Here is a 266,782-nt window from a genome sequence, read left to right as displayed (position 1 = left end):
CAGCAAAGGCTCTGGGACCCGACAACATCCCCGATACAGAGCTGAAGACCTCTGCTCCAGAAATAGCTGCACCTCTAGCCCAGCTGTTCCAGTACTGGCTTCTACCCGACAAAGTGGTAAATTGCCCAGGTATGTCCAGTCCACATAAAGCTGGACTAATCCAACAGCCAGTTACCACCCCATTAAGCACCTCTCCATCATCAGCAAAGTGATGGAAGCTGTCATCGACAATGCTATCAAGCGGCACTAACTCACAAATAACCTCCTCACCGATGCCCAGTTTGGTTTCCGCCAGGACCTCTTGGCTCCTGACCTCATTACAACCTTGGTCCAAACATGGACAAAAGAGCTGAATTCCAGAGGTGAGGTGAGAGTGACTGTCCTCGACATCAAGGCAGCATTTGTCCGAGTGTGGCGCCAAGGAGCCCTAATAAAACTGAAATCAATGGGGATCAGGGGAAAACTCTCCACTGGATGGTGTCATATCTAGCACAAAGGAAGATGGTTGTGGTTATTGGAGGCCAATCATCTCAGATCCAGGTCATCGCTGCAGCAGTTACTCAGGACAGTGTCCTAGGCCCAACATCTTAGCTGCTTTGTTAATGACCTTCAGAAGTGGGGATGTTCGCTACTGATTGCACAGTGTCAAGTTACATTCGCAATTCATCAGATAATGAGGCAGTCTGTGTCCAGCACGACCTGGACAACATTCAGGTTGGGGATGATAAGTGGCAAGTAACATTTGTGCCACACAAGTGCCAGACAATGACCATCTCCAACAAGAGAGAGTCTAACCACCACCCCATGACAATCAATGGCATTACCATTGTTGAATTCCCCACCATCAACAACCTGGGGGTCACCATTGACCAGGAACTTAACTAGATCAGCCAAATAAATATTGTGGCTACAAGAGCTAGTCAGACATTGGGTAGTCTGCGTAAGTGACTCACCACCTCCTGACTCCCCAAAGCCTTTTCACTCCCTACAAGGCACCAGTCAGGAGTGCGATGGAATATTCTCCACTTGCCTGGACAGTTGCAGCTCCATCAATACTCACGAAGCTCGACAGAATCCAGGGGAAAGCAGGCCGCTTGCTCAGCCACCCATCCACCATCTTAAACATTTACTCCCTCCTCATCCATAGGAACTTAGAAGATAGCAGCAGGAGTAAGCCATTCGGCCACTCGAGTCTGCTCCGCCATTTAATGAGATCATGGCTGATCATCCAAATTCAGTACCCTGGCCCTGCTTTCTCCCCATATCCCTTGATCCCTTTAGCCTTAAGAAATATATCTAACTCCTTCTTGAATATATTTAATGAATTGGCCTCAACTGCCTTCTGTGGTAGAGAATTCCACAGGTCCACCACTCTCTGGGTGAAGAAATTCCTCCTCATCTCAGTCCTAAATGGCTTACCCCTTATCTTTAGACTGTAACCCCTGGTTCTGAAATCCCCCGCCATCGGGAACATCCTTCCTGCATCTACTCTGTCTATCCCTGTTAGAATTTTATAAGTTTCAATGAGATCCCCTCTCATTCTTCTAAACTCCAGCCCAATCGACATCATTCCTGCCATCCCAGGTATCAATCTGGTGAATCTTCGCTGCACTCCCTCCATGGCAAGAACATCCTTCCTCAGATAATGCGACCAAAATTGCACACAATACTCAAGGTGTGGTCTCACCAAGGCCCTGTACAACTGCAGCAAGATATCCTTGCTCCTGTACTCAAATCCTTTTGCTATGAAGGACAACGTAGCATTTGCCTTCTTAAGTGCCTGCTGCACCTGAATTCTTACCTTTAGCAACTGGTGCACAAGGACACCCAGGTCTCGTTGCACTTCCCCTTCTCCCAATCTATTGCTGTTCAGATAATAATCTGCCTTCCTGTTTTTGCCACCAAAGTGGACAGCCTCGCATTTATCCACATTATATTGCATATGCCATGCATCTGCCCAATCAGCCAACCTGTCAAATCATACTGGAGTTTCTCGGCATCCTCCTCACAGCACACACGCCCACCCAGCTTTGTGTCATCTGCAAACTTGGAGATATTACATCTAGATCCCTCGTCTAGATCATTAATATATATTGTGAATAGCTGGGGTCCTAGCACCGATCCCTGCGGTACCCCACTTAGTCACAGCCTGCCACTCGGAAAAAGAGCCGTTTATTCCAACTCTTTGCTTCCTGTCTGCCAACCAGTTCTCTATCCAAGTCAGTACCGTACCCCCAATCCCATGTGTTTTGACTTTACACGCTAATCTCTTATCCAGCGCACTGTGGCGTCATGGCACAGAATGTCCTCTGGGCGGGGGACTTCAATGTCCATCACCAAGTGTGGCTCGGTAGCGGCTCGTGTTTATTCTCTCACTGCCGTGAGCCAGTCTGGCTGCTATGTCCTTCAGGACTCAGGCAGCTCGGTCAATCATGGTACTATTGAGTCACTGAGGACACCCCTTCATCGTGTCCTGTGCCCCTACCACCGTGCTAAATGGGATAGATTAAGAACACATCTAGCAGCTCAAAACTGGGCATCCATGAGGCGCTGGGCCCATCAGCAGCAACAGAATTTTATTCCACCATAATCTGTAACCTCATGGCCCGACATATCCCTCATTCTACCATGACCATCAAACCAGCCCTGGTTCAATAAGGAGTGTTGAAGAGCATGCCAGGAGCTGCACTAAGTGTATCTGAAAACACAGGACTATATGCATGCTAAATAGCGAAAGCAGCATTTTATAGACAGAGCTAAGCGATCCGCACCCAATGGATCAGATCAAAGCTCTGCAGTCCTGCCACATCCAGTCGTGAATGGTGATGGACAATTAACAACTAACGGGAGGAGGTGGCTCCTTGAACATCCCCATCCTCAACGATGGCAGAGCACAGTACGTGAGTGCAAAAGACAAGGCTGAAGCCTTCGCAACCATCTTTAGCCACGAGTGCCAAGTGGATGATGCATTACAGCTCCTGAGGTCCCACCATCACAGAAGCCAGTCTTCAACCAATTCGCTTCACTGACATGATATCAAGAACGGTAGAGCGCACTGGATACAGCAAAGGCTCTGGGACCCGACAACATCCCCGATACAGAGCTGAAGACCTCTGCTCCAGAAATAGCTGCACCTCTAGCCCAGCTGTTCCAGTACTGGCTTCTACCCGACAAAGTGGTAAATTGCCCAGGTATGTCCAGTCCACATAAAGCTGGACTAATCCAACAGCCAGTTACCACCCCATTAAGCACCTCTCCATCATCAGCAAAGTGATGGAAGCTGTCATCGACAATGCTATCAAGCGGCACTAACTCACAAATAACCTCCTCACCGATGCCCAGTTTGGTTTCCGCCAGGACCTCTTGGCTCCTGACCTCATTACAACCTTGGTCCAAAATTGGACAAAAGAGCTGAATTCCAGAGGTGAGGTGAGAGTGACTGTCCTCGACATCAAGGCAGCATTTGTCCGAGTGTGGCACCAAGGAGCCCTAATAAAACTGATATCAATGGGGATCAGGGGAAAACTCTCCACTGGATGGTGTCATATCTAGCACAAAGGAAGATGGTTGTGGTTATTGGAGGCCAATCATCTTAGACCCAGGTCATCGCTGCAGCAGTTACTCAGGACAGTGTCCTAGGCCCAACATCTTAGCTGCTTTGTTAATGACCTTCAGAAGTGGGGATGTTCGCTACTGATTGCACAGTGTCAAGTTACATTCGCAATTCATCAGATAATGAGGCAGTCTGTGTCCAGCACGATCTGGACAACATTCAGGTTGGGGATGATAAGTGGCAAGTAACATTTGTGCCACACAAGTGCCAGACAATGACCATCTCCAACAAGAGAGAGTCTAACCACCACCCCATGACAATCAATGGCATTACCATTGTTGAATTCCCCACCATCAACAACCTGGGGGTCACCATTGAACAGGAACTTAACTAGATCAGCCAAATAAATATTGTGGCTACAAGAGCTAGTCAGACACTGGGTAGTCTGCGTAAGTGACTCACCACCTCCTGACTCCCCAAAGCCTTTTCGCTCCCTACAAGGCACAAGTCAGGAGTGCGATGGAATATTCTCCACTTGCCTGGACAGTTGCAGCTCCATCAATACTCATGAAGCTCGACAGAATCCAGGGGAAAGCAGGCCGCTTAATCAGCCACCCATCCACCATCTTAAAAATTTACTCCCTCCTCATCCATAGAAATATAAAAGATAGCAGCAGGAGTAGGCCATTCGGCCCCTCGAGTCTGCTCCGCCATTTAATGAGATCATGGCTGATCAGCCAAATTCAGTACCCTGGCCCTGCTTTCTCCCCATATCCCTTGATCCCTTTAGCCGTAAGAAATATATCTAACTCCTTCTTGAATATATTTAATGAATTGGCCTCTACTGCCTTCTGTGGTAGTGAATTCCAGAGGTCCACCAGTCTCTGGGTGAAGAAATTCCTCCTCATCTCAGTCCTAATTGGCTTACCCCTTATCTTTAGACTGTAACCCCTGGTTCTGGACTCCCCCGCCATCGGGAACATCCTTCCTGCATCTAGTCTGTCTATCCCTGTTAGAATTTTAGAAGTTTCAATGAGATCCCCTCTCATTCTTCTAAACTCCAGCCCAATCGACATCATTCCGGCCATCCCAGGTATCAATCTGGTGAATCTTCGCTGCACTCCCTCCATGGCAAGAACATCCTTCCTCAGATAAGGCGACCAAAATTGCACACAATACTCAAGGTGTGGTCTCACCAAGGCCCTGTACAACTGCAGCAAGATATCCTTGCTCCTGTACTCAAATCCTTTTGCTATGAAGGACAACGTAGCATTTGGCTTCTTAAGTGTCTGCTGCACCTGCATGCTTACCTTTAGCAACTGGTGCACAAGGACACCCAGGTCTCGTTGCACTTCCCCTTCTCCCAATCTATTGCTGTTCAGATAATAATCTGCCTTCCTGTTTTTGCCACCAAAGTGGATAGCCTCGCATTTATGCACAATATATTGCATCTGCCATGCATCTGCCCAATCAGCCAACCTGTCAAATCATACTGGAGTTTCTCGGCATCCTCCTCACAGCACACACGCCCACCCAGCTTTGTGTCGTCTGCAAACTTGGAGATATTACATCTAGTTCCCTCGTCTAGATCATTAATATATATTGTGAATAGCTGGGGTCCTAGCACCGATCCCTGCGGTACCCCACTAGTCACTGCGTGCCACTCGGAAAAAGAGCCGTTTATTCCAACTCTTTTCTTCCTGTCTGCCAACCAGCTCTCTATCCAAGTCAGTACCGTACCCCCAATCCCATGTGTTTTAACTTTACACGCTAATCTCTTATCCAGCGCACTGTGGCGTCATGGCACAGAATGTCCTCTGGGCGGGGGACTTCAATGTCCATCACCAAGTGTGGCTCGGTAGTGGCTCGTGTTTATTCTCTCACTGCCGTGAGCCAGTCTGGCTGCTATGTCCTTCAGGACTCAGGCAGCTCGGTCAATCATGGTACTATTGAGTCACTGAGGACACCCCTTCATCGTGTCCTGTGCCCCTACCACCGTGCTAAATGGGATAGATTAAGAACACATCTAGCAGCTCAAAACTGGGCATCCATGAGGCGCTGGGCCCATCAGCAGCAACAGAATTTTATTCCACCATAATCTGTAACCTCATGGCCCGGCATATCCCTCATTCTACCATTACCATCAAACCAGCCCTGGTTCAATAAGGAGTGTTGAAGAGCATGCCAGGAGCTGCACCAAGTGTATCTGAAAACACAGGACTATATGCATGCTAAATAGCGAAAGCAGCATTTTATAGACAGAGCTAAGCGATCCGCACCCAATGGATCAGATCAAAGCTCTGCAGTCCTGCCACATCCAGTCGTGAATGGTGATGGACAATTAACAACTAACGGGAGGAGGAGGCTCCTTGAACATCCCCATCCTCAACGATGGCAGAGCACAGTACGTGAGTGCAAAAGACAAGGCTGAAGCCTTCGCAACCATCTTTAGCCACGAGTGCCAAGTGGATGATGCATTACAGCTCCTGAGGTCCCACCATCACAGAAGCCAGTCTTCAACCAATTCGCTTCACTGACATGATATCAAGAGCGGTAGAGCGCACTGGATACAGCAAAGGCTCTGGGACCCGACAACATCCCGGATACAGAGCTGAAGACCTCTGCTCCAGAAATAGCTGCACCTCTAGCCCAGCTGTTCCAGTACTGGCTTCTACCCGACAAAGTGGTAAATTGCCCAGGTATGTCCAGTCCACATAAAGCTGGACTAATCCAACAGCCAGTTACCACCCCATTAAGCACCTCTCCATCATCAGCAAAGTGATGGAAGCTGTCATCGACAATGCTATCAAGCGGCACTAACTCACAAATAACCTCCTCACCGATGCCCAGTTTGGTTTCCGCCAGGACCTCTTGGCTCCTGACCTCATTACAACCTTGGTCCAAACATGGACAAAAGAGCTGAATTCCAGAGGTGAGGTGAGAGTGACTGTCCTCGACATCAAGGCAGCATTTGTCCGAGTGTGGCACCAAGGAGCCCTAATAAAACTGAAATCAATGTGGATCAGGGGAAAACTCTCCACTGGATGGTGTCATATCTAGCACAAAGGAAGATGGTTGTGGTTATTGGAGGCCAATCATCTCAGACCCAGGTCATCGCTGCAGCAGTTACTCAGGACAGTGTCCTAGGCCCAACATCTTAGCTGCTTTGTTAATGACCTTCAGAAGTGGGGATGTTCGCTACTGATTGCACAGTGTCAAGTTACATTCGCAATTCATCAGATAATGAGGCAGTCTGTGTCCAGCACGACCTGGACAACATTCAGGTTGGGGATGATATGTGGCAAGTAACATTTGTGCCACACAAGTGCCAGACAATGACCATCTCCAACAAGAGAGAGTCTAACCACCACCCCATGACAATCAATGGCTTTACCATTGTTGAATTCCCCACCATCAACAACCTGGGGGTCACCATTGACCAGGAACTTAACTAGATCAGCCAAATAAATATTGTGGCTACAAGAGCTAGTCAGACACTGGGTAGTCTGCGTAAGTGACTCACCACCTCCTGACTCCCCAAAGCCTTTTCACTCCCTACAAGGCACAAGTCAGGAGTGCGATGGAATATTCTCCACTTGCCTGGACAGTTTCAGCTCCATCAATACTCACGAAGCTCGACAGAATCCAGGGGAAAGCAGGCCGCTTAATCAGCCACCCATCCAACATCTTAAACATTTACTCCCTCCTCATCCATAGAAACATAGAAGATAGCAGCAGGAGTAGGCCATTCGGCCCCTCGAGTCTGCTCCGCCATTTAATGAGATCATGGCTGATCATCCAAATTCAGTACTCTGGCCCTGCTTTCTCCCCATATCCCTTGATCCCTTTAGCCTTAAGAAATATATCTAACTCCTTCTTGAATATATTTAATGAATTGGCCTCAACTGCCTTCTGTGGTAGAGAATTCCACAGGTCCACCACTCTCTGGGTGAAGCAATTCCTCCTCATCTCAGTCCTAAATGGCTTACCCCTGGTTCTGGACTCCCCCGCCATCGGGAACATCCTTCCTGCATCTAGTCTGTCTAGCCCTGTTAGAATTTTATAAATTTCAATGAGATCCCCTCTCATTCTTCTAAACTCCAGCCCAATCAACATCATTCCTGCCATCCCAGGTATCAATCTGGTGAATCTTCGCTGCACTCCCTCCATGGCAAGAACATCCTTCCTCAGATAAGGCGACCAAAATTGCACACAATACTCAAGGTGTGGTCTCACCAAGGCCCTGTACAACTGCAGCAAGATATCCTTGCTCCTGTACTCAAATCCTTTTGCTATGAAGGACAACGTAGCATTTGCCTTCTTAAGTGCCTGCTGCACCTGCATGCTTACTTTTAGCAACTGGTGCACAAGGACACCCAGGTCTCGTTGCACTTCCCCTTCTCCCAATGTATTGCTGTTCAGATAATAATCTGCCTTCCTGTTTTTGCCACCAAAGTGGATAGCCTCGCATTTATCCACATTATATTGCATCTGCCATGCATCTGCCCAATCAGCCAACCTGTCAAATCATACTGGAGTTTCTCGGCATCCTCCTCACAGCACACACGCCCACCCAGCTTTGTGTCGTCTGCAAACTTGGAGATATTACATCTAGTTCTCTCGTCTAGATCATTAATATATATTGTGAATAGCTGGGGTCCTAGCACCGATCCCTGCGGTACCCCACTAGTCACAATTCACAATTCAAATCGCTTTATTGGCATGATAAGTTACATCTTATGTTGCCAAAGCATCAAAATACATTTATGGTTGAGCACATAAACGCAGTTCTATTCATACATTGTATAAACAGGTATATCCCTGAGTGTATAAATATACATTCGCATTGTTTATATATATTCATTTCTTAGTTTACTGGTTGTCCCTCTGTTCATGGCAAGCTGTAACATAGTGTGCCGCCAGTGTTACACAGTCACTGCCTGCCACTCGGAAAAAGAGCCGTTTATTCCAACTCTTTGCTTCCTGTCTGCCAACCAGTTCACTATCCAAGTCAGTACCGTACCCCCAATCCCTTGTGTTTTGACTTTACACGCTAATCTCTTATCCAGCGCACTGTGGCGTCATGGCACAGAATGTCCTCTGGGCGGGGGACTTCAATGTCCATCACCAAGTGTGGCTCGGTAGTGGCTCGTGTTTATTCTCTCACTGCCGTGAGCCAGTCTGGCTGCTATGTCCTTCAGGACTCAGGCAGCTCGGTCAATCATGGTACTATTGAGTCACTGAGGACACCCCTTCATCGTGTCCTGTGCCCCTACCACCGTGCTAAATGGGATAGATTAAGAACACATCTAGCAGCTCAAAACTGGGCATCCATGAGGCGCTGGGCCCATCAGCAGCAACAGAATTTTATTCCACCATAATCTGTAACCTCATGGCCCGGCATATCCCTCATTCTACCATTACCATCAAACCAGCCCTGGTTCAATAAGGAGTCATAGAGTCACAGAGTAATACAGCACGGATAGAGGCCCTTCGGCCCATCGTGTCCGCGCCGGCCATCAAGCCCTGTCTAATCTAATCCCATATTCCAGCATTTGGCCCGTAGCCTTGTATGCTATGGCATTTCAAGTGCACATCCAAATGCTTCTTAAATGTTGTGAGGGTTTCTGCCTCCACAACCCTTTCAGGCAGTGAGTTCCAGACTCCAACCACCCTCTGGGTGAAAAAGTTCTTTCTCAAATCCCCTCTAAACCTCCCGCCCTTTACCTTGAATCTATGCCCCCTAGTTATCGACCCCTCTACGAAGGGAAAAAGCTCCTCAGCATCCATCCTATCTATGCCCCTCATAATTTTGTACACCTCAATCATGTCCCCCCTCAGCCTCCTCAGCTCCAAGGAAAACAAACCCAACCTGCCCAGTCTCTCTTCATAGCTGAAGCGCTCCAGCCCTGGTAACATCCTGGTGAACCTCCTCTGCACCCTCTCTAACGCGATCACATCCTTCCTGTAGTGTGGCGACCAGAACTGCACACAATATTCCAGCTGTGGCCTAACCAGTGTTTTATACAGCTCCATCATAACCTCCTTGCTCTTATATTCAATGCCTCGGCTAATGAAGGCAAGTATCCCATATGCCTTTTTTACCACCTTATCCACCTGTTCCGCCGCCTTCAGGGATCTGTGTACTTGCACACCCAGATCCCTCTGACCCTCCGTCTTGCCTAGGGTCTTTCCATTCATTGTGTATTCCTTTGCCTTGTTAGTCCCCCCAAAGTGCATCACCTCGCACTTTTCCGGGTTAAATTCCATTTGCCACTGTTCCGCCCATCTGACCAACCCATCTATATCGTCCTGCAGACTGAGGCTACCCTCCTCGCTATTTACCACCCTACCAATTTTTGTATCATCCGCGAACTTACTGATCATACCCTTTACATTCATATCCAAGTCATTAATGTAGACCACAAACAGCAAGGGACCCAGCACCGATCCCTGTGGTACCCCACTGGCCACAGGCTTCCAGTCACAAAAACAACCTTCGACCATCACCCTCTGCCTTCTGCCACTAAGCCAGTTTTGTATCCAATGTGCCAAGGCACCCTGGATTCCATGGGCTCTTACCTTCTTGACCAGTCTCCTGTGCGGGACTTTATCGAAGGCCTTACTGAAATCCATGTATACCACATCCACTGCGTTACCCTCATCCACACACCTAGTCACCCCCTCAAAAAATTCAATCAAATTAGTCAGACATGATCTTCCCTTGACAAAGCCATGTTGACTATCCCTGATTAATCCTTGCCTCTCCAAGTGGAGACAAATTTTGTCCCTCAAGATTTTTTCCAATAATTTTCCTACCACTGATGTTAGGCTCACTGGCCTGTAGTTCCCCGGTTTTTCCCTACTACCCTTCTTGAATAATGGTACTACATTAGCGGTTCTCCAGTCCTCTGGCACATCCCCTGTGGCCAGAGAGGTCCTGAATATATGTGTTAGAGCCCCCGCAATCTCCTCCTTTGCCTCACACAGCAGCCTGGGATACATTTCATCCGGGCCTGGGGATTTATCCATTTTTAGGCCAGCTAAAACCGCCAATACCTCCCCCCGCTCGATGTTAATATGTTCGAGCATATCACAGTCCCCCCGCCCTATTTCTATGTCTACATCGTCCTTCTCCATAGTGAAAACAGACGCAAAAAATTCATTCAGAACCCCTCCTACATCTTCCGGCTCCACACACAGATTGCCACTTTTGTCCCTAATGGGCCCTCTTTTTTCCCTAGTTATCCTCTTACCCTTAATATACTTATAAAACATCTTCGGATTTTCCTTTATTTTGCTTGCCAGTGTTATTTCATGGCCCCTCCTTGATCTCCTAATTTCTTTTTTAAGTATCCCCCTGCACTTTTTGTACTCCTCTAGGGCTTCCTCCGTCTTTAGCCTTTTGTATCTACCAAAAGCCCTCCTTTTTTTCCTAATCCATTCCCGTATATCCCCTGACATCCAAGGTTCCCTGTGGTTTTTGGAACCACCCTTGACCTTTACGGGAACATGTTGCCATTGTATGATCTCAATCTCCCTTCTGAAAGCCTCCCATTGCTCCGATGCGGATTTTCCTACAAGTAGCTGATCCCAGTCCATTTTGGCCAGATCCTGCCTTATCCTATTAAAATCGGCCTTCCCCCAATTTAGAACCTTTATTTCCGGCCCATCCCTGTCCTTTTCCATGGCCACCTTAAATCTTACCATATTATGGTCACTGTCACCAAAGTGCTCACCTACTAGCACTTTTTCCACTTGGCCGGCCACATTCCCTAGAATTAGGTCCAGTACCGCCCCCTCTCTTGTAGGACTTTCTACATGCTGGCTCAAAAAGCTCTCCTGGATGCACTTTAAGAATTCTACACCCTCTGAGCCTTTCACACTCTGACTATCCCAGTTAATATTGGGGAAGTTGAAATCCCCCATTATTATTACCCTATTATTTGCACATTTCTCTGAGATTTGCCTACATATCTGTTCCTCTATCTCCCCCTGACTGTTTGGAGGCCTATAGTACACTCCCAGCAAAGTGCTTGCCCCCTTTTTGTTTTTAAGCTCCACCCATATGGCCTCATTGGAGGACCCTGCTAATATATCATCCCTCCTTACTGCAGTAATTGACTCCTTAATTAATATTGCGACACCCCCTCCTCTTATACCTCCCCCTCTGTCTCGCCTGAAGATTCTGTACCCCGGAATATTGAGCTGCCAGTCTTGCCCTTCCCTCAACCATGTCTCCGTGATAGCAACAATATCATACTCCCATGTGTTTATCAACACCTTCAGTTCATCCACCTTATTCGCAAGACTCCTTGCATTAAAATAGATGCCATCCAGCCTTGCCCTTATATATTTGCCCTGTCTACCAAGCTGACTTGTTTTTTTCTCTATAATTGGCAGCACATCCCCCCCTATTTCAGCTCCCCTCTGTATCCCATCCCCCTGCCAAGTTAGTTTAAACCCCCCCCAACAGTGCTAGCAAACCTCCCCGCAAGGATATTTGTCCCGCTCTGGTTCAGGTGCAACCCGTCCGACTTGTACAAGTCCCACCTTTCCCAGAAGCAGGCCCAGTGATCCAGGAAAGTAAAACCCTCCCCCCTACACCAACTCTTTAGCCACGCATTCATCTGCTCTATCCTCCCATTCCTATACTTACTAGCACGTGGCACTGGGAGTAATCCAGAGATTACAACCTTTGAGGTCCTGCTCTTTAATCTGTTACCTAGCTCCCTAAATTCTTGATGCAGGACCTCATCCCTCTTTTTACCTATGTCGTTGGTACCAATGTGGACCACGACCATTGCCTGTTCACCCTCCCCCTCCAGAATGCCCTGCAGCCGCTCAGTGACATCCTTGACCCTGGCACCAGGGAGGCAACAAACCATCCTGGATTCACGTCTACGGCCACAGAAACGCCTATCTGTTCCCCTTACTATAGAATCCCCTACCACTATTGCTCTCCCACTCTTTTTCCCCCCTTCCTGGGCAGCAGGAGCACCCCCAGTGCCAGGAAGTTGGCTGCTGCTGCCTTCCCCTGGTGAGTCATCCCCCTCAACAGTATCCAAAGCGGTATACTTGTTTGAAAGGGGGATGCCCGCAGGGGTTCCCTGCACTACCTGCCTGCCTTTGTTGCTCCGCCTGATGGTCACCCCCTGTGCCGCCCTGCCCTGAGGCGTGAACAACTCGCTAAACGTGCTATCCACGAGCCTCTCAGCATCGCGCATGCTCCAAAATTCATCCACCTGCAGCTCGAGCGCCGCAATGCGGTCTGCAAGTAGCTGCAGCTGGATGCATTTCCCGCACACATGGTCGTCAGGGACACTGGCAGCTTCCCTGATTTCCCACATGGAGCAAGAGGAGCAGAACACGGGTCTGAGCTCTCCTCCCATGACTTACTCCTTTAATTAATTAAAAATTTTATTCAATACCCCAGTTACAGGTATACTCTAGGGCGCTTTATTTACCAACTGTCCCCACTACACCACAGAAATGTAACACCACAGAATTCAAGCTTGTATTGAAAAGAGAGAAATACTCACCAACCAATCACTTACCTGCTCCCTGGTGACGTCACACTTGGATTACTTTTTACCTCTCTCCTCTGCTGTTGATTTGGTCGGTGCCTCTGACTGCTCCCTTTTATACCGGGCTCACCTCCGCTGCTGCTGCTCTCCCCCGAACTGGTCGGGCCTCTGCCTTGGCGCCGGTTTTTATACCGGGCTCACCTCCGCTGCTGCTGCTCTCCCCCGAACTGGTCGGGCCTCTGCCTTGGCGCCGGTTTTTATACCGGGCTCACCTCCGCTGCTGCTGCTCTCCCCCGAACTGGTCGGGCCTCTGCCTTGGCGCCGGTTTTTATACCGGGCTCACCTCCGCTGCTGCTGCTCTCCCCCGAACTGGTCGGGCCTCTGCCTTGGCGCCGGTTTTTATACCGGGCTCACCTCCGCTGCTGCTGCTCTCCCCCGAACTGGTCGGGCCTCTGCCTTGGCGCCGGTTTTTATACCGGGCTCACCTCCGCTGCTGCTGCTCTCCCCCGAACTGGTCGGGCCTCTGCCTTGGCGCCGGTTTTTATACCGGGCTCACCTCCGCTGCTGCTGCTCTCCCCCGAACTGGTCGGGCCTCTGCCTTCGCGCCGGTTTTTATACCGGGCTCACCTCCGCTGCTGCTGCTCTCCCCCGAACTGGTCGGGCCTCTGCCTTGGCGCCGGTTTTTATACCGGGCTCACCTCCGCTGCTGCTGCTCTCCCCCGAACTGGTCGGGCCTCTGCCTTGGCGCCGGTTTTTATACCGGGCTCACCTCCGCTGCTGCTGCTGCTCTCCCCCGAGTGTTGAAGAGCATGCCAGGAGCTGCACCAAGTGTATCTGAAAACACAGGACTATATGCATGCTAAATAGCGAAAGCAGCATTTTATAGACAGAGCTAAGCGATCCGCACCCAATGGATCAGATCAAAGCTCTGCAGTCCTGCCACATCCAGTCGTGAATGGTGATGGACAATTAACAACTAACGGGAGGAGGAGGCTCCTTGAACATCCCCATCCTCAACGATGGCAGAGCACAGTACGTGAGTGCAAAATACAAGGCTGAAGCCTTCGCAACCATCTTTAGTCACGAGTGCCAAATGGATGATGCATTACAGCTCCTGAGGTCCCACCATCAGAGAAGCCAGTCTTCAACCAATTCGCTTCACTGACATGATATCAAGAACGGTAGAGCGCACTGGATACAGCAAAGGCTCTGGGACCCGACAACATCCCGGATACAGAGCTGAAGACCTCTGCTCCAGAAATAGCTGCACCTCTAGCCCAGCTGTTCCAGTACTGGCTTCTACCCGACAAAGTGGTAAATTGCCCAGGTATGTCCAGTCCACATAAAGCTGGACTAATCCAACAGCCAGTTACCACCCCATTAAGCACCTCTCCATCATCAGCAAAGTGATGGAAGCTGTCATCGACAATGCTATCAAGCAGCACTAACTCACAAATAACCTCCTCACCGATGCCCAGTTTGGTTTCCGCCAGGACCTCTTGGCTCCTGACCTCATTACAACCTTGGTCCAAACATGGACAAAAGAGCTGAATTCCAGAGGTGAGGTGAGAGTGACTGTCCTCGACATCAAGGCAGCATTTGTCCGAGTGTGGCACCAAGGAGCCCTAATAAAAGTGATATCAATGGGGATCAGGGGAAAACTCTCCACTGGATGGTGCCATATCTAGCACAAAGGAAGATGGTTGTGGTTATTGGAGGCCAATCATCTCAGACCCAGGTCATCGCTGCAGCAGTTACTCAGGACAGTGTCCTAGGCACAACATCTTAGCTGCTTTGTTAATAACCTTCAGAAGTGGGGATGTTCGCTACTGATTGCACTGTGTCAAGTTACATTCGCAATTCATCAGATAATGAGGCAGTCTGTGTCCAGCACGACCTGGACAACATTCAGGTTGGGGATGATAAGTGGCAAGTGACATTTGTGCCACACAAGTGCCAGACAATGACCATCTCCAACAAGAGAGAGTCTAACCACCACCCCATGACAATCAATGGCATTACCATTGTTGAATTCCCCACCATCAACAACCTGGGGGTCACCATTGACCAGGAACTTAACTAGATCAGCCAAATAAATATTGTGGCGACAAGAGCTTGTCAGACATTGGGTAGTCTGCGTAAGTGACTCACCAGCTCCTGACTCCCCAAAGCCTTTTCACTCCCTACAAGGCACAAGTCAGGAGTGCGATGGAATATTCTCCACTTGCCTGGACAGTTGCAGCTCCATCAATACTCCCGAAGCTCGACAGAATCCAGGGGAAAGCAGGCCACTTAATCAGCCACCCATCCACCATCTTAAACATTTGCTCCCTCCTCATCCATAGAAACATAGAAGATAGCAGCAGGAGTAGGCCATTCGGCCCCTCGAGTCTGCTCCGCCATTTAATGAGATCATGGCTGATCATCCAAATTCAGTACCCTGGCCCTGCTTTCTCCCCATATCCCTTGATCCCTTTAGCCTTAAGAAATATATCTAACTCCTTCTTGAATATATTTAATGAATTGGCCTCAACTGCCTTCTGTGGTAGAGAATTCCACAGGTCCACCACTCTCTGGGTGAAGAAATTCCTCCTCATCTCAGTCCTAAATGGCTTACCCCTTATCTTTAGACTGTAACCCCTGGTTCTGGACTCCCCCGCCATCGGGAACATCCTTCCTGCATCTAGTCTGTCTATCCCTGTTAGAATTTTATAAGTTTCAATGAGATCCCCTCTCATTCTTCTAAACTCCAGCCCAATCGACATCATTCCTGCCATCCCAGGTATCAATCTGGTGAATCTTCGCTGCACTCCCTCCATGGCAAGAACATCCTTCCTCAGATAAGGCGACCAAAATTGCACACAATACTCAAGGTGTGGTCTCACCAAGGCCCTGTACAACTGCAGCAAGATATCCTTGCTCCTGTACTCAAATCCTTTTGCTATGAAGGACAACGTAGCATTTGCCTTCTTAAGTGCCTGCTGCACCTGCATGCTTACCTTTAGCAACTGGTGCACAAGGACACCCAGGTCTCGTTGCACTTCCCCTTCTCCCAATCTATTGCTGTTCAGATAATAATCTGCCTTCCTGTTTTTGCCACCAAAGTGGATAGCCTCGCATTTATCCACATTATATTGCATCTGCCATGCATCTGCCCAATCAGCCAACCTGTCAAATCATACTGGAGTTTCTTGGCATCCTCCTCACAGCACACATGCCCACCCAGCTTTGTGTCGTCTGCAAACTTGGAGATATTACATCTAGTTCCCTCGTCTAGATCATTAATATATATTGTGAATAGCTGGGGTCCTAGCACCGATCCCTGCGGTACCCCACTAGTCACTGCCTGCCACTCGGAAAAAGAGCCGTTTATTCCAACTCTTTGCTTCCTGTCAGCCAACCAGTTCTCTATCCAAGTCAGTACCTTACCCCCAATCCCATGTGCTTTAACTTTACACGCTAATCTCTTATCCAGCGCACTGTTGCGTCATGGCACAGAATGTCCTCTGGGTGGGGGACTTCAATGTCCATCACCAAGTGTGGCTCGGTCGTGGCTCGTGTTTATTCTCTTACTGCCGTGAGCCAGTCTGGCTGCTATGTCCTTCAGGACTCAGGCAGCTCGGTCAATCATGGTACTATTGAGTCACTGAGGACACCCCTTCATCGTGTCCTGTGCCCCTACCACCGTGCTAAATTGGATAGATTAAGAACACATCTAGCAGCTCAAAACTGGGCATCCATGAGGCGCTGGGCCCATCAGCAGCAACAGAATTTTATTCCACCATAATCTGTAACCTCATGGCCCGGCATATCCCTCATTCTACCATTACCATCAAACCAGCCCTGGTTCAATAATTAGTGTTGAAGAGAATGCCAGGAGCTGCACCAGGTGTACCTGAAATTCAGAAACCAACTTGGTGAAGTTACAACACAGGACTATATGTATGCTAAACAGCAGAAGCAGCATGCTATAGACAGAGCTAAGCCATCCCACACCCAATCGATCAGATCAAAGCTCTGCAGTCCTGCCACATCCAGTCTTGAATGGTGATGGACAATTAACAATTCACGGGAGGAGGAGGCTCCTTGAACATCCCCATCCTCAACGATGGCGGAGCACAGCACGTGAGTGCAAAAGACAAGGCTGAAGCCTTCGCAACCATCTTCAGTCACAACTGCCAAGTGGATGATGCATCTCGGCCTGCTCCTGAGGTCCCCACCTTCACTGAAGCCAGTCTTCAGCCAATTCACTTCACTCCACATGATATCAAGAACAGTAGAGCGCACTGGATACAGCAAAGACTGTGGGCCCTGGCAACATCCCAGCTGCAGAGCTGAAGACCTGTGCTCCAGAACTAGCTGCACCTCTAGCCAAGCTGATCCAGTACTGGCATCTACCCGACAACATTACAATTCATCAGAAAATAAGGCAGTCATGCAGCAAGACCTGGGCAATGTTCAGGTCGGGGATGATATGTGGCAAGTAACATTTGTACCACACAAGCACCAGACAATGATCATCGCCAACAAGAGAGAGTCTAACCAGCTCCCCGTGACGTTCAATGGCATTACCATCGTTGAATCCCCCACCATCAAATCCTGGGGTTCACCATTTACCAGACACTTAACTAGACCAGCCACTTAAATACTGTGGCTGCAGGAACTAGGCAGAAGCTGGGTATTTAGCGGCGAGTGTCTCACCTCCTGACTTCCCAAACCTTTCCACCACCTACAAAGCACAAGTCAGGAGTGTGATGGAATACTCTCCATGTCCTTGGATGAGTGCAGCTCCAACAACACTCAAAAACCTCAACACCATCCAGGACAAAGCAACCTGCTTGATTGGCATCCCATCCACCACCTTAAGCATTTACTGCCTCCTCCACCAGCACACTGTGGCTGCAGTGTGTTCAATCTACAAGATGTACTGCAGCAACTCAGCAAGGCTTCCACGACAGCACCTCCCAAACCTGCGGCCTCTATCACCTCAAAGAACAAGGGCAGCAAGGCTTCCACCACCACCTCCAAGTTCCCCTCCAAGTCTCACAGAATTCTGGAACTCCCTACCTAACAGCACTATGGGAGAACCTTCATAACACGGATTGCAGCGGTTCAAGAAGGCTGCTCACCACAACCTTCTCAAGGGTAACTAGGGATGGGCAATAAATGCTGGCCTTGCGAGTGATGCCCACATCCCGAAAATGAATAAATTAGAATTAAAAACGTGTTTTTTATATATTGTGTTTCTTGTTTTTCTTAATTGTAACTTAATTTTGCTTTAACCTTTTCCCGTTCTCGTGTCCTCTTTTTCTATTTACTTTTTTAGCCTCCACAGTCATTCTATTCCTAAGTCCCAGAGATTTGTTCCAACAAATTTGCCTTCGGCCTCAATCACGCTCTGCTTCTACTGGGTCTGGGCCCTCCACCTGGGTTCACAATTACAAAAAATAAACGGCAGAAAAGTCTATAAACTAAGGGAAGGAATCAAAGGAAGACCAGTCAGGTCAACCCGAGTTTTTGATACAGGAGATGGTAAAGGGATGTTCTGCTGCTGATGGGAGAAAAAGACCCAAGGGCAGTGCTGGTGACATTAGAGCAGATCCTCCTCCCACTCATGAAGTGCCAAAGACTGGATTCTACATCAGTCGCATGAAGCTTTCCATGGCTATGGAAATGTCATCTAAGTACTTCAGAGGGACAGGGCCTTGTGTCCCCAATCTGGCCCAGCATTAACAGGAATGGTGACTAACAGAGCCAGAAGTTACCACTTGTGTCTCCAAAGAGTTATGGGTGAGGTAAAAGAGGAGAAAATGTTCTCTATAAATTTCCCCACTGATTCAGCGTTGGCCAGTGTCTGTACATTGGTCAGCTCTGTACCATCAGCCTCTGGAGAGGAAACATAACAATAAACTGAATTTAAACAAATTGGATGTTAGAAACAAATGGCGCGATTCACTGTAAGTCCAGCTAATGGGGCCAACCCACTCCATAATCAGCAGTGGGAAAGTGAAAGTGGGAAATGTTGATACTCCTATTCAGTCCATGGCACAGCACATTCGTGCTTGTGTCCCGGTTATTATAGATTAGTATCTTCCTTCCTTCATTTTTTCCTTCCTTCCTGCAGGATCAAATTTAATCTGTCTATAATTCAGATCTTCCCATTAATCAATAGTTCAGTGCTATTTGTCTTTGTCCTGTTTGGTTTCCAATACCTTTGTAACAGGCCTCAATATGTGTTCATCTGGAATTGACTGTTACTCCTCTGGAGCTGGAGGCACTCAGGATTAATTGTGGACACAAACATTTCTGACACATGTATCTGGTATGAATACACCATGATCTGAGGAACCTCATTTTGTTCAGAATCCAGCTCCTCAAAGCTTTACATTTTCTGATTCTTTGCTTCACCATCTCTTGTGTCGAGTGACTGACTGTCTTTTGCAGCAGAGCTGCCGTTGCCTCCCTCCACAGGGGAACTCCAGCATTTCTCGATCTTTCACAGCACAGCAACAGGTGTGGGCAAGATGGATGTTGATGAGTGTGGCTGCACATGTCCTACCTCTTTGGTGTCACTCTCTTGTCACATGTCTAGTGCTGGAAATGCGCTGTCAGGAAATGCGTGACATCTGAAGGACAGCCCTGGTTTTCAAAGCTGAGCTGAAATAAAAAAATTGAAGAGGTCAAAGGTGGGAAATTCCTTAGGCTTGCCGTCACACACCCGCAATATTCCAACTGCAACCACAAGAAAATGATAAAGTAGGATGGGTGCGGACAGGGGTTCATCTCTAGAGGTTGTTAATGTACCTGCAGAGTTAGTGTCGCACCATCCCAGGGTCAGCTCCTGTGTTTGGGATGTTTTGTGCTCTCGTGCTGATCTCTGTGAGTACGCAGAAAGTATCTGAGTTCAGGCCAGTGCTGGGTATATGAAAGAAATAGTCAATGAAAGTATCAGTCAATCTCAGTTAATGCAGAGTAAAGCTCCCTCTACACTGTCTCATCAAACACTCACAGGGAAGGTACAGCACGGGTTAGATACAGAGTAAAGTTCCTTCTACAGTGTCCCATCAAACACTCCCAGGCCTGGTATAGCACTGGTTAGATACAGAGTAAAGCCTCCCACTTTACATTACCATCTAACACTCCCAGGCCAGGTACAGTACAACTTAGATGAAGTGTAAAGCTCTCTCTAAATTGGTTGATCACACACAGCCAACTCAGATCCAGCATGTTTTAAATTCAGCGTACAGCTCCTCTGACACTACCCAATGAAGCACACCAGCTCAGGTACAGCATGGGATGAACTTAGAATAAAAATCCCTCTACATGTAAGTGTCAGGCAGTCCCAGGTATGATTAGGCACTTTACAGCCTTCCGTACTCAATATCGAGTTCAACAATTTCAGATCATAACCTCGGCCCCCATTGCATTTTTACTTATATTTTTTATCCACACCTTTGTTTTGGCCCCCCCCTTTTTTTTCTCTCCCACATGGCAGCTGTCTCCCATTCTGCCAGCGCATTTCACACCTAATCTAGAGCCGTCTTTTGTCTCCACTAGTCCTATCACCACCTCGTCTCGTTTTGAATACCTCTTTGGGTTAAGGCGCCAAACTGGCGCCAAGTTCGCATGGGCGCTGGTTTTGGCGCAGCGTTCGAAGCTGTAGCGATCGTCAGAAATTCAGTTGAAGTGCCCCTAGAGGGAGACGGGGCGAGGCTCGAGGCGCTCCGCGTCCCTCTTAGGGCGCTGAAACTGAATATCGCAGCGCAACGTGCCGCAGCGCCATACGCTGCGACACGGCATGCTGTGGTACTGCAGGCCTTCCTCCCACTGTTAAGGGGGAGGGGCCTGCAACAGCGCAAACCCCGATCGCGAGGTCCGGCAAAAGAGCCCGGCACCAAGGAGAAGTGCCGGGCTCTCGGGAAACAGCCGGCAATGCCGCGGGGGGGGGGGACCAGGAGGCCGGGGACGGAGGTGCTGGCAGGCAGCCGCCGAAAAAGCGGCCGCCCTGCACCTCCACCTTAACTTGCGCCTCTGCCGGCGCAAGAAGGCCCTGTGAACCGGGCGCGGGTAGCGAACAGCGCTACAGCGGCGTTCGCTACCAAATATCGCGTTCGGGGCGCGAATGGGGCGCTGCGCACACCGATGACGTCATCGGTGGTGGCGCAGCACAAATGGCTAACGCCACCATTAGCGCCCCTGCTGAATATCGCGGGAGGCGCAGCCAGTGGCGCTACAGCCACTGACTGCCTCTTTAAGCGCTAACAGGTGGTGCTACTCACCCAATTTTTCCCCCAATGTCTCTTCACTTCTCTTTTGTTCTCTCTCAGCTCCCAAACTGGCCTTTTAATTTGTTTCATTTCCTGTGCTTTTTCAGTCTTGACAAAGGGTTTCGACCTGAAACGTTGACTCTATTTCTCTCTCCACGGATGTTGCCTGGCCTGCTGAGTTTTTCCAGCATTTTCTGTTGTTGTTCCAGGTATGGGCTAGCTTTACATACAAGTTGAGCTCAATTGTACTTGTCGCATCAAAGGCAGTCCCTTATGGCATTTATCGAAGAAGCACCCAGTAGATGGTTAGACTCTCACCGTGGCAAAATCCTGGACTGATGGGATCCTCAGTAAAGTTCCTCACCTTTACAATCATTGTTGGGGCTTCTTGTTTCATCCCGTCTTTGACATTGAGGGTCTTGGTCCCACCAGATCTGCTCTGTGAATCCAGCGACATTTCTCCAGTCCCAGTTAGTGTGATGATGATTTGGCTCCACTCTCTCCACCCTCCTGAGATACTCTTCACTACATGAAACATTTAATATAAAAATTAATATTAATTCTAGAATCTGTAATTGGAATACATTCGGTCTATTTTTGTTGCTATGATTATATTTAATTTGAATGTATTTGTAATGAATGACATTTGGTTGAATTACTTACCTTAATATTAAATTGTTCTTTCCTTTCCCCTATTTATAAGGACTAAACTCACTGGCAGTGTCAGCTGCCAAGTCCAGCTCATCCCACAGTGACCCACTGATGCTGTGTAACCAGGGGTGTAAACCTGTCTCCAGGTGACATCACAAAGGAGCCAGGAAACATGTCACAAAGCAGCCCAAGCCCCTCCCACTCAAGGTATTACAGGGTCACATGACCAGTCTCTGCTCCTGGTGTGCAGTCTCACTGGGCATAAAAGCAGGTTGTACAATCAGTCCCTTCTCCAACCCTGGATATTACAGCCTCCTTTGTGCCTTGAAACAAGCCTATTCCCTGTAACAGGAAGGGTGCCACAGGCAATAAGTGGAGGGATCTTCATGGGTATCAAGTGGTGGGATCATCGGAGCACTGGTGTGCAGTCTCACTGGGCATGAACGCAGGTTATACAATCAATCCCGTCTCCAACCCTGCTCCCATGTACTGAGACTCCAGTCAGGGAGCACAGACTCCCAAAATTACCACTGATAAATTATCCCTCCCATCTTCCAAATGTGAGGTCCCACTATTCAAAGACCCCCATGTCTACCTCTTGCTTTATACACCAGAAAGTCTCCCCTCTCTTTATATCAGCCAATGTGTCTCCCTCCTGCTTTGGCAGAGTGAGGCAGTTTGTGGGAATGGTGTTTGGGATGAGGCAACGATATTACATCCTCCTTTGTGCTCTGAAACAAGTCTATTCCCTGTAACAGGAAGGGCATCATAGGCAATAAGTGGTGGGATCTTCAGGGTATCAAGTGGTGGGATCATCAAAGGATTAATTTGAGGGTGCATCATGGACAATAATGGGGTAAAGCTCCCTCTGTACTATCCCATAAGACACTCCCAGGCCAGGTACAGCACAGTTTAGGTACAGACTATAGCTCCCTCTACACTGTCCCATTAAACACTCCCTGGGCAGGCAGAGCACGGGATAGGTACAGAGTAAAGCTTGATCTACACGATCCCATCAAACACTCCCAGAGGCAGGTGCAGCATGGGTTAGATACAGAAGAAAGCTCCATCTACAATAGCCCATCAAACATGGCCAGGCTGTGCTCCTGGTGTGCCGTCTCACTGGGCATGAACGCAGGTTGTATATTCAGCTCCGTCTCCAACCCTGCTCCCATGTACTGAGACTCCAGTCAGGGAGCACAGACTCCCAAAATTACCACTGATAAATTATCCCTCTAATCCACGAAATGTGAGGTTCCACTATTCAATGGCCCCCATGTCTACCTCTTGCTTTATACACCAGAAAGTCTCCCCTCTCTTTATATCAGCCAGTGTGTCTCCCTTCTGCTTTGGCAGAGAGAGGCAGTTTGTGGGAATGGTGTTTGGGATGAGGCAACGATATTACATCCTCCTTTGTGCTCTGAAATAAGTCCATTCCCCGTAACAAGAAGGGTGTCATAGGCAATAAGTGGAGGGATCTTCAGGGGTATCAAGTGGTGGGATCATCGGAGCATTAATTGGAGGGTGCATCATGGACAATAATGGGGTAAAGCTCCCTCTATACTATCCCATAACACACTCCCAGGCCAGGTACAGCACAGCTTAGGTACAGAGTATAGCTCCCTCTACACTGTCCCATCAAACACTCCCTGGGCAGGCAGAGCACAGGTTAGATACAGAGTAAAGCTTGATCTACACTATCCCATCAAACACTCCCAGGGCAGGTACAGTATGGGGTTAGATAGTGAGTAATGCTCCATCTACACTTTCCCATGAAACACTCCCAGCCAGGGCAGGCCGAGCACGGGTTAGATACAGAGTGAAGCTCTCTCTAAATTGGTTGACCAAGCACAGCCAACTCAGATCCAGCATGTGTTAAATGCAGCGTGCAGCTCCTCTGAAACTATCCAATGAAGCACACCAGCTCAGGTACTGCATTGTAAGAACACAGAATAAAACTTCATCTACATGTAAGTGTCAAGCACTCCCAGCTGAGGTATTGGCGAGCTTCACACACGGGTTAAGCTCAGGTCAACTTGTCACAGCAAAGGTTGAGCCTTATGGCAACTGTCAGACAGCTCCCAGTAGTAGCTGGTTAGACTCTCACCTCTGGAGTTCTTGTTCCCACCAGGTCTGCTCTGTGAATCCAGCGACCATTTCCAGTCCCAGTTAGTGTGATGATGATTCGACTTCTCTCTCTCCACCTTCCAGAGATTCACTTCACTCCAAGAATCTTTTAAAATATAAGTGATAAATATTTATTCTAGAATCTGTATTTGGAATACAGTGCGACTATTTTTGTGACTATGATTATATTTAATGTGAATATAATTGCAATTGATGACATTTGGTTGAATTACTTACTTTCATATTACATTGTACTTTCCCTTCCCCCTATTTATATGGACTAAACTCACTCACAGTGTCAGCTGCCAAGTTCAGCTCCTCCAACAGTGACTCCCACTGATCCTGTGTAATCAGGGGCGTAAACCTGTCTCCAGGTGACATCACAAAGGAGCCAGGAACTGTTGTATCCGTGTGTTAATGGAGACACGGAATGCAGGAGTTGGTTTCACAGGTGTTTACTGAACAAAGTCTGGAGGTGAACTAACAGATACAAGACACTATACAGGCTTATATAGCCCGAGTGGCCATTACCGGCATTACAGTACACAGGGGGCTCTTAAAGGCACATACACCACAATTCCTCCCCTTTTAGACAACCAGTACAGAACAATTTAAGTAATCATTAATTAACATGTTACAAGAACAACAATCTACACATTTGCTGCAGTTAATCAATTATAAGTCAGTCTCTCTGGAGGCTTCCTGACTCGGTCCGGATAACGCCTTGGTGGTGTAGTAGTTTCTGGTGGTGTAGTAGGTTCTTTTGGCAAGATCGATTCGGCTTGAATGCCAGTGTCGGGTTCATCTGGTTCCAGTATCACCGGATCGGAGGTAGATACTATGGGTATCTCTGCTTCATCATTAGATGTATAGAGTTGTGGTGTAGGTTGTCCCTTTTCGGATGACTCTATGATCTGGTCAGCATGGCGCCTTATTATGCTTTCTCCAATGTCCACGGTATACATCAGCGGTCCTAGTCGTGTGCAAATAGTTCCAGGCTGCCATTTCTCGGTACGGTAGTCCCGGGCCAAAACTTGTTGACCTATCTGGAAGGTTCTAGTTGGCCTTTCATTCATGCCTTGAAATTGCCGGTTCTCCACATCCCTTCTGATGTTTGGCTTGATCAAATCCAGCCGGCATCTTAGGCTTCTATTGAAGAACATCATGGCGGGAGTTTGGTTTGTAACCACATGTGTTGCATTCCTGTATGCAAACAAGAAGTTATCTACCTTATGCTGTAGATTTATGTCTTCATTACCCATGGCCTTTATGGCCTTCTTGAAGGTCTGGACAAACCTTTCAGCCAATCCATTGGTGGCGGGATGGTATGGGGCGGACGTGTAGTGCTTAACCCCATTGTTTTTTAAGAACTTCCTGAATTCTTCGGACACAAATTGCGGTCCATTATCAGAACAGATCTGTTCCGGCAGCCCATTCCTGGCAAATATGGTCCTTAATACTGTGATGGTTTTTTCCGTGGTGGTGGAGGACATCTTTATTACCTCCGGCCACTTGGAGTGTGCATCAACCGCGATTAAGAACATTGAGTCCATAAATGGACCAGCAAAGTCGATGTGTACCCTTTGCCATGGAGATGAGGGCCACTCCCATTGATGTAGAGGGGCTTGTGGTGGGGCGTTTTGGACCTTCTGGCATCCTAGGCAGCTCTTGGTCATTTCTTCGATGTCTCCATCGATACCTGGCCACCACACAAACGCTCTGGCTAGGCTCTTCATTTTCACTCCACCCAGATGCCCCTCGTGAAGCTCTTTTAGCACTTTATCCTGGAGTTTGGGTGGAATCACCACTCTGGATCCACACATCAAGGTTCCTCGGCACACTGACAGCTGTTCTCTTCTTTGCGAGAATGCTGGCAACAGTGGATCGCCATGTGCTGGCCATCCCTTCACCGTTAAATCGTAGACTCGTGAGAGAGTCGGGTCATTTCTCGTTTCCTTTTCAATGGCAGAATTTGTTACTGGTAGACATTCCACTATGGTTGAGTGGAACATCTCCACTGGGTCCACTGTAGGTGCCTCTTCTACCGTTGGCAACGGTAGGCGCGATAAACCATCAGCATTCCCATGCTGTTTTCATCCTTTGTATTCTATGTCATATTGGTGTGCCCCTAGGAAAAGGGACCACCTCTGTAGCCTTTGCGCTGTCATAATGGGAACACCCTTTCTAGGGTTAAATATGGAGACGAGGGGTTGATGGTCAGTCAACAAGGTAAATTTTTGCCCGTGTAGGTAATGGTTGAATTTCTTAACTCCCCATACCAGGCTGAGTGCTTCCCTGTCGATCTGGGCATAGTTATGCTCAGCTGAGTTCAATGAGCGTGACGCAAAAGCTATCGGCCGCTCCGAGCCATCAGGGAATCTATGCAATAATACCGCTCCTACGCCGTAAGGGGATGCATCGCACGCCAGTCTGATTGGCAGTGATGGGTTGTAATGAGCCAAAACTTCCTTGGACGTGATCAAGCCTTTGCATTTATGGAAAGCACGTTTACAGTCTTCGCTCCATTTCCAAATTACTCCCGTTTGTAGCAGTTCGTTAAGAGGGTGCAGAACAGTTGACAAGTTCAGTAAAAATTTATGATAGTAATTTATCAACCCCAAGAACGACCTTAATTGTGAGACATTTTCAGGTGCTGGGGCTTTTATGATCGCTTCAATTTTTTCAGGTGACTTATGCAACCCTTCCTCGTTAATTATGTGGCCACAATATGATATTTGTTTCTGGAAAAATTTGCACTTGGAGCGATTTGCTCATAGGCCCCGTTCTCTCAGCCTAGTGAGCACCTGCTCCAAATTGGCAAGGTGCTCATTGTCGTTTTCTCCTGTTATAAGGATGTCGTCTAGGTAGCATTGAGTCCCCGGAATCCCTTGGAGGACTTGCTCCATAGCTCTTTGCCAGATAGCTGGAGCTGATGCTACTCCGAAAACCAGTCGATTGTACTGGTACAGACCTTTGTGTGTATTTATCGTGAGATATTTTTTAGAGGCCTCTTCAACCTCCATCTGTAGATATGCCTGTGCCAAGTCAATTTTGGTGAAACGTTTCCCTCCGGATAGTGAGGCGAAAATATCTTCTATCCTCGGAAGAGGATACTGTACCGTGCGAAGGACCAGGTTTACCGTCACCTTGAAGTCTCCACAGATGCGAATTTTTCTCTGTTCTTCAGATTTATTATTATTCAATGCTTTCTTCATGACTGGAACGATGGGTGTTGCCCACTCGCTCTAATCTATTTTGGATAATACGCCTGCATTTTCCAAATTCTCCAGCTCTGCCTCGACTGCTGGACGAATTGCGTATGGCACTGGTCTTGCTTTAAAAAACTTGGGAATTGCTGCATCTTCCACTTTTATTGAGGCGGTGATGCCTTTCAAGGTTCCTAGTTTCTCTTGAAACACTTCTTTGGCGTTGGCCAAGATGTCTTTTAATCGTTCAGGTATGACGTCATCATCGGTTTTTTTCTTACTGGTCACCGTCAGTGCCTGAATGGAGTGCCAGTCAAAACGTATTTTCCTGATCCATTCACGTCCTAACAGCGGTGGGCCACCATCTTGTTGAATGTATAAATACAACTTTTGTATTTCCTTGCCGTTGTATACAACAGGCACCCTTATTTTTCCTTTGGGGTATACTTTCTGCCCCGTATATGTTTTTAAGATAATGGATGTGTCTTTTAAAGGGATATGCGGAAATAGCCTCTCGTAATCCCGTCGATTTATTACGGTCAGAGCTGATCCTGTATCTAGCTCCATTTTAACTGGGGACCCTGCTATCGTGAGGGTAACCCAAATGGTCTGGTAATCATCTTTGGCAAGTACATTATGTAATTTGAGACAGCGTAGTCTCTTGTTTTCGGAGTCGCTATCGGTCTTCTGGTCTTTGGAGCTACTGTCCGTCATCATTTGTACCTTTCTGTACTTTTCTTTATTGATTTTTTTTTTCCTGTCTGTGGATTTATTTTGTCCAGATCGGCATACCCGTGCAATGTGTCCAATCTTTCCGCATTGCCTGCATGCTTTGTCCTTGAACCAGCAGTCCCTCTGGTCATGGGTGGATCTGCCGCAGCAATAACATCTCTCAAAACCCTGTGTCATTTCATGGGTGCCGAAGTCCTGTGTTTTTTGTTGTATTTCTGCAGCTCCTCTTGCGGCTGCTTCGTATGATACAGCCATACTGAAAGCCTTGTCCAGTGTTAAATCTTTTTCAGAAAGCAGCCTTTTCTGTGTTCCTTCACTTAAGAGACCGCAGACGAATTTGTCTCGAAGATAATCTGCTAGTCCTGCCCCGAATTGGCAGTGTTTTGATAGCTTTTTTAATTCGGTGAGGTAATCAGCGTTACTTTCATTCTTGTGTTGATTTCTCTTGAAGAATTTGAATCGTTCCGCTATCAGCAGCGGTGTTGGGTTTAAGTGCTCCTGTAGGGTATCAACAATTTCTTTAAAATCCTTGTCCTTTGGTTTGGCTGGAGTGATTACATTTCGTAACAGCCCGTATGTCTTTGCGCCCATTAGATTCAGCAGTACTGAAGCTTTTTTTTCATCTTCTATTCCATTTGCAGTGCAATATACCTCCACTCTTTCCACATATGTGGTCCAATCCTCTATCTCACTATCAAAAGCATCAATATTGCCAGATTTAGGCATTTTAGAAAAGATATGGCACTTCCCGCGCTTTTCTTTCTTTTCTGCAGAAAAGATAAGGCGCTTCCCGCGCTTTCCCGCCGCTGCTGCCGATGACAACGCTGTTTCCCGCGGTTTCCGTTCTTTTTTTATTTATTTATTTACAGTTGGAGACTCGTTCCCGCCGGACTTTCTCTGTAGGTCTGAACGCCGACCTTTTTGCAGCGCCGGCCGTCTCCCGAGTGCTCCCTCCCCGTCTGTTACTGCTTGCCTCCGCTTTTGCTGTTTGGCCCAGCTGTAAAACCAGCCGCTGGAGCCCCAGCCTGATGCCCAGGAAGGATTAGCGCAGTACCTGCCACCAGCTTGGCCAGCTGGTGAAACCAAAGCTTTTTTTCACTTTCTTGATTCTTCTGGACGCCAGAGGAATCAATGTCCTTGAGGTGCTGCCGAATTGCAGGTAAGTCTGTTTCCACTTCATCGCCACTGTTGTGTCTGTGTGTTGATAGAGACACTGAAGACAGGAGTTGGTTCATAGGTGTTTACTAAGCAAAGTCTGGAGGGGTACTAACGGATATAACACAATATACAGGCTTATATAGCCCGAGTGGCCATTACCGGCATTACAGCACACATGGGGCTCTTAAAGGCACATACACTACACCACCCATCTACCTCTGCTGGTTCTACATCTCAATATCCACCTCCTCTTTGAAACCAACATACTCATTTAGTATCACTCTATTCCCTGACTCTCAAATACAAGTTTGCTTCCTTGTCTCTTGGTGGTTCTGCATCTACCTGGCTTTTCCTATTAAGAATAATATACCTATACAAAGATGGCTAGTTGTTGCCTCTTTTGTTCTTTTTGCTCATTTTCGTACATACATCCTCCTAGCTTTTCTAGTCTTCCTTGTTGTAGTTTTCCTATCTATGCTCTATATTTGTCCTGGCTTTCATTTTTATTATCTGCGTCGGTTCTTTTTTCAGTTTCAAATTTGATCTACTTCCCCTTATTCATCTTTAGGACCCCAACCTTCGGTGCCCTGCCTTTGTCCTTACTGGAATGTGCCTGATTTGCACCTTTCCCATTACTGATCTGAGATTCTATTTGCCAGCTTTTCCTTCCATTTTGTTTGGGCAATGTCTCTTATTAACTCGTTACAATTTGCTTTTTCCAGTCAAGTACCCCTGGCCCTCAGCTTTTCATTTTCCTTTTCCAACTCTTACACTGAACCTAATTATATTGTGATCATTGCCCTACTTCTGGGTTGTCTACTCGCTCTGCTTAATTATACAGAACCAGGGTCAAGCAATGCTGCCTTCCTTGTTGGAATAGCAATATACCGACTGAGAAAACAATCCTGAACACACTGCAAAAAAACTCAATTTCCTTTCCACAAACATTTCTCCTATCCCAGCCTAACTTTTGATAGTTAAAATCTCCTAAAATTATAACTCTTATCATAACACATGCCCCTCTGCAAATTTCACCTAAAATTTCCTTTCCTTTGTCTGGCAGTCTATCATATATCCTCATTAATGTGACTTTCCTGCTCCTTCTGGCCCCACAGAAATCTCTTCAAAAACTTGTACTTAATTTTTTCTGAGCAGTATGCAGCAGTTCCTTTAAGGACCACTGGTGAGGCTGCTGTATGCCTGGTTCCAATGGGTGTAGTGTGCATGGTCCCATTTCCGCCCAATGGTACCTCAAAATCACATTGGGATCCTATGTACGTCACAGGACCCTGATTAGTATACACTCCCTATCACTTAAATGCACAGGGGCATAGATTCAAGGTAAGGGGCAGGAGGTTTAGAGGGGATTTGAGGAGGAACTTTTTCACCCAGAGGGTGGTTGGAGTCTGGAACTCACTGCCTGAAAGGGTGGTAGAGGCAGGAACCCTCACAACATCCAAGAAGCATTTGGATGAGCACTTGAAATGCCATTGCATACAAGGCTATGGACCAAATGCTGGAAAATGGGATTAGATTGGACAGGGCTTGATGGACGGCGCAGACACGATGGGCCGAAGGGCCTCTTTCTGTGCTGTATAACTCTATGACTCTATGACATGTTTAAATTGGGTAAATAACACTAGCCAATTTGTCATTACCATTATTGTAAATGACAAAGTTGGCGCTAACAGCGTCGGTTATTTCGGGCAGAAACAGGTGTTCAGTGAGTAGTTTGCACCTTGTTAAGGTGCAATTACCTGTTATGCTTCTCTGTGTGGAGCCAGACGAGGAATTCAGGTGAAGAGAAGCTGGGCGAAGTTGACTGATCTCTGCGGACAGCATCAGTCTGGAAGCGCCAGTGAGGAGTTCGTGGTTCTTTGCCATGTCCCATCAGTGTGAGAATCATGCAAAAATTTTACAGAATGATTAGTGTGCCTGGCACCAGAGAATAGCGTGAGTGGGTTGGAATTTTTGCGCGCTGGGCTCCAGCAGTGCCTCCCGTGTTCCTGATTAATACAGGAGAGTTAATCAGCGATGGGGGAGATTAACGGGCTTTTAATGGAACCATTAAACATCCACCGTGTATAGAGGGGAAATCGCGTTAACACTGACGCGCCCACTGTAAGCAGCGGGGACTGTACTAAAAGTAGGTTCCCGCCTGAAACAGGTGAAAGGCCCTGGCGAGAACAGCAGTGGCCAGACTGGGACTGGGAAGAGGGCAGAAGGTGGTACACTGCCATTATCATCCTGTTCCTGCTGGGCAGGAGGCCGTGAAAATCAACTCCATATACAAGAAGTCAATTTCCTCTGAGCACACATTCCTTTACAAAATTTTCAAGGTTTTGCTCGAAATAGCAATTTCAGGAAATCTTCCCACTATGTTTGTGTAATGTATATACCTTTAAGGGTGGAACTATGTTTTACAGCTCATGTATACTGCAGTACCGGCAGTGACCACACCTGTCTATAGCACTGAGTAGTAATCTGTACAGATCAGTTGCAGTGTGAGCCACGTTGAGTAAACACCTGTTGTACCGTTCTCCGCAGTCTGTGTCTTATTATACATGGATGCAACATTGGCGACGAGGCAGGTTCGAACCTACCTGCAACTCTGCATCACCTCCCGGGGATTCGTTCCTGGAGATCAGTGGATTGGAGGTCAAGGCCAGAGACTTGGGCGTCGACCACGGGCAACCGCCCAGTCATCCAGCAGAGACTCGAGAATTGCAGGGGAGGCTGTCGAGAGCCAGGCTTGGCTTTCCAGTCGAGGTGGTCCAGCGAAACGGGCTGGCAACAGGTAGTGCGCAGACCCTTCCCGGACAGCGGCGGGCTAGAGCCCGACCGAGCGGCACAGCAAGGGTCCGAGCAGCGTCGAAGAGAGGGAGAGAGAGACGCGCAGAAACCCGCGAGGCACCGCAATTGCCACGAGGACCGCCGAGAGCGGCGTTGGCAACAACGCAGGAGAAGCGCGCGAAACCTACAGGGCGCCACCATTGCCACGAGAACCGCCGGGAGCGGCATTGGCAGCAGCGGGGGAGGAAGGAAAGCGCGGGAGATGCTATTTTAAGCCATTGGGAGACGCCATTTTAAACCACACCCAAAATGCCGAAGAGCGGCAGTATCACCGCATTTGACAATGAAGTCGAAGATTGGACTACATATGTCGAACGAATAGAGGTGTACTGCAAGGCAAATGAGGTGTCAGATGACAAGAAAGCGTCGGTATTGTTAAATTTAATGGGTGCAAAGATGTATGGTTTATTACGAAATCTAGTAACCCCAACGAAGCCAATGGAAAAGAGTTTTGAAGACATAGTAACGATACTAAAGGAACATTTAAACCCCACACCGCTGCTGATAGCAGAAAGATTCAAGTTTCACAAACGGAACCAGCATAAGGATGAAAGCAATGCTGATTATTTAACGGAACTGCGCAAACTATCGAAACACTGCCAGTTTGGAGCGGGACTGGCAGATACCTTAAGGGACAAGTTTGTGTGTGGGCTTCAAAGTGAAGGAACCCTGAAACGGCTTTTATCTGAAAAGGACCTTACGCTGGAAAAGGTTTTCAGCATTGCGGTATCATATGAAGCAGCAGCACGGGGCGCTGCAGAGATACAACAGAGACCGCAAGAATATGGCACAAACAAAATGTCATATGGAACAGAGAATTGCTATCGCTGCGGCAGAACAACACACGACCAGAATGATTGCTGGTTCAAAGACAAAGTGTGCAGACAGTGTGGAAAAGTAGGACATATAGCACGAGTCTGCAGGTCGGGAAAGAAAACCAGCGATAAGAAACCTACCAAAGGAAAGTACAAGAAGGTGCATAAGATGACGGAGAATAGTTCAGATGAACAAAAGAGTGATAACGACTCCGAATGCAGGGAACTGAATTGTCTGAAACTACATAATGTGATCACAATGGAGGATCACCGAACCATTTGGGTCACTCTCAAGTTAGCAGGAGTCCAGGTAAAGATGGAATTGGACACAGGATCAGCCCTAACAGTCATAAACCGACGGGACTATGAGCGGCTATTCTCACACATACGCTTGAGAGACACAAAAATTATTTTGAAGACGTACACGGGGCAAAAAGTCTACCCCAAAGGAAAAATAAGGGTGACCGTTATATATAACGGTAAGGAAACACCAAAACTAGACCTGTATGTATTGCAAGATGGAGGACCACCATTACTGGGATGTGAATGGGTCTGGAAAATACAAATGGATTGGCATTCCATACAGGCACTGACTGTGGCTGACAAAAAGGATGACGACGTCACACCTGGGCGACTGTCAAAGATCCTAACTGACGCGAAAGAAGTGTTCCAGCAAGGACTCGGAACACTAAAAGACATGACAGCGACGATTAAAATTGAAGAAAACGCAAGCCCAACATTTTTTAAGGCCAGACCGGTACCTTATGCATTCCGCCCAGCCGTCGAAGCAGAGCTGGAGAGTCTGGAACATTCAGGTGTACTGTCCAAGGTAGACTGGAGCGAGTGGGCTACACCCATCGTCCCTGTGATGAAAAAGTCGTTGAGCAGCACGCCTGGGGAACCAAGGAAGGTTCGCATCTGTGGGGACTTTAAGGTAACAGTCCTTCACACTGTACAATATCCACTTCTGCGGATTGAAGATATTTTCGCCTCGCTATCTGGAGGGAAACGCTTCACTAAGATTGATCTGGCCCAGGCGTATCTGCAAATGGAGGTAGAAGAAGCATCAAAAAAATACCTCACAATCAACACCCATAAAGGTCTCTACCAATACAACCGGCTGGTATTCGGGGTAGCATCAGCTCCGGCTATTTGGCAGAGGGCAATGGAACAAGTCCTGCAAGGGATCCCAGGGACCCAGTGTTATTTGGATGACATCCTGGTCACGGGCGAAAATGACAGTGATCACCTTGCCAACCTGGAGCAGGTGCTCACTAGATTGCAGGAATATGGGCTCCGAGCTAACCGCCCCAAATGCAAGTTTTTTAGAAAACAGATCTCGTATTGTGGCCACGTTATCGATAAAGAGGGGTTACATAAGTCCCCAGAGAAGATTGAGGCAGTAGTCAAGGCTCCAGCACCGGAAAATGTGTCACAACTGAGGTCGTTCCTCGGGCTGGTAAACTACTACCATAAGTTCTTGCCAAATTTGTCTACAATACTACACCCACTGAACACCCTACTGCAAACTGGGGTGCCATGGAAGTGGAGTGACGAATGTAGACGAGCTTTCCAGAAGAGCAAAACACTAATCACATCGAAAGAGGTATTGGCCCATTACAACCCGGCATTACCAATTCGGTTGGCATGTGATGCATCACCCTACGGCATTGGAGCGGTGCTGTCGCACAAATTCTTGGACGGCTCAGAGAGGCCAATAGCCTTTGCGTCATGATCACTAACCTCAGCTGAGCGTAACTACGCCCAGATTGACAGGGAGGCCCTCAGCCTAGTGTGGGGAGTGAAAAAGTTCAATCACTATCTGCACGGGCAGAAATTCACCTTGCTGACTGATCACCAGCCTCTTGTCTCCATTTTTAATCCGAAGAAGGGCGTTCCGGTGATGACTGCGCAATGACTACAAAGATGGTCACTTTTTCTAGGGGCGCACTACTATGAGATTGAATATAAGGGCACGAAACAGCATGGAAATGCTGATGGGCTATCACGCCTGCCACTGCCTACTGCGGAGGAAGCACCAGCAGTGGATCCTGTCGAAATATTCCATTTGACTATAGTTGAATACCTACCGGTAACTAACGCTTGTATCGAAAAGGAAACCCGAAATGACCCGACACTGTCTCGGGTATATGATTTGACGGTGAAGGGATGGCCAGCACATGGTGACTCACTGTTGCCAGCATTCTCGACAAGGAGAGAACAGCTGTCAGTGTGCCGGGGGACCTTGATGCGTGGATCCCGAGTGGTAATTCCACCCAAGTTAAGGGATAGAGTGCTCAATGAGCTTCCTGAGGGTCATCTGGGAGGGGTAAAAATGAAAAGCCTAGCCAGGGCTTATGTGTGGTGGCTGGGAATCGATAAAATAATCGAGGACCTGACCAAGAGCTGCTCAGGATGCCAGAAAGTCCAAAATGCACCACCACAGGCCCCTCTACACCCATGGGAGTGGCCCTCATCTCCATGGCAACAGGTGCATATTGATTTTGCTGGTCCATTCATGGACTCAATGTTTTTAATAGCCGTGGATGCGCACTCGAAATGGCCTGAGGTCATCAAAATGTCCTCCACCACCACGGAGAAAACTATTGCAGTCCTACGGACCATTTTTGCCAGGAATGGCTTGCCAGAACAGATTTGCTCCGACAACGGACCACAGTTTGTGTCCGAAGAGTTCCGGAGGTTCTTGAAAAAGAATGGGGTAAGGCATTACACATCTGCCCCGTATCATCCAGCCACAAATGGATTGGCTGAGAGGTTCGTACAAACCTTTAAGAAGGCAATAAAGGCTATGTACAATGACAACATTCCGCTGCAGCACAAGGTGGACAATTTCCTGTTCGCCTACCGGAATGTGACACATGCAGTCACCAACCAGGCCCCAGCCATGATGTTCTTTAACCGAAGGTTGAGATCTCGCCTGGATTTGCTCAGACCAAACGTACGAAGATATGTTGAGAGTAAGCAATTCCAGCACATCCATGAGAAGCCAACAAGGAGCTTCAATGTAGGGCAACCAGTCTTGGCCCACGATTACCGAACAGAAAAATGGCAGCCAGGAACGATATACACACGGCAGGGCCCACTAATGTACACAGTGGATGTTGGGGAGAGCATCGTGAGATGCCATGCTGACCAGATTCTAGAGTCACAGGAACAAGTCAACCCCATGCCTCGCCCATACGTACCTGGTGATGAACCCGATGTACAGGTCGCATCTACCCCAGAAACAATAGCATCGGAAGCTGATGAACCAACCGACGACAGGGGGCCAGAATCGCCTCCGCACCAAGAGCAAGACACTCGGGAAAGGCGCTATCCAGAAAGGATCAGGAAGCCTCCCCAAAGACTGAATATATAAATAGACTATTTTCAGCTAATGTTGCATGTTAACAGTGTTAATTGTAATTAGTTTGATATTTAATTGTTAAATGAGTGTTATGGTACTGTTAATCTAAAAGGGGAGGAATTGTAATGTATATACCTTTAAGAGGGGAACTATGTTTTACAGTTCATGTATACTGCAGTACCGGCAGTGACCACACCTGTATAAAGCACTGAGTAGTAATCTGTACAGATCAGTTACAATGTGAGCCACGTTGAGTAAACACCTGTTGTACCGTTCTCCGCAGTCTGTGTCTTATTATACACGGACGCAACAGTTTGCAACGTCACTAATGTGACCAGATTGGTTATCTCTATTACTACGGTGGGGTTATTGTAAACAACAACAACTTGTATTTATATAGCACCTTTAACATAGTAAAACATCCCAAGGCACTTCACAGGAGTATTAAAAGACAAAGAAATTTGACACCGAGCCACATAAGGAGAAATTAGTGCATGTGACCAAAAGCTTGGTCAAAGAGATGGATTTTAAGGAGCGACTAAAAGGAGGAAAGAGAGGTAGCGAGACGGAAAGGTTTAGGGAGGGAATTCCAGAGCTTAGGGCCTAGACAACAGAAGTGTCTCTGCTTCCACCACTTCTGTCGGCAGCGAGTTCCAGGTCCTCACCACTCGCTGTGTAAAAATGTTTTTCCTCATGTCCCCCCTATATCTCTTGCCCAAAACCTTAAATCTGTGTCCCCTAGTCCTTGTACCATCAATTAGTGGGAACAGCCTTTCCCCGTCTAGCCTATCCAAACCCGTCATAATCTTGTACATCTCTATCAAATCACCCCTCAACCTGCTTTGCTCTAATGAACACAAATCCAGCTTCTCCAACCTGTCCTTGTAGCTAAGATCCCCCAATCCCCGGAGCCCTTCTGGTAAATCTCCTCTGCACCCTCTCAAGGGCCTTCACATCCTTCCTAAAGTGTGGTGACCAGAACTGAATGCAATACTCCAGTTGTGGCCTAACCAGCATTTTATAAAGGTTCAGCATAACTTCTCTACTTTTGTACTCAATACCTCTATTTATGAAACCCAAGATCCAGGAAAGTGCGAAAATAATAGGGTAATAATAGTGGGGGATTTCAACTTCCCCAATATTAATTGGGGTAGTCAGAGTGTGAAAGGTTTAGAGGGTGCAGAATTCTTAAAGTGCATCCAGGAGAGCTTTTTGAGCCAACATGTAGAAAGTCCTACAAGAGAGGGGGCGATACTGGACCTAATTCTGGGGAATGTAGCCGGGCAAGTGGTGGAAGTGTCAGTAGGAGAGCATTTTAGCGACAGTGACCATAATTCGCTGAGATTTAAGGTGGTCGTGGAAAAAGACAAAGTCGGCCCGGAAATAAGGGTTCTAAATTGGGGGAAGGCCGATTTTAATATGATAAGGCAGGATCTGGCCAAAGTGGACTGGGAGCAGCTACTTATAGGAAAATCCACATCAAGACAGTGGGAGACTTTCAGAAGGGAAATAGAGAGAGTACAACGCCAACATGTTCCTGTAAAGGTCAAGGGTGAGACCAACAAGCAAAGGGAACCTTGGATGACAAGGGATATACAAAAATGCATTAGAAATAAAAGGGGGGCTTTTGGCAGTTACAAAAGACTAAAGACGGAAGAAGCCCTAGAGGAGTATAAAAAGTGCAGGGGCATACTTAAAAAAGAAATTAGGAGGGCGAGGGGGGGCCATGAAATAACACTGGCGAGCAAAATAAAGGAAAATCCTAAGATGTTTTATAAGTATATTAAGGGCAAGAGGATAACCAGGGAAAGGGTAGGGCCCATTAGGGACCAAAGTGGCAATCTGTGTGTAGAGCCAGATGATGTAGGCGGGGTTTTAAATGAATTTTTTGCATCTGTGTTCACTATGGAGAGAGACGATGCAGACATAGAAATCGGACAAGGGGACTGTGACATACTTGAACATATTAGCATCGAGAGGGAGGAGGTGCTAGCGGTTTTAGCAGGCCAAAAAGTGGATAAATCCCCAGGCCCGGACGAGATGTATCCCAGGCTGCTGTGGGAGGCAAAGGAGGAGATTGCAGGGGCTCTGACACAAATTTTCAGAACCTCTCTGGCCACAGGGGATGTACCAGAGGACTGGAGAACAGCTAATGTAGTACCATTATACAAGAAGGGTAGCAGGGATAAACCAGGGAATTACAGGCCAGTGAGCCTAACATCTGTGGTAGGGAAATTATTGGAAAAAATTCTGAGGGACAAAATTAGTCTCCACTTGGAGAGGCAAGGATTAATCGGGGATAGTCAGCATGGCTTTGTCAAGGGTAAATCATGTCTGACAAATCTGATTGAATTTTTTGAGGGGGTGACTAGGGGGGTGGATGAGGGAAATGCTGTGGATGTGGTTTACATGGACTTCAGTAAAGCTTTTGACAAAGTCCCGCATAGGAGACTGGTCAAGAAGGTAAGAGCCCATGGGATCCATGGTGCCTTGGCGCGTTGGATCCTAAACTGGCTGAGTGGCAGGAGGCAGAGGGTGATGATCGAAGGATGCTTTTGTGACTGGAAGCCTGTGTCCAGTGGGGTACCTCAGGGATCGGTGCTGGGACCCTTGTTGTTTGTGATCTACATAAATGATTTGGATGAGAATGTAAAAGGTATGATCAGTAAGTTCGCAGATGACACGAAAATTGGTGGGGTGGTAAATTGCGAGGAGGAAAGCCTCAGGCTACAGGACGATATAAACGGGTTGGTCAGATGGGCGGAAAAGTGGCAAATGGAATTTAACCCTGAAAAGTGCGAGGTGATGCATTTTGGACGGACAAATAAGGCAAGGGAATACACAATGAATGGTAAGACCCTAGGAAGTACAGAGGGTCAGAGGGACCTTGGTGTACATGTACATAGATCTCTGAAGGCAGCGGAACAGGTAGATAAGGTGGTTAAAAAGGCATATGGGATACTTGCCTTCATTAGCCGAGGCATAGAACATAAGAGCAGGGAGGTTATGATGGAGCTGTACAAAACGCTGGTGAGGCCACAGCTGGAGTATTGTGTGCAGTTCTGGTCGCCTCACTATAGGAAGGATGTGATTGCTTTGGAGAGGGTGCAGAGAAGATTCACCAGGATGTTAACTGGGATGGAGCGCCTCAGCTATGAAGAAAGACTAAACAGGCTGGGGTTGTTTTCCTTGGAGCAAAGAAGGCTGAGGGGGGACCTGATTGAGGTGTACAAAATGATGAGGGGCATAGATAGGGCAGATAAAGAAGAACTTTTCCCCTTAGTAGGGGGGTCAATAACAAGGGGGCATAGAGTCAGGGTAAGGGGCAGGAGATTTAGAGGGGATCTGAGGAGGAACTTTTTCACCCAGAGGGTGGTTGGAATCTGGAACTCACTGCCTGAAAGGGTGGTAGAGGCAGGAACCCTCACAACATTCAAGAAGCATTTGGATGAGCACTTGAAATGCCATTGCATACAAGGCTATGGACCAAATGCTGGAAAATGGGATTAGACTGGACAGGGATGGATGGGCAGCGCAGACACGATGGGCCGAAGGGCCTCTTTCTGTGCTGTAAAACTCTATGGCCTAGAAATTCGGTAGGCTTAGCACCGCATTTGAGGCGCTAGAGGGCCTAGCGCCGGAGTTATGGCCAGTTGAGAAATTCCCTGGGGCCCTAAATCGGCGTTGCACCGGTAGCGCTGCGCCGGCACCGATGACGTCATCGGTGTGCACAGCGTCCCGGTTGCCGTGGTAACCCGGCCCCAAGCCGAAATTCAGTTGCGCCCGCCTCGCCCGTGGCAGGCGCAACTAAGACTCTGGCAACAGAGTCTTCCCCCAGTGTGCGCCGGCGCATAAAGGTGGAGCGGCGGCCGGCCGCGTTCCCGGCGGCCGCCTGCCCGCACCTCCCTTCCCGGACTCCTGCATTCCCCCCCCGCGGCCCTGATCAGTGTCTCATGCGAGCCCGGCACTTCCCCGAGGTGCCGGGCTCAGATGTCGCGTCAATCCGCCGGACAGTTGTTGGCCATAGAGTTTAGAGTCATAGGCCTAGAAATTGGGTTCTGGTCTTGCCAGAGCTGTAGCGCCAGCAAGTTTGCGCCAGCGGTAATGCGGCAGCGCGCGACGAAAATTCAGGTGCGCCGGGCCCAGACGGCGGCGGGCGCTAAAACCCTCCTTTAGCGCCTCAAAACGGGCGTGAACTTGGGTTTCCCGGCGCTAATCCCCCGCTGCGGCACCCGATGCGGTGCGGCAGGCGGGGGAACTGCAGGCCTCCTCCTCCTGTTAAGGAGGAGCTGCCTGCAGCCGACAACTGTCCGGCGGATTGACCCGACATCTGAGCCCGGCACCTCAGGGAAGTGCCGGGCTCGCATGAGACACTGATCAGGGCCGCGGGGGGGGAATGCAGGAGTCCGGGAAGGGCGGTGCGGGCAGGCGGCCGCCGGGAACGCGGCCGGCCGCCGCTCCACCTTTATGCGCCGGCGCACACTGGGGGAAGACTCTGTTGCCAGAGTCTTAGTTGCGCCTGCCACGGGCGAGGCGGGCGCAACTGAATTTCGGCTTGGGGCCGGGTTACCACGGCAACCGGGACGCTGCGCACACCGATGACGTCATCGGTGCCGGCGCAGCGCTACCGGTGCAACGCCGATTTAGGGCCCCAGGGAATTTCTCAACTGGCCATAACTCCGGCGCTAGGCCCTCTAGCGCCTCAAATGCGGCGCTAAGCCTACCGAATTTCTAGGCCTATGACTCTATGACTAAGATCCCATATGCTTTGCTAACCACTCTCTCAATATGTCCTGCCACCTTCAGGGACCTATGCACATTAACTCCCAGGTCCCTTTGTCCCTGCACACTCTTTAAAACTGTGCCATTAAGTGTATATTGCCTCTCCCTGTTCCTTCTGCCAAAATGCATCACCTCACACTTCTCTGTATTAAATTCCATCTGCCACTTTCCTGAAAGGAACCAGGCGAGTGCAGTCCCACCCAGCTGGATGACGGTGGAGAGGCGTTGGAGAAGGATGGAGTGGTCAACCATGTCAAAGACTGCAGACAGGACAAGAAGGACGAGGAGGAATAGTTTACACCTTTGTCACAGTCACAAAGAATGTCATTTGTGACTTTGATGAGAGCCGTTTTGGTACTGTGGCAAGGGCAGAAACCTGATTGGAGGGATTCAAACATGGAGTTGCGGGAAAGATGGGCATGGAATTGCGAGGCGACAACATGTTGCAGGATTTCGGAGAGGAAAGGGAGGTTGAAGATGGGGCGGTAGTTTACAAGGACGGAGGGATCAAGGGTTGTTTTTTTGAGAGGGGTGATGACGGCAGATTTGAGGGAGAGGGGGACAATACCAGTTTCATCCACACAAGACCGTGTGAAGAATTAAGAATAAATCCAGGACACCATCAATTTATTAAAAAAAGGTAAAGATTTCATTAAATCAAAACTGCTAAATAGTAGACAATTTGTTTCTTAAAGATATAAGTTGCATTAGCCGGGTGGAACCGTCAGTCCTCTGGTGCATTCATTTTTACTGGATAAAAATGAGAACAATTTTTTTTTCTTCCCACTCCTCTTAAAAGGCATTGGCTTTAGTTCTTTGAATGCTGGTCCCTCCCTGGTACCTTACCCATTAATCATGTGTGAGCTTTGACAGTTAGTGTTGGTAGGTTATTTGACCACAAGGGGCATCAGCCAATCATCTGCTTTCATAACATCTACACAGATCCGCTTCCAGCACAGTTTGCCGGATAGCAATCAGCAGTGGGGAACCCTGGTTGATTTCCCATTTCTGATCCCAGAGGTACTGTAGCCCTGTTACCGCTGTCCAGTTGGACGCCAGCTAACTCTGCACAGTCGGAGATCAGGCCTGGGCCTGTCCCAGTCGGCATAGCCTCACTGGGCCATTGGGGATGTGGAACCAATTTTACTTGGTTCTGATCAAGGATCTTGCATATAAATTGTCAGGTGTTGGTAGTCTATTAGCTGTGTATTTCCGTGCTACATCAAGTAAGCAAGTGAGTCAAAAGCCAAATACTGCGGATGCTGGAAATCAGAAATGAAAACAGAAAATGCTGGAAACACTCAGCAGGTCAGGCAGCATCTTTGGAGGTAATTCTAACCCCGCAAAACGGGTGGGTTTCGGGTGGGATGTGAAAATTTAAAAATTGTCAAACCCGCCTCGGGCCAGCCCACTTCCAGTGTTAACGGTGATGGGATGGGGGACAGGCAACCAACCCGCTCCCAGGATGCAGGTTGCTGATTTAAATATTTGAATGAGGATGTGTGCCTCAGATTTTATCTCTTGTCCAGCTTTAACGCTGGCTGGCCGGGTTTCCCCGGGTGCTAAAGGGAGGACTGGTGCATGGAACAGGAACAGGCTGGAAGTGCCTTTCCAGCTTGTGGGCCAGGAGCAGCAAGTGTGCTTCCCCCCGGCCCCCAAGCTAACCTGCTTCATTCTCCGGGATCGGAGTCCCCATGCAATCAGACCCCCCCACAATCAGATCCCCCCATGATCGGACCTCCCCCCGCCCCCCCGCACCACGATCACTGATCCCCCGGTGATCACCGACCTCCCCGATGCCCTCATCTCTGCCCCAATCTCTCGCCAACACCCCGACCCTCGAAGCCACACTGTATCCCCCTCCCCCCACCCTTGCGATCTCTATCCCTGTTCCTGGGCTGTGGCCTTTTCAGCAGCCTCCCCCCCACCCCCACTGTCAATCAGGCTGGCTTCCGGGTGGAGTTGATGTTGAAAAAACCCACTCCCGACCAGAAATCCTCTCTCCTGCTTTGAAATCTCACCCCAGTAAAGATCGGGGGCCAATGTTTCAGGTTGATGAGCAACTGAGCTCTCGATCTCTGCAATCCTGATTCCAGCACTAACCTTTTCTTCAGTTCCTCCATTCTCTCTCCATTCTTCTGTGTATCATCCATTAGGCCGTCCATTTCTAGGGCTGGAGAAACCTCCAACCTGAAGAATTTCAGTTCGACAAACACATCAGTACAATCTGGAGCTACAATCACTGGGGAACCAATCGACCCTCTCTCTAAACACCTCTGTTGATTTTTGAAATATGTTGCTGATTCCCATTAGCTTGGCTGTTCACAAAAGAAACAGTGTAGGATCTCACCACAGAACAGTTTTGAATCTGTCATAGAAACATAGACATAGAAGATAGGAGCAGGAGTAGGCCATTCGGCCCCTCGAGCCTGCTCCACCATTCAATGAGATCATGGCTGATCATCCAAATTCAGTACCCTGTCCCTGCCTTCTCCTCATATCCCTTGATCCCGTTAGCCTTAAGAAATATATCCAGCTCCTTCTTGAATATATTTAATGAATTGGCCTCCACTGCCTTCTGTGGCAGAGAATTCCACAGGTTCACCACTCTCTGGGTGAAGAAATTCCTCCTCATCTCAGTCCTAAATGGCTTACCCCTTATCCTTAGACTGTGACCCCTGGTTCTGGACTCCCCGACCATCGGGAACATCCTTCCTGCATCTAGTCTGTCCAGGCCTGACAGAATTTTATAGGTTTCGATGAGATCCCCTCTCAATCTTCTAAACTCCAGTGAGTACAAGCCCAATCGACCCAATCTCTTCTCGTACGTCATTCCTGCCATCCCAGGTATCAGCCTGGTGAATCTTTGCTGCACTCCATCCATGGCAAGAACATCCTTCCTCAGATAAGGCGACCAAAACTGCACACAATACTCAAGGTGCGGTCTCACCAAGGCCCTGTACAACTGCAGCAAGACATCCTTGTTCCTGTGCTCAAACCCTCTTGCTACGAAGGCCAACATACCATTTGCCTTCTTAACCACCTGCTGCACCGGCATGCTTACCTTCAGCGACTGGTGCACAAGAACACCCAGGTCTCTTTGCACTTCCCCTTCTCTCAATCTATTGCCATTCAAATAATAATTTGCCTTCCTGTTTTTGCCACCAAAGTGGATAACGTCACATTTATCCACATTATAGTGCATTTGCCATGTTTCTGCCCAATCACCCAACCTGTCCAAATCGTACTGGAGTTTCACGACATCCTCCTCACAGCATACCCTCCCACCCAGCTTTGTGTCGTCTGCAAATTTGGAGATACTACATCCAATTCCCTCGTCCAGGTCATTAATATATATTGTGAACAGCTGGGGTCCTAGGACCCATCCTTGCGGTACCCCACTAGTCACTGCCTGCCACTCGGAAAATGACCCGTTTATTCCAACTCTTTGCTTTCTATCTGCCAACCAGTTGTCTATCCAAGTCAATACCTTGCCCCCAATTCCATGTGCCTTAATTTTACATGCTAATCTCTTATGTGGGACCTTATCGAAAGCCTTCTGAAAGTCCAAATACACCACATCCACTGGTTCTCCCTTATCTATTTTACCAGTTACATCCTCAAAAAATTCCAGCAGATTAGTCAAGCACGATTTACCTTTTGTAAATCCATGTTGACTTTGTCCGATCCTGTCACTGCTTTCCAAGTGCTCTGCTATTACATCTTTTATAATGGACTCTAGCATTTTCCCCACTACCGATGTCAGGCTTCTGTACATGCCTGCCCCTTTAAGCCAGAACCTTGTCGCCACTTCTTCCTCTTGTCCGGCAGAGGACGCTCACCAGCTGTGTTTCTGAAGTCGATTATTCATTGTGGAGTCCTTCCAGATAACAACCAGCGGAGGGCACTGCTAGCTATCACATTTGGCTTGTCTGCAACCCAGCCTTCAAACTAACCCTCCCCTTTGTGTCCAATTAGCCCTGGATCACCCACCTTCTCTCAGTGTCTGGACAGTCACACCATCCACTGGGACTCACGATGAGCCATTAATGGGTAGCCTAACTTCTATCAATCTGGACCTTAGCTGGATCCTGCTTTATGTGGACAATGAGGTAGCCCCACCACCATCGTCTCAATCCACATACGTACAGCACTAGGGTAATCAGTTTTACAAAGCATTTTAGGGGTACCTTTTAGCAAAAAAAAGATTGTGGGGCTGGATTTCCTCCATCCAGCTTCGCCACTGTTATGAATGGTGATCCACTCCTGAAGTGATCTCCCTGCCCTCCGGATAGGCATTAAAAGAGATGTCCATCCTGCCTTTTGCATGAATGTTAAAAGCTCCCGTATTGTAAGAGAAGAAGGGAGCTATTCCAGTGACCTGGCCAGTATTCCTCCCTCAACCAACACCGCCACAACCTGATTAACTCGTCATTCATCTCACTGTTGTTTTTGGGATCTTCCTGCCAAAGTAATCCACTGTTTGTGAAGTGTTGAGGTATTTCTGAGAGGCGTGATAAGGTGCGATATAAATGGAGGATATGAAAAAACCCTTGGCATTTTTTCAGCTATTATGCTAGTCGACCACCGGTGGCATTGCACATGGGGAGTCAAGATTAAGCGTAGTCTTCAAGTGAAGTGAGGTTAGAGAGCAGGTGATAACTGGACCACAGTGTGCAGACATCATCCTCGTTTTAAAGTCACACATTCTGTTCTTAATTGTATCTAATATTTTGATTTTTAAACAGCAAAAGCAGTGGTAGTTTGGGAAGGAGTGAAGTACAGTTGCCTGGGACATAGGAGTTTGGCTGAGGAGCAGGGAGCTGGAAAATTGAGACTCTACAGCACCACCATTGTCAGGAGGATGTCATTACAGTGTGACATGTTTACATAGGCAAATGTGGGCATCGTAATTATAATGGGGACAAGTTGACATAAAATATGACAAAAATGTCACAATAGGAAGTAAGGTTTTACGAACAGAAATCACATATAAATGTATGCTTTTTAATATCTTCTTCTTCTTAGGCAGTCCCTCGGAACCGAGGGTGATTTGCTTCCACATTAAAAATGAGTTCTCAGGTGACTGATGAGTCCAATGCGGGACCTACAGTCTGTCACAGGTGGGGCAGACGGTGGTTGAAACGTCTGAGCTCCTGGGCAACGATAGCAGTACGGTGTTCCGGTCTGTCACTTTTGGGGTTGTCCATGACGTTCCAGGTCTCGAACTTCATTTTAAAGGGTGGAAGATGCCTGTGCGTGAATACTTTTAACATGGGGTGGCCGATGCACACCAGCTACCACACGGGCTTGACAGAGCAAGGTCTTGGTCCAATGGCAAGGGGATCCAAGACGATTGGAGACCAGGCTCTGCTACAATGGCCTAGCACACACAAACATACTCCTACTGTCCTCCTCCCTCCTTCCCGCAGGTCCTCTCTGCCTGGGTTTCGTAGGATGCATTGTGGTCCTCCCGACCTTGCCTTTGGCCCATGCTGCACCTTCCCTGGGCCCCGACCCCCGACCCCGCTGCTGGTCAACGCTGCGCCACGCCTGGGCCTTGACCTCGCTGCTGGGCTCGTCCTCGCTCCTGGGTCCCGGCCTCGAACATATAACCACACCTCGCACCGTAACAGTAATATACCCCACACCCCTCACTATAACAGTGATATACCCCACACTCCTCATTGTAACTCCGATATATCCCATACGCTGCACAGTAACAGGGATATACCCCACAGCCCTCACTGTAAGTGATATAACCCACACCCCACACCGTAACAGTGATATAACCCACAGCCCTCACTGTAACAGTGATATAACCCACACCCCACACTGCAACTCCGATATACACCACACCCCTCACTGTAACAGTGATACACCCCACACCCCTCACTGTAACAGTGATATAACCCACACCCCTCACTGTAACTCCGATATACACCACACCCCTCACTGTAACAGTGATATACCCCACACCCCTCACTGTAACAGTGATATACCCCACAGCCCTCACTGTAACAGTGATATAACCCACACCCCGCACCGTAACAGTGATATAACCCACAGCCCTCACTGTAACAGTGATATAACCCACACCCCGCACTGCAACTCTGATACACCCCACACCCCTCACTGTAACAGTGATATACCCCACACCCCTCACTGTAACAGTGATATAACCCACACCCCTCACTGTAACAGTGATATACACCACACCCCTCACTGTAACAGTGATATACCCCACACCCCTCACTGTAACAGTGATATACCCCACACCCCTCACTGTAACAGTGATATAACCCACACCCCTCACTGTAACTCCGATATACACCACACCCCTCACTGTAACAGTGATATACCTCACACCCCTCACTGTAACAGTGGTATAACCCACACCCCTCACTGTAACTCCGATATACACCACACCCCTCACTGTAACAATGATATACCCCACAGCCCTCACTGCAACAGTGATATACCCCACACCCCTCACTGTAACAGTGATATATCATAGATGGGTGTCAATTCAAGTGTGCATTCCTGGAAAATGAAAATATCACCTGTATTGTATTAATTAAAGCAGTGATATTAGATTACTGCCTATCAGCTTTCTATTGTGAGTATCTGCTCTCTCTATATCCAGCCCTTTCTGGGCTGTTAAACTAACAGCAGCCGCATTCCTCTCCTTCTGATGAATTCGTTTCATATCAAACAGCCCAGAAAGGTTTTTTCTTTGCTGGATATAGAGAGCAGATACTCACAGTAGAAAGCTGATAGACGAAACCACCCGCCCAGCACCCCACCCATCCCCTAATCCTTACTTGAAAAGAGCCGGGAATTCTCCCACTGTCCTAACCTTTTCCCCTCGACCAAAGACACCAAAAGCAGCTTACAGGTTCATTTCATCTCATTTGATGTGTGTGAAACTGCACTTGAAAAGTGTTGCATTGGTCGTCAAACGCTTTGCATGTGATATATTTTGCTACATCATTTTATTATTTATTATAAGTGCATAGTAATTGGAATTTAAAAGCCAAGTAGGGAAATGATGCCATTTGAAAGGATTCACATCAAAATATTTTTCTAATCCCTGTTGACGCTAAAAAGATACCTTATCACTGACCATTTTGATAGTGTTTTAAAAGCACGAATGCAGTTGATGTAAACTTTTATTGTTAACATTCTCAGTCTGTGGGGCTCAATTTTGAAATCTGAAAGCAACATAAATCGTTCGATGTATAAATCCACAGTGTACTTAGAACCCTTACAATATTCTGTTTTCACATTTACATGTATGTGTGCGCATATAAACCAATTGTAAATCAGTCCTTATTTGACAACATACTTATTATGTTGTTGTTATGATGTAGCCCTTGTCACTAACGTGTATCATCAAGGAAGGTAATTGTTTAAAGCGCGATTTGCTACCTTAAGATAATAATAGCTGCAAAGTTGAAGCAATTTTTTTTGTCTCAATTCCACCAGCCCTCCAGCTCCTTAAAGGGGCGGGACAATATCATTCTGACAGGAACCTGAGACCAAAGCAATCCTTCACCCTGAGCATACAGTCCAGTGGAGATCAACTCCCGTCCCGCAGCAAGGGAACAAACCTGAGTATGTGAATTCAGTCGAGTCTGGAAAAGAAGCTCCCTTGAAAGACTTTGCTGAACTCCCACTTGTCGTCATCCTGTCCAGGGAGTGAAACCGACTGACTCCACAATGAGCCCAATGTGAACGCACCTGCCAGCGAAAACTAGGAGTTTTCCCGGTGTAGGGGGGAGAAAAAACCCACACACGTGCAGATCTTGAAGGCATTCCCTAAGAGTAAAGGAGCAGAGGCGATATGGTTCCTGGGATTCAGTACAGCCTTTTTCTGTACCTGGTACTCTCCTGCCTTTACCCGTCACAGGCTTCGCAGGCAAGTAGCAACCTCTGTTTTTACTGCTGTGCTGCAGATTGCTGTGAGAGAAAAGGAAAAATAGTTTATCGGTAAGAAACGTGAGTAAATTGTAGAATCAATAATCTGCAGGGGGACAGGGATGGAGGGGCTCCCAGGTCTCTGATGTCGCTGAAAGTTGTTCTCCGAGAAAATCTCATTGATGTGATGTATGCGCTAAAGTGCGTTTGAACAAATCTAAAAAGTACAACATTTCATGCAGAATGCACTGCAGACATTAAAATCTGTTCGTTTAATGACTTTGAAGGACATGCGGTGTTTCTTCCAGCTGTTACTGTATAATGGCCAATATAGAGCGGTTCAAAGGCCTCGGATATAAACACTGCTGGTCCTGTTAGCTCTGCAATAATCCGATTTATAGAAATGCTTGTGAGCTTCAGGGAAGAGCTGGCTGTTGCAACTAAACCTCAAATGCTGAAGATGCCAATGTGAGTTAGTTTTTAATGTGTGTGTGTGTATATATAGTACACAGCTACAATAGGGGTACGGTAGCATAGCGGTTATCTGGTCATTCTCACACTGCTGTTTGTGGGAGCTTGCTGTGCGCAATTGGCTGCCACGTTTCCCACATTGGCTGTAAAGCACTTTGGGACATCCTGGGGTCGTGAAAGGCGCTATAGAAATGCAAGTCTTTCGTTTTTATGTTGCTGGACTAGTAATCCCGAGGCCTGGACTAATGATCCGGAGACGTGAGTTCAAATCCCACCCCGGCAACTGGGGAATTTAAATTCAGTTAGTTCAATAAATCTGGAATAAAAAGCTCGTGTCAGTAATGGTGGCCATGAAACTACCGGATTGTCATAAAAACCCATCTGGTTCACTAATGCCCTTTAGGGAAGGAAATCTGCTGTCCTTACCTGGTCTGGCCTATAAGTGACTCCAGACCCAGAGCAATGTGGTTGTCTCTTAATTGCCCTCTGACATGACCTAGCAAGCCATTCAGTTACACCAAACCCCGACAAAGAAGTATATTAATAATAAAACCGGACGGACCACCCGGCATCGACCTAGGCACCGGACACGACAAAGGCGCACCCAGCCTAGTCGACTCGGCAAAGTCCTCCTCACTAACATCTGGGGACTTGTGTCAAAATTGGGAGAGCTGTCCCACAGACTAGTCAAGAAACAGCCTGACATAGTCATACTCACAGAATCATACCTTCCAGACTCTTCCATCTCCATCCCTGGGTATGTCCTGTCCCACCAGTAGGACAGACTCAATAGAGGTGCTGACACAGTGGGGAGTGGCCCTGGGAGTTCTCAACATTGACTCCGGACCCCATGAAGTCTCATGGCATGAGGTCAAACATGGACAAGGAAACCTCCTGCTGATTACCACCTACCGCCCTCCCTCAGCTGATGAATCAGTACTCTTCCATGTTGAACACCACTTGGAAGAAGCACTGAGGGTAGGAAGGGCACAGAATGTACTCTGGGTGGAGGACTTCAATGTCCATCACCAAGAGTGGCTCGGTAACACCACTACTGACCGAGTTGGCCGATTCCTGAAGGACATAGCTGCCAGGCTGGGCCTGCGCCAGGTGGTGAGAGAACCAACATGAGGGAAAAACCTACTTGACTAATCCTCAGCAGTCTACCTGTCGCAGATGTATCTGTCCATGGAGTGACCACTGCACAGTCCTTGTGGAGACGAAGTCCCGTCTTCACACTGAGGACACCCTCCATCGTGTTGTGTGGCACAACCACCGTGCTAAATGGGATAGACTCAGAACAGATCTAGCTGCTCAAACTGAGCATCCATGAAGGTGCTGTGGGCCATCAGCAGCAGCAGAATTGTATTCCACCACAATCTGTGACCTCATGCCCTGGCATATCCCTCACCCTACCATTACCATCAAGCCAGGGGACCAACCCTGGTTCAATGAGGAATGTAGAAGAGCATGCCAGGAGCAGCACCAGGTGTACCTAAAAATGAGGTGCCAACCTGGTGAAGCTGCAACACAGGATTCATGCATGCTAAAAAGTAGAAGCAGCATACTATAGACAGGGCTAAGTGATCCCACAACCAATGGATCAGATCAAAGCTCTGCAGTCCTACCACATCCAGTCATGAATGGTGGTGGACCATTAAACAACTAACGGGAGGAGGAGGCTCCATGAACATCTCCATCCTCAATGATGGTGGAGCCCAGCATGTGAGTTCAAAAGACAAGGCAGAAGCATTTGCAACCATCTTCAGCCAGAAGTGCCGAGTGGATGATCCATATCAGCCTCCCCCTGAAGTCCCCACCATCACAGAAGCCAGTCTTCAGCCAACTCAATTCACTCCATGTGATATCAAGAAACTGCTGAGCAAATTAGATACAACAAATGCTATGGGCCCCAACAACATCCCAGCTGTCATGCTGAAGACTTGTGCTCCAGAACAAACCATGCCTCTAGCCAAGCTGTTCCAGTACAGCTACAGCACTGGCATCTATTCAACAAAGTGGAAAATTGCCCAGGTATGTCCTGTCCACAAAATGCAGGACAAATCCAATCCGGCCAATTACTGCACCATCAGTCTACGCTCAATCATCAGCAAAGTGATAGAAGGTGTCATCGACAGTGCTATCAAATGGCACTTACTCACCAATAACTGCTCACCGATGCTTAGTTTGTGTTCTGCCAGGACCACTCGGCTTCAGACCTCATTACAGCCTTGGTCCAAACATGGACAAAAGAGCTGAATTCCAGAAGTGAGTTGACTGCCCTTGACATCAAGGCAGCATTTGTCTGAGTGTGGCATCAAGAAGCCCGAGTAAAATTGAAGTCAATGGGAACTGGGGGGGGCGGTGGTGGGTTGGGGGGGGAAGTCTCCACTGGCTGGAGTCGTACCTAGCACAAAGGAAGATGGCTGTGGTTGTTGGAGGCCAATCATCTCAGCCCCAGGACATCACTGCAGGTGTTCCTCAGAGCAGTGTCCTAAGCCCAAACATCTTCAGTTACTTCATCAATGACCTTCCCTCCATCATAAGGTCAGAAGTGGGGATGTTCGCTGATGATTGCACAGTGTTCAGCTCCAACTACTCAGATACTGAAACAGTCTGTGCCCGCATGCAGCAAGACCTGGACAACATTCAGGCTTGGGCTGATAAGTGGCAAGTAATATTCGCGCCACACAAGTGCCAGGCAATGACTGTCTCCAATAAGCGAGAGTCTAACCACCGCCCCTTGACTTTCAACAGCTTTACCATCATCGAATCCCCCACCATCAGCATCCTGGGGGTCACCATTGACCAGAAATTTAACTGGACCAGACACATAAATACTGTGGCTACAAGAGCAGGTCAGAGGCTGGATATTCTGCGGCGAGTGACTCACCACCTGTCTCCCCAAAACCTTTCCACCATCTACAAGGCACAAATCAGGAGTGTGATGGAATACTCTCCACTTACCTGGATGAGTGCAGCTCCAACAACACTCAAGAAGCTCGACACTATTGAGGACAAAGCAGCCCGCTTGATTGGCACCTCATCCACCACCTTAAACATTCACTCCTTCCACTAATGGCGTACCATGGTTGCAGTGTGTACCATCTACAGGATGCACTACAGCAACTCGCCAAGGCTTCTTCGACAGCACCTCCCAAACACACGACCTCTACCAGCTAGAAGGACAAGGGCAGCAGGCGCATGGGAACACCAACACCTTCAAGTTCCCTTCCAAGTCACACACCATCCTGACTTGGACATATGTCATTGTTCCTTCATCATTACTCGGTCAAATTCCTGGAATTCTCTACCTAACAGCACTGTGGGAGAACTTTCACCACACGGACGGCAACGGTTCAAGAAGAAGGCTCACCACCACCCTTTCAAAGGCATCTAGGAATGGGCAATAAATACCGGTCTTTCCTGGAGGTGGTGGTGTTCCCATGCGCCTGCTGCCCATGTCCATCTAGGTGGTGGAGGTCGCAGGTTTGGGAGGTGCTGTCGAAGAAGCCTTGCGACTTTCTGCAGTGCATCCTGTAGATGGTTGCACACTGCAGCCACAGTGTGCTGGAGGTAGAGGGAGTGGATGTTTAAGACAGTGGCTGAGGACACCTCAGTTTGCACTTTTGCTGGAAATATTCTTTCCTCATCTTCCACAGGCCGGCTGTAATTCTTTTTTTTCTGTTCCTTTGACAGGTTCTTCCTGACTCAGATCGCCTGACCACTTTTCTATCAGCAGGTTTCTTCCTGTTCTCTCTTTCTCTTCTAGGAACATAGGAACAGGAGTAGGCCATTCAGCCCCTCGAACCTGTTCCTCCATTCAATGAGATCATGGCTAATCTGTGACCTAGCTCTTCATACCTGCCTTTGCCCCATATCCCTTAATACCCTGGTTATCAGAAATCTATCAATCTCAGATTTTAAATTAATAATTGACCCAGCATCAACTGTCATTTGTGGAGGAGAGTTCCAAACTGCTACCATTCTTTGTGTGTAGAAGTGTTTCCTAACTTCACTCCTGAAAGATCTTGTTCTAATTTTTAGGCTCTATCCCCTAGTCCTAGATTCCCCAACCAGTGGAAATAGTTCATCTCTATCTACCCTATCAGTTCCTCTTAATATCTTGAAAACTATGATCAAATTGTTGTTTAATCTTCTAATTTCTAGGAAATACAACCCTAGTTTGTGTAATCTCTCCTCGTAACATAAGCCCTTGGAGTCCAGGTATCATTCTGGTAAATCTACACTGCACTCCCTCCAAGGCCAATATATCCTTCCTAAAGTGTGGTACCCAGAACTGAACATAGTGCTCCAGGGCTTTGTATAGCTGTGGCATGACTTCTAACCCCTTGTTTTCCAGCCCTCTAGATATAAAAACCAGCATTCCATTAGCCTTTTTGATTATTTTTTGTACCTGTCCATGACCTGTTGATGATCTACATACATGGACCCCCAGGTCTCTTTAACCGCCACTGCTTCTAGCCTTTCACCATTTAGAAAGTACTCTAATCTATACTTTTTAGGTCCAAAGGACCTTACACTTGCCTATATTGAAATCCATTTACCACAGTTTTGCCCATTCACTTAATCGGTTAATATCGCTTTGTAATTTTATGCTTCTTTTTACTTTTCTTCTCTCTGCTTTCCATATTCCACCCCCAATTTCTCCCCTCCTCTACTGAAGATGTTAGCTCATGAGGGAATACCTTATCGACTATTGTCCTTTAAGTCGCCCGAGTACAAGCCTGGGCAGTATGTAGCATCAGGCTATTTTACTGTGCGGGACAACACACGCAAGCTCGATCCCGTCTTCGAGCAACATACACACATGCGCACTTCCTAGCCGGGACAAGTGGAAAGCATTGAAGTGGGGGAAACCTGGCTGTATTCCCTCTCCTCAGTCTGGTGGTACTGAGACCAACCTGGCTGAAATCCGTTAACTCAGCACAGACCAGGTTCTGAACCTGGGTGCTTCCTAGTCCATATGACTGAAGACCATATGCGTTGAGGACACCCATTTTTCCACCTTCTGACCAGTCTCAGAATGTCCACCCCTTGTGTGGTAACCTTTCTGTTCTCTTTTGTCCCCTTCTCCTGCTCCCTCTGTTGCTCCTCATGTTCCCCATTCCTCAAGGTCCCACCGTTTCCACCTGCTGGTCGCACGCAATCATTTTGTATTTTTGTATCATTCCATTACTGTCCATTCTTATAGGGATGCTGTTTTGTCGCCTGTCTCCTTTCAAATGCACCTGATCAACCCCTGACCTTACACCCCTATCAGCGAGCTCTCAACATCATCACTTCAGCTGACGTCAAACTAAAGGAACCCAATTAATCACTGCTTCACTGTTCCTGAATGTAAACATTAACAATTTGCTTAATTTCTTATTTTCAATTGCCAATTTTTCATTTGCAAGTCCTCCACCATATTCCTTCACCACTTAAAAGGAACCGTATAGGGAGTGCGTTAGATCAGAATGGATTTCAATCCAGTCCAGGCAAACGGGTCAAAACTCTTCTCTCTAATAGCTGCCAGGTGTCTTATAAAATGAGTTTCAGAGCGTTTCAACCTATCAGCCCACAGCACTGACTTGTCAGCAAATCTGCTTGGCGCAGACTCGATGGGCCGAATGGCCTCCTTCTGTGCTGTACTATTCTATGATTCTATGAATTGACATTAATTCAGGAATCCTGAAAGCTAAAAAGACCATAAAGATAAACAATCTGGGAAACTCTGGTGCTTTAGTCAGATGTTGTTTTATAACGCTTCTGTGAAGCACCTTGGGATGTTTTACTACTTTAAAGGCGCTATATAAATACAAGTTGTTGTTGTAGTGGCTACGGTACTGAGACTGGAGTTTAACTGTATTCTCAGAGCAATTTACAGTATGTTAATAATGGTAACTGGAGTTGAGTCCGTCTTACTGAAATCTACCCTGGGTTTACCAGTATAAATTGCCTGAATTACATATTCTAAGTTGGCACTAATCAGCGCCAGCCTCTAGTCCCATAGCAGCCATGTGCCAGTGTAAACTGCTGGCAAACTTGCTGCTGGATTTTGTCAGCATCTGATGCCACATCCTGCCCTGTACAGACAACCCACTGTCCTGTCAACCACATCCTTCCTGCCATCTATTCTTGCTGTTGATATGGAATGGCATTAAAAACAGCCTGTGCAAATACATATGAGACAGAGGCAATGGTAATTTTTTTCCCCCCTTTGGTGGTTTTCTTTCTGCCCCACAGAAAGACTCCCAGAAAACACAGAGGCTGCTGTGTTAATCAGTCCTCCAAAAAAGAATTGGAAAAACGTCTGGTGATGAACTGAGATGAGCAAATTCTCCATGAGATACGTGTAGATCTTCTGCTGTTGGAGCTGGGGTTGGGGAACCGGGGAGTATTGTTGATTGAGAAGGCAGCAGGTCAGGATTGAGGAGTTGATATTTGAGGATAGATAAACATTCTGGAGTTTCACCTGATCATTTTTATGAATCTGGGAGTAATTGTGCCGAATTAATTCCGCAGAAGGTTAACCTGCTGTGGTGCAGTCCATGATTGGGCAGATTGTAAGTGGGCTGTGGAAGGAATGGGCGCGATGGGTCAAATGGCCTTTCTACGTTTCAGCAGAAATTTCTCTCACTTTTATTATACGCCTGGAGACCTCAGGTTGAAGATCGCTCCTTGTTAGGCTGGGTGGTAACCTCACTGACAAAGAAAACCCTGGGGGAAGAGATGCAACGTTAAACCAGCCTGAGAGCTGCCCACTGCCATATGGGCCTGGTACAGTTTATAGATGCATCTTTGGGATCTGGCGGCTCCCAAGTTAGTCTGAAGTTGTGGCTTCTGATGTTTCCTACAGAGGAGCACAGGATACTCCCCGTCAATGGCAGCTCTGCCAGGGAAGGATCTTTTCATGAGGATAATAAAATAAGTATCTTTACCAAAACAACAGGCAAAATTCTGGTGACTATTTTATTTTTTTCGATGAAATTGTTAAATTAAATAGTACTCTTCTTAATGTGTGTGCTTGCATTTACATAGTGCTTTTAATGTAGATAAACATCCCAAGGTGCTGCACAAAGGTCTAATCAGAAAAAAATGGGTCCCGCCAGAGAAAGAGATATTAGGATGGGGGGGTGACCAAAAGCTTGGTCAAAGAGGTGGGTTTTCAGCGCATGGAGCCCAGGCAGGTAAAGGCATAGCTTCCAATGGTGGGGCAAAGAGGAAGGGGATGAATAAAATGCCAGAATCAGAGTAACGGAGAGTTCGGGTAGGGAAGAGGCTGTAGGGCTGGAGGAGGATACATAGAGAGGGAGAAGAAAGTCATAAATGGATTTAAACACAAGGATGTGTAGGATTCGCAAAAATCCATGAAATACAGTATATGGGTAGGGCCCCTGAAGTGGCCACATTGTGAGAACACAGAATGGAGTTGGCAGTTCTCATGGCCCAGTTCAAAAGGACACACACACAGTACCTTAAAGCAGTCTGAGTCATCATCGATTAGAAGAATCCAGAACCTTACTGTTTTTGATATTGTAATGTGGTTACAGCAGTAAACAAAACTATTAGCACCTGGAGGTGCGCTAATCGCTGGCAGAGCGGTAACCGATCTCAGAAACCGCTGAGCACACACAAACGGAGGGACACTAAACGGATTCCCATTATGGCAAAGCGGTAACCGATCTCAGAAACTGCTGAGCACACACAAGCGAAGGGACACTAATCGGATTCCCATTAGTTCGATTTGCGAGCAGTTAAAATTAATGTGCTTGCTTTTGTTAAAGCAACCTTAACAAAGGAAAACGGTTGATTTGGCGCCAAGATTAGGGCCAGAAAAGAGTATAACCGTTCAGGTAAATCGTCAGCAAGCCAGTCTAAGATTCGACCAGAGTAAGGAAGACTCCTCCGGAGACGGTTCGCACCGTGAAGTCCAAGTCCAGTTACCATCAGGGGTTCGAGGACCGTGCAGAACAGAAAACGGCTCGAGGATTTCGGAGGACTTCCAAAGTTTGTACAGGAGAGTGAGTCCAGGAGCCGGTCCCATAAGGAAGGTCGGAGGTCCCGGACGACATCAAGTAACAGGGTCCAGGAGCCGGTCCCATAAGGAAGATCGGAAATTCCAGACGTAACAAGAATTACCAAGGTCCAGAAGGGTTTTGAAATTCTGGTGAGCATAAAGGCCCAACTCTACCTAACTGACATAATTGAGGTATATTCAGTAACAGGAGGGTTTGTAACGTTAAGGGTATTTGTAAGTCAGGAGTGTGATTTATCCCTCGATGTGTTCGTGCGCTTCCCTCACCCCCGCTTTTAGCTTATCGCTATTTTAGAACTGTTTATATGCTTTAAAGTTATTTTTCTCAGTGTATAATTTAGTCCTCTGTGAGAAACGTTATTTTTCGTCTGCATTTATTCTTGCCATTTTCTCTGTGTACATTCTCTTTCAAAAATAAAGATCGTTTTGATTTAAAACTCAATCTGTCTCATCTGACCATTTGTCTTCCGAGTCACGAGTTGGGCCAACACACAAAGGTTGTCTGGCAATAAGCCCAGTGTCTAGAACCGTGAGGGGGGAGCGCTTCGAAACTGCTCACGAGTAGTGCGAAAATCAAAACCGATTTAGCACACCATAAGCTCGTTAAAACGACCCCTTACAGATGAGAATATTAAATTGGAGGTAAAAACAGAAAAGGCTGGAACAAAATTTGCAGATGCAGGTCAGGCAGTTCTGACGAAGGGTCATCGACCTGAAACGTTAACTCGGTTTCTCTCTCCACAGATGCTGCCTGACTTGCTAAGTGTCTCCAGCATCTTCTGTTTTTATTTCAGATTTCCCGCATATTTTGCTTTTAAATCGGAGGACTGGGAGCCAATGTAGGTAGACAAGGACAAGAGTGATGGCTGAGCGGGACTTGATACAGGATAGGACATGGGCAGCTGAAGTTTACAAAGAGTGGAGGATTTGAGGGAGGCCGGCCAGCAGTGTATTGGAGCAATTAAGGCTGGAGGTGGCAAAGATATGGAATAGGGTTTCAGTGACAGGTGGGCTGAGTTAGGGCAGGAGGCAGGTATATGATGGAGGTGGAGATGGAGGTCAGCGGCGGTCTTTGCAATGGAAAGGATATGGGGTCAGAAGCTGAGCTCGGGAATCTGATGTTGCGAATAGTCCAGTTCAACCTGAGTCAGTGGCCTGGGAGGGGGTTGGAATTTGTGACAAGGGTACAGAAGTTCTGGTTGGGGGCCTAAGATGATGGCTTTGTTCCCAATGTTTAACTGGAGGAAATTAAGGCTTATCTAAGACTGGGTATTGGACAAGCAGTCTGACAACAGAGAGGCAGTGGAGGGGTCAAGAGCAATGTTCCCGTTAAACTGCACGGCCCTGCAATGCTCTGGAGCTCCCGCGCAGCCGGCTCACCGGCTTTTAAATGGGTAAAACCACGCATGTGTGGTATTATGAATGGGCTGCGCAGCCCCTTAAAGGGCCCGCGCACCCCCAAAAAATTAAAGGGAACATTAGTCATGTAAGAGCCATGAAAGCTTAAGAAAATACTTTAAAATAGTGGTTAAGTGGCATAATACAGTTAATTTACCTGACCGACTTATTGTATTAAGAAACCCCCTATTTTCTTGCTCCAGTAGTATAGTCCGAGCCACCCCCTTCATTCTTGCCACAATGGTACAGTCCCTAAGCCACACATGGTGTGCAGCCATTTTACAGTTTAAACTGCACGTGGCTGAAGGAGGCAGAAGTTGTGAGGTTTGGAGCAATACAGTTTTTGACCGTGTTCGTTTATACGTGTTTGCTTTGTAATTCCGTTTGTTAAGTGTTATAGTAAACAGTTTAAAAGACAAAGCTACGTCTGGGAACGTTTTATTTCGACACGCGTCTACTCGTTGTTAAAGGCCCCACAGCTCAGTGGCTGCCTGTTTGGAAACTAAGAAGCGCCACTACATTAGTCAAAAACTTGCTCCCTAAGAAGGAAAGGACGGAATCGTCGGCGAACGTATACATGAATGGTCACGGAGCCAGACGACAATATAAGAAAGCGAAGGTACAGTGACTGTTACTTGCTTTGTTCATTCTATTGAGAAGCTAAATAAGAGCTGCGGGTAAAATGGCCGAGGCCTTACGGAGCCAGGAGCTTCCATCAGCCAGAAGGATTGCTGGCCAAAAGAGGGAAATAAAGCTCACCCCAAAGGCAATGGAAGAGAAGTTACATAGAAGCATAGGTGCAAGGAAGGCTAAATTAGCTCAGATAACTGGAAAAATGAAGATAACTGATCGTCTCATGGAAGATAATGCTAATATTAAGAAAGCTGAAGACATAATGTATTACGATTTCTCCAAGCTGCATGAAGAATTTAATGTACTCAATGAAGATGTATTAGCACTTCTGTCTGAAGAAGAGGGAAACGCTGATCAGCACAACTGGTTTGATCTTAAATCAACCAGCATTAAGGACTATATCAAGGTCACAGAACAGTGGATGTTAAAGATTCGTCAAGATGCTGATGCAGCAGAGAAAGATAAAGTTGCCGATGAAGTCGGACCAGACGATAGCATTTCAGAGACTTCCGCCAGACCGAGCAAAAATCGAAAAGAAGGTAGCTCTGTTTCTGGACGCAGGTCAGTCGCTTCTACCACAAGCTCGTCGCGACGCATGAGAGCGGAGGTTGAACGGGCGGCGTTGATGGCGCGCGCAGCATCTTTAGCGGAGAAGCAAGCCCTTGAACGGGAAGAGGCCCAACTGCAGGTCCAAGAGGCCCAACTGCAGGCCCAACAGGCCCAACTGCAGGCCCAAGTGCAGGCCCAACAGGCCCAGGTGCAGGCAAAGAAAGAACAGCTGGAGATAAAAACAGCTATAGCGGTCTCAGACGCCAGGTTGAGTGCGTACAAAGATTATGAAGGCTCACGGGATGGCGGGAGCGAATACTGCCAGTCAATGTTGTCACATAGAGTTGGATCCAGGGCACCTTCAAGGGTTACAAGAGAGCCCGAAGGCAATCCCCTGGCATTACAGCGTGGAAAAGTGGCCTCTCCACTAACAGGAGCACGTGATGCTACCCCAGACGTCAGACGGTCTAGACTAGACCCTGCTGATGACCACCAGAGGCCTGAAGACACAGGGAGAAGCCTATACCGAGTGATGCAACGTCAGAACGAAATTACAGAGATGCTTGTAAAACAACAGAATCTGTTTCGACTCCCTCAAAGAGACATACCAGTGTTCCAAGGCGACCCACTCAAGTATAAGCCCTTCATCAGATCCTTTGAACAAGCCATTGACTCCAAAACAGAGAGCAGCAGTGATAAGTTGTACTACCTGGGACAGTACACCAGTGGTAAACCACAAGACCTGGTCAGAAGCTGTGAACACATGAGACCGGACCGGGGATACATAGAAGCCAGGAAGTTGCTGCAGGAGCACTATGGTAACGAGCTGAAGATAGCCACTGCATATATTGAAAAGGCTACCAAGTGGCCACAGATCAGATCGGAGGACGGAGAGGCATTGAACGCATATGTTCTTTTCCTCATAGGATGTCGCAACACCATGGAGGATGTTGAATTCATGGAAGAGATGGACAATCCTACGACTATGAGAATCATCATCTCTAAGCTTCCTTACAGGATGAGAGAACAATGGAGAAGAACAGCCTTTGAGATAATGGAGAGACGGAAAAGTAGAGCCAGGTTTGCAGACTTAGTGAATTTCATAGACAAACAGGCTAAAATTGCTAGGGACCCATTGTTTGGAAACATCCAGGATGTCAGCCCGACCACCGATGGAAGAGTGAAAGCCAAGCCTGTTGAATCAAAGACTCTCAGGAAAGGTGGTTCCAGGGGAAGCAGCTTTGCAACTATCGTCACCCAGGCCGAGGAAAAAAGGCCCCAGAACTCATCTCCCAAAAAGAGCAGCACAGTGACGTCTGCTAATGCCTTTCAGAAGCCATGCTTATTCTGCCAGAAGAATCATACATTGGATTTCTGCAGCGACATCAAAGCACAGCCACATAAGGACAGAATCGAATTCCTGAAGTACAACGGCCTATGTTTTGGATGTCTCTCTCAGGGGCACCTGAGTAAAAACTGTAAGCAAAGAACAACATGCAGAGAGTGCACTCGGAAACATCCCAGTCTGCTGCATATCCATAAAGAAGAACAAGTCTCTAAGAAGAGTGAAGAAAACAATACCGACGAGAAGGTTGTTTCAAGTGCTCTGGTGTCGCTAGAACCAGAGACTTGTGGACTCACTGGGGCCGGTGACAGTGACTGTATTCTTGCCATCCTACCAGTAAAGATCAAGTCTAAGAGGAGCGAGAAGCTTGTGGAGACTTACGCCTTCATGGATCCAGGTAGCTCAGCAACGTTCTGCACAGAATCACTCATGCGACAGCTGAACGTTAGAGGCAGAAGAACAGAAATCCTATTACGCACCATGGGTCATGAGAAGTCAATGCAAAGTTATATCCTGTCAGACTTAGAAGTGTGTGGACTTGAAGAGAAGGACTTCATAGACCTGCCTAATGTTTTCACACAGAGGGAGATTCCTGTTAGAATAGGGAACTTAGCCCTGCAGAAGGATGTGGATAGATGGCCTTACCTAGAAAAGGTGCGTCTCCCATACATTGAAGCAGAAATTGGCCTATTAATTGGAACCAATGCCTACAAAACTATGGAGCCATGGCAGGTGATAAACAGCAAGGATGACGGACCCTACGCCGTCAGGACAGCCCTTGGATGGGTAGTCAATGGACCGGTAAGGAGAGATGATGGCAACAAGTCGAACAAGGAGGAACGACAAAACGTCACAGTTAATCGCATCTCTATCGCAAGCATTGAAGAGCTGTTGATACAGCAGTTCAACGCAGACTTCTCAGAACGCAGCTGTGAGGAAAGGACAGAGATGTCACAAGAAGACCATCAGTTCATGGATTTGATGACAAGGTCTACACAGTTCATTGATGGCCACTATCACATTGGTTTGCCACTGAGAAGACAGACCGCGAAGATGCCGAACAATCACTGCATAGCAGAACAACGCGCCATCAGTCTAAAGAGAAAGCTGAACAAGAACCCCGACTTTCACGAAGACTACAAAGGCTTCATGAGAAACATCATAGCGAAAGGCTATGCTGTAAAAGTGCCCGAGGAACAGTTGAACAGAGACGATGGAAGGGTCTGGTACATTCCTCATCACGGTGTGTATCACCCAAAGAAGAAAAAGATCCGGGTAGTGTTTGACTGCGCCGCCTCATTCAGAGGAACTTCACTGAATGACCAGCTGCTTCAAGGTCCTGATCTTACTAATACCCTCATTGGCGTCTTGACTAGGTTTAGACAAGAGCTCGTTGCCATGATGGCAGACATAGAATCAATGTTCTACCAAGTCAGAATCCCTGATGAAGATGCTGATCTTCTGCGTTTCCTTTGGTGGCCAGATGGCGACGTTAGTCAAGCGATGGTGGAATGTAGAATGGCCGTACACTTGTTCGGAGCCACATCATCTCCCAGCTGTGCAAGCTACGCTCTCAGAAAAACTGCAGAAGATGGCAAAGGCAAAGCACCATCAGAGGCTGTGGAGACAATCTTCAGAAACTTTTATGTCGATGACTGTCTGAAGTCCGTGTCAACAGAAGACGATGCCATCGCACTGTCAAGAGACCTTAGAACTCTGTGTTCGAATGGAGGATTCCATCTGACTAAGTGGATAAGCAACAGCAGAGCAGTTCCAGCTTCTTTTTTTTTTTACAGAATCACAGAAACCCCACAGTGCAGATAGAGGCCATTTCGGCCCATCGAGCCTGCACCGACACATATCCCACCCAATCCCCGTAACCCCTTCTATCCCAGAAAAGGAAAGAGCCACTGAAGTCAAAGATCTGGACCTGAGCCACGATGTCCTTCCTATCGAGAGAGCTCTTGGTGTACAATGGTGCATTGAGTCAGACACGTTCAACTTCAGGATAATGGTGAACGAAAGGCCATCCACAAGATGAGGGATTCTCTCCGTGGTCAGTTCCATCTACGACCCTCTCGGATTCGTGGCACCACTCATTCTGCCGGTGAAGCTGATGCTACGAGAGCTGTGTAGAGACAAGAGAGGATGGGATGAAGATATCCCAGAGGGTCAAGCTCAGAGATGGCACAGATGGTTGACAGATTCGCAACAACTTTCTAGCTTCAACGTCAGTAGATGCATCAAGCCCGCGAGTTTTGGAGTTACAAAGGCGGCTCAACTACATCATTTCTCGGACGCCAGTGAGGACGGCTATGGCACGGCTATGGCACGAAGCTTTACAGCGAAATACTCCAATCAAGAAAGGTAGTCATATCTACAAGCTGGACCCTACACTGCAAGATGGAGTACTGAGGGTGGGAGGGAGACTAAACAAATCTGCTATGCCAGAGGAGGCCAAGCATCCTGCTATCCTTTCTAAGGACCTCCGGGTTGCTACTCTCATTCTTCAGCATATACACCAGAGTATTGGACACAGTGGGAGGAATCACGTGCTTGCGAAGCTAAGACAAAGATACTGGATTCCAGGAGCTAATTCCGTAATAAGAAAAATACTCTCTGAATGCATTGTTTGCAGACGGTTACACGCTAGAGCTGGGGAGCAGAAAATGGCAGACCTGCCTGAAGACCGTTTGTTACCAGACAAGCCCCCATTTACAAACGTAGGGGTGGACTATTTCGGGCCTTTCGAGGTAAAGCGAGGACGGAGCCTTGTCAAGAGATATGGTGTGCTTTTCACTTGTTTGACCATCAGAGCAGTTCATATTGAGGTGGCACACACGCTTGACACTGATTCCTGTATTAACGCCTTGCGGCGCTTTGTCTGTAGAAGAGGACAGGTGTCCATTATGCGTTCTGATAATGGCACTAATTTCGTCGGAGCGGAGAGAGGACTACGGGAAGCTATTGAAGGTTGGAATCAGCTTAAAATACAGGAAGCCATGATGCAAACAGGAATTAAGTGGATCTTCAATCCTCCGGCTGCATCCCACCACGGAGGTGTCTGGGAAAGACAGATATGCACCGTATGAAAACTACTCAGTTCTGTACTGAAGCAGCAAGCGCTTGACGACGAGGGACTCCAAACCGTTCTGTGCGAGGTCGAAGCCATCATTAATGACCGACCGATAACTAAGACATCAGATGATCCCAATGACCTCGAAGCCCTGACTCCGAACCACCTGTTGTTGTTGAAAACACAGCCAGCCATGCCCCCGGGAGTCTTCAAAAAGGAAGATCTGTATGCCCGTCGGAAGTGGAGGCAAGTTCAGTATATGTCAGACCTTTTCTGGACCAGATGGACAAGAGAATACTTACCTCTGCTACAGGAGCGTCAAAAATGGTCCAAAATAAAGAGGAACTTCATTGTCGGAGACATTGTCTTAATCGTGGACGATTCAGCCCCTAGAAATTCTTGGTTGATGGGAAAAATAATTAAGACCATGCCAGACTCCAGAGGCGTCGTTCGTCGCGTTCGTTTGCAAACCAAGACCAGTACCCTGGAAAGGCCGATCACAAAGCTCTGCCTGCTACAAGAAGCAGCGTGAAAGGTTCCTGAACGAAAAAAGTGGACACTTATATTGTAAATATGTTGAACTCATTAGTTTATGGCTCTTAATGTTTGAGTAATTGATATGCTTCATGTGCCTAGTCAATTAGGGGCCGGAATGTAAGAGCCATGAAAGCTTAAGAAAATACTTTAAAATAGTGGTTAAATGGCATAATACAGTTAATTTACCTGACCGACTTATTGTATTAAGAAACCCCCTATTTTCTTGCTCCAGTAGTATAGTCCGAGACACCCCCTTCATTCTTGCCACAATGGTACAGTCCCTAAGCCACACATGGTGTGCAGCCATTTTACAGTTTAAACTGCACGTGGCTGAAGGAGGCAGAAGTTGTGAGGTTTGGAGCAATACAGTTTTTGACCGTGTTCGTTTATACGCGTTTGCTTTGTAATTCCGTTTGTTAAGTGTTATAGTAAACAGTTTAAAAGACAAAGCTATGTTTGGGAACGTTTTATTTCGACACGCGTCTACTCGTTGTTAAAGGCCCCACAGCTCAGTGGCTGCCTGTTTGGAAACTAAGAAGCGCCACTACAAGTCAAGAGAGGTGGTGGAGAAGAAGAATTGGGTGTCATCAGCTTACATGTGGAAGTTGATCCTATGGGGGTGATTTTCATTCAGAAGTCGAGAAGGAGGCGGGACTACAACTTTCGGGGTTGTAGTCATGCCTCCATCGAGATGCGGCCAATCGACGCGATTTTAACTTGATTGACCTTGTTGAGCCCGCCCAGCGGGCTCAGCGGGCCAATTAAGGGCCACCCGGCAACAGGTGGCATCACAGACTGAAATTTCATCTGTCAAGAGCTTTTGACAGATGAAATATCAGCGTTTCACAGCTGTTTGAAGCTGTCAAACACTGACAGTTTTACTTCTAACCTGAGTCCTTCTACACAGACTCAGTTAGAAATCTCACCAGCACAGAAAGCTGCAGGCTGTCACTTTTGACAGATCGCAGCCATTCTTCTTTCTGTGCCGGTTAGATGATGGACTCCCGAAACCTAGAGGAAGGAAGGCTGTAAAGGTAAGTACAGGTAATTTAAACTTCTTTACACACTTTAGACACACCAAACACACTTACCTTTGCACTCATGCACCCATCACTCACCTGAACACCGACATCTAGGACCCCAGCTGTTCACAATACAGGTAGACTATCCTTTATCCGAAAACCTCGGGACCAGCCGTGTTTCGGTTTTCGGAAAATTTCGGATTTCGGAAGGTGGGTCGGCGGGGGTCCGCGGGGGGGTCGGCGGGGGTCCGCGGGGGGGTCGACGGGGGTCGGGGTCGGCGGGGGTCCGCGGGGGGGTCGGCGGGGGTCCGCGGGGAGGTCGGCGGGGGTCGGGGTCGGCGGGGGTCCGCGGGGGGGTCAGCGTCGGCGGGGGTCCGCGGGGGGGCGTCCACAGTCATGGCTTGTCCGTCGTTGCTAGCCTGGAATGCAATGAAGTTCCGCATTTCCACCAACAGGTCGTCGTGCTGGGTCGGAACAGGGGCCGGCACCGCCGCAGGCTCAGAGCTCTCGTTGCTTTCGAGCCTTTGGAAGAGAGTCAGGTGGTTCCGCGGGGGGGTCGGCGGGGGGTCGTGCGCACGACTTACGCTGACCCTCTGCTCAGCGTAAGTCGGTGGGGGTCGGGGTCGGGGGGGGTCCGCGGGGGGGTCGGCGGGGGTCGGGGTCGGCGGGGGGGTCGGCGGGGGTCCGCGGGGGGTCGTGCGCCACTCTGGTCATGTCGTGCGCAGGACTTACGCTGACCGAAAAAACCTTCGGTTTTTAGAGGGTTTCGGTTTTCGGAAGTTCAGATAAAGGGTAGTCTACCTGTATATATTAATGATCTGGACGAGGGAATTGGATGTCGTATCTCCAAATTTGCAGACGACACAAAGCTGGGTGGGAAGGTATGCTGTGAGGAGGATGTCGTGAAACTCCAGTACGATTTGGACAGGTTGGGTGATTGGGCAGAAACATGGCAAATGCACTATAATGTAGATAAATGTGAGGTAATCCACTTTGGTGGCAAAAACAGGAAGGCAGATTATTATTTGAATGGCAATAGATTGGGAGAAGGGGAAGTGCAAAGAGACCTGGGTGTTCTTGTGCACCAGTCGCTGTAGGTAAGCATGCAGGTGCAGCAGGCGGTTAAGAAGGCAAATGGTATGTTGGCCTTCGTAGCAAGAGGGTTCGAGTACAGGAACAAGGATGCCTTGCTGCAGTTGTACAGGGCCTTGGTGAGACCGCACCTTGAGTATTATGTGCAGTTTTGGTCGCCTTATCTGAGGAAGGATGTTCTTGCCATGGAAAGAGTGCAGCGAAGATTCACCAGGCTGATACCTGGGATGGCAGGAATGACGTATGAGGAGAGATTGTGTCGATTGGGCTTATACTCACTGGAGTTTAGAAGATTGAGAGGGGATCTCATCGAAACCTATAAAATTCTGTCAGGCCTGGACAGACTAGATGCAGGAAGGATGTTCCCGATGGCCGGGGAGTCCAGAACCAGGGGTCATAGTCTGAGGATAAGGGGGAAGCCATTTAGGACTGAGATGAGGAGGAATTTCTTCACCCAGAGAGTGGTAAACCTGTGGAATTCACTGCCACAGAGGGCGGTGGAGGCCAGTTCATTAAATATATTCAAGAAGGAGTTGGATATATTTCTTAAGGCTAACGGGATCAAGGGATATGGGCAGAAGGCAGGGACAGGGTACTGAATTTGGATGATCAGCCATGATCTCATTGAATGGCGGAGCAGGCTCGAGGGGCCGAATGGCCTACTCCTGCTCCTATCTTCTATGTTTCTATGTTTCTATCTCGACCCCTCCAAGTCCTTCAACCCGACGGCCCGACTCCTCTAATTGGCGTGGTTTGGAGCCATCGGGAATCCCACAGTTCAAGCTTTAAAATAGGGATTAGGCTAAAAACTGCCTGTTAACAGGCAGTTAATTGGCACTAATCCCTTCCCGCCTCGGGTAGGCGGGTCCCAGTGCGGGGCGGGTATCCGCCTCCTTTGAAACTTAATTGGAGGCGGGTTGGGGGCGGGGTGGTGTCGGGACCCCCGAATTCGGGACTTTAACCCCCCGCACGCCTCCAATCCTGACTCCACGGGTCAATGAAAATCGACCCCTATGTCTTTGACTGATGTCACCTGGGCCACCATATACGTGAGGAAGAGGAGGGGGCTAAGGATAGATCCTTGGAGGACTCTAGAGGTAATATTTTAGGGAAGGGAAGAGAAGCTATTTCTGGAGATGCTCTGGCTACGATTCGATAGGTAACAGTGGAAACAAGGAGGAAAGACATTGGAGGAGGGTGATGTGGTCAACAGTGTCAAAGGCCGCAGAGAAATCGGTTAATGTCAGAACTAACCTCCAATTCACTCCTATTTTCATTGTGTAGGGTTGCCTGAACAGACAGAAGGTCCTAACTGCCATCCGACAAATGCAACAATTCCTAAAAGGACAGGAAAACCGTTTTACTGATGGGATCCGCAACATGAAAGCCAAGCTCTCTGCCTTGCAGGTCTCTGTGACCAAACTGACTGCAGACCAGCCCTCAGGTACGTTACCATCAGACTCGTGTCAACAGAGACCCGTTCCTCCAAACACTTGACTAGAAAGTTGTACTGTCCCACCTACCCACCGATAAGGTTAATTTATGAATGGACCCCTTGTGCAAATCTGGGCAGACATCCTTGTAAGCTGCCCAAAGGGGAGAAGTGCAAAAACAAATCCCACAAAAGTTGAATAATGTGACTTTCAAGAAATCCAGAGCAAAGGGCTCCACCATAAAGTAAAGGTATTGGGAGCTGCCCCATTTAATTCTGTGGGACCCTTGAATCGATGGTTTCAAACATCCAGGCAGCCTGATCGAGTGGTATTGCAAAAGGGCAGACTCACTCTTTACCACCTCTTGAATGGCACAATTGGACTCCAACTCCCAATTACCTTCCAAAGTTGTGGTTGACTCCAGGGGTTTCTGCCTCTGGCCGGACGGACAGAGCCCTGGCAGAGCATGAGTGTGCTAGTTGTAAGGTTAAGCATAAAGAAACTTATAGATTCAAGCCACTGTATCCACTGCTACCCTGGAGGACATGCTGACCTGTCTCTCTTGACTTGACTGGATGTGAAATGACTTGAGCCCTAACATCCTTGAGAAGTCGAAGGGAAAGGACAAAGGGCTTTGCCGTGGAGCGGCGACAGCAAGACAAAGATGTGCTACTCCCTCCAACACCGCTGGTGTCACCCTTCATTAGGCAGGCTTGTGTGTGTCAGATTCTGGGCTCTCGGAGAGAGGCGCTCCCAAGCAAACAGTCAAGGTCCCTAAAATTCTGCATCAGCTCAAGGCCCCTTTTTGCACTAAAAACGGACCAAATTCTGTGGCATGAGGATGTTGTTCCTGCAGCAAACCCGCTCAGGATTTGGAAACATCCCAATCTCAGTGCAATAAATATATTTTTAAAAAGATACTGTATAAAAACATCAGTTAACTGGCAGCTGTTTAGAAAAAAAAAAGGTTAAAAGCAATTTGCTGTGTTTCGCCTCTATGCCAAATGTACTGCTCAGGCGCTTGCAGTAATAGTTGTGGCTTAACACGTGGCTGTCTCACCGAGCAAAGTGAGATAGTTCGGTGACACGTGGCAACTAGATCTTCAATAGTAGTAACCAATACCCGATGTACCAAAGCCAGTCCTGCCAAGAGAACGGTAGCGCAGTGGTTATGTTACTGGACTAGTAATCCAGAGGCCTGGTTTAATAATCCAGTGAAAGTGAGTTAAAATCCCACAGTGGCAGTTCGAGAATTTGAATTCAATTTAAAAAAATCTGGCAATGAAAAGCTGGTATCAGTAAAAGTGACCATGAAGCTGTTGGATTGTTTCAGAAACCCCAAAACCAGTCAATGGTGTTCTGCATCTGAATGTGACACTAATCTTCACTGATTTATAGCTCAGTAATCCTCATGCATTTTACACCTTGCTTATTAACCTACCAAATTGCAAAAAACAGTTGGTTAAGGAGCTGCCAATCGTGGTGTTAGAGTCCCTGTGCATTTCATGTTTCAACACTATTCAGTGCACAATATGCACATAATGGGGATTAGAGGCTTGAGATTGGGGTTTCCTCTGCTTTCTCCTCCCTAATGGGCCAGGATAGCAGCAGAAAAGGGGCAACATTGGTGGTAAAGCCTTTTGCTGCGCTCCCGCTCCGACCCCTTGCTTCCGCCAGGACCCTCACTGGATGCTCTTCTCCCACCAGCTGCATGTAAATGAGAGCCAGGTCCTGGGCCTCGAGTTCCCAGTGGATTTTCCTGCGACCATCCCTGTTACTGCCGCTCCCCGGGACTGCATGGTGAAAGGTGTTAGTAGGCTCGGGGTAGCTGTGAAAAAGGTCCCGATTTCTCTAAATGGAGGGAGGGGGGCCTAGGAGAGGCCTCCTCTACTTCCTGTTCAGCCCCAGCACTTACCCTTGTAGGCCTCAATCTGCTGAGGCCTACAAGATGGGTAGGTTTCTTCACCTTTGGTTCTCCTGTCTCTTCAGGTCCCTTGGCACATCTTCTGGTGCTGCAGCACTACTGCATCTTCAGGTTGCTGATGATTTGTAGGTTTTCTCGTGGTGGTGATCCCTCCCTGGAGAATGCCTTGCAAAAAAATGGGTCGGGGATTCAGTGGTCTCAGGGTACAGGGTCCCTCCACGGCCCATCTCACCGTCATACTCCAGTGAAGAGGAGAATCCTATCCTTGGTATCCTGACACTATTTGGATTCAGATCAGATAATGGGATTGGTACATCAAGCACTGGCTCCAAACTAATTACAGCAGGAAAAACTATTTGAGGAAGTATAACAAGGGGTGGGGAGAATGACAGTAGAAATTCTGGTATGGGTGTGAAATTCTGCATTGATTAGTCTGTCTGTGGAAGGAGCCTTGGCTACACTGCACTGACAGAGTCAAAACTTCCGAGACAGGTCTGGACCTCAACAAGGTCAGCAATGGAGGCGTAAGCAAAGCCAACAAAGAGTCACCGTCACCCATCCAAGCACTTTAAAGAGTGGCCACTGTCTCTGCTACAGAGCGAAAGAACTTGCATTTTTCTTCGGCAGCACCTCCCAAATCCGCGACCTCTATCACCTAGAAGGACAAAGGCAGCAGGCGCATGGGAACACTACCACCTCCAAGTTCCCCTCCAAGTCACACACCATCCTGACTTGAAAGTTTATCGCCGTTCCTTCATCACTGCTGGGTCAAAATCCTGGAACTCCCTCCCTAACAGCACTGTGGGAGTACCTTCACCACACGGACTGCAGCGGTTCAAGAAGGCGGCTCACCACCACCTTCTCGAGTGCAATTAGGGATGGGCAATAAATGCTGGTCTTGCCAGCGACACCCACATCCCATAAATGAATAAATAAAACAAAAATTGATATAGTGCCTTTCATGTCCTGAGACTGTCCCAAAGCAAAAGAATTAATTTTGAAGTGTTGTCACTTTACGCACAGCAAGGTCCGACAAACAACAAGATTAATTAACCAGTTAATCAGTTTTCGGTGGTGTTGGTTGAAGGGTGAATGTTGGCCATTACACCGGTAGAAATCCCTTGCTCTTCTTCGAATAATTTCATGGGATTTCATTTTACAAACAAATGGGGGCCTTGGTTTAATGACTTCTCCAACATACAAAATCTCCGTCAATGCAAACTCGCTCAGTACTGCACTGAAGTGTCAGCTTGGATTATGGGGTAGAGTTTCGCCCCAGATCGGCCAAACCAGCGCAAAAGATCGAGGAATTTCAAGCACAAGTTACGTGCCGTTTCCGCGATCTTTTGCGCTGGTTTAAGAAACATCGCGTTAGAAGCTGGCCCCGCCCACAAAACTGGCCACGCCCTCAGATCGAATGAGTCAGTAAGGCGAGTTTCCGCTAATTGTGCCTGTTTGTGGCCCTTCGAAGAGGCTCTTAAAATTAAGCCTTTTTTTAAGCACGAGGACACTAATAGACATCTTTCAATTCTTTTAAATATTAAAAAAATGTCATTTACTAAGAAACTGACTACTGTACACCAATGAAACTATAGTTCTGTATGGTTCTGTATAGTTTTTAAAGTCATTTTCAGTTATTTAAAATCAGGTAACTCACAGGTGGTGGACTGATTAAAAGTGCTTATTTTTTGTGATTAACCCATTGTCAGCTGTATTAATCAAACTGCACCAGGTTACCGCTCTTAAATATATCAAGGAATATTTTTAAACATTATGCTCCAAAACACTGCCCGATTGAGCTGGTTCATGGAAGATTTTACGTTTGTGATTATGTAAATAGGTTTGAGCGGAAGCTTGAACAATAACCTAACTTTGGGAAACTTGCGCGATTTTCAGCGCAATTCGCGCCCGGAAACTCTACCCTGATGTGCTGGAGTGGAACTCGAACCCACAATCTATGGAGTCAGTCAAGAAGCAGTTGGATGCAATGGTGGAGGACTATTGTAGGTTTCTCTGGAAGGATGAGTTAGATGGACCAAAAGGCCTCCCTCCTTTTCTTATATATTTGTTCTTGGGAATACGTGTAGTGCTCGTGAGGCCCTGAAAAGGTGGTCATTGGCCTGCTTCTTGAACTGCTGCAGTCTTTATGGCAGTACTGCTCCCACAGTGATGTTTTTTTAAATTCGTTTATGGATCTGGGCGTCGCTGGTAAGGCCAGCATTTATTGCCCATCCCTAATTGCCCTCGAGAAGGTGGTGGTGAGCTGCCTTCTTGAACCGCTGCAGTCCGTGTGGTGAAGGTACTCCCATACTGCTGTTAGGGAGGGAGTTCCTGGATTTTGACCCAGCGACGATGAAGGAATGGCGATATATTTCCAAGTCAGGATGGTGTGTGACTTGGAGGTGGTGGTGTTCCCATGCGCCTGCTGCCCTTGTCCTTCTAGGTGGAAGAGGTCGCGGGTTTGGGAGGTGCTGCCGAAGAAGCCTTGGCGAGTTGCTGCAGTGTTCGGTGGGGAATCAGCGAATCCCGGGATTTTGACCCAGTGGCGATGAAGTGGTGATCTGTGTCTTAGTCAGGTTAGCCTGTGACTTGGAAAGGAACTTGGAGATGATGGTGTTCCCTGACATCTGTACTTATCTTTGTGAATTTAAGACAGTGTTTAAATCCACCAGTAGTTATTTGATGACTTAACATAGCTTAGCTATTTAAAATAATTTATACCTTCTGAAACTGACGTAAAAACACTGGAAAAAAATTCTGCAAACTGCAGTATGCTAACCAGGTTTTGCTCATTTCAGTTTAAAAGTACAACTTTCATGTACTCACACATCAAAATAAACGCAGCCACATGTGTTTAACTGGGTCTACAATCAGTCTCGCCATTTTAGATCATAAATCTTACTCCAAATGGTTCCTGATTTTGACAACAACTCTAAAGCTAGCTTTTAATATGATGTGAGAATGGAGGGTGGTGGAGGGTGAAGGAGGGGTGGAAGGTTGGAGGAGGGTGGAAGAGGGGTGGTGGAGGAGGGTGAAGGAGGGGTAGTGGAGGGGGAGGAGGGTGGAGGAGGGGTTATGGAGGAGGGTGGAGGAGGGGTGGTGGAGGGGGGAGGAGGGGGGAGGGGGGTGGAGGAGGGTGGAGGAGGGGTGGAGGAGGGGGGAGGAGGATGAAGGAGGGTGGAGGAGGGGTGGTGGAGTGGTGAGGAGGATGAAGGAGGGTGGAGGAGGGGTGGAGGAGGGGGAAGGAGTGTGGAGGAGTGTGGAGTATTATGTCCGTGTATAATTGAGACACGGACTGCAGGAGTTGATTATAACAAGTCTTTACTGAATGGAGATAACCTGGAAACTGAAACTACAGAAGCCTGCTAGGGCCTTTTATACAGGGGTGGTCACTGCCGGTACTGCAGTCTGAGACCAGTTATTTCCTTAAAGGTACATACACAACAATTCCTCCCCTTTTAGATAAACAGTACATGACATTCATTTAACAACTAAATAATAACTAATTACAATTACAATTACGGTTGCTAGATACATTGGTTGAAGTTAAGCAATTATAAGTTCAGTCTTTGAGGAGGCTTCCTGATTCTGTCTGGATAACGCCTCTTTGGGATATCAGGTTCTTCTGGCAAGGTTGAGTTGGGATCAATGTCGTTGTTTGGTTCGTCTGCTTCCAATATCACCGATTCTGCGGTAGATGCAATTGGTACTTCGGTTTCATCGCCAGGTGTATCAGATCGTGGTGTGGAGTTGACGTTTTCCAGTGACTCTAGAATCTGGTCAGAATGGCATCTTACAATGCTCTCTCCAACGTCCACGGTATACATTAGAGGTCCTTGCCGTGTACAGATCGTTCCTGGCTGCCATTTCTCTGTGCGGTAGTCCCGGGCCAAAACTGGTTGACCTATCTTAAAACTCCTGGTTGGCCTTTCATTCATATTCTGAAACTGCCTGTTCTCCACATCTCCTCTGACGTTTGGCTTAACCAAATCCAAGCGGCATCGTAGTCTTCGATTGAAGAACATCATGGCTGGAGCTTGGTTGGTAACCGCATGTGTCGCATTCCGGTAGGCGAACAAGAAGTTATCCACCTTGTGTTGTAGGGGTATATCTTCATTACACATTGCCTTGATAGCCTTCTTGAATGTTTGAACAAACCTCTCGGCCAATCCATTAGTGGCTGGATGATATGGGGCGGATGTGTAATGCTTAACACCATTGTTCTTTAAGAACCTCCGGAACTCTTCAGACACAAACTGTGGTCCATTGTCAGAGCAAATCTGTTCAGGCAGCCCATTCCTGGCGAATATGGTTCGTAAGACTGTGATAGTTTTTTCTGTGGTGGTTGAGGACATTTTAATTACCGCTGGCCACTTTGAATGTGCATCCACCGCAATTAAAAACATCGAGTCCAAAAAGGGACCAGCAAAATCAATGTGCACCCTTTGCCATGGAGATGAGGGCCACTCCCATGGATGTCGAGGGGCTTGTGGTGGGGCGTTTTGGACCTTCTGGCATCCTGTACAGCTCTTGGTCATCTCTTCGATTTCTCTATCGATTCCCGGCCACCACACAAACGCTCTGGCTAAGTTCTTCATTTTTACCCCTCCCAGATGACCCTCATGAAGCTCATTGAGCACTCTATCCTTCAATTTGGGTGGAATTACTACTCTGGATCCACACATCAAGGTTCCTCTGCACACTGACAGCTGTTCTCTTCTTGGCGAGAATGCTGGCAGCAGTGGTTCGCCATGTGCTGGCCATCCTTTCACCGTTAAATCATAGACCCAGGAGAGTGTCGGGTCATTTCGTGTTTCCTTTTCTATGTTTCCATTCGTCACAGGGAGACATTCGACTATAGTCGAGTGGAATAACTCCACTGGATCCACTGCCAGTTCTTCTTCCACCGTCGGCAACGGTAGGCGCGACAATCCATCAGCATTCCCATGCTGTTTAGTTCCTTTGTACTCGATGTCATATAGGTGTGCCCCTAGGAAAAGGGACCACCTCTGTAGCCGTTGTGCCGTCATTATCGGTACACCCTTCTGAGGGTTGAAAATGGAGATGAGAGGTTGATGATCAGTTAGTAGAGTAAATTTCTGACCGTGCAGGTAGTGATTGAACTTCTTCACCCCCCACACCAGGCTGAGGGCCTCTCTGTCAATCTGGGCGTAGTTACGCTCAGCTGAAGTTAACGAGCGTGACGCAAAAGCTATCGGCCTCTCTGAACCATCAAGGAATTTATGTGACAGTAACGCCCCAATGCCGTAGGGAGACGCATCACACGCCAGTCTTATCGGTAGTGATGGGTTGTAGTGAGCCAATACTTCTCTTGAAGTGATTAGGTCCTTACTCTTCTGAAAGGCCCGCTTACATTCATCGCTCCATTTCCATGCTACTCCCGTTCGTAGTAAGGCGTTCAGTGGATGCAGAATTGTGGACAAATTCGTCAAAAACTTATGGTAGTAATTCACCAATCCGAGGAATGACCTCAGTTGCGACACATTTTCAGGCACTGGAGCCTTAACTGCCGCTTCAATTTTGTCAGGGGACTTATGCAACCCCTCTTCATCAATCACGTGGCCACAATACGATATCTGTTTCTTAAAAAACTCGCACTTGGGGCGATTGGCTCGTAGCCCATGTTCACGTAGTCTAGTGAGCACCTGCTCTAGGTTGGCAAGGTGTTCACTGTCATCTTCACCTGTCACTAGGATGTCGTCCAAGTAACACTGAGTCCCCGGAATCCCTTGCAGGACTTGTTCCATCGCTCTTTGCCATATCGCCGGAGCTGATGCTACTCCGAATACCAGTCGATTATACTGGTAAAGACCTTTGTGAGTGTTTATCGTGAGATACTTCCTAGAGGATTCTTCAACCTCCATCTACAAATATGCTTGTGCTAGGTCAATTTTTGTAAAACGCTTCCCTCCAGATAGTGAGGCGAAGATATCTTCTATCTTTGGAAGAGGATATTGTACTGTGTGAAGGACTGGGTTCACCGTCACCTTGAAGTCCCCACAGATGCGAACCTTCCTTGGCTCCTCAGACTTATTGTTTAACGTTTTCTTCATGACAGGAACGATGGGTGTCGCCCACTCGCTCCAGTCTACCTTAGATAACACGCCTGCATTCTCCAGATTCTCCAGCTCTGCCTCGACAGCTGGGCGAATTGCATATGATACCGGTCTTGCTTTGAAAAACTTGGGAATTGCATTCTCCTCTATTTTTATCGAGGCGGTTACGCCTTTAAGAGTGCCCAGTTCTTGTTGAAATACCTCTTTGGCGTCAGCTAAGATTGTTGACAATCGTCCAGGAGTGACGTCGTCATCCTTTTTACCAGCCACCGTCAGTGCCTGAATGGAGTGCCAGTCTAAACTTATCTTTCTGATCCATTCACGTCCCAATAACGGTGGTCCACCATCTTGCAGAATGTAGAGATACAATTTCCGTGTTTTCTTGCCGTTGTATTCGACAGGCACCCTTATTTTTCCTCTGGGGTATACTTTTTGCCCTGTATATGTCCTCAAGACAATGGATGTCTCTCTCAAGGATATGTGTGAGAATAGCCGCTCGTAGTCTCGTCGATTCATGACGGTTAGAGCTGATCCTGTATCCAATTCCATTTTGACTTGGGACCCTGCTATCGTGAGGGTGACCCAAATGGTTCGGTGCTCCTCTTTTGCGATTACGTTGTGAAGTTTGAGACAGCTTAGTCTCTTGTTCCCGGATTCACTATCGCTCATATGGTCTTCGGAACTACTGTCCGTCATCTTTTGTACTTTCCTGTACAGTTCCTTAGTAGCCTTTTTGTTGTTGTTGGTCTTCTTCCCAGACCTGCAAACTCATGCAATGTGTCCCATCTTTCCGCATTGCCTGCATATTTTGTCCTTGGACCAGCAGTCCTTCTGGTCATGGTTTGTTCTGCCGCAGCGATAACATTTTGCAAATCCCCGTGTCATTTCGTGGGTGCTGTATTCCTGTGGCTTTTGTTGTATTTCCGCAGCTCCCCTTGCTGCTGCTTCGTACGATACTGCCACGCTGAAAGCCTTATCTAGCGTCAGCTCTTTCTCTGAGAGTAACGTCTTCTGGGTTCCTTCACTCAGGAGTCCACAGACAAATTTGTCCCGTAAGGTATCTGCCAGTCCTGCTCCGAACTGGCAGTGCTTTGATAGCTTGCGTAGTTCCGTAAGGGATTCAGCATTGCTCTCATTTTTATGCTGATTTCTCCTGTGGAATTTAAATCTTTCTGCTATCAGCAGCGGTGTAGGATTTAGGTGTTCCTGTAGGATATCAACAATTTCGTTAAAACTCTTCGCCTTCGGTTTGGCTGGAGTAATCAGGTCCCGCAATAGGCCGTACGTTGTTGCGCCCATTAAATTTAGCAATACCGATGCCTTTTTCTCATCGGCTATTTCGTTTCCCTCGCAATATACCTCGACTCTTTCCACATACGTGGTCCAGTCTTCTATTGCATTACCGAAGGCAGTGATATCGCCAGTCTTTGGCATCTTGAAAATCTAAGACGGCACCTCCCGCGCTTTGCCTTCATTCCCGACGGATCAAAATGGCGCCTCCCACGCATTTCCTTCTTCCCCGCCGAGTTAAGATGGCGCCTCCCGCGCTTTCCCACCGCTGCCGCTGCTGCCAATGCTGTTGCTGGCGATTATATTTATTTTACTATCCTGTAATGGCGACGCCCTATGGTCTTCGCGCCTCCCCGATCGCTGCTGCCAACGCCGCTCTCTGCGGTATTTTTATTTTTCTATCGCGCTTCAATATTTGCTCCGTTAATTGAAGAACCGTTCCCGTCATGGAGCGGACCCTCTGGGACACTTCCCTCCCTCTTCTTAGGTCTGAACGCTGCCCGGCTTCGAAGCACCGGCCGCGCCCTGTGTGCTCCACCCTCTCTCTCTCTCTTTGCTTCCCGACTCGCTGCCCAGCCCCGTTGCAGAGCCACCCGATCGAGCTCTAGCCCGCCGCAGCCCAGGAAGGATCAGTGCACTACCTACCACCAGCCCGATTAGCTGGGAAACCACAGACTGGAGAACCAAGCCAGGCTCTCGACAGTATCTCCTGCAACTTTTCAATTCGATGATTTGGAGGGCAGTTGCCCACGGTCGACGCCCGTTTCTCGAGTTTTTTTGGATTTTTTTTTTTTTCTTTCTTCTGGCTTCGACCTTCAATAACGTCCTCTGAGGTACTGCCGAGTTGCAGGTAAGTTCGTTTCTTACTCGTCGCCAGTATTATGTCCATGTATAATTGAGACACGGACTGCAGGAGTTGATTATAACAAGTCTTTACTGAATGGAGACAACCTGGAAACTGAAACTACAGAAGCCTGCTAGGGCCTTTTATACAGGGGTGGTCACTGCCGGTATTGCAGTCTGAGACCAGTTATTCCCTTAAAGGTACATACACAACAATGATCACATTTGATTTTGTGTCTCAAGAAAACATTTGAGTCGTGTTTTATCAATGAGGAAAAATTCTTCCACGTTAAGAAATTTTATTCAAATTTAACTCCAGTTCCCAATTCGATCTTTAATCTTATCGATAAATATCCTGCTCCTATTTCTTATGTTCTTATGTTCTTATGTTCGTAGCGAGAGGGTTTGAGTACAGGAACAAGGATGTCTTGCTGCAGTTGCACAGGGCCTTGGTGAGACCACACCTTGAGTATTGTGTGCAGTTTTGGTCGCCTTATCTGAGGAAGGATGTTCTTGCCATGGAGGGAGTGCAGTGAAGATTCACCAGGCTGATACCTGGGATGGCAGGAATGACGTATGAGGAGAGATTGGTTCGATTGGGTCGCTGGAGTTTAGAAGAATGAGAGGGGATCTCATTGAAACTTATAAAATTCTAACAGCACTAGACAGACTAGATGCAGGAAGGATGTTCCCGATGGTCGGGGAGTCCAGAACCAGGGGTCACAGGTCTAAGGATAAGGGGTAAGCCATTTAGGACAGAGATGAGGAGGAATTTCTTCACCCAGAGAGTGGTGAACCTGTGGAATTCTCTACCACAGAAGGCAGTAGAGGCCAATTTATTAAATATATTCAAGAAGGAGTTAGATATATTTCTTAAGGCTAAAGGGATCAAGGGATATGGGGAGAAAGCAGGAACAGGGTACTGAATTTGGATGATCAGCCATGATCTCATTGAATGGCGGAGCAGGCTTGAGGGGCCGAATGGCCTCCTGCTCCTATCTTCTATGTTTCTATGATAGTTTGCGGCCCACTTCACCACTCAGCCCACAACTGAGCTCACTCGTCTCAGGCAGCTCAAACCTCAGTGCTGTTCCTCAGTGGCTGATACCCCAAAACATTGACATTCCTCCATTCAGATAATGCGGTAAAAAAAACTCACAATGAAACACCACACCTGGACACACGGTCATTCGCTCTCATTCAGTGTGGAAGGCTTTTTAATAACATTCTCTATTTTTTTTATAGAGAACTTAAGGTGAAGGACCTACAAAGTTTAAAAATGAAAGAGAAGGCAAGGATAATCAATAAGTGGCGATCCCATCAAAATCTCCTAACTCTCTTTAAAGCTCAGACCATCCAGGCCATGGATACTGCTGCCACACCTGGGCACCGAGGACAGTCCTCTCAACACAGAGGTTTTTCAGTAACTGTACAGTTGTGCCATGTGGTAATATCTTTTCTCTTGTTACCGTCGAATTATGAAGAGATAGGAATCCCAATCCTCCAATATGTTGCAACAAATGTTACTGGAACGGATGTGATGGCTGTAGTAAAGAGCGGCCTGGAAATTTTTTTTAAATATGCAGTTTTTTTTAATGATGCAGGTACATTAGATGCTCCTCCAATGTAACAACACAGAATGTAAAGCAAGCCTTTGCAGCTGGACCTGTTTTATTTGGAAACTCCTGTAGAGATAGACACACTTCCATGTTTGGCAATCCAGGTGGTTGGGCTGGGATTCTGCCCGGTGGAGTCCTCCAACTCTCACCGCTCCTAGAGTTTGGGGGAGGGGATCAATGGGAGGGCTCCTCATTTGCGTGGGACTATTGGGCGGATTGCCCAATTGAGGTGTTTCATTGGTGCCCACCTTTCCTGTGCGACCAGAATCTGTGGCAGTCGCCCCACATGGAGGGGTGGGATGCCAAGCCACTGCCAAGGAGGGCAGGACCCTTTTTTATTATTATTAGTTCTTGGGATGTGGACGACTCTGGCAAGGCTGGTATTTATAGCCCATCCCTAGTTTCCATGAACTGTGTGGCTTTGCTGGGCCATTTTGAAGGGAAGTCAACCACATTGGTGTGGGACTGGACTCACATATAGACCAGATCGGGTACCACCAGCAGACTTGCTTCCCTAAAGGACATGAGTGAACCAGTTGGGGTGTTATGACATTCCAATAGCTTCATGGTCACCGGGAGAAGTGGTACAGACAGAATCCCTTTGCATTGATCTGAGGAAAAGCAAAGGATCGGAGACATGGTTGGGGCACATTACAAACTGGAGTGGAAAGAAAATGGAGGGTGAAATTTGGAGACAAGTTAGAGAGGCGTATATTAACAGTAATGTTAAAGTTGTGGGAAACAGTGATGACTTTGGGTTCAGTGTAAGCATAGAAAAGGGGAATGAAAAGTCAAGAGCAAGGGCACTTTACCGGAAAAGATACGATAACAAGGTAAAAAAGAATCTCACCAGATGAAATAGGAGAAAAGTTGGCAAATAGAACCATGAATTAGCAATGAAACATATTTGAACAGGAGATGGAAGGGTTACAAATCAGGAATATCCCCCAAGTTAGAATAAAAGGTGTATATCAATGACTGGGGCTCCACGGAAGAATAGGGAGATAAAATCAAATTATCAACAAAAGTAGAAGCATTTTGCACATAGGACAGAAAATGACAATGAAAACCAAGACTAATATAAAGAATATATGAAAGGTAAAAAAAAAGATTAGAAAGGTGATGGAAGGTTATGAGAGGAAATTATCAAAAGACATAAAAGGCAATTAAAAGGCTTTTTATCAGCAAATTTGTGGAATCCCTGCCGAGGCACTAAAGCATGGCAGAGAAGCACTACTGGCGTGAATTCATGAACTCATTTCTCTTATGTGGAAGGAGGAGAGCATGCCAGGGGATCTCAGAGATGCCGTAATTGTGACCATCTTCAAGAAAGGTGACAAGTCCAATTGCGGTAATTACAGAGGAGTTTCCCTGCTGTCTGCCACAGGGAAAGTCATTGCAAGAATCCTCCTCAATCGCGTTCTCACAGTGTCTGAAGAGCTCCTCTCAGAGTCGCAATGCGGATTCTGCCCACTAAGGGGCACAATGGACATGATCTTCACCGCACGTCAATTACAAGAGAAATGCAGGGAACAGCACCAACCGCTGTACATGGCCTTCTTTGATCTCACAAAGGCCTTCGACACTGTCAACCGTGAGGGATTATGGAGTGTCCTCCTCAAATTCGGCTGCCCTCAAAAGTTTGTCACCATCCTCCGCCTGCTTCACGATGACATGCAAGCCGTGATCCTGACCAACGGTTCCACCACAGACCCAATTCACATACGAACCGGGGTCAAGCAAGGCTGTGTCATCGCACCAACGCTCTTCTCGATCTTCCTTGCTGCAATGCTCCATCTCCATCTCACCCTCAGTAAGCTCCCCGCTGGAGTGGAGCCAATTCACAGAACAAACGAGAAACTGTTCAACCTCCGTCGCCTCCAGACCAGATCCAAGGTCGTCCCATCCTCTGTTGTCGAATTACAGTATGCAGTCAACACCTTCACTGAAGCATACGAGAGCATGGGCCTTACACTAAACATCCGTAAGACACAGGTCCTCTACCAACCTGCCCCCGCCACACAGTACTGCCCCCTGATTGTCAAAATCCACGACAAGGCCTTGGACAATGTGGACCACTTTCTATAACTCGAGAGCCTACTGTCAACAAGGGCAGACATCGACAACGAAGTCCAACACTGCCTTCAGTGTGCCAGTGCAACCTTCGGTCGCCTGAGGAAGAGAGTGTCTGAAGACCAGGACCTCAAACCCAGCACTAAGCTCATGGTCTACAGAGCAGCAGTGATACCCGCCCTGCTGTATGCCTCAGAGACATTCGGCCCCTCGAGCCTGCTCCGCCATTCAATGAGATCATGGCTGATCATCCAAATTCAGTACCCCGTTCCTGCCTTCTCTCCATATCCCTTGATCCCTTTAGCCTTAAGAAATATATCTAACTCCTTCTTGAATATATTTGGCCTCAACTGCCTTCTGTGGTAGAGAATTCCACAGGTTCACCACTCTCTGGGTGAAGAAATTCCTCCTCATCTCTGTCCTAAATGGCTTACCCCTTATCCTTAGACTATGACCCCTGGTTCTGGACTCCCCGACCATCGGGAACATCCTTCCTGCATCTAGTCTGTCTAGTGCTGTTAGAATTTTATAAGTTTCAATGAGATCCCCTCTCATTCTTCTAAACTCCAGCGAGTGCAAGTCCAATCGACCCAATCTCTCCTCATACGCCATTCCTGCCATCCCAGGTATCAGCCTGGTGAATCTTCGCTGCACTCCCTCCATGGCAAGAACATCCTTCCTCAGAGAAGGCGACCAAAACTGCACACAATACTCAAGATGTGGTCTCACCAAGGCCCTGTATAACTGCAGCAAGACATCCTTGTTCCTGTACTCAAACCCTCTCGCTACGAAGTCCAACATACCATTTGCCTTCTTAACCGCCTGCTGCACCTGCATGCTTACCTTCAGCGACTGGTGCACAAGGACACCCAGGTCTCGTTGCACTTCCCCTTCTCCCAATCTATTGCCATTCAGATAATAATCTGCCTTCCTGTTTTTGCCACCAAAATGGTAACCTCGCATTTATCCATGTTATATTGCATCTGCCATGCTTCTGCCCAATCACCCAACCTGTCCAAATCATACTGGAGTTTCTCGGCATCCTCCTCACAGCACACACGCCCACCCAGCTTTGTGTCATCTGCAAATTTGGAGATATTACATCTAGTTCCCTTGTCTAGATCATTGATATATATTGTGAATAGCTGGGGCCCAAGGACCGATCCCTGCGGTACCCCACTAGTCACTGCCTGCCACTCGGAAAAAGACCTGTTTATTCCAACTCTTTGCTTTCTGTCTGCCAACCAGTTCTCTATCCAAGTCAATACTTTGCCCCCAATCCCATGTGCCTTAACGTTACACGCTAATCTCTTATGCAGGACCTTTTCGAAAGCCTTTTGAAAGTCCCAATACACCACATCCACTGGGTCTCCCTTATCTATTTTACCAGTTACATCCTCAAAAAGTTCCAGTAGATTAGTCAAGCACGATTTACCTTTTGTAAATCCATGTTGACTTTGTCCGATACTGTCACTGTTTTCCAAGTGCTCTGCTATTACATCTTTTATAATGGACTCTAGCATTTACCCCACTACTGATGTCAGGCTTACCAGTCTATAATTCCCCGTTTTCTCTCTACCACCTTTTTTGAATAGTGGGGTAACATTAGTTACCCTCCAATCCATGGGTACTGTTCCAGAGCCTATCGAATGTTGGGAGATGACCAGCAATGCATCTACTATTTCTAGGGCGACTTCCTTAAGTACTCTAGGATGTAGATTATCAGGCCCTGGGGATTTATCGGCCTTCAATCCCGTCAATTTCCCTAACACCATTTCCCTACAAATACTGATTTCTTTCAGTTCCTCCCTTTCATCAGACCCTATGCTCCCCGACATCTCTGGGAGGTTATTTGTGTCCTCCTTTGTGAAGACAGGACCAAAATATGTATTTAGTTGGCCTGCCATTTCTTTGTTCCCCATTATAAATTCCCCTGATTCTGACTGCAAGGGACCTACGCTTGACTTCACCAATCTTTTTCTCTTCACATATCTATAGAAGCTTTTACAGTCAGTTTTTATATTACCTGCAAGCTTACTCTGATACACTATTTTCCCCTTCTTAATTAATCCCTTTGTCCTCCTTTGTTGAATCCTAAACTGCTCCCAATCCTCAGGTTTACTGCTTTATATGGCCAATTTATATGTCCTCTCCTTGGATCTTATGCTATCCCTAATTTTCCTTGTTAGCCACGGTTGAGTCACCTTTTTTGTTTTATTTTTATGCCAAACTGGGATGAACAAATTCTGTAGTTCATCCATGCCGTCTTTGAATGTTTGCCATTGCCTATCCACCGTCAACCCTTTGAGTAACATTCCCCAATCAATCCTACCCAACTCGCGCCTCATACCATCGTAGTTTCCTTTATTTAAATTCAGCACCCTAGTCTCTGAGTCAACTACTTCACTCTCCATCTTAATGAAAAATTCTATCATATTATGATCGCTCTGACCCAAGGGGCCTCGTACAACAAGATTGCTAATTAATCCTTTCTCATTACATAATACCCAGTCTAAGATGGCCTGATCTCTAGTTGGTTCCTCAACACATTGGTCCAGGAAACCATCCCGTATACACTCCAGGAATTCCTCCTCCACAGTATTGTTACTAATTTGGTTAGCCCAATCTATATGTAAATTAAAGTCACCCATGATAACTGCTGTGCCCTTATTGCACGCTTCTCTAATTTCCCTTTTAATGACATCCCCAACCTCCGCATTACTGTTTGGAGGTCTATATACCACTCCCACTAATGTTTTCTGCCCCTTGGTATTTCTCAGTTCTACACATACAGATTCCACATCATCAGCGCTAATATCCTTCCTTACAATTGTGTTAATCCCCTCTTTTACCAGCAATGCTACCCCACCTCCTTTTCCTTTTTGCCTATCTTTCCTGAATATTGAATACCCCTGGATGTTGAGTTCCCAGCCTTGGCCACCCTGGAGCCATGTTTCCGTAATCCCAATCATATCATATTTGTTTACCTCTATTTGCGCAGCTAATTCATCCACCTTATTACGAATGCTCCTCGCATTAAGACACAAAGCCTTCAGGCTTGTTTTTTTAACACACTTAGGCCTTTTAGAATTATTATTTACTGTGGCCATGTTTGATTTAAACCGTTGATTTCTCTGACTGCCACTTTTGTTTTTCTCCTTCCTGTCTTTTGCTTTTATATTTTTTTCCTTTCCTCTGTCTCCCTGCTCAGGTTCCCAACCCTGTGCCATTTTAGTTTAAACCTTCCCCCAGAGCACTAGCAAACACTCCCACTAGGACATCGGTCCTGGCCCTGCCCAGGTGCAAACCATCCCACCTCCCCCAGAACCGGTTCCAATGTCCCAGGAATTTGAATCCCTCCCCCTTGCACCATTCCTCTAGCCACGTATTCATCTGAAATATCCTTCTATTTCTACTCTGACTAGTACGTGGCACTGGTAGCAATCCTGAGATTACTACCTTTGAGGTCCTATTTTTTAATTTACCTCCTAACTCCCTATATTCAGCTTTTAGGATCTCATCCCGTTTTTTACCTATATCGTTGGTACCTATATGCACCACGACAACTGGCTGTTCACCCTCCCCTTCCAAAATGTTCTGCAGCCGCTCTGAGAAATCTTTGACCCTTGCACCAGGGAGGCAACACACCATCCTGGAGTCTCGTTTGCGGCCGCATAAACTGCTATCTATTCCCCTTACAATAGAATCCCCTATTTTTTAAATTTTTTATTCATTGATGGGATGTGGGCATCGCTGGCTGGCTAGGCCTGCATTTAGTGCCCATCCTTAATTGCCCTTGAGAAGATGGTGGTGAGCCGCCTTCTTGAACCGCTGCAGTCCATATGGTGTAGCTACACCCACAATGCTGTTAGGAAGGGAGTTCCAGGATTTTGGCCCAGTGACAGTGAAGGAACGGCGATACAGGTCCAAGTCAGGATGGTGTGTGGCTTGGAGGGGAACTTGTAGGTGGTGATGTTCCCATGTGTCTGCTGCCCTTGTCCTTCTAAGTGGTAGAGGTCGCGGGTTTGGAAGGTGCTGTTCAAGGAGCTTTGGCGCATTGCTGCAGTGCATCTTGTAGATGGTACACACTGCAGCCACAGTGCGCCGGTGGTGGAGGGAGTGAATGTTGAAGGTGGATGGAGTGCCAATTAAGCGGGCTGCTTTATCCTGAATGGTGTCGAGCTTCTTGAGTGTTGTTGGAGCTGCACTCATCCAGGCAAGTGGAGAGTATTCCATCACACTCCTGACTTGTGCCTTGTAGATGGTGGAAAGGCTTTGGGGAGTCAGCAGGTGAGACACTCGCCGCAGAATTCCCAGCCTCTGGCCTGCTCTTGTAGCCACAGTATTTATATGGCTGGTCCAGTTCAGTTTCTGATCAATGGTAACCCCCAGGATGTTGATAGTGGGGGATTCAGCGATGGTAATGCCATTGAATATCAAGGGGAGATGGTTAGAGTCTCGCTTGTTGGAGATGGTCATTGCCTGGCACTTGTGTGGTGCGAATGTTACTTGCCACTTGTCAGCCCAAGTCTGAATGTTGTCCAGGTCTTGCTGCATATGGACACGGACTGCGTCAGTATCTGACGAGCCTCGAATGGTGCTGAACAGTGTGCAATCATCAGCGAACATCCCCACTTCTGACCTTATGATGGAGGGAAGGTCATTGATGAAACAGCTGAAGATGGTTGGGCCTAGGACATTGCCCTGAGGAACTCCTGCAGTGATGTCATGTGATTGAGATGAATGACCTCCAACAACCACAGCCAACTTCCATGGTGCTAGGTATGATTCCAACCAATGGGGAGTTTTCCCCTTGATTCCCATTGACTTCAGTTTTGCTAGGGCTCCTTGATGCCACACTCGATCAAATGCTGCCTTGATGTCAAGGGCAGTCACTCTCACCTCACCTCTTGAGTTCAGCTCTTTTGTCCATGTGACTATAGCTCTACCCCTCTTTTTCCTCCCATCCTGTGCAGCAGAACCACCCCTGGTGCCAGGATTATGGCTGCTGCTGCTTTCCCCTGATAAGCCATCCCCCCAACAGTATCCAAAGTGGTATATCTGTTTGAGAGGGGGATGGTCACAGGGGACTCCTGCACTACCTGCCTGCGCCTACTACTCTGCCTGGTGGTCACCCATTCCCTTTCTGCCTGTGCAACCTTTACCTGCGTTGTGACCAATTGATTAAACATGATATCCACGATGTCCTCAGCATCGCGAATGGTCCAGTATGTAGCCAATCGCAGCCCCAGCGCCGCAATGCGGTCTGCCAGTAGCTGCAGCTGGATACACTTCCTGCACACATGGTCGTCAGGGAGACAGGAAGTGTCCCTGAGTTCCCACATAGCGCAGGAGGAGCATACCACGGGGCCGAGCTCTCCTGCCATGACTTACCCTTTAATTAATTCAAATTAAATTAAATCAAATCAATCCCACCAATTACACTACAGTTAAATGATATACTTAAGGGCCCTGGTTTACAAACAGTCCCCGCTACACCACAGACACCCTCTAAACTATAGACCACAGAGTTTAAGTTTGGAAAAAGAGAGAAATACTCACCAACCAATCACTTACCTGCTTTCTGGTGACGTCAGACTTTGATTACTTTTTACTTCTCTCTCTCCCTCCCTCGGAGATTGGTAAATCTACCTGCTGCCTCTGCCTCTTGTAGTCACTCCAATGCTGCCTCGCTCCACTTAGGTCCGCCGCTGCTGCCGCTGTGAGGCCTACCTGCTGCCGCCGCATCTTGTAGTCGCTCCGCCGCTGCCTCGCTCCACGTAGGTCCGCTGCCGCTGTGAGGCCTACCTGCTGCCGCCACCTCTTGTAGTCGCTCCGGCACTACCTCGCTCCACTGAGGTCCGCCGCCGCTGCCGCAGTGTCAAGAATGGGCAGAAAAGTGGCACATAGAATTTAATACAGAGAAATGTGAGGTGATGCATTTTGTCAGAAGGAACTGGGAGAGGCAATATACACTTAATGGCGCAATTTTAAAGAGTGTGCAGGGATAGAGGGACCTGGGAGTTAATGTGCATAGGTCCCTGAAGGTGGCAGGACAGATTGAGAGAGTGGTTAACAAAGCATATGGGGGAAGAATTCGGTTGCTTAGCGCCTCCCGTTAGTGCCCTAAGAGGGCGCTAATGGGGCGCAAAGCAACTAACGCCTGGGCGCGGCGATGTTTGCACCGCTTGCGAAATTGACCAGACATTTTGCGGTGGCGCTAAACACTACCGCCACGATCTCCTGTGCCCGCAGATCGTGATATCAGTCGATCGTGCAACGCCCCGGACCAGATATTGAGTGGCGCCCCCTGCCTTTCCGCCTGGCGCTAGCAACGACAGGTTGAGGGGAGTGTTTTGTCGTCGGGAAGGGACTGGGGGTGCGCTATTTAAAGGCGGCCGTTTCCAGCCTTTTTTTTTGGCAACATTTTTGCACCACGCATTCTGAGAGAGAGAGAGAGACACTTCTAGAGAGATTCAGCGCTGTGTGAAAGAGTTTTGGGTACTGAGCAGCACTTTGGAGATTCATTTTGATTTGAGCTTCCTTGCATCGATTTAGAAGAGACTAAGGGGGCTGCACTCTGAGCTCTTTTCCTGGGCCTCTCCATTGTTATTTCCAGCAGAATTGATGCACAGGTCTCTCCAGGCGGAGATTCAAGGCTGCAATGACCAGGGTGTGGATGGAGAGCAAGATCGACCCTCCCCTTTAAGAACTGGCTGGCACCAGTGTGTCTGTGTTCCATTGCTGACTGACATCACCTGAGCTTCACCAGCGCTCTGAGCTAATGCCTCGCTCCTCAGCGTTAGTGCCTTAAGAGAGGTGTGTAGCACCTGATTTAGCGCTCCAATCACCTCCAGGGGCGATAGAAGCCAAGTTTGCAGTCGGAGGTGATAATTAGCGCCAGGCGCTAAACTTTGCACCTGGCCGATAATCGCGCCCCAAACGGGGCGATACCGAATTTCTCCCCCAAGGGATCTTGGGCTTCATAAATAGAGGTATTGAGTACAAAAGTAGAGAAGTTATGCTGAACTTTTATAAAGTGCTGGTTAGGCCACAACTGGAATATTGCTTCCAGTTCTGGTCACCACATTTTTGGAAGGGTGTGAAGGCCCTTGAGAGGGTGCAGAGGAAATTTACCAGAATGGTTCCGTGAATGGGGGATCTTAGCTACAAGGACAGGTTGGAGAAGTTGGATTTGTTTTCATTGGAGCAAAGGAGGTTGAGGGATGATTTGATTGAGGTGTACAAGAATATGACGGGTTTGGATAGGCTAGACGGGGAAAGGCTGTTCCCAGTAGCTGATGGTACAAGGACTAGGGGACACAGATTTAAGGTTTTGCGCAAGAGATACAGGGGTGACGTGAAGAAAAACTTTTTTATGCAGCAAGTGGTGATGACCTGGAATTCGCTGCCGAAGGAAGAGGTGGAAGCAGAGACACTCAGGCCTAGAAATTCGGTTGTTTGCGCCAGCGGTTAGCGCCTAAAGAGACTGAGAATTGGGGCGTTACCCAATGTTGGGGCGGGCGCAATGAAGATAGCGACAACTCCCATATTGACTATACATTTAACGCCTGCGCTAAGTGTATGCGCGCGCCCGCGAGCGCAAGCAGATCATGACGTCATTTCAGTGTGCAACGCCTTTTAGGGGCGCCTGAGCGGATATTGGGTGGCGCCCGGAGCCTTTACGCCTAGCGCTATTAATGACAGTTCGAAGGAGCGTTAGCAGGCCCTTCTCGGAGTCGGGGGGTGCTATTTAAAGGGGACAGCTCTAGTATAGAAGCTTCAGCCACTTGGCCTGTTCATTGCGATCGTTGGTGGAGAGAGTTGGCGAGCTACTGTGGAGCAGAGTTTTTGGAATTTAGCATTAGAGTACTTGGGACCTTCAAACCTGTCCGGAGCAGTTGGAGCACTAGACCTAACAGCCTGTTGACCAACTGGCATCGGAATGGGAGATGCTTTGGAGGGCGACCGCCTCATGGCTGAACACTATGAAGGGGCAGAGAGACGGCGGGAGAGAAGGCCGGGATTGGCCAGAAGGAGGAGGGGCAATGGAGGTCGGCCAATCCGAGGGTATGCTGCGAGGGTCTTTAGGCAGCAGGTGTCATACCTTGACATGTCGGAGGAGCAGTGTGTGCGAAGGCTCCGAATCGGGAGGGACGTTGTTACTGAGCTGTGCCACCTGCTTGCTGAGGATCTGCAGCCGCGTCTACGGTGCAGGACCTCTCTGTCGGTGGCCGTTAAACTGACTGTTGCCCTCAATTTTTATGGCAACGGATCCTTTCAGTCAGCCATTGGGGACATTGCGAATATCTCTCAGGTTGCAGTCCACTGTTGCATCCGGCAAGTTACAGCTGCCCTTTATAGGCGAGGGCGTCAATTCATCACCTTCCCTCTGACCCTGGAGAAGCAGACGGAGCGCGCGCAGGGCTTCGCTGCGATTGCGGACTTCCCCATGGTGCAGGGGGCGATTGACTGTACACACGTGGCTTTGAGGGTGCCATTCCAGAATCCTGAGGACTTCCGCAGCCGCAAGGGGTTCCACTCCCTTAACGTGCAGCTGACCTGTGACCACCGCCAAATCATCATGGCAGTCAACGCCCAATTCCCAGGGAGCAGCCATGATGCCTTTATCCTGCGGTAGACCTCAGTTTGTGACCTTTTTGAGGGGCCGGCTCGACCACGAGGCTGGCTTATTGGGGACAAGGGCTATCCTCTCTGCCCATGGCTGATGACACCACTCCATGTGTCCGCCACCCCAGCAGAAGAGCTGTTCAACAGCAGCCATCAGGTGACCAGGAACATTGTAGAGCACACTATTGGTGTGCTCAAAAAGCGTTTCCGATGTCTTGACCATTCAGGGGGAGCCCTGCAGTACTCGCCGGAGCAAGTGGGTTACATCTTCATCGTCTGCTGCATGCTCCACAACTTGGCGATTCGACGCACCCAGCCAATTCCAGTTGTCCCTCAACGACCAGCAGAGCAGGCGGTCGAGGAGGAGGAGGAGGAGGAAGAGCAGGCGGAGGAGGAGGAGGAGGAGGAGCATGCAGATGAGGAGGAGGAGGAGGAGGAGGAGGAAGAGGAGGAGGAAGATGGAAGGGCTCCTGAAAGTGGAAGGGCCATCCGTCAGAGGCTCATGAGGAATCGTTTCGAGGCCCCTCTGGCGGAATGATGAGTGTCTTTACTCCTGCACACTTTGGATGTTTGAAAGCCTCTGAAGGCCAGCATCACTGTAATTAGTCACATGCACCATAGCACATTAAAACTTCTCTTTATTGTCACAAAAGTCTTTCATTACAGCAAAACAACGTCATGTCAACAGAAACCATAACTAACAAAATAACAGTTAACTCTTCGGCAAAGCCGCAAAACTAAACAAACCATTTCCAACAATTACAACAGGTGAGGGTGTCCTTGAATTTGGCCAAGGAAACGTCTCAGCACCTCCCTCTACTGCTGGCCCCTTGATGGAGAACGACTTCTCTTTCGCGGACGGCCCCTTCCCTCCCTGCTGCTCCTACGTAATTGAACCCCAGTGGCGGGGTGAAGGCTGGGGGACGCCTGCTGACTGTGTGGAAGCGCAGAAGCCCCTGAGGGACGGCCTGGCCGACCTCTGGGCTTGGAGGGTGCGGACGCAGGATGCTTGATCTGAGCATGGCTGGAAGCAGTGTGCCCTGCAGGTGGTGGCAGCTGCACTGCAGACGTACCAGCGCTGGCATGTGCAATGGTCACCTGCCGAGAGAGGACACCTGCACCATGGTCGGACGACACACTGGCTCTCTGAGGGGACCGGCTCGGCTCATCCGCCACAATTGCATGCTCCACTGATTCCTGGCCTTGTATGGGACTGGAAGGGCCCGGGGTGATCCTAGCTGATGCAGATAGGGTGGCTGCAGTGAGAGTTCGCGTTGCCTCAATCTGGGTGTGGACAAGGCCAGCAAGTGACTGCGTGGCAGCAGTGAGGACCTGTGAGCCAGGTGCCAGTGCTTCGGAGAAGCCCTGGACAGTTCTTTCCATTGCTTCGGACAAGGCCGGTGCCGACCGCTCCACTGCCTCGGACAAGCCCTGGACAGACCTTTCCAGGGATTGTCCGAGGCCCTGAACAGTCCTTTCCATAGCCTCGAAGCCCTGGACAGTCCTCGCCATTGTTGGCCCGAAGCCCTGGACAGTCCTCTCCATTGTTGCCCCGAAGCCCTCGAGAGTCCTCTCCATTGTTGGCCCGAAGCCCTGGACAGTCCTCTCCATTGTTGCCCCGAAGCCCTCGAGAGTCCTGTCCATTGTTGCCCCGAAGCCCTGCAGAGTCCTGTCCATTGTTGCCCCGAAGCCCTGGAGAGTCCTCTCCATTGTTGCCCCGTGTATCTATTGACTGAGGCATCCTCCCCACTGCAGCCATCAGCTCAGTGTGCCTGAGCCGGGCCTGGGTGCTCATTTCAGCCAGGCGACGCACCTCCTCTGCACTCTGTGCAGCAGTCATCACTACCTGCCTTGCCCTCCGGGGAGACGGTGGCCGAACTTGCCTACCCCCCTTGCGTTGCTGCATGCTGCTTGTTCCGGCAACTGGCTGATCCTCAGAGCCCCCCCGCTCCCCCCCAGGGAACTACTATCCCCCAGTCTGTAGATGTGTATGCTCCCCTGAGATTGGAACGGATGGTCCGGCTTCCTCCTGATCCTCGCCTCCGGAGGCACTGGCACTGGCAGCTTCAGTGCGTTGAGCCCGAGTTGGTGATGCATCATCTGAAAGCAGGGAGGTGGAAGAGTGGCTTTAGCAAAAGGACAGGTTGGCGGAAAGGCATGCCAGATTGCAGCAAGGCTCTGACATGGCTGCACACTGAGGAAGCATGCTGGCGGGGGGACCAAGTGGAAGGAAACAGCTGAAAAAGGAGAGAGCCTTACCCTCGCTGTCGGAAATGGGGTTGGCAGCTGCAGTGGTAACAGGACCAGACAGACGTCCTCCAAGAATCTGGTGCACTCTCTCCTCGAGATCCGTCAGAGTGACGACTTGTGGAGGCCCGCCACCAGTTCGAGTCTGGTCCTTTCGCCTCGCCGCCAGCTTGGACTGCAGGGGAAAGAAGGGGAAGTTCTGTAACATGATGCCTTGAGAGATCATCTCATGCCCCCCATGGTGCAAGAGCCCTTACATGAGGCCTTGAGAGATCATCTCATGCCCCCCATGGTACAAGAGCCCTTACATGAGGCCTTGAGAGATCATTGCATGCCCCCCATGGTGCAAGAGCCCTTACATGAGGCCTTGAGAGATCATCGCATGCCTCCCATGGTGCAAGAGCCCTTACATGAGGCCTTGAGAGATCATCTCATGCCACCCATGGTGCAAGAGCCCTCACATGAGGCCTTGAGAGATCATCGCATGCCCCCCATGGTGCAAGAGCCCTTACATGAGGCCTTGAGAGATCATCGCATGCCCCCCATGGTGCAAGAGCCCTTACATGAGGCCTTGAGAGATCATCTCATGCCCCCCATGGTGCAAGAGCCCTTACATGAGGCCTTGAGAGATCATCTCATGCCCCCCATGGTGCAAGAGCTCTTACATGAGGCCTTGAGAGGTCATCGCATGCCCCCCATGGTGCAAGGGCCCTTACATGTGGCCTTGAGTGAAATGTCCATGTGTGTGCCCAGAAAGGGCCATGGGTGCTTGCTGACAGATGGCCATTGGGGCATCATGGCAACAGGGTGCTCGAAGTCAGGTGCAGATGGAGGGAATCAGAAGTTTGCATAACCAACACTCACCCTAACGACCCGAGTGAGGTCGTTGAATTTCTTCGTGCACTGAACAGGGGTCCTGGTCACCATGGTGCTGGAGTTGACCCTCAGAGAAACCTCTCTCCAAGATCGCCGGTAAGCCTTTTGATTCGGCCTCTTGCCATTGTCAGGATACAGAACATCTCGACGGCGCTCAACTGCAGACACCAACTGGTCCAGAGCCTCAGTGCTGAAGCGTTCTGCTCTCTGTCTCACCTTCTCCATTCTGACCAAGTTTCTTGCACCAGAGAAGGGTGAGCGCCGATTCTGAGGCCTACAGGGCGTTGAGTGTGGCAGCTCAGGCTGACTGACCCACCCCTTTAAGAGTCGGCCGGCGCCTGGAAGTCTCGTGGTTTCCGGTAATTGAGATCACCTGCGCTGCGCCCGTCCGCGCCGATATTGGGTAGCGCCTGAACTTTTGCGCCTTAGGAGCCCCGTGCAACATCTGAGTTCGCGCCTCAATCCCCTTTGGGGGCGATGCAACCCAATATCTCGCCAGGCAGCGATAAGTTTCGTCTGGCTATAAACTTTGCGCAGCACCAGTTCTAACGCCTCAAGCGGGGCTATACCCAATTTCTAGGCAAGGGATTTAAACTTTATGGCTTAGACTTTCCGCCTCCCCAGGTCTGCTGATTTTCTAGTGGACCTGGAGCAGGTGATGGCAGAACCGTTCTCCAGGGGCTGGTTCTGTTGGGGCAGAATACGCCGGCCCATATGTGGGAATGTATATGTTAACTACAAGCAAATGAAGAAAACACGGCCTTTGTCGTGCTTCCTGCTACTGGCACTCTGAACACTGGATGCTGGGGCTACCAGTTGGGCCTTCATACAGAATGTGAAGAGAGGACTGTGCATGTGCTCTTAAAAAATGACTGATATGTCACAGAATCTTGTAAGCTTACATCCTTTCCTGCACCTGACAACTCAAAACACTACTTTCCAATGGTAAAATTATTTTTTGAAGAATGGATAAAGTATGCCTGTAATCTTGCATTTGCTCATTAGTGAAGAAATGCTCATAAATACAGTATACAATAGCACTCATGGGAATGAGTGCAACTCACAGTGGCTTTTTTGAAACAAATGCCATGGTTAGCTCCTTGCTCTTTGTTGACAGCTGCCACTCAGTTTATCCAAAAAGTACTTTTTTGTACACCTATTCTCAGACCTGTTAAGCCACACTTATTCCTAATTGTGGTCACTATCTTTAATACATTAAATTTGTGTCTTCCTGTATTTTGAAGAGGGCAAAAGCTATTAACTTACATATAGAATTACATAGACTTTACAGCAGAGAAATAGGCCATTTGGCCCAACAGGTCCATGCCGGTGTTTATGCTCCACACGAGCCTCCTCCCACCCCCTACTTCATCTAACTCTATCAGCATACCCTTCTATTCCTGTCTCCTTTATGTATTTATCTAGCTTCCCTTAAATGCATCTATGCTATTCTCCTGAACTACTCCATGTGATAGCGAGTTCCACATTCAAACCACTCGCTGGGTAAAGAAGTTTCCCCTGAATTCCTTATTTTTATCCTGAATTTCTTTGCATTTAAAATACCTCATAATTTTACTTAAAATCTGAGTCCACTTGTTGGATCTTGGTAGCACTGGTTGGGGTAGATTTTAACTTTTGGGCAGGCGGAGAACACCAGACTGCCTGCACCGGGAGCAAAGAGGCTGGAACCATTTTGAGGCCAGGGCCTCACTCAAATAGAGCTGGTGAGCTGCGGGCATCAAATGGGCATCCTAATACAGCTCGTCAGAATGGGTATGGCACAATATCAGTGGGCCCAGCTAGCAGCAAGGTAATTCCTTGGGGTGGGAGAGCTTCGCAATCTGAGGAGGCAGCATTCCTGCTCCTTCTGGCCCCACAGAAATCATGTTAAATTCACCTTTTTGGGGCATCCAGTGACTGGTGTCATACCGAGCACAAAGCAAGATGGTTGTGGTGTTTGGAGACCAATCACCTCAGGACATCACTGCAGGAAATCCTCAGGGCAGCATCCTAGGACCAACTATCTTCAGCTGCTTCATCAATGGCCTTCTTCCATCATAAGGTCAGAAGTGGCGATGTTCGCCAATGATTGCGGTCTTCAGCTTCATTTGCAATTCCTCAGATAATGAAGCAGTTCATGCCCGCATGCAGCAAGACCTGGACATCATCCACGCTTGGGCTGATGTGTGGCACGAATGTTACTTGCCACTTAAGTGTCAGGCAATGACCATCTCCAACAAGAGAGTCTAACCACCTCCCCTTGACATTCAATGACATTACCATTGTTGAGTCCCCCACCGTCAACAGCCTGGGGGCCAGCATTGACCAGAAACTGAACTGGGCTGGTCACATGAATGACATGGCTACTAAGCAGCGTGTCTCACCTCCTGACTCCCCAAAGCCTCTGTACCATGTACAAGCCACAAGTCAGGAGTGTGATGGAATACTCTCCACTTGCCTGGATGAGTGCAGCTCCAACAACACTCAAGAAGCTCGACACCATCCAGAACAAAGCAGCCCGCTTGATTGGCACCCCATTCGCAGTGTGGCACGAATGTTACTTGCCACTTATCAGCCCAAGCCTGGATGCTGTCCATTTTGGCTCAAAATATTGACCTATCAATGCAACTCACTCTTAAACACACACCTCTGTACATTTAAATGGCTTGTGGTCAATTATACTCTTTATGATCATATAAATCTGATTCTGGCAGCTACGTTTAATCTGCAATTGTTTGTATAGAGTCCCAGAAGAGGAGCAGCTCAGGTGTTGCTCCCCCTCCCCCCTCCTCATTTCCCTCCACTTAAAACCGGCGCGTGAGACATTCCAAAAACCACCGGTTGCTCCTCGGCACGCGGGAACGCGGCGCGCAAGCGCAGACCGCCCTCCCCCTCACCAATCCCGATTTAACCCTCTGCCTATTGGCTTGCGCGCGGCCAATCGACAGAAGGACTGGACGCCCTCGAAGCGGATTGGTTGGCCTCTGATTCCCTCTCCCAAGCCAGCGCCAATCCGCGGCGAGGGAATGACCGCGAGTGGCACGCGATGGGGCGCGGGCGCGCTGGGTGAGGAGAGCGGGCCGGCGGCGGGCGCGCGGGTTTCGCCGCCCCTCCCCCTCCCGGAGTTTGTCTCCGGCTCTCGCCACCTATGCTGAGGGCGCTGGAGGAGGGAGGTGCTGGTGGTTGTATGTAGTTAATGCGCCCTGCTCGGTGAGTTTACTACCCCCAATACACACACACACCAATCATTGTGGTACAGAAGAACCAAGAGGGAACATTGTGCTTTTATTATATGCGACGGTTCTTTTTATATTTTCTAATGGTCCGTCTTCAAGGGCAAATGGTGGAGAGTTGGGTTGGGGCTTCACATTGGACGAGGCGCCATTTGGTGGCTGTGGCAGAGCTTGGGTGTAAGTTGAGTGGATTGTTTTGTGGGTTTGGGGGGCTTGGTGGTAGAGAAATTACCCGTTCTTACAAAATGGATTTTTTTTCTTTCTTGAAATGTGGAGTGGTTTTTAAATTTGATGGCTGGGTGGGTGAGTTGTAGATAAGTCACTGGGACACTCAGTTTTGCAAAACTGGATGGGGGGTGGGGGGGAACTGTTATATACATGCTATATATCCCTCCTTGTTGAACAGGAGTTAACAAAATATTCACTCCAAGGTTGCTTGCAAGCACCTGGTGTAGTTGAGTGGAGGATGGGTTTTTATTTGAGTGGAGGGGGAGAAACGTTCTCTTATTAGATGAAGACATTTGTTAGAATATTTGTAATATGAGACTGGAGCATCAATGTATGGTGCTGAAGAATTATGGGATGTGGGTTTGATCTCTGTTTTCGGTCCCATCTGGATGGAAAGGAGATAACCAAGCCCTTCTCCACAGATGAGGAAGGAGTCTTGTCCTTGAACACTTAAGCATCATTATTGTGAAATTATTTTGGATTACACATCAGTGCACAAGAGGCAGCATAACTTATTAGAGTACCAAGTGCACTGAAGCCCTGAGATGTGAGACACCCCTCTAGAAGGCTTCCCATATTGGTTGAGCTCCAAAAGTATATAGTATAAATCCAGGCTTTGACTGCTCTCATGCAGGACTGATTAGGATTAACCATACCTTGTGATGCCCTCAAACTACATTTCATTATATCCTGGCGTCATGACCAGTGTTCATTATATCCTGGCGTCATGACCAGTGTATCTTGTTGCTCTCCCAAATTAAATGTGTTACTTTACATTCAGATTTTATACAACCTGTTGTGGGATTTTTTTCCTTTGAAGGAAGGTTTTGATGTTCACAGTTTATTCAGCAAGCGTCGGTCTTCAGAGTTAGAGATCTATAGTCCGAGTCTTTTTTTAAAAAAGCAAAACACACAAAGGAACAGATTAATTTCACAAATTATACTGTATTAGAAAACTGATTTATTTAGGAACAGGAGTAGGCCATTTAGCCCTTTGGGCCTGTTCCGCCATGCTATTAGCTATGCTGATCTGTACCTAAACTACATTTACCTGCCGTTGTTCCATATTCCTTAATACCCTTAATTAACAAAAATCTGTCAATCTCAGTCTTGAAAATTTCAATTGGCCCAGCATCCACAGCCTTTATGGGGACAGAGTTCCACATTTCCACTGCCCTTTGTGTGAAAAGGTGCTTCTTGATTTCAGTCCTAAATGGCCTAGCTCTAGTTTTAGGATTGTACTCCTTTGTTTTGGAGATGGGTTCTGATATAGGCTCTGCATCTGAAGCATGCACTCGTATATCCAGCATTTTTTACCCATCATAACCGGGTTGCAGAGATACAAGCAGCTGCTGATGAAGTTCCATGCATTCAAAACTCACCATGCCACTCATGAAGAATTCCAAGTGCCTGCAGTAGACCTAGCAAGGTCTCACACTCCTGTTTGTCAGTTGTCTAACAGCCATGAGAAGTCACACAACACCAGGTTATAGTCCAACAGCTTTATTTGAAATCACAAGCTTTCGGAGCGCTGCTCCTTCGTCAGGTGAAGTGAGGAGATGCATATAGGCACAGCATATATAGTTAGAGAACACTGCCAGATGATTACAGGTAATCTTTCTAACTGCCCTTTATCACACCTCGGCAGAGAGTGCGATGGCATTGAGTGTAAGCAGAGTTTGGTAAGTAGGAGAGTTCGGGCAAGTGGGAGGTGAGGGGGTGTTTTTGCTCTGTTTTGTTTCCCACTCTCAGGCTAATCCAGCACTGCGGAAGCGGAGCAGCGAGACGAATCAACCTGACAGGCCCCACAGACAGCATTCAAAAGGGAGCTGGGTGATCAGCTGGTTGGTAGGTCCTCTTCCTTCTCTTCTATACCTTTAAGTTGGTAAGTCCTATTAAATAGTGGTGTGATATTATCATCTATATCGGGGCAGAGGGTCTTCATAACTAATAATAAGAAATTTAATTCATTACATAGAAATGGGTGAACAGGTGATGTGTTACTGTTGCGAAATGTGGGAGCCGGTGAACCCCATTGAGGCTCACGGTGATTACTTTTGCGATAAGTGTTTGCTGCTAGAGGAACTCAGGCTCCGTGTTAAAGAGCTTGAGACTGAGCTTCAGACACTGCGACACATCAGGGAGGGGGAGAAGTTCCTGGACTCTATGTTTCAGGAGGTGGTCACACGTATGAAATTAATTAATGCAGATGTAGTCCGTGGTCAGGGACAGGACAGTGTGACTACAAGTGAGGCAGGTACAGGGATCCAGGAGGTAGTGTTGAAGGAGCCACAGTCCTTGCTCTTGTCAAACAGGTTCGAGGTTCTTACTCCCTGTGAGGGCGGGAGCGGGGACTGCAGGGAGGATGAGCAACCTGGCCACAGCACTGTGGAACGGGGCCATTCAAGTGGGGGGAGTAAAAAGAAATGTTGTAGTGGTAGGGGATAGTATCATTAGGGGGATAGATAGGGTTCTCTGCAGTCAAGAGCGGGAGTCCCGAAGGCTGTGTTGCCTGCCCGGTGCCAGGGTTAAGGACATCGCTTCTGGGCTGGAAAGAAACTTGGAGGGGGAGGATCCAGTTGTCGTGGTCCATGTTGGTACAAACGACGTAGGTAGGACAAGGAAGAAGGTTCTGTTAAAGGAGTATGAGCAGCTAGGGGTCAAATTAAAAAACAGAACCTCAAGGGTAATCTCTGGATTATTACCTGAGCCACGAGCGAATTTGGCTAGGATAAATAAAATTAGAGAGTTAAATGCGTGGCTCAAAGACTGGTGTGGGAAAAATAGGTTTTGCTTCTTGGGACACTGGCACCATTACTGGGACAGGAGGGAACTGTTCCGTTGGGACGGACTTCACTTGGCCAGTGCTGGAACTAGAGTCCTGGCGAATCATATAACTAGGGCTGTAGAGAGGGCTTTAAACTAATTAGTGGGGGGGAGGTTTCTAGAGAGCAAATAATAAAAATGACAACGGAGAAGGTCATAGACTTAGGTAGCAGTGGGGGAATTAAAAAACAGAGCGTGTCAGGAAGGGACAGAAGGTATGGAGTAAAAGGTAAAGTAGTAAAGGGGGAAAAAACAGGAACTAAGTGTCACAAAACATATTTGAAAGTTCTTTATCTGAATGCACGTAGCATTCATAACAAAATGGACGAGTTAACGGCACAAATAACTACATATGGGTATGATCTTGTGGCCATTACAGAAACATGGCTGCAGGGTGACCATGACTGGGAATTAAACATACCAGGTTATTTAACAATCAGGAAGGACAGGCAGGCAGGAAGGAAGGGGAGGTGGGGTGGCTATGTTAATAAAGGAAGGAATCACTATAATACAGAGAAATGATATTGGGTCAAAGGAGCAGGATAGTGAAACAGTTTGGGTGGAGATAAGGAATAATAAGGGGAAAAAAACACTAGTGGACGTAGTCTATAGGCCTCTGAACAGTTGCAACTCTGTTGGACGGAGTATTAATCAGGAAATAGTTGAGGCTTGTAATAAGGGAACAGCTATAATTATGGGTGATTTTAACTATCATATTAACTGGACAAATCAAATTGGGCAGGGCAGCCTTGAGGATGAGTTCATTGAGTGTATTAGGGATGGGTTTCTTGAGCAGTATGTAACTGAACCAACCAGGGGGCAAGCAACCTTAGATTTGGTCCTGTGTAATGAGACAGGATTCATTAAAAATGTCCTACTAAAGGATCCCCTTGGAATGAGTGACCATAATAACATGGTTGAATTCCATATTCAATTAGAGGGTGAGAAGATTGGATCTCAAAACAAGCGTGCTGAGCTTGAATAAATGAGACTATGAAGGTATGAGAGCGGACTTGATTAGAGTGGACTGGGAAAATAGATTAAAGGGTAAGACGGTACATGATCAGTGGTGTACATTTAAGGAGTTATTTTACAACTTCCAAAAAATATATATTCCACTGAGGGGAAAAAGGGTGTAAAAGAAAAGATAGCCATCCGTGGCTAAGTAAAGTAATTAAGGATAGTATCCGACTAAAAACAAGGGCATATAAGGTAGCCAAATCTAGTGGGAGGATAGAAGATTGGGAAGTCTTTAAAAGACAGCAAAAAATAACTAAAAGATTGATTAAGAAAGGGAAGATAGATTATGAAAGTAAATTAGCAAAAAATATAAAAACAGATAGCAAAAGTTTCTATAGTTATATAAAAAGAAAAAGGGTGGCTAAAGTAAATGTTGGTCCCTTAGAGGATGAGACTGGGAAATTAATGGTGGGAAACATGGAGATGGCAAAAACGCTGAACAAATATTTTGTGTCAGTCTTTACGGTAGAGGACACTAAGAATATCCCAACACTGGACAAACAGGGGGCTCTAGTGGGGGGGGGGGGGAGCTAAATACGATTAAAATCACTAAGGAAGTGGTACTTGGTAAAATAATGGGACTCAAGGCAGATAAATCCCCTGGACCTGATGGCTTACATCCTAGGGTCTTGAGGGAAGTGGCGGTAGGGATTGTGGATGCATTGGTAATAATTTTCCAAAACTCCCTGGACTCAGCAAAGGTCCCAGCAGATTGGAAAACTGCTAATGTAACACCCTTATTTAAAAAGGGTAGTAGGCAGAAGGCTGGAAACTATAGACCTGTTAGCCTAACATCTGTGGTTGGTAAAATTTTAGAGTCCATTGTTAAGGAGACAGTAATGGGACATTTGGATAAACATAATTTAATAGGACAAACTCAGCATGGTTTTATGAAGGGGAAGTCATGTTTGACAAATTTGCTTGAGCTCTTTGAGGAAGTAACATATAGGGTGGATAAAGGGGAACCAGTGGACGTAGTATATTTGGACTTCCAAAAGGCATTTGACAAGGTGCCACACAAAAGATTATTGCTTAAGATAAAAAAATCACGGGATTGGGGGTAATATTCTGGCGTGGGTGGAGGATTGGCTATCTAACAGAAAGCAAAGAGTTGGGATAAATGGTTCATTCTCAGACTGGCAATCAGTAACTAGTGGTGTTCCGCAGGGGTCAGTGCTGGGTCCCAAACTCTTTACAATCTATATTAACGATTTGGAGGAGGGGACCGAGTGTAACATATCAAAGTTTGCAGATGATACAAAGATGGGAGAGAAAGTAGTGAGTGAGGAGGACATAAAAAACCTGCAAAGGGACATAGACAGGCTAAGTAAGTGGGCAGAGATTTGGCAGATGGAATACAATACTGGAAAGTGTGAGGTTATGCACTTTGGCAGGAAAAGTCATAGAGCAAGTTATTATCTTAATGGCAAGAAACTGGAAAGTACTGTAGTACAAAGGGATCTGGGGGTCCTGGTGCACGAAACTCAAAAAGTTAGTATGCAGGTGCAGCAAGTGATCAAGAAGGCCAATGGAATGTTGGCTTTCATTGCTAGGGGGATAGAATGTAAAAACAGGGAGGTATTGCTGCAGTTGTACAAGGTATTGGTGAGACCACACCTGGAATACTGCATACAGTTTTGGTGTCCATACTTAAGAAAAGACATACTTGCTCTCGAGTCAGTACAAAGAAGGTTCACTCGGTTAATCCTGGGGATGAGGGGGTGGACATATGAGGAGAGGTTGAGTAGATTGGGACTCTACTCATTGGAGTTCAGAAGAATGAGAGGCGATCTTATTGAAACATATAAAATTGTGAAGGGGCTTGATCGGGTGGATGCGGTGAGGATGTTCCCAATGATGGGTGAAACTAGAACTAGGGGGCATAATCTTGGAATATGAGGCTGCTCTTTCAAAACTGAAATGAGGAGAAACTTCTTCACTCAGAGGGTAGTAGGTTTGTGGAATTTGCTGCCACAGAAAGCTGTGGAAGCTACATCATTAAATAAATTTAAAACAGAAATAGATAGTTCCCTAGAAGTAAAGGGAATTAAGGGTTACGGGGAGCGGGCAGGAAATTGGACATGAGTCTAGGTTCGGAATGGTCATGGCCCTGTGGGTAGCGGAGCGGGCCCAGGGGCCGTGTAGCCTGGTTCTGCTCCTACTTCTGGTGTTCTAATTCTGTTAGATTTCAGGAGATGGTTCTATTCCTGTTCCTGTCTGGGGTGGAGATCGCCTTTTACAGAAGGTAAGTACTGTAGAAAATATAGGGGCAGAGTGATCTCCTGGACGAGTTTCGTTGGTTGGAGGTCCTGTGCAGCGAAGAAGTCTTGCTCAAACTTGTGCATGAAGATGTTGGCGTATTGGGGTGCGAATTTGGTCCCCATGGCTGTTTCGTGTGTTTGGGTAAAGAACTGGTTGTCGAAGGTGAAGACGTGGTCAAGGATGAAGCGGATGAGTTGTAGGATGGCGTCTGGAGATTGGCTGTTGGTGTTGAGTACTGAGGCTGTCGCAGCGATGCCGTCATCGTGGGGGATACTGGTGTAGAGTGCCGAGACGTCCATCGTGGCGAGGAGTGTTCCTGGTTCAACTGGTCCGTGGGTGCTGAGTTTCTGTAAGAAGTTCGCTATACACCAGATACATCAACGACATTTTCTTCCTATGGACCAATGGCGAAGAATCACTGAAAAGACTACACGATAACATCAACAAGTTCCATCCCACCATCAAACTCACCATGGACTACTCCTCAGAATCGGTTTCATTCTTGGACACACGAATCTCCATCAAAGACGGACACCTCAGCACTTCACTCTACTGCAAGCCCACGGACAACCTCACGATGCTCCACTTCTCCAGCTTCCACCCTAACCACGTTAAAGAAGCCATCCTCTATGGACAAGCCCTGCGAATACACAGGATCTGCTCAGACGAGGAACGCGATGGACACCTACAGATGCTGATAGATGCCCTCGTAAGAACAGGATATGACGCTCGACTTGTCGATCGACAGTTCCGACGGGCCACAGCGAAAAATCGCATAGACCTCCTCAGAAGGCAAACACGGGACACAACCAACAGAGTACCCTTCGTCGTCCAGTACTTCCCCAGAGCGGAGAAACTACGCCATGTTCTTCGCAGCCTTCAACATGTCATCGATGACGACCCACACCTCGCTAAGGCCTTCCCCACGCCTGCACTACTCACCTTCAAACAACCGCCTAACCTCAAACAGACCATCGTTCGCAGCAAATTACCCAGCTTTCAGGAGAACAGCGACCACGACACCACACAACCCTGCCACGGCAACCTCAGCAAGACATGCCAGATCAACACAGATACCATCATCACACGTGAGGACACCACCCACCAGGTACATGGTACATACTCATGTGACTCGGCCAACGTTGTCTACTTCATACGTTGCAGGAAAGGATGCCCCGGAGCATGGTACATCGGCGAGACCATGCAGACACTGCGACAACGGATGAACGGACACCGCACAACAATCGCCAGGCAGGAGTGTTCCCTCCTAGTCGGGGAACACTTCAGCAGTCAAGGACATTCAGCCTCCGATCTTCGGGTAAGCATTCTCCAAGGCAGCCTTCGAGACACACGACAACGCAAAATCGTCGAGCAGAAACTGATAACCAAGTTCCGCACTCATGAGGATGGCCTCAACCGGGATCTTGGGTTCATGTCACGCTACATGTAACCCCACCTGACGTAGAGTCATCCAGACTCGAGTCGTCGTTGGCTTGTTCTCTCTACACAGATGCGGTGATTTCCAGCAAAAAAAAAAAAATTTTTAATTGTTTTTTGTTTGCTTTTTTTGTTTTTCGCACAGACCCCAGCATCTGCAACATTTGACCCCTTATGACCCCACCTCATTGTTCTTTGATGTAATGTTTTCCTGACTGTCCTGTTTGGACACCATTCACACCTTTGATTGCTGTGATTATCTCTCTGCCGAGGTGTGATAAAGGGCAGTTAGAAAGATTACCTGTAATCATCTGGCAGTGTTCTCTGACTATATATGCTGTGCCTATATGCATCTCTTCACTTCACCTGACGAAGGAGCAGCGCTCCGAAAGCTTGTGATTTCAGATAAATCTGTTGGACTATAACCTGGTGTTGTGTGACTTCTCACATTTGTCCACCCCAGTCCAACACCAGCATCTCCACATCATGTCTAACAACCAGTTAGGGATTATCCTCCTTAGGGATGGGGAGATGTAGGTGAGGCCTCTTTGGGATTGAAGTGGTTGCAAATGGCATGTCTAGTGATGGCATTTCAGAACCAACATTGGAACACAGAAATAAACAGGAGTGGCAAAGACCATTGTGTTCCATCTGGCCAGTCTCAAGCCTCCATGGCTGACTGGGATTCAGGAAGGTCTGCAGCACTCCATGGCACTATTTATGAATTGACCAGTCAGAATGACTCATTAATACAACTTGGAGGGTTGGACTAGTCTGTGGCGGCTGGGATTCTTCTAATTCAGGTTCAGGCCAAAGCCTAATGTATAGAATGGTCCTGTATGCATCAAATCTCCCCTTAAATGCATTAATTATATCGTCTTCAGCTATTCACGTTTCTCATAGAAGAGTTTTGTAAAGAGCGTCAGCCATGAGCCTGACTCTTCCAGGATATTCAGCATCAGCTGGGTGTCGTTTGGAATTCTTACAGGAACCACTCGCTCCACCTCACAGCTTGGTCCTGGATATCACACCGGTGTCAGAGAAAGCCTATCTGTTGCATGCCTAGGAGTTTGAAACTATGAAGGAGAGCTGTTTGAACAAGGCTTTATACTTTTATAAGTTTTATCTACATTGAGATTTTGCTGTCAATGCAGAAAGATCAAAGTACCCTGCCCTTTCTCAGCTTGGTCCTGGAGGACTGTGACCAGACTGAAGTTGGGCAGTATGCCCTGGCGTATCCATGTGCCTGTCCTATTTTTTGTTCATTATATTGATATGGTAGAAACTCCTCAGTCTGCTCTGCTGCAGTATACTTACCAATGGTGTTCTTGGACAGAAAACTCCTCTTCACTATTCACTCCTCTCACTGCTGTGGTGATACAAATTCTTCCTTTTTATTTAACTCAATAACTCCAGGTCTGATCTGAAGTAAAATATTTATTTTTTGATGTGAATCAATACCTGTAGAAAGCTGAATGAGTTCATCGTTAATCACCTTTAACAAGGCCTTTAACAAGTTAAGTTGGCCTTTTTTTCTTGTTTTTTAATAGCCTTTCTTACTTTTTTGGAGAGGTAGGAACTCTCAGAGCAGCACTAAAAAACGAGGTTTCTTAAGGTGGAGATTTGAGCTAGGCAGATCCTGTTTTCATGGCTGTCATCAAGGTACTTAGAACCGTAGACGTTAACAGCATAGAACAAGGCTATTTGGCTCATCGTGCCTCTGCTAGTCCTTTGCTAAGCAGTCCAAAAGTAATCCCACTGTCCTGGTCTCATCCTATAGTGCTGTATCTTCCCCTGCTTCAACTACTTACCCACTTTTCCCTTAAAAGATACAGGCCTCAGTTTTAAGTTGAGCAGGATATGTGTGCGGGTTGCAGGACCTGGGCGAGTGATGCACTTGCATGCTGAGGCCCAGAGAGATTTTAACTCCCGCTCCTCATTTAAATATTCAGGCTTCGACCCCCCACCTAAATACGGTAAGAATTGCTGCCTGGCTGGTGGGTGGACAGGAGTGGCGATTCTAGCGGCAGGAGGCCGCTGCCAGGGACCCGCGGGAATGGTGCCTGGCAGTCAGGTAAGTGGTGAGGGGGCTGGGGTCTAGAGGTGATCGGGAGGTGGGGGAAGCCCGGGTCAGTGGCTGCCCAAGGTTTCCTTGTGGGGCTCGGAGGCGCATTTCTGCTTCTCCTGGCCCACAAGGAAACGTAAAAAAAAACCCCGTAAACTTACCTTACTGAGCCCTTCCTGGCCCGCAATCCAGCTCCCAGCAGGTTTGACTACCACTGCTCCCCTGCTCAAGCCTCAGGTTCAAATTGCATGTCGGCTCCCAATGATGTCAGTGAACCATGATTTGCATTTTGTAACAGGATCCCACTGGCTTGGGGCAGGTGTCCTTCCCAACTGCAATTTAAAATTGCAATCGGTCAGATCGAGGCAGGAAAGGAGTGGATAAGTCCCCCACTCTATTTTAACTGCACCCCCATCTTCCAGCTTGGTTTCTGCTGGAGGGTGGGGGGGGGGGTGGGTAGTTAAAATCGAGGCCACAGTGTCTTTGCCTCAATGATTCCATGTGGTAAAGCATGGTGCAATAATTGCAAAACCAAACAACTTTGTCATGATAAATGTTGCAGCATTTCAGAGTTAATTCTCAGCACGATTTCTTTTGTGCACTTCCATTAAGAGTGATGCCCGCAAGTTGTGTCTTTGCTGGATGATTCCAATGTCCATGGAAATGTAAGATGTTTTGCTTTCAGATGAAGCTGCAGCTCCTATTTCTGTCATGCACTAATAGTTGGTTATTCATGGGATGTGGTGAATCACACTATGCTTTCATCTGTAAGCAACAGAATGTTGGCAGAACGCAGGAATGTACTTTTACTGGGATTTTTGCTAGTAATCGTCTGACTTTGATGTTTGCCCACTCTCTTTACAGGAACTGATAATTATTTCATGGAATTTTTTTTATTCAGGACTTGATTGAGTAGTTCTTCCCCTTGAAGGGGTAGGGATACTAAGACGGTCAGCATCTGAATCCCATCAGCATCCAGGTCAGTATCCAGATCTTGGTTCCTAGTTTGATCTCTGCAAATTTTGCATTTGTCTTTCTTTGGATCTGTAAGAATAACTTGTAGCATTGGTGATCCAAGCAGGTGCCCATCCTTTGTGTAATATCACAAGGTAAAGGGCTTTCCATGGTCACCTGCTTCAGTATCTTGGTATAGTCATCCCCTATGAGGTTGACTGCGCATAAGGTTTTCTGTGGGCAGACGTTGCTGAGGGGTGCTTTTGTAAAATACCTGGATCAAGGAACCTTAACACAAACCTTCACAATAGTACAACAGTAGGTTTGGCCTATACTGATCTTAGGTTATTAAACTTACTGTTTTCTAAAATTTGTTTTTATGGGATGTGGGCGTCGCATTTATTGCCCATCCCTAATTGCCCTTGAGAAGGTGGTGGTGAGCCGCCGCCTTGAACCGCTGCAGTCCGTGTGGTGAAGGTTCTCCCACAGCACTGTTAGGGAGGGAGTTCCAGGATTTTGACCCAGCAACGATGAAGGATCAGCGATATACTTCTAAGTCAGGATGGTGTGTGACCTGGAGGGGAACTTGGAGGTGGTGGTGTTCCCATGCACCTGCTGCCCTTGTCCTTCTAGGTGGAAGTGGTCGCGGGTTTGGGAGGTGCTGCCGAAGAAACCTTGGTGAGTTGCTGCAGTACAGCTTGTAGATGGTACACACTGCAGCCACGGTACGCCGGTGGTGGAGGGAGTGAATGTTTGAGGTGTTGGATGGGGTGCCAATCAACCGGGCTGCTTTGTCCTGGATTGTGTCGAGCTTCTTGAGTGTTGTTGGAACTGCACTCATCCAGGCAAGTGGAGAGTATTCCATCACACTCCTTACTTGTGCTTTGTCGATGGTGGAAAGGCTTTGGGGAGTCAGGAGGTGAGACGCTCACCACAGAATACCAAGCCTCTGACCTGCTCATGTTGCCACAGTACTTATGTGGCTGGTCCAGTTAAGTTTCTGGTCAATGATGACCCCCAGGATGTTGATGGTAGGGGATTTGGCGATGGTAATGACGTTGAATGTCAAGGGGTGGTGGTTAGACTCTCACTTGTTTTACTATTGTGAAGATTCCTTGATGCAGGTATTTTGGAAGGAGCTTCTATTGTTAGTTCTTATCCTACTGGGCTAGCAGTTCTTGGAAATTCTCGATTATATGTTTGGCATGATAATCAGCAGTTGCCTTCTGCTATCACTGTGTCATGGTCTTCTCCCGTGGTGCCATCTCTACATATCCCAGTACAATATCTACAGCTGGTTTCCAGGGATCAAGGTAGACCACCTAAAAGGGTCACTCAGTCCTTCTCCCATTCTATTGAGGTTACTTCAGTACATCTATCATACATCCTGTGTTAAGTCAAACGGAAGCCAAGCGCAAGGAGTGCACGTCAACCCAAGCACCCCACCCACCCACCCCTTCAACCACCGTCTGCCCCACCTGTAACAGAGACTGTAGGTCCCGCATTGGACTCATCAGTCACCTGAGAACTCATTTTTAATGTGGAAGCAAGTTATCCTCGGTCCCGAGGGACTGAAGAAGAAGAAGAAGTAGAAGTTAAGTAACTACTGTACTGGAGTGCCATTTATCTCTGATTACAAGAAGAAAGGTGTAAGATCGAACAGGTCAGTGTGGTAATCTCTAATAGCGCAGACTTCCGTTGGCTAGTTTCATTTCAGATTAGCGTATCACATTTTTGCTATCATTATCCTTGCACATAAACACATTCTAAAGTAGTAATACTTAAATAACTTGCACTTATATAGTGCTTTTAATGTTGTAAAATGTCCCAAGGTACCTCACGGGGTAATGGGATGAGGAGTTAGAGGTGATTGAAGGTGTGATTAAAGAGGTAAGTTTTCAGGAGGCTTCACAAGGTATGGAGAGATGTACCAGAATTCCAGAATGCAGTGTTGTGATAACTGAAGGCTTGGCCACTGATGGTATAGTGGTGGTGGGCCCGGGAGTGGGGCGGGAGTGGGGGGGGTCGGGGAGGTTGGTGGAGTTGGGCGAGGATAAGGGGAGAACTCATAGTAGACCAGAGTTGAAGACTGACTCGTGCAAACTGGGACACAGAGGAATTTGCAAAGATAGGGTGGAGATCACCAGGGAACACTTTGTAAATGAAGGGATCAGAGGATGAGTAGCCATTGGAAGTCAGCAAGGGCGGGTGCTATAGGTGTGAATTTGTGTTGGTTAGGATACAGTTAGCAGAGTTTTGGATGTTAAATTTTGTGTGGGGTGAAGCTTATGAGAATGTTGGGGAGAAGTTGAGCTTGAAGGTGAGATAGAGCTGGAGGCAGATGATATTACGTAGGTGGAACACTTCACTGTAAATGTGTTAGAAATTATGTTGAGTATCAGTACTAACCAACATACTGTAGCTATATAACATTAGCCATCATCTTAAAGAAATCGCAACAAAAATACATTGTATCTGCCAGTGAACACTTACATTTCATGTCCTGGCTCCCCAACATATTCTTACTATTAAACAATTTAAAAACTTATTTTAAATGTAGATAAATGATGGCTACAATTTTGAAAGCAATTGGCTTGTAGCTGGTTTAATGCAGAACTGCAATTGAAGCTGTGCTTCTAGTCATTTACCAGTACCTCCACTACGTTTGCCAACCGTATCCTTTCACTGGCATTAGTTTCCTTGCTCACAGTTTCCATTGCAGAAATAATTACTTAAACATGAGTGAGCTTGATTAGAAATAATTTGAGATGAGTTTTTGCCTCTCTTAATTTGGCCTTTAATAATTAAGCTAGTCAGGTAAGTGAGGAGACAAGGGAGGAGATTTTGACTAGGATATTGCCAGGTGGTGGGGTGGGGGTGTGTGGAGAGGGGTTGTAGATGACAAGGATTTTGAAAGAGAGGGGCGAGGAATGATAGAGGGTGAGATTCTCAAAGGAGAAGATGCCAGAGGAGTAAAGGGAACGTACAAGGTGGGATCTAGCAATGAGAGCCAAACTTATGCTGCAGCGGTTATTCAAAGTATGCAATGGAATACATAGCTGGATGAGGCGGCCTTGGTGAGAGGAAAACAGTCATGTTAAAGCGAGCCAAGTTTTGCTCAGGGCTGGAATGCTGATAAACTCATTCGGTTTGGGGTCATGGATGACAAGCTCCTCATTCGCAATGCAGTGGACATTTTGACGGACGTAGAGTGGATGTGTAGTAGGAGACTCACAGGTGAGGGCAATGTGAAAAGGACAGAGAGGAGGTTGGATGGGTTTGTTCCTAGAGTGGGAGTTGACCAGGATTTGTGATGAGATGAGGTGGTGTGGACTGCTGCTTTGGGAGAGCTGACGATGGGGAATGCAGTGTGTGCAATGGAGAACTGTGGTATAAAAGATGGATACTATTGGCCTGTCAAGGAGGGACTCAATCCTGGCATTCTGGCAAGAAAGGAGGCCAATACAGGAGTAGCAGCAAGTGGGTTAGGGTATGATGTAGTAGAATAAAAAAATGTTGATGATGAGGACGAGAAGAGCAGAAGGAGTAAAGCAGGCCAAGATGGTTAACAGTAAAGGGAAAACTTGGGTCTAGATGGCACCCAAACATGCACACAGTGGACACAGGTAGTTTTGTACTGCATTGTAAACTTTTTCCAATGAGCTGAGTGTTGGAACCAGCTCTGTCTGTGCATCTCACTAAAGATGGTTATTAAAGATCTCTGGTACAGATTGTGCTTCTGTTCTGTTTTTTCGTCCCTCTGTCATTTTATAGGTCCTCGGGATACTTTTTGGCTTGATCCTCAGAGGAAAATCCACACAGATTTCTGGTGGTCCAGCTCATCTTTTATTTATTACGTGAACCTTCTTATAGAAATAACGTTCAGATAACGTTACTCCAATACAATACATTTTTGTAACACCATGTACAAAAAGCCTTGTAAAACCCTGGTGCTGTACCTGTAACTTTTTGTTCTATTACGTCACAGTAGATCCTTGCTATATTTTATTATCACTGCAAGTGTTTCTCAGGAGGTGTCCTCAGCCCAGCCAGCTCCAGCTGCTGCAGTAATGGTGTATTCTCCATCATAAGTTCAGGAACGGGGCTGTTTGCTGACAATTCCACCATTTTCAAATCCATTCACAATTCCTCCGAAAATGAAGCAGCGAACGTCAACTTACAGCAGAACCTGGATAACATTTAGGCTTGGGCTGACAAGTGACAAGTAACATTTGCACCAAGTAAGGGCCAGGCAATGATAATCTCAAACAAGAAAAAGCCCAGCCATCTCCCCCTGGCCTACAACAGCACCACTACTTCCACTGCTTCGTCCCTCACCATCACAATTGATAAGACGTTTAACTGGACTAGCTTTATCAACACAATGGCTACAAGAGCAGGGCAGAGACTGGGTACTCCATGGTGAATGGCTCATCCCCTGACCCCTCAAAGCCTCTCCATCACCTCCAAGGCTTAAATCAGAGTTGTGATGGAATACTCGTCACTTGCCTAGATGGGTACAGCTGCAACAGTACTCAAAGTTTTAAAAACATTTATTTGTTCATGGAATGTGGGCATCGCTGGCAAGGCCAGCATTTATTGCCCATCCCTTATCAAGGGCAGAGCACCTTGCTTGATTGGTGTTCCTGCTACAGGATTCAATATCCTCTGCCTCCATTATTGATGCGCTGTGGTTTCAGTATGTACATTCTACAGGATGTACTGCAGCAATTCATCAAGGTTACTTGAAGCGCACCTCCCTCCCCTGTGACCTCTACCACCGAGAAGAACAAGAGCAACAATGTCGTGGGAACACTATCACCTCCAAGTCATATACTAGCCTGACTTAGACTTGTATTGCCATTCCTTCATTATATCACTGCATCAACACCCTGGAATTCCATACCTAACACCATTTTGGGAGCACCATCAGCCCAAGGTTTGTAGTAGTTCAAGGAGAAGGCCACTCCCACTTTCTCAAGGTAACTATGGATGGACAATAAATGTGGCCTTGGCAGTGTCAACCACATCCCAAGAAAACCAGGCAGAATACAGAGAATGCAGGCGGAAATTGAAAAAGGATATAAGAAGGGCAAAGAGAGAGTATGAGAAAAGATTAACAGGTAACATGAAAGGGAATCCAACATTTTTTTGTAAACATATAAAAAGTAAGGAATGGTGGGGGCTGATTAGGGACAAAAAAAGGAAATCTTCTTGTGGACTCAGAGGGCATTACTGAGATACTGAATGAGTACTTTGCATCAAAAAAGATGAAGTTAATGTTGCAGTAGAGGAGGAGATAGTAGAGGTATTGGATAGGATATAAATAGATAGAAAGGAGGTGCTAAATAGATTGGCATCACTCATAGTTAATAAGGTTGCTGAGGAAAGCTAGGGTGGAGATAGCAGAAGCTCTGACCACAATCTTTCAATCCTCCTTGGATATGGCAGTGGTGGCAGAGGATGGGAAGATTGAAAATGTTACCGTTCAAAAAAGGGGAGAGGGATAAACCTGGTGGCTACAGGCCAGTTAGTCTAACGTCAGTGGTGGGAAAACTATTAGGGACCATTGTCACTTGGGGAGCATAGGTTAATAAGGGACAACCAACACAGATTTGTTAAAGGCAAATTGCGTCTGACTAACCTGATCGAGTTCTTCAATGAAGTAACAGAGAGGGTTGATGAAGGTAGTGCAGTAGATGTATATATGGACTTTCAAAAGGCATTTAATACCACACAACAGACGTATTCAGAAAATAGAAGTACATGGTATTAATGGGACGGTGGTAACTTGGGTACATAATTGGCTAAAGGATAGGAGGCAGAGAGCATTGGTGAACTGATGTTTTTCTGACTGGGGAGAAGTATGCAGTGGGGTCCCCCAGGGGTCAGTATTAGGACCCTTTCTTTTCTTGTTATATATAAATGACCTGGTCTTGGGTATAGGGAGTACAATTTTGAGGTTTGCGGACGATACGAAACTTGGCAACGTAGTAAATAGCGAGCAGGATAGTTGCTGACTTCAGGAAGACATAGACAGACTGGTGAAATGGGCAGATACATGACAGATGCAATTTATTGCAGATAAGTGTGAAGTGATGAACTTTGGAAGGAATAACATGGAGAGGCAGTATAATCTAAATGGTATTATTTTGCGGGGGTGCAAGAGCAGAGGGATCTGGGGGTGCATATTCACAAATCCTTGAAGGTGGCAGGGCAAGTTGATGAGGCAGTTGAGAAATTGTATGGGATACTTGGCTTTGTAAATAAGGGCATCCAATACAAAAACAAGGAAGTCATGCTAAACCTTTACAAATCTCTGGTTAGGCCTCAGCTGGAGTATTGTGTACAATTCTGGGCACCGCACTTTAGGAAGGATGTCAAGGCCTTGGAGAGGTACAGAGGAGGTTTACCAGTGTTGAGGGAGTTCTGATTTGTGGAGAGATTGGAGAAGCTGGGATTGTTCTCCTTAGAGCAGAAAAGTCTAAGACCTATTGATGTGTAAAAAATGATATGGGGTTTTGATAGAGCAAGTAGGGAGAAACTGTTTTCTTTCGCAAGTGGGTCAGTAACCAGAGGTCATAGATTTAAAATAATTGGCAAAAGAACTAGAGGGGAAATAAGAAATTATTTCACTGACAGGGTTATTATGATCTGGATTGCACTGCCTGAAAGGGTGGTGGAATCAGATTCCATGGGAAGGCAGTTGGACATGTATTTGAAGAGGGCTAATTTCCAGGGTTATTGGGGAAAAAGCTGGGGTGTGGGACTAAATTGAACAGCTCTTTCAAAGAGCCAGCACAAGCACAGTGGACTGAATGGCCCCCTTCTGTGCTGTAAGATTCTGTGGCTGGAATTTTCTGGGGGGTCAGCGGGCAGGATCGGTGGCGGGTCAGGTGGAAAAGTGGATTTTTTTGACAGTAGGTTGGTACCCCACTGTCACCCCGCCACCACGCACCTTTCCCAATGTCGGGTCTGTCGGCACTGAGCAGACCTGACAGGCAGCAGTGGGTGGCCCAATTAAACTCATTATAATGTTATTAACAGATCACTAACAGGCTTTTTTAACTTACCTTTTCACTTTAACTTCATGGTCATGGGAACCATGCTGTCAACCTGAGGTGGGAGTTCACTTGCCATTGCTCCAACTGATTACTTGACAACTTCAAATGTACAGTAAAAGCTCCGACCTGACACATTAACATTTGCCTCAGCCACAAGCTGTTTCTCAGTCAATTTCCAGCACAGATTCTGTAGGCTTTCCACTTTCCACTCTCCATCCACTCTTACCTAATTGGAAGAACTCTCTCACCATTGACAGAATGCTCTGTCATCTCTACTTCACCTGCCATCTATTCCATCAACATGGGTGCCCTTTATACTGTCTCACCTTGGTCCTCAGAATCTGACCACGATCTGCCCCAATACCTGCAGCACCAGGCACACCAGCAGCATCAACAACAGCACCAACCTTCTCCACAATCACCTGATGATGCACAGGACAGAGGGCATCAGCACCCGAGAACATTGCTGCCCGGGAGGCCAGGGATGGCCTCACCATGGCCAGGTTCACTTCACTTGACGCTGTACACCCTGGCTGTCACATGATGCGCCAGGTTGGCACCATTCCACACCAACATCATAAAGCATCCCTACAATGTCCAAGCCATTCCTTTCACGCTCACCACCATTGCAGGGGGTACCATTATGTCTCACCATTCACTGCAACTCACTAAGCCACTCCCAAAGGTGCACACAAACCTGTCCAAGAATGCGTATGTGTTGAAAATAAAGTTTCAATGTTTGACAGCACATTAAGAGAAACTTTACATGAAACATAGAAGATAGGAGCAGGAGTAGGTCATTCGGCCCCTTGAGCCTGCTCCGCCATTCAATGCGATCATGGCTGATCATCCAAGTTCAGTACCCGGTCCCTGCTTTCTCCCCATACCCCTTGATCCCTTTAGCCTTAAGAAATATATCCAACTCCTTCTTGAATATATTTAATGAATTGGCCTCTACTGCCTTCTGTGGTAGAGAATTCCACAGGTTCACCACTCTCTGGGTGAAGAAATTCCTCCTCATTTCTGTCCTAAATGGCCTACCCCTTATCCTTAGACTGTGACCCCTGGTTCTGGATTCCCTGACCATCGGGAACATCCTCCCTGCATCTAGTCTGTCCAGTCCTGCCAGAATTTTATAAGTTTCAATGAGATCCCCTCTCATTCTTCTAAACTTCAGCGAGTACAAGCCCAATCGACCCAATCTCTCCTCATACGTCATTCCTACCATTCCAGGTATCAGCCTGGTGAATTTTCACTGAACTCCTTCCATGGCAAGAATATCCTTCCTCAGATAAGGTGACCAAAACTGCACACAATACTCAAGATGTGGTCTCACCAAGGCCCTGTACAACTGCAGCAAGACATCCTTGTTCTTGTACTCAAACCCTCTCGCTATGAAGGCCAGCATACCATTTGCCTTCTTAACCGCCTGCTGCACCTGCATGCTTACCTTCAGCGACTGGTGCACAAGGACACCCAGGGCTCGTTGCACTTCCCCTTCTCCCAACCTATTGCCATTCAGATAATAATCTGCCTTCCTGTTTTTGCCACCAAAGTGGATAACCTCACATTTATCCACGTTATATTGCAGCTGCCATGCTTCTGCCCAATCACCCAACCTGTCCAAATCATACTGGAGTTTCTCGGCATCCTCCTCACAGCACACACACCCACCCAGCTTTGTGTCGTCTGCAAATTTGGAGATATTACATCTAGTTCCCTTGTCTAGATCATTAATATATATTGTGAATAGCTGGGATCCAAGGACCGATCCCTGCGGTACCCCACTAGTCACTGCCTGCCACTCGGAAAAAGACCCGTTTATTCCAACTCTTTGCTTTCTATCTGCCAACCAGTTCTCTATCCAAGTCAATACCTTGCCCCCAATCCCATGTGCCTTAACTTTACACGCTAATCTCTTATGTGGGACCTTATCGAAAGCCTTCTGAAAGTCCAAATATACCACATCCACTGGTTCACCCTTATCTATTATACTAGTTACATCCTCAAAAAATTCCAGTAGATTAGTCGAGCACGATTTACCTTTTGTAGATCCATGTTGACTTTGTCCGATCCTGTCACTGTTTTCCAAGTGCTCTGCTATTACATTTTTTATAATGGACTGTAGCATTTTCCCCACTACCGATGTGAGGCTTCCTGTTTTCTCTCTACCACCTTTTTTGAATAGTGGGGTAACATTAGCTACCCTCCAATCCATGGGTACTGTTCCAGCGTCTATCGAATTTTGGAAGATGACCAGCAATGCATCTACTATTTCTAGGGCCACTAGGATGTAGATTATCAGGCCCTGGGGATTTATCGGCCTTCAATCCCGTCAATTTCTCTGACACCATTTCCCTACAAATACTGATTTCTATCAGTTACTCCCTTTCATTAGACCCTATGTTCCCTGACATCTCTGGGAGGTTATTTGTGTCCTCCTTTGTGAAGACAGAACCAAAGTATGTATTTAATTGGTCTGCCATGTCTTTGTTCCCCATTATAAATTCCCCTGAGCCTGACTGCAAGGGACCTACGCTTGACTTCACCAATCTTTTTCTCTTCACATATCTACAAAAGCTTTTACAGTCAGTTTTTATGTTCCCTGAAAGCTTACTCTCATACTCTATTTTCCCCCTCTTAATTAATCCCTTTGTCCTCTTTTGTTGAATCCTAAACTGCTCCCAATCCTCAGGTTTACTGCTTTTTCTGGCCAATTTATATGTCCTCTCCTTGGATCTTATGCTATTCCTAATTTCCCTTGTTAGCCACGGTTGAGTCACCTTTTTTGTTTTATTTTTATGCCAAACTGGGATGAACAAATTCTGTAGTTCATCCATGCGATCTTTGAATGTTTGCCATTGCCGATCCACCGTCAACCCTTTGAGTGACATTCCCCAATCAATCCTACCCAACTCGCGCCTTATACCATTGTAGATTCCTTTATTTAAATTCAGGACCCTAGTCTCTGAGTCAACTACTTCACTCTCCATCTTAATGAAGAATTCTATCATATTATGATCGCTCCGACGCAAGGGGCCTCGCACTACAAGATTGCTAATTAATCCTTTCTCATTACATAATACCCAGCCTAAGATGGCCTGATCTCTAGTTGGTTCCTTGACATGTTGGTCCAGGAAACCATCCCGAATACACTCCAGGAATTCCTCCTCCACGGTATTGTTACTAATTCAGTTAGCCCAACCTATATGTAGATTAAAGTCACCCATGATAACTGCTGTGCCCGTATTGCACGCTTATCTAATATCCCTTTTAATACCATCCCCGACCTCCGCATTACTGTTTGGAGGTGTATATGCCACTCCCACTAACGTTTTCTGCCCCTTGGTATTTCTCAGTTCTACCCATACAGATTCCACATCATCAGAGCTATTATCCTTCCTTACAATTGTGTTAATCCCCTCTTTAACCAGCAATGCTACCCCACCTCCTTTTCCTTTTTGCCTATCTTTCCTGAATATTGAATACCCCTGGATGTTGAGTTCCCAGCCTTGGCCACCCTGGAGCCATGTTTCCCTAATCCCAATCACATCATATTTGTTCTATCTATTTGCGCAGCTAATTCATCCACCTTATTCCGAATGCTCCTCGCATTAAGACACAAAGCCTTCAGGCTTGTTTTTTCAGATAGCACTAAAACGGCATTGATAGCTGTAACGACAGCTGATGCCTGTTCCAGCGCCGCACGCCATATCGATGTTGCCGGTAGCGCTGCCGGTAAACTCGATCGCCAGGGACGTCACCATCATGGAGATCGCTGGGCGTCTGATCTCCAACATTGGATTTGGCCACTTACCTTAACGGCAGCACAGAACAACAACAGGGAGAGCTGGTATCTACCAGCAGGAAGCAGGCTTCAGCAGCGATATTTAAAGGCACCATCCCCAATCAGCTGTACCTGACAGGGTTTTGCAGTTTCAGTGCCTCTTTGCTACTTTCTGCAACTGAAACAGCTCTCTAGTTATTTCAAGTTTTTTTTGGTGACAGGGAGTGTTGATTCAAGTGCAGAAGTCACTCATTATTTATTAAAGGCTTCTGCTCACACCACTTCCTCACAGTCATGGGGGCTGTGGGATTGCGGGATTACCTCAGGAGGACGACCAGGCAGAGGAGGAGCAGGAATAGGAGGGAGGGCGAAGGCAGCAAGACAATCGGCCTTCTGGACAGGCTGTCCATGACCGGCTCATCAGACTCCGATTCACATGAATGGAACCCCAGATCCCTGTAGCTCAGCACATCCCCATCATACAACACCTGTCTCATGACGTATCACAGCGTCCTCCTGGGCAAAAAGGTGAAATGCGAGAGACCACAAAATATTCCAAATGCACCGAATAAATTTATCTATAAACCTATCACACATATGACATGAATTCTAATAACTAATGACCCCTGTGCCTGGATAGTTGAATAGCTGTAATTGTATGCAAGGTGTGAGATGTGGGTGTGAGTGTTGCTCGATAGAGATTGCTGGTGGGTGAGTGCTGGGGATGTGGTGCATTGAGCAGTGTGTGAAGCTTGTGGTACAGATGGTGGTACGTACCATTTGTTGAAGCCTTCACTCATCCTGACCACTCCTGTGAGGTCGTTAAACTTCTTCCTGCGCTGGGTGTGGGTCCTAGGGACCACAGTGCTGCCCATGATGTAGTGTGCTACCTCCCTCCACATAGTCCAGCAGACTTGTGGCAAGGGCCTCCTGCCAGTTCGCGGGTACAGGACCGCCCACCTTCTCTCCAGCGCTAAAACCAATGCCTCCAAAGCTTCATCAGAAGACCTCTGGGCTCTCTCCCTGGGGTGGCGATCTGTCATCAGGATTTGTAAATAAGTGCTCCTTCTCCTTGCCCTCCTTCTTATGGTTTTTGACTCAGCTGCACACACAACAATCATGAGAATGAGGTGCTGCAGCATCAGTGAACCTCCCCTTTAAGTGGTGAAAAAAGCACTGTAATTGAACAATGGGCTGCCTTTAAAGAGGAGATGGTTCGGGTACAGTCGCGGTACATTCCCAGGAGGGGGAAAGGTAGGGCAACCAAAGCCAGAGCTTGGACGACGAAAGAGATAGAGAGTAAGATAAAGCAAAACAAAGGGGCGTATGACAAATGTCAGGTTGAGAATACAAGTGAGAACCAGGCTGAATACAGGAAGTTCAGAGGGGAATTGAAAAAGGAAATAAGAGGGGCAAAGAGGGAGTATGAGAATAGACTGGCAGCTAACATAAAAAGAAAACCAAAAGTCTTCTATAGGCATATCTATATATATAAAAGGATATGTCTCTCTGTCTGTCTCTCTGTCTGTCTCTCTGTCCGGCTATACAATCAAAAGTTATAGAGCGTACCTACACATATGTTATATCAAAAGAAAGCTCATCATTAGAGGACTCTTGTAGGCGTATTTACTTTTTGCTCGGACAAAAATTGTGCCGACGGTCGGACAAAAATTGTGCCGACGGTATCCAAAAAACGTTCAAAATTTCGCTCATTATCCGCTCATTTGCATCGAGTGGGGGCGGGTTCATTGTGTGTGCGGGCGGGCCATCCTACAGTTGAGTGATGTGATGATTGACCAATCCTACAGTTCAGTGACCTGACGGTTGACCAATCGGTGCGTGTGTGGGCGGGCCTTATCATTCTGAACCGAGGTGAGTGGCCGCCATCTTGATTCCAAACTGTTCATTTCTTTTTCCCACTTTCTGCGTGTTTCTTTTCAAATCTACATTTCCAACAAAAAAAAAGTTGCTTTTAAAACACAAAGGCCTAGAAATTCAGTTTGGGGCGGCCAGCTGGCTAGCGCCCAAAAGTTAGCGCTGGGCGCGGATCCATTTGCGACCGTCAGATATTTGTCTTCTGCGCCCCAATCCGGAACCGGGCGCCATTCCAGGGTGTGCCCGCCTCCGCTTGGGGCGCTGAAAGTGAATTTCAGCGCTCTTGGCGCCGCTGCGCCAGCCGCTGCGGAGCGGCAGGCTGCGGTACTGCAGGCCTCCTCCTTCTCTTAAGGGGGAGCTGCCTGCAACGGGGAGATCGTCGCTGGAGAGTGCCGGCAAATGAGCCCGGCACCTCGGAGAAGTGCCGGGTTCACGGAAAGCAGCCGGCAATGCCGCGGGGGGGGGGGAGGAGGCCGGGGAAGGAGGTGCGGGCAGGCAGCCGCCGAAAAAGCGGCCGGCCGCACCTCCACCTTAAAGCGCCCCACTAAGGCTAGAGTACGGCCCCGATTTCTGGTCGCTGTTTGCGGCCGCTGCGGAAGAGGCGGCCGCAACTAAATATGGGGATCGGGCCGGTTTCGGCGCAGAACCGGGGCACTGCGCACACCGATGACGTCATCGGTGCCGGCGCAGCGCTAACGGCTACCGCCGCCAATACCGCTGCGCTGAATATCAGCGCAAACTCATTTTTGGCGCAGAAGCCCTCTTTAGGCGGTAACTGGCCGCAAAGCTGGCAGTGCCTTAATGAATTTCTAGGCCAAATTGTTTTTTTAAAAAAGTTAATTAATTTGTAAATCTTTTCTCTAACATCTAGAATTTTCCTACCTTTCACCGTTTTTCCAGGCCTGTAAGCCTGGGCCTCTGTTGCCCAGCCACACCCGAGCTAGGCACCTCCCGTCGCGCTCAACAAGCGGCTCGCGATCGCCGCCATCTTTGTGAAGGCTGGAGGGGGCGGGCCTGAGCTGAGCGTCGCCACCGCCGCCATCTTAGTAAAGGCGGGTGGGGCAGGAGTCAGCGCACGCGACTTGAGTCTGGCCGGGCCTCACGCGGTAGGTTGCGCGGCGGCGTCTCTCTCTCTGCTCTTGAAGCCGGCTCGGGCGGAGGGCGGGGCTCGGGAGATCAGGGTTCGGCAGATCGGGGCTCGGGGGGGGCGGGGCTCGGGAGATCAGGCCTCGGGAGATCGGGGGGGCGGGGCTCGGGAGATCGGGGCTCGGGAGGAGATTGGGGCTCGGGAGATCGGGCCTCGGGAGATCGGGCCTCGGGAGGGCGGGGGGTGGGGCTCCGGAGATCGGGGGGCAGGGCTCGGGAGATCGGGGGCGGGGCTCGGGGAGGCGGGGGGGCGGGGCTCGGGGGGGCGGGACTCGGGCTGACGGGGTGCTCCCCTCCCCCCTCTCCCCGCTCCTCCCCCTCCTTCCCCCCTCCCCCTCTCCCTCCCTCTCTCCCCCTCCTTCCCCCTCCCCCTCCTTCCCCCCCCTCCTTCCCCCTCCCCCTCTCCCCCTCCTTCCCCCTCCCCCTCCTTCCCCCTCCCCCTCCTCCCCCTTCTTCCTCCTTCCCCCCTCCCCCCCTCCTCCCCCTTCTTCCCCTTCCCCTTCCCCCGCCTTCTCCCCTCCCCCCCTTCTTCCCCCCTCCTCCTCCCCCCTCCCCACTCCCCCTTCTTACCCCCTCCCCCTTCTTCCCCTTTCCCCCCTCCCCCTTCTTCCTCCTTCCCCCCTCCTCCTCCCCCTTCTTCCCCCCCTCCCCCCTCCTCCCCCTTCTTCCCCTTCCCCTTCCCCCGCCTTCTCCCCTCCCCCCTTCTTCCCCCTCCTCCTCCCCCCTCCCCACTCCCCCTTACCCCCTTCCCCTTTCCCCCCTCCCCCTTCTTCCCCCCTCCCCTTCTTCCCCCCTTCCCCCTTCTCCCCTCCCCCTTCTCCCCTTCTTCCCCCTCTTGCCCCCTCCCCCTTCTTCCCCCCTCCCCCCTTCTTCCCCCCTTCCCCTTCCCCCTCCCCTTCTTCCCCATCCCCCCTTCTTCCCCCCTCCCCCTCTTCCCCCCCCCCTTCTTCCCCCTCCCCCTTCTTCCCCCCTCCCCCTTCTTTCCCCCCTCCCCCTTCTTTCCCCCTCCCCCTTCTTCCCCCTCCCCCTTCTTCCCCCCTCCCCCTTCTTCCCCCCTCCCCCTCCCCTTCTTCCCCCCTCCCCCCTCCCCCTTCTTCCCCCCTCCCCCCTCCCCCTTCTTCCCCCCCTCCCCCCTCCCCCTTCTTCCCCCCCTCACCCTTCTTCCCCCCTCCCCCTTCTTCCCCCATCCCCCTTCTTCCCCCCTGTAGTAACCTGGGAGGTTGTGAGTAACCTGATCTACCAGGTGGTGCTGTGGCAATTGCTCTCCTGAGTTAAGTCTGATCTGTACTGTTGTACTCTTTGTTTTTGCTGCCTCATGGCAGAAGCTTTTATGTGCAAGTGTTGATTAAATCATGTTACGGCGTTAACCTGTGGCAGGAACGGTAGGCTCCGTGGCACATTTTGACAGCAAGTCGCAGTCTTGGGAGGAGTATATTGAAATACTGACCCATTTCTTTATGGCAAACGAGGTGGACAGTGCTGAAAAGAAAAGGGCCATTTTACTGAGTTGTGTGGGAGCGCAAACCTATACACGGATGAGGAATCTGCTGAGCCCGGAGCGGCCAGGAGAAAAATCTTTTGACGAGTTGGTGAGTCTACTAAAGAATCATTTCAATCCGAAACCTAGTGAAATAGTACAGAGATGGAAATTCAATTCGAGGATTAGGAGGCCGGAAGAAAGCGTTACTGAGTATGTGGGGGAGCTTCGGAAGCTCGCACAGGACTGTAATTTTGGAAATGCGCTCACAGTCATGTTAAGGGACAGACTAGTATGCGGAGTTAACGACGACAGTATACAGCAAAGGTTGCTGTCAGAAGAAGGATTAACGTTTGAGACGGCACTTAAAAAAGCACAAGCCATGGAGACGGCTAACAAGGACATTAAGGACTTAAACAGTATGAGCAAGGAGAAATGGAGTAAACCAGTGGGAGGAGCTGTTTTCAAGATGGAAGCTGGCGCGAAAAGTCCACCAGTCGGGGTTGGGGATTACTACCGATGTGGCGGGACGAGCCATTATGCAAAGGACTGCAGGTTTGCAAAGGCAAAGTGCCACAATTGTGGAAAAATAGGGCACTTAAAGAAAGTCTGTAAAAGGGCAGTGAGTGAAAGAAGCAGTGCTAAAGGGGCAAAGCATGCAAAAGGGGGGAGGGAGAAGTACACAAAGCGGGCAAATTACATACAAGAGGAGGAAGAGTCTAGTGAGTCTAGTGAGGAGGTTTTCACTGTATACAGTATAGACACTTCAAGGCCCAACGTACCCCCTCTCACTCAGTATTTGATAGTGAACGGAGGTCAAGTAAAGTTTGAGATTGGCACCGGATGTAGTGTAACCATAATGTCGCAGATTGAGTACGCCAAGCTATGGGGGGAAGCAAAAGTACCAGAGCTAGGTACATGCCCCATTAGTCTCAAAACCTACACAGGACAGAAGGTGGACATTTTGGGGGCGGCCGAAGTACAAGTGGAACACAAAGGAGTCACCAAAGAGCTTACGGTGGTAGTGGTAGCAGGGTCAGGGCCAAACCTGTTAGGGCGAGGGTGGATCAGTGAGTTGAGTGTGTACTGGCAGGCAATGAATAAAATGGAGGACGGTACAGAGGCACTGCAAGAAGTGCTGATGAAGCATGAGTTAGTGTTCAAGGACGAACTGGGCACCTTAAGGGGAGCCACAGCCAAGATTCATGTAGCCAGTGATGCCACGCCTCGTTTCTTTAAACCAAGGTCGGTACCTTTTGCAATGAAAACCAAGGTTGAGGCAGAACTAGATCGCCTGCTAAGGGACAAAGTAATAGAACCAGTGAAATTTTCAGACTGGGCGGCACCAATAGTCCCGGTATTGAAGCCCGACGGTAACGTAAGGGTGTGTGGTGACTATAAGTTAACAGTGAACAGAGTATCATCACTGGAACAGTACCCCATTCCGAGAATGGAGGACATGTTAACATCGCTTGCTGGGGGAGAAAGATTCAGCGAACTGGACATGAGTCATGCGTATCAGCAGATATTGCTAGATGAAGAATCAAAAAAGTTTGTCACGGTGAACACGCACAAGGGGCTGTTCACGTATGCCAGGTTACCATTTGGTGTCAGTTCTAGCCCAGCAATATTCCAACGGACTATGGAGGGCATTCTGCAGGGCATTCCAAAGGTGGCCGCGTACTTAGATGATATTCTGCTAACAGGAAGTGACGATCATGATCACTTAAAAACACTGGACAAAGTGCTACAGCAGCTGGAAGAGGCAGGGCTATGCCTGAAACGGAGTAAGTGTAGTTTCATGGAGAAGGAAGTTACATTCCTGGGACATCGGGTGGATGCCAAAGGCCTCCATCCATTACCAGGGAAAGTGCGGGCAGTGCAGGATGCACCTGCACCCACCTCAGTGACTGAACTGAAAGCCTATCTAGGGCTCCTGAATTATTATAACCAGTTTCTTCCAAACTTATCGATGCTGCTGGCACCCCTGCACAAACTGCTGAGAAAGGAGGAGCCATGGCGTTGGGGGCCAGAGCAAGTGAAAGCGTTTCAGCAGTCAAAGGAGCTACTTCAGTCCAGCAGGGTGTTGGTGCATTACGACGAGAAGAAGGAGCTGATAATGTCCTGCGACGCATCACCCTATGGAGTGGGGGCAGTGTTGGCCCACCGCATGCCAGATGGAGCAGAAAGGCCCATCGGGTTTGTTTCATGCACGCTCACAGCTGCGGAAAAGAACTATTCACAGCTTGATAAAGAGGGGTTGGCCATTATATTTGGAGTAAAGAAATTCCATAAGTACATATATGGGAGGAAGTTTGTAATCAGTACTGACCACAAGCCTCTTATTAACTTACTGAATGAGATGAAAGCGGTGCCTCAAATGGCATCACAGAGAATAATGAGATGGGCAGTAATACTAAGAGCCTATGAATATGTGATCACGGACAGAGCCGGCAAGGAAAACGGGAACGCGGATGCTCTCAGCCGCCTGCCCCTCTCAAAATCTCCTCGCAGTATTTCCCCTGAGGAGCACGTCCTGATGCTGGATCAGGAGATCAGTCCCCTGATGACTTCAGCGCAAATCCAGGGCTGGACAGCCAAGGACCCTGTTCTGTCAAAGGTCCGTGAGTATGTGTTGAAAGGCTGGCCAGATCACCGTGAGGGACCAGAGTTCGCACCGTACAGACAGAGACAGCACGAGCTCAGTGTCCAAGATGGATGTGTGCTATGGGGAGCACGCATCATAGTCCCAGAGCGGGGACGCTCTACTTTGATGGAACAGTTGCATCAATCGCACCCAGGAATGACTAGAATGAAAGGACTGGCTAGGAGCTACCTGTGGTGGCCTAACTTGGATGCTGAAATTGAGTCAAAGGTAAAGTCATGCACTATATGTCAGGAACAGAGGAAAGCACCTGCCGGGGCACCACTCCATCCCTGGGAGTGGCCCAGCAAACCCTGGAGGAGAATTCACATAGACTATGCGGGACCTTTTATGGGCAAAATGTTTTTGGTGCTGGTTGACGCTCACTCAAAGTGGATCGACGTTTATCCAGTGAGCTCTGCAACGACTGATGCCACACTGAATTGTCTCAGGAACAGCTTCAGCATGCATGGTATTCCAGAAATGATTGTATCCGACAATGCACAGTGTTTTGTTAGTGAAGGGAGCAAAGAATTCATGGTAAGGAATGGAATCACACATGTCACCTCGGCTCCATATCACCCAGCCTCAAATGGGTTAGCCGAGCGAGCCGTGCAGACTTTTAAGGAGCTCATGAGAAAGAGCTCAGGTGACACCCTGGAGACCAAGCTCAATAGAGCCTTGTTTAGTTATCGTGTAACACCCCAAGCTACCACGGGGCTTTCTCCGGCTGAGTTGATGATGGGGAGAAAGTTGCGGTGCACGTTAGACCTGATACACCCAGATCTCAAAAGCAAGGTTGAGACAAAACAAACAAACCAAAAAGCGTACCATGACAAACATACTAAAGCTCGCCATTTCGCCATAGGGGACTCTGTGTACACCCGGAACTTCGGTTATGGACCTAAATGGATACCAGGACTAATCCAGGACATTACCGGACCTGTGTCGTACTCCGTGTTACTAGGGGATGGTCGAGGGGTTTGTCGGCATGTGGATCAGCTTTTCAGCCGGCAGCAGGGGGAACTGCCTCAGATGGAACAAAGGGCAGGAGAGGAGGCTGTTCCAGGACCCAGCACGGCTTATAAGGTGCCAGTGGACACTGGCACTGCCAGGCCACAGCGGGACAGAGTAAAACCAACATCAGAGACTACTCCAATATCAAGTGCGAATGAATCTGAGAATCCACCACAAGTGGAATTAAGACGTTCACAAAGGATTCGCAAGCAACCAGAAAGACTTATACAAACCTGTTAAATTAGTCAGGGGTTTAACCATGGTTAGAGCATACTGGTTAATTAAAACATAGTACCTAGTAAGGGTTATTGTTTAAGAATTGCATACGGCAATCTTAAGGGGGGAGGAGTGTAGTAACCTGGGAGGTTATGAGTAACCTGATCCACCAGGTGGTGCTGTGGCAATTGCTCTCCTGAGTTAAGTCTGATCTGTACTGTTGTACTCTTTGTTTTTGCTGCCTCATGGCAGAAGCTTTTATGTGCAAGTGTTGATTAAACCATGTTACGGAGTTAACCTGTGTCTGTCTCCATCTATGGCCAGCTCAAGATACCACAACCCCCCCTCCCCCTTATTCCCCCTCCCCCTCCCCCTTTCCTCCCCCCCTCCCCCTTTCCTCCCCCCTCCCCCTTTCCTCCCCCCTTCCTCTCCCCTGTAGTGTCCGCATATCAATAACACACGGACTGCAGGAGAACGGTAATAACAGGTGTTTGCTGAACAGAGGGTATGCTGGAACTAACTGTACAAATTACTACACGGTGTTATATACAGGTGTGGTCACTACTGGTACTGCAGTATACAGGGGCTGTAAAAGATAGTTCTTCTCTTAAAGGTACATACATTACAATTCCTCCCCTTTTAGATAAACAGTACATAACATTCATTTAACAATTAAATAATAACTAATTACAATTACAATTTTCTTTGTACTATATACATCAGCTGAAAGTAATCATTTATAAATTCAGTCTTTGAGGAGGCTTCCTGATCCTGTCTGGATAACGCCTTTCTCGAGTATCCTGTTCTTGCGGCGGAGTCGATTCTGGCTCATTGTCATTGGTTGGTTCGTCAGCTTCCAATACCACTGATTCTGAGGTAGACGCAATCTGTACTTCGGGTTCATCACCAGGTACTTATGGGCGAGGCATGGGGTTGACTTGTTCCTGTGACTCTAGAATCTGATCAACATGACGTCTCACGATGCTCTCTCCAACGTCCACTGTGTACATTAGTGGTCCTTGCTGTGTGCATATTGTTCCTGGCTGCCATTTTTCTGTTCGGTAGTCACGGGCCAAGACTGGTTGCCCTATCTTGAAGCTCCTGGTTGGCTTCTCATTGATGTGCTGGAATTGCTTATTCTCAACATCTCGTCTTGTGTTTGGTTTGAGCAAATCCAGGCGACATCTTAACCTTCGGTTAAAGAACATCATGGCTGGAGCTTGGTTGGTGACTGCATGTGTCGCATTCCAGTAAGCAAACAAGAAATTATCCACCTTGTGTTGCAGTGGTATGTTGTCGTTATACATCACCTTTATTGCTTTTTTAAAGGTTTGAACAAACCTCTCAGCCAATCCATTTGTGGCTGGATGATATAGGGCGGATGTGTAATGCTTTACCCCATTGTTCCTCAAAAACCTCCGGAAATCCTCGGACACAAACTGTGGTCCATTGTCGGAGCAAATCTGTTCTGGCAAGCCATTCCTGGCGAAGATGGTCCGTAGGACTGCAATAGTTTTCTCCGTGGTGGTGGAGGACATTTTGATGACCTCTGGCCATTTCGAATGTGCATCCACGGTGATTAAAAACATTGGCCTAGAAATTCGGTTTTGGCGCAGCGAGGGCTTTAGCGCCGGAAGTTAGTGCCGGCGCTAAGTCCCCCTGCGCGCGCCAAAAATTCAGTAGCGCCGCGGCCAAACGGCTGCCGGCGCTACTGAGGGGTCTCAGCACCTCAAAACTGGCGCCACGCGCCGCATTGCGGCGCTATTCCGGCGCTGCGGCGCCCGCTGCGGTGCGGCAGGCTCGGGAAGTGCAGGCCTCCTCCTTCCGTTAAGGAGGAGCTGCCTGCACCCGGCCGCGGCCCGCGATAATCTTTTTAAAAATGAGCCCGGCACCTCGGACAAGTGCCGGGCTTGCTTCTGTTCCGGCGGGGGGGGGGGGGAAGTCCGGGGAGGGAGCTGCGGCCAGGCGGCCGGCGGGAAAGCGGCCGGCCGCCGCGGGGCCTTTAATGCGCCGGCGCAAAGTTCTGTAAGGCACCTCTGCCAGAACGTTGCTTGCGGCTGCCACGGGCGAGGCGGTCGCAACTCAATTTCCGAGTTCAGGCGGGTTACCATGGCAACCGGGACGCTGCGCACACCGATGACGTCATCGGTGCCGGCGCAGCGCTACCGGCCTAACGCTGATTTAGGGCCCCTGTCAATTTCTAAACTGGCCATAACTTCGGCGCTAGGCCCTCTAGCGCCTCAAAAGCGGCGCTAAGGCCAGTGAATTTCTAGGCCATTGAGTCCATAAATGGACCAGCAAAATCAATGTGTACCCATTGCCATGGAGATGAGGGCCACTCCCATGGGTGTAGCGGGGCCTGTGGTGGAGCGTTTTGGACTTTCTGGCATCCTGTGCATCTCTTGGTCATTTCCTCGATTTCTTTATCGATTCCCGGCCACCACACAAACGCCCTGGCTAGGCTCTTCATTTTTACCCCTCCCAGATGACCCTCATGAAGCTCATTGAGCACTCTATCTCTCAACTTGGATGGAATTACCACTCGGGATCCACACATCAAGGTCCCCCGGCACACTGACAGCTGTTCTCTCCTTGGCGAGAATGCTGGCAACAGTGAGTCGCCATGTGCTGGCCATCCCTTCACCGTCAAATCATAGACCCGAGAGAGTGTCGGGTCATTTCGGGTTTCTTTCTCTATACTTGAGTTTGTAACAGGTAGACATTCGACTATGGTCGAGTGGAATATCTCAACAGGGTCCACTGCAGGTGCTTCCTCCACCGTAGGCAGCGGCAGGCGCGACAGCCCATCAGCGTTTCCATGCTGTTTCGTGCCCTTATACTCTATGTCGTATTGATGTGCCCCTAGAAAAAGGGACCATCTTTGCAGCCGTTGCGCCGTCATCACCGGAACGCCCTTCTGTGGGTTAAAAATGGAGACAAGAGGCTGGTGATCAGTCAGTAAGGTGAATTTCTGCCCGTGCAGATAGTGATTGAACTTCTTCACCCCCCACACCAGGCTGAGGGCCTCCCTGTCAATCTGGGCGTAGTTACGCTCGGCTGAGGTTAACGAGCGTGACGCAAAGGCTATTGGCATCTCTGAACCGTCAAGGAATTTGTGCGACAGCACCGCTCCAATGCCGTAGGGAGACGCATCACATGCCAACCGAATCGGTAGTGTTGGATTGTAGTGGGCCAATACTTCTTTTGAAGTGATTAGGCATTTACATTTCTGAAAGGCACGCTTACACTCATCACTCCATTTCCATACTACTCCAGTTTGCAGCAGGGCGTTCAGTGGGTGCAGAATTGTAGACAAATTTGGCAAGAACTTATGGTAGTAGTTCACCAACCCGAGGAACGACCTCAGTTGCAACACATTTTCCGGTGCTGGAGCCTTGACTACTGCCTCAATCTTGTCTGGGGACTTATGTAACCCCTCTTCATCAATCACGTGGCCACAATATGAGATTTGTTTCCTGAAAAACTCACATTTGGGGCGGTTGGCTCGTAGCCCATATTCTTGTAATCTAGTGAGCACCTGCTCCAGGTTGGCAAGGTGTTCACTGTCATTTTCGCCCGTAACCAGGATGTCGTCCAAATAACACTGGGTCCCCAGGATCCCTTGCAGGACTTGTTCCATCGCCCTCTGCCAAATAGCCGGAGCTGATGCTACCCCGAATACCAGTCGGTTGTACTGGTAAAGACCTTTGTGAGTGTTTATCGTGAGGTATTTTCTAGATGCTTCTTCTACCTCCATTTGTAGATACGCTTGGGCCAGATCAATCTTCGTAAAGCGTTTCCCTCCAGATAGTGAGGCGAAAATATCTTCTATCCGCGGAAGTGGATATTGTACTGTGTGGAGGACTGGGTTCACAGTTACCTTAAAGTTCCCACAGATGCGAACCTTCTTCGGCTCCCCAGGCGTGCTGCTCAATGATTTCTTCATTACAGGAACGATGGGTGTGGCCCACTCGCTCCAGTCCACCTTGGACAGCAGACCCGAACGCTCCAGACTCTCCAGCTCTGCTTCGACGGCTGGGCGGATCGCATACGGTACCGGTCTGGCCTTAAAAAATGTTGGGTTTGCGTTATCTTCAATTTTTATCGTTGCCGTTACGCCTTTTAGAGTCCCAAGTCCTTGCTGGAACACCTCTTTCGCGTCAGTTGGAATTTTTGACAGTCGTCCAGGTGTGACGTCGTCATCCTTTTTGTCAGCCACAGTTAGCGCCTGAATGGAATGCCAATCCAATTGTATTTTTCGGATCCATTCACGTCCCAATAATGGTGGTCCTCCATCTTGTAGTATATATAGATACAGTTTCTGTGTTTCCTTGCCGTTGTGTTTAACGGGCACCCTTATTTTTCCTCTGGGGTAGACTTTTTGCCCCGTGTATGTCTTCAAGACAATGGACGTGTCCTTCAAGGGTATGTGTGAGAATAGCCGCTCGTAGTCTCGTCGATTCATGACTGTTAGGGCTGATCCTGTGTCCAATTCCATCTTTACTTGGGACCCTGCTATCATGAGGGTGACCCAAATGGTTCGGTGATCCTCCTTTGCGATCACGTTGTGTAACTTTAGACAACTTAGTCTCCTGCTCCCGGAGTCATTATCACTCTTCTGATATTCTGAACTACTGTCCGTCATCTTTTGTAATTTCTTGTACTTTTCCTTAGTAGTTCTTGTAGTGTTGGTTTTCTTTCTCGACCTGCAGACTCGTGCTATGTGTCCCACTTTTCCACATTGCCTGCATACTTTGTCCTTAAACCAGCAATCCTTCTGCCGCAGCGATAGCACTTTTCTGCTCCATATGCCATTTCATTGGTGCTATATTCTTGCGGTTTCTGTTGTATTTCCGCAGCTCCCCGTGCTGCTGCTTCGTAGGACACTGCCACGCTGAAAGCCTGTTCTAGCGTAAGGTCGTTTTCCGAAAGTAGTCGTTTCTGGGTTCCTTCACTCTGGAGCCCGCAGACAAACTTATCCCTTAAGGTATCTGCCAGTCCTGCTCCGAACTGGCAGTGTTTCGATAACTTGTGTAGTTCCGTAAGATAGTCAGCATTACACTCGTCTTTGTGCTGGTTTCTTTTATGGAACTTGAATCTTTCTGCTATCAGCAGCGGTGTAGGGTTTAGATGTTCCTGTAAGATATTGACAATCTCTTCAAAGCTTTTCTCCATTGGTTTAGCTGGGGTAATTAAATTCCGCAATAGGCCGTACGTTCTCGCGCCCATCAAATTCAATAATACCGATGCCTTCTTTTCATCGGCCACCTCATTTGCCTTGCAGTACACTTCAATTCTTTCCACATACGTGGTCCAGTCTTCTATTTCGTTGTCGAAAGCAGTGATGCTGCCACTCTTCAGCATCTTGGGTGGTTTAAAATGGCGCCTCCCGCGCTTTTCCTTCTTCCCCAATGGATTAAAATGGCGCCTCCCGCGCTTTTCCTTCTTCCCCCTGCTGCCAATGCTGCTCCTAGCATTCTAAATAGTAATGGCGGCGCCCCGCGGCTTTCTGCGCGTCTCTCTTTTGTTAATTAATTTTCTTAGTTTTATTCTTCTTCGACGCTGTCCACTGTGCGTCTCTTTTCCTTCTCCCTTTTTTATTTTCTTTAGCGCTGCCCGGCTCTTGAGCATCGGCCGCGCCCTGTGCGCTCCACCCTCTCTCTCTCTTTTCCTTCCCGACGACGCTGCTCGGCCCCCTTGCAGAGCCACTCAATCGAGCTCTAGCCCACCACAGTCCGGGAAGGGTCAGCGCGCTACCTGCTACCAGCCCGATTTGCTGGAACACCTTGACTGGAGAGCCAAGCCCAGCTCTCTACAGCTTCCCCTGCGATTCTCTGAACTCCGATGGATCACTGGGCGGTTGCCCACGGTCGACGCCCGTTGCTCTGGCTTCAACCTCCAAGAAGCTTCTTTTCAGGGATGGATCCCCGTGAGGTGATGCAGTACTGCAGGTGAGTTTGAACCTGCTCGTCGCCACTGTAGTGTCCACGTATCAATAACACACGGACTGCAGGAGAACGGTAATAACAGGTGTTTACTGAACAGAGGGTATGCTGGAACTAACTGTACAAATTACTACACGGTGTTATATACAGGTGTGGTCACTACTGGTACTGCAGTATACAGGGGCTGTAAAAGATAGTTCCTCTCTTAAAGGTACATACATTACACCCCCCTCCCCCTTTCCTCCCCCTCCCCCTTTCCTCCCCCACCCCCTTTCCTCCCCCCGCCCCCTTTCCTCCCCTCCCCTTTCCTCCCCCCTCCCCCTCCCTTTCCTCGCCCCTCCCCCTTTCCTCCCCCTCCCCCTTTCCTCCCCCCTCCTCCTTTCCTCCCCCGCCTCCCCTTCCCCCCAGTCGCTCTCTCTCTCCCCCCAGTCGCTCTCTCTCTTCCCCCCAGTCGCTCTCTCTCTTCCCCCCAGTCGCTCTCTCTCTTCCCCCCAGTCTCTCGCTCTCTCTCTTCCCCCCCAGTCGCTCTCTCTCTCTCTTCTAACAACAACATGCCCTCAAAAGACCCTCGGCACCGCCGGGCACTTCAGCTAGTAAATAATAAACGGGCAGTAAGAGGAGGGGTGGGGCCGATTAGGGACCAAAAAAGTGACATACGCATGGAGGCAGAGGGCATGTCTGAGGTACTAAATGAGTACTTTGTATCTGTCTTTACCAAGGAAGAAGTCATAGTGAAAGAGGAGGTAGTTGAGATATTGGATGGGATAGAGTTATACAGCACAGAAAGAGGCCCTTCGGCCCATCGTGTCTGCGCCGGCCATCAAGCCCTATCCTAATCCCATTTTCCAGCACTTGGTCCATAGCCTTGTATGCTATGGCGCTTCAAGTGCTCATCCAAATGCTTCTTGAATGTTGCGAGGGTTCCTGCCTCTACCATCCTTTCAGGCAGTGAGTTTCAGATTCCAACCACCCCCTGGGTGAAAAAGTTTTTCCTCAAATCCCCTCTAAACCTCCTGCCCCTTACCTTGAAACTATGCCCCCTGGTTGTTGACCCCTCTACTAAGGGGAAAAGTTCCTTTCTATCTACCCTACCTATGCCCCTCATAATTTTGTACACCTCAATCAGGTCCCCCCTCAGCCTTCTCTGCTCTAAGGAAAACAACCCCAGCCTGTCCAGTCTCTCTTCATAGCTGAAGCGCTCCAGCCCAGGTAACATCCTGGTGAATCTCCTCTGCACCCTCTGCAATGCAATCACATCCTTCCTATAGTGTGGCGATCAGAACTGCACACAGTATTCAAGTTGTGGCCTAACTAGCGTTTTGTACAGCTCCATCATAACCTCCCTGCTCTTATATTCTATGCCTCGGCTAATGAAAGCAAGTATCCCATATGCCTTTTCTACCTTATCTACCTGTCCTGCTGCCTTTTAAGGATCTATGTATATGCACACCAAGGTTCCTCTGATCCTCTGTCCTTCCTAGGACCCTACCATTCATTGTGTATTCCCTTGCCTTGTTAGTCCTCCCAAAATGCATCACCTCACACTTTTCAGGGTTAAATTCCATTTGCCACTGTTCTGCCTATCTGACCAACCTGTCTATATCGTCCTCTGTAGCCTGAGGCTTCCCCCCTCACTATTTACCACTCCACCAATTTTCGTGTCATCTGCAAACTTACTGATCATACCTCCTACATTCATATCTAAATCATTAATGTACACTACAAACAGCAAAGGACCCAGCACTGATCCCTGCGGTACACCACTGGATACAGGCTTGCAGTCACAAAAACAACCTTCGACCATCACCCTCTGCCTTCTGCCACTAAGCCAACTTTGGATCCAATGTGCCAAATTGCCCTGGATCCCATGGGCTCTTACCTTCTTGACCAGTCTCCCATGCGGGACTTTGTCAAAAGCCTTACTGAAGTCCATGTAGACTACATCAACTGCACTACCCTCATCCACACACCTAGTCACCCCCTCAAAAAATTCAATCAAATTGGTTAGACATGATCTCCCCCTGACAAAGCCATGCTGACTATCCTTGATTAATCCTTGCCTCTCCAAGTGGAGATTAATTCTGTCCCTCAGAATTTTTTCCAATAATTTCCCTACCACTGATGTTAGGCTCACTGGCCTGTAATTCCCTAGTTTATCCCTACTACCCTTCATGAATAATGGTACTACATTTCCTGTCCTCCAGTCCTCTGGCACCTCACCTGTGGCCAGAGAGGTTCTGAAATTTTGTGTCAGCCCCTGCAATCTCCTCCCTTGCCTCACACAACAGCCTGGGATACATCTCGTCTGGGCCTGGGGATTTATCCACTTTTAAGCCCACTAAAACCGCTAGTACCTCCTCCCTCTCAATACTAATTTGTTCAAGTATATCACAATCCCCCTGCCTGATTTCTATGCCTACATCGTCCTTCTCCATAGTGAACACAGATGCAAAATATTCATTTAAAACCTCACCCACATCTTCCGGCTCTACACATAGATTGCCACTTTGGGCCCTAATGGGCCCTACTCTTTCCCTGGTTATCCTCTTGCCCTTAATATACTTGTAAAACACCTTGGGATTTTCCTTTATTATGCCTGCCAGTGTTTTTTCATGCCCCCTCTTCGCTCTCCTAATTTCTTTTCTAAGTATCCCCCTGCACTTTCTATATTCCTCTAGGGCTTCCATTGTTTTTAGCCCTTTGTATCTGCCAAAAGCCTCCCTTTTTTCCCTAATCCATTCTTGTATATCCCTTGACATCCAGGGTTCCCTGTGCTTGTTGGTCCCACCCTTGACCTTTACGGGAACATGTTGGCGTTGTACTCTCTCTATTTCCTTTCTGAAAGACTCCCACTGCTCTGATGTGTATTTTCCTACAAGTAGCTTATCCCAATCCACTTTGGCCAGATCCTGCCTTATCATATTAAAATCGGCCTTCCCCCAATTTAGAACCTTTATTTCCGGTCCATCATTGTCCTTTTCCATGACTACCTTAAATCTCACCGAATTATGGTCACTGTCACCAAAATGCTCTCCTACTGACACTTCTACCAATTTCCCGGCTACATTCCCTAGAATTAGGTCCAGTACCGCCCCCTCGCTTGTTGGACATTCTACATGCTGGCTCAAAAAGCTCTCCTGGATGCACTTTAAGAATTCCGCACCCTCTAAGCCTTTCACACTCTAACTATCCCAGTTAATATTGGGGAAGTTGAAATCCCCTACTATTATTACCCTATTATTTCTACACTTCTCTGAGATTTGCCTACATGTCTGTTCCTCTATCTCCCCCTGATTGTTTGGGGGCCTATAGTACACTCCCAGCAAAGTGCTTGCCCTCTTTTTGTTTTTAAGTTCTACCCACATGGCCTCATTAGAGGAACCTGCTAAGATATCATCCCTCCTTACAGCAGTAATTGACTCTTTGATTAATATTGTGACACCCCCTCCTCTTTTACACCCCCCTCTGTCTTGCCTGAAGATTCTATACCCCGGAATATTGAGCTGCTAGTCCTGCCCCTCCCTCAACCATGTCTCTGTGATAGCAACAATACCATACTCCCATGTGTTCATCAACACCTTCAATTCATCTGCCTTACTCGCAAGACTCCTTGTATTAAAATAAATGCCATCCAGCCTTGCCATTCTTCCTTGTGCCGTTACATATTTGCTCTGCCTTCCAGGCTGACTTGTTTTTTCCTCTATATTTGGCTGTGCATCACCCCCTACTACAGCTCCACTCTGTATCCCATCCCCCTGCCAAGTTAGTTTAAATGCCCCCCCAACAGTACTAGCAAACCTCCCCACCAGGATGTTGGTCCCATTCCGGTTCAGGTGCAACCCGTCCGACTTGTACAGGTCCCACCTTCTCCAGAAGCAGACCCAGTGATCCAGGAAACTAAAGCCCACCCTCCTGCACCAACTCTTTAGCCACGCATTCATCTGCTCTACCCTCCTATTCCTATACTCACTAGCACGTGGCACCGGGAGTAATCCAGAGATTACAACCTTTGAGGTCCTGCTTTTTAATCTGCTACCTAGCTCCCTAAATTTTTGTTGCAGGACCTCATCCCTCTTTCTACCTATGTCGTTGGTACCAATGTGAACCACGACCTCTGACTGTTCGCCCTCCCCCTTCAGAATGCCCTGCAGCTGTTCAGTGACATGCTTGACCCTGGAACCAGGGAGGCAACATACCATCCTGGAGTCACGTCTGCGGCCACAGAAATGTCTATCTGTTCCCCTTACGATAGAATCCCCTATCACCATTGCTCTCCCACACTTTTTCCTCCCCTCCTGTGCAGCTGAGCCACTCGTAGTGCCATGGACTTGGCTCTTGCTGCATTCCCCTGAGAAACCATCTCTCCCAGCAGTATCCAAAATGGAAAATCTGTTGGAGAGGGAGATGGACCCAGGGGACTCCTGCACTACCTTCCTAGTTCTTTTACCCTGTCTGCCTGTGCACTCTTTACCTGCGGTGTGACCACCTCATTAAACGTGCTATCCATGAAGATCTCAGCTTCGCGGATGCTCCACAGTGACTCCAGCCGCAGCTCCAGCTCTGAAATGCGGATTTCAAGTAGCTGCAGCTGGAGACACTTCCTGCACATGTGTTCGCCCTGGACACTGAAAGTGTCCCAGACTTCCCACATAGCACAGGAGGAGCACTCCATGCTGCCGAGCTGCCCTGCCATGTCCTACCCTTAACTTACTTCCTTTAAATTAAAGAATATTAAATACACTAGGGACCTTACTTCACTTTAAACACTATTTACTCTAAACTAGAGACCTTACTTTTACTTCAGCAACTGGATTGTAGAAATATTCACCAGGTCCTACTTACCAATCAGCTCCTTCCCTGGTTGTGATGTCACTTTAGCGGTTTCACAGTTGTTGTTGTTTCACTGCTCCTGCTCTCGGACTCTTTCCCAACTCGCAGCACTCCGGTGTCGGGCCTCCTCTGCCACACTCCTTTATGGCCGCTCCACCTTCTCTCAGGTCCCGCTGCCGCTCCCACATAGGTCTGCCGCTCCGCCTTCTCTCAGGTCCCGCTGCCGCTCCCTCACAAGTCCGCCTCCTCCGGATAAAAATGAATAAAGAGGAGGTACTAGAAAGGCTGGCTGAACATAAAGTAGATAAGTCACCAGGACTGGATGGGATGCATCCTAGGATGCTGAGGGAAGTAAAGGTGCAGAGGTACTGGCCATAATCTTTCAATCCTCCTTGGATATGGGGGTGGTGCCAGAGGACTGGAGAATTGCAAATGTTACACCTTTGTTCAAAAAAGCGTATAAGGATAAACCCAGCAACTACAGGTCAGTCAGCTTAACCTCGGTGGTGGGGAAGCTTTTAGAAACGATAATCCGGGACAAAATTAACAGTCACTTGGACAAGTGTGGATTAATTAAGGGAAGTCAGCATGGATTTGTTAAAGGCAAATCGTGTTCAACTAACTTGATTGAATTTTTTGATAAGGTAACAGAGAGGGTTGATGAGGGCAATGTGGTTAATGTGGACTTCGAAAAGGCATTTGATAAAGTGCCACATAATAGGCTTGCCAGCAAAGTGGCTGCATGGATATGAAATTGGCTAAGTGACAGGAAACAGTGAGTAGTGGTGAATGGTTGTTTTTCGGACTGGAGGAAGGTACAGAAAACTTTGTGCTATCCGGAGGTTGAATGTCCGGCAACTTCGATCTAACGGCAGAAATCAGCAGCCGTTTTGGTTAGGTTTTTTTTCTTCTCCTAGCATTCTTTTCACAGGCAGGCTCTGGAAAGCGTCTTTGTAGCTTAGCAACAGCTTCAGAGACGCTTCCAAGCTACTGGGCCGAGTGCTGACAAGCTGTTGCTAAGCAACAGTGTTTGTGGTCAGATACGGCAGGCTCTAGAAAGCGTCTCTGTATCTTAGCAACAGCTTCAGAGACGCTTCCAAGCCACGGGCCGAGTGCTGACAAGCTGTTGCTAAGCAACAGTCTTTGTTGTCAGATACGGAGATGAAAAGCTCCTATCTGATAACATTGACGCTGGTCTATCCGGAAGTTTTGAGGCAACGGCAGTAGCTCGGTCCTGTGGGTGCCGGATAGCACAAAGTTTCCTGTATACAGTGGTGTTCCCCAGGGATCAGTACTAGGACCACTGCTTTTCTTGATATGTATTAATGATTTGGACTTAGGTGTACAGGGCACAATTTCAAAATTTTCAGATGGCACAAAACTTGGAAGTATAGTGAACAGTGAGGAGGATAGAGATAGACTGCAAGAGGACATAAACAGGTAGGTGGAATGGGCGGACACGTGGCAAATGAAGTTTAATGCAGAAAAGTGCAGTGATACATTTTGGTAGGAAGAACGAGGAGAGGCAATATAAACTAAAGGGTACAATTCTAAAGGGGGTGCATGAACAGAGAGACCTGGGGGTATATGTGCACAAATCATTGAAGGTGGCAGGGCAGGTTGAGAAAGTGGTTAAAAAAGCATACAGGATCCTGGGCTTTATAAATAGAGGCATAGAGTACAAAAGCAAGGAAATTATGGTGAACCTTTATAAAACAGTAGTTTTGGCCTCAACTGGAGTATTGTGTCCAATTCTGGGCACCGCACTTTAGGAAGGATGTGAAGGCTTTAGAGAGGGTGCAGAAAAGATTTACAAGAATGGTTCCAGGGATGAGGGACTTCAGTTATGTGGATAGATGGAGAAGCTGGGGTTGTTCTCCTTAGAGCAGAGAGGATTGAGAGGAGATTTGATAGAGGTGTTCAAAATCATGTGAGGTCTAGACAGAGTAGATAGAGGGAAACTGTTCCCATTGGCAGAAGGGTGAGAACCAGAGGACACAGATTTAAGGTGATTGGCAAAAGAACCAAAGGCGACATGAGGAAAAACTTATTCACTCAGCGAGTGTTTAGGATCTGGAATGCACTGCCTGAAAGGGCGGTGGAGGCAGATTCAATCATGGCTTTCAAAAGGGAATTGGATAAGTACCTGAAAGAAGAAAAATTGCAGGGCTGCGGAGAAAGGGCGGCAGATTGGGACTAGCTGAAGTGCTCTTGCAGAGAGCCAGCACAGACTCAATGGACCGAATGGCCTACTACTGTGCTGTAACGATTCTATGATTCTGCGATTACTTGAATTTAGACTACACCCGATATTGGTCCATCTTTTCAGTGTAATGGCAATGAGCCTGGGTTTTTAGACGAGAATCATGAATGCAATCATTTTAATGAGGAATGAAGATGAATTTTGCATGCAGCCTAGATGATTTTCAGGTGGCGCTACTTAACCATTTTTAGTCTAAACACTGCCCGTTCCTTGGCTATAATGAATTTCTAGCCCTGTATAGATTTTATAAAATTCTCATCCTTATTTTCAAATCCCTCCATGGCCTCGCCCCTCACTATCTCTGTAACCTCCTCCAGCCCTACCACCTTCCGAGATATCTGCGCTCCTCGAATTCTGGTCTCTTGCGCATCCCCAATTTTAATCACTTCACCATTGGTGGCTGTGCCTTCAGCTGCCGAGGCCCTAAACTCTGGAATTCCTCCTTAAACCTCTCCGCCTCTTTACCTCTCTTTCCTCTTTTAAGATACTCCTTAAAATCTACCTCTTTGACCAAGCTTTTGGCCACCTGTCCTAATATCTCCTTATGTGGCTCGGTGTCAAATTGTGTTTGATAATCGCTCCTGTGAAGTGTCTTGGGACATTTTACTATGTTAAAGGCGCTATATAGGTGCAAGTTGTTGTTGTCAAATTACAAGTTTCCTTCTTGGGACTTTCACTTCTGGGGGTTGCGACTTGGGGCATATTCCCCCGTAGAACATTTACATTATTTTTAACTAGATAGGATATTTGAATAAATGTCTCACCCTTTAAATTTGTATCCCCTTCGTCCACCTCACCCACTGCTGCTAGTGCCCAGAGTAGCCAACTGTAGGGGTGGTAGCGACTGCTGAGGCATGATTTTTCGGCTCTAATTTTGCCCTCTGCTATTGGTAGATGCCACAGCTTCACAGTTCCTCGCTGCTTGCCCTGACTCAGATCAGGAACCAAGCTAAATGGGAGTCAAACTTAGATCCATCCAAATTCTATACACTAAGCAATAGCATACTATCACTCAGAAACTACAAAAATAATTAATTTTAATTTAATTAATTTTTTCAGTCCCTCTGCACCACATGTGCTGCCTGTCCTCTGCTAATGTTGCTATTGACCCAGTCACAAGAACATGCATGACAGCAGGCTGGATTCACATGTCAGATCATTTTCCCTCACTCTGTGACTGTAGTGCTTAGTCTCAACTGATCACTTTCTCCAGTGGTGCAGCTGAGGTCTGGAATTCACCACATGGGGAATTGTAGCACAAACTTATGTGCCAGCACTTTGTGGCACAATGCATTGGAGCATCAACATAGTTGGAGTTGACATGCAGACACTTCCATGACCATTAGTCACACTGCTTCCTGGTTAACCAGCAGACGGTGTAATTCAAATCAATTCAGACCGTGTCATGTGATGCTCCATTTGGCAGCCTGACTGAGAAAGTAGCCTTGGAAGATAAATGCTCAAGCCATCAATTGGGAGTCATACGTACTAGCTAATTGACCCTTAAGAGACTGTAATAGTTCTTAATACTGTATTATCGTCTAGTTTTTAGAAAATTATGAGGAGCAGTCAACTCTGCTGCCAGACTCCACCTTCAATTACTGTCCACATGAAACCTGTAGGATCAAGGTCAAACCAGCAAAGGAAAGGGACAAAGTTGAAGCAACCATGTGTACAGAAAGCTCAGAAAATGCATGGAAAGAATACTAATGTTATTTCAAAGCCCAAACATACTAGAGGACCTTGTCTCATTATTCAGCGCCAAGAAATGGCAGCTTTCTTCAAACTATTCGGTACGTACTGTAGGAAAAGAGGTAATAAATTGTACAAAAAGGAGGAATGTAATAAAAAATATATTTTCGTAAGTAGGCTGGTCGGATAGCATGAAAAGGTGGTGCCCCAAGTGTCACCAAAAGTTAAACACTTCGGGGTAGAATTTCTGCTTTGGGCATCATCGGCAAGCCGGGTGCAAGTTGCGCTCAAAATTGTGCTCGTTGTCTGAATGAATTGTTTGCTCAAGTTTCCGCTCAAACTCATTGGCATATCGCCGAATGGGAAATTGTCCTTGAACCAGCGCAATCGGGCATCGTTTTAAGGTGTAATTTTTTCCCTTGCATTAAAAATTATTCCTTGATATATTTAAGAGTGCGAACCTGGTGCAGATTGATTAATACAGCTGAAAATGGGTTTATCACAAAAAATAAGTATTTTTAATGAGAGTGTCTAGTCCACTACCTGTGAGCAATCCGATTTTAAATAACTGAAAGGGCCTTGGTGAGACCACACCTGGAGTACTGTGTACAGTTTTGGTCTCTTTACCTAAGGAAGGTTATACTTGCCTTAGAGAGGGTGCAAAGAAGGTTCACTAGATTGATTCCTGGGATGAGAGGGCTGTCCTATGAAGAGAGATTGAGTAGAATGGGCCGATATTCTCTGGTGTTTAGATGAATGAGAGGTGATCTCATTGAAACATATAAAATTCTTACAGGGCTTGACAGGGTGGATGTTTCCCCTAGCTGGGGTGTCTAGAACCAGGGATCATAGTCTCAGGATAAGGGGTAGGCCATTTAAGACTGAGATGAGGAGAAATTTCTTCACTCAGAGGGTTGTGAATCTTTGGAATTCTCTACCCCAGAGGGCTGTGGATGCCGAGTTGTTGAGTATAAGACACAGATCAACAGATTCTTGGACACTAAGGGAATCAAGGGATATGGGGATAGCGCAGGAAAGTGGAGTTGAGGTTGAAGATCAGCCATGATCTTATTGAATGGCGGAGTAGGCTTGAGGCCTACTTCTGCTCCTATTTCTTATGTTCTTAAAATGACTTTTTTTAAAAACTATACAGAACCATTTACTAGTTTCATTGGTATACAGTAGTCGGTTTCTTAGTAAATTAAATATTCTTTAATATTTAAAAGCTTTTAAAAGGCCTCCTCGAAATCCCGCAAACAAGTGCAGTTAGCGGAAACTCGCCACGCTGACTCATTCGATCTGGGGCGTGGCCAGTTTTGTAGGCGGGGCTGTCTCCAGCATGATGTTTTTTAAACGCGCAGAAGATCGCTGGGCGTAACTTGTGCTTAAAATGCCTCGATCTTCTGCGCTGGTTTGGCCAATTTTGGGCGAATTATGCTGGAAAAGCCAGCACAACCTAGCAGAAACTCTACCTCTTTGTGTTATGTGCCCTTGCCCTGTTTGAGAAACAGGCACATAACAATTGCCACGTTATGAGAACTGGGGCTCATATCTTTCCTGTGAAGAATGACTCCACAGTTTCAAATAGCTTTAAGGAGTTCATCTAAAAATGAATTGGGATAATTACATCCCCAAAATATTTGTTATTTGTTTGTCATGGAGCTGGTTTAAAGTTTCTACACAGAGTCACAGATAATGTTGTTTGTGACTTTGGTCTGGGCCATCCTGGACTGCAGCGATTCGAATAGATGGTGAATGATTTGGAACCAGTAAGGGCATCAAAGACAGAGGTAGGGGAACCGTTATGCAGGTCCACATCAGCAGACTAAAATTTGTCCAATTAAATTATTTAATTTATTTAACCATTTTATTAAAAGTTAACAATTGAATAAGGCGTATTGCTCCTTCTATTCAGGTAGGGCTAGCATTTGAATGTAGGTGGACTAAGAGATAAAACTGTATATCTGCCCAACAGAATTTTCCAGACAGCAAATGTTACAATGACAGATGTGACAAGTTATGTACCACAACTGTCTCTTAACCTGCCGGGGAGGCAGCTGGAGGGAATCAAGACCAGCTGGTTTGACAAATCGATTCCCTAACCCTTTTAAATATATATGCAACAATTAAAAAAAAGACTTTACTCTTTAATATATTCAGTATATTAAAATTCTATTTACAGCTAAGATTTATTTTTAGCTTTTGGTGCTTCACAGGTGATGACTTAATACAAGACTTTCTGTGGATGGACTGCTGCTGTAAGGTCTCTGACAAGGTATATACTTCACCAAACCTGATCAGTCCTATCTAAAATTTGAAATAAGAATCATAAGGTGCAATTATGCTGCCACTTTTGCATCAATTCAAAGCAGTGAAAGGTAAATTTCGGGCTGATATCAGAAGGCTCTTCACACAAAGAGTAATCAACACGTGCAAAGGTCTTCCAGATAGAATACTAGAGACCCAACCCCCGGAATCATTTAAGAAACAATTACATGCTGAAATGTGTGAATTGTAGGGTTTTTCTAGATTAATGAATTTAGATGGACCAAATGGCCTTCCTCATCTGGAATTATGCTGTGATCTTCTGCATCAATGCAAAAGTTGCAGCATAGCTGGTAATCTGACTCCTGAGTATATCGAAGCTGGGAGACGTGAGACCACCTCTAGGAGGTACTCTCACAGCAGTTTGACTTTGCAACAGGTGGAATTTCACAAAACTTAATTTTCAGTTTTTTTTTAAAGTATGTGAGCTAATGCTAAAGAAATAACCATGCAGGGAGCGGTGCACTACTTGTGTCCATATATTGCTGCATTGTGCACCTTTGTCATTGCAACTAAAGCAAGGTGTCTCTTGTACTATAATTTGGTTCTGTTTCAGTGAGAGTTGACTCTACAGATACCAGAATGTCTATAGTATAACTGCAGCCTTTTATATTTAAATTCTGTTTGATTTTGTGGATAGTAATGCATTTCTTTTAATTTTTTTCAGTATCTTTTAGCCATGACCTTTGTTTATTTCAAGAGAGCTGGTTTTGAAATAAGCGAACAAACTAGAATGAATTTCTTTGTTGCTTTGTAAGTAGAGCTGCTTTAGTTATTTTCTGTATATAATGGCTCTCATTTATTGTGAAAAGTAAAGATAAATGTATTATTGGGATTTAACTTAACATTTGATTATATACCACTGTACCGTGCCTGCGCACCATCCCACAAACAGAAATGAGATGATTGTCCAGTTAATCTGCTTTTGCGTGGTATTGGTAATGTTGGCTGGGTTCTGGGAGAACTCTCATTCATGGACTGCTGCTGTGATATAGTCTATTTCCCCCCACATTTTTTCAAGCCTCATAATATTGTTCTTTTCACTAAATCGATTCCTCTTAGACTACTAACTAGATTATCAGCTATTTCATCTGCTGCATTTGAATGCCCCCAAATAATCTGTAACTTACAGACACAAAATGAGATTTGAAGAAAGTAAAAAAAAAATCGAAGTTATCACAACAGTAGACCATCCTCAAGCAGGAAGTCAGATATTAAGTGGATAATCACATTTGTAATAAAACTGATACTACACAAAACTAGAAACAATAGTCCGGATATTGACAGGAGCGGGTTTTCTGAGCGGGGTGCGGAGTTTCGGTCGGGAAACCTCGAAGTTTAAACAGGATCCCCACCCAGAAAGTCAGCCTGATTGACGGGCTTGGCTTCAAGTCGGGCAGGGAGCAGGCCGCAGGTAAGGATTCTGCAGCTGCTTGTCGGGTGTGGGGGGGGGGGGTTGTTTGATCTCTGACCTGTGGGGGGGTCCGATCCCCAATAGGGGGCTGTTTAGATGGGGGGTTCGATCCCAGGGCGGGATGTAAGCTTGAGGGATGCACTCCTGCTCCTCCTGGACCACAAGGAGTGTTATAAAAGCATTTACCTTTTCCCCAAAGCTGTCCTTGCCTCCCAGGGAAACCCAGCCAGCTAGGGTTAAACCTGTAAAACAGGTTAAATGTGAGGCTTCCAGCTTCATTATAACATTTAAATGGCCAACCCGCCTCCTGGCCAGTTAATCTATATTTCATGGTATTAATGAGGGGGAATGTTGGCCAAGACATTGGCACAGCTCTTTGTTCTTCCTCAAATACTGCCTGCGATCTTTAACATTTAAATATGAGGAATGGACCTGGGTTTAACATCACATTTGATGATCTTACAGAAAAAAAGGCAGCATGTATTTTCCAGTAGTAAGCAATGCCTACGAGTGGATAGTCGGTTGTAACAAAAATTTAGTTTACTTCAGAATTTCTTTGGAAAACCCTGTTGTTGTATTTTCACCACAGGTGTGAGTTACAGGGATGCTAAGGTCATGTGGATGCTGATAAAAGGTTCCAACATTTATATATTGTTTGGTTATCTGCTGTGGAACAACTTATATAAGTTTTTTAATAGAAAAGAAAGCTTTTTGCATAAATGAAAGTTAAATCTGTAGTACATATGGAATAATGATTCGCTGCTGAATATGGATTTTAACACCTTGTGTGGAATAAAAACCATTAAATAAATATTTCTACTTTAATGGTGTTTCATTAGCATAATTTATTCAGCTGTGTAGACTGAGACTAATTTCTTAACCTATTTAGTCCCATAACTGTATATTCTGATGCACTTGCCTCAATGCTACTTCAAATTTCTGTCACTCTTGACTCTTTGGCACTATCGATGTAATTCTAAAATTGGCAGCCTGGGAAGAATCTGAATTGAGGTGGGAGTCCCTATTAGCAGTAAGGCCTCTTTTAAGTACTGATAAAATATATTGATGCTCTTGTAATATTGAGCGTGGCAAGATGTCAAGGAGGCAGAATTCTAAACCGGTTCTGTGACGAATTGTTCAAATAATTGGTTGTTAGGGCTGTACATGATCAGAATTTTTTAATTGTATTCACTGGTAATAGGATTTTCAAGACGGCAGGCAAAATCTTATGGAGAGTGGTGAACTCTGCTTCACATTGGGCAATATTAAAATGCCTTCCAATTTTATAACGGTGCACACTAAATCAAAATGTATACAGCATGATACGTATTAAAATATTTCTCTTTATATTGCGTACAAGTAAAAATAACAAAATCTCTTTTGCATTAACTGTCTGCTGATTACCCATTCTCTCATTTTTTTTATCTCCCTGGCTCTGTCTTTCTGTGTACTGACTCTTATTCTGCTGCAAGAAAGATCAAGGGAGATGCAAAAACTTAAACAATAGAAAACAAGCAGAGAGACAGTTATAGCTTTGTCCATGAGCAACTTCATGGGAAATCAGCTATTTTCTGAAAATGTTTTAGCACTTCTATTCTGTACTGTATAAGTATAAAGAGAATGCTTGAACATAAGACATTGAAAATGGAATTCATGGCACTAGTGAATAGGTCATACAAAACTCACTTAAACCTAACTCACACCAACAACAACTTGCATTTATATAGCGCCTTTAACATAGTAAAATGTCCAAAGGCGCTTCATAGGAGCATTATCAAAAAAATTTGACACCGAGCCACATAAGGAGATATTAAGGCAGATGACCAAAAGCTTGGTCAAAGAGGTAGGTATTAAGGAGCGTCTTAAAGGAGGAAAGAGAGGTAGAGAGGCGGAGAGGTTTAGGGAGGGAATTCCAGAGCTTAGGGCCTCGGCAGCTGAAGGCACTGCCGCCAATAGTGGAGCAATTAAAATTGGGGATGCGCAAGAGGCCAGAATTGGAGCAGCGCAAATACCTCATAGGGTTGTAGTGCTGGAGGAGGTTACAAAGATAGGAAGGGACGAGGCCATGGAGGGATTTGAAAACAAGAATGAGAATTTTAAAACTGAGGCATTGCTTAACCGGGAGCCAGTGTAGGTCAGCGAGCACAGGGGTAATGGGTGAACGGGACTTGGTGCACGTTAGGATATGGGCAGCAGAGTTTTGGATGAGCTTAAGTTTATGGAGGGTGGAAGGTGGTGTAATGATCAGTAACCTGTTATTCTGGAATGGTACACTAGGTGGTGCTGTATGTATATAAGAGTGGGCTACCCATGATGCACTAGACTACCCACAAGGCAGCAGTCAAGATGGAGGCCTCTACAGATACTGTACCTAGTCCACATGTGCTCAATAAAGTGTCTAGCAGAAGCTAGCTGTTATTAATAAAAACGACTAGTTATTAATGAACATAACATGGTACCAGGATTGGTAAGATCTGCTGAATATTGTGCAACACGACATGGAGAATTTGAAGCCACCAGAGCGTTTGAAACTCACAGGAAATGTCGACTACAATTGGCAGACTTTTAAACAACAATTCGAACTCTACATTGCTGCCATCGGGTACGGTACGAAGCCAGACGCAAGGAAAATAGCATTGCTGCTCACGGTTGCAGGCCCACAGGCGATAGAGGTATTTAATACATTTGTATTTAATCCAGAGGAGAACAGAGAAAAATTAGACGATGTGCTAAAGAAGTTTGATACACATTGTTCTCCCAAAAAGAATGAAACCTATGAGAGGTACAGCTTCCGTTCTCGGACACAGCAGCAAAATGAGACTTTTGATAGCTTTTTGACTGATCTGAAACTGAACGCACAGACATGTAATTTCTCTGAGCTGAAAGCATCCATGATTCGTGACCAGATTGTGTTTGGTATTCATGATAAAAAAGTCAGGGAACGTCTGTTGAGAGAAACTGAACTAACATTGGAAATTGCTGTGGAAATATGCCAAGCTAGCGAGCTAGCTCAAAAGCATGACAAGACTTTCAGTGAAATCAATGATGATGCAATTGCAGTGAGTGCTGCTGTCGGTGCTGTGTCCTACAAGGGGAAGAAACATGGGCAGAACAGAAGTGAAAAGCAATCAGAGGAAGGAATTTTTAATTGTAAACGCTGTGGTTACAAACACCAGTTAAAACAATGTCCAGCGTTTGGAAAAATGTGCACAAAATGTCATGGAAAGAATCACTTTGCCAAACAATGCTTTTCAAAAGTAAAAACTAAGAAAGGGCAACGAGTTAATGTAATTGAGGACACTGATTTAAGTGAGACATGTTTTGTAGGAATGATGTCATGTGACAATATCAAAAAGGATACAGAAAATGTGCAGCCCTCAGGAATTAACAATGCTGAACATAAAGTTAATGCAGTAAAAGAGGACAAATGGATGATCCCACTGCAGGTAAATGGAGCATTAGTTACATTGAAACTAGACACTGGGGCAAAAGCAAACTTAATCAGTATGAGTGACATTAACAATATGAAAGAAAAGCCCAAAATACAGAAAAAGTCAGTACTACTGAAGGACTATAATGGACAGAAAATAGATAGCTTAGGTGTATGCAGACTTAACGTGACAGTCAAAGACAAAGTGCATCATCTCATGTTTTCTGTTGTGGCTGAAGGACTTGATTCACTACTGGGTGACAAAGCTTGTGAGGACTTAGAACTGGTCAAGAGAGTCTACCGTATAAACTGTGCCATAAGCAGACCAGATGACTCGGTGGATTCTGTAGTGAATAATTTCCAGGATGTGTTCAAAGGATTTGGAGTTCTACCATTTCACTTACAAGATCCAGCTAAAGGAGGATGCTCAGCCAGTGGTACATGCTCCACGAAGAGTTCCAGCACCCCTGCGTGACCGACTCAAGAATGAACTGGACAGAATGACCACACTAGGAGTCATCAGGAAAGTCGAAGAGCCAACAGACTGGGTTAACTCCATGGTATGTGTAAAGAAAAAGAACTATGATCTAAGAATATGCATGGATCCAAAGGACTTAAATGCAAACATAAAACGTGAACACTACCAGATTCCCAAGCGAGAAGAAATCACCAGTGAAATGTCAGGTGCCAGATACTTTACAAAGCTCGATGCCTCACAAGGATTTTGGCAACTAAAACTGGATGAAGAGAGCACCAAATACTGTACCTTCAACACACCATTTGGCAGGTATTGTTTCCTCAGAATGCCTTTCGGGATAATATCTGCATCTGAAATCTTTCATAGAGCGATGGAACACATAATTGAAGGTCTGGAAGTAGTTCGGGTCTATGTTGATGACATCATCATCTGGGGCTCCACACTGAAAGAACACAATGAGAGACTGACTAAAGTGCTACAGAGCATACGCCGGAATGGACTGAAGCTCAACAAAGCCCAGTGTCAGTTTGGCGTCCAGGAAGTCACTTTCCTAGGAGATAATCTATCTGGTAAAGGAATAGAGCCAAATATGGAAAAAGTAAACGCCATACTCAAAATGCCCCGACCCACTGACAAAAAAGGAGTGCTATGCATCATGGGGATGATAAACTTCATTGGAAAGTTCATTCCTAACTTGTCAGCCAAGACAGCCTGTCTGCGAGACCTGCTACGTAAAACAAATGAGTTCGCATGGACAGAAAGACATGAACAAGAGTGGATAAACCTCAAAACAGTGCTGACAACCACACCTGTACTCACCTTCTTTGACCCAACAAAAAGAATCAAAGTGTCAACGGATGCATCAAAAGATGGCCTAGGTGCGGTCTTGCTACAAGCAGAGGGTGAAGATTGGAAGCCTGTTGCCTATGCCTCCAGGTCTGTGACTGATACTGAGTGTCGATACGCCCAGATTGAAAAGGAATGTCTAGGCTTGGTAGTTGGACTAGAAAAGTTCCATGGCTACATATATGGACTTCCCACCTTCACAGTTGAGACAGACCACAGCCCACTGGTTGCCATCATAAAAAAGAACCTGAATGAGATGTCTCCAAGGATTCAACGACTCATGATGAAGCTGCAAAGATATGACTTTGAACTGATCTACACACCAGGCAAATACATAGTGTTAGCAGATGCACTATCCCGAGCACCCACAATGAGTCATGGGAGCTCTACTGAAGAAGACGTGGATGTTCATGTGAGTATGGTCACTGCTGTGCTGCCCGTGTCAGACACAAAATCAAAGCAAATAGCAGAAGAAACAGTAAAAGATACAGTATTACAAACAGTAATAGAGAACATTCATCATGGTTGGCCAAAAGGTTCCTGTCCAAAATATTTTCACATAAGGTCAGAATTGAGTGTCGCAAGTGGACTATTACTAAAACAAAACAGAATAGTCATTCCACAGGCTCTACGTCAAGACATGCTCAAAAGGATTCATGAGGGACACCTCGGAATTGAAAAATGCAAAAGGAGAGCAAGAGACACTGTTTATTGGCCTGGCATAAATAAGGACATTGAGAACATGATAGGCATGTGTGAAACATGTCAGAAACACCAAAACAAACAAACAAAGGAACCAATGATAGTAGCTGACATACCAACAGCACCATGGCAAAAGGTTGGTATGGACCTCTTTCATTTGAATGGCAAAGAATATCTAATAGTGATTGACTACTACTCTAACTATCCTGAGATGGCGCTGCTCTCAAGCACCACAGCAAGCAGTGTCATAATGCATGTGAAATCCATCTTCGCCAGACATGGAATTCCCAGGATTGCCGTTAGCAACAATGGTCCGTGCTTCAACTGTAAGGAGTGGCAACAGTTTGCAGCACGTTATGACTTTCAACACATCACATCCAGTCCTTTGTATGCTCAGTCGAATGGTAAGGCAGAGAAAGGTGTTCAAGTTCTCAAGCAGCTACTGAAGAAAGCGACAGAAAGCAAGTCTGATCCTTACCTCGCCCGGCTGAGCTACCGAGCCTCACCTTTAGACTCTGGTTCTTCACCTGCTGAACTCCTAATGGGTCGCAAGTTGCGTACCACGCTACCCTGCTGTGCAAAAGAAAAGCAGAGTAAGGAACTGAGACAGAGACTTCAACTGTTAAAGCTGAAACAGAAATCATACTATGACAAGTCATCCAAAACTCTGAAACCATTGACAAGGGATGATGTTGTCAGGATTGAGGATCCAGATGCATGGAACAGGAAAGCTACAGTTCTTGAGGAAGTAGGACCACGGTCATACACTGTTAGAACTGAGGAAGGACAGATTCTCAGGAGGAACCGCCGTTCCCTCCTAAAAACACAAGAGACTATCGAAGAGCAAATCGATGACAATGCTGCAACTGAATCTTGTCACTCACCACCAGAACAATCTAACACAAATACACATACAGGCTCTCATGAAATCACATCAGACTTACCGGTGCTGAGAAGATCCACACGTGAAGTAAAAAAGCCTGATAGACTTAATCTTTGAGTACAAAGAAAACTACATTGAAAATGTATTGACTGTTGAAGATGTTTATGTTGTTATTGATTGATACTGATTTTGTTTAACCTCAAAAAAAGGGGGATGTAATGATCAGTAACCTGTTATTCTGGAATGGTACACTAGGTGGTGCTGTATGTATATAAGAGTGGGCTACCCATGATGCACTAGGCTACCCACAAGGCAGCAGTCAAGATGGAGGCCTCTACAGATACTGTACCTAGTCCACATGTGCTCAATAAAGTGTCTAGCAAAAGCTAGCTGTTATTAATAAAAATGACTAGTTATTAATGAACATAACAGATGGGAGGCTGGCCATGAGTGCATTGGACTAGTCAAGTCTAGAGGTAGCAAAGGCATGGATGAGGGTTTCAGCAGCAGATGAGCTGAGACAGGGCGGAGTCGACGATGTTACAGAGGTGAAAATAGACAGCCTTAGTGATGGCGTGGATATGTGGTCGGAAGCTTACCAAGTCCAGTTCACCCATTATCCCTCTGCTTACTGACCTACATTGGCGCCCATTTCGGTAATGCCTTGATTTTAAAATTCTCATCCTTGTTTTCAAATCCCTCCATGGCCTCGCCCCTCCCTATCTCTGTAACCTCCTCCAGCCATGCAACCCTCCGAGATCTCTGCGCTCCTCCAATTCTGGCCTCTTGCCCAATTTTCATTGCCTTCAGTTGCCTAGGCCCTAAGCTCTGGAATTCCCCTCCAAACCTGTCTAGGTTCTCTACCTATCTCTCCTTTCAAGATGCTCTTGAACACCTACCTCTTTGACATGCCTTGTCCTAATATCTCCTTATGTGGCTCAGTGTCAAATAATTGTTTGATAACATACCTGTGTAGTGCCTTGGAACGTTTTACTATGTTAAAGATGATATATAAATGCATGTTGTCGTTGTTGTAATGTTTTTGAGTTACTGAGCCACATCCTTCATGGGACATTGCACCCTGTTCTACGTAGAATGATTAATGGATGGATATTCTCATTATACAAAATGGCAGTTACAAGGCAGTAATTCAATAGAGTGAGTCTGATGATGTTGCAAATTGCAAGAGTAAACTTTATGGTTTATAAATGTCATCAGAATTCTGTGATTGAATTAACATATTAAGCTCACTGACAGACACTTGGGGCTTGAATTTGTCACTGAGGCGGGCTGGGGTCGTGTCATCCGCTTTTTGTGTTAGCCATCCGATTCCAAATCGATGTGGGAGAATGATGCGATTTTCACCTAATTGAGCAATTGAGTTCCAGCGTGTGGGAACCCATGGCCCAATTAGTTTTTTCAGTCTGAAACTCGCCTCCGATGATGTCATCATTGCTGCTGCATTTAAGGTCTGCAAGAAGCCTTGCTTCTTCTGCAGACTGCCAACCTTTTGGCCTTTGCTGTGAGAGGGACCTGGAGGCAAAATGAGCAGCGGGAGACCTAAGTCTGCTCCCAGATTTGATGTCGTCGCCCTGCAAGCTTTGGTGGAGGGAGCAAGAGTTAATAAGGAGGTGCTCTTCCCTTCTTCAAGGAGGAAGAAGCCTCCCCAGCAGACCAAGACTGTGTGGGTCCAGGTGGCCCAGGAAGTCAACACATTGTCGCTGATCCGCAGAACCTGGATTCAATGCAGGAAGAGGTTTCATGACCTTCTGCGCACTGGAAAAGTGAGTATGACTTTCTCATCACCCTCAATCTGATCCCCATTGCCTCTCCTCACCAGCACTCAGCTTTAGCAACCTCTTCCTCCACATCCCACTTGACACTGACATCCCTGCACCCTTACCCATTCCCTCACTCTGTATGTTCACATTCACCTAACTATTCGACTATGCAGCCCTCACACTCCCTATCACTGTGATGCTGTGAAAACAACTAACAAAATACAGGGAGGGCCCTTGGTCTTGCCACCTCACTCCATCTTTGTCTCCTTCTAAGCATCTATGCTATGGATTCTCTACACTCATTCCTTCATTCTCACTCAAACTCCACTTGTCTCCCTCATTGCAGGAAAAGAGAGCTCACAATGAGGGAAAGAGTGAGGACTCAGTAGCCCACCTCACCCGTTAGGAGGATGCAGTCCTGCAGATCGTGGGAATCGAGGACGATGTGCAAGTGGGGGATGGACAGACGGGTGCATCAGAGCAAGCTGGTGACAGAATAGTTTTTCATCTCTCTCATTGACATTGCATGAGTCGCTGATAATGATTCTGAAGCTCTAACAGATGGACTTATGATCATCTGCAATATGCAATGTGCATGTAACTTTGGCTTCACATCTCTGACTCTTTCCTTTACTCCCCCACAGGACCATCGCAAGCACCCGTCCCCACTATCCAGGAGGAACAGCCTGAGCCTCCAGACTCCTCAGAGGAAGCTGCAACCTCTGAGGGTGCAGCGTCAGCAGAATTCAGCCAACCCAGCACCAGCACAGACACTCACACCTCGGTGGGGCCATCGCGAGATAGAGTAGTGTTGTCACCTGGTGTATCACAGCTCACAAGTGAGCAACAGCAGATTGTGGAGATAGGGACAGCAGTGGAGAGTCCTAGTCGGAGGGTGCAGGACTCTCCCAGCTCGGCTCATCTGCATGTTGACCCTCTGCCTCTGGGTCCATCCAGAAGAACAGTGGTGCTGGAACTCCAGGAACAGGTGCAGGAGTCTCTGGTAGGTTTTGTCTCTAGGGTAGCTGCGAGTGTGGAGCGAATGGAGGAGTCCATAGCGAACATGAGCAGAGCCTTTGTGGAGGCGTTGACGCATGAACGCAGCACTACGGAAAGGATGGCAACCTCCGTGGAACGGATGGCTACAGTAGAGGAGAGGATGGCTACGGCCATGGAGGAGCTAAGTCGCCAGAGTGTAGAAAACATGGTGAGTGCTCAGAATAGACTGACATCTCTGGAGGAGCGATGGTCAGCTATTGAACAGAGAAACCAGACCTTCATGGAAGTCCTTCTGAGTAGGACTGCCAGTGCAGATACGGGTCCCCATGGCCCCCCTGATGTGCAGCAAGGTGCTCTCAAGCCACTTGCAAACGCTGAGGTGGACCTGACCCATGAGAGGGATGTTGGTGGCAGAGAACAAGGAAGTGGGGGCTCCTCTCCAAGCGCTCACACGACCATGCCACTGCCAAGTCCTCGGTCAGAGCCCCACCAGAGTCCCCACCCAACTGAGATCGGCGTCTCAACCCCTGCACAGCCGCAGGAGCAGCAGACTGTTGCCGAGCCCTCAGAGGTTCGCAACCACAGAGGACGCCCGCCAAAGGTGTCGAGACATGAGCAGCAAGAAAGTGAGCAAGGGGCCTCCACATCCGCTGATGCCAAGGGGGAACCACCACGTAGCAGCACGCGTAAGAGAAAGATACTGCACAAATAGTCACAAGGGTAGTCACTTGGGTGAAATGTGATGTTTAATGTTGAAAAGCCATCATTTGGTTATTGTAAATAAAAATTCTGATGGCAACTGTAGCAGTTCTGGCATGTGTCATTTCGCTAATGGGACTTCCACATTGAGGGCTTAGGATTACTTGCAATTGTCAGTATGGTGGTCAGAGTGCTATGAATCCACTGTTTCTTGGTCATTGTTGATGCTCTGGTAAGAAGCTGCGAGGCAAAAGTGCTTGATTGGCTAGGCTAAGCAAATCTGGCCAAGATGAGTCCGTTCCTTGCATCCCGGACAGCAATGTTCTCGCGTACTGCTGCCGCTGGTTGATGGGCCTCTGCAAGATGTTTGTTTTCGCTCTCCTCCTCCTCCTCCTCCTCATCTGAGGAGGATATGTGAGGAGCCACTTGGTCCTCAGGAATCTGCAAGCCACGACGCTGTGCCATGTTGTGAAGTGCACAGCAAACCACGACAATTCTGGAGACCCTGGCTGCTGAGTACTGCAGGGCTCCACCTGATCTATCCAGGCATCTGAAGCGCATTTTCAGCAAGCCAATGGTTTGCTCGATTATGGATCTGGTGGAAATGTGGCTGCAGTTGTAGCTCTCCTCAGCTTCGTTGGATGGGCTCCTCAATGGCGTCATTAGCCACGTCTTCAGGGGATAGCCCTTGTCTCCAAGTAGCCATCCAAAAAGTTGGTCTGGCGGACTGAAGAGCGGAGGCACACTAGACTGGCGCAGTATGAAGGACTCATGGCAACTGCCAGGGTACTTGGCACAAACATGCAAAATTTCCTTCTTGTGGTCATACACCAGCTGCACGTTGAGGGTTGACAAAAATACCTGGATTGCGATGGGGTGCCTTAAGGGCCACATGTGTGCAGTCAACGATGCCCTGCACCCTTGGAAAGCCTGACAGATTAGCAAATCCAACCGCACGCGGCGTGACATTTGCTTGATCCTTGGAGAAATGGATGTGATTGTGCGCGATGGCAAAGAGGGCATCGGTTACCTGCGTGATGCAAGTGTGTGCGGCCGCCTGGGAGACGCCGCTGATGTCTGATGTTGATCCCTGGAATGAGCCTGAGGCAAAAAAGTTGAGTGCGGTGGTGACTTTGACAGCCACTGGTAAGGGTTATCCACCTGCTCCTCTGGGCTCCAGGTCATGCTGCACCATTGCGCAGATGTCACCCACTACCTCTCGCGAAACTCTTTGGCACAGCTGCTCAGTCATGTTGAGGTAGCTGATCCTCTGTCTGTAGACCCTGTTTGGGGGGTATCTCCTGCGCTGACGGGCTTCCATGCGCTGGCGCCCTCTGGCCTGTGCAGCTTCAGGTGGGTGAGCAGCAGCTTGGAGCTGCTGCTGTTGCTCCTGCAGTTGGTGCTGCTGTTGTTCAGGGTTCTGCTGCTGCCACGTCTGGTCTTCGTCCGAATCTGATGTCCAGGAGGAAAGGAAATAAATGGTTCCCATTCTTCTGGTATATGCCTCAGTTGAGGAAGCGCTCAGTCAAGGTAGCGAGAAGGGTTTCCCAGGAGGTCACACTGGAGATGGGTGTCAGGCTCCAAACTTCCACAGCTATGGTTATGCCTGCTAAAAGTTCCCCCAGACCTGAGACAACAAAGTTCTGCCACCTGCAAATGATGACTGATCAAATTTCCTATTTAATGGTGGAGCTGCAGCTGATAGTCAGCAATCCAATTGTGCTACCGCCAGGTTTCACCGTCGTGTTTCAGTGGAGATGTGCATCACATAGGAAAAGTCTTAAAATCAGAAAGGCCTCTCAAAATGGAATTATAGAGGCAATTCAGTGGTTGTTAAGGGCCTTAAGAGCCTATCCCGCCTCTTGGAGGCGGGATGGAGACGGGATCAGAAACCACGGATTTGGGAAAATTGCTTGGAGGCGGGATGGAAGTGGGGTCAGGCCCGCCCGCCATTTTTTGCAATTTTAACACCCCACGTGCCTCCATTCCCGCCTCCTTGGGCCTGGCAAATTCGAGCTCTTGGTCTTTTTTTTCATTACTTTATCTAAAAAATAGTTTTCAATGCACTAGGGTCCTTCCAGCGTCCTCCTTCCATGAGTGCAGCAGACAGGACAGGAACGAGGCCTGGATCCAAATAAGCCAGGTCAAAGCCTTCTCCACCAGTTTCCTCAGGGTCTTGTCTAGGGCAGAATCTCTACCCACCCCAAACAATGTCACCTGTATCAGTGATCCTGTGGTCGGTGGAGGGAACTCCCAGGCTGGGAGTTTCTTTACCCTTGGCCTCATGGAGCATCGGTGGCATGTATTCCCAGTGAAAGGAGGTGTTGTCACTGTTGTTGTTGTCTCCCTGTTCCTCTACTCCTTTTTAAAGTTATGCCACTAAGTGTAAATGTCCTCCCTTTATTCTTCCTCCCAAAATATATCACTTCTCATTTCTGCATGTTCGTTTTCATCTGATATCTGTCTGCCCATTCCACTAACCTATCTGTGCCCTCCTTAAATTGCAGACAGTCCTTTTCACAGTTAACCATGCTCCTTATTTTTGCATAGGTTGCGAATCCTTATATTGTATCCCTATAGCCAAGTCCAAATCCTTAGTATATATGTCGAGGCCAAAAATCCGCAGCCCTTCTGGGGCACTCCTGCTGTAAATCTGAATTGGGTTGGCACCTGGATATGTTGGGTCCTGGCCTTCTGCCAGCTTCTGCTCCAAACAAGGTCACCCACGTCAGAGGGGCACAAACAGGGAGATACCGGCAGCCTGTTATTGTCTATAAAAACCATACCATAGCATAAGTTGCCCCCTTCTGGTGTGGAGGGATAAAGGAGAAAGTTAGATGGAAAGAAATGTTCATCCATTTTTATTTTTTTTATACACCAGGTATACAATAAAGGCACCAAATATAGCTGAAAGGATAAAGGTGGTGATGGAAGAATTGAAAGTATATAGTATCACAAAATTGCTAGCATAAAAAAAATTCTGCGCGATAGTCTTGCTTCTAGCATGCATTTTACCCATTGGCACTTCAAGCATCACATCTGTAAATAATAAAAACTTTCTGGGTCACACTTGTTTCTGATTGGCTTAAATTTCATATTCATACCAGTCACAACTAAACAAATAAGGAATCTATTAATCAAAAACAGATATAATCTTCCAATGAAAAGCTATTTATATATATAAGCACATATATAAGCAGTCAGCAAAAGCTATCAATAAAAAAAGGAAAACCAATCAAATCAATTTTGTTTTAAAACTTTCAGCTGTCATCTTGGTTTGCCCCTACAGTGAGAAATAATACTGAAAATAATGTTTGTAATTTAATTAAGACATAAAAGTTACAACATTTACAAGAAAATTAAGTTTACTTGTACAACAGCATCTTATGCATTTAAACGGTGTCTAACAATGTTTTCTGTCAGAGGCCTGTGCCTCTCTGAGAAGCTTGAAACTTGAGTTCTTGGGGCTTTCCAGAGTTGTTACTGCCAGCTGGAGAGTCTCACCAATGCAGCAGATTACAGCTTCCAGTGTGCGTTTGTGTCCACAACTCTCAGAAATGTTCTGATTGACAGCAAAACTGGGCCTTCACAGAGCAAGCTAGAACTTGCTGTTTGTAAGTCCTGACCCTCCCTCTCCCTATCCAGTAATGGAAAAGTGCTACCAGTACAAAGAGGGAAAGCATTTAGTGCTTTGAAGGTAAATACAAATTTGTTTGATTAAAAACATCAAAACAATGTAAAGCATGACTTTATGGGCAATAATTTTGACAGCATAAATCATTTATATACAAGGGGTTGCTTTCTTATCCAATTTATATTTATTATGATACTCCTCACTCCCCCGCCACATTCCTCATTGACTCTCAGGAATACTATGGGTTGATTTTTACTCCCAATATGCAGACCTGGGTTTAGTTGCCCGGGCCCCCCGGCATGCATTGAATATTTTTTTAAGACACCAACCACTATAGCTCAGCAAGCTGCAGACCCAATATCGTGTACAGTGTAGTGGTAGAACACACGTCTGTGCTCATGTTCTTACATATCCCAAGTTTCCAGAATTCTCAGCCATGCTGCCCATGGAAAGATCCCAAAGTGAAGTGACGCATTGCATACAGAAAGTGAAAAATTAGATCGAGTAATGCCCTAATTATCATCAAAGCACTATTCTCTCCAACGTTGATGAGGAATTAAACATATTGTCACCTTCCCTGTAATGGGGGTTACGTTATGCAAAGGTCATCATAGCATGTGAAACAGCATTAGAAAGACCAAGGGTGAGTTAAATGGCTCCAAAATGAAAAGGAAAGCAGGATGAGTATAGAAGAATTCAGCAGTGAAGTTGGAGAAATGAAAAGCCTCCAACAGTACTTTGTAGATTTCTCCCTGTACCTAGTATAATTGAGCTCAAAGTACAATGAAGGCTACAAAATAAAAACAGTAACATTTTCACTATGAGGTTGAACTTTTTTTTAAAGAAGAGTTTCAAGTAAGTTTTTACTATGTTATGAACATAGAATTTATTACCCAGTGTCTCTGCTGGGAACACTAGTGGATCTTTCTAACCAAAACATAACCTTGATCGAGGAAAATCATCAAGTAAATCTGACAATCGGGATTAGTTCAGTTCTGTTTTATATTATATATGCAACAACACTGCTATTGCATCGTACATTTCTTCATATATTTTTACTAAATAGAGGTGTTAAAATAAGTCTCGGCAGCAATGAGGATCAAGTTATAAAAGAAGGCCCATTGGTGACCATGGTAGCTGTAAAAGGTCTGGAATTACATCAAACGCTGGTGAGATGGAGATCCCAGTCATGTTTGCCTGTCCTCATTTGGGTGACTTGTCCGTTTTCCCAAGGTTCTGAAGGTGGAACCCCATGCTCCAGCAGGGCGCTCCACTTTGAGAGGTGGGGGTGCTGGGGAAGCTGGCAGGACTCACTGAGGTCCATGTATAAACACTCTTCTGTCAGCCATTCATGTCGTGGAATTAATTTTGGCTATGGAGGAGTTTACAGCACTGCCTGTCTCATCCTGCGGTTCCAGAGCTGGAGAAAGGGTGTGATATGAGGCAAACGCTTAACTGAAAGAAGGGGGGAAGAAGCGATGAAATGCGCATGTACTGAAAGTTGAAAATGTTTCTGCCCCTGTTTGTTAGATATTTAGCTAATACCATGGAAGAGGATGAAGAGGAATACAAGTATGAAATCTTTCCATGGGCTCTTGGAAAGAAATGGAAGAAATTATTTCCAAATTTCTTAAAGCAGAGAGATCAGCTTTGGGCAAAAATCAGTTATAGGGCAGCTGTCAGCAAACGCTGTTGTGAGGAGGTAAGAATGATCACATATTAATATAATAGTCTATCGCTTCAGTATAAACATTGGCCTTTTGCATAGACACACATATAATCTGACCTGGGTTAGTATTCTTTCTGCTGTTTGCTTCCCCATGAACTGCCCTATATCTCAGCTGAAAAGGTAAGAACGGGAGTAGGACATTCAGCCTCTCGAGCCTGTTCCGCCATTGCATTAGTGTGGAGATGCCGGTGTTGGACTGGGGTGGACAAATGTAAGAAATCACACACCACCAGGTTATAGTCCAACAGATTTATTTGAAATCACAAGCTTTCGGAGCGCTGCTCCTTCGCCGCTCCGAAAGCTTGTGATTTCAAATAAAGCTGTTGGACTATAACCTGGTGTTGAGCCATTGCATTAGATCATGGCTGATCTGTATCTCAACTCCAATTAACCTCCTTGGGTCCGTATTCCTTAACACCCTTACCTAACAAAAATCTACCAATCTCAGTTTTGAATTTTTCAATTGACCTAGCCTCAACAGCTTTTTGGGGGAGAGTTTTCCAGATTTCTACTAACCTTGGTGTGAAGAAGTGCTTCCTGACATCACCCCTAAACGGCCTAGCTCTAATTTTAAGGTTATGATCCCTTGTTCTGGACTCCCCCACTGAAGGAAATAGTTTCTCTCTATTTACTCTATCAAATCCTTTACTCATCTTAAACACCCCAAATAGATCACCCCTTGAATCTTCTATACTCTAGGGAATGCAAGCCTAGTCTATGCAGCTTGTTCTCATAATTTAACCCTTTTACCCCAGGTATCATTCTGGTGAATCTACGCTGCACACCCTCCAAGGCCAGTATATCCTTCCTGAGGTGCGGTGGCCAGAACTGAACACAGTACTCCAGATGTGGTCTAACTAGAGTTTTACATGGGGTGGTGACCTGCTTGAAGACCTCAAACAGTGCTGGAATTCACTTGGTTGCCAAGAGATGCCTCCCTGTGATAAACCTCTCCTCAGTGCCTCTTACTGTCCCACAAAAGTATGGCTGAGAATAGGAATTTGTTGTCAAGAGCTATGGACGCAAACTTCCTGACACTATGGAGACTTCCTGACACTTCATGGAAAAGCACGTTGAACATCCAACATGCAATGCCATTGCAAAAGCAATTAAAATGAAGAATACCACACAACTTGGTTTAATATAAATGCAAGTTGTTGTTGATACCACACTTAAACCCATTATTTAATTGGAGAAGGGGAAATATTTTGTTGAGCTACCTTTTAAGAAAGAAGAGGTTTGTTTTTCTGTAGCAAAATGAGAAAATCAGGATGTTTTTCTTATGGCAGTTACTGGAGTCAGGTGTCTTAGTTTAAACAGAACATTATGTACACTTGCCTGCGACCCTGGTCGAGGATAGCTTGTGCGTTCAAGTAATGAGAGCCCCACTTCCAATCTTTATATGTTACTTTGATGTTGCTTGTAAGTTCATATTGATGATTTGAAAAGTATAATAGATCACTCAATGTAGGTGTAATCTTACTTAATCTCATTTAGGTAGTATCTCCAAATACAAATAGCATTTCTATACCAGGTCTCTTGCAGATAAACATCTCAATCAGCTTTACCTTAAAGAGAAAAATATACTGGACGGCAGACAAGAGGGAGAAAATGAAAATGGAGAGGGTTAGGGTGTGGTACAGCAAAGGCAGTCAAAGAGATGTGTTTTGAAGAAACTTTTTCTGGCAGGAAGAAAAATAACTTGTATTTATGTACACCTTGTCACACCTCTCTGGACATGCCAATTCATTACTTTTCTGCCTTGGAGTCACTGCTGTTATTTAGTTGAATATGGCAGCCATCCTACACATCAAGATCCCACAAACGGCAATGAGATGAATGACGAGTCAATCTGCCTTTGGTTAAAGGTAGAATATTGGCCAGGATTGGAAGAATTGCCCTTTTATTCTTCAAACAATGTCATGGCATTTTTTAAAAATCCACCTGAACTGTCTCTGTTAAGCTTCTCATCCAAAGTATAGTAACTTATGTATTGCACCGTCCGTGGATTTTGTGCTCAATTACTGGATTGGGCCTTGAATTCACAACCTTTTGGCTCAGAGATGAGGGTGCTACCAATTGAGCTAAGCTGACACTTGAAAGGAAAGGAGAACAAGGTGAAGGAAATTTTACACAAAGCTGCCTCTAAGCTTTTCTCCTATATTTCATGCCAACCTGATGTAGAAGGAATTACTAGGATTTAAAAGTTCACTTTTGGTTGTATTGCGCAAAAAGTGCACTTGTGGGTCTTGTTCCTGCTGTCGCTAGTTGAAGGAACTCGGGATCTACCTAGAATCATAGAATGGTTGCAGCACAGAAGGAGGCCATTCGGCCCGTCGAGCCCGTGCCGGCTCTCTGCAAGAGCTCTTCAGCTAGTTCCACTCCCCCGCCCTTTCCCCGTAGACCTGCAAATTTTTTTCCTTCAGGTACTTCTCCAATTCCCTTTTGAAAGCCATGATTGACTCTGCCTCCACCACCCTCTCAGGCAGTGCATTCCAGATCCTAACAACTCGCTGCGTAAAAAAGTTTTTCCTCATGTCGCCTTTGGTTCTTTTGCCAATCACCTTAAATCTGTGTCCTCTGGTTCTTGACCCTTCCGCCAATGGGAACAGTTTCTCTCTTTCTACTCTGTCCATATCCCTCATGATTTTGAACACCTCTATCAAATCTCCTCTCAACCTTCTCTGCTCTAAGGAGAACAACCCCAGCTTCTCCAGTCTAACCACATAACTGAAGTCCCTCATCCCTGAAATCATTCTCGTAAATCTTTTCTGCACCCTCTCTAAGGCCCCTGACATCTTTCCTAAATTGCGGTGCCCAGAATTGGACACAATACTCCAGCTGAGGCCGAACCAGTGTTTTATAAAGGTTCATCATAACTTCCTTGAATTTGTACTCTGTACGTCTTTTTATGAAGCTCAGTATCCCATATGCTTTTTTAACCGCTTTCTCAACCTGCCCTGCCACCTTCAACGATTTGTGCACATATATCCCCAGGTCTCTCTGTTCATGCACCCCCTTTAGGATTGTACCCTTTGGTTTATATTGCCTGTGCTCATTCTTCCTACCCAAATGTATCACTTCGCACTTTTCTGCGTTAAATTTCATCGTCCACGTGTCCACCCATTTCACCAGCCTGTCTGTCTGTCACTATACCTTCCTCCAGTTCGAAAAATAACCATTCACCACTACTCTCTGTTTCCTGTCGCTTAGCCAATTTCGTATCCATGCTGCCACTATCCTTTTTATTCCATGGGCTTCAACTTTACTGGCAAGCCTATTATGTGGCACTTTATCAAACACCTTTTAGAAATCCATATACACCACGTCAACCGCATTGCCCTCATCAACCCTCTCCGTTACCTCATCAAAAACTCAATCAAGTTAGTTAAACACTATGGCCTAGAAATTCAGTTGTTTGCGCCAGCCGCTAGCGCCTTAGGAGGAGGAGATGTGGGGCGCTAGGCGGCTAGCGGCCGGGCACTGCGCGATCTGCGCCTCTCCCCAACTTCAGTAAAGATTTAGCGGCGGCGCAAAGCCTTTGCGCGCGCTCAGCTGCGCGCGCAGATCCTAACGTCATTTCATCGTGCAACGCCCTTTGTGCGCCCCAAACCGGAAATTCAGTGGCGCCGGCCTATGCGCGCCTGGCGCCCCTAGCGACTGGTAGAGGGGAATGGTTCCCAGTCGCTGCGGGGTGCGGGGGGCGCTAATTAAAGGGCACTCCTCCTGCAGCAGAAATGGCAGCCATTTTGCAACACTCCTTCTTTGTGAGAGACGGATCTTTGCAGAGAGACAAAGGTAGAGAGCTTTCTGGTTTGGCTCAACACTCGCACAGGTACTTGTGGCTTCAGGCCACAGCTTTGCACTTGTCTTTAACTTCAGAGCCATAGCATTGATTGGAAACATATAATGGGGGCTGCAATGGGTGCAAACGTTGGCCTTCTCCATTGCATTCAAAGGGCTCAGAGACGCCGTGAGAGAGTGGCAGTCATGGCCAGAGGGAGAAGGGGCAACAGGCGTCGGCTAAGGAGGCCTTACCCACCCAGGGTATACCGCCAGCAGTTCTCATATCTGAACATGTCTGACGAGCAGTGTGTTCGGAGGCTGCGATTCCAAAGGGCGGTGGTCACTGAGATCTGCCACCTGCTTCGTGGAGATCTGCAGCCACAGCTGAGGAGCAGGACGTCTCTGTCGGTGGCAGTGAAGGTGACGGTGTCTCTCAACTTCTATGCCACCGGCTCCTTCCAATCCGCTGCTGGGGACATTTCCAACATCTCCCAGTTTGCCGTACATTGCTGCATCCGCCAGGTGACCAATGCCCTTTTCAGAAGGAGATGTCAGTTCATCTCCTTCTCCATGGCCCTTGTCAAGCAGCAACAGCATGCAATGGGCTTTGCCACATTAGCGGGCTTCCCCATGGTGCAGGGCGCCATTGACTGCACGCATGTGGCTTTGCAGGCACCTCTAGAGCATGCCGAGGATTACCGCAACCGGAAGGGCTACCATTTGCTCAACGTACAGTTGGTGTGTGACCACAAGCAGATCATCCTAGCTGTCAATGCCCGCTTTCCAGGCAGCAGCCACGATGCCTTCATCCTGCGCCAGACTTCTGTGGCAGACATGTTCCAGGCCCAGCCTCACCCACGAGGATGGCTTCTCGGGGACAAAGGCTATCTTTTGTGCACCTGGCTGATGACCCCGCTCCGTGCGCCCAGCACCCCTGCTGAAGAGGGATACAATGACAGCCATCAAGCAACCAGGAACCTCATTGAGCAAACAATCGGCGTCCTGAGGCAACGGTTCCGCTGCCTGGATCGTTCCAGAGGAGCCCTACAGTACTCGCCTAAGCGAGTCTCCCATTTCATGGTCGTGTGCTGCATGCTGCACAACCTGGCTATCCGCAGGACTCAGCCACTGCCACCAGACATTGGAGGACAACCAGAGGAGGAGGAGGAGGAGGACCAGCACAGGAGGGAGGCAGAAAGTGCAAGGGCCGCCCGTCGGCGGCTTATTGAACGTCGGTTCTAGGTCCCCTCTCAGGGAATGGCTTGTGCCAATGGCACAAGATGAATGTAGCCGCTCCACAAGCCCTCAGCCGAGCAGGGCAACCAGGGCTTCCAAAAGAAAGCATGGACAGTGCGATTTAAGAACATTTATAACTTTGATACCTCTCTGCCCTTCCCACATAACAAACTAATGGAGAGAAGCCCCCCCCAAAAACACAAATCGAGCAGTCTCGGCCTTTCAAAAAACACAAATACACCAGTCTCGGCCTTTCAAAAAAACAAATCCACCCTCCCCCTTTAAGAGCTCACCGGCGCCAGAGTGTCTGCCTTCAATCAGCAACTCGCCGCACCTGCGCTGCGCCCGCCCTCGGGGGTTTCGCCCCGGGCCGCCGGCTTAGCGCCTAATGATAGTCGTGCATCGCCTGTTTTAGCGCAGCAGCAACCTCTTGGGGCGATGCCACTGAATATCAGCGAAGGTGGCGCGAAGTTGCGCCAGGCGCAAACTTTAGCGGCCGCCCGGCTGTAGCGCCCCAAACGTGGCTATACTGAATTTCTAGGCCTATTTGCCTTTAACATATCCGTGCTGACTTTCCTTAATTAATCCACACTTGTCCAAGTGACTGTTAATTTTGTCCCTGATTATTGTTTCTAAAAGCTTCCCCACTACCGAGGTTAAACTGACTGGCCTGTAGTTGCTGGGTTTATCCTTACACCCTTTCTTGAACAAGGGTCTAACATTTGCAATTCTCATGTCCTCTGGCACCACCCACATATCTAAGGAGGATTCGAAAATTATGGCCAGTACCTCCGTGATTTCCTCCTTAACCTCCCTCAGCATTCTAGGATGCATCCTATCCGGTCCTGGTGACTTATCAACTTGTAAGTACAGACAGCCTTTCTAGTACCTCCTCTTTATCAATTTTTATCTCATCCAGTATCTCCACTATCTTCTCTTTCACTATGACTTTGGCAGCATCTTCTTCCTTGGTGAAGACAGATGCAAAGTATTCATTTAGTACCTCAGCCATGCCCTTTGCCTCCATGCGTAGGTCTCCTTTTTGGTCCCTAATTGGCCGCACCCCTCCTCTTAATACCCATTTATTATTTATATGCCTATAGAAGACTTTTGAATTCCCTTTTATGTTAGCTGTCAATCTATTCTCCTATTCTCATACTCTCTCTTTGCCCCTCTTATTTTCTTTTTCACTTCCCCTCTGAACTTTCTATATTCAGCCTGATTCTCACTTGTATTCTCAACGTGTTCTTTTTCTGCTTCCTCTTACTCTGTATCTCTTTCGTCATCCAGATTGCCTGCCAATCTTTGATTCCAATTTACCCAGGCCAGATCCGTTCTCAACCCACTGAAATTTGCCCTCCTCCAATTAATTATTTTTACTCTAGATTGCTCCCAGTCCTTTTCCATAGCTAATCTAAACCTTATGATACTATGATCACTGTTCTCTAAATGTTCTCCTACTGACACTTGTTCCACTTGACCTGCCTCATTCCCCAGAACCAGATCCAGTAATGCCTCCTTCCTCGTTGGGCCGGAAACGTACTGATCAAGAAAGTTCTCCTGAACGCAATTCAGAAATTCTTCCCCCTCTCTACCCTTTACACTATTACTATCCCAGTCTATATTAGGATAATTGAAGACCCCCATTATTACTACTCTATAGTTCTTGCACCTCTCTGTAATTTCCCTGCAAATTTGCTCCATTATATCTTTCCCACTAGTTGGTGGCCTATAGAATACACCTAGTAGTGTAATGGCACCTCTATTATTTCTTAACTCTAACCAAATACATTCTGTCTTTGACCCCTCCAGGACATCTTCTCTCTCCGGCACTGTAACATTCTCCTTAACCAATACTGCCACCCTACCTCCTTTCTTTCCTTCCCTATCTTTCCTGAACACCTTATTTCCAGGAATATTTAAAACCCCATCCTGCCCTTTTTTGAGCCAGGTCTCCGTTATCACCACAACGTCATATTCCCATGTGGCTATTTGAGTCTGCAGCTCACTAACCTTATTTACCACGCTTCATGCATTCACACACATGCACTGTAAACTTGTCTTAGACCTTCTTGTATTGTCTCTTAGTCTGACTCCAGCTAATACCTCACTATTTCTTACTCTAGTGTTATGTGTCTCCCCCCATCCTTTGTGCACTTTGTTTCTCCTTTCTAATGCTACATCCTGGTGCCCATCCCCCTGTCAAATTAGTTTAATCCCTCCCCAACAGCACTAGCAAACTCCCCCGCAAGGACATTGGTCCCGGCTCTGTTGAGGTGCAACCTGTCCGGCCTGTACATGTCCCACCTCCCCCAGAACTGGTCCCAATGTCCCAGGAATCTGAAGCCCTCCCTCCTGCACCATCTCTCCAGCCACGCATTTATCTGCTCTATCCTCCTATTTCTGTACTCACTAGCTCGTGGCACATCCAGAGATTACTACCTTTGAGGTCCTGCTTTTTAATCTCTTTCCTAGCTCCCTAAAATCTGCCTGCAGGACCTCATCCCTTTTTCTACCTATGTCGTTGGTACTGATATGGACCACGACCTCTGTCTGTTCACCCTCCCCCCTCAGAATGTTCTGCAGCCGCTCAGTGACATCCTTAACCCTGGCACCAGGGAGGCAACATACCATCCTGGAATCATGTCTGCGGCCGCTATTGAATCCCCTACCACTATTGCCTTCCCGATCTTCCTCCTCCCCCTCTGTATAGCTGAGCCACCCATGGTGCCATGGACTTGGCTCTGGCTGTACTCCCCAGAGGAACCACTGCCCTCACTAGTACTGGTTGGAGAGCGAGATGCACTCAGGAGACTCCTGCACTACCTGCCCGGTCCTCCTTGTCTGTCTGACAGTCACTCATTCCCTCTCTGCCTGCACACTCTTACGCTGCGGGGTGACCACCTCCTGAAATGTCCTATCCGCGTAGCTCTCAGCCTCACGGATGCACCGCAGTGACGCCAGCTACTGTTCAAGCTCTGAAACCCGGAGTTCGAGCTCCTCCAGCCGATGACACTTCAGCAATAAGGCAATATGTACAGATGAGTAAGAGTGTGTCTCCAGGTGTACAAGAAATTCTTAAAAGGACAGTGTCCCTAGGTGATTTAAGGATTACACTGTTTATATGTAGTGATTTCATCAGGAGAATGGGAAGGTTGCAGTGACAGTGAGTAATCTGCCATTACCAACAGCCTTATTCACTAATACAAAAGCAAAATACTACCAATGCTGGAAATCTGAAGTAAAAACAGAAAATGCTGGAAATACTTAGCAGATCAGGCAGCACCTGTGGGATGAGAGACAGAGGCCGGAATATTCTGGCGTCCATGCGGGCGGGATTGGAGGCGGATTGGGAGTGAAAGTTGAAATAACTTAGAGCAGGTCGGGAACCCGCTGTTATCCTGCCTCCACACGCCTTTCCCTCAGGCGCGTTTGCCAGCGCAGCAGCGATCCAAATGGCAGAGGTGGCTGAGCTAATTAAGATGATTATTAGGTACTTGTCAGACGCTTAAGCGCCTTTTTAACCCTATCTTTCCAATTTCACTGGATGACCACCGGAATCACGCAGCTTGGGAACCATGTCTGTGAACCTGAGGTGGAAGTGCAGTGGCCATTGATCCAGCTCATTAGTGCACTGCATGGAAAGCTCAATCAGTACTCCCACCTGACACCTGATCACTTTCATAAGGCAGATGCTGTTGCTGAGTGTATTGTCAGCACAGATTTAACTTTGCAGAGGTTGCAACTGTTTTCAGCAAAGTCAGGATCCACTGTCACCTCATTGGTAGAACCTATCACACCATTGACAGATTGCTTCTGTCATCTCTACTTGACCTGTCATCTATTACATAAGCATGGGTGCCGTTTATACTGTCTCTCCTTGGTCCTCAGAATCGGACCACGATGAGCCCCAACACCAGCAGCACCAACAACAACACCACCAACCTTCTCCTCAAACACCTGATGCTGCACAGGACAGAGGGCATCAGCGCAGGGCTGCACTGCGCCAGAGACGATAACCCCAACACAGGGTATACAGGCAGAGGATGAGCTTCCTCAGCATGACTGAGCAGCAGTGCCAAAGGAGGCTCAGGCTGTCGTACCAGGTCGCCATAGACATTTACAGATTGCTGGAGCAAGACCTGCAGCCAGATCAAGAGGAGCAGGTGGACACGCCTTGCCAGTGGCTGTCAAAGTCACCAGCACCTTCAACTTCTTCACCTCAGGCTCCTTCCAGGGATCTGCAGCAGACATTTGCGGGATCTCGCAGTCGGCCTCCCACAGATGCATCACACAGGTCACCTATGCCCCTATATCAACTTTGCCACTGATGAAGCCAATGTTACTGAGCAGGCGCTCAGCTTTGCCGCTCTGGCTGGCTTCCCACGGGTGCAGGGCATCATCAACTGCACACATGTGGCCATCAGGGCACCCCATCATCACCCAGGAGTCCTTGTCAACTGCAAGGGCTTCCACTCTCTCAGTGTTCAGCTCATCTGCAACCATAGGAAGATCATTATGCATGTGTGCGCCAAATTCCCTGGCAGCTGCCTTGACTCTTTCGTCCTGTGCCAGTCCACAGTCCCTCAGCTCTTTGCTCCTCCAAATGGACTTTACGGCTGGCTGCTTGGAGACAAGGGCTATCCACTGAAGACGTGGCTCATGACACCCTTGAGGAGGCCAAGTACTGAGGCCGAGGAGATATAATGAAAGCCACATTTCCACTGGATGTGTCTTAGAGCAGACAGTAGGCGTGCTGAACATGCGCTTCAGATGCCTTGACAGATCTGGAGGAGCCCTTCCGTACATACCAGCCAGTGTCTCCAGAATCATCGTGGTCTGCTGTGCCCTGCACAACATAGCACAGCAGTGAGGATTAGCACTGCATGAGGAGCAAGGCTGAGCGCACAGCCTCTTCAGAGGAGGAGCAGCAACTGGAAGACGAGGAGGAGCAGGAGGAACCTGCGGTCCAGATCCCACCAGCACCCGAGCACATTGCTGCCCGGGAGGCCAGGGATGGCCTCATCATAGCCAGATTTACTTAACTTAAGGCATTACACCCATATGGCTGCCATATGCTGCACCCGGCTCCCAACACCCCACATCAACACCATAAAGCATCCCTGCAATGACCAGGCCATTCCTGTCACACTGACGACCATTGCTGGAGGTAACGTTATGTCTCACCATTCACTCCAACTCACTAAGCCACTTCCAAAGTTGCAGACAGAATTGGCCATGACCGGAAAGTGGTGAAAATAATCATTTTTATCTGTGACATCAGATTAACGGAAATTTCACACAAACAGTTATTACAACACCCTTGTCTTTCCTCTTTTACTTACGCGTGCTTCTACGAGGTGCTACCCCTGTGGCTTCAGCAGATGTAGAGGCAGCCTGCTCACTTCCCTGCTGCAACTGCATAGACACTTTTGGTGGACGTCCTCTGGGTCTTGGAGTCTGTGATGACCCCGCCAAAGTCTGCTCCTCCTGCGACTGTGCAGGGGCAGACTTGGCCATCGTGATCCCAGGAGGAATGTGGGGCTGTGACTGAGGGGGAGGCAATGGAGGAGAAGTGTGAGCGCTTTGAAAGGAGCCCCCACTTCCATGTCCCCTCTCACCGTCATCCCTCTCATGGGCCACCTGCACTTCCCTGCTAGCAAGGAGGTGGAGGGCACCTTGCTGCACAGCAGCGGGGCCATGAGGACTGAAGTCTACGTTTACATCCCTCCTAGAGAGGAGGGCTGCGAGCGTCTGCCATCTATTCTCCATAGATAGCCATCTATTCTCCATAGATACCATGTGCTCCTGTGAGTGGCGAATTAGCTGCTCCATGCAGGAGGCCATCTTTTCCATGGAAGAGCATACAGTCGCAATCGCCTGCGACACAATGGTGCTCATGTTGGAGATTGACTCCTCCATTCTCTGCACATTTGCAGGCATCGCGGTTGCAAAACCTGTCAGAGCCCCCCTGCACTTCTTGCTGCACCTCCAGGATCACCCTCTTTCTGGATGGCCCCTGAGGCTCAGCATCTGCATGCAGCTGAGCAGAGCTGGGAGTGACCCTGCACCCTCCGGTGAGGAGTCTCCACTGCTGTCCCTGTCTCCACCATCTCCTCCTCTTGCCCACTTGTGACTTGTGACACACCAGGTGACAACACTACTCTATCTCGCGTGGGACCCACCGAGGTGTATGTATCTGCGCTGGTGCTGGATGTGCTTATGCCTGCTGATGGTGCACCCTCAGAGGCTGGAGGCTCCTCTGAGGATTCATCTTCCTCTTCCTCCTAGACAGTGGGGGGCCTCTTCATGAACCTGTGGAGAGTAAAGAGATGATTTAGAAATGTCATATCAAGAATGGGTAACGATACCATTATGCACATGATGAATATTCACTGGCTGCTGACATCAGTCTCCATATGAGTGACTGCTGTATGCCATGTGGTTGTATGAGATGTAATTCTATTACCATGTTGCTGAGATGTCCCCCTCTCTCTGTCTCCCCCCTCTAGCTGCTCTGCAACTCCTGAGACTTCCAGGGCGACCACCTCTGCTGCAGTTGAGGTGGCCATAGATGGAGGGCCACCTCCGGTTCTCCCTCTTATTGTGGGCTCTCTTCTCCTGCAAGGAGGGATAGAAGAGAAGTTTGAGTGAGAGTGATGGAATGAGTGTAAGGAATGGATGTGTAACATCTTTAGAGGGTGCCTATGATGAAGTGGGGTGCCAATGTCTAATGGCCTCCTTGTGTGTTTTTAGTTGGTATGATTGCATTAGGATGAGGGTGAGTGTGAGGGGTGGTTAGTCAGATGGGAATGTGATAATGTAGATAAAGAGGGATGGGTGGACGTGCAAGGTATGTGGGTGTGAGTAATGATGTGCAGGAGCAGGGTTGGGAAGGCAGAGTGATGGGGATGTGATGAGAGGCACAGCAGGATGAAGTTGAGTGTGGATTTGCACTCACCTTTTCTGATCTAATGAGATAACTGAAGCGTTTCCAGCACTGCACCCTGACAACATTTCTGCTGTTGACCTACTCTGCAATCTCCAACCGGGCTCCTTTGGTCTGCTGGGGAGGTCTCTTCCACCTATCCGAAGGGAATAGGACTTCCTCTCACTCCCTCCGCAAGCATATGGAGGGAGTCATCTGAGAACCTGGGTGCAGCCCTCTGCCTCTGTGCAGTCATGTTTCCAAGTGTTTAGTGCACTCCAATGCTGCAGTACAGAGCCTGCACAATCCTAGATGAACTTTCAAATGCAATGTGGCCATGGCTCCTTTCACTATCCCAGCTGGAAACGTGTCACCGATGACATCATCAGATCCGCACCATTTAATAGGGCTGGGTAACGCGCAGGGCTGCCTTAATAGGCGCCATTAAGGGAAAATCGATCACAGGAGTGGAATGATATGAGGAACGGGTTCACGACCCGCCATGGCGACTGCTCGCACCCGACCCACCCAGGTACAGAAAATTCCAGCCAGAGTTAACGTTTCAGGCGGATAACGAAAGGTCATCAACATGAAACGTAAACTCGGTTTCTCTCCCCATAGATACTGCCTGACCTGCTGAGTATTTCCAACATTTTCTGTTTTTATATGCCTTATTCACTGCTTTACCTCACTAGGTACCACAATCAGGAACAAATCTGTAATATGTGTATTGCACAAGAACACACAGTTGGGGGAGAAATTTTAAATATGGTGCAGCTCACTGATTTCTGGACCACAATCATGTCTGTAAAGCTGTATGTAAAACAATTTTGTTTTGATAGGTTATGGCAATTGCTCCATCTCATTATATCTGGCAAAGAGGAAGGCCACTGCATCACAGCGGTGCCATCAGAAGATATACACGAAATGAAGTCAAAATACCTCGAGGTCCATGTGATACACCAGCTCATTGTTCGCTCTGTGGCCAGAAAGAAGGTTTCCTCAGCATGCATATATCTTCTTCCTCCTCTTGTGAAAGTCTGATAATAACTAAGAAAGACTTGTATCGGGATAATCCTGAGCAGCACTCAGATGACATGGAGCCTAATTCCTGCTATTCCTCAGCTGGTAAGTGCCTCCTCCAACAACAACTTGCATTTATCTAGCACCTTTAATGTAGTAAAAAGTCCCAAAGCACTTTAGAGAAGCGTTATCAAACAAAATTTGACACCGAGCCACAAAAGGAGATATTAGGAGATATTAGCACAGGTGACCTAAAGCTTGATCAAAGAGGCAGGTTTTGAGGAGCATCTTAAAGGAGGAGAGGCAGAGGGGTTTAGGGGGGGAATTTCAGAGCTTAGGGCCTAGTCAGCTGAAGGCACGGCTGCCAATGGTGGAGCAATGAAAATCTGGGATGCGCATGAGGCCAGAATTGGAGGAGCGCAGAGATCTCAGAGGGTTGAAGGGCTGGAGCAGGTTTCAGAGATAGGGAGGGGCGAGGCCATGGAGGGGTTTGAAAGCAAGGATGAGAATTTTAAAATCGAGGCGTTGCCTGACTGAGCCAGCAAGCACTGGGTTGATGGGTGAACGAGGTTTGGTGTGAGTTAGGGTACGGGCAGCAGAGGTTTGGAGGAGCTCAGGTTTACAGAGGGTGCAAGGTGGGAAGCCAGCCAGGAGTGCATTGGAATAGTCGAATCTAGAGGCAGCAAAGGCATGGATGAGGGTTTCAGCCACAGATGGGCTGAGGCAGAGCTGCCTATTCTAATCTTATTTCCCTACTGTATACTTTAATATATTCCCTCCAAGTACTTCTCTAGTTCTCTCTTAAATGCAATGATTGATTCAATTTCGAAAACAGCTTGATGTAATGCACTCCAGTAGTCCTTGGAATGAAAAAACTATTCTACTTTCCCCCATATGCTTCTAGTACTAATCTAAGTCCATGCCTCCTTGTCACCAATTCATTAACTAGTGGAAATAATCTTTTATTATTTACCCTCTCAAACTCTTCTAAAACTTTGAACACTTCTATTAGATCCTCCTTTGACCTTTGCTCTGGTGAATACAGTCCAAAATTTTGGAAGACTCTCACCATAATTATATCCCTGGTAATGTACTAGCAATTCAACAAATAGAGTTTCCCCTGGCTCCAATATCCCAAATCTGCACACAATGCTCCACCTAGACTAACCAATGTCCTGTACAGATTCATCATCACCTCCTTGCTTTTGTATTCAATGCAGCTGTGACGCAAATGGAACATTTCTGTCTATAGTTTACGGATTTCCTCTCTTTGCTGCATATTTAAGTGTAAAAATCGGTACCACCTCAGAAGGGCTTCTTCAACTGAATGCTGGGAGTATGGCTTCTATCCTTTTGGCTCTGCACAAAGTGCATTAGAAAGCCCAAAAGACAATACAGTTGATTATCAACAAATGTATGCATCTGAGTAAACCATCAGCGAGCTCATCAATGTGCTAGAAACAATTATACATGTATCGCCAAGCTATGAAAATGACATTATAATGTAATCAGGGTAGCCCTAATTCAGACAGCACTTGCCAAACACCACAGGTGGCCATCGACATACTTTTATGTATGTGTTATGGAATTTACTGTCTTTTTTCAGCAGATTGACTTCTCTCACGGGAGAGACTGCATTTCAAAAAGGTTACTGAATTCACTACTTTTCACATACTAATACTTACATTTTTGATGTAGGTGCAATGGGCACGGAGGCTACATGCAAATCTGTAGCTAGAACCCATACATACTTGCGAGAAGGACTGTAATCAGTCGGACTGGGCAGCTACTGCCTCTTGAGAAGCATTTGCTCACCTTTTTTAGAAAGATCTGTGAAGAAAGCTAATTGAAGGAACTTAACTGACAAGTTTGTCTCTTTGACCTTTCATGATTTGGTTCATAGCTGCTGTGGTATTTGGATTGACTTCAATACTTGCTGTTACTGCTTACTTTTGTTTGTGATTCTAATTGAATAAACTTCTTTGGTAGTTTAGATTAACAAGTAGAAGCAAACACCAGTATTGAAAATGTCTACAAAAGCTCATAAGGACTGTAGCAAAGAGCTAGAATTACCCTGATTGCCCGAGAAGGAAATGAACATTTATATCAAAGGTGCTGAAACTGGAGGCTGCAGAGAAGCAGCTCAAACACAAGGAGAAAGAAGAAATCTGAAAACACAAGGAGGAAAGAAAAGCATTGGTGCAGGTTCAAGGCTAAAGAAAAAGAGCGTCAGCTACAGGGTGTAATTTGACACCAGTACATTTAGTTTACAGTGGGGGATTCGCTGCATTCATGTTTTTGGGGGACAGTATATCTACCTCTGGCCAGAGTATGGATTGAATATCCTAAGTGCTCAGGCGTAAAAGAAGTCGGAGTTTCTATATCTGTGTCATTGAGAGGTTTTATTAGGGAATGACTTGCACAATGAGGAAGTTGTGGTCAAATTAACTAAAGGAGAAGGAAGCTATGGCTGGAAAAGGGATCCCATCCTGTGCTAAATCAGTGCAGTCAGCCGAATTATTGATACAACTGAGTGGCTTACTCGGCCACTTTAGAGGGCAGTCAAGAGTGAACCACGTTGGGACTGGTGTCACACACAGGCCAGACCAGGTAAGTACAGCAGACTCCTTCCCTAAACGCCATTAGTGAACCAGTTGTTTTTTTTTACGACAATCCAGCGGCTTCATGGCCGTATATTACTGGAAGTAAAAATCTGGTTTTTACTTCCAGATTTTTAACAATGAATTCAAATTCTCAAACTGACATGGTGGGATTTGTACTCATGTTCTCTGGATTATTAGTCCAAGCCTCTAGATTACTAACATAACGACTACGCTAGAGTACAAATATGTTGTTTAAATTTGTGCTATAAAAATTGTGCATGAGTGGACAATAAAGATGGCTGGATGACAAAAGGCATGATCATTTGATGGCATTAATGGTCGTCAATCATGTGTTTCTCACCTGGAGATGGCCTAGTTTTATCAGGTCAATTGCTGGTCTTGCTTAATGATTGGCTAAGTCAATGTTAGGCCCCATCCGCCACGTCATAAAAATTTATATGAACTTGTTTCTGTCCATTATTCTTATCAATAAAGTGAATTCTGTTAGGTAATTATGTGGGTTTCAAACTACCTACCAGCACAGTAAAGGTATATGGGCCAGAAATTCAGTGGGCTTTGCGCCCAGTTACCGCCCAAAGAGGGCTTCTGCGCAAGTGTAAGAGGGTGCGCTGATATTCAGCGCTGCGGTAATGGCGGCGGTAGCCGGTAGCGCTGCGCCGACACCGATGACGTCATCGGTGTACGCAGTGCCCCGGTTCCGCCCCGCTTCCGGCCCAAACCCCGTATTTAGTTGCGGCCGCCTCTTCTGCAGCGGCCGCAAACAGCGATTGAAAAACGGGGCCGTACTGCTGCGCTACTGGGGCGCTTTAAGGTGGAGGTGTGGCCGGCCGCTTTTTCGGTGGCCGCCTGCCCGCACCTCCTTCCCCGGCCTCCTCCAACTGCCCCCCCCCCCGCGGCATTGCCGGCTGCTTTCCGTGAGCCCGGCACTTCTGCTTGGTGCCGGGCTCATTTGCCGGCACAATCCAGCGGCGATCTCGCTGTTGCAGGCACCTCCCCCTTAAGAGAAGGAGGAGGCCTGCAGTACCGCAGCCTGCCGCTCCGCAGCGGGTGGCGCAGCAAGGCCTACAGCGTAGAAATTCAGTTTCAGCGCCCCAAGCGGGGGCGGGCACACCCTGGAATAGCGCCCGGTTCCGACTTGGGGCGCAAAAGCCGAATATCTGACGGGCGCACCTGGCTCCGCGCGCAACGCTAACTTTTGGGCGTTAGCCTGCTGGCGGGCCTTAACTGAATTTCTAGGCCTATATCTTTTACACAATTGTATTGCACAGTACTATTTTGGTGATCATCTCTATTTGTTTCCGAGTCACCTTGCCCATAACAATACCTAAGTTTGTGTGTGAAGTCAGGTTCACACCTCATTCTTTGCTTTTATATGATATTTGACCAGTTACATTTTCAACTTTTTCTCCCTTCTATCATTCTGTTTTCTTTTAGACTATCAAACCGTACAAAACGGGGGAAGAAAATTCAACCTTGCTGTAAAGGACAGATCCATGGACTGGTTTACTGGAAATGAGGAGTGAGGATACCTTGCAAATAACTGGATTCATGCAACCAGAAATGCATGCAAGCAAGAGAGAACAAAATCCTACATTTGGTAAAATAATCAAGTTCCTTCTACTGCAAGTATGGTAGAAATGTAAAACAGAGGATAACGGACACTTCCCTGTTAATTACAAGGCAGCAACTGAGGGATTCAGATGACAATATAAACCATGAAAGTGAAGGTCAGACACTTTATATTTGTTGTCTGAATCCAGTTCGAATTATTGCCTTTAATTCACCAAGCAATGCTATTTAGAACGCACACACATGTTCAAGGTAGTGACTTTAAAAAAAAAATTCTTGGTTGCCATTTCAATGTGCCAGCTGGCGTGGAACTGGAAAACATACTGAATTTATGATTTGTATTACTAGCACATTTTTGACATTAGTTACTAGAAAACTCACTACCTTGTACATGTAATTATATCAGACATATACATATGGTCAGTAATTAACTGAAGACCATTTCTCAATGAGCCTGCAGTGATTTACGCCACTGATATTGATCTTCCAGTGTGAACATTAAGAAAAGTAAAGGTATTAATAAAGTGTTGCTGGTATAAATGAAGACTCAACCCTGGACAGTATCCCTACAGAAAATTAAATAGGTTGTTTAGAGGAGTTTTCATGACTGTACAGTCATTACCACTGTAGATAAGTGGTCAGAATATTCTGGTGGTGCATAGTGACCATTAGATTGAAACATGTAGATTTAGGTCTCATACACTTCTGATCTTGACTAGCATTTTTCTATCTCTGTCTTTTGTTGGATAGTTGCTATTTCAAAGTCCTTCACCACCTGTCTACTGACAAACGTAGTTCTTTATGGACATGAAACTATTTTGCTCGCCTTTTATGTTCAAATGATTCTTTGTATATTGCTTTTGTGTTTGTTATCTTTTATCCTGCCTCACTGTAAATATTTAAAATAAATGTAAAAGTGTAAACGAGAAAATACAAAATATGATTTCATTTTATTTATCATAGAGTGGTTTCGTATACAGAATAGAACTTTACAGTCCATACAACACACTCAATCTTCACAACACAGGTCCTAGCTGTCGGTTTCACGGTTGTGCGTTGTGGAGTATAGAGGGGCAGGTCTAAATTTTCTCAATTTCACAAGGAAAGCTGTTGGTGGGAAAAAGAACACAGAACAATGAGATCGATAAGAACCTCTTGATACAATTAGAACAATTTCTACCTGCGTACTGTTACGAAAATCTTGAACTCGCGTGGGTCATCTAACATAAAAGCACAATATCTGTACTCTGGCCTATCATTCAGGACAGTCCCTTTGTAGCCTTTTGCTGGTGGTCTCCCTTGATGCCGGTGTTCTGATTTTTAAAAGCCTCCCTCACAGCCCCCAGAAATCCAGCAGCAGGGTGCGATTAACCAGACATGGCTAATGAATTGTCCACCATTCGGGTCTCTCCAAAACAACTTCCTATCTTGCACTGTAATCACCAATCCACCACTCAGCAGGGGCTATCTTGGGAAGCTAAAACCCTTTAGGCAAACCTTTAATAAAATCCAAGGTCAGGAATTTCCTCGAGTTTTTCCCCATCCACCGCCGCAATTTTGGCAGAAATCCCATTTACGTGCATAAACAGAGCTACAAAAAGGGAGTATGAAAAGAAACTTGCACTGGATATCAAAATCAACACAAAGAATTTTTACAATTGTATTGGAAAAAGAGGGTAGTCAGGAGCAATGTTGGCCTCTTAAAAACTGAACGCAGATATTGTCAATGATAATAAGGAAATGGAGGACATGTTGAATAATTACTTTGTGTCAGTATTTACAGTAGAGGAAGAGGACAGCATGCCAGAAATCCCAAGGAAACTAATATTGAATCAGGGACAGGGACTCACTAAAATTAACGTAAGTAAAATAACAGTAATGACGAAAATAATGGCACTAAAGAGTGACAAATCCCCAGGACCAGATGGTTTCCATCCCAGGGTTTTAAAGGAAGTAGGTGAGCACATTGGCAGATTATAGTTGAGGCATCTGCAAAGTTCTCTCGATTCAGGAACTGTTCCTTTAGATTGGAAAATTGCACATGTCACTCTGCTATTTAAGAATGGCGAGAGAGGGAAACCCGGGACTTATAGACCAGTTAGCCGAACATCTGTTGTGGGGAAATTGCTAGAGTCTATATTAAGGATAGAGTGACTCAACACCTCGAAAATTTTCAGTTGATCAGAGAGAGCCAACATGGATTTGTGAAAGGTAGGTCATGCTCGACAAACCTGATTGAATTTTTTGAGGAGGTGACTAAAGTAGTGGATAGGGGAATGTTTATGGATGTTATTTATATGGATTTCCAGAAGGCATTTGATAAAGTCCCACATAAGAGACTGAAAACAGTGGAGGTCCAATAGATCATTAAAATGTCTGCCAATGGTGGAGCGATTAAAATTGGGGATGCTCAAGAGGCCACAATTGGCGGAGCGCAGATATCTCGGAGGATTGTAGGGCTGGAGGAGATTACAGAGATAGGGAGGGGCGAAGCCTGCAAGGGTTTGGAAACAAGGATGAGAATTTTAAATTCGAGGCATTGCTTAACCAGGTGCCAAAGTAGGTCAGCGAGCACAGGGGTAATGGGTGAACGGGAATTGGTGCAAGTTAGGACACGGGCAGCAAGCTGACAACTGGGGTATAAATTTATATGGATTCATTTTAAAGAGTACTGTGATATTAATAAAGCTATCCTAAGGCTTTCAGAACTGAGTGTGTAAAATTCGTGTCAAAGGCTTCTGACAAGAGGTATTGCAGTATCTTCCGAGTCTCTAACATCGCAATAAAGAGTGGCTCAGTTATACTCACCTATATCAAACAGGCGGCATCAAGGTGAGAGTTTTTAAGAACAAAAGAAATACAAGTTCAACAAAGAAAAAGAGCTGGACTCACCTGTGTGAGAAACTTGCTCGTGATGAGGTCTGGCAATATAAGGTACTGTGCAAAAAGGTTTGGTATCTTCCTCTTCACCTGCATTTAATGCAAAACATTTTTCAAACATTTAGCAAGGTACGGTTATCTGTTGGCTTCAAAGACTGTTTTTCTGAACTATTAAATGTACAAAAGAACCGTTCCCCTTTTTTAAATGTTTCACTCCATTTTCTTCCCTCCTTCCCTGAAAGTGCAAACTCTTAGAATCATACAGCACATCGTCCCTGTGCCAGGTCTTTGAAAGAGCTATCCAATTAGTCCCACTCCCCTGCTCTTCCCCCACGGCTCTGAATTTTTTTTTCCTTTTCAAGTATATATCCAATTCCCTCTTGCTGGGGTAACATTTCCACAGTCAGTGGCAGCACTCTGGTATTTCACCCAGTAGTCATTCTTCAAGAAATAAAAACAGAAAATGCTGGAAATACTCAGCCAGTCATTCTTCAAGTGTCAGTGTAGATAATGAGTGTGGGGGGCTATTTGTCAGTGGAGGACAACACAATCGAGCCCAATCTTAACCTCATCCGCCACCTACATGCATGCACTTTACAACAGAATTTACACGATAGCAAGTAAGAACACTGACTGATTTTATTTCCTCTCCTTAGGCTGAGGATACTGAGCCCAGTGATAGCGCTCCAACTGTTGCCCCAGCTTAGATCAGCTGACTTAGCATTGACCGGGACTTGAACCCGGGATTTTCTCGTCTGTGTAGCTTTATGTTACATCAGATATTGTCTTCCTGATATTCTTTTCTTTTTAAAAGTGACATTCCAATTGTTCTGAGGGTCGCTTTATACATTAAAATTTACTTCTTATGAATAAAATGGTGCTTGGGCTAGTGCACCAACCAGTCCACCAATAATCTGCTTGTAACTTGTGCACAGTAGTGACCAATGTTCTTGCTAAGGTGCGCACGTGGCTGCGCAGTAATCTGAAAGGTCCCACGCAGGCCACTCACCGGCTTTTACATCGTAAATACCGCGTATGTGCAGAAATTTAACAGGACTACGCATTAAAAGAAACAGGCCGCGCAGTTTTACAGGGGACATTGGTAGTGATGTTACTGAATTCAACACTGTACCCAGCTCAGGGGTGATGAGTGGGGGGGGAGAAGTCTTGTTAATTTTCACGGATTGGGCAGCAACTCAAATCTCCTATTTTAGTGCTTACGGTGAAGAATGAAACAATCAGTTAAGATGTAAATTTTAAAAAGCTTGAAACAGGGTAAATACTCTACCATCATCTTCCTGCTCATCTACAGCTCTTCCTTCCTCGTCCTGAAACTCATCGTTCATGTTCCTTTGCGGTTCCTCTCTGAGCGCCGTGCTGCCGTCCTTCCGTAGAGCTGGTGCAACGACCCAGTTCCTGTGAATGACCTCAAGGATCTTCTCACAAGAGAGGGATAACCGGGAGCTGCGTATCCCTTCCAACAGATCGATGACCTGGGTAATACTACGAGTAACAGATTAGCAGAAGAATCCAGTACTCTGGGATATTATTAAAATTTGTCACACTAATACGACAACAACTTGCATTTATATAGCACCTTTAATGTAGGAAATGTCCAAAGATGTATTGCATGGGTGGCGGGGGTGCGGGTGGTGGAGGAGGTGCGCGGTGGGGGAAGGATTAAGAAAAAGAAATGGATAAAAGGAATAAAGGACAGACACCGAGTCATGATGTGAGAGTTGGGAGGAGTGGCCAAAAGCTCGGTCAAAAAATGGGTTTTGAGAAGGTGAAGGAAGAAGCAAAGAGGTAGAACGGTTTAGGCAGGGAGTTCCAGAGAACAGGTTTTAATGACTTAAAAGTCAATGCTGTCTTTCTTAGCTAATTGCATGACTCTATCCCGCCTATCTGTGTAAATATTATCAGTCAATATATCAGCGTTCCTTATGTTTTGCCTAGGGCTACAATTGCAACAAACATCTTGCTTGAGGGCCACTCCCAGGAACGATGCTGCACGCCTCACCGTGGAGTGACGGGACATGGGTCCGCACCTGCGATTCCCCACACGGCTCCCAATTTCAAAACAGGGACAGCTTCGAAGTGGAAAGCAAAAGTTTCTCCATAGGATGAAAAAAATGGCAGTACTAATGAAATAGTGGTGTTTCAATAGGCCCCTTCCATTGACTCTGCTAGCTGGCTGCTGAGAACATTCACTTGCCTTGTTTTGCTGCAGAGTAAGAAAGGGCAAATCCCAGCGTGGGTCAATATCCCGCAGCCAGGCCTGCCGTGACCGAGCACATGGAGCTTCAGAGGGCCATAGGGAAAGGGCGATGGGATACAAATGGCTGTTGGGGTCATATTATGAGTACCGCACTGCAATAGGTAGATGCTTACAGCCTGCCATTTCACAGAACTGCACTACCAGCAGCCACTTGTTAGAATCTGTGCTTGCTTGAAATCAGTGCTGTAAAAGAGAACAAAGACTTGCATTAATATAGCACCTTTCACAGCTTCAGGACATCCCAAAGCGCTTTACAGCAAATTATGCACTTTTGAAGTGTAGCCACTGTTGTAATGTAGGAAATGTTACCATTACCCGATTCCCAAAAGGGAATGGCACTGGTTCGAGGTCCGTAGAATGTTTAAATTAACATAATTAATGAGGATTTGACTTGTCCTCCACTAACTCCATTCCAATATAGATGTGTTGTTCCATGACTGATGGCAGCAGATTGATTTACCGTGCTCGATAGCTTTAACACAGTGAAATAAGCACCTTTGTTGAAAAAATCAAAAATTGACAAGAACGACTAAAAATGACTTGGGTTCAGGAAAAGATAGTAATCCATGACAGAACACGTTTTAGTGCTGTGAATATTAGCAGAAAGATAATTTAATAGGGATGGTGGAAATGAAATCTAACCCTGTAGTTGTCTTCTACAAAGTAGCTGCAGAGGGCTTTCATGGTCATGGAGCTGTATCCGTCTTTTCCTCAAACCAGCTATGTAGTGATTGCAGCCGTAAAATGTTGAGAACAAATATTTCCAAGATTTCTTGTGCCGCAGTATTAACAGTACATGTGGAAATGTATTAAATGTGTAATCTGGGAACTAGGGAAGTGGTACTTAAAAACGGTATCAGCCGTGGTTCAGTGGTATCAGTCTTGCATCCGAGTCAGAAGGTTATGGGTTTGAGTTCCACCCCAGAGTCTTGAGCACATAATCTAGGCTGACACTCCTGTGCAGTACTGAGGGAGTGCTGCACTGTCGGAGGTGCTGCCTTTCGGATGAAACATTAAAACGAGAGTCATCTGCCCTCTCAGATGGACTTAAAAGATCCCATGGCACTATTTCAAAGAGCAGGGCAGTTCTCCCTGATGTCCTGTCCAATATTTATCACTCAACCAACATTGCTAAAACAGATTATCTGGTCATTATCACATTGCTGTTTGTGGGAACTTGCTGTGCGCAAGCCGGCTGCTGCATTTCCTACATTAGGGCAGCACGGTGGCATAGTGGTTAGCACTGTTGCCTCACAGCGCCAGGGACCCGGGTTCGAATCTGGCCTCGGGCGACTGTCTGTGTGGAGTTTGCACATTCTCCCCGTGTTTGCGTGGGTTTACTCCGGGTGCTCCGGTTTCCTCCCACAGTCCAAAGATGTGCAGGTTAGGTTGATTGGCTATGATAAATTGACCCTTAGTGTTAGGGGGATTAAATACGTGGGGTTACGGGGATAGGGTGGGATATGTGTTGGTGTAGGGGTTACGGGGATCGGGTGGGATATGTGTCGGTGCAGGCTCGATGGGCCGAAATGGCCTCTGTCTGCACTGTGGGGTTTCTGTGATTCTGTGATTACAACGGTGACTACACTTCAAAAGTGCTGCATTGACTGTAAAGCACTTTGGGACATCTTGAGGTTATGAAAGGCGCTATAGAAATGCAAGTTTTTTTTTACCATAAGGATAACTGCAATAATAGATTAAACCTACTTTACACTTACTTTGCTAGATATACCGCACAGACTCGACCTTGCTTGAGGTGTGTGTAGATGACAGGCAAAGCAAGTTGTGGGCTTAGCATATCCAAAGCGATCTACAAAGGATGGAAGAAGATGGGAAAATTAATATTAAATGCATTTCAAATTCAGTTCACCTGAAGATATAGACTGGTTAGTGAAATGGGAAGATTCAATTTAATGTGGACAAGTGTGAAGCTATGTCCCCCATAGCACGGTGGCATAGTGGTTAGCACTATTGCCTCACAGCGCCAGGGACCCGGGTTCGAATCCGGCCTCGGGTGACTGTCTGTGTGGAGTTTGCACATTCTCCCCGTGTTTGCGTGGGTTTCCTCCGGGTGCTCCGGTTTCCTCCCACAGTCCAAAGATGTGCGGGTTAGGGTGATTGGCTATGATAAATTGGCCCTTAGTGTTAGGGGGATTAAATACGTGGGGTTACGGGGATAAGGTGGGATATGTGTTGGTGTAGGGGTTACGGGGATAGGGTGGGATATGTGTCGGTGCAGGCTCGATGGGCCGAAATGGCCTCTATCTGCACTGTAGATTCTGTGATTATAGAGAGGACATTAAAGCCACAGAGCTTGTAGTGTAGATAAGAACATAAGAAATAGGAGCAGGAGTAGGCCATTTGGCCCTTTGAGCCTGCTCCACCATTCAATAAGATCATGGCTGATCTTCTACCTCATCTCCACTTTCCTGCACTATCCCCATATCCCTTGATTCCCTTAATATTCAAAAATCTATCGATCTCTGTCTTGAATATACTCAACGACTGAGCCTCCACAGCCCTCTGGGATAGAGAATTCCAAAGATTCGCCACCCTCAGTGAAGAAATTTCTCCTTATCTCAGTCCTAAATGGCCGACCCCTTATTCTGAGACTGTGACCCCTGGTTCTAGACTCCCCAGCCAGGGGAAACATCTACCCTGTCAAGCCCTGTAAGAATTTTGTATGTTTCAATGAGATCACCTCTCATTCTTCTGAATATAGGCCTAGTCTACTCAATCTGTCCTCATAGGACAATCCTCCCCATCCCAGGGACCAGTCTGGTGAACCTTCGTTGCACTCCCTCTATGGCAAGTACATCCTTCCTTAGGTAAGGAGACAAAAACTGTACACAATACTCCAGGTGTGGTCTCACCAGGGCCCTATATAATTGCAGTAAGATGTCTTTACTCTTATACTCAAATCCTCTTGTAATAAAGGCCAACATACCATTTGCTTTCCTAATTGCTTGTTGTACCTGTATGTTAACTTTCAGTGATTCGTGTACAAGGACACCCAGGTCCCTCTGAACACCAACATTTCCCAATCTCTCACCATTTAAAAAGTACTCTGCTTTTCTATTTTTCCTACCAAAGTGGATAACTTCACATTTCTCCACATTATATTCCATTTGCCATGATATTGCCCACTCACTCAGCCTGTCTATATCCTCTTGATACCTCCTTGCATCCTCTTCACAACTTACATTCCCACCCAGCTTTGTATCATCAGCAAACTTGAATATATTACATTTGGTCCCCTCATCCAAATCATTGATGTAGATTGTGAATAGCTGAGGCCCAAGCACTGATCCTTGCGGTATCCCACTAGTTACAGCCTGCCAACCCGAAAATGACCTGTTTATTCCTACTCTCTGTTTTCTGTCCGTTAACCAATTCTTAATCCATGTTAGTATATTGCCCCCAATCCCATGTCAAATAACCTCTTGTGTGGCACCTTATCGAATAAGAACATAAGACGTTGGAGCAGGAGTAGGTCATTTGGCTCCTCGAGCCTACTCCACCATTCAATAAGATCATGGCTGATCTGATCTTGGCCACTTCCCTGCCCACTCCCCATAACCCTGGACTCCCTTACCGTTCAAAAATCTGTCTATCTCCACCTTAAATATATTCAATGACCCAGCCTCCACAGCTCTCTGGGGAAGAGAATTCCAAAGATTCACGACCCTCTGAGAGAAGAAATTCCTCTTCATTTCCGATTTAAAAGGGTGCTCCCTTATTCTGAAATTATGCCCTCTAGTTCTAGATTCCCCCACGAGGGAAATATCCTCTCTGCATCTACCCTGTCAAGCCCCTTCAGAATCTTACATGTTTCAATAAGATCCCCTCTCATTCTTCTAAACTCCAATGAGTATAGGCCCAACCTGCCCAACCTTTCTTCATAAGACAACTCCTTCATCTCCGGAATCAACCTCGTGAACCTTCTCTGAACTGCCTCCAATGCACGTATATCCTTCCTTAAATAAGGAGACCAAAACCGTACGCAGTACTCCAGGTGTGGTCTCACCAACACCCTGTACAGCTGTAACAGGACTTTCCTGCTTCTTTACTCCATTCCCTTGGCAATAAAGACCAACATTCCATTTGCCTTCCTAATTACTTGCTGTACCTGCATGCTAACTTTTTGCAATTCATGTACAAGGACCCCCAGATTCCTCTGTACCTCAGCATTTTGTAATTTCTCCCCATTTAAATAATAATTTGCTTTTTATTTTTCCTACCAAAGTGGATAACCTCACATTTTCCCATATTAAACTCCATCTGCCAGATTTTTGCCCACTCACTTAGCCTATGTCCCTTTGGAGATTCTTTGCGCCCTCCACACAATTTGCTTTCCCACCTATCTTTGTATCATCAGCAAATTTGGCTACATTACACTCAGAATGCCTTCTGAAAATCCAAATACACCACATCCACTGATTCCCCCTTATCTATTCTGCTAGTTACAACCTCAAAAAACTCGAACAGATTTGTCAAATACGATTTCCCTTTCATAAATCCGTGTTGACTCTGCCCAATCCTGTTATTATTTTCTAAGTGCCCTTAATAATAGATTCTAGCATTTTCCCTACTACTGATGTCAGGCTAACTGGTCTGTAGTTCCCCGTTTTCTCTCTCCCTCCTTTCTTAAATAGTGGGGTTACATTTGCTATCTTCCAATCTGCGGGAACCGTTCTAGAATCTATGGAATTTTGGAAAATTACAACCAATGCATCCACTATCTCTATAGCCAACTCTTTCAAACCCCTAGGATGTAGGCCATCAGGTCCAGGGGATTTATCAGCTTTCAGTCCCATTAATTTCTCCAGTACTACATTTGTACTAATACTAATATCTTTCAGTTCCTCATTCTCGCTAGACCCTTGGTTGTCCACTATTTCCGGGAAGTTTTTTGCGTCTTCTTCCATGACCAGATTAATGCCAGTGGTAGGAAATTATAGTAGTAAAGGAAGACTTGAGATACTAGGACCAGTTGCACTGGATGAGAAAAGGTTGAGGAGATTTAATAGGAGGTTTTAAAAATTATGAAGGATTTTGATAGCATAAATAGGGGAAGACTATTTCCTCTGATTGAGGAGTCAATGACGAGGAGGGTCATAAATTTAAAATTGTCATTAAAGAGTGAGGAGAGATATTAGGAGAAATTCCTGTATGCAGTTCCTTTATGGGTTGTTGGAACATGGCATGTTTTGCCACAGGGAGTGGGTGAGGCAGAGACGATTGCTTCTTTTAAAGGAAAAAATTGGATAAACATTTGAAGCAGAGGAAAATACAAGGCTATGGGGAGAGAATGGGGCAGTGGGATTAGTTTTGAGTTGCTCTTGCAAAGAGCCGGAACAGACCTGATAAGCCGAATGGCTTCCTTCCATGTTGTAAACTTCTTTGGTTTCAAAGGTACTTTAAAGGATTTTGCGGTCAGCGGCGAAGTGATGGCGCTCGCCGCTGCCCTCGAAGAAAGCTGCCCACAAAGATCTAGCAATCTTTGTGGCGTGGATTTCACCTCTCCCGACGTTAATTTGAATCTGATGCCTAGGAGAAGTCATGGGGATCTCCAACGTTCAGCAACAGTCATCAAGCTGGCTAAGAAGCCAATCACATTGAAAAATTCTCACAGATAGCAAACGAGGAAGTAAAATGCACTGATGCTCCTTCATTTGTTAATCATTTTACAGAACGCGAAATAAAGATTGGGACATATGCATGGGAGTAAGGTAAAAGCTGAAATATCATAAATAAACTTTAAAAAAAAAATTATACTAAAAACCATGGAATTTTCTATCATTATTGGAAAATTTGACATTCCACAAATATAAAATTAGTTTTTCAGGGCCAGAACAGTTGTTCAGCAGTAATTATGACTCAGTACGCTGTTAAAAACCCAGTTACACCTAATTCAACTAGTGTGTTTATTTCAGAAGTTTAATACATTTGGATTAAAAAGGCGAAAAAAGATAAGGAATGCACTAAAGTTCCTGAAGTGTAATTTAAAATCCTCACCACTCATTCTAGTATAAACTGCAGAGAGAAATAGTATATGCAATTTAAAAAAAAATCTCCCCTCCAATTCTTCCTCCTCCCCTGACAGCACAGACTCATGCTGGGGTAAAGTTCCATGGGCTTCAGTCATACTCCAGTACCTCACTCAAGTGACCTAAACCATAAATGTCAACAGGCCATTGAGGACACTGTAACCAAGCCTGATGCCGTCCTCACTTGGGGCTAGATTTTCGTGGAGCCGTCAGGTGGGGTTTCAGGCGTGGGGGGGAAATCCCGAATTTGGGGGTCCCGACACCATCCCGCGCAAAACCCCGCCCCACGTAAGTTTCAGGGGCGGCGGGTACCCGCCCCGCACTGGGACCCGCCGAAACCAGGCGGGAAGGGATTAGTGCCAATTAACTGCCAGTTAACAGGCAGTTTTTAGCCTAATCCCTATTTTGAGGGGTTTCGTGTGGGTTTCCCGACGGCTCCAAACCACGCCAGGTAGAGCAGGTGGGCCGTTGGGTTGAAGGAGTTGGAGGGGTCGTGATGTTGGCGCTCAGGTGAGTGATGGGTGTATGAGTGCAAAGGTAAGTGTGTTTGGTGTGTCTAAAGTGTGTAAAGAACTTTTACTTACCTGTACTTACCTTCACAGCCTTTCTTCCAGTAGCCGTCGGGAGCCCATCACTCAGCCGGAACTTAAAGCTGAATGGCTGCGATCTGTGAAAAGTGACAGCCTTCAGCTTTGAGTGCCGGTAAGAGTTCTAACTGAGTCTGTGCAGAATGACTCATGGTAGAACTCAGACTGTCAGTGTTTCACAGCTTCAAACAGCTGTGAAACACTGCTATTTCATCCGTCAAGAACTCTTGACAGATGAAATTTCAGTCTGTGATGTCACCTGTTGCCGGGTGGCCCTTAATTGGCCTGCTGAGCCCGCTGGGCGGGCTCAACAAGGTCAATCAAGGGAAAATCGCGCGGATTGGCCGGACGTCGAAGTAGGCGGGTCAAAAACCCGAAAGGGGAAGTCCCGCCTTCTTCCCGACAGGTTCGGGAAAATCTACCCCTTGATGTCTACACAGGCGCACTTTCCAGTAAGTCACTGGACAGCAATCAGGAGTGGCTGATGTTTTTCTCTTCCCTACCAAGGAAAGTCAATAAGCGTACCCTTACTGCTGCCCCTGCTGAGATCAGTTAACTCAACACAGGCTGTGAATCGAATATTGAACCATACTCGGTAGAGCACTTACCAACTAAGCCATTGGGTGTACCTTAAAATAAGTGTGATCCTTTAAAGTATATAGTCAAGTTTTAATCTTTTTTTAAGATTGCAATATGCTATTTTACTGTTACAGTGGAAATATAGGGCTAGAAATTCAGTTGGTTGCGCCAGCCGTTAGCGCCTTAGGAGGAGTAGATGTCGAGCGCTAGGCGGCTAGCGCCCGGGCGCTGCGTGATCTGCGCCTCGCCCCAACTTCAGTAGAGATTTAGCGCCGGCGCAAAGTCTTTGCGCGCGCAGATCATGACGTCATTTCCTCGTGCAACGCCCTTTGTGCGCCCCAATCCGGAACTTGAGTCGCGCCGCCCCATTGTGCGCCTGGCGCCCCTAGCGACTGTTGAGTGGAACGGTGCTCAGCCGATGCGGGGCGCGGGGGGCGCAAATTAAAGGGCACTCCTTCTGCAGTAGAAACGGCAGCCGTGTTGCAACACTCCTTCTTTGTGGGAGACGGATCCTCTGGTGAGGAGGAGGAGAAGGAGGAGAAGCGGCCTTTCAGAAACACAAATGCACCCTCCCCCTTTAAGAGCTGAGCGGCGGCAGAGTGTCTGCCGTCAATCAGCAGCTCGTCGCACCTGCCCTGCGCCCGACTTCCGGGGTTTCGCCCCGACCCGCCGGCTTAGCGCCTAATGATAGTCGTGCATCGCCTGTTTTAGCGCAGCAGCAACCTCTTAGGGCGATGCGACTGAATATCGGCGAAGGGGGCTCGACTTTGCGCCGGGCGCAAACTTTAGCGGCCGCCCGACTTTACCGCCCCAAAAGTGGCTATACTGAATTTCTAGGCCATGATGTTTTTAAGTATTAAATTGTTTTAAGTAGTATGTTGTTGTTGTATTACCGTTAAAAGGCAGAAATAGAGGTGATCTGTATATGACTTTAGTATTAATAATAGTTAACTCTACTGTTATTGCTTTCAAGTTTATGATGTGATGCGTTAACATGATTGTTGCAGTATAATCAATACTTAGCTATAACACAGAAAACATCGAAACATAGAAAAATAAGAGTAGGCCACTCGGCCCTTCAAGCCTGCTCCGCCATTCAGTACGATCATAGCTGATCCTCTATCTCAATACCATATTCCCGCTCTCTCCCCATACCTTTTGCGTCTAGAAATCTATCTATCTCCTTCTTAAATATATTCAGTGACTTGGCCTCCACAGCCTTCTGTGGTAGAGAATTCCACAGGTTCACCACCATCTGAGTGAAGAAATTTCTCCTTATCTCAGTCCTAAATGTCCTACCCCATATCCTGAGACTGTGAGCCCTCGTTCTAGACTCCCCAGACAGGGGAAACATCCTCCCTGCATCCAGTCTGTCTAGCCCTGTCAGAATTTTATATGTTTCAATGAGATCCCCTCTCATTCTTCGAAACTCTAGTGAATACAGGCCTAGTCGACCCAATCTCTCCTCATACGACAGTCCTGCCATCCCAGGAATCAGTCTGGTGAACCTTCGCTGCACTCCCTCTATGGCAAGTATATCCTTTCTTAGGTAAGGAGACCAAAACTGCACACATCGCCTCTACTTTCACATTGTTAACAATTTTTTTTAGTGGTCATATTTACAGGACTATTAATGTGGAGTCTGCAGCTTTACATAGGATATACGTCACAGAAACAGGCCATTCGGCCCAACCAGTCCATGCCGGCGTTTATGCTCCACTCGAGCTTGTTCATTTTATGCTGAAAACTGAAGCAGTGACTCATGATGCTGCAGGCCAAAAGGTTACCCTAGATAAAGAGCCAGAAGTACCAGTGAAAGTTCTGAGGTTCAGTTCAAATAGTCAGAAGCCAATTTCTAACCTGAACTTTGCATTTTCTCAATTGGTTTAGCTTTTTGAACCCGAGAGGATTAGGAACCTAAAGTTTTCAGATTTGATCATCTAAATTGACCAGGTCCTAAAATCTCATTGTGTATATCGTCCAAAATGAGACAGCACCGAAATCCATTCTGGGCTGCTCTTATGGATTTACTGATGAATGAAGTCAGTTTGACTGGAATTATTTTGCTTGTCGTTATGTTTGCATGTTTGATTCCATTTTAAAATGTTTTCTTCCTCTCTTTTAAATCCGTGACAACATTCCTCAGCACGCTGCTCACAGGCCTCTGCTGATACTGCTCTGTTGTACACTGCTGTGCATCGTAATTCAGCTCATCTGTGGGAGATGCAACATCTTGCATTTATATAGCGCCTTTAACGTAGTAAAACGTCCCAAGGCACTTCACAGGAGCGTTATCAAACCAGATTTGACACCGAACCACATCATGAGATATTAGGACAGGTAACCAAAAATGTGGACAAAGAGGTAGTTTTAAGGAGCGTCTTAAAGGAGAGAGAGGTAGCGAGGCGGAGAGGTTTACGGAGGGAATCCCAGCGCTTAGGGCCGAATAAGCTGAAGGCACGGCTGCCAAAGGTGGAGCGAAGTGTTGAAGCACCAAACAAATGCAACAACTGAGCTAAAGGAGCTAAATACTTGAAGGAGAAAAAATTGCAGGGTTATGGAGAAAGAGCCAGGGGAGTGGGACTAACTGGATTGCTCTTCGAAAGAGCCGGCACAGACCCGATGGGCCTAATGGCCTCCTTCTGTGCTGTACTATTCTGATTCTATAAAGCAATGTGCTGGGAATATTGGAAAACTTAGGTTCTGGACATTTGCAAATCCAAAACATTTGGAATGAAGGCAGGACAAAGGGATGCATTCGGATCCACAACATAATGGGTGGAGTATTGGTAAAAGCAACAGGTTACTTACAGCATCAAACATCTTTCCTTGGATATCGTCAGCGGCAGATACAATATCTTTATTAATGAAGTCAACGTTATTTGGCCACTCTTTTTCACGGGCCATTTCCCAGGCTTTCCGCCAGCGCTGGTAATTTCTTTTAGCATTGTGGTGGTGATCCTCTCTTACCTCAAAACTATACACTTGCCCAGAAGATCCCACTGTGGGGGGAAAGGAAGCAAATTGAATTATATGTGAAAACACACATACACCCACACACACACTCTTAATCACATATTTTTCTTCACAACTATCCGCCTCCCTCCGGTGAAGGTGCTCACACTGGGATGTGGTTTGATGGAGCTTGGCAACCCTCCGGTAGCACCCGATTGGCCATCCTTCACGTGTGAGCCCAAACAGTGTCGGCAGGAGATTTGACCGTAGAGGCCAGTTGATCCCAATCCTGTCCTTAACCATTGTGCAATGTTTTGCAGGGTCACCGGAAGACGGCTAAAAATGGGAACCCTGGCTGATTTTTCCTCCAGTCTCACCTAAGGGTACTGAGGCAAATTGCCTTATCCTACTTGCTGCCCCAGCTAACTCAGCACAGAGATATCTAGACCTGGCTATTAGGTCTCATTGCCACATCAGCTGCAGCATCTTCTCACGAAGCCATCAGGAAACAGTAGCAGAGAGAAAAGTGCAATTTTAAAAGTTCTCTCTTTTCCTGGAATTCTATAAACACAATCAAAAATATTTATTTATTTTCATTTTTTAAATAGATTGGGGTACAAATTCATCTCAGGTGGTGGCGTAAAACGGCAGTGTCAGATCAGCCGCCCGTTAGACACAGCGCCGGATATTCAGTTTCATTGCAGTTCAACGGACTGAATATCAGGCGCTGGGTATAACGGGCAGTCGATCCGATACCGCCCACTTTTGCGCCGCCGCCCAAGATGAATTTCTACCCCATTTTCTTTTGAATTTCTGTGTTTCCCAAAGAACAATAAGCAACGGGGAGCTGTAAAAAATAAAGAACTAATAGCCGAGTTCCTGTAAAAGAAAGTGTTGCATCTCACAGAGAACTGAAAGTGCTTCGACATACAATGAATCAGTTTGATGCACGACGACTGTTGATATGCAGGTAAACAGAAGCTGTCAGTTTGGAGGTAGAAATGTAATTAATTTAAATAATTTTCTGTCGTCATGTTCAGTCGTTGACTTTTTTAAAAATTCTTTTGTGAATTTGAATTATCAACGTTGGAAATGGATCGGAAGTTATTTATCCAGTTTAACACTGGAGTATCTTTATTTTCTGATTATATATTTGTTTAACTTCAAGATGAGGGATGTTTGTGCTTGAGAATGGAAAACTTGTAATTTTGGACACCCAATGTCAGTATCAAATTCGCAGGTCGGGTATAGAACAGACAGAAAAGTTCCCTCTGCTGTGCCTCAGCCCTAATATCAAATGATCATCTCTACTGCATCAGTGTGTCATTTTTCTGTTTCCCATACCAAGCAGAAGGTTACGGGTTTAAGTCCCACTTCAGAGACTTGAATACATGATCTAGGCTGGCACTCCAGTGCAGTACCGACGGTGTGCTGCACTGTCGGAGGAGCCATCTTTCAGATGAGAAGTTAAACTGAGGCACCAACTTCCCTCTTAGGTGCATGTAAAAGATCCCATCGCACTATTTAAAGACCAGGAGAAGTCTCATGGTGCCCTGGCCAATATTTATCTTTCAATCAACATCACTAAAAAATATATATTATCTGCTCATTATCTCATTGTTATTTGTGGGACCTTGCTGTGCGCAAATTGGGTGCTGTGTTTCCTACATTACAACAGTGACTACATTTCAAAAGTACTTCATTGGCTGTAAAGCATTTTAGGACGTCCAAAGGTTGTGAAAGGTGCTATATAAATGCAAGCTCTCTGTTTAAAGCTCTTGCTCCTCAAAGAGTTTTACCATTTAGTGTAAATGTCCTCTCCTTATCCTTCCTTCCAAAATGTATCTCTGCATTAACTTTCTCTGACATCTATCTGACCAATATACTAAACTGTCTTTCAACATAATTAGGAGAGTGGGATTAATTGGATAGCTCTACCAAAGAGCCGGCACATGCATGATGGGTCAAATGGCCTCCTTCTGTGCTGTCTCATTCTGTGATTCTATAAATACTGCAAGTTAATGGAGAAATAGTTTGTAGTGCTTTAATAAAAGTTGTAGCGTTATCATTAAGAATTCTGTGAAGCATTCAATGGGCATGTGAAATTTCATTTTATATCTACTTTTACCCATATAATAGTAGTCAGTGCATTTGCAAAGCAATTCAGTGCGTGAAGTGCTTTGAGACATTTCAATGACATACTAAAGCATTATATAAATGCGAGGATTTCTTCATTTCATTTGAACTGCAGAAGCAGTTAGCTGCACAATTACAAAAGTTATCCTTCCAAACTTAGGTTGCGTCTGAAGGGAGTATTTGAATTACAAATTAAAAAGCATAATCTTGGCTTAAGTGTAATTTTCACTCTATTAATGCACTAAATAAGCCCAGTGCCAACAATGCAATGTATATTTATTTGTACATCCTAATATATAGTTTTTGGCAGCACAGATATGTAAAATGTATTCAAAGTTACTCAGCTTTGATCAGGGACCCTATAACACATTACCTGTTCGGGACAGAAACAGTGTCATTGCTCCAGACCCTGAACCGGACTCTAAAACACAGTCCCCACTACTAACATCCATCATCATCATCAACATGGTGCTAATATCCTGGAAGAAGCAGAAGGGAAAAAAAGATAGAGAATGACTGAGAAATCCTGAAGTTTTCAACCTTTTCTTTAAAATTATGTTAACTAAAAAATTCCGTCTACTTGTTCTCTTCAAATCTCTCTTTTACATTATTCTTTTTCCATGTGGCTTTCTCTATATTTCCTTTATTTTACTGGCATAATGCAATTAATACCTTAAAAATAGATGTGAGCTGGAATTCATGATTCACAACAAAGTTGCTTATTTATTCCTGTAAATATTGTTCTTCGGAACTGCTCACTTGATTTCAGTATTTTTTTCTTGTCTATATGATTTTGTCCTCAAATTTCTTTTTCTTACTTTTCCAGAGCCTGTGATAACAATCTCACGGCTGAGGGTAATTTCTGCCCTTTCTCTGTACCTTGCTGCTCTTTGCTGAGAGAACTGTTACTGATCCACCCATTCATTGAGTTTGTTCTGACTCGTAAACCTGAGTTGCTGCTGGGTTTCTGGCAGATGGGATGCTCCCTTTCTCTGAACGATCAGTTAGGATATAAAGCCCGAGATTCCCTCTCGCCCGACCAGGACAAGCTGTATTCACTAACATCTCTCTCTTGAGGGAGTGCCGCACTGTCGTGTTTCGGATGAGATGTTAAACTGAGGGCCTGTCTGCCCACTCAAGTGGACGTAAAAGATCCCATGGGACTATTTTACAAGAAGAGCAGGGGAGTTCTCCCCTGTCCTGGCCAATAATTATCCCTCAACCAGTATCTTGACCAATAATTATCCTTCAACCTACATCACTAAAAAACAGATTATCTGATCATCACATTGTGGTTTGTGGGACCTTGCTGTGCACAAAACTGGCTGCTGCGTTTTCCTACATTACAATAGTGACTACATTGGCTGTAAAGCACTTATGGATGTCCTGAGGTCATGAAAGGCGCTATATAAATGAAATTATTTCTTTCTTTTAGGTAATACTACTGATCTCAATGCAGTTCCTCATGCTCTGAAGGGCTGGAAGAGAGTGGTGAAGCACGAGATATTACGAGGCCACTGCTAATATATCACAGCTTCGTTTTCTGCCGATGTGTATGCATACTTCACATTGGGCCGCAGGAGGGTTGCGTCAGGAGGTACAGTAAAGGCCAGCTGCAATGCTACCTGCTAGTGGCGAGGTGGTGTATACAGCATCAGGTTTGTTGAGGACAGGGTGCATTGGACATCACGTGGAAAAGGAGAAAATGACTGGAGCAATTAGATGAAAGGATGAGTCACCATTATGGGTGAATTTGCCATTTTTAAAAATTGTGAATTGCTGAATTTCTTTACGTGTTTATTATGTGAGAAATATTATTTTACGGGCAAATAATGGGCTGGGTGGGGAACTGCCATGGTGGTTGTAAGTTGGAGAATTTGTTTTGCTGTAATGTGATTATGGAGAAAATAATTGGCAGGTTAAAGATTTTATGCAATATGATTGGAGAATAACAAAAACAGAAAATAACTAATTAGAAAAGAGAACACAGAGATTAAGCAATAAAAAGAGGAAAACTGATGGACATTCACAACCGACAGTACAAAACGAACTAAATATAAAAACAAAAAACACTGGAAATACACAACAGATCCATTGGCATCTAAAAAGTGAGGTGGCTGGTTAATGTTTTGGATGTAGACCCTTTGAGAGCTCGGAGCTCAGCCAGAATCATTAACCTGTCTTTTCTCTTCACAAACGTTGCTTGACTTGCTGTATATTTCCAGTATTTTCATCAGGCACTGCCTTTCGAAGAGGAGTGGAGATAGACTTCTGGGTTGGGCAGTGGAGAACGAAGCCTTGGAATTATTTAAAAGACACTGTGATGGGGGGAAAGTGCAGATCTTTCTGGATGGGCCATACGGTTCTTCTCATCTGTATTTATCTTTTCAACTTGTGAAATGAAGGAGATTGAAATGGAAAACAAAATCATCACACCAAAGGTTTAAATGAAAAATATTAGTGAAGCTCTGCTGCTGTTTAGGGCATAACCTGAACCCTTCAATTGGCTTATTTAAGAGCTCTTTTACATTAAAAGGACGTTAAGGATAGCAGAGGCTATGTACTATGATAATGGCAGCGCTCTGCAATGTAAAGGACCCAATGTCATGACCCATGTGGAGGGTAAACATGTGGAGAACAGCACAAGGAAGTCATGAGTCTCCATTTTAGCACTGTTTCCCTGGGAACACCCTATGGAAATACAGAAGTGCCTAAAGAGAGAAACCTTGTGGGTCTTTATCTCACATACATATTCTACTAGTCTCTCTCTCACACATATTCTACTGGTGGGTCATGGGCAGAGGTCTGAAAGCAGATCAGATATCCTTCACCGGAAGTATTCCTGACACTTTCTTAGAGAGCAGGAATGTTCATTTTTTGGGGGCTAGCTAGTTCTGTTCGTTATCAAAATTTGAAAAGTTTAAATTGGGGATTTACGTTAAAGTGTCTTTTTTTATCTTTTATAATTAAATCCTTACTGATGAATGACCAAGATTAAAAAAAACACTCCATACTTTTGGATAAGAAATGGCTGGTCCTCGCTTCATCAGCAGCACAAACTCCTCCAAGGACGGTCTCCTTAATACGAACTCAAAGCCAGTGGAAGTCCTGAACACCTGGCCCGGGAGATTCCCCAGGATCTCCTGGTGGGCGACCATCCCCCATTTACTGTGCAATTTCCCACCTGTCACCAAATTGAACATCTTTTGTAATTCCAAGTGGCGTCGCCTGCGAAACTCCACCAGGACCACGTCCCCTGTTTTAAAGGGCACTTCTTTGGCTGTGGAGTTAAGTTGGGAAGCTGTGTCCTCCTCTTCCTCCTCCTCCTGGGGTAGGTGCCAGCCGCCGCCAGGAGTTGCCTGCGATCCTGAGGGTACAGTTGACACTGATGCCGGCTTGTAACTTCTCGGAACATTGTTTCCACCCAGTTCCCGGTTCATCTGCTGCTCCTGCAGGTCCATCACCTCCTGGGACAACATCTCGCCGGGGATCAGGCTGCTAACCCGTTCCAGCGGAGACAGGGAGCGTCTCCTGGGCAGCAGACCGCGCCGCCACGGCCAGGAGGAAGACGGGGACCACCCGGGCCAACTCTGCCCAGCTCCAACCTCCCGTCCCGGTCCCGGTCGCGGATCGGATGCATCTCTTTCGCCGTCGTCTCGATCTTCTGGGCCGGGAGGGGTGGAGCCGACCGACACCAGCCGCTTGCTGAAGGCTTGCACAGCGCCGGGGCATTGAGAGAGGAGCCAAGGCGAGCAGCCTTTGCCCGCTGCCCGGGACCGCAGGTTAAAGCTCTTGGCTGGTTGGCAGATTGCTTGCAGAGGACAAGGGGGGCGCAGGAAAAGAAGCATCTTTTCACCCTCTCCCCCTCCTCCAAAAAAAAACCCCCAGTGATTATCAGCGGTTTCTTCCCGAGTTGAAATCCATTATTAAATTGCACCCGAAAGTCTCTACACTGGCTGCTGACATCCTGAACCCGACCTGTCTTTGCATTGCGCGCTGGTGTCAGCAGGAAACAGCAGCTTCCAAGGCTCCGCCTCGGCACCAGTGCATCATAAACAAGCGACGGTGATCCCTTGTGCAGGGACACACGTGGAAACCCAGGCCGGGCCAGAGATTACATTTCTGCAGTGTAACATGAGCCTCATATTCCGCTCTTAATGTCAGCTTGCCTCTGTCGGTAGTACTCTCACTTCTCACTCAGAAGGTTGAGTGTCCAAGCTCAATTTGAATATATAATTGAAATGGATTTTTTTTTAATGGGGAAAGAGCAGGGGTGTGGGACTAATTGGACAGCTCTTTCAAAGAGCCCACGATGGGTTGAATGGCCTCCTTCTGTGCTGTATGATTCTGTGAACTCCAGGAGGTGAGCACTTAAGCCAAGGACGATACCTAAGTGCAGAATTGTGAGAGTCCTGTAAACATCGAAACATAGAAGATAGGAGCAGGAGTAGGCCATTCGGCCCCTCGAGCCTGCCCCACCATTCAATGAGATCATGGCTGATCATCCAAACTCAGTACCCTGTCCCTGCTTTCTCCCCATACCCCTTGATCCCTTTAGCCTTAAGAAATATATCTAACTCCTTCTTGAATATATTTAATGAATTGGCCTCAACTGCCTTGTGTGGTAGAGAATTCCACAGGTTCACCACTCTCTGGGTGAAGAAATTCCTCATCAGTCCGAAATGGCTTACCCCTTACCCTTAGACTGTGACCCCTGGTTCTGGACTCCCCCGCCATCGGGAACATCCTGCATCTAGCCTGTCTAGTCCTGTTAGAATTTTATGTACTGTACTGCTAGAGGTGCTGTATTTCAGCTGTGATATTAAGCCAGGGCCCTGTCTGCCTGACCAGGTGAATGTAGAAGATCCCATGGCAATTTCGAAGAAGAGTACGGGAGTTCTCCCAGGGTCCTGGCCAACATTCACCCCTCAACCAACACCACCAAAAACAGATTAAGTGGTCAGTTATCTTGCGTGGGCAATTTAACGTTTCAGGTCGATGTACTTTCATCACAGTTCTGGCCTGACCTGCTGAGTATTTCCAGCATTTTCTGTTTATACTTTAAATTAAATCACTGTGAAGCGCTTTGGAACGTTCTGAGGACATAAAAGGTGCCATATAAATGTTTTCTTTCTTGAAAGTTATCCAAGTTCCATATAGTTAAATGCGATTGAAGTCTGTGTCTTTCACATATGCAGCACCTGTAGGATGCACTGCTGCACAAGGTTTCTTCGACAGCACTGTCCTCCCCCACGACCTCCACTACTGTAAAGGACGAGCAGCAATGTCGTGGGAACACCATCCTCTCCATGTTCCCCTCGTTGCTGGAATTCCCTGCCTAACACCATCATGGGAACACCATCACTGCAAGGACAGCAGTGGGTCAAGGAAAAGGCTCATCACCACCTTCTCAGAACAATTAGGGATGGGCAATAAATGCGGCCTTGCCAGTCACCCACGTCCCATGAACAAAATACTACATTTTCTTAGTAGAAGTAATAGGGGTGAAATGGCTTGCCAATCCCTTTTAATTCATGGAACTGTGTTTTTTTAAGAGTGATACTGTATGGGACTACAGCCTATGAGGTGTTTTGCAGGCTGCTCCCTATAGAATTAATTGTAGACTATTATAATAATGTATCACAGTCACGACTCTCTGGGCTGCAGCTGTGAGGGCCTTTACACACTGCTCCTATATAGAGAAATTAATCTTAATATAATATATAATACTAATTCTTTTGTTGCTGTACATGGCAGTAGGCTGTGAGTGACATTGCACTTTTCTCCTCAAGCTATTAACTAATATGATATTAATACTGTATATTATGATTTATTAGCAATACTGATGCTATAAACTAAATGACTTTACACTCTGATTCTAGAATCACAGAAGGAGACCATTCAGTTCATCGTACCTGAGAGATGTATATATGGATTTTAAAAAGGTATTTGATAAGGTGGCACATAGGAAACATGCACATAAATTAAGGTACATGGTATTAAAGAGAATGTAGTGGTATTGATAGAGGGATAGTTTGCTCTTCAAATAGAGCTTTTTACTCTAATCCCATTTCCCTGCCCTTTTATGTTCTTCCTTTTCAAATACCGACTCAGTTCCATTTTAAATGATAAAGAAAGGAAAAGAGAAAGAACTTGCATTTATATAGCGCCTTTCACGACCTTCAGGACATCCCAAAGTGCTTTACAGCCAATTAAATACTTTGAAGCGTAGCAAGTATAATGAAAGATGTTCTCCTCTTCTTAGGCGGTCCCTCGGAACCGAGGATGACTTGCTTGCACACTAAAAATGAGTTCTCAGGTGACTGATGAGTCCAGTGCGGGACCTACAGTCTCTGTCACAGGTGGGGCGGGTTGAAGGGGTGGGTGGGTGGGGTGCTTGGGTTGATGTGCGCTCCTTCCACTGTTTGCGCTTGAGTTCCAATTACTCCCGGCGAAGAGACTCGAGGTGCTCGGTGCCTTCCTGGATGCTTCTCCTCCACTTTGTGCGGTCTTCGTCCAGGGATTCCCAGGTGTCGGTGGGGATGTTGCACTTTTTCAAGGAGGCTTTGAGGGTGTCCTTGAAGCGTTTCCTCTGCCCACCTGGGGCTCTCTTGCCATGTCGGAGCTCCGAGTAGAGCGCTTGTTTTGGGAGTCTCGTATCGGGCATGCGGACAATGTGACCCGTCCATCGGAGCTGATCGAGCACGGTCAGAGCTTCGATGCTGGGGATGTTGGCCTGAGCAAGAACACTGACGTTGGTGCGCATATCCTGCCAATGGATTTGCAGGATCTTGCGGAGGCAACATTTGTGGTACCCCTCCAGTGCTTTGAGGTGCCTGCTGTACATGGTCCATGTCTCTGAAGCATACAGGAGGGTGGGTATCACTACTGCTCTGTAGACCATGAGCTTAGTGCCGGGTTTGAGGTCCTGGTCTTCAAACACTCTCTTCCTCAGGCGTTATAATATCTGCCTCAACCGTCATATGTGATAGAGCAATCACCCTTCTCAAGGGCAATTAGGGATGGGCACTAAATGCAGGCCTAGCCAGCCAGCGACACCCACATCCCATCAATGAATAATAAAAAAAAAATAACCTGCTCTATGAATGTCCCTTCTAACTTCCTCCTTTGTTTGTCCAGTGACAACACTGTGTCTGTGTCCTCTTGTTACCAGTTCACTAACCAATGGAAACAAGCTTTTATAATTTATAATTTTGAAACCCGTTATTAGTTTCCACATTTAACCTTCTTTATTTCAGTGAAAAAAGACCCAAGTTCTTTAGCCTTTATATGTATAATCTCTCATTCCTGGTATCATTCTAGTGAATTTTTGCTGTATCTTTTCCATGGCTCTAAATATCCTTCCTATAATGGGGTGACCAGAACTGCATGCAATATACTAACTGGTCGTAGGAACATAGGAACACGAGTAGGCCATTCAGCCCCTCGAGCCTGTTCCACCATTCAATTAGATCGTGGTTGATCTGCATCTTAACTCCCATCTAAATTTATATTCACTGTTCCTCAGACTTCCATTTGCCATTTTATGGCCTTTTCTGCATACACTGCTACTGATAAAGATTTATGTATCTGCAGTCTCAGCTCTCTCTGTTAATAGGTTTTTTTTACCTACAATGTATTGCACGTTTCTCTGCATTGAACGGCACCTGTCACCTACCCACCTAACCTGTCTATGGCCGGGAAATTCCTTGGAGCTACTTCCGCTCCGCCGCCGCAACTTTGCCAGGAGTGGTGTTGAAACCCCATTTACGTAGGTAAGTGGAGTTTCCGCTGCAATTCTGGCGAAGTTACTGTGATGGAATGGGACAGGCACCAAGGAATTTCCTAGCCTTTGTTTTCTCCTGCATTCTTCTTTGTAGTGTGCTGTGTCGCCTACTTTGGTATCATCAGCAAACATGGAGATCGTTCCTCTTGTGCTTATGTCCAAATCATATAGGGACGTGGAAAACTAAAGAGGACCCAGCAATAGATCCCTGGACACACCTTTATCCACAAATCTCCCTCAAAAAATCTTTACCACTGCTCTTTGCTTTCTGTCCCCTAGCCATCCCTCTATCAATAACGCTGCATTCCCTTTAATACCATAGCCTTATTTTTTGTACAAGTTTCCTAACATGGCACTTTATCAAATTCCTTCTGATAATCCATATATACATCTTTCACTATCCCTTTATCTGTACACTGTGATTTCCTCACAATTTCAGTGAAACAGACACAACCATTTCTTTACAAATCTACACTGACTATTCCTGATTAGCCCCTGTCTAATTTTCATCCTATATTTATTAACTATAATATATGAATTCCATATATTAAAATAGTATACTAGCAGCATTGCTGTGTGCAGCTGCAGCCTGTGTGTGACATTGCACTCTGCTCCTTTGGAAAGAAAGAACTTGCATTTATATAGCACCTTATCACATTCTCAGGACATCCCAAAATACATTACAACCAATGAATTGCTTTTTGAAGTGCAGTCATTGTTGGGCACAGCAAAGCCCTAATAAAAAAACAGACTTGCCTTTATCTAGCGCCTTTCACGACCACAGGACGTCCCGTTCACTAATCACCCCTGGGCTTGCTGACCTACATTGGCTCCCGGTTGAGCAATGCCTCGATTTTGACATTCTCAAATCCCTCCATAGCCTCGCCCCTCGCTATCTCTGTAACCTCCTCCCGCCCTACAACCCTCCGAGATATCTGCACTTCTCCAATTCTGGCCTCTTGTGCATCCCTGATTGTCATCGCTCCACAATTGGTGACCGTGCCTTCAGCCACTAGGCCCTAACCTCCCAAAACTTCTCCACCTCTCTACCTCTCTTTCCTCCTTTAAGACGCTCCTTAAAACCTACCTCTTCAACCAAGCTTTTGGTCACCTGTCCTAATATCTCTTTATGTGGTTCGGTGTCAAATTCTGTTCAATAACTCTCCTGTGAAGTGCCTTGGGACGTTATACTAAGTAAAGGCGCTGTATCAATGCAAGTACTTTTGAAGTGCAGTCACTGTTGTAATGTAGGAAACATGGCATCCAAAATTGTGCACAGCAAGCTCCCACAAACAGCAATGAGATAATGACCAGATCATCTGTTTAGTGATTTTGATTGAGGGATAAATATTGCACAGGACACCAGGGAGAACTCCCCTGCTCTTCTTCAAAATAGTGTCATGGGATCTTTTATGTCCACCTGGGAGGTTTAACGCCTCATCGGGAAGATGGCCCCTCCGACAGTGCAGCACTCGCTCAGTTTTTGTGCTCACGTTTTGTGGAGTGGGACTTGAACCCAGAACCCTCTGACTCAGAGGTGAGGGTGCTACCAACTGAGCCAAACTAACACAAAAGACAGAAGGTCATCAACCTGAAATGTGAACTCTGTTTCTCTCTCCACAGATGCTGCCTGACCTGCTGAGTATTTCCAGCATTTTGTTTTTATTTCAGATTTCCAGCATCCGCAGTATTTTAATTTTGTAACACTATAGATATTAATTGCAATATATGAATTGCAATATACCACACCTGGAGTACTGTGAGCAGTTCTGAGCACCACACCTCAGGAAGGATATATTGGCCTTGGAGGGAGTGCAGCGTAATTTACCAAAATGATACCCGGACTTCCAGGGTTAAGTTACAAGGAAAGATTACACAAACTAGGGTTGTATTCCCTAGAATTTAGAAGGTTAAGGGGTGATCTGATCAATGTTTTCAGGATATTAAGGGAACAGATAGGGTAGATAGAGAGAAACTATTTCCGCTGGTTGGGGAGTCTAGGACTAGGGGGCATAGTCTAAAAATTAGAGCCAGATCTTTCAGGAGTGAAATTAGGAAACACTTCTACACACAAAGGGTGGTAGAAGTTTGGAACTCTCTTCCGCAAATGGCAATTGCTGCTAGATCAATTGTTTATTTTAAATCGGAGAGTGATAGATATCTGTTGACACCGGTAATAAAAGATATGGGGCAAAGGCAAGTATATGGAGTTAGGTCACAGATCAGCCATGATCTCATTGAATGGCGGAACAGGCTCGAGGGGCTGAATGGCCTACTCCTGTTCCTATGTTCCTATACAAACTTACAAAAGTCAATTGGACATGTATTTGAAAGAGAACTAATTCGCAGGGTGATTGGGAAAAAGCTGGGGTTGTGGGACTAAATTGGACAGCTCTTTCAAAGAGGCACGACGGGCCAAATGGCCTCCTTCTGTGTCTGTAAGATGCAATGATTCTATAAACACAAGCTGTTGTTGGTATATATTGTGAGCAGTCACACACCGGCCCAAATGGAAAGAATGAAGACTGTAAGCCAGCATTGCTGCTGCTCTCGCTCTCTGCGGGCCTTGAGTGACAGGCGATGATGGGCGGGCGGGACCCCGCCCCCTCAGGGGCCGTGCGCCTGCGCGGCGGACACCACGTGTCGAGGACAGCATGGCGGCTGGCGGCGGAGCGGAGAGTTGCTGCGCCTTTTCCCCGGGGCCGGCCCAGTGTTTGGCGGCGGCCGCGGCGGACGGGCGGGTTCGGGTGTGGAACTCGCAGGGCGGCGGCGCTAGGCGTGAGTACGTGCCTTCCTCGCACCTCAGCGCCACTTGCAGCTGCTTATCGTGGGCTCCCCCGCGGCGCCTCCGGCAGGTGAGTGGCAGGCTTTCGGCGGGGCCTAGTTAGCAACAGGCGGGCCTGGTTGGGGGGGTAAAGTAGTGATGGGAGGGGGAGCGCCTTCACCCCCGGGGCGGGCCAGAGCGGCAATCCCTTACCAGGAGCCGGGTTGGTGGGTTGGCGTTGGTGAGTGTTGAGCGGCCTCGGTGCTTTCCTGCATGTGGCTCTCGGGCCTGGAGCTTGTTTCCCACATGGGGCCCCCGAGTCTGGGGGAGGCGGCGGGTTCAGTCAGGGGGAGGGGTTTCTCTCTCTCTCTCTGTCTCTCGACTGCTGGAAAATAATTCGATAAAACTTCACTCTGTCTCCTGGTTTTTTAATTTTTCCTCCCCCCCCCCCCCCCCGGACAAAATCCACCCCAAAAACTGGCTGAAGTTTTAAACTCCTGAGTTGAGGGTTATTTAAAATGCCGTCCTTGTAACTCGATTGCAGATCTGACTGCATTGGCCTCCGAGCCGAGTATATATTTTAAATGTCAAATTGGAGGATGATTGGGGGGGGATGCTGGTGTCTACAGTGCAGTGAGTTAATGGGGGGAAAGGACAAAGGTCCGCTTGCCTCTTGTGCTTGAAGTAATCTGGATGTGAACTATCTTTGAGGGTTTCATTCACATGGTCAGTGGAAACGCGCTTCTTGCAGGGTTAAGCCAAGAGCTGCCTGGGACTTGATTTTAAACGAGTAATGCAGTTAATTTGTAGCGGAGCGATCGGCAGGAGAAGTTGACAGCGTGTACGTGTGGGCCGATGTATTAACAAACTGGCTTTAGATTTGAGAGAAAAATGCTTGGTGCAATCGTCAGCATGAGGGAAAGACGGAATGTGTGGGGGGAAATAGCACCACTAAGGCCACAAAACCTTTAATTTTGCATTTTCTTTTTTAAGGACTTTAATGTTGATATTTCCATCTATAGATGTGAATTCCAGGTTAGTACAGGTAATACATTTTCATTCTTCAGGAAAACCTGAACTAGGCTTCATTTCCATGAGCTGTTGAAGTGGTTCAACAGCTTTAAAAATACCAATAAAAGTATAGCTGACCCTGAGCTGAGTTTCCAACCCCATATCCTCCATCACAAAAATCCACTAACTTCCACATTTGGAATAACCCACATCCATGTTGCTACCCTCAGATGCGACTATTCCAGTCTGTTCCTGGCTATCTTCCTACCTCCACAAACTTGGGCCTATCTAAAACTCTGGTACCTGCATCCTAACTTTCACCAATTCCCGTACACCTATTACCCCTGTGCTTGCTGACCAATCTTGTCTCCTGGTCAAACAAAATTCTTAAGTTTAAATCCCTCCATGGCCTTGCCCCCCCCCCCCCCCCCCAAAAAAAAAATCTCGGTAACATCTTCCAGCCCTACAACAGCAACTTGTATTTATATAGCGCCTTTTAATGTAGTAAACAGTCCCAAGGCGCTTCACAAAAGTGCTATCAAACAAAATTTGACACTAAGCCACATAAGGATATTAGGGCAACAGTAGATTTTAAGGAGTATCCTAAAGGATAAAAGGGTGGTAGAGAGGCAGAGAGGTTTAGGGAAGGAATACCAGAGCTTGGGGTCTTTGCAGCTGAAGGCACGGCCGGCAAACAGCAACTTGTATTTATGTAGTGCCTTTTAAGGGAGTAAAACGTCCCAAGTCGCTTCGCAGGAGTATTATGAGGGTGATGGTGGAAGGTTGTTTTTGTGACTGGAAGCCTGTGTCCAGTGGGGTACCGCAGGGATCGATGCTGGGTCCCTTGCTGTTTGTGGTCTACATTAATGATTTGGATGTGAATGTAAAAGGTATGATCAGTAAGTTTGCAGATGACACGAAAATTGGTGGGGTGGTAAATAGCGAGGAGGGAAGCCTCCGGCTACAGGACGATATAGATGAGTTGGTCAGATGGGCGGAACAGTGGCAAATGGAATTTAACCCTGAAAAGTGTGAGGTGATGCATTTTGGACGGACTAACAAGGCAAGGGAATACACAATGAATGGTAAGACCCTAGGAAAGACAGAGGATCAGAGGGACCTTGGTGTGCATGTACATAGATCCCTGAAGGCAGCAGAACAGGTGGATAAGGTGGTTAAAAAGGCATGGGATACTTGCCTTCATTAGCCGAGGCATAGAATATAAGAGCAGGGAGGTTATGATGGAGCTGTACAAAACGCTGGTAAGGCCACAGCTGGAGTACTGTGTGCAGTTCTGGTCGCCACACTATAGGAAGGATGTGATTGCTTTGGAGAGGGTGCAGAGGAGATTTACCAGGATGTTACCTGGGCTGGAGCGCTTCAGCTATGAAGAAAGACTGGACAGGCTAGGGTTGTTTTCCTTGGAGCAGAGAAAGCTGAGGGGGCCCTGATTGAGGTGTACAAAATTATGAGGGGCATAAATAGGGTAGATAGAAAGGAACTTTTCCCCTTAGTAGAGGGGTCAATAACCAAGGGGCATAGTTTCAAGGTAAGGGGCAGGAGGTTTTGAGGAACAACTTTTTCACCCAGAGGGTGGTTGGAATCTGGAACTCCCTGCCTGAAAGGGTGGTACAGGCAGGGACCCTCACAACATTCAAGAAGCATTTGGATGAGCATTGCAATGCCATAGCATACAAGGCTACGGACCAAATGCTGGAAAATGGGATTAGATTAGACAGGGCTTGATGGCCGGTGCGGATGCGATGGGCCGAAGGGCCTCTTTCTGTGCTGTGTAACTCTATGACTCTAATTTGACACCGAGCCACATAAGGAGAAACTAGGGCAGTGCATCAAAAGTTTGATCAAAGAGCTAGGTTTTATGGGGCATCTTAAAAGGAGGAAAGAGAAGGGGAAAGGTTTAGGAAGGAAATTCCAGAGCTATGGGCCTAGGCAACTGAAGGAATGGCCACCAATGGTTGAGTGATGTTCAAGAGGTCAGAATTAGAGGAGCGCAGATATATCGGGGGGGGGGGGGGGGGGGGGGGAGTGGGTGGTTGTGGGGCTGGAGGAGGTTACAGGGATAGGGAGGGGCGAGGCCATGGAGGGATTTGAAAACAAGGATGAAAATTTTAAAATCGAGGCGCTGCTCAACGGGAGCCTATCTATGTAGGTCAGGGATCACAGGGCTGATGGGTGAACCGGACTTCTTGTGAGTTAGGGCATGGGCAGCCGAGTTTTGGATGAGCTCATGTTTACAGGGGGTAGAAAGTGGGAGACCGGTCAGGAGTGCGTTGGAATAGTCAAGACTAGAGCTAACAAAGGCATGGAGCTGAGGCTTACCAGTACAGGAAACTTTTTTTATCGTGGTGCCGGTTGATCAAAAAGTCCGGATTACAGAGAGGTATACTTACCAAGGTACGAGAGCCCCGTGCATGGCCACAGGTCCAGGCGTCCCTGTTGCGCGGCCACAGATCCAGGCGTCCCTGTTGCATGGCCACAGGTGCAGGAACCCCGGTTACACGGCCACAGGTGCAGGAACCCCGGTTACACGGCCACAGGTGCAGGAACCCCGGTTACACGGCCACAGGTGCAGGAGCCCCGGTTACACGGCACTTGTGCAGAACTCCCGGTTACACGGCCACAGATCCAGGCATCCCAGTTGCACGGCCACAGGTGCAGGAACCCTGGTTACACAGCCACAGATCCAGGAACCCTGGTTACGGCCACTAATATATAGTAAAACTTACCTGAACCTACTTCTGAATTTTGCCGGTTGAGAGATTTCCGGATATTTAGGTGCCGGTAAAAAAAAAAAAAAAGTTTCCTGTCTTTAGTTGGAGGAAATTTCTGCTCCTTCAGTACTGGATGTCGGACAAGCAGTCTGACAATTTAGACAGTGGAGGGGTTGAGAGATGTGGTGAGGTAGAGCTGGGTGTCGTCAGCGTACTTGTGGAAACTGATGCTTTGTTTTCGGATGATGTCACTGAGGGGCAGCATGTAGATGAGAAATAGCAGGGGGTCAAAGATAGATACTTGGGGGACACCAGAGGTAATGATGGGGGAGCAGGAAGAGAAGCCGTTGCAGGTGATTCTCTGGCTACGACTGGAAAGGTAAGAATGGAACCAGGCGAGTGCAGTCCCACGCGGCTAGACGACAGTGGAGCGAGGCGTTTGAGGAGGATCAACCATGTCAAAGGCTGCGACTATCCTCAAAGAACTCTGCGTTCCTCCAATTCTGGCTTCTTGTACATCCCTGATTTCCTTCGCCTCACCATTTAGCGGCAGTGACTTTAGCTGTCTAGGCCCTAATCCATGGAATTCCCTACCTAAACCTCTGCATCTCCTCTTCCTTAAAAGCTACCTCTGACTAAGCTGTTGGTCATCTATCCTAATGTCGACTCCTTTGGCTCGGTCTCAACTTTTTTTGGTCTGATCATGAAGCGTCTTGGGATATTTTAGGGATAGGGACGGGCGAAGCCATGGAGAGATTGGAACACGAGGATGAGACTTAAAATCGAGGCATTGGTGGGATGGGAGCTAATATAGGCCAGTAAGCACAGGGGTGATGGGTGAATGGGACTTGGCGTAAGTTAGAATGCCGGCAGCAGAGTGGTTCAGTGTCAATTGTTGTCTGATAACGCTACTGTGTAGTACATTGGGGATATTTTACTACATTAAAGGCTCTATATAAATGCAAGTTGTTTTGGTTAAGCTCAAGTTTATGGAGCGTGGAAAATGGGAGGAGGGCCGTGAGAGCATTGGAATATTCTGGAGGTAATGAGCATGGATGATGGTTTTAGCAGCAGATGAGCTGAGGTGGAGACAGACAATATTACGGAGGTGGGAGTAGACAAGTCTTAGTGACTGAGAGGATATGGGGCCGGGAGCTCAGCTCTGGGTCAAGTAAGACGCCGAGGTTGAGAACAGTCTGGTTCCACGTGAGATGGGGGCCAATGTGCAGGGTGGAACCGGTGGCTAAGGAATGGAGTTTGTGGCGGGGACCAAAGACAGCAGCTTCCCAATGTTTAATTGGTGACAAATGCAGCTCATCCAGGACTGGATGTCAGACAAGCAGTTTGACAAGACCAGGTGGCAGGTTTCAGAGAGGTGGTGGTGAGGTAGAGCTGGGTGACATCAGTGTACATGTACCTGACGTCTTCAGATGATGTCACCGAGGGGAAGCGTATAAATGAGAAATAGGGGCCAAGGATAGATCCCATATGGGGCGTGTGTGTTTTAAAAAAAAAAAAAAACTGAAGTTGGTTTCTTTGGGTGCCGGGGGAAAGGGAATAAAAACAGAAAATGCTGGAAATACTCAGCAGGTCAGGCAACATCTGTGGAGAGAGAAACAGAGTTAACGTTTCAGGTCGATGGCCTTTCGTCAGAACTAGAAAAAGTTAGAGATGTAACATTTTAAGCAGGGGGAGGAAAGAACCAAAAGGAAGAGTCTGTTAGGGTGGAAGACAGGAGTGATTAAATGACACAGGGTATGATTGTACAAAGCAAAAGGAGATGGTAACGGGACAAGTAAAGAAACAAAAGATGAGTCTAGAAGAGGTGTAAATGGGAATGGCAGAACCATCGGCAGCTGCCATGTGAAAAAATAGGGAGAGGGGTTATGGTCTGAAATTGTTGAACTCGATGTTGAGTCCAGAAGCTGTAAAGTGCCGAATCGAAAGATACGGTGGGAAGGGAAGTTGCTGTGGCTGCCTCGAAGGGTTGGCTTTACAGATGTAGGTCTTGGGTAGTTTTTCAAAGACTTGTTTTACAACAGTATTTTGAAGAGAGTGGTTTCAATAAATCCTGAGTTTTTAAAATTAGAATTTTATGGGTAGAATTCTGGCTGAGTGTTCAAATTATTCTGGTGTAAAGACTGGTATTTGATCTGGGAAACAGCTATTAACTAACAGCACTAATGAGATGTTCTCTTGGTTTATTCTCACCCATAACTCGGGCGGGTGGGGGGGACCATCTGGGTTGACTCAGTGCAATTCAAGATTCCAGTGTAGTTGGGCTACAGGAGAAATTTGAAGATTATTGACTTATGTTTATTTTCTGTTTGCCCGATATCCATTCTTTTCCATTTCCTGAGTGGCCTCGGCCGCCTCAGTTTCTTCTTGCCCTCTTGCCTGTGGCTTTCAAACACTTCCGTGGGAGGACTCTGTAAATAGGCACATTTCTAGTGACCCTATCCTAACTTTCAAAAGATAGTGTCACCTATATAAGGGAAAAAGTGCTATTGTGGCAGAAAACCAGTTTTTTATTTATATATAGCAAATTCCCATCTGTTAGCTCTGCAGTGACAATGGGGCAACAGAAATAATGTGCTAAAAGTCAAATGCAGAAAATTAATTATAATACCTTGGGATCCCTTCATGGATGGACACCAGTTTGAAAACCTGTTGAACCAACCTTGTCTCGAGTACAATTACAATGCGATCTTGATGTTGGAGTGGGTGAAGCCATGTGGGTGAAGCCATGTGGCCAAAGCCAGCTGAAGCTGCCCTTTTCTAGTCCAGCACATTGTTCAGTGTCCTAATGAACATTTAAATGATATAAATTGGCACCCCATTCTCAAGTTTTACAGTGAGCTTGTCTCATTGTATCACTTTCAGTCTGAGGACTATCTGCTGTTTTAAAAGCTGAGACTGCTGAGAGCAATGCTTTGAGTCTTGAAACAGTCGCGTGCACCCAGTGGGCCTGAGCATTTAGATTTTGATTGATTTGGCGCTTTCATTGTTGCTGCTTGGTTTTTTGCTTTTTGCATCGTTTATTGGCATTAGTTGTTTCCTGATTACCACAAACTCCTACCAATTACCTTCATTTCACTTGATCATTTTTAAAATTTTAAATTGATTGAAGCTGGACTAGTGGTTTTAAAATAACAGCCGACAGGAAGTGTGCGCTGTACCGGAAAGCAATAACAGTTTGATTTACAGCAGAATGATATTCTAGTGTGTACCACGTGGTTCTGTTTTTTCCTTTAATGTTTTTTCATTAATTCCCTCTCAAAGGCCAGGCACTCGACAGGTGCTTACGCATGTCCTATTAGGTGCTTTTTTTTTTAATGCTGCAATAACTAAGAGCTGGGAGGTAGTAAGCTTCTAAAGCATTTGTTTTGTTAGAATTTTCGAATATTATTTTAAAGCCACTAGTCTAGCTTCAATGTTCTTTCAAAATTTGCCATTTAAAACCTTTAAATTTAGCTTCTTGATTCATTCCCCGATAGTTTTTTAATTGAATGTTTATTCCAAAAAAAATCAGAAGGTGGCTTTGCTCCTTGGGCATAAAGCATGGGTAATCTATGGAGCGGCACCATCTCCCTGATTGCAGACACAGGACAGCAGGGTCACAAACCAAGAGGGGGAGTGAACTGCAAATGGCTTGTGGTCATCTTATGAGTACCTCTGGATGCAGGGATGAGACAACTGCGTTCTTTTCCTCCAAGTTTGTCGGTAGTGTGACTTCAGCCCACATCTTTTTGACTTGGGTGAAAGCGGTACCAACTGAGTCAAACTGACGCTTAATAGACTTGCTGCATTTTGTCTTGATACCTTAATGCTGATGGATTTATATTCCAACAGGATTTGAATGTTTCAGGGGAGAAAATGGGCGAAACAAATGGGAGTAGCCGGTGTTTGTACGTTTGAATTAAAGAAATATAGTTCTCTCCACCTCTGTTCTTTGTTTCTTTCCCTCTGTTCTTCCCCACCCAAAAGATGGCAGATATGCTGGTAGTTACTATAGATTCTTTAGCTGGCAGGCCACAGTTCTTCTGTCTGCAAATTTTCATCTGAGGACTAGAAACTCCTTCCAAAATGACTGGAGGATTCTAATGACCAAAGGTTCCGGCTCCAACCTAAGCCTGGACTCTGGTTGGAAACTAGGGACTATAATCTTGCCACTAAGCAGCTCTTTTGAACAGTGTACACGAAATGAACGGGTGAAGAAGTACTGAGTTTTTTTCTCTTCCCCTTTCCAGGAAGTTCCTCAGACAAAAAAGAGGCGATCAGAAAATGTGAATGCTGAAGAAGAATTGGACCTATTGGCTATTGGTACAGCAGTTGGTAGCATCTTGTTATACAGCATAGTAAAGGGAGAACTACAGCGCAAGCTGGTAAGATAATTGGTTTTTAATGTTGCACTGGGCGAAATGGTTGGGCTTTCTGAATTAAGTGGGCAAATGTGTCACCAAAAAGGCTTGCCTTCTTGAAGGAGAATAAACACTATTGTAGCTTAACTTCAATTTCATTCCATAGGATGCCATTTATCAGAATGTATTGAGTTGAACTGCCTAGACTTAAATGTAGGTATAATTTTATTGTATGTGTTGAGTTACTGGCATTTAATACAACATGACCTGCGTTACACTGCAGTTTACAGCAGTTATGAACTTGTATGATCACTTCTCTGAAGATCTTTTTAATTTTCAGCAGGCATGTTTTCAGAATGCTGTAGTCAAATAGTGTGCCACTGTATAAATGTGTTCAGAATGTTATTTCCATAGCTGGCTTAGGACTTGCCCATCCAATTCTATCTATATTGTCCAGAAGACTAAACTAATATCAAGAAAAACACTATGCACAACCAGCTGGACTTGACTTTCTTAAGCTATGGAAGTTAACCTATCTGGTGTTCTTGAAAATTTTGTTAAAGGATACTTGGTGCAAGTCCCAGGGACAGGTAACAATAAACATGTTCTTGCTGTGACTTTTCTTCCCCCCCCCCCCCGGGCCAATCTTTACGACTCCTACAGGATATTTTGTTGCCTAAATTAAGCAATGTTGTGGAATGACCAGAATTGAGACACTTTGGCTCTCAGTACTCAGCAGTCTGAATGGGTGCCCTTCTGTAGTTACTGCGAGCAGATACCTTGCCAGCCAGAGTGAGTTGACGGTTGTTTTTGCAGGCTCTGCTGTAGAAATACGATCCATTTAGTAGTGTGACTAAGGATTGAATTCCCTGACTCATAATGGGATAGTACAACCAGTGATGCGTACTTTGAATCTGTAAACCTGAGGGAAATTATATTTATAGTTGATCACTTTGGACAAGGAACCTGACGGCTCTTGTTTTTTTTTTTAATTGCTGTTACTTCCAAGCCAAGTTGACTTTGGATATAGTTCCAGTACACGTGTAATTCATAATTGAATATCTTGTGTTTAATAAAATCACGTTTGAACTTTTCTCTTAACATTAGTCTGCTTTTTATACTTTCAGAGTGGCGGACATGACAGTAAAGTAAACTGTGTGCGGTGGCATCAAGAAAACGATTGTCTCTATAGCTGCTCAGATGACAAGCATATAGTGGAATGGAGTGTGCCAACAGGGAAAGTGAAATGGTCAGTGCTGAGTTTTGTTGCTCGGGCTGTAGAATTTTCTCCCTTTTTTTTCCTTCTCTTTCCACTCCAAAGAAAAACACAGGTGACCCTTTCCTTCTTTGCATTCAGGTGACCGGGTCTGGCGGGACAGTTCGTAGATGTTCCGTGGTTTCTGCCACCTGTTGATCGACTAGCTACATTGTGCTTCGATCATTCCCACAAAGCTGGAATGCTCTGCTGCCACAAGTTGCACATTTAGCAGCTTAGCCCCAGCTGAGCGATGGGTACAGCTCTGGTGATATACAACACCAGAACACGCCGACTGGTGAATATCCTATTTTGAAAGCTGGTGCCCTATTTGCAAAGTCTGCTGGGCCACCTGCCTTAATTGCCTTGACTAATGCAAACTCTATAGCAGGATGCATATATTAGCTTCAAAAAGCACCCCTTGCCTTTTATTTGGATTTACATTGCCTGCCACTTTGTGAATGAAATGCACTAATAAACCAATGTTTTAACATTATGGAGAATAGTAAATGTCTGACTGTTACGAGGTTGTATTATAATTTGCATTTTGATCTCAGACTGAATGAGGCTGAGGTAGTAAGCCACCAGAATGAAGACATTTTGCTGCGTGTTCTCAATGTAGGAAATCAGTGGAATGGCTTGCTCCATCTCTGCTGAAGACGTTGACTTCCTGTTAGGCTGTTATTCATGAATACCAGTGGTAATTCAGGAGTGAAATTTGGTGGTGTGTGTACTCGGTGGTTGCTGGACAGTGATTAAGAGTCAGAATTCTAGTCATTTTTCTCCACCTTCTGTGTACTTTCCCCAACTCCTCTGTAAACCCAGGGGTACTAGGCAAGTTGCAGTGCCTCGACAGCCTCGTTGGCTGACACCAACTGACACAGCGCAGACTAAGAATCAATCCTGGGACTTCCCTGGTTCGCTAAGTACGTGCTGGATAAACATGCTGGACCTACATTTTGACCGTTACCCGGCGTACTTCTGTAATATTCCTATTTTCTGTTTTGGGCTGCAATGGTAGAAGAAATAAACTTGTAGTGACAGAGCTCGGAGTTTTCTCAAAGGGCTGCTTCAGACCATAGGATGTAGATTGTGTCATTGAAGTACTGCGTGTCAACTTCCCAAGTAATGTACTAACCATTGCTGATATGAGAGAGGTCCAGCTTGCTATTGGGAAATAGATGGCCTGTCTGAATTGGTGCTTTATTGTGACACCATCTAAAATATCGAAAGGTGCGTACAGGTATCTGGGTTAAGCTCACTTGCTATTGTATTCTGCTAGCTTACATTCTTCCCTCCAGTGTGGGTGAAATAACGTCCACTGTAAAGACGGGGGTGCTGTGGATAAAAGTCTTCAGATTTGTAACCTCCAAAATGGAATGAAAAGAGGTAACCTGTACAGATAAATGAGGTGGGTCGGTGGAAATCTGTAGCCATCAGTGTCAGTTTTGTGTGGCATTTCTCATTAGTTCATTAGTCTTATTATTAGTATTCAGTTTATTTTAAAAAAAAAGTTAACTGTCGTCATTTAGTCAGGTGATGGGTGACAGTGCATTAGCACGCTCCTTTCCTGTGGATCTGATGGCTAATGGGGCTCGGGTCTATTCTGCGAGCTTTTAATACGGGCATTGCTGCAGTATAATGAAGGGGCTTGTGTCTCTAGTGACCCATGCCAGCCGTATCGGTCAGTCCGCAGGTGGGCTGCGCTCTTAAGCAATTTTGACATTGTCCCCTTGTGTGGACTGTTTCTAACCGCTCTCCATACAGTAGAGAAGGTTGTGGACATAGAAGCTGTGAACAAAGTCTTGAGTTTTACAGGGAGAGAGTTTGGGTGTCTATCCTAATGCAGCTTCTCAAAAAGCACTGCTGCATAAATTTGCACAATATATCGTTTGAAGAAGTCGTAAGATAGTTGTGGAAAATGTAACCTCACACTGCTGTAGGAATGCATCGCAGATGTGTTGGGGCTGAATAAAAGAACATAGCAGCAGGAGTATGCCATTCAGCCTGTTCCTCTATTCAATAGATCCTAGCTAATCTGTACTTCCAACATTATTTTGCAATGTTTATTAGCCTTTCTGATATTTTTTGTACCTGTGCACTAGCTTTGTGATTTGTGTACATGGTTACCTAATTCCCTTTGCTCCATCACAGCTCTCACCATTAAGAAAATATCCCATTTTGCCTTCTCAGACCCAAAATGGATGAGATCGCACTTTCCCACATTGAACTGTCTGCCATAATTTTTTTCCGTTCACTTAGTCTGTCTATGTTCCTTTGTGCTCCCATCCTTACAACTTATGAATCCTAACTTTGTTATCTGCCAAGTTGGATATACAGCGCTCTAGTCCTTCATCCAAGTCATTAATATATATGGTGAAAAGCTGAGGCTGCAGTACAGATTCCTGGGGAACACTGCTTTATACTATCTGGCAGTGCTCAGTCTTGTCTAGGTGGATAAATTCACAGCACTGAATCCACAGATGGGCACAAAACTGGACAGATTTTCTTATTGTATAAACTAGATTTTGACAGAGGTCAGGTGGCTAAGGGGATCTTTGGTGGGATCATTGCTGCCAATTCGGATTTTCTTCCTGTTGGAATAAAAGGTCGATGAGCTGCACCACAATAGAGGGGCTACAGTACCGCTGCAAGCTTTCTCCATTAATGCTGGACATTGAGTTTCGATGTGCAGATTTTTAATTCGGAATGTGAAAGGATGGCTGGCAGTTGCTGGAAGGCATTTGGATGTGAAGGAAAGGACACTTGTTAAAGAAATGTGCAGTTTTACTGAGATTGCTTTTTCTGTGATTTTTGAGCTGGGCCCAGCATTGTTGCTTGTCATTAAACAGTGACAAGTCTTTGAGTGCACACCCCTCCAGCACAACCTCTAGTATCAAAGTTAATTAGATTTGTTCTGAATGATAGCAGAATCTAGTTTGAATTTAATAAGCTTGAATAGGCATTTGCAAGTGTGTGAAGTTTCTGCTGATTTTGGGGGGGGGGGGGGGGCGCGGTGGTCGTGGAAGCTCTCAAACTTTTGATCTTGTAATGGAAATTAATGTGATAGCTGTATGTTTTTTACATAAATACAATTTACTCTCTACACCAAAGCAGTTTCCATGTGGTATTGCTGTGATGATTTATTAAGGTTTCGCTATATTGCTGACAAATATGACGACACATCCTTGGCTGTCTGAGCATGCCAACTAACCCCATGATTTGCTTTGGTGATGAGATACCCTTCAGGTTTAGCTTGAAACAAAGATGATAGGAACCTTGCATGTGCAGTGATAACTGTGTGTGTGTGTGCGTGCCTTACCAAAATATGCCTATCCTGCTATTGCCAAAATACTGAACAGTCTTTCTCTTGCCCGTTATGGTTACCCCTCCCCATAATGTGCAGGAAATACTAAAATGTTACAAATTTATGTTGTATTGATGGAGTCATTTAATTGGATTCAACCTCTAAGTCTCTCTTAACCCAACAAGACTCTTGGACTAAGTGGGTGCAGCTGTGATGACACTGTGGCTCCAAAAACTCACCTGCACAAGCTCTCGGATGAAGAAGGTTCATTTGTGTGAAGTGCTGGAGGGCTGCTGCCATCGATCGAACTGTGGCCCAGGATATGTCTTGACCTTCAGAGATGGTGGGTGGGGAGGGAAACAAATCGGAGGGAATAATTAGAATGGGTTCCAGGAAAACAACTGGCTACTTTTTACAGGAGGTCTGTATCTAAAAGTATGAAGCGACAAAGCGGGGTCCTTGTTTGGTTTCCCCGATAGCTCTGAGTTGTAGAGCTCTGCTGCAATTTGTGGTGGGGGATGCTGGTTTTAGACCAGCGTTTGAGCCAGTTTCATTGCAGGCGCTGCTTGGTCCAAGGAAACCAGGAGAAAAATTCAAGGTAAAATACTCTCAAGCATGAGGTGATTAAAAACGAGTGCTTATCTGCTCAGAGGGAGGGAAGGAGAGTTAAATCCGTTAAATGTGACATTGAAAAATCTGGCATGTAGTATCCATTTTTTTTGTAAGCATAAGGTTGAAAGCGAACCCAGTTTGGAAAGGTCTGTACAATCCAAGTGGCATTTCACGAGCTGAGCAAGACTCCCATAACGTTGGACATTTTATTTAGATCTGTCCCCTAACCACTCAAACTGCAGGCAAATACTTAACTAGGATAGTAACTGTAATCAAAAAAAATCTACTCGCACTTAGCAGGTATGTTTGCAAGCAGGCAGTTTTATTTTTTTAATGCTCCTCCCCCCCCCCCCCCCTTATATTTGGAGCGGTGATCCTTCTTGCCCGGAAGAAGGTTCCCTGACCAGGAAAGCTGGCTTGTGCGGTTTATTTTTGTCGCTGACCCCCAAATTGCGTACTCTTGGGACAGTGCCTTGTTTCTATTCAGGCTTTACTGAGAATTCTTTCTCTATCTCGCCTCTTCTCTCTTTCTCCTCCTCCCCCCGGGCCGTACCCTTGCTCATCAAAAATTGAGCTATATTGAATACTTGTGTAGTATTGCGACGTTTGTTACAGCTCTAAATATGGCTTTGGTTTTATGTCATACATGTGTTTTACACCCCCCCCCCAAAACAGCAAATGGAAAGGCGAGACAGGCAGCATCAGTTGCCTTTGTCTCAGCCCCGATGGAAAAATGTTGCTATCAGCAGGCCGTGGCATCAAACTATGGAACCTGGAGACCAAAGAAGTATACAGGGTGAGTAGAGTCTGCTCCTGGGAGAGCTTGTTGTGCAGCCTTTTTTGGGTTGTATTTTACTTGTACTGCAGATTTCTATTTTGTATCGCTGCAAGATGAGCAACCAAAAAAATAATTTGTTCTATTTTTGCTCTGCCGAAATTGCATGCAATATGTGTGATATTCTGAGGTGCTTTTTATTTTAAAAAATTGTATCTTAAGTAGAATTTATCAAAGTAACCAATCTGTTTAACTTGGACGGTATGAGTCGGGTGGGTGGTGGAAGTTCTCAAACTTGCGATCTTGTAATGGAAATTAATGTGATAGCTGTATTTTTTTTTTACATAAATACAATTTACTCTCTACACCAAAGCAGAGTTTCCATATGGTATTGCTGTGATGATTTATTAAGGTTTCGCTATATTGCTGACAAATATGACGACACATCCTTGGCTGTCTGAGCATGCTGACTGACCCCTAGATTTGCTTTGGTGATGAGATACCCTTCAGGTTTAGCTTGAAACAAAGATGATAGGAACCTTGCATGTACAGTGATAACTGTGTGAGATTCTAAAACGAATCCCAGTGCCCTGCTTTTTTCCCAGAGCCCTATATCTGCCTCTGCTTCAAATATTAATCGAATGTGCCAAAGACTTCCCTCTTTTAACATTCCATTGAAGGAAATGTTTTCGCTCTTGGTGATGCCTTTATAAATTGATGACCCTTCGTCCTTCCCAACTGGAGAAAACAATCTTATTCCACTCGCCCTATCAAAACTCTTCATAGTTTCAAAAGCCTTTATTAAATCTCATTGGCTTTCTGTGCCGCAGTGCAACAAATCCCATTATTAAGTCTCCTCATAACTATAATTTCCAGCTCTGGCAGCATGCTGGTGAAATCTATGTTGTACACTATCTAATGGCTTTTCTATAATGTGGTGCTCAAAATTGCACTCCATACTCCCACTGTGCCCCAACCATTGCCGATTGCGAATTTATCATTACTTCTTTACTCTTGTACTCTCTGCCCCTATTTGTAAAACTCAAAATACTGTTGACTATTTATGGTTTTGTCTACCTGCATTTGTACATTGAGGTCTCTGTTCGTCCACACCCTTCTGTGTGTCTCCATTGAGTATATACTCCCATTCCTTGTTTATTCTCCCAAAATGTGTTGCATCACTTTCTCCCCCCCCCCCCCCCCCCCCCCCCCCCAAATTAAACTGTATCTGCCACCTGTCTGCCTATGCCACTAACCTGTCTGCCCTCCTGAAGTCTCTTACTATCCTCATTGCTTGCCAGACACCCTAATTTTGTGTCCTCAGCAAATAGAGTACAAAATTCACACATTTTGAGCAAGGCTAGAGATTATAAAGTTTTTAGTCTCCCAAATACTAATGAACTGTAAAACACTGAGATAGTAGCCTGAAGTCAGTTGAAAGCTTTAAAAGGGAACTGGATCAATATCTGCTGAAAAGATGGGTTGAGAATTATGGAGATCATAATTGTGCTTGATTTTGTTTCTGTTGTGTGTGGGGAGTTAGGTGGGGGTGGCGAATTAGTGTCCTTTAAAATAGAAGATAGGAGCAGGAGTAGGCCATTCGGCCCCTCGAGCCTGCTCCGCCATTCAATGCGATCATGGCTGATCATCCAAATTCAGTACCCTGTCCCTGCTTTCTCCCCATACCCCTTGATCCCTTTAGCTTTAAGAAATATATCCAACTCCTTCTTGAATATATTTAATGAATTGGCCTCTACTGCCTTCTGTGGTAGAGAATTCCACAGGTTCACCACTCTCTGGGTGAAGAAATTCCTCCTAATTTCTGTCCTAAATGGCCTACCCCTTATTCTTAGACTGTGACCCCTGGTTCTGGACTCCCCGACCATCGGGAACATCCTTCCTGCATCTAGTCTGTCCAGTCCTGTCAGAATTTTATAAGTTTCAATGAGATCCCCTCTCATTCTTCTAAACTCCAGCGAGTATAGATGATCATGTATTTGGGTGGGGCACAGAAGTCCATGTTAGTGATACTGTATTTGTTATAGTGGCCTTGGGCCAAATGTCCTTTCACGCTAGACTTCTTAATTCATTGCGGACCTAAAAGGAATATTGCAGGGCAGGGTCCACTATTTGGTGTTATTTTGAAAAATGCACCTGTGTTTTTAAGAAAGTAAATACAGTTGCTGCTAGTGCTGCTGACCACCTGGTTGGAGCTGCGCATTCCTAATGTATCTTGAGGTTAGAGGTTGAGTCATGATAGTTCAGCACTAAGTAGTGACATGTCAGACTTTCAGACTTCGCCTGTGCTGCTCCCTACGTTCAATCGGCCATTATTTGGGTCGGGGGAGGATGAGGCCTGGAAACTAGAGCCAACAACAGGTTCAGAATGGGTGAGGCGCTGGTAGTTGCAATTAGGGTAGTTGCTTTGTGAAGTCTTTTTTAACATCGCTTTTAAATTCCATAATTTTTATTAAAATAAACAGGGTATGGTCCATCTTTAACTAAGCTCAAGGGATATGGGGAGAGAGTATTGAGATAGAGGATCAGCCATGATCATATTGAATGGCAGAGCATGCTCGAAGGGCCGAATGGCCTACCCCTTCTCCTATTTTTCTATGTTTCAGGCACAGTGTAGTTCATTTTCTTCCAATGTTATCTCCTCCACAGAAATTCACAGGCCACGCAACAACAGTATCATCACTTACATTTGCCACAATACGACCACCTAACGACAGTCAACCATTTGATGGAATAACTGGTCTGTACTTCCTGTCTGGATCTGTGCATGACCGACTCCTCAATGTTTGGTGAGACATCTGTCTGTTTATTTTTATGTACTTCAATTCACTACATATGCTGATTTTTACCTATTCTGAAAACGTATAGTAGTACCCATTAAAAACCACAGAATTCAACCATCCATTTTCTTGATCATTTGTTGCTAAGAGGATTTGGCTGGAAACAGGCCCACTTTGGTCTTGCTGTGTTCAGAGTTGCTAGTAGTCTCGCCCAGTTAATTTTCTCCCAACTTTAGAGCCCTTTTGCTTTAGATTTAGCATTGATTCATTCACGTGATCTGAGGTACTCCATTATCAGAAGACAACTTGGTCAGCACCACCTTTTATTTGTAAACTGATGAATGAGAGACCATCTGGGTAAACTCGAGCAAGAAATTGTTACCTTGGATTCGCATCCCTCCTCCAGTTAATATGCTCTAGTACTGGACTTGGCGGAAGCTGGTCAGTACTAAAGTTCCACATTGCATCAAAAATGTACTAGTGTTCAAAAAGTAACCGTTTCTCGACTGGAAAGAGCAAGGAAGTCTGGAGCTTTGCATGGTGCACTCAATATTTGGCGAGATGTATGTGTCTATATTTTATATATTTGACTTCAAATGGTTTGAATAGATATACTTTTGGGAATACTGGATTTTACCTTGTCTGAAAACAGATGTATTGGTACCCATTGAATACCGTAGATAGAATTCAACCAGCCATTCGCTTGGTCATTGTTGATCAGAAGTCTGTCTCCAAACTAGGTCCTGTTAGTTAGCTGCAAGCTACATGTTCTCTGACTACCACCAAGTTCTGGTAGGTGAAATTTATTTCCAACATCTGATCCATTCCCACTATTCTTGCTTTAGAACCATGTATCACCCCTCACTGCCAGATCTTCTGCAATCCATGATCTGGTACCACAAGTTTCATCAAGATAATGGAAAAAGATACTGCTGCAGATGGAATAGATGCTCTCGTTCTGCAAAGCTTATTTGAGAAGCTAATTCTTCTTTCAAAGATCAACATATTCATGCTCTTGCAACTGTGTGGGGCCTGAAAAATTTACCCTTTGACAGGAAGAGATTAAATTTGGGTCTCATAGCTGCAGATTAGTGCCCTTACTACTTGTTTCATCCAAATTTGTGGATTCCATGGTGAATACTCTGTCTCGTGATCCAAACATTGATGCACACTTTGTGGGTCCTATATTGAAACTTGGCTACTTGGAAAGTCATATGTACAGAAGAGCAACAAAAGATGATCAGGCACGTGAATGTTCAACCTTGTGAAGGAAAAACTGACCACATTCAAGAGAAACTGGGAAATGTTTTCCTGGCTTGCTAAGACAATCAGCCAAATTTCAGGATACTATGATTATTCATGACATATTGCTAGAGGTACTTGACCTTCCTCTTAAAATTGAGTCAGTGGCCCCCTTGCATTAGACTGGTTAATACTGTTTGATGCAGTTTATCTATTTACTTTAGGACCTTAAGTACCCCATTGCTGCTTTTCTTCCAATAGCATGCTGGTACCTGTTACATTTCCTCAGCGCACATGTGCCGAATCCCATTTGTCAATTTAGTTGTCCTTTATGCTCCCTCCAAAGCCAGGTTGTGTGTGTCTCCTGCGATACAGTATCCAGAGCTACATGTAACAGTAACAATTGGAATGGTGGTAGATCAATGCTTCATTTCTTTCTGGGACTTGTATCCTGAAATCTCTTGCGATTTCTCAGGATCCAAAATGAGAGTCTTAAAACTTAAATAAAGCCAATCACCTAGGTATGAGGGACAAGTTGGCTACCGTAGATGGGAAGTTAGAGTAAAAGGTACGATGGTAGATAAGCAGTGGCAAATATTTAAAGAAATATTCCAAAATTCCCAGCGAACATACATTCCATTGAGAAATAAAAGCTCCACGGGAAAAGTGATCTATCCATGGCTAACTAAAGAAGTTAAGGATAGTATTAGATTAAAAGAAGTGGCTTATAATGTTGCAAAGAATAGTAGTAAGTCTGAGGATTGGGAGAGTTTTAGAAACAAGCAAAAGATGACCAAAAAATTGAGGCAGAAAATAGTGAAAGTAAATTTGCAATAAATATAAAAACAATGTAAGAGCTTCTACAAGTATGTAAAAAGGAAGAGAGTAGCAAAAGTAAGCGTTGGTCCCTTAGAGGCTGAGACAGGAGAAATTATAATGGGGAATAAGGAAATGGCAGAGACTTTAAACAAATATTTTGTACCAGTCTTCACAGTAGAAGACACAAAGTATACCAAAAATAGTGGGGAACCAAGGGACTAATAAGAGTGAGGAACTTAAAAGTAATATCAGTGGAGAAAAAGTGCTCGAAATACTAAGTACTAAAAGGTATTCAGAGAGATTTAGGTGTCCTCGTACAGGAAACAAAGTTAACATGCAGGTACAGCAAGCAATTAGGAAGGCAAATGGCATGTACAAGAGTAAGGACGTCTTGCTACAATTGTATAGGGCTTTGGTGAGACCACACCTGGAGTACTCTACACAGTTTTGGCCTCCTTATGAGGAAGGACATGCTTGCCTGAGAGGCGGTGCAACAAAGGTTCACTATTGATCCCTGGGATGCGAGGGCTGTCAGATCAGTAGATTGGGCCTACACTGGAGCTTAGAAGAATGAGAGGTGATCTCATTAAAACATAAGATTCTGATGGGGATTGACAGCATAGATGCTGAGAGGTTGTTTCCCCTGGCTGGAGAGTCTAGATCTAGGGGTCATAGTCTCAGGGTAAGGAGTCGGCCATTTAAGACTGAGATGAGGAAGAATTTCTTCACTCAGAGGGTTGTGAGGTTTGGAATTCTCTACTCCAGAGGGCTGTGGCTGCTGAGTCTTTGAGTATATCCAAGGCTGAGATCGATAGATTTTTGGACTCTAGGGGAATCAAGGGATATGGGGATCGGGTGGGAAAGTGGAAGGTCAAAGATCAGCCATGATCTTATTGAACGGCGGAGCAGGCTCGAAGGGCCATTGGCCTACTCCTGCTCCTCCTAGTTCTTATGAGTTCTACAAACAGCCCAGAGGTTGTGAAATTGAATTCAATAAATGTGGTAATTTATGGGCTAGCACCAGAAAAAAATGATTGAAAGTGTCTGGATTTTAGAAGAAACTTAACTGTTTTACTAATGTCCCTTGTGGAGGGCACCTGCCTGCCACCACTACCAGGTCTAGCCTAAACGTGGCTCCAGTTCCACACCATGTAGTTGGTCTCTGAAATGGCCTACTACCAGCTAGCAATTCAGTTGGCCAATAAATGTGGTCTTGCCAGTATCGTCCAAATCCTGAGATTTTTAAAAACCTCCAACTCTTGTTTACTTATGAGAGGGTATTCCATTAAAATCTCCAGATTCCCCTCGTTGCCTGTCTTTAAGAAAAAAATCATTAAACAAACTGCAGGGCCATCATTAATTGAGTTTCTGTTAGGGGTTTCTGATCTAAGGTGTTTCTGTAAAGTACTGCTGTGATTTGTGCATTACTGGCAAAATTAATTCTATGGCAAACTTCTGGTGATGTCCTGTGACCTACCTCCCTGAAGCTGTGCTTGAGATCGGCATTTGGTAATTTGCTGCAGTTTCTCAACAGGCAAGTGCGATCAGATGGGAAGGATAAGAATGCCGTGCTCTCCTTCGCACTGACGGATGAGCCCGTGTACGTGGATCTGGCCACTTCTGGTGACCGAGAAGATGTAAGTGGAGAATCTCAGATGAGCATTCTTGTATTGGTTTTAATTTGTAATTTTGATGGAAACCACAAACTCATTAATCTGCAGGAATAATTGGCTTTGAAAAGGGCAAGGCTGCTCCTTGATTTTATAAGAAAGTTGTTGCCTACTTTGGGTGCATACCCTTTAGAATGCAGAACGAGTTTTCTATGGACAGCTTGTTAAGCTAAGGGTGTGCATGTAGCTCAATTTATTAAAAGAATATTCCTCCTTTCAGTTTTTCCCTCTTCTGAAGGCATTGACCTTGAGGGGTATAGTCCAAGCATTCTTAATACCGTGCTCAAGTGCTGTTTATGTGCAAGACTAAATGATGGTGTTGCCAGACTGTAGGGCAGGTAGCAGTCAGAAGTAGGATGTCCGGTTGATTTTTTAAATTTTGTTTGACCCTTTCCTTTCCTAGTCCCAATTATTCTGAGGCCAGTTGTATTTCTACAGCCATCCCTGAAGCCTTTCCACCACCTACAAGGCACATGTACTGAGGGTAGCAAGGGCACAGAATGTACTCTGGGTAGGGGACTTCAATTCCATCACCGAGTGACTCGATAATACCGCTACTGGCTGAGTCCTGAAGGACATAGCTGCCAGACTGGGCCTGCGGCAGGTGATGAGAGAACCAACACGAGAGAAAAAGCTACTTGACCTTGTCCTCCCCAATCTATCTGTTGCAGATGCATCTGTCCATGACAGCATTGGTAGCAGTGGCCACCGCACAGTCATTGTGGAGACGAAGTCCCGTCTTCACACTGAGGGCACCCTCCATCGTGTTGTGTGGCACTACCGCCGTGCTAAATGGGATAGATTCAGAACAGATCTAGCAGCTCAAAACTGGGCATCCATGAGGTGCTGTGGGCCATCAGCAGCAGCAGAATTGTATTCCATCACAGTCTGTAACCTCATGGCCCGGCATATCCCTCTACCATTACTATCAAGCCAGGGGATAAACTCAGATTCCATGAGGAGTGTAGAAGAGCATGCTAGGAGCAGCATCAGGCATGACTAAGAATGAGGTGCCAACCTGGGGAAGCTGCAACACATGACTACATGCATTTTAAACAGCAGAAGCAGCATGCTATAGACAGAGCTAAGCAATCCCACAATCCGCGGATAAGATCAAAGCTCTGCAGTCCTGCCGCATCCAGTCATGAATGGTGGTGGACCATTAAACAGCTAACGGGAGGAGGAGGCTCCATGAATATCCCCATCCTTAATGATCGTGAAGCCCAGCACACAAGTGCAAAAGATAAGGCTGAAGCGTTTGCAACCATCTTCAGCCAGAAGTGCCGAGTGGCTGATCCATATCGGCCTCCTCCTGAGGTCTCCACCATCACAGAAGCCGGTCTTCAGCCAATTCTATTCACTCCGCGTGATATCAAGAAACGTTGAGCGCACTGGATACAGCAAAGACTTTGGGCCCGGACAACATCCCACCTGTCGTGCTGAAGACTTGTGCTCCAGAACTAGCTGTTCCAGTACAGCTACAATACTGACATCTACTCGACAATGTAGAAAACTGCTCAGGTATGTCCTGTCTGCAAAAAGCAGTACAAATCCAATCCTGCCAATTACAGCCCCATCAGTCTACTCTCAATCATCAGCAAAGTGATGGAAGATGTCGTCGATGGTGCTATCAAGGGGCAGTTACTGACCCACAAGCTTCTCACCGATGCTCAGTTTGGGTTCCGTCAGGACCGCTCGGCTCCAGACATCATTATAGCCTTGGTCCAAACATAGAGAAAAGAGCTGAATTCCAGAGGTGAGGTGAGAGTGACTGCCCTTGACATCAAGGCAGCATTTGACAGAGTGGCATCAAGGAGCCCTAGTAAAACTGAAGTCAATGGGAATCGGGGAAAACTCCACTGGCTGGAGTCATAACTAGCACAAAGGAAGATGGTCCTGATTGTTGGAGGTCAATCATCTCAGCCCTAGGTCATTGCTGCTGGAGTTCTTCAGGGCAGTGTCCTAGGCCCAACCATCTTCAGCTGCTTCATCAATGACCTTCCCTCCATCATAAGGTCAGAAGTGGGGATGTTCTCTGATTGCAGTGTTCAGTTCCATTCACAACTCCTCAGATAATGAAGCAGTCTATGCCCGCATGCAGCAGGACCTGGACGACTTTCAGGCTTGGGCTGATAAGTGGCAAGTAACATTCACGCCACGACTATCCAACAAGCGAGCGTCTAACCACCACCCCATGACATTCAACGGCATTACCATTGCAGAATCCCCCACCAACATCCTAGGGAGGAGGCACCATTGACCAGAAACTTAACTGGACCAGAGCCACTCGCACACTGGCTACAAGAGCAGGTCAGAGGCTGGGTATTCTGTGGCGATTGTCTCACCTCCTGACTCCTCAAAGCCTTTCTGCCATGCACAAGTCAGGAGTGTGATGGAATACTCTTCACTTGCCTGGATGAGTGCAGCTCCAACAACACTTAAGAAGCTCGACTCCATCCAAGACAAAGCAGCCCCCTTGATTGGCATCCCCTCACCACCAGCGTACCGTGGCTGCAGTGTGTGCCATCTACAAGATGCACTACAGCAACTCGCCAAGGCTTCTTCGACAGCACCTCGCAGACCTGTGACCTCGGCCACCTAGAAGGACAGCAGGTGCATGGGAACACCATCACCTGCGAGTTCCCCTCCAAGTCTCTCACCATCCTGACTTGGGAATACTTAGCTGTTCTTTCATCGTCGCTGGGTCAAAATCCTGGAACTCCCTCCCTAACAGCACTGTGGGAGTACGACTGCAGTGGTTCACCACCACCTTCTTGAGGGCAATTAGGGATGGGCAATAAAGGATGAATGAATACATTTTTTTTTTTAAGTCCTGACAATTAATTTGGTACAAAGCCTGGGTCTGATCTGTGATGGCCAGCAGCTCACTGTCTTAACCACTCAACTATTGGGTCAGCTATACTAACCTTTGGAATGCACTTTTATAATGCTACTGACACTTAAATCGACTCTTGTGCTGTATTTGCTATGGTGTGAAGTATTGTCCTCTGTGAAGCAGATAGAAAGGGCAAGAAAGAAAATATTTTTTTTTTGAGGGGAAAGAGAAGGAAATTAAGTTGAGTTTGTTGCACATAGCTATATGACTAATTTTCATGGTGATCTTGAGAGTTCGGAAAAATGTTTAGTGTCTCCACCAGATTTGAGGTCAGTTTTGATCACACAGTACTAGATCAGAGAAGATACTGTATAATCTTTGCCTGAAGGTGAAGAAATTAGTTTAAATTCTTATCCCAGTTCTTATTTCTGTCTCTGTGGTTACCGCTGTACATTTTTTCCTACCCATTGCTTTTATACATTGTATGTTTTAATTGTGTCTCGTATAAATTGGAAGGTAATTCTAAACTTGTTCTTCAGCCGGTGAAGTTGGCGGTTGTCTGCCGGGATGGACAGATGCACCTGTTTGAACACATCTTAAATGGGTAAGAATTTGATTTGTTCCCAAACAACTTACAGGAAACTCTCTTTTTACCGGCACTTAAATAACCGGAAAAATCTCTTAACCGGCAAAACTCAGGAGTAGGTTCAGGTAAGTTTTACTTCATATTAGTGGCAGTGTAACCGGGGTTCCTGTACCTGTTGCCATGCAACAGGAATGCCTGGATTTGTGGCCGTGTACGGGGCTCTCGTACCTTAGTAAGTATACACCTCTGTAATCTGGATTTTTTGATAAACCGACAGCACACCGGTCCCATCGGTGCCGGATAAAAGAGTTTCCTGTACTTAATGTCACCTTTTCCTTTATTGATAGTCAAATAATACTTTAAAGGCAGCAAACCCATGACCTCTAATAATGAATTGTGCTGGACTCAAAGGAAACCATATTATGATTTGGTTGACAGAAGGGAGGGAATGGTGGCATTATTGCTGATTTTGAGCGTTCTGTGGGTGAGACTTTCACTTGGGCATTATCTTCAAGAGCATTTGAGCATTCACATAATAAAAGCTATGGGGGGAACACAGCAAAGATGGACAGATTTGAAAAATCCTAGGCAAGCAGAGATACTACACCAGGGCAGTATTGTGTATACATAAGAATTGCCCACTATAATGGCTGAGAATTCGTCAGTTTTTAAAGCAGTTTATGTAGAATTTCCATGTTGTTTATCTAATGGTTGTGTTCATTTTAAACAGTTACTGCAAAAGGCCCCTCTCTCCGACCTGCACTGTACAGATAGCAACGTCGGGGAGAGGCACGGATGCAAGACCTGTTCCTATCCTGGCAGCCACATTCTGTTCCGATAGGCAGTCAATATTGATAGCATATAACACTGTGCTCCATCCGATCATCGAGAGAGTGGTAAGTAACAAAATCGGGCAAAGTTGCATTATCATTTTCCTAGTCTCTTTGCCATTTTAGGTGTTTGTGTGGGAGGGAGGGGAAAGCCGACATTTTGTGCAGTTCCATCACTATGGATGTAAAGTAAATGTAGATGCTTGTATGGTGAAAATGTTACACTCTCCAGCTGGGGTAACCATGTCAGATATTAGAGAAGTGAATGGAAGTTGAAGTAAGCAGTTTCCATTTGTGGGTTGGATTTGGTTTTAGGGTGGCCATGTTAGAGTGCACTGGTATATCAAGCAGTTTTTTAATGGTTGCCAGCCCTGTGGAAGTTCTCATACAGTTAGCAACTTGAGTTTATTTTGTTACCGTGTTTAATTGGCTCTCGAACCCTGAAATTCATATGGTGACTAAAATGAAGCCAATACTTTTGTCACCATGTCAGCATCCTTCAAGGTTGGGTTGTAGCTGGGAAACTGAACTTTGAATGCTTGTTGCTCGAGTATCCGATTGGCTGTATGTTTTGTTTACCTCTTTTCCTCCCCCCCCACCCCCCCTCCCCATCCTACCCCTTCCCCAAACCTTAGTAATTTGAGAACAAAGACAGTTTAAGATGCTTGGGCTGCTAAGTAGTAAATTGAGTGTGCACAGTGCCCGAGTAATGTATCTGCTTTGTACAGGAAACTTTCGTTTAACCAGAGGTTAAATGTCCGGAAAGCTCTATCTACCGGCAAAATTCAGGAGCCGTTTCCTATAAGTTTTTTTTTCAGTCGTGGCTCCCAAGCGTCTAGCTGAAGCTGTTGCTTAGCTACAGAGATGCTTTTAAGCTGCGGCCGACTGTTTTGAAGCTGTTGGGTGGTTTGTTTCATACGGAGCTGAGAAGCTCCGTATGTTTTAACATTAGCGCTGGTTTATACGGCAGTTTTGATGGGACGGCACCAACTCGGTCCCGTCAGTGCCGGATACCAGAAAGTTTCCTGTATATAGATTGAGGCATGAATTCTGATCCCTACGGGTGAGTACGCGCTGTGTACTCACCGGTAGGGACATCGGAAATGCTGGTTCCAGGCATGCGCTGGAAACTGGCATTTCCGACCTGTCAAGAAAGCTCTTGACAGATCGGACGCCTGCCCTGGAGCAGGGCCTCTGAGGGTGGAGAGTTCTGTTTTTTGGAGACCCTCCGCCCGCAGAAAACACTTACAATTCTTGCACCTGTAAAAGCAGACGCAAGGCCTGCTTTTACCAGGCTAAGAAGAAAGTTTAAAAAAAAAAAAAAAAATTCCACTGATTTATCATTTTAAAATACTTTAAAGAAAGGTACGTTTATTTTTAGCCCCATTAAAAACTTTATTTTTTTCAAAAATTTAAATTTTTGTTTAAAATAGTTAATTTATGTAATTTATATAGTCATTTTAAAAATGTGATTTAAAAAAAAATGTATTTGAAGTTTTACTTATGTTTTGGGGGTGACCTCTATTCATAGATTTGACAGGTCTTCCTGTCAGATCTATGAATGGAGATTCCCTGCTCTGATTGGCTCCCCATGGCCCATGTGATCCCAGGGACGCTGCGAACTACCTGCGCCCCTGGGATACGTGTGCCCTGCACACCGGCAGTTTGGAGAGGCCCAGCATCGGAACTCTGCGCCTCCCGGGGGCCCTCCGGTCCAGGCGGAGATTTTTCCAAATCGCAGCTCTCCGCCCGCGGGAGGGCTGCGAACGGAATTTCTGGGCCAATACGCTTAAATAAACCTCAAAGGTTAAGATGGATGTAGGAGGCCATTCAACTTGTGTAGCTCATATGTCCATAGAAACTTAATGGCATTGAACCGCCTCTACCTGGCAGACCATTCCGGACTTTAAAATCCTTTTATAGATAAAGAAGCGCCTCTTGACCCTTCAACCCTGAACCTGCTGTTACCAGTTTGTACCTATAATCCCTTGTCTGACAGCCATTGTCTAATATTTAAAATAGTGCTTTGGGTTAATCTTTTATCATTCCACACTGAGTGAGCTCTCTGTTCCAAAGATGTGAATGTAACTGCATCAGTGATGGCTGGCGGTTCTCATTTCAGACGTTGAATACCACCGAATCCCAAATTTGCCTGGTGAGAGATACGCAGATGACTCTGTCACTCACAACGGAAACTGCTGTAACAAAGGTAAGCCAAAGAAGGTGGTGAAATGTCAACTTAATTCTTCAGATAGGGTGTCGTTAGTGGCTGTGTAAAATTTCATAAGGTACTTCAGACAAATTGCAAATGAAGATACAAAATTGTTTAATTTTCTAAGAGTTGGGTACATTTTTCAAGGTGGCATAAAGGGCGGCTATTTGTATTTATTATACTCCCTTCCATCAAAAGTCTTTCCACTTCCCTGCATAGTGAGATGTTTTTTCTCCTATATATCCTTACTGTGCTAAAATTGCGACTCATCGTTGGAAGTCCTACTCATTCTTTCTCTGGTCCTTTTTTTTTTTGTTTTTAAAATGTGGAACTCCATACCTCCCTCACACTTCCCTCCTTTCAGGTTTTTAATCCCCAAGCTTGCTGTCCCCCCTAAGGAGTACTTCCTTATTTACCTCATCTTCTCTCAACCATGATCTCATTGAATGGCAGACCAGGCTCGAGGGGCTAAACGGCCTCCTACTGTTCCTATGTAACCTTGATGTTGTCCAGTCCTGTGGGCTTAGGCCAAATCACTTTGGTTTCTCAGATTGGGAAGGGAAAAAAAACTTCCATGAAACACAAAGGGTGTTAGAAGTTTGGAACACTCTTGCAAATAGCAATTGATGCTAGATCAATTGTTCATTTTAAATCTGAGTGATAGATTTTTGTTAACCAAAGGTATTGAGGGCTATGGGCTAAAGACAGGTATATGGAGTTAGGTCGCAGATTAGCCATCTCATTGAATTGCGGAACAGGATCTCGAGGGGCTGATTGGCCTACTCCTGTTCCTATGTTCTTAACACTCCATTGAGCAGTGCTCAAAGAATAAATCTTATGACTGGGATGATAATGCTGCGAGCTCCAGGATACAGGAAACTTTCGATTTACCGGCACCTAAATAACTGGAAATCTTGGTTAACCGGCAGAATTCAGGAGTAGGTTCAGGTAAGTTTTACTTCATATTGTACTTGCCTTCCTCGATCTGTTGCTGTGCAAGGGTGTGGCTGCAGCTGTTGCTAAGCTACAGAGACACTTGGAACTTGTGGCCATTGTTATGCACATGTTGCTAAGCAACAGGGTTTGTTGCTTTATACGGAGCTCTCTGCTCTCCGTATCTTTTACTATAGCTTTCGGTTATCTGGAATTTTTGATGAACCGGCACCACGTCGGCCCCATCGGTGCCGGATTAAAAAAAAGTTTCCTGTATTATACTGCTTAGTGGTTGGTTAAGTGTAAAAGTTGACAAAAGGTTGCAATACATGGTTTTCTGATATTTGAACCTCGGTCATATCCAGTCCTGAAGGCAAATCACTCTGCGTATTCAGGGAAACCAGCACAATTTGTATATAGAAAAGATGAATGACCAGTTACCTGGAAACATAAAAACAAAGAAGATAGGAGCAGGAGCAGGCCCTTCGAGCCTGCTCCGCCATTCAATGAGATCATGGCTGATCATCCAAATTCAGTACCCTGTCCCTGCCTTCTCCCCATATCCCTTGATCCCTTTAGCCTCAAGAAATATACCCAACTCTTTCTTGAATATATTTAATGAACTGGCCTCCACTGCCCTCTGTGGCAGAGAATTCCACAGGTTCACCACTCTGGGTGAAGAAATTCCTCCTCATTTCAGTCTTAAATGGCTTACCCCTTATCCTTAGACTATGACCCCTGGTTCTGGACTCCCCGGCCATCAGAAACATCCTTCCTGCATCTAGTCTGTCCAGGCCTGACAGAATTTTATAGGTTTCGATGAGATCCCCTCTCAATCTTCTAAACTCCAGTGAGTATAAGCCCAATCGACACAATCTCTCCTCATACGTCATTCCTGCCATCCCAGGTATCAGCCTGGTGAATCTTCGCTGCACTCCCTCCATGGCAAGAATGTCCTTCTCAGGTAAGGCGACCAAAACTGCACACAATACTCAAGGTGCGGTCTCACCAAGGCCCTGTACAATTGTAGCAAGACAGCCTTGTTCCTGTACTCGAACCCTCTTGCTACGAAGGCCAACATACCATTTGCCTTCTTAACCGCCTGCTGCACCTGCACACTTACCTTCAGCGATTGGTGCACAAGAACACCCAGGTCTCTCTGCACTTCCCCTTCTCCCAATCTATTGCCATTCAAATAATCTGCCTTCCTGTTTTTGCCACCAAAGTGGATAACCTCACATTTATCCACATTATGGGCAGAAACATGGCAAATGCACTAATCACCCAACCTGTCCAAGTCGTACTGGAGTTTCACGACATCCTCCTCACAGCATACCCTCCCACCTAGCTTTGTGTCGTCTGCAAATTTGGAAATATTACATCCAATTCCCTCGTCTAGATCATTAATATATATCGTGAACAGCTGGGGTCCTAGGACCGATCCTTGCGGTACCCCACTAGTCACTGCCTGCCACTCGGAAAACGACCTGTTTATTCCAACTCTTTGCTTTCTGTCCACCAACCAGCTCTCTATCCAAGTCAATACCTTGCCCCCAATCCCATGTGCCTTAATTTTGCACGCTAATCTCTTGTGGGACCTTATCAAAAGCCTTCTGAAAGTCCAAATACACCACATCCACTGGTTCTCCCTTATCTATTTTACCAGTTACATCCTCAAAAAATTCCAGTAGATTAGTCAAGCATGATTTACCTTTTGTAAATCCATGTTGACTTTGTCCGATCCTGTCACTGCTTTCCAAGTGCTCTGCTATTACATCTTTTATAATGGACTTTAGCATTTTCCCCACTACCGATGTCAGGCTTACCGGTCTATAATTTCCCGCTTTTTCTCTGCCACCTTTTTTGAATAGTGGAGTAACATTAGCTACCCTCCAATCCATGGGTACTGTTCCAGAGTCTATCGAGCTCTGGAAGATGACCAGCAATGCATTTACTATTTCTAGGGCCGCTTCCTTAAGTACCCTGGGATGTAGATTATCAGGCCCTGGGGATTTATCCGCCTTCAGTCCCATCAATTTTCCTAACACCATTTCCCTACAAATACTGATTTCTTTCAGTTCCACCCTTTCATCAGACCCTATGTTCCCCGGCATCTCTGGGAGGTTATTTGTGTCCTCCTTTGTGAAGACAGAACCAAAGTATGTATTTAGTTGGTCTGCCATTTCTTTGTTCCCCATTATAAATTCCCCTGATTCTGACTGCAAGGGACCTACGCTTGACTTCACCAATCTTTTTCTCTTCACATATCTATAAAAGCTTTTACAGTCAGTTTTTATGTTCCCTGCAAGCTTACTCTCATTCTATTTTCCCTTTCTTAATTAATCCCTTTTTCCTCCTTTGTTGAATCCTAAACTGCTCCCAATCCTCAGGATTATTGCTTTTTCTGGCCAATTTATATATCCTCTCTTTGGATCTTATGCTATCCCTAATTTCCCTTGTTAGCCACGGTTGAGTCACCTTTTTTGTTTTATTTTTATGCCAAACTGGGATGAACAAATTCTGTAGCTCATCATTCGGTCTTTGAATGTTTGCCATTGCCTATCCACTGTCAACTCTTTGAGTGCCATTCCCCAATCAATCCTACCCAACTCGCTCCTCAGACCATCGTAGTTTCCTTTATTTAAATTGAGGACCCTAGTCTCTGATTCAACTACTTCATTCTCCACCTTAATGAAGAATTCGATCATATTATGATCGCTCCGACCCAAGGGGCCTCGTACAACAAGATTGCTAATTAATCCTTTCTCATTACATAATACCCAGTCTACGATGGCCTGATCTCTGGTTGGTTCCTCGACATATTGGTCCAGGAAACCATCCCGTAAACACTCCAGGAATTCCTCCTCCACAGTATTGTTACTAATTTGGTTGGCCCAATCTATATGTAGATTAAAGTCACCCATGATGACTGCTGTGCCCTTATTGCACGCTTTTAATTTCCCTTTTAATGCCATACCCAACCTCCGCCTTACTGTTTGGAGGTCTATATACCACTCCCACTAACGTTTTTTTCCCCTTAGTATTCCTCAATTCTACCCATACAGATTCCACATCATCAGAGCTAATATCCTTCATTACCATTGTGTTAATCCCTTCTTTAACCAGTAATGCTACCCCACCTCCCTTTCCTTTTTGCCTATCTTTCCTGAATATCGCATACCCCTGAATGCTGAGTTCCCAGTCTTGGCCATCCTTGAGCCACGTTTCCGTAATCCCAACCAAATCATATTCGTTTACCTCTTTGCGCAGCCAATTCATCCACCTTATTACAAATGCTCCTCGCATTAAGACACACAGCCTTCAGGCTTGTTTTTTTAAACGCTCTTAGACCTATTAGAATTATTATTTAATGTGGCCACGTTTGATTTAAACCGTTGATTTCTCTGACTGCCACTTTTGTTTTTCTCCTTCCTATCTTTTGCTTTTATCCTTGTTTCTCTTTCCTCTGTCTCCCTGCTCAGGTTCCCAACCCCCTGCCATTTTAGTTTAAACCCTCCCCCAGAGCACTAGCAAACACTCCCCCTAGGAGATCGGTTCCAGCCCTGCCCAGGTGCAAACCGTCCGGTTTGAACTGGTCCCACCTCCCCCAGAACCGGTTTCAATGTCCCAGGAACTTGAATCCCTCCCCCTGGCACCATTCCTCTAGCCACGTATTCATCTGAACGGTTTAACAGTTATGCGCAAGGTGGTAAGATCTTTAAGTGTGCAGACCTGTCCTACTGGGTTCTCTGTTAACTATTCGCCTATTTTATCTTGTAGGTAAAAACTCCAATCGTAACATCTGGAGTCAAAGTGTTGGTGCCTGGTATCCCTGGGCATAATACAAGCATGAAGTCCACGTTGATGGAATCAAGAAAGAGTGTAGCTAAGAGGAGGAAGGGGACAGCAAACGAGGTAATGTATTGACATCTTGGCTTGGTGTTCAGGGATGGGTACAGTTCTGATTCCTTTGTACCATTGCCTTTTATTCTTTATGGAACTTTAAATCTTAAAGAAGTGGAGTTAGTCTATTAAAGCATATCCTGGTGCCTAAAACCATGTGAGAAGGGATTAATTTCATGCAAATGAATTTTAGGGTAAATAGCTGGTTTAATCTGAAATTCTAAAAAATAAAAATTTAAAAAAATCCTAAATATATCCCTTCCCTCAACCAAGCTGAAGCTGCAGCAGAATCTTAACACTTCTGTAATGTCAGTTGCAGAATTTGGAACTTTAGTGGGAATGTAAATTCAAAGTGGCTTAATTCAAATTATTTAAATTAAATTTTTTGTTCATACAAAATTGTCACTTTGCTGTTGTTTACATTTTATTCAAAATATTAGATCATTAAAAAAAGTTGTGCCAAGAATGATTGAACTATCTGGAGCAGATTGTAGATTCAGTGGCTCAGAAACACTAGTATTTACAGATTCAGTGTTAACCATGAATTGCAGCTGGGTGCATGTAGAAAGAAATTTGTGACACCACGTGAGAGCGACCATTTGTGTGTCTGTTTAACTGTTTGTACTTTTTTCAGTGGAGTATTGAGGAGCGTCTATGTGCCATGGATATCGATGTGATGAAAATGAAAAGTAAACCTGGGCTTCCGCAGACTGACAGCTATGCGGTGCTTCTCGTGCAAGGGTTAGAAAGCAGGGACTCCTCTATTCTAAATGTAAGACTTTAATTGTGTGTATTGTCAGCTTTCTGTACCGACGTGGATAAGTCCCATCCAGTCTTGCCTACTGAAGGTTTTACATCGAAAGTACAGCACAGAATGGGCCATTCGCCCCAACTGGTCCACATGAGCCTCCTCCAACCCTTCATCTAACTCTAGCAGCATAATCTTTGATTCCTTTCTTCCTCGTGTTTATCTAGCTTCCCTTTAAAAGCATCTATGCTATTCACCTTAACTATTCCATGTGGTAGTGAGTTCTTAAAGAACTTTATCAGGTCACCCTCAGCCTTCTTTTCTAGATCAAAGAGCCCCAGCCTGTTCAATCTTTCCTAATGGTTCTAACCTCAGTTCTTGTATCATCCTTGTAAACCTTTTTTGCACCCCCCAGTGCCTCTGAAGGGATATTTACTAGTTCTAGCCCCTTTAGGGCTACCCCGGATCAGGCGTATTTCTCAGATGTTCACTTTCAACTAAAGTTTGAGGTAGCCGAATCCTAAAGACGTTTAATTGGGTCTAAATTAAGCTATCTCTCCCTAAAGGAAAGGAACAACCTGAGAATGTTACCATCCTCCAGATAGCACTTTTAATAAGTTTAGCTAGACTGTAACATCCCGGATATTATGAGGGTCCAGAAAACTCCCCCAGAAATGTAACTCTCCACCAGAGTGTACAGAGATTGAGTTCGCGAGTTTTTGATACAGAAGACTTCTGAGAGAATTCTAAAAAGAGAGATTTATTAAAGAACCGACATGCAATTTACAGTTTGTGAATCAGCATTAACAGTTCTAAAAAGAGAAAACATACTATCTTTTTAACAGAATCTTACTTTTAAATCTTAACTTCGCTACAGTATTACAGTTCTTAAAGGTTTCTTATACAGGATATCCACCAATATCAAATACTTTTGATCCCCAAGGGACAAAGAGTTGGAGACGACAGAGCCGCCACTGAAGCCGAGAATCGCTTTGCCCAATTAAAGCGAGTCTGATATTCCATTTGAGAGCTCAATATTTATACCCCTTTCCAGTGGTATTTCCTTTAACGTTTTCTGCTGATGCAAGTTAATTATCTCTGTTCATCTTTCTGCCGACCTCTGCAATTCTTACTGCCATATCAGCCAGAATCTTATATAAGAACACAAGAAATAGGAGCAGGAGTAGGCCAATCGGCCCCTCGAGCCTGCTCCGCCATTCAATAAGATCATGGCTGATCTGATCCTAACTGCCAATCCACTATCACAGAACCATCTCCTGAATCTAACAGAATTAGACACACGAAATAGGAGCAGGATCAGGCTACGCGGCCCCTGGGCCCGCTCCGCTACCCACAGGGCCATGACCGATCCGAACCTAGACTCATGTCCAAATTCCTGCCTGCTCCCCGTAACCCTTAATTCCCTTTTACTTCTAGGAAACTGTCTATTTCTGTTTTAAATTTATGTAATGATATAGCTTCTACAGCTTTTTGGGGCAGCATATTCCATGGACCTACCACCCTCTTAGTGAAGTAGTTCCTCCTCATCTCAGTTTTGAAAGAGCAGCCCCTTATTCTAAGACTATGCCCCCTAGTTCTAGTTTCACCCATCATCGGGAACATCCTCCCCGCATCCACCCGATCCAACCCCTTCACAATCTTATATGTTTCAATAAGATCGCCTCTCATTCTTCTGAACTCCAATGAGTAGAGTCCCAATCTACTCAACCTCTCCTCATATGTCCATCCCCTCATCCCCGGGATTAACCGAGTGAACCTTCTTTGTACTGACTCGAGAGCAAGTATGTCTTTTCTTAAGTATGACACCAAAACCGTATGCAGTATTCCAGGTGCGGTCTCACCAATACCTTGTACAACTGAAGCAATACCTCCCTATTTTTATATTCTATCCCCCTAGCAATGAAAGCCAACATTCCATTGGCCTTCTTAATCACTTGCTGCACCTGCATACTAACCTTTTGAGTTTCGTGCACCAGGACCCCCAGATCCCTTTGTACTACAGTACTTTCCAGTTTCTTGCCATTAAGATAATAACTTGCTCTACGATTTTTCCTGCCAAAGTGCATAACCTCACACTTTCCAGTATTGTATTCCATCTGCCAAATCTCTGCCCACTTACTTAGCCTGTCTATGTCCCCTTGCAGGTTTTTTATGTCCTCCTCACTCACTACTTTCCCTCCCATCTTAGTATCATCTGCAAACTTTGATATGTTACACTCGGTCCCCTCCTCCAAATCGTTAATATAGATTGTAAAGAGTTTGGGACCCAGCACTGACCCCTGCGGAACACCACTAGTTACTGATTGCCAGTCTGAGAATGAACCATTTATCCCAACTCTCTGCCTTCTGTTAAATAGTCAATCCTCTATCCATGCCAGAATATTACCCCCAATCCCGTGATTTTTTATCTTAAGCAATAATCTTTTGTGTGGCACCTTGTCAAATGCCTTCTGGAAGTCTAAATACACTACGTCCACTGGTTCCCCTTTATCCACCCTATATGTTACTTCCTCAAAGAACTCCAGCAAATTTGTCAAACATGACTTCCCCTTCATAAAACCATGCTGACTTTGTCCTATTAAAATTATGATTATCCAAATGTCCTGTTACTGTCTCCTTAATAATGGACTCCAAAATTTTACCTACCACAGATGTTAGGCTAACCGGTCTATAGTTTCCAGCCTTCGGTCTACTGCCCTTTTTAAATAAGGGTGTTACATTAGCAGTTTTCAGTCTGCCGGGACCTTTGCCGAGTCCAGGGAGTCTTGGAAAATTATTACCAATGCATCCACAATCCCTACCGCCACTTCCCTCAAGACCCTAGGATGTAAGCCATCAGGTCCAGGTGATTTATCCGCCTTGAGTCCCATTATTTTACCGAGTACCACTTCCTTAGTGATTTTGATCGTGTTTAGCTCCTCCCCCCCCCCCCCCCTTTAGCCCCCTGTTTGTCCAGTGTTGGGATATTCTTAGTGTCCTCTAATGTAAAGACTGATACAAAATATTCATTCAGTGTTTTTGCCATCTCCATATTTCCCACCATTAATTTCCCGGTCTCATCCTCTAAGGGACCAACATTTACTTTAGCCACCCTTTTTCTTTTTATATAACTATAAAAACTCTTACTATCTGTTTTTATATTTTTTGCTAATTTACTTTCATAATCTATCTTCCCTTTCTTAATCAATCTTTTTGTTATTTTTTGCTGTCTTTTAAAGTTTTCCCAATCCTCTATCCTCCCACTAGATTGGGCTACCTTATATGCCCTTGTTTTTAGTCGAATACTATCCTTAATTTCTTTACTTAGCCACGGATGGCTGTCTTTTCTTTTACACCCTTTTCTTCTCAGTGGAATATATATTTTTTGGAAGTTGTAAAATAACTCCTTAAATGTACACCACTGATCATGTATCGTCTTACCCTTTAATCTATTTTCCCAATCCACTCTACTCAATTCCGCTCTCATACCTTCATAGTCTCCTTTATTCAAGCTTAGCACGCTTGTTTGAGATCCAACCTTCTCACCCTCTAATTGAATATGGAATTCAACCATGTTATGGTCACTCATTCCAAGGGGATCCTTTACTAGGACATTTTTAATTAATCCTGTCTCGTTACACAGGACCAGATCTAAGGTTGCTTGCCCCCTGGTCGGTTCAGTTACATACTGCTCAAGAAACCCATCCCTAATACACTCAATGAACTCATCCTCAAGGCAGCCCTGCCCAATTTGATTTGTCCAATTAATATGATAGTTAAAATCCCCCATAATTATAGATGTTCCCTTATTACAAGCCTCAACTATTTCCTGATTGATACTCCGTCCAACAGAGTTGCCACTGTTCGGAGGCCTATAGACTGTGCCCACTAGTGCTTTTTTTTAATCTTGTCTCATCTCCAGGTGTGCTAGGGTCACCATATAAAAATGGTGTGAACGGCAGGTGTTCCTTTATTTTGTCATCTTTACGAGGGCAGATGTTCCTTATCTTGTGTCATCTTTACGAAGTTTAAATTAGAACACCTCATCCAGGGTGAACCATTGATTTGTTTCCAAAAGGTCAGCTTATCGGAGCCATGCACCTTCTGTTTCAATAAGGTTATTTATTCAGGGTCAACAACTGTCTTATCTCAATAGCCAGAATGCTTTCACAGCTATTTCATCGTTGGGTTTCTAAATTTCCAAACCCAGTTTGTCCTGTTTTAATAAGGCCAGAGTTCTTTCATAAGATAGTGTATTTTTCTAAATAGGTTAAATGGCTTATTCCTTCACACCTCTATCCTTTTTTTATGATACGGAGACCAGAACTGTGTACAGTACTCCTAATTGTGCTTTGTGCATGCAGTTTCGAGAACTTGATATTTCATGATCAGTTTCATCATGAGGTCCCTAAACACACTCCTGCTGCGAGTGTATACCAATGCAACAGCACCTTGGTTCTCATTAGTTTCCCAGTTGTTCCTTTGACTTTGAGAAGTAGCTCACTGGGCACAATAACTTAGAAGAACAAAATGAAAAACTAGAATGTGCTAACATTCTGTCCTGCTTACCATTAAATCTGTGATCAACATTTTTTAATGCTCTTGTTTTTTTTTAAAAAATTGCTGCAGTGTTGATAGTTATTGCTTGTCCTTAATTCAGTGATGTCTTCCAGTTTAGATACTGATTTTGTTCTATGTCACTATTATAGCAGTGCTGTCCACTTCCATACATTTTGAAGATGTTGCTATTGGGCCAGAAATTCGGGTCGGGGGCTTCCCGCGGGTGCAAGCCCCCGACCTGCACTTACCTAACGCGCTGGCCGTTGAGTTGTGGGGCCGCGTGGGATTCCGATCCTGGGCTTCCTCCAGCTGCCGGCGCGCAGTGCTTGCGTATCCCAGGGGCGCAGTTAGTTCGAAGCGTCCCCTGGGATCACGTGGGCCATGGAGAGCCAATTGTAGCAGGGAATGCCCATTCATAAATTTGACAGGAGGGCCTGTCAAATCTATGAATTAGAGATCGGCCCCAAAACATAACTAAAACTTCAAATAATTTTTTTTATCACATTTTATAATAACTATTATAAATTACATAAAATAACTATTTTAAACAATTTAAATTTTTGAAAAAGTTAATTAGTTTTTAACGGGGCTAAAAATAAATTTACCTTTAAAGTATTTTTAAAAAATAAACCTGTGGAAAAAATGTTTTAATTTTACTTAATTCACCACTTGTTAAAAGCAGGGCTCGCGACTGCTTTTTAAAAGCGTAGCTGCTGGAGACTTACCCTCCCGGAGAAACCTGCAAAAAAAAAAAAAAAACGGAAGTTCCAGGAGTTCGCGCTGCCTCTCCGGCGTACGCGTTCGGCCTGTGAACGAACCCCTTCCTTGAAGGGAATGGGAGTTCCGGCTTCCCGCGCATACGCAGTATATGCACGAAACCGGCACTTTCGTTGGCCCTACGCGCGAGTACCCAGCGCGTACTCACCCGTGGGGACCCAAAGTTCTGGCCCATTATCGTTCAAAATTCCAAAGGCGTTATGTGCCTCTGGCTTAGGCCAGGTGTTACCACTAGATGGCGCCAATACTATTTCTATAACGTGTTAACAGTCAAGTTAGTAAGGAAGACCTCAGGATCTGGGACTTAATAACAAGGAAAAGTGCTAAACCAAGTGAATCCCAAATAAGTGTGTATGATGCACAGGGTATGAAAAACAGATTAATGGAACGATCATTGATTTAAAGTAGAAAATCATAAGATACTAGATGAAATGTGACTGCAGCTGGCCAATAATCTGGGTTAGAAAACTTTCAGGAGGGGCAGGAAGGGTATGGCAGTATTAATTGGAAGGGTATGGCAGTATGGTGTAGCTACATAGTCTGGGGGAACCTGAATTGAGGGTGGGGCTCGGGTGGGAGGGCAGTAGGCACCCGTACCAAAAAATATACACTAACAAATGTTACTGTGCTCATTTTGTGGCACTGTCTCCCCGGTCAGCTGTTTCTGGATTCAAGCCCCAGTCCAGGACATATAACCGATGTTCAAACTCCAATGCAGTAATGAAGAGCGCATTTTCTGGGGTGCTCTCGTTCATTAATCCAAGGCCTTGCCTGCCTATTTTGGTGGCTTGGGTGACATTTTAGTTTACCTGGTTGTAGCTGCAGAAGTTGTGCTGGCATTCTAGCTATTCTGTCAACCAAAACGTCATTGGCTATGGATCAGCTGGCACAGACATGTCATTGCCAACTGGTTGCATAAACTGTTCGAAAGCCCACAACATCAAGTCGACGGCTGCATTCTGATCTTGTTAAACTTGAATTGTTTTGTGAAATTTGAGATGGCATAAGGTGCTGACAGCTGAAAATGTTGACAATTTTAACATGGCTTTTTCTTTAACTGTCCCCCTCCAGAAAGTACTCCAGACAAAGAAGGATTCCTTGATAAAGACCACCATTGCCAAGTTACCTATTCCTGCAGTAGTTCCACTGCTTCAAGAGGTAAGGTTTCTGTAGTAAAACTAAACTTTAGAAAAATGCATCCACAGGCAACAACAACGACTTGTATTTGTATAGCGTCTTTAATGTAGTAAAACATCCCAAGGCACTTCACAGGAGCGTAATTAGACAAAATTTGATACCGAGCCCCACAAATATTAGGACAGGTGACCAAAAGCTTGGTCAAAGCAGTAGGTTTTAGAAGTACTATTGCTTGACAACTCATGGCAACATCAAGCCTTCCACAGCCAATGAGGTCAGAGGGGGTGAAGCTTTAAAGCTCCTGGGTAGTAACTCTTGAATGAAATGTTGATGACTTCCATTTGTATGCTCTTAAGTTCCAGATCATATTGACTTTTCTGTGGAGTCCCGGGGTGGGTCAACTCATCATTTGTTTATGACCACCAGCTGACTTAACGTGCAGGGGAAGTTTCCCGGGTTCTGTTTGATTCAATTGATCCAGACGGCGGTGCTTCAAGTTTTGTTTCATTGCAAATACAGGAAACTCTTTGGTATCCGGCACCGATGGGACCGGCATGTTGCCGGTTGATCAAAAATTCCGGATGACGGAGAGGGTTATCTACCGAGGCTATTTTTAACAAAGAAAAATACAAAAATCAAGAAGTGTGCAGTATACAGTAATTGGGTACTCACCTACAGAATGTTGTGTTAAATGGATGGTGGAAGATGCTTGATTAAGTACGGTACTGCCAGTTGAGGGTAATGCAATGCAATGACTACCAGCAGCGTGGAAGACACAGTACCCCTGTAAAATGGCGGATCAGAAGAGACTACCGCAGCGCGGGAGAGTCAGACTCCTTTTTTACAGGGGTTTTGAGGTGTTCCGACTTACGACAGCGCCAAGAAGCCGAGTAGTGGCAGTTTGGAGAACTACCCCCACTGACTAACTCGGCCACCGCGGGAGACTCGGACTCGGCAACATTGCCGGTTATTGAGGTGTTGTTTTCGGAGTGAGAATTTTGCCGGTTAATAGAGAATTCTGGATATTTAGGTGCCGTTTAAGCGAGAGTTTCCTTAATAGTTTCTGTAGCAAATTTGATTGATGGCCAGTCAGTTTGACCGTGTCAGTAACAAACAGGGCTTTGCCGTGTTGATGCTGCAATGCCATCACCATAGTAGTTTATTTTATTGTTGAATTTTACTGCAAAATTGGGTTCCAACGAATAGGGAAAAGTTTGAAATTCTATTGTATATGGATTCTAGAATCTGTATACAGATAAATAACTTGAAATTTCATTAGCCTCTCTTTCTCCCCTTTTTAATTCCATCACTCCCAACAATTTGTATTTTGCCTCCTTTCAGTTGAAAGGGAAGGTAAATGGGATATCAAATTCTTGGCAGCTTTTGTGCCAGTAAAACTGGTTGGCTGTTCAATGGGCGACAGACTTGCTCAGGATACCCCTAACTATCCAGGCTGAGGATTGATTAAACCCAGGCCTTGACTCCGTGTGGGAGTTTATGGCATTAGAAAGGCTGTTTCTGGTTGCCCAGACTGGTTGATTTATTTTCCTTTCCCTCCCTTTTGAGCGTCACCCCCACATCTGCACAGCTAAGGCCTACAAGTTGAATTTGGGAGTTAGTGAGCACAAGTCCACCTTTCATCATGCGGTGTCACACGCCATGTTGCTCCAGTATGGCACCCAACCCTTCTCCTGTGGAGCTGTTCTGGATATCATGTGCTGTTTGGTAGCTTGCTTTCTTAAAGTATTTTTTTCTTTTTTTCCTCTCCAGCTCACAAAGAGATTACAAGGTCATCCCTACAGGTGAGGTTTTAATTTTGCAGCAATTTCTTTCCAATTACTGCAATGTGAAATCTGACGGTCTTTTTTAACATGATCCTTTTAACTGATTCTTTTTCCCCTCTGTATCACACCATAAGCTTGTTAATCAAATGCTGAATTCTGCTCTCCTGGCTTAGAAGTGTCCAAACTGCCACCCATGGTCCACACACGGGCCCTGACAATCTGGCTGATGAAGACCAGACAGCTCGGTTCCATTTTGTGCTTATGGCTCTTGACCTATTGGTTTAACCTATTTGAATTTCTTATGCCTGGAGAATTGGAAAAGGCTGTTGACGCTATTGCCTCATTGGTTATTTCCTACATCGGAGCACCAAGATCTGTTGGCATCAGGAGCATAAGATATACGCAGATTAATGGGAACTTTATAGGTGACCTCCGTTCTAATTACCTATACCACAAAGACAGAAGGCTTGGATATCCTTGACTAATCAAGGCACCGCCTGATCTATAACTGAGACGGAGGACAGGAAAGACCCTGCCTCGACCCCTGCTTTGTGTAGAGTTAACTGATCTTGGTCAGGGGCTCTGTTGTGATTGCTATTCAGTGAGCTGTGCTGTAAAGTACATCAGATCAGGGCAGAACTCTCAGGCTCTGATTCCTCGGTGATCTAATGGCTGCCACAGTCCACACATTGACACACAATGGCTATGGAGGAGGTGTCAAAGGGGCTGCATGCGGGAACCATAGTCTAATCTGAGTTGATCCTTAAGGGGAGGAATTGCTATAATTCTTTTAAGATCAGGGTGCAGTGCTAACATTAGGGTAGAATCTCTTTGCTATTGGGTGGCTCCACTGAGCAGTTTCTATTTCCTACATAACTGGGGAGCTGTCTAAAAAGTTCTGCTCCAGTCTTTCCTGTAGTTTACAGGAAACTTTCGATTTACCGGCACCTAAATAACCGGAAATCTCGGTTAACCGGCAAAATTCAGGAGTAGGTTCAGGTAAGTTTTAGTTCATATTGTACTTGCCTTCCTCGATCTGTTGCTGTGCAAGGATGTGGCTGCAGCTGTTGCTAAGCTACAGAGATGCTTGGAACTTGTGGCCATTGTTCTGCACTTGTTGCTAAGCAACAGGGTTTGTTGCTTTATACGGAGCTCTTAGCTCTCCGTATCTTTTACTATAGCTTTCGGTTATCCGGAATTTTTGATGAACTGGCACCCCGTCGGTGCCGGATTTAAAAAAAAGTTTCCTGTAATTGTAGCAAAGGTCTAGAGATTTTGAGACCAGTGTTCCTCAAGGCTATGCAAATGGATCTTGCAATGGTTCCATTAGTCATAAGTTATAAATTTTGTGTACATTTGGCAAGTGTTTAATGGCTTTGTCTATCCTTTTCCTGGTAGTGCTGTGGTAATGGTCAAGTGGCTCAAGGCAGTCTTCATCCTACATGCCTCCTATTTGTCTACAGTAAGTAATACTGTTTGGTTTACTCAGTCTCAGAAAGACGTGTTGAATATTAGCTTTGGTAGTCTACTTAGAATCTTCAAACTCACTAATAAGGTGTAGGAAATCTTGATTAGCTTATGGCCTATTAAAGGTGGTGGGGAGGAGAAGCCAATAAGGTTGCATCTGTTGACAGACCTGAAGCACAGTACTGTAGCTTTCTGGTTCTTTATTAAGATGCAAGATCAATTTCCTCGCGCTTTCTGCCTGCCTGCTCTCAGTGGCAGTTTTGATTGAAGAGGGGAAAACATGCATAAGCTTGTATCATAAAGGCGTTTATGGGTTGTATCTTTAAATACATAACTCTCTCTCGTTGACCCTCACAGGAAGTGTGTGCTGCCATTTAAATCCTCTTGGCTGTTGTAGTTGTGTATGTTGGGATAAGATTTTGGGTGAGGCTTTAGGTTTTCTGATTCTGGTAAAGGAGTGAGACTTGGAGCTGAGTTATATAAGGTTTGAATGTGTAATTAGAATTTTTTTATGAGAGAGAATCTTGGGACGGTGGCACTGTAGAAATTGTGGGATTGCTGTCTGGTTTAACGATCTTCAGGATTTACCGTTCAGGTATTTGTTGTAAATAATTAAGTACTGTGTATGTTTAAGAAATTGGAATTTCACAAATTAGTGTGGTTTTAAACTATAGCTTGCACTATAGATGTCTGGCTGCTGCTTAGCTTGTACTAAAATGGTTGATTTCACCCCCTGCAGCTGCCTGATCTTGTACCAAAGTTAGGAGCCCTGTACCAGCTGATGGAGAGCAGGGTAAAAACTCTGCAGAAGCTCTCTCGCCTTCACGGCAAGCTTTACCTTCTAGTTTCACAGGTAAGGAGTCTCTGTCTGCTGTTGGGGACAGTTACTGAGTACTAGATGTGCAGGGGAGGAGAAAACAAATTTCAACTATTGCATGCATTTCACAACAGCCTGTGGTTCCGGAGAGCCCCTCAACGTACATTTCCCTAACGGTTTTACCTGTTTCACCAAACACCACTCTATTTCTGAGGTGCAGGTGATGGGCTTTGGCCTCAGATTTTCCACTTGGTGCCTCCATAGTTGCAGTTGGGGATACTCTCTAGCTAATGACACCAGTGGGAGCCTGTGTTGCTGCAATTCTGGTGTAACATGCTGCCCTGTCGAGGAGCTAAATGTATCTGGAGCCACTCTTGTGAATATTAGAAACCATATTTGCTGCTGTGCTTAATTATAGTCTGATGGGGTTGCCCGTTCTTAATCGAGCCTAGATTTCGAATGTGTTCTTTGTTCATCACGCATATTTTGATGTAAACGTAACATTTGGTGGAAGTTGCCAAAGTTTGCCTGTGTGATAAGTTTCACATACACTCAACAGCTGTGTTGTTGCTGATTTGACGTCCCTTAGGTTGCAGCATCAGAAAAAGCGCAAGATGTAAGCAGTGTGAACCAAACGGCAAAACTAGTTTACGAGGAAGGTAAGAGCTAATCACTGTGTATGAAAGTTGTGTGTTTTCCATGGTCCTGTCTATCTTGTAGATGAACTGCAAATAACAAGATGATGTGCAGTGCTTCAACAACAGATTGAACTTATATACCACTTTTAATGTATAGAAGAGTTCTGATGCGTATTGGAGGTCTAATCAAAACAAATGAACACCAAGCCAAAAGGTGATACTAGGAGTGATGGCCAAAAGCTTGGTTTTATGGAGGGCCGAGATGACTGAAGGTATGGCTTCCAGTGGTGGGTTGAAGGAGAAATGCAGCAGAGGCCAGGAACCGGGATTTCAGGAATGAGGTTGTATGGCTGAAAGAGGGTGCAGAGATAAGGAGGGGCAAGGCCATGTTGGGATTTGAACACAAGGATGAGGGTTTTAAATTAGGTTTTGGGGGACCGGTAGTCGATATATAGCAAGGCAGGAGTGTAGGGAAGGGGGACTTGGTGTGGGGTAGGATATGGGCGGCTGAGTTCGGGACGAGCTGAAGTTAACGGAAGGTGGATAATGGGAGGCCGGCCAGGAGAGCGTTGGAATAGGCGTATTTGGTGGTGACAAACTCGTGGGTGAGTTTGAGCAGTAGATGAGCTGAAGTAGGGGTAGAGGTACACAATTTTAAGTAGGGGCAAGTCTTTGTTATGCAGGGAATACGACGTTGGAAGCTCGGCTCAGGATTGAGTAGGAAGCTAAATTTGCCAAGTCTGGTTCAGACTGGGTCAGTGACCAGGGAGGAGGATGCAATTGGTGGCACGGGGACAGAGTTTGTGGTATGAGGCAGCATGTAGATGAGGATAGATCCTTGAGACTCCAGAGGTAACAGGAAGAGAAGCTATTGCTGGAGATGCTCTGGTTGCAAGCAGATAGGCAAGAATATAAGAAATAGGAGTAGGCCATACGGCCCCTTGAGCCTGCTCTGCCATTCAATAAGAGCATGGCTGATGATTGATCTCAACACCACTTACCCGCCCGCTCTCCATATCCCTTGATATCTCTCTCGGCCTTGAATATACTCAAAGACTCCGCATCCACAGCCCTCTGGGGTAGAGAATTCCTAAGATTCACAGCCCTTTGAGTGAAGGAATTCCTCCTCATCTCGGTCTTCAATGGCATACTCCTTATCCTGAGAATGTACCCCCTAGTTCTAGACACTCCAGCCAGGGGAAACAGCCTCTCAGCACCTACCCTGTCAATCCCCTTCAGAACCTTGTATGTTTCAATTAGATCACCTCATTCTTCTAAACTCCAGAGAGTATAGGCCCATTCTACACAATTTCTCATCCCAGGAATCAATCAGTGAACCTTCGCTGCACCGCCTCTAAGGCACGTATGTCCTTCCTTAGATAAGGAGACCAAAATTGTGCACAGTACTCCAGGTGTGGTCTCACCAAGGCCCTGTACAATTGTAGCAAGACTTCCTTACTCTTATACTCCAACCCCCTTGCAGTAAAGGCCAACATGCCATTTGCATTCCTTATTGCTTGCTGTACCTGCATGCTAGCTTTCTGTTTCTTGCACGAGGGCACCCAAATCTCTCTGAACACCATTTAAGTTTCTCACCATTTAAAAAATATTCTGTTTTTCTATCCTTCCTACCAAAGTGAATAACCTCACATTTCCCTACATTATATTCCATCTGGCACCTTACTGCCCACTCGCTTAGTCTATCTATATCCCTTTGCAGACTATTTGTGTTCTCCTCACAGCTTACTGTCCCACCTAGCTTTGTATCGTCAGCAAACTTGGATACATTACACTCGGTCCGTTCATCTAGATCAATAATATAGATTGTAAATAGCTGAGGCCCCAGCACTGATCCTTGCGGCACCCCACTAGTTACAGCCTACCAACCTGAAAAAGACCCGTTTATCCCTACTCTGTTTTCTATCCGTTAACCAATCCTCTAGCCGAGCCACTATATTACCCCCAACCCCATGAACCATTATCTTGCATAATAATCTTTTATGTGGCACCTTATTGAATGCCTTTTGGAAATCCAAATATACTACATCCACCGATTTTCCCTTTAATCTACCCTGCTAGTTACATCCTCAAAAAACTCCAATAAATTTGTCAAACGGGATTTCCCTTTCATAAAACCATGTTGATTCTGCCTAATCATGTTATTTTCTAAGTGCCCTGATACCACTTCCTTAACAATGGATTCCAGCAATTTTCTGACGGCTGATGTCAGGCTAACTGGTCTGTAGTTCCCCTTTTTCTCTCTCCCTCCTTTCTTGAACAGCGGTGTTACATTTTCAACCTTCCAATCTGCTGGGACCATTCTAGAATCTAGGGAATTTTGGAAGATCAAAACCAATGCATCCACTATCTCTTCAGCCACCTCTTTTAGGACCCTAGGATGTAGGCCATCGGGTCCAGGAGTTTTGTTGACTTTTTAGTCCCATTAGTTTCTCTAGTACTTTTTCTCTACTTATGTTAATTACGTTAAGTTCCTCACCCTCATTAGACCCTTGGTTCCCCACCATTTTTGGTATGCTTTTTGTGTCTTCTGTGAAGACAGATATGAAATATTTGTTTAACATTTCTGCCATTTCCTTATTCCCCATAATTTCTGCTGTCTCAGCCTCTAAGGGACCAATGTTTACTTTTGCTACTCTCTTCCTTTTTTACATACTTGTAGAAGCTCTTGCAATCGTGTTTTTATATTTCTTGCTAGTTTTCTCTCATTCTATTTTTCCCCTTTTTATCAATTTTTTGGTCATCCTTTGGTTTCTGAAACTCTCCCAATCCTCAGGCTTACTACTATTTTTCGTAACATTATAAGCTTCTTTCAATCTAATGCTGTCTTTAACTTCTTTAGTTAGTCACGGATGGATCACTTTTCCCGTGGAGTTTTTGTTTCTCGAATAAATGTATTTTTATTGAGAATTATGAAATATTTCTTTTCAACCTACGGAAAAATGTTGAGGATAATTGGGGTGATAGGTAAGAGTTCTGTTATTTAGATTCTAGGATTAGTAGTGAGTTTTATTGGAATGAGTGGAAAAGACCGAAAAAGAGCATAGTGTGCATCTATTGACAGGCCTAAAGTTCAACACTAACTTTTTGGGTTTATTCACTGAGATGCAAGATCAAGTTTCTTTGCGCTTTCTGCCTGCTCTGCTCGTGGCAGCTCAGATTGAATAGAAGAATACACGCTCTATGCTCTAACAGTAACACTGTATAGTGAGGAGTGCACTTTCATGACAGTTAAGTTGGAGATGTTTATCTGTACAAACTGCCTCACCATATTTGTTATGTAACTAACTGAAGGCCTTTTGGTAAATGTGTATCTCAAAATGAGAACTGTCCACCATTTTAATCTTGAAATATGAACAAAAGAATTGTTTAAGTGAAATAACTTCTCCTTGTCACCTCTTTCCCTTTAAAAGACTCTTTTTAAATACACATCTCTGTGCTTCCGGCTAAAACACCATCCACCCCCCCCCCCCCCCCCCCCAAACCGACTCTTCATGCCTGCTGCTCAGTGTCTTCCTTGCACTCCCATGACATTCTTGTACTACGTAAGGAGGCGCTGTAAAAATGCAAGTTGTATTGCGGTTCTCTGGTATTAACTGCAATTATTTTACTTCTATCCCTTCTAGAATCATCGGAAGATGAAAACTCTGAAGACGAGCTGATGGCAGATCAGGAATCTGATGTAAGTGTAGCAAAGCAGTCCTGGGTCGTTGAAGCCCAAATCTGGTCTTCCACGGAATTCTCCTTTTTAATGTCATAGGTCAATTTGACTTGAAAATGGGGAACAAGTTTAGTGTTATTTAAGATTTCCTACTTAATCATCAAGATTAGCCATGACTCAACTGTGGCGGTTTTTGCCTGATTCTGTCTGTTTTCAGAGCTCCCCACTAGAAGTTATCAGTAGGTCAGAATTAGAGATTATTGTCTATCTTCCTTGACTGGTTAGGCACTCGGCTCGTTTATATTCACACATACGAAGGTTGAGTGGGTGTGGGCAGGAGGAAAGGGCACTCTTAAAGTCTGAGGGAGAGACCAGCAGTTGAAATTATTCTTTGAAGTAGGAAGACTCTGTTGAATTTTATTTAAAAGGTTCCTGCTTCATTAGGATGGGTGTAGTCTTTGGATTTTTTGGAGATGATTGGGGGGGGGGTGGAGATTGAGCAAAATATGTAAGTTTGCATCTACCATAATATGATTGAATTTTATGTTAAGTTTGAGAGTGGTGTAGTTCAATCTAAACAGGAAACTACAAGGCTATGAGGGACAAGTTGGCCATGGTAGATTGGGAGACTACACTAAAAGGTATGAAGGTGGACATACAATGGCTAACATTCAAGGAAATAATGCATAATTTGCAACAAACATATGCTCTAGGGCATAAAAACCCGAAAGGAAAAGTGATCCAACCATGGCTAACAGAAGAAATTAAAGCTAGTATTATGTCAAAGGAGGAAGCTTATAAAGTTGCCAGAAAAAGCAGTCAGCCTGAGAATTAGGATTTTTTAGAAATCAGCAAAGGGGGACCAAGAAATTGATAAAGAAAGGGAAAATGGAATATGAGCACAAACTAGCAAAAAATATAAAAACGGATTGTAAAAGCTTCTATAGGTATGTGAAAAGGAAAAGACTGGCAAAGGTAAATGTAGGTCCTTTACAGTCAGACAGGAGAATTTATAATGGGGAATGAGGAAATGGCAGAGAAATTAAATAAATACTTTGTTTCTATCTTCACGGAGGAAAACACAAAAAAACTCCCAGAAATACGAGAAAACCAAGGGCGTGGCGAGAATGAGGAATTAAAGAAATTATTAGTTAAAAAAAAACAGTACTAGTGCGGTGTTGGGAAACACTGTGTATATAGATAAACCTGTATAATCCCCTTTTAACTGCTGTATTCCCCTCCCCCCGCAAGACAGTTGCAAGCTGAGAGGAATAAGGCATGTTCAGACTTGCCTGCTGCTGAGAGAAGGAAAACCAATCAGGTTCCAGCAGGTGACCAATCCGTGAGTCATCACAGGCTCGCGGGCTTTACGAATTCAGTACTGTATTGTGAGAGTTGGAGTAAAGACCTATTTCTTGTAGCTCGTTGTGTTGCCTATTTCTTTACGCGGGAGACTGTAGTCTCCCACATTGGTGACCCCGAATGTCGGCGGCCGAAGCCCCCGACTCACGTAGCCCTACAGAGGCCAGCATCGACCCGACGGCAGCCAGCAGCAGCCCGATGTCGGCCGGCGCCGCGTCCTTGAAGCTCCCCACCTTCTGGGAACACCAAGCACCAGCTTGGTTCGCGCACACGGAGGCCCAGTTCACCCTTCGCAGGGTTCAAGACGATGAAGAAAGGTACCTCCACGTAGTCTCAGCACTAGCAAGCTCCACCGCCGCTGAAGTTCTCAACCTGCTGGGGAACCCACCACAGGCGGCACGGTGGCATAGTGGTTAGCACTGTTGCCTCACAGCGCCAGGGACCCGGGTTCGAATCCGGCCTCGGGTGACTGTCTGTGTGGAGTTTGCACATTCTCCCCGTGTTTGCGTGGGTTTTCTCCGGGTGCTCCGGTTTCCTCCCACAGTCCAAAGATGTGCGGGTTAGGTTGATTGGCTATGATAAAAATTGACCCTTAGTATTAGGGGGATTAAATACGTGGGGTTACGGGGATCGGGTGGGATATGTGTCGGTGCAGGCTCGATGGGCCGAAATGGCCTCTATCTGTACTGTGAGGTTTCTGTGATTCTGTGAGACCGGCAAGTACTCAACCATTAAGGGCCGCTTGCTGCAGGCTTACAGCCTGTCCGGGGAGGAGAGGGCCCGTAGGCTTCTTTCACTACCAGGCCTCGGCGACTCTACCCCGACCCAGTTGATGAGCCGGATGCTTGCGCTCCTGGGCTCTGAACCGCAGTGCTTCTTGTTTCGGGCCCTTTTCCTCAGCCTGCTTCCTCAGCAGGTAGGCAGCCGCCGCGGACAAAGTCTTCGCCGTCGCCCAACTCGGCTGTACAGCCGCGAGGCTCCCCGACACCACCGAGCGCGCGCCGCCACGCCAGGCCGCAGAACTATGCTACTACCGCGCGCGTTTCGGCCACAAGGCCCAACGCTGCAGAGCACCCTGCTCTTTCGATCAAACCACGATGGCCGCCCGGCCCAACGCGCAAGCCCCGCGCCGCCGTCTAGGCCCGCTCGACCGCACCCCCACCGCCACGATGGCCATCGGCACCACAGGTAAACTGCTGTACATAACCGACTCCCTTTCAGGGCGCAGATTCCTTTGCGACACCGGAGCCTAATGCAGCATAATTCCTGCCTTCCAGCTCGACATCCAGGCAGGCTGCAGCGGCCCACCCCTCGTGGCGGCAAATGGCGCAGCCATCGCTACTTTTGGAAAGCGACTGGCCGAGGTTTGTTTCAACGGCCAGCGATTTACGTGGGATTTCGTGACGGCCTCGGTGGCACATCCCTTGCTGGGCGCCGATTTTCTTTGCGCCCATGGACTCCTGGTCGACGTCCGCGACAGGCGCCTGATCAACGCAGCAACTTTCGCTTCACTGGCCTGCCAGCAGAGCAACAGCCCGGCCCTCGTCGGGTCCTGCTCTGCCCCAGCGGATGACGACTACGCCCGCCTACTCGCAGATTTCCCGAGGCTCACACAACCGACCTCCTCAGCCGCGGCAGCCAAGCATGGTGTCGAGCACCACATCGCCACTACGGGACCACCAGTGTTCGCCCGAGCCAGACGCCTGGACCCAGCCAAGATGGCGGTGGCCAAGGAAGAATTCGCCACGATGGAGAAACTGGGCATCATCCGCCGCTCGAACAGCCCCTGGTCGTCCCCCCTCCACATTGTGCCCAAGCCGGGCGGTGGCTGGCGCCTCTGCAGCGACTACAGACGGCTCAACGACGCCACCACGCCCGATAGATACCCCATTCCGCACATCCAAGACTTCTCGGCACACCTAGCAGGAAAGTCCGTCTTTTCCAAGGTCGACCTGATTCGCGGCTACCATCAGGTCCCCGTCCACCACGCAGACGCCCAGAAGACGGCGGTCATCACCCCCTTCGGACTGTTCAAGTTCCTGCGCATGCCCTTTGGGCTCAAGAACGCCGCACAGGCCTTCCAACGGCTCATGGATTCCGTCCTACGGGACCTGAGCTTCTTGTTCGTCTATCTGGACGATATCCTCGTGGCCAGCACCAGCAAGGCCGAGCACATCGCGCATTTGCGCTCTTTTCCAGCGCCTCAGCCAACACGGGCTAATCGTCAACCCGGCCAAATGCCAGTTCGGAGCAGCCCAAATTGACTTTCTCGGCCACAGAATCTCGCCAAGGGGAGCCATTCCCCTACCTTCCAAGGTGCAGGCGGTGGCGGACTTTCCCCAGCCCACCTCGGTCAAGGCGCTGCAGGAATTTTTGGGGATGGTCAATTTCTATCACCATTTCGTGCCCAAGGCCGCCTCACTCATGCGCCCCCTCTACGAAGCCACCAGGGGCAAAACGGGCAAAGAGCAACTCACCTGGTCCAGCGAGATGGCGACAGCCTTCCACCAGACCAAAAGCGCCTTGGCCAACGCCACACTACTGGCCCACCCCATCCCGGGCGCCAAGACCGCCCTCACCACGGACGCCTCTGATTACGCCGTCGGCGCTGTCCAGCAACAGTGGGTCGAAGGCGCGTGGCAGCCACTGGCATTTTTCAGCCGACAGCTGCGCAAGAACGAGCAGGCCTACAGCACGTTCGACGGAGAGCTCCTGTTCCTGGCAATCCGGCACTTCCGTTTCCTCCTGGAAGGCCGGCCGTTCACCGCATTCGTGGCCCACAAGCCGCTCACTTTCGCCATGGCCAAAGTAACCGAACCCTGGTCCGCGCGCCAACTCAACTTCATCTCGGAGTTCACCACGGACATCCGCCACGTCGCCGGCAAGGACAATTTGGTGGCCGACTGCCTCTCAAGACCCTCGCTCCACGCAGTGCACCTGGGCGTCGACAGCATGGCGAGAGACCAGGCCGCCGACGTGGAGATCCAGGCCCTCAGGACGTCAACTACCAGCCTCACCCTGGCCGACATCCACTTCCACGCAGCCGGCACAACCCTCCTGTGCGAAGTCTCAGTCCCCTCGCCTAGGCCGGTCGTCCCATCCGCCTGGCGCAAGCGAGTTTTCGACATCATCCATGGCCTCTCTCATCCAGGGATGCGTGCGTCTCAGAAACTCATGTTCGCCAAGTTTGTCTGGCCTGGACTCCACAAGGATGAGAGAGACTGGACCAACACATGCGTGGCGTGTCAGCGCGCTAAGGTCCAGCAGCACACCAAGGCGCCATTGGAGTGTTTCCCGGTGCCCGAGAGGCGTTTCGACCACGTCCACGTCGATCTGGTAGGCCCCTTGCCGTCGTCGCACGGTTTCACACACCTCACGATCGTCGACCGCACCACCAGATGGCATGAGGCGGTTCCCCTCGCCTCCACCACCGCGACCGACGTCGCGCGAGCATTCGTCTCGACCTGGGTGGCCCGGTTTGGCGTGCCGACCGACATATATCCTCGGACAGAGGCCCCCAGTTCACCTCCCACTTGTGGAATGCCATCACCGCCGGCCTCGGCACCAAGTTGCACAGGACAACAGCCTACCACCTGCAGGCCAACGGGCTTTGCGAGCGCTTTCATCGTTCCTTGAAAGCCTCCCTCCGCGCCAGCCTGGCCGACACCAGCTGGATCGACAAACTACCCTGGGTCCTCCTGGGATTGCGCACTGCGCCCAAAGAGGACCTCCGCGGCCAAGATGGTCTACGGCCAACTGCTCAGAGTACCAGGCGACTTCCTCCCCCTGACAACGGAGCCGTGGTTGGTCGCCAGACAGCTTTCCCTGCACCAGGACGCGGCCCAGCAATTCCGTCCAGTGCCCACTTCGCAACACGGCCCGCACCCGTCCTACGTGCCTCGGGACTTACGACATGCGGAGTTCGTCTTCGTGCGCAGAGGCCCGCTGCAGGCACCATACACCGGCCCCTTCTCCGTATTGGAGACGGGGGACAAAGCTTTTCTTATCGACGTCAGCGGGAAGCCGGACCTTATTTCAGTAGACCGCCTCAAACCGGCACACCTGGACCTCGGCTTCCCGTTTCGTCCGGCTCTTCACCCACGGCGGGGCAGACCTCCCGCGTTGGCGGCGGCCCCACAAGACCAAGACACGCCAAAACCTTACTTCCCGGCCGCCGCCCCACCTTCGCCGGCAACCCGTCCAGCCAGCCCACCGGCAGACCAGCCGACGAACCAACCGGCCGACCTCCCAGACAGCCCTCCTCACACGCCAGATGGCTATTACAGCCGCTACGGCCGTTTGGTCAAACCTCCGCAGAGACTGACTTTTACAGTTAACGAGGATTTGGGGGGGCGTATGTGGAGTTGCCACATTGGGGAAACACTGGGTATGTAGATAAACCTGTATAATCCCCTTTTAACTGCTGTATTCCCCTCCCCCCGCAAGACAGTTGCAAGCTGAGAGGAATAAGGCATGTTCAGACTTGCCTGCTGCTGAGAGAAGGAAAACCAATCAGGTTCCAGCAGGTGACCAATCCGTGAGTCATCACAGGCTCGCGGGCTTTACGAATTCAGTACTGTATTGTGAGAGTTGGAGTAAAGACCTATTTCTTGTAGCTCGCTGTGTTGCCTATTTCTTTACGCGGGAGACTAGTCTCCCACACTAGCAAAATTAATGGGACTAAAAGTCGATAAATCCCAAGGACCGGGTGACCTACATCCTAGGATTTTGAAAGAGGTGGCCATTGGGATAGTGGATGCACTGGTTGTCATCTTCCAAAATTCTATAGAATCTGGAGTGGTTTCTGCAGATTGGAGGATAGCAAATGTAACCCCGCTATTTAAGAAAGGAGGGAGAGAGAAAACGGTGAACTACAGACCTGTTAGCCTCACATCAGTAGTTGGGAAAATGCTGGAATCTATTATAAAGGATGCAATAACTGGGCACTTAGAAACTAATAGTAAGATTGGGCAGAGTCAACATGGATTTATGAAAGGGAAGTCTTGTTTGACAAACCTATTGGAGTTCTTTGAGGATGTAACTAGTGGAGTAGACAAAGGGGAACCGGTAGATGTGGTGTGTTTGGATTTTCAGAAGGCCATTGATAAGGTCCCACACAAGAGGTTGGTGAACAAAATTAGAGCACATGGAATTGGGGGGTAATATACTAGCATGGGTTGAGAATTGGTTAATGGACAGAAAGCAAAGAGTAGGGATAAACGGGCCTTTTTCAGGATGGCAGGCTGTGACTAATGGGGTACCGCAAGGATCGGTGCTTGGGCCCCAGCTATTCACAATCTATATCAATGATTTGGATGAGGGGACCAAATGTAACATTTCCAAATTTGCTGATGACACAAAGCTTAGGTGGCAGTGTCAGTTGCGAAGAGGATGTGAAGAGGCTTCAAGGGAATCTCGACAGGCTCAGTGAGTGGGCGAGAACATGGCAGATGGAATATAATGTGGATAAATGTGAAGTTACCCACTTTGGTAGAAAAAACAGAAAGGCAGAGTATTTCCTAAATGGTGAAAGATTGGGGAATGCAAATGCTCAAAGGAACCTGGGTGTCCTTGTACATGAGTCACAAAGTGAATGTGCAGGTGCAGCAAGCCATTAGGAAGGCAAATGGTATGCTGGCCTTCATTACAAGAGGATTTGAGCACAGGAGTAAAGAAGTCTCACTCCAATTATATAGGGCCTTGGTGAGCCCACACCTGGAGTACTGTGTACAATTTTGGTCTCCTTACCTAAGGAAGGATATACTTGCCATAGAGGGAGTGCAACGAAGGTTCACGAGATTGATTCCTGGGATGGTGGGACTGTCGTATGAGAAGAGATTGAGTAAACTAGGCCTGTATTCTCTTGAATTCAGAAGAATGAGAGGGGATCTTATTGAAGCATTCAAAATTATTACAGGGCTTGATAGGGTGGATGCTGGGAGAATGTTTCCCTTGGCAGGGGAGTCTAGAACCAGGGCCACAGCTTCAGGATAAAGGGTAGGCCATTCAGGACTGAGATGAGAAGAAATTTCTTCGCACAGAGGGTGTTGAATCTTTGGAAACCGCAGAGGGCTGTGGAGGCTCAGTCATTGGGTATATGCAAAACGGAAGTCGATAGATTTCTGACTAGGAAGGGCATCAAGGGATATGGCGCTAGGGCCGGTGAATGGAATTGAGGCAGAAGATCAACCATGATCTCATTGAATGGTGGAGCAGGCTCGAAGGGCCGAATGGCCTGCTCCTATTTATGTTCTTATTGACGGACCTGAAGCACAGCACTGTGGCTTTCTAGATTCTTTTCCAGTTAGATGCAAGATTAAATTCCTTGCGCTTTCTGTTAGCTCTCCTAGTAGCAACTCAGATTGAATAGAGGAATACATAACAACCGAGTGAGGTGAATAATGCAGAGGGAACCTGGCAAGTACATGTATCAATCTGTGTGATCACTGCCACTTGCTTATCAGGTGCAATGCTGCTTACTTTTGGTTCTGTTGCCCATGTCTCAAAACCAGTAGCCTGCCCTGTGTCCCACAGCTAGAGATGAGCAAAGGGGTATTCTGCGCAAGTTTGGTTAAGCAGATTTCCCCGTGCTCATCTGCTCAGTTAAATTCTGAAGTGGCCATTTACGGGGCTCTAAACTAAGATGCACGTCCAGGGCCAATGGTTTATTTTCCGTAAGTGGTTCACTGAGCACACAAGTCATTTGCTCAGGCCTACATCTGCCGCAGCGCCTGTGATTTGCACTTTTTGTGATCCATTTATGCAATTCATACAAAGCCAGCCTGTGTTAAGAACGGTTTGATATTTTTAGTCTGTCGCAGTTTTCTGGTGCATTAAATATACTGAAGTGCAACGCAAAATGATGACTCGGCCGAACACCTTGAGTCAGGGTTTGAGCTGAAGTTTGGTGGGCGAGGTGCACCGAAGGCCTTGGCGTAAAATAGGCTGGTACTAATTTGTAGACATATTTTCTGTTAACTCTTGATTTTAAAAACATCCTTTCGTCAGCATTCAGTGCACTTTAGACATTCAGAAGCCGCGAACCTTTAAGCCTGGACTTTTTATTTTCTGGTGTGATTACAGTTCACATTAAAGCATATTCTGAAGCTGTGACTCAGTAAGAAGAATTCTAGGAACTAATTCAGTCAGACTTTCCACCATCTGTGTACCCCATCCAGCACCTTTTCAAAATGTAAAAGTACATCAGAATTAATGGTTTTATGTGAAAATCAATGTGTACTTTCATTTTCTTCTTCCTTGCATCCCAACCGTGTATGTATGCAGACAACCAAGTCGTAGGAAATATTGTAATACGTGTCCAATATTTTAAAACTAGGAGAACTGGGAGGACGACGAGGAAGAGGAGAGAGTGGACGACCCAAAAATGCGTATTGACAAAGAAATCAGCGAAGACTCTGGAGAGGACTTACACACAGGGAATGAAAGTGAAGAGGAATAAAACATTTTTTTTTAACAAAAAAAAAATTATTGACTGCATACTCTGCACACTTGGGCCAATGAATTTGACCTGGGCATCTGAATTTGTTTTTTTCCACGCAGGAACTTATTTTTCTTTAGTTTGGAAAGCAGATGATGGACTGGCAGTCAAGAGTGCGTTAAGAACTGTTTGTGCACTTTGGATTCCAAGAAATATTTGACTCTATTGATGGTGCACAGCTCACTTATTATATATTTCTGCAACCATGTTTCTAATGCAGATTGTTTTTGGAACCCATTTATATGTGGAGTGATTCGCCACAGGCAGCGATGTGATAATAACTCGTGACCACTTGGAGAGGGGTGGGAGGGTGGACAGATACCCAGTCATCTAACTCCTAGCTACTCCTGTTGCATTTTAACCTGATGTGGGGACATAGTTTGGATGTGAAATATGCAGCGTCATGGGGTTTTTTCCTGGATATTTTGGTTCTGACAGCCAGATAGTTCCCATGCTTTCAGGTTAGTATGTTACAGTATGTAGTCATTAGCTAGTTGACAGAATTATGTATATTTGTCTATAAATCAGTGGTTTACAGCAATTAAGGCTGTGTTCTCCTTTGTAAAGTGAATAAACTTGATTCTCCTTTACAATACTGTGTTCTGTAGTTTTTAAGGTCAGTGGCAGCGTTCAATAAAAACGCACAGCAGGAACCAAAACTAGGGGCCATAAATATGATGGTCACTAATAAATCCAATAGGGAATTCAAGAGAAACTTTGTGGTAAGAATGTGGAACATGCTGCCACAAGGAGTAGCAAAGAACAAAATACTGTGGATGCTATACATCTGAAACAAAACCAGAAAGTGCTGGTAACACTCAGGTCAGGCAGCATCTGTGGAGAGGAAAATTAGTATATTGGGTATAACCCTTTGTCAGAACCTGCTTCAACCCTCTATCAGAAGCACCAATGTACAGTGTTGTACTTCACCCCTATATTGACGCGTGCCCAATCAATATGAATAGTCCAGGTAATTTTTTATAGAGCCTGAATGGGGGAAATATGACACTAACTTTGGCGGTCAACAAGTACAACATTCAAAGCATTGAACAGGCAGCTTTGGTGTGCCATCTACTGTAGTTTCTTCAAAAAAAAAGGCTGATGTGAATTTTCTGACTTGCAATGGAGTCTGATTCTGTGGTTACCAGCTGCCCTCTGGTACCTAGTGGCCACTCCGTGTGAACCCAAACAGGGTTTTAAACCAGGAGAGAAAAATAAGCAAGCAACATGTGAGTAAAACATTAGAGCTGCAGGACAGGTGAGGGTGTGTGACCCAAATAAGCGTTCTTTATACAAACGCACTGAGTATAAGGAATAGAATGAACTGCAGGGGAGAATTCAAATAGGAGGGTATGACATGGTGGCCATTACTGAGGCATAGTTGCAAGAGAGTCAGGACTAGGAACTAAATATACCAGGTTGTAAGGTCTACAGGAAAGATGGGGAAAATGGTAGAGGGGGAGGAGTAGCCTTAGTGATTTAAGGATGACATTTCAATTGTAAGAGGATATAACGAGGTAAGCAGGCAGTGGAGACTATGGGTAGAATTAAGAAATAGGAAAGGATTTAAGACTGCAGTGGGAGTTGTGTATAGGTCCCCTGGTAGCTGTGAAATGCTAGATTGTATAAATGCAGAGATTAGACGAGTGTGTAGTAGTGTGGTTTTAATGGGGGATTTTAACTTTAATATAGATTGGGATAAGCAAGCTAGCACCTGTCAGAATGGTAGTGAATTTCTTGTGTGTCCAGGCTAGTTTTCTACAACAATGTCCTAGAAGCAACAAGGGGGCAAGCCATATTAGATTCAGTAATGAGTCGGATTTAGTTAACATAACGGTCCGTGAACATTTAACCAATAGCGATCATAACACAATAGAGTTCAATGTCATGTTTGAAAGGGAGAAACACGAAACGGCTGCAAGGATTCTAGATTTACGCAAGGCCAACTTCAACGGGATGAGACGGACTACACAGTAAACTGGGCAAACCTGTTAATGAGTTAACATCAGTGGGAGATGTTCAAAAAGGAATTTGTGATACAGGACCAGTTTATACCCTTGAGGGGCAAGAGCTCCACTTGCTAAACAAAACAGCCATGGATGTCTAAAGAGGTAAGGGACAGCATAAAACTAGAAGAAAAGGAATATAAAAATGCAAAAAATAGCACAGATCCTGGCAAATGGGAAAGATACAAAACAGCAAAGGGTCACAAAACAGAGCTACAAAAAGGGAGTATGAAAAGAAACTTGCAAGGGATATCAATCAATACAAAATTTTTAGTTATAGGAAGAAAGGGTGGTCCATAGCAATGTTGGGCCCTTAAAAACTGATATCGCTGATATTGTCAATGATAAGGAAATGGAGGACATGTTGAATAATTACTTTGTATCAATATTTACAGTAGAGGAAGAGGACAGCATTCCGGAAATCCCAAGGAATAACGCTGGTTATGTTACTGGACTAGTAAAGAAAGACTTGCATTTATAGAGCGCCTTTCACATCCACTGGACGTCTCAAAGTGCTTTACAGTCAATGAAGTACTATTTGAAGTGGAGTCATTGTTGTAATGTGGGAAACGCAGCAGCCAAACTGCACAGCAAGGTCCCACAAACAGCAATGTGAGCCACAGCTGACACTAGTAATCTAAGAGGCTTGGACTAATGATCCAGAGAAGTGAGTTCAAATCCCACCACAGCAGCTGGGGAATTTAAATTCAGTTCATTAAATAAATTTGGTATAAAAAGCTAGTACTGTATCAGTAATGGTGACCATGAAACTATCGTTTTGTGGTTTAAAAACCCATCTGGTTCACTAATACCCTTTAGGGAAGGAAATCTGCTGTCCTTACTTAGTCTGGCCTATATGTGACTCCAGACCCACAGCGATGTGGTTGACTCTTGACTGACCTCTGAAATGGCCGAGCAAGTCACTCAGTTGTACCAAACCGCTATGAAAAACAATTGCAGCAGTTCAAGAAGGCTGCTCACCACAACCTTCTCTAGGGCAATTAGGGTTGGGCAATAAATGCTGGCCTTGCCAACAATGCCCACATCCCATGAATGAATTTAAAAAATAAAAAAAAAGAAGAAAAAGTACTTGAGAAACTAATGGGACTAAATGCCAACAAATCCCCTGGAGCTGATGGCCAACATCCTAGGGTTTTAAAAGAGGTGGCTGCAGAGATAGTGGATGCATTGGTTGTGATCTTCCAGAATTTGCTAGATTCTAGAATGGTCCCTGTGGATTTGAAGGAAGCAAATGTAACCCCACTATTCAAGAAAGGAGAGAAGAGAGAAAATGGAACTACAGACCAGCTAGCCTGACATCAGTATTAGGGAAAATGCTAGAATCTATTATTAAGGACCTGATAACAGGGCACTTAGAAATTCATAATATGGATTTATGAAAGGGAAATCATGCTTGACAAATCGGAGTTTTTGAGGGTGTAACTATCAGGGTAGATAATGGGGAACCAATGGATGTAGTATATTTGGATTTTCAGAAGGCATTTGAAAAGGTTGCTACGCAAGACAAGGGCTCATGGGATTGGGGGTAATATGGATTGAGGATTGGTCAACAGACAGAAAACAGTAGGAATAAATGTCATTTTCAGGATGGCAGGGTGTAACTAGTGGAGTGCTGCAAGGATCAGTGCTTGGGCCTCAACTATTTACAATCTATATTAATGACTTAGATGAAGGGACCGAGTGTAATGTACCCAAGTTTGCTGATGATACAAAGCTAGGTTGCAAAGTAAGCTGAGCGAGGACATAAAGAGGCTGCAAAGGGATATAGACCAGTTAAGTGATTGGGCAAGAAGGTGCTAGATGGCGTATAAAGTGGGGAAGTGTGAAATTATTCACTTTGGCAGGAAGAATGGATAAGCAGAATATTTTTTTAAAAGATGAGAGACTAGTAAATGTTGGGATTCAGAGGGATTTGGGTGATCTTATACACGAATCACAGAAAGGTAACATCCAGGTACAGCAAGCGATTAGGAAGGCAAATTATTAGTTAGCCTTTATTGTAAGGGGGTTGGAGTATAAGAGTAAGGAAGTCTTGCTGCAATTATGTAGGGCTTTGGTGAGACCACACCTGGAGTACAGTTTTGGTCTCCTTACCTAAGGAAGGATATACTTGCCATAAAGGAGGTGCAACAAATTTTCACTAGATTGATTCCTGGGATGAGAGGGCTGCCCTATGAGGAGAGATTGAA

At 46.4% G+C, this 266,782-nt stretch overlaps 3 protein-coding genes and 4 non-coding genes across 7 annotated transcripts; 6 read left to right on the top strand and 1 right to left on the bottom strand.

The window, feature by feature from the left end:
* Positions 1-141,976: 141,976 nt before the first annotated feature.
* Positions 141,977-178,189, top strand: LOC147113035 (speedy protein A-like). The gene is made up of 6 exons (XM_085997904.1): positions 141,977-142,217; positions 144,333-144,391; positions 145,109-145,194; positions 160,838-161,009; positions 173,829-174,114; positions 178,068-178,189. The coding sequence occupies exons 1-6, from the start codon at positions 141,983-141,985 to the stop codon at positions 178,154-178,156; spliced, it is 927 nt and encodes a 308-aa protein (XP_085854030.1). The 5' UTR covers positions 141,977-141,982; the 3' UTR covers positions 178,157-178,189.
* A 944-nt stretch (positions 178,190-179,133) lies between these two features.
* trmt61b (tRNA methyltransferase 61B) lies at positions 179,134-199,640 on the bottom strand. The gene is made up of 7 exons (XM_085997903.1): positions 198,682-199,640; positions 196,041-196,146; positions 193,388-193,578; positions 185,079-185,170; positions 182,371-182,585; positions 181,095-181,172; positions 179,134-179,309 (listed from the first exon to the last, which is right to left on the bottom strand). Exons 1-7 carry the CDS (start codon positions 199,513-199,515, stop codon positions 179,233-179,235), a joined length of 1,593 nt encoding a protein of 530 aa, XP_085854029.1. The 5' UTR covers positions 199,516-199,640; the 3' UTR covers positions 179,134-179,232.
* A 6,439-nt stretch (positions 199,641-206,079) lies between these two features.
* On the top strand, positions 206,080-263,159 carry wdr43 (WD repeat domain 43). Its single transcript, XM_085997901.1, has 18 exons — positions 206,080-206,308; positions 214,211-214,345; positions 215,449-215,570; positions 220,171-220,291; positions 222,938-223,077; positions 226,664-226,766; positions 230,175-230,239; positions 230,952-231,117; positions 233,174-233,260; positions 237,977-238,111; positions 238,734-238,871; positions 245,256-245,342; positions 247,092-247,123; positions 248,504-248,567; positions 249,312-249,425; positions 249,979-250,048; positions 253,672-253,727; positions 262,405-263,159. The coding sequence occupies exons 1-18, from the start codon at positions 206,108-206,110 to the stop codon at positions 262,525-262,527; spliced, it is 1,959 nt and encodes a 652-aa protein (XP_085854027.1). The 5' UTR covers positions 206,080-206,107; the 3' UTR covers positions 262,528-263,159.
* LOC147113033 (small nucleolar RNA SNORD53/SNORD92) lies at positions 218,707-218,780 on the top strand. Its single transcript, XR_015079664.1, has one exon. It is a non-coding gene; the product is annotated as a small nucleolar RNA SNORD53/SNORD92 (small nucleolar RNA).
* Positions 220,662-220,735, top strand: LOC147113032 (small nucleolar RNA SNORD53/SNORD92). The gene has a single exon (XR_015079663.1). It is a non-coding gene; the product is annotated as a small nucleolar RNA SNORD53/SNORD92 (small nucleolar RNA).
* On the top strand, positions 248,724-248,856 carry LOC147113031 (small nucleolar RNA SNORA31). The gene has a single exon (XR_015079662.1). It is a non-coding gene; the product is annotated as a small nucleolar RNA SNORA31 (small nucleolar RNA).
* LOC147113030 (small nucleolar RNA SNORA31) lies at positions 253,094-253,225 on the top strand. The gene has a single exon (XR_015079661.1). It is a non-coding gene; the product is annotated as a small nucleolar RNA SNORA31 (small nucleolar RNA).
* Positions 263,160-266,782: the final 3,623 nt, after the last annotated feature.

The sequence above is a fragment of the Somniosus microcephalus genome, chromosome 9 (assembly GCF_052327205.1).
Source record: "Somniosus microcephalus isolate GS21.2 chromosome 9, FLI_Smic_1.0, whole genome shotgun sequence".
In the NCBI taxonomy this organism is placed as follows: domain Eukaryota; kingdom Metazoa; phylum Chordata; class Chondrichthyes; order Squaliformes; family Somniosidae; genus Somniosus; species Somniosus microcephalus.
The sequence above is the reverse complement of the archived record's forward strand: the minus strand, read 5'-3'. Positions and strand labels throughout refer to the sequence as shown.

Excerpts from the sequence above, each read along its gene's own strand:
- LOC147113035 (XM_085997904.1), top strand. The coding sequence starts at position 141,983 with ATGAGGAGCAGTCAACTCTGCTGCCAGACTCCACCTTCAATTACTGTC. Across the intron at positions 142,218-144,332 it reads AGCTTTCTTCAAACTATTCG|GTGATGACTTAATACAAGAC; the intron begins GTACGTACTGTA and ends GGTGCTTCACAG. Across the intron at positions 145,195-160,837 it reads ATGAATTTCTTTGTTGCTTT|ATATTTAGCTAATACCATGG; the intron begins GTAAGTAGAGCT and ends CCTGTTTGTTAG.
- trmt61b (XM_085997903.1), bottom strand. The coding sequence starts at position 199,515 with ATGCTTCTTTTCCTGCGCCCCCCTTGTCCTCTGCAAGCAATCTGCCAA. Across the intron at positions 196,147-198,681 it reads CAGCCATTTCTTATCCAAAA|GATATTAGCACCATGTTGAT; the intron begins GTATGGAGTGTT and ends TGCTTCTTCCAG. Across the intron at positions 185,171-193,387 it reads AAGGAAAGATGTTTGATGCT|ATCGCTTTGGATATGCTAAG; the intron begins GTAAGTAACCTG and ends CATCCTTTGTAG.
- wdr43 (XM_085997901.1), top strand. The coding sequence starts at position 206,108 with ATGGCGGCTGGCGGCGGAGCGGAGAGTTGCTGCGCCTTTTCCCCGGGG. Across the intron at positions 206,309-214,210 it reads CCCCGCGGCGCCTCCGGCAG|GAAGTTCCTCAGACAAAAAA; the intron begins GTGAGTGGCAGG and ends TCCCCTTTCCAG. Across the intron at positions 249,426-249,978 it reads TTTACCTTCTAGTTTCACAG|GTTGCAGCATCAGAAAAAGC; the intron begins GTAAGGAGTCTC and ends GACGTCCCTTAG.